Source organism: Xiphophorus maculatus, chromosome 2 (genome assembly GCF_002775205.1).
Source record: "Xiphophorus maculatus strain JP 163 A chromosome 2, X_maculatus-5.0-male, whole genome shotgun sequence".
NCBI classification, from domain to species: domain Eukaryota; kingdom Metazoa; phylum Chordata; class Actinopteri; order Cyprinodontiformes; family Poeciliidae; genus Xiphophorus; species Xiphophorus maculatus.
Genome location: NC_036444.1, coordinates 19,626,932 through 19,882,129, shown reverse-complemented (window position 1 = coordinate 19,882,129; position 255,198 = coordinate 19,626,932). Strand labels below are relative to the sequence as shown.

Here is a 255,198-nt window from a genome sequence, read left to right as displayed (position 1 = left end):
GCTTAATGAAAGCCAGGTATAAAATACATTAAATAAAGCTTACCGTAATCTTCGATGAAATAAAACACACGAGTAGGCAGTACGTGACGTAGCATCGATGTGCGCATGCGCATTACCAGAAGGTAGGAAGGATTTAATGGTTGCACAGAAACAGAACACCTGTTGTGGAGAGTCTCTGGATGACGTCACCGCTGCTAAAAAGTTGTTAAAGGAAGGCATTTTAATCTCCCGGTTTTTCTTTTTTCTACATAAATAAAATAAACTGTTTCAAACTCCGCTCTGATAAACTACGGCCCACATGGACATTTTAACCATAATTAAGATTAAGAATATCAAATGTAAACACAGATAAACAAGAAAAAACTCGTTCTTGCGTTTGTTTAAATTCAAATCGGGATGTAATTTTCAATTAATCAGACTCTTTTTATCAGATGATTGATGTTTGTACGTTAAGTTGAAAAAATAAAATAAAACTGCAGCTTATTTTTGTCAATAAGAATGAGTTGTAAAGAGTTTTTGCTTTTGACATTTATGAGATTAGTTTGTTAATATTGTGCTATAATAATAAAAACAGGAGATATGGGGGAAAAAAACAAGCAAGATATAAACATTATTAACACTAATTAAATAGATTTTACATAATTACATTCAAATGCACTTGTAAAATACATGGAGGAAGTCAGGAGGAAACTGGCCTTACAGGTTTGAAATGTTGCACCTTATTAAGCAAATCTGCTGAGTAGGCGTGTAACATAATTCTAAATAAGTCAGACAAGACAGTAAGCTGTTGTAGACATGAAACGCATCATTTTCCATAAAGCTGCTGAAGCAACGCATTCAGTCGTTCAGCTGCAGATTTTCTCCAATTTATGTATTTCCCATAGAGGTATTAGTTGAAAACAAAAGTGACGTGCTGTTGGTCCTTTGGCTTTTGGAGAGCTGGACCTGGACACACTTGCTGTTTTTCCTACTGTGGATTTAAAATTCCTTTTAGACCTCCTCAGACTCCAGACCAGACTCAGAAGCTGCTGATCTTCTTCCTGGGGGCCTCAGGCAAGTGTTTTGGATTTCACCGTGGTGATCACACTCACTTCAACAGTCAGGAGCACCAATCAATGTCTGCAGTCCAAACCTTCTTATATATGCTAATAGCAATGTAATGTCAGGCTTCATAAGTAGTAACAACTGTCCTAATTTATTCCTCACCTGAAAAAATGTTAGCTATTAGCTTTTACTGATTATCTACATACTTTTAATTTCTCAGTATCATCAAAATGGATATTAAAGATCAGCTTGTACAAATATATAAATAAACACAATGAGTATGTGTGAAAATTTTAATAGTAGGATTGATTGATGCTCCTATAAATAAGGGCAGTAAGATAATGTTGTATGTTGGAACTTTATAACTTTTTTAATATTGTTAAAACTAGATAATTTTATGTAAGGTTATTTAAGGTGACCTGCTGTCAGAATGTGATACTGGATGTGTAAAACATAAATCATTGGGGGGAAAAAACGTGGAAATATCAGGAGAGATCGTCTCCATTTCTAGCTTCTCTGTGTTGAACTTGAACAAAAACACATATTTTTCAAGTAGAGTAATTTGCTGCAGGTGCATTAAGAAAAAAGAACCAGTTTGTCATGCTTTTCTTTTGTCTTTTTTTTCTTTCACAGAAAACACAGCAACCTCAAATCAACTGAGACCTGAAATTAAGTTGCAGCAATGGGTCGCCAGAACAGATTCAACCCCCAAACCGTGACTATCCTGATCATCTTGTACGGGGCGGCGGTGGTTCTCCTTTCCAGCTGGTTCGTTCACTTGGACCCTTGCAACTTCGCTCCCGCAGGCCCCAAAGTTCACGTTTTGCTGCTGTCCTCGTGGCGGTCGGGTTCATCCTTTCTGGGTCAGGTTTTCAGTCAGCACCCGTCCGTTTTCTACCTCTCAGAGCCCGCTTGGCACGTTTGGACCAAAAAGCCGACGTCTGGCGCGCAGGCTCACCGAATAGCAGTGAGGAATCTCTTACGGCATTTATACCGGTGTGACTTTTCAGTGATGGGTTCCTACCTTTCAGAGAAACGCAGCGTGTCCTCCATGTTCATGTGGACTCAGAGTCGGGCACTGTGCTCGCCTCCGGCCTGTCCCCTTACGGCCACCAATGAGATTCAGTGCCGCCAGATATGCCATGCTCAGGACTTGAAGAAAGTGGAGGAAACCTGTCGTGCATACTCTCATCTAGTCATTAAAGAAGTACGATTCTTTGAGCTGGAATCCCTTTATCCCCTTCTGCAAGACCCAAACCTGGACCTCCGCGTCGTTCATCTTGTTCGAGACCCGCGGGCCGTGATACGGTCGAGAGAGGGGTCAGCCAAAAAGTTGAGGAGGGACAACGCCATCATTCTGGAGCACCGAAACGTACCAGCGGCTGAAAAGAACTATGAAGTGATGCAGGAGATCTGCAGGAGCCACGTACGCATCAATGAAAGAGCAATCCTGAAGCCACCTCCGTTTCTGAAAGGTCGCTACAAAATGATTCGGTATGAAGACGTGGCACGCAACCCGCTGAAGGAGATGAACGACATTTATAAGTTTGTAGGCTTGAAGATAACTAGACAAATGGAGGAATGGATCTACAAGGTGACCCACGGAAAAGGGAAAGGCAGCAAGAAAGAGGCTTTCCAGATCACCCCTAGGAATGCCACCGAGGTGTCGCAGGCGTGGCGCACCTTGCTGCAACACAGCAAGGTCAAACGCATTCAGGAACTGTGCAAAGGGGCCATGTCGCTGCTCGGCTACCGGACAGTTGATAGCGAAAAAGAGCAGAAGAGACTCGACATAGATCTGCTGGTTCCACTGGAGTTCAGATGGAGGTCAACTAAGAAGAAATGAGCCTTGGATTATCACCAAAACTGCTCAGATGCCCCAATGGCTCTTTGTACACCAATCATGTTTTTGCTACATTTCTGACAACTAGAAACCTTCACACAGTCAAATGGCCTGACATCTCATTTGACTGAGTTATTTAAGCCAGGCGTACTGCATGTTATGTTGTCATGGCAAACCCGCAGTAAATGGACGGTGGCGCAAACTGTCTAGCCACTAGGAAGGACTTTATCGTCCCATAGACTGATAATTGTCTATGTGTCTATGTCCAAGTCAACAGCAACAATGATTCTGATCAGTTTTTATTTCTTGAGCAAAGTCAAAAATACAAGGTGCATGTCGACAAATGTGAAACGTTTGAAAAAGTGCTATAGTTATTCTCATTTCAAAGAGAAAACTCAATATATATGCATTTACAAATAGACTGAAATATTTAAAACCTATCATTTATTGTAATATCATGTAAACCAAATGTTTTAAATAGAAAAAATCACTTTTGGAAAGCATGCTCATTTTCATGCACTGGATAATTTGGTTGTGGATCCTTTTACATCCGCATCATTCACTGCGGAAACTTTAGACTGGATTGCAAGCAATGTGGATCCTGATTCTCTCTCACTTTTCCTCCAGACGTTATGACATTGAATTACATGAAATGCAGAATTTACTTCCATCTGAAAAAGGGCTTTGGACACGTTCTTTTTTTCTTTTGTCCACACAAGACTCCTCTTCTGTTGTCTCTGGTTCAGGAGTGGCTTGACACAAGAAATGTGAAATTTGGGTTACAGCCTCAGTCCGTTCCTTGAGAAGCTCCCGCAAAATACGTTGTGAATAACCACTAGTCTCTCTTGGGTAAGATAAAAGCTCCTACCAAAGTTCCCATAGTAATATTTTGTGTCAACATATTTTCTCCAATTCTTTTCAACTTTAGTTCTCGCAACACATATAGGCAGAATATTCACAAATTTACTGAAATATGAACCAGTTATGTGCCAGGTTTAATGCCTGAGGTCATTTTCATGAAAAGAAAAAAAAAAAACAGGAAAAGAAAACCTAGATTTAGCATTGAATCTGATCACATTTTCTGTTTTGTCTTTAAAACGCTCTCAGAAGGAATATTTATTTCTCATCCTACACATTGCGAAATAGTAAATTTACACCATAAATTATACAGCACATGAGAAGTATCTTCAAAAGGAAGAAAAAGTATTGACATGATTTCAGCATGAGGAAATGAAAACAGATATTAAAAAAGAAAACAAATTGCTGTACCAGAGCATTCAAAATATGCATGTTGAGTTTCTAGTTATCTTTGTTTTTTGCCTGGGAGCTGCTGGTAACTTCAATTTCCTGAGGGAGTCTTCCCAAAGGATCAATAAAGTACAAGTCTAAGTCTAAGTCTAAGTCTAGTCAAAGGCTGAATAAGAAGTCAGAGGGACGCAGATTGCAACATTTAGTTTGAAATAAATATGTAAAACCTAACAGGAAACAATACGGCAAGTAAAAATTTACCCAGAATTTACAACCTGTCAGGACTTTACAGAATTAGGATTAAACCTTTTCTTAGGCTTTCAGCTGCACAGAGTTGAGTGTCATACGTTGTATGACAGCTAAACCTCCAACAATACAACATTTAATGTGGTTTTACTGGAGTGAAAACTGTATCAAGGGCATAACATTTACCAAAATCGAAATTATTCAACATAAATAACTAAATAATTGAATTAATAAGTGGAAAAGAACATTTTGACTTTACTTCCTTATTTCAAAGTCAGCAATATTTTAGGGATTCACAGAGGAGGGTCAAAGTCCAGGACGCACAGATCTACTCACAGGAAAACCAATGAAACCACTGAGTGAATTAATAAGCAAATAATAAAATAGAAATCCAAGAAAAATAGTCAACAAAAGGCACAATAAAGAACAAAATCACAAATTTATACTGTACCTAAAGGTAATTTGGGACCATTATGGAAAAAAATGTATATATTTAAAACTTTTTAAGGAAAAATAGAGGTTTTGAATGTTATCCTTTTAAAACTTCCATAGAAACCCTTCACCAAAAAATAATAAATAATCGAGCACCAAAGATCTGTTTTTGTTTTTGGTAAATCATTGGTAGATTTATTTTTGATGGATATTTTTTAAGACATATTTTGTTCATAATGTCAAACATCAAGTTACTAATAACATGATGTTTTTAAAACATCATTATTAGTCATTTTTGGCCATTCTTCACTCACAGGTGCTACTGTAATAGTAGCTAGTTGTGATTATTATTTTTACCATACTTGTTATTAACCATCATTACAATAATTGTGGATTTGTATGTGGCTCTGGTTTCCAAACTTTTTGTCACTTGGGCCAAAATCATCATGAGGGTCCAAAAGAATATAAATAAATAAAAGAAATACAGAAACAAATTGTACATTTCTTTTTACCTGCACACCTACAAACTAAGCATGCAAAACAGCTCTAGGGTCTCACTTTGGAAAACTAATTTTACCAGCAGGTGGCGCCAGAATGTAAATTATCTAATTACCAATTTCCACACAGAGCAGCTGCTGTATTTAAAATATCAATTTGAAGCCATTGTGTGTCCCGGTTCAAAGCAGGATAGAAACCAAAGCTGCAAGTAAGTTGTTAGTCTTCTTGACTTCACTATTTTTGTTTATAATGTGATTTATAATTCTACACGGATATAATTAATTAGAAAACCAATAATCCAAACATGCAAAATTAAGGGAATCGGCACCAGTAAATCGCTGCACCGCTACTTTTTTTGGGTCTAACTTCGAAGCTGAACTCTTTATGGATGCCCAGGGTCTAACAGGTCGATATCGAGTCTCTTCTGTTCTTGTTCGCTGTCCACCGTCCTGTAGCCGAGCAGCAACATGGCGCCTTTGCACAGCTCCTGAATGCGCTGGACCTTGCTGTGCTGCAGCACGGTGCGCCAAGCCTGTGACACTTCAGCTGCGTTCCTGGAGGTGATTTTAAAAGCTACGTTCCCGCCGCCTTTCCCTCGTCCATGCGTCATCTTTTGGATCCATTCCTCCACCTCAGAGGTCATCCTTAAGCCTGCAAACTCATAAATACTATTCAACTCTGTTAGTGGGTTTCGTGCCACGTCTTCGTAGCGAACCAGTTTGTAGCGACCCTCCAGAAACGGAGGCAGGCCGAAGACCCCCCTCTCATAAATGTCCAGGTGACTGCGGCAGATTTCTCGTATGACTTCATATTGCCTGTCGGCCGCAGACACGTTTCTGTGCTCCAGAACTATAACGCTGTCTCTGTCGAGAAGGTAGGCCGACTCCTCCCTGGACCGCAGCACCGCCCGAGGGTCCCGGACCAGATGAACCACTCGGAGGTCCAGGTTGGGGTCCTGCAGAAGGGGATGAAGGGACTCCATCTCAAAGAAGCGAGTTTCTTTTAAAACCACATGAGTGTATGTAGCGCAGGCGTCCTGCGCTTTGTCCAGGCTTGCAGAGTGACACGCTTGGTTGCACTGACTCTCATTGGCTGATCTGACGGGACAGGCCGGCGGCGAGCACAGCGCCTGACTCCGGGTCCACATGAAAAGGGAGGACAGATGAGGGTTTCCTGGCAGGTAGTCTCTGATCAGTGAGAAGTCGCACTTGTATAAACCCCACAGCATTTCCCTCACAGGCACTCGGAGACTCTTTGCACCGGATTTATGATTTCTAGTCCACACGTGCCACGCGGGCTCCATGAGGTAGAAAACAGACGGGTGCTGACTGAACACCTGACCCAGGAAGGACGAACCAGATCTCCATGACGACAGCAGCAAAACGTGAACCTTGCGGCCTTCAGGGGGAGGAGAGTGACGGGGACTGATCCTGGTGTACCAGTCATAAAACAGCACCACTGCTGCCCCCTGCAGGACGCCCAGGAGAATTAAGGTGAATCTGCAACGGAGAGTCATCATGAACTTTATGCTAATTTAGGCTTCAAAGTCTGAAGTCCATATCAGCCTTCTTTTATCCTTTGTGGAGCACAGACGTATTTCTTCTGCAAAAAATAGGAGTTAGAAATTCATCAGTTGCTTGTTAAAACAAATTCTACATGTTCAATTGCAATGAGTTCCAGACAGCGTCATGCATTTGGGCATCAAAATGAAAACTACATGCGGAAGATTAAAGTGAGGTAGAAAAAATAGGATTTAAATTACTTTGAATGTCGTGCTTGTGTTGCCAGATGAACAATATCAGAAACTGCTGATTTGCTGGTATTTTCGCTCATAAACAGAAAATGGTCTGGAAAAGAGAAAATACCTGTTCACACCCGTCACACCCGTTCAGGATGTGACGGCTCCACCCTCGCATCCTGAATCCGTCAGAATCCGTCAGGATTCAGGATGCGAGGGTGGAGCCGTCACTTGTACAGTCTTTCATTGTGACAAAGCAAAGCTTGTGATAATGCAAGGCTAACCCTTGACCTTTTCTTTTCTTACTGCTTGCAAAGCACAAGTATTATAATACAGCTTCAGGTAGCTATTAGGAAAGTTCTCGACTGAACAGGCCACTTTATTATGTACTGCTTTTATTCAACAATATGTCTGAAGCATTCCTGATATTTTGGTCCATATGAACATGATAGCATCGTTCATGCGGTAGTATTTTTGGAACCAACCGTTTGCCCCAAATGATGTTAACATTGGCATCTGAGCTTCCTATTGGACGGTCTCTCTAGAGATGTCCATCTCCATCCCTGCTAGAAATAAACTTAAGTTTACAACTTCAAATCTAGACCTGCATCTGTATGTCTGCTTTTAATCAAGCAAGCAAGCAAAATTTATTTGTGTAAATAAAATATATGGCCTTTTATCTCAACACCCAGATATTCAGAAGAGGTAAAATAACCCAGTAAGATTTTGTTACAATTTATGATATTCTTAAATATTGAAGCCTGGCCTCCCCCTTTTTTATGTTTTCTATTGTCACTTAAAAACATTGTAATTCTGAGGCGCTGATTCAATTAGTACGGATACAACCATGTTTCTGTTAGGAACATAACATCAATGTTACGCTGGGTGATTAAGTCATTAATTAGTAAGGCTTTTGGTGTTGACGATCAAATTTTTAAAAGAGCCAGTTTGAGTGAATTGGTGGGAGATATAGTTCCTGAGATTGCGGTTCCTCTAGGTAACGAGATGGGTCTGATTTCAGGATGCTGTGTTTTGTATTTTTCTGTTCTTTGTAAGTTTTCTTTTAGTGATCCGGATAGGTACTGTCCTGTTTTGTAGTGCTGGCGGGGCAAACGCATTCTGGAAGATGACAGGTGTAAATGTATCTCTAAAGATAATGTCTGGCACCCAATCTCAGGCTTCAGAAACAATTGGAGAATTGGGTAATTGGAGTCAGGTAGTTTAGCTTTTTGAGCACTAAGAAAAAAATAATTTTATCTGGGAAACATGCTGTATGGGAGCTCAGGAGAGAAGTGCCCAGAGAAAAATGGCAATCCAGTTTCTCACTGAAGTTAAGAAAACCCAGTTCAGGTGACGAGATTTCTGATGAGCTATCCTCGTCTTGATGAGATGAGGCCTTTGAAGGAGAGTCTTGGTTCAAATGGGGCGCTGAAGGAGTGTGTGGGGGTGTGGAGACGTCCTGGCCTGGATGAGATGAGGCCTGTGATCCAATAGGTCCAGAGCAGGGAGGAGGGGGGGGAGCAGTCGCTCCTTTCCCAGTTGATGTTTTATTGTTTAGGAACAGCTTGTTCCTGATAGGCGGTGGGTCCCATCCTAATCAGGAGTCCTTCAGCCGGTTGTTCTGTTGCTCCCGTTGATTAAATTAAATAAGTTTGCAGAGAATAGCTTTATCCCGTCCGTCAGGCCCGAAGAGGTGGAAACGTAGAGATAATGATACCATGGATATCGATGAAGGTCACTGTGCTGGCAGCACATGCTTTTACCAGCCATTTGTTTATAGAAAGCAGTTGAGAGTATTTCAGGTCACCCCATCCAGCTGCTGAAACAGGGCCACTAAAAAAAGCTTTAGCTTTAGTGTTCAGAAGTATGGTGAAGTCTTTTTTCAGAATCTCCGATTGTTGTTTTACACAAGTAGAGTTTCAATATTCGGCTGATCTGTGGTTAGAGAGAGTATTTTGTCTGTTATATCAGTGTATGACTGTATTTGGGAAAGGACATGACTCTGGTTTTCCTGGTATTGCAAGAACCGCTGATTCCATTTACTGTCTCATCTCCGACAATAAGTACTTTTGGCATATCTGTGGCTTCTTGCTAACCCCCTGCGCCACCACAGCATGCCCTTTTTTATTTTCTTTTCTTTTTTTTTGAAGTGGCCGATGTCTGAAGGTGAAGTTTCCCTCACGGGTTCTTGTTGAAGTGCAGCAAATCTGTTTTTCAGTGAGATCCCCTCGGTGTCGGAACGTGTTTTGGCTCGGGCTGGTCGTTTGGTCCTGCGAAACGGGGCCGGTGAAAACGTTTCTCCTCGTTTATTGTCCTTCGGAGCAGCAGGTGTTGTAGTTGGATGTGGGTTCCAGCTCAGAGCTGGCCACGCTGATTCATCCAGGTGAGGGGTCATCACCGTTGGTCGTTTCGTCAGATCCACAGTGTGCTTCGGTTTGGCTCCCAGATCATTCCAGGGTGGGCTGCATGGTGCAGGGCATGAAGTCTCTTTGTTATTTATAGGAAGAGTTGTGTTGCCACAAAGAATGTTTAATGCGACGTTCCCTTCCAGTACCTGAATCTGCCTTTCTATTGACTCAAACCTACGCGACGTTCTGAGCTGGTTGTTGTCTTGAGCCTTGAAATTCCTCTGCAGATCATTAATCTTTAATTCTACCGATATACATCTTTGTATAATGTTGCCGACATCGTCCACAGGCATCTTGAGTAAAAATAAAAGTAAAAAGTCAAAGTCAAAAAGAGGAGAATCCCACGGTCCTTAGGTTTGTAGTAATCCAGTTATGATGTTGCTAATGTAAGAGTACCGGTAGTTGTAAAAAATGTAAAATGTAAGAGTAGGTGTAAAAAATTATAAAAAGGCAAAATTATAAAAGTTATAAAATTATAAAAAGTGTATATATGGAATAACTTTAGCAGTCAGTGCTATCAGTAAGGACGAGAGAGCAGGAAACCAGACAAAATAAAAACAGTGGTGTACACTTTAAAATGTTAAAAGCTGCACAAACTTTTAAGAGCTGTAGTTGGAAATATTTTATTAAAACTGGATCTCCTGCTACAAGATTCAAACTCTTTAGAGATGTTTTTAATCTTCTTGCTAATTATGGTGAAATATCCCTCACTTACTACAAGTATGATCACTTTTAGTTAGTAATAAATTGAAATTTGTTGCTCAGTGTAAAAGTGAGCTGCTTGATCTTCGTACATGTTTGCATTAACGACCTCCACAGAAGGTCGTTAATGCAAATAAGGATTTGTTCTTCATAACTCACCTGGTTAAATAACTGTTAAACAAAATAAACCCCCCTCATTTAGTAAAGAAGAAATAAAACAAAGCGTCATAATGAGAACAAATTCCTACCTCTGATGTCTTCGGTCACACTGGTTTAACTGGGAGAGGCTGGTGGGAAAGTGGTGGGAAAGTGCTGCCAGCAGGATGTGAGACTTATAGTGCATATGCACACAAAGGAGCTGCAAAGTAAATGAACAAGCAGACAGGATAAAGTACAGATTAAATCCTTATCTGTGGCATTTGATCCTTCAGTTCAAAAGACCGCCTTGCAGGTCACCCTGCTTTCAGGCCAGTCATCGATTAGGTTCAAGTTTAATTTTCATATTTAATCTTTAAATTTCTCAACAATATCACAGCCACAGTAGCAAAGCAGGCGTATCAGTACTCCACATAAAGTTCACTCAAGTAAAAGTAAAAAAAGTTGTTTGGTATAAAGGCTTCTCCATTACTGTGCCTGGTAAAAACATCTAATTTAATTGGTGAAAATGTTTCAATCAAACAGACAAAATTATAAGTTTATATGAAAATTCTGGTATTTTACGGAGTAAAGTAAAAAGAATTGAGGAAAAATCATACAAAAAAAAAAATCCAACAAAAAATCAAAATAAATATCACACAAAAATCAAGAAGGAACAAACGTTTTCTAATCCTTTTTTCACGACGTAAAGATCTACTTCTACTTTATTTACAGAACACTTTACTTTCAGTAAATTGTGAATTCAATACACTGTAATATTCAGTAAGTTTGGTATTTGTGAGCGTCACATTATGAGCGTCACACTGCTGGGCTTCTCTGCGTTGCATTCCTGTGGTATTCAATAATAATATGCAGCTTTAATGGAATAAGAACAACCTTTCTACACCTGATACTGCAGCACATATGTAATCACCAGCTAGGCTAGGTCAGAGTTTTACTTTTAAATGTCTACTATGTCAAGACATACCGTAGTAACATTTCCGCAACAGCTTAAATGACTCCGTATTGCTCTAAGCCAGGGGTGGGCAATCCTGGTCCTCGAGGGCCGGTCTCCTGCAACTTTTAGATGTATCTCTACTTCAACACACCTGAGTCAAATAATGAGGTCATTAGCAGGACTCTGGAGAACTTGACTGCACTTAGGAGGTGATTCAACTATTGGATTCAAGTGTGTTGGACCAGGGAGACATCTAAGAGTTGCAGGACACCGGCCCTCGAGGACCAGGATTGCCCACCCCTGCTCTAAGCAGACGCTGTCTGCACTGATGAGGTTTTACTCACTTCAGCATGCCGAGTTTGGAGTGACTTCGACAACAGGGACTTCCAGCCTCTTTTCTCATCAGTCAGCTAATAACTACTTAACCACTAGGGGGCACTCACACACTGCAAAGACCATTACTGGTAATTTGCAGGCAAGTGACGTCAGAGAAACTGTAGGTAGCTCCAGCCTTACACAGCACCGTGCTGTGGATGTATGTAGGCATCTGGATGATTAGAGGAATGTACACTTCCTGGCAAATGTAGAAAATTCATATTTCTTAAAATGAGAAAAATAATGCACCAGTCAGTTTATTAAGCGAACTTTGACAGCATCTTGTTAAACCTCTTTGGCCTTCAGAACTGCTTAGACTTCTTTTTTTTTTTAATGTCCAGATTCAACAAGGAAACATTCCTCGGGGATTTTGGTCCATCATGCAGTTCCTGCAGAATCGACACTTGATGTGAATCCCTCGGTCCGCCGTCCCAAAGTTGTTCTGCTGAACTGAAATCCAGTGACTATGGAGACCAGGGGATAAACCAGACAATAAACACATTGTCATCTCCAGGAAACCAGTTTGAGAGTTTTGTGAGATGGTGCATCTATCAAACCAGGGCAAATCATATTATCTAGGCAGAAGAAATCTGTCACAATAATACCAAAATAAATGTTTTTTTACTTTTTATTTTTAGTTGATCTGCGACAATTATAGCCTCAGCTGATTGTTTTTAACTAACCAGTGTTGTATAAAGTACTGAAATCTCAGAGTCAAGTAAAAGTACAAGTACCTCTCCAAAATATGACTTTGGTAAAAGTCGAAGTCACTGACTGAAATGTTACTTGAGTAAAAGTCTTAAAGTATCTGAAACTTCTTGTACTTAAGTATGGAAATTACTGTAAAAATGGATGTACTCAAGTAATGTAATGAAAAGTACAAGTAAAAAGTAAAACAAAGCAAATGCAGGTTGAATGACATTTTTTATATTTTGGTAAACTTGTCAAATACACTTAAAATAATGTACCCAACCAAGTGCAGGCAAAATTAAACCTGCTAATAGATATACCTGCAGGCATCATTTAGTTAAGAAAATTAGGTGCTTTACCTATAGCACAAGGTTAACTTAACCTGCTTTACAACTGAACCAGCTTCTTAGTAAACCCTCCAGGACAGAAAATACAAAGTTTTTGTAAGCCTTAAGTTTTCCCTTCAAGTAAGGTCAGTGCTGAAAATGAGAAAAATAAATAGTACAGAAAATGCGGCCAACATGAAGAAAAAGAGCTGTTACGATTACTCTACTTCACAAATCAGTGAATCAGTCAATCCTACAGTCAGTAGGTGGTGCACACAACTGGTCATTATGCAAAAGAAAAAAAGAATTGGGAGGGAAATGCAGCTTATTGGCATCTGAAAACCTGGTTTTGAACTTGCATGCCTTTCCTATATTCGTTAAATTTAGTCTAAATTGCTATTGCTATGGCTTCTGTCCCCCTTGAACAGAGGAGTCTAGGTAGCCTGCTACAGTCAACATTAGGCCTAAATACACCACGTGTGGAACTGAAACAATGCCAAACAAAGTTCATTTATGGTCAACGTTTCACAATACAGTAGTGTCTAGTGACCAAGCTATAGTTACTGAAACAGGAGGATTATAACCATTTCATAAGACGTTACCTCGATGTGTTTCTTCAAGTTGGACGGGGAGTTTTTGTAAGATAGAATTTCCACATCTTCGGGCAGGAATAACATAAACTGCATGCGGTACGACGAATCTTTAACACCCACGAAAGAGTGTATTGTGTTTAAATAAGGCCAGGGGCTCTCGTCACCAGCTGGTGGTTCCCCTGGAGCCGTGTCCGACGTAGTTGCAGTCGTTGTGGTCTCCGTCTCCTCCTCCATGTGGCTGCTGCTAATTGCGAGACTTGCTTTGTGTTTAATGGGAGAAGCGAAACAGGTGTATCCTATTGGTGGTGATGAACAAGCCCAGGCAAGTAGGATACCGACTTTGTTCGGTAGAACTACTTGCTACTTGCTAATCAGTAGGTGGGATCAAAACACTTTGCGTTTCTCTCTCTCGCTTTTTTGTAACGAGTAACTAAACCACACATTGAAAATGTATCGGAGTAAAAGTACGCAATTAAGTTCGGAAATATAGTGAAGTAAAAGTGAAAGTCATCAAAAAATTTTATACTCGAGGAAAGTATGAAGTACTCCAAAATATACTTAAGTAAAGTAGTGAAGTATTTTTACTTCGTTACTATACAACACTGTAACTAACAGGATGGATACTCGGACAGTTTTTTTTTTTTGCTTCTGTAGCTCATCTGCTTTAATGTTTAATGTGTTGTGAGTTCAGATGCAACTCCCCCAGATGGCGATTCAAAGATATCGTGTTGGCTAATTCTCCCATGAAATCTGAATCTTTATAAGCAGGCGTTCATTCTCTCCTTAGACAGATGGTATCTATCCAATGCTGTGTTTGAATATAACCCCAAATCACATTTTGGTTTGTTTATTCCTCACAAAGTCACTGTTATGGAGAACAATCCTTCAACAACCTCCGCTAAAAGAGGAACTTGAATGTTGGTATGTGCTGGCGTGATGAGAAAAGGCGTTAAATATGTTCCTATGTTAAACATAGCATTAGATTAAGAAAGAGAATATTCTCTGCCTTTGGCTAATCAGGTCTAATCAGGTATTTCGTGCACGAATGCACAAAATACCTGTTTGAAGAGTTGGCGTTATGTCTCAGGTTGAAACTTAATTTTCTAGATCACTCAGTTGTGAAGTATGAAAGACCAAAAGACTGAAACATGTAAATGTACCCCACAGTCATGATAACCATCTTAAAGTGGAAAATCAAAGAGGAAATAGAGAAGTTATAAGAAGGCCTAATGGAAAGAGGGAAAAAAGCTACACATTAAAACTTAACAGGCTCATTTTGCCGTTTTTCCACTGACTCGTCTTACAGACTCAAATAAAAACAGGATAACATGATTATAAAATCACAGCTCCAATGGAGAAAATAGGGAAACAAAATAAAAGGAATACACAAAACCGAGCTTTGGATCTTCATTGTATTTAAGCAAACACATCCAGGCACAATGTGGAATAAGCATTACAGAATCCCCAGGCTTTTCCAACTAAGATGAACATCTACGATTTTTAATGGATTCCATTACGTTTGCCAAACCCTGTTTAAAAATGTTGCCATGTGATTTTAAAAAAAAAGTCAAAGGGATCAAAGAAAAATACACTGAAAGACAGATGCCTAAAGATAACTAAAATAGACAAAAAGTCAATCAAAACAGTAAAAACACCAAAAATCTGAAAAATGGTGGGCGAGATGCAAAACGTAAAATCTCAAATAAAAGCAAAAACATGTTTAGTGCCGATTAAGTCTGTTAAGTGACATATATCCACTGAAGCATCAGAGACACATTTTGTTCACAGCGAAGTAAGTTCAGTGTCGAAACAAGAAGATCCTGTCTGCTCTGGTTATAAAGAATACAGTTAAATTAAATTAAAATACATTTTATTTAATACGTCTACAGACTGCATGAAGGTTCTATCATCTATGATCTGTTACTGGTTCATTTAAGTAAAAAGCAAAACAAACAAAAGGAAAGTTAAATTACTAACAACCTTAATTCATATACTCACAAACAACAATTCAAGAATTTGTTCATTCAAAGTAGCCTCGCTTTAGGACCGAATTATCCGTGTCTTTGGAAAAACATTTGCATCTCATAGTTGAGCGACTGTTTTAACAAGTCCTGTTTTTAAATATATATGCTTACAATCTGAAGAGCTTCTAAAGACAATTTGCTCTATTTTGATTCAGATAAAACAAGCAAATAATAATAATAACATTAATAATAATAATGATACTTCCTGAGAATTGCACATTATAATATAAATACTTTAATCCACAGCAGAAGACAACAGAATAATTTAGTCAGCCCATGCAGTGAAATACAGAGCACAGAAAAGTGCTTCATTCATTAAACCTTGAATGTTTTAATGGCTCCGTAATTTACCCGATGCCCAAGCAAAGCCTTTCGGTCCTTCCGGCATGTACAGATCCATGTCAAGTCTCTTCTGCTCTTCTTCACTGTTAACTGCCTTGTAGCGAAGCATTGACATGGCCTCTTTACACACCTCCTGAATGCGTTTGACCTTGTTGAACGGCAGCGTGCTGCGCCAAGCCTGGGACACTTGGGCAGCGTTTCTGGGGATAACCTCGAAAGCATTATTCAGGTTGCCTTTCCCCTTTCCGTGGGTCATCGTGACTATCCAGTCCTCCATCTCTTTGGTCATCTTTAAACCTACAAAGTCATAAATATCACTGATCTCCTGAAGCGGGTGGCGTGTCACATCTTCGTAGCGAACCAGCTTGTAGCGACCCTTGAGGAATGCAGGAGGGTCCTGGGTGGCTGTTTCGTTGATCCGGATGTGACTCTGGCAGATTTTCTTCATGACTTGAAACTGCTCCTCGGCTTCTGGTACATCTCTGTGCTCCAAGATGATGGCGTTGTCCATCTTAAAGGATAAAGCTGACTCCTCTCTGGACCTGTACACAGCCCGAGGATCTCGGATAAGATGAACAATGCGTAGGTCAAGATTGGGGTCTTGAAAGAGAGGATAAAGGGATTCCAGCTCAAAAAATCTAGTTTCTTTTAACACCACATGGCTGTAAATTTGGCAGGAATTTGTCGCCTTCTCAAAATCTAGACCATGGCATTCCTTTTGGCACTCTTTCACGTTGCTTATCTGACCAAATGGTGTGAGGGAACAGACTGGCGGCGAGCACAGTGCCCGACTCTGATACCACATAAAGAAGGAGGAGGTGTTGCGATTTTCTGACATGTAGGAGTCCATCACTGAGAAGTCACACTGGAACACGCTCCGCATTAGATCCCTCACAGCCATCCGGAGAGTCTTCGCACCATAAGTCCTCATTGTGCTCCACACGTGCCACGCGGGCTCCATGAAATAGAAAACAGACGGGTGCTGGCTAAACACCTGACCCAGGAAGGATGAGCCCGATCGCCACGACGACAGCAGCAAAACGTGAACTTTGGGGTCAGCAGGAGGGGAGTCACAAGGGCTAAGTTCGTAGTACCAGTTGCAGAACATCACCACTCCTGCCCCCTGCAGGAGCACCAGGAAAATCAGAGAGTTGGAGTTCACTCTTGGTCTCATGTCTGGAGGTCGTTGTCAGCTTCCAGTGCAGGAGAACATCAGCATTGTTATTCAGTCTTTGGAGACGAATTCAACTGATTCACGCTGAAGCTGATCGACTTCCACAGGTTTGAGACGACTTTTCTGCAGAAAAAAAGGCAAACAGAAAAAAGAGAGATATTGGTACTGTTCTTAAAAATCAAATATGATGGCTTTTGACAAAAATTACAGAGAGCCCCTGCTCTTTATCAACCTCTAGGAAGTACCTTAAGAGAGAAACAAGCTACAAAGCTTGAGCTTTAAAGTGTTGCTTTTGGGATATTTTGCAATAAATGTTCCCCCCGTGTTTATAATAAAGCATGTACATGTTTCCTCTGAATGGTTATTCTTCCAGCTTGGGGAGAACTTCTAGATTCGGTTGAAATAAGACGCTCCCTCCTGTCAGCTCGTACTCAGAGACTCAGACAGAAATAAGGTGTTGCACCAGGTGAAGAATGAGTTAGTGATGCGTTCAGAAGCAGTAGGAAAAACAAAGCTCCAAGCAGGAAAAAAGAAGTTGGTAACAAATTTAATGAAGTTTTATATCCAATATTGGAAATACTGTCAGTTAATCCCATATGGAATAAATCAATATCTATTTTAAACAAATATCAATATATCGCCTCGTCATTTTCTTAAAGATAGACTACTTTAAACTTTTCTAAGCTTCATCCCTGATCTGCCTGCTGATAGTTTTGGCCTTCATTATAAATCTTTATGTCTTAATTCACCCCAGGCAGCTGCGGATGAATGTAATATTAAAGAAACACTTAGGATTTTATTAGGAGCATTTTGCTGCCATCTGCTGGTCAGAGTGTGACTGACACCTGATGTGATTTTACAATATTTGGCTGTGTATAAAGGTTCAAAGTTCTTCATCGTCATTTGATATTTACATGTAATTACAGTTGTTTTTCAGGACTGATGGTCCTCTCAAATCAATAACAATCAAAATGAAAAAAAAAAATCACCATGATAATGATCTAAATGACAGCAAATGGTTATAAAACTCCATAGTAAAAATAGGGAATGCATTGTAAGATATTTGCTGTAAAGATGAATACAGTATTATGATAGCCACCAAATATACCACAGGAGTCAGGGCAAAAGATAAATAACTCAAAGAACAATCGGGTGAGGGATTATGAGGAGTTACCGACGAGGAGTGATTAAGATTAAGGTGCTTAAATACTGGAGAGGTTGAAGGCAGAACAAAAGATCCGGGTTGATTAGATAATCAGGGGAGAGCAGAGGTCAGACTGAGGAGAGGGAGAGAGAGAGAGTACGCAGGGAAACAGGACATAAATCTAACATAAAACTAGACTAATAGAAATCTAACAATACAATTTAATAGCTGTAAAGTAGTGCTGCTACACACTCATGTACAGTAGGTGCTGGTATGCAGCTGAAAATGGCTTGCGGCCCACCATAAAAGAAAAGAAGAAGAAGAACTAGACTAACAAAGAATAAATTTAAACAAAAAATAGACATAAATAGACATAACGAGAATCACTAAGAAGATCAGGAAGACAGGCACAAGATTGATCTAACCAAACTGAGAAAGTAACACAAATTAATGAAACCATAATGACCAAGAAAGGACTGAACTAAAGTGAAACAAAGACATAACTGGTCTAAATTAAAGGGGGAATGCAGAAATAAGCTAAACCCAACCAGACAACCCAGGATCCTAACACTTCCTGTGTGTTTTCTCTACAGACTCTCCACAGATATAAACCAGTTAATATTTTATTTCTCCTCTGTACTAATCGATTTTTAGTACCTCTTGGAAGTTGTGGTTTGTTTGTTTAGGTTTGCCTCTCTTCTTTACTTATCTCCACTGATATTAGCATGGTTAAACACTGGTTAATTATTGACAAGATTCAATATAATCATTTGGTTTCAATTGAAGATGTTTTTCTTCTTCTTCTTTTTTTTTAGAAAGTGTTAATTTAAGGATCACTGAATACAGCAGTTTACCCATTGAATAGATTTTAATATGATACTTAGAATGATAATAGACTCCCCCATTTAAAAATTAGAATATTGTTGAAACATTTATTTATTTCAGTAAGTCAATTCACTAAGTGAAACACATTTTTTAGATTTTTTTTAAACACTGATTGATGTTTTCACACCTTTATTTCTCTTATTCATGAATAACACAACATCTAATATTAGAATATTACATCAGACTCCTAAAAATACAATTTTAAAGCAGAAGGGTTTAAATGAAAGTAGCAACTGGCAGCATTTACTTTAAGTCTCTACCTGAACATGAAGTGAAAATGGCTTCAGCAGAATTTGAGGAAGTGGAGGTGAAGCCATAAATCAAGATAACCTGGAGGGAAGAATGAGGAAAAATGGCAAAATCCTTACTCAAATACTTGTTACTCTGGTTCTGGGATAAGGGTTTGATGCCTTTAGCAACGTGTCTTAAGGGGAAAAATCTCACAGGACTTCTTCATTTTAATGTCTTTAAGTGAGCAATTAATTACAGTCATTAACAGAACTGTAAATTAAGAGAAAATGGGGGCAAAATAAATTAATAAAGATAAAGAAACACAATGTTCTTGTCAAAAACACTGGATTTATTTTTTTTAAACTGAAAATTTGAAATTCCCCATGCCTCTTTGCTCATCATTAGATGCTTGGTCTTGTCTGAAAAGTGCCGCTCAGTGTTTCCTGGAAATCCAGTTATATCCACTAAAGCTAATATGTGACACCTCGTGATCTGTGAGATTTGACTAGGACGCTGTACTGTTGCCTAAACTTAGTGATCTGTAAACAAATGAAGCTATGCAAAACACGTCCTTTTGCTTTTTTAAGATGAGCACATTTGTTCTGTGTCCTTCTGCTGTGGTTCTTGAAGGTTTATATTTTGTCATTTCATCGTAAATATTTAGCATTTTAATGTTTTTTTTTTTTTTTTTTTAGAAATTCAACATTGGGGGAATTTTTGAGAGGGATTAATATAATTAAAAAATAATAAGTAATCCTCCAGAGTTTTTCCTAAATAGAAAAATAAATCGTCCTACTATTACATTATAGTGATAAAGAAACATTTTTTAAAGATATTATCTATTCATTCATTTTAATAACAATAAATTCCTACCTTAAGTGTGTTTGTTATTTAACTGATGGCTCCCAGCAGCTCTCCTCCTCTGGACTGGGTGAACTGGTACTGGACCTGAACCCGCGGAGCTGGTGGGTAGGATGGCCGATCAGCAGGCGGGACCACATCCGCTGCAGGAGGTGCATTGCTCTGCAGGTGGAAACCAGATGAGTTGGTATAAATACACGTGATTAAAATGTGAAGTTAAAGCTGCGGTGTTAGCGAAAGGATTTAAAAAAAAACTTATTTAAATAAATTTGTATTCATCTTCCCAAATTTAGAGTTGCTGTAAACCTACACAGTTGGACTGTATTTGCTTGCCTCGCGGTTTCAGTACCTACTTTAGAGAACTACTTCTCGGCAGTTCTTGTCATGAACGGAGTTCAGCAGTTTATTCAGAGAAGTTATCTGCGCTCAGCGGAAGGTGCGCCGTCCCCGTCCCCGTCCCGCGCTGCTTCTGTTGGGTCCGTGTCCCTCCGTCCCGGCGGCAGCGCCGGCTCGGTTCTTCTCACCGCTTCAACCTGCCGTCGCCGTCATCTTACTGTGGCTATGAGCAACAAAAACGACCCTCCCGGATCTAAAGTATATTTACAGACCGCTTGTGATGTGCCTTATTGTACCCTGTATGGAAGCTCATTCATGCCAAACAAACCCAGCATTAAAACACAATGTTTGCGGTCACATTGGGAACTTTGAAAGTTGAAAATATGATTGAAGATCCTGTAACTTTTCAAAAGCTGGTTCTCATGCATCATAATTAGGACTTTTAAAGTCAGGATTGTGACTCCTTTGACACTCTAAATTCGGACTTCTGATGTTATAAACATGAGATACAAAGTTGTAGTCTAAAGAAAAGTTTACTTTTCACTTACAATTAAGGAGGCTGATGTTGATCCCTCAGGGTACATTTTGGGCAGGTCGACATATAAAGTTCAAGTAATTTTACAAAGTTTAAATTATGGCTTTTAATCTCATAAACTTGAGCTAGTGACATATTTACCCTTTTTGAAGTCAAAATGACAATCTTATAATTATTAGCTATTACAGCATACCCGGCGGCTTTTGTTTTTCTTCAAGTGGCAAAAATGTACTTCCATACATTAGTGGATTTTTACCAATAGCTGCACTCACCTGTTCAGCTCCAGATTACCTGTATTGTCTCTTTGTGATAAATGAATTCGAATCATCTTCGCACAGCAACACAAAACCAAACACCTTGAACCTCTATTTTGTGAAGGTGTAGGCAGGAAAACAAAACGTTGTTCATCACAGTTTTCAACATTACGTTATGTGATGTTGTGGTACGGAAATGCCTTGCAATTTGTAAATAATATGATTATTCTCAAGTTATGAGCATAATTCAGACATTAAGCACAAATGGAGAAAACGTGGAAGAGCGGTGAACCCACGCATTGACTATTCATCCAAAAGGTCACGAAAGAACCCGATGCAATAAGAAGGAGACCTGGAGATGGCATAAATACTGAAAATCACTCCTGAACCTGACCAAAAAACAAAGCTAAAGCTCAACTCCTATTTCCTAAAAACAACTTGAAGAAACCCCAAAGACTTTTGGAAAAACATTTTATGGACTAACGTATCAAAAGTGCAATGTTTTAGAAGGTTAAAGGTACATTTTTGAAAATATATTGTTGAAACTTCCTTGAAAAGCCTGGGAATCCTAGTATTTAACAAGGTGGTGAACTGCCAAAACAGGGTTTAAAACCACCACTTTTAAATAAGTTAGATAAAACTGGAGCTTTTTTATACAGTCACTAAAGTTATACGCGTATAGAAGGAAAAATGAAGCTGTATCCACTGCGAAACATTAAGGAGTTTAGTATTGTTTGGAAAAATGGTGAAATCACGTCCAGACTGTCTGAGAACCCAGAAGAGAAACATGCGGCTCACATTTAACCTTTTGTTATCCAGAATGAAACACTGCAAACTGGCACCATGAGTTAAACACAGTTTGTTTGTTTTTTACTAGATTTTAATCGACATACAACAACATACATTAAGGCACTAATTCTATAAATACATCCCAACAACATGTGCATGTTGTATCGGTACCAGACGGAGGAGCCCCTGGGCCAGAGAAGGCACTGGAAACATTTTAATTTAAGAAATTAATTAAGATGAAAGAAAAGCTGACAAAATATTAAGAAATGAAACGGCACAAATCTCAAAGGAGGCGAAAAACAAGTATGACCATTAAACAGCTTCAACAAACCGATCAGGAACATAGGAGTTAGTTTCTCAAAAACATAAATTTATAAAGCAATTATAAATTAATATAATTTATTTGTTTCCTATGAGAAACAAATAGGAGTCAAAACATTTGCAGCTACAACCATGAAACCAAAATGATGGGAAAAAAAAGTAGATGCAACAGAAACTACTATTCAAAACACAAATAAATTAAGAGACAGGGGTCAGAAAGATCAGGGGTTCTTATAAAAGCCAAACATGTGAATCAACGTAGAGTAAAACTAAGTGACATCCCAATGGGGCTGTCTGTTCTTTTTAAATTCACAGAAAAAAAAATCAGGCACTTGCACATATTTATTACTGCAACCCTAAGTTTCTAAAACTGAATTGCTTTTCCTATGTTGATCCCGTCTTTGGGGGAAAATATTGTTGATTCCTTTATGAAAAGAAAAACGATCTCATCTTCAGGCATCTCATCTCCAAATCAGTACACCACAACGAGCTGTGCTCTATTCAAGTTTCTCAGGAATAAAAAGCCATATTAGGCTCGGCGTTCTCAGACAATATACACGTACCCTCATAAATGTGTTCCTAGGCCTGTCGTGATAAACGATAAATCGATTAATCGTACGATAAATTAAAACTATCGACCTCATTTCAATTATCGGCTTTGTCGTTTCTTCCGGCCTTTTTCTGTTTCTGTTGATGACACTGAATGAAAAAAGGCTCAACTCCGGTGCTCTCCACTGACCCTCCTTCCTCATTTCCTTAGTGTAATGCCCAGCGCACACAACACGATCTTACAGCTGTCGGCCGATTGTCGGCCCATTTTCAAAACCTGACAGACCACACATTAGCCGACAGAAATCCTAGGTATAACGGTTCGATCGGGTTCGTTCCTGCCGTGTGGTGTCCAACAATGGGCACAAAATAATGGCTAAAAGTCCAGTGAACTAATTTTAAAACCAGGCATTAATCAATGCTTTACTACAATCTACCTGCAATGCATGTGGCTAGTGTCAGCGTAAAGTCTTGACTGAATGAAAATCATTAGAACCTATTTACGTCACGTTAACGAAGAACAGCTGAAAAGTTACCGGGTTTATCAACTGCGGTAGCAATTTTGCTCCAACTCCTCCTCTTGTCATTTCTATATTTTTTGTGTATCTATCTTTGGCAGGAAATCACATGCATTATTACGTAATTTCCATTAAATCAGTGTAAAAAGGTCTTCAAACAATATCATCGTTTATCGCAATAATTTTTGAGACAATTAATCGCTCAGCAAAATTTCTTATCGTGACAGGCCTACGTGTTCCTGCTCAACACCGGTCAAAGAACGCATTGATTTACACTAAATTACATGTGAGACTGGATACCATTCCAATGTATACAAATTTAGGTAAATCAGATTTATCCGGTGAAACCCCTGGTTATTGTGAGAATCAAGTTTCCATAAATCCTGTCAAGTTTCTCCTGTAAAGCAGTAGAGAGACTCCAGGAATCGCTGGACCCAAGAATATTAAGATAAACTCTGTATATTAATTAGTATAGGGTGTATGGAGACCATTTTGCTAAGGTTGGCATCATCATTTAAATAATATACAAATACAAAGGTTAGTGGGAAAAAAGTGGAAAGCACAAGTGCCATTAGTTTGTCTTCAAGCTCAATTGTGACCCTTAAGGAAGTCCTGTGAAATGCAATGGAGTGTAAACCCTGCATAGCTAACCATCTATCATAGAGGATGTTAGGAACAAGGCTACATGTCAGTAAATTCTACTGAACCCTCTGCTGAGTCTTTCACCCCACTTTCACATGCTATACTGTCACGCAAAATAGCTGTAATTTTTATTCAAATCTTGAAGACAGGCAGTCTGAGGTGTCTGTATCTCACAAAGCCATGCTTTACCAGCGACAGGGAGACCATTCAAGCTTGTTGCCTCTGAGAGGTCTGAAACAGGAGGCGTGATGCTCTAGCTGCTCCCTGTGCGCTGAGATTTAGCTGAAATCCAGCTGAACTCATAAGGTTCACGTGGAACCAGCAGATCTATGTCGAGTCTCTTCTGCTCTTTTTCGCTGTCAACTGTCCGGTAGCCGAGCAGCGACATGGCCCCTTTGCACAGATCCTGAATGCGTTTGACCTTGCTGTGTTGCAGCAAGGTGCGCCACGCCTGCGACACCTCATTGGCATTCCTTGAGGTGATCTGGAAAGCTTCTTTCTTGCTGCCTTTCCCTTTTCCGTGGGTCACCTTGTAGATCCATTCCTCCATCTGATTGGTCATCTCTAAACCGACAAAGTCATAAATATCATTAATCTCTTTCAGCGGGTTGCGTGCCACGTCTTCATACCGAATCATTTTGTAGCGACCTTTCAGAAACGGAGGTGGCTTCAGGATTGCTCTTTCATTGATGCGTACGTGGCTCCTGCAGATCTCCTGCATCACTTCGTACTGGACACTGGCTGCTGGTACGTTTCTTTGCTCCAAGACGATGGCGCTGTCCACGTCAAAAGATTTGGCTGATTCCTCTCTCGACCGTATCACGGCCCGCGGGTCTCGAACGAGGTGAACGATGCGGAGGTCCAGGTTTGGGTCTTGAAAAAGGGGATAAAGGGACTCCAGCTCAAAAAAACGAGTTTCTTTTAAAACCACATGGCTGTAAGTGTGGCAGGCCTTCTCCACCTTCTCCAAACCTTGAGAATCACATTTCTTTTGGCAAAGAGTCTCATTGCTCATGTCACTGCGCCGTGTGAGGGAGCATGCAGGAGGTGAGCACAGTGCCCGACTGTGGTGAAACATAAACAAGGTGGACATATTGTAGTTCTCAGGCATGTACGAATCCATCACTGAGAAGTCACACTGGTACAAGCTCCGCATTAGATCCCTCACAGCCATTCGGAGAACTCGTGCACCAGGTTTCTCTATTTTGGTCCAAACGTGCCACCCGGGCTCCATGAGGTAGAAAACAGACGGGTGCTGACTGAAAACCTGACCCAGGAAGGATGAACCTGATCGCCAAGACGACAGCAGCAAAACGTGAACTTTGCCTTTTCGGGGAGGGGAGTCGCAGGGGCTCAGCTGGTAGTACCAGTTGCAGAAGAGCACAACTGCTGCCCCCTGCAGGACAACCAGAAAAATCATAGTGTTGAAATTCACTCTGCAGCGGGGACTCATGACTGCAGGTCACTTTAAGCTTCTGAAACAGACAAGGAGACAGAAAGACAGGTTTTTATGACAGCAGGTCCAAAAATCCAACATTTTTATTCATATATGTTCTACCTCCATTCTCGGGTTTATGTCTGACAAGACAAAGTCCATTACACCCTACGGATTCAGAGTCTCTATTGAACCCTTAATCGTCACACCCAAAACGCTGGCATGCCAGACAGGTTCCATGAGGAACACAAGACACCTCAGGACATTTAATTAAGAAACCACCTTGACAAAACTAGTGATCTCTGCTTGCTTGTAACCATGTTCATTGGACTGAATTCATATTGTGCATCTCTCTGACCACTCAAAGCGTTGTACAATATTACCAAATTCACCCATTCACACTCCAAAAAGGCAGATGTGGCCAATATGAACCTCAAAAAGTGTCACATTATTCTTTTATAATACTTACTAATAGAAGTGAAGGTCAAGAGTGTCAGTCTTTTTCGTAATAAATAACTGCATGGCTCTACAAAATAAAACCCATTATCAAAAAGGTTTACAGCTACATCACATTAGGTGTGCAAATGTTGTCTGTTAGTTTATCAATAAACAGTGTTTCAGTATTTGTGGATTCACCTATTAGTGGGTTTTTCCAGATTGTTCAAAATGCTTATCAACAACATTTGAAAGAAAAAGCAGGTTGAGAAGCTGAAATACTTCGGCTCCGTGATGCTTGACAAGCCACTGGCTGGCCAAGACAGCAAAACACCAGAGAAAATTTGAAACATCATCTAACTTCAGCAACTAACATTCCCTTGTTGAACATAAATGTTTGGGTTTGATTTAGTTATGCAATCAACTCTCTAGCTGAAGAGGAAGAGGATTGTAGAAAAATCTTTCGACTTTACGCATCAGGAAAAAAACATTTCATGTGGCATGCACCCAAAAGAATGGTTTGGCATAACTAGTAGGACAAGTCTTGAAACACCTGCTGAGTTTAGAACATGAACATTTTTCTTCAGGCTGAAAAACAGATTTATTAATGACGTAGATGTGAACTAAGTCATGCCAGATTTAAGCTGTTATTTTTCATTCTTTTAAACTCTTCCAAAACGGTGCTGCCAGAGTCCTGACCAAAACCTGACCAAGCAAGATGCTATACAGCCTCAACAAAAACCCCTGAGCCATATGTGACAACAGTGGAAAAGCCAAATTTGATTTCCAAGCAGGGGTGAACTGGGATAATCCAAAATTTGATACCATCTCAAGCCACCAGAAGCGAATTAACGCAAACCACCAAGACTGAGTTAAATTAAATCGTGGTTGGAACAAACAGCTGCCTGGAGACTACCACTTGACTTTGCATTGAAACAAACTGAAATGTTTCATATCATGCAGTCAAGAAAAAAATAAATGTAGCGCTATCCTCACATATAGTTTCAGCCAGGCAGAAACTACCTGAGAGAGTGGCATGAAGGGCATGGATTGGTTTTTATTAAGTTGGATCTGTCACATGAACCACGTAGCCCCACTATGCCTCCACCTTAACAACAACCTAGGCTAGAGGGGGGAAAAAATGAAAACCATAATTTCAGCAGGAAACATGACCCTAGCTACGTTGCTAATTACAACATGTATAGTGGGGTGTGTTGCAGCGACTGAACAAAGAGATTCAGTTCTGCAGACGTTACAAAATAATGTCCTCCACTCCATTTATGCACTACACAGAGTGTCTAATTTATGTCTAATGTATTTGAATGTCATCTGTACAGGTTAGGTAATAATCATTCATTCCCCTGGTAGATTTTATCTCCGAGTTTTAGCTTCAAACTTGGTTGCATTGCTTCATTTGAATGAATTTCACAGTAAATATTTGAAAGTATTTATGTGTATGTAATGTAATTTAAGGAAAAGGGAAGAAGGAAGAAATATATTTTCCAAGCAGGGGTGAATATATTTTCTTCCTTCCAGTAATAAAGCACTTCAAATTTACTGATTTATGGACACTTATTTACCAAAAAACTGCATCCCTTTTCTGAAGTCATGGAGAAAATCTTGTCTTAATCTTGTGTTTCCTCAAACTTTACCGACTTTGGTCAAATCTGAGGAAACTTTTCCAAAACTTTGAAGCACCACGTTTGCACTTGCAATTTGTAGTTTCTTAAACAGTATTGCACGAAACCTGACACGTTAAATGCTACAATATGGGGCGTTCAGGAGCGTGACACTAGAACCAACAGTTGTATGAAGACATATCCACACGTTGTATCATTCCCCAAAATGTTGTAAAAATGAATCCCCAAACGCTGGACATTTGCAAAATATGACAAGTTGCATTGAGCAAACCTAAAAGGAAACCGTTTCACTCTTTGAATGTAATCTTGTGTAATATTTGAGGACGTAATACACTTCTTTAACTGACTATGCTTAGATGCCCTCGTAAATGCCTGTAACAAATCTGTCCTGACATTATTAGAGCCTTCTGGTGGTGAGAATCTGATTCTAGAAATGCTCGTTCTTTGGCTGATGCTGATTTTTTGTTCACCTGTTTGACCATTTGACTACACTACATCACAAAAATGAAATAATCGACATGCCATATTAGTGACCTGTTTGCATACCTTTTTAGTTATTTTAGTGTAGAATGACCCTCATTAGCAACATTTAGTTGTATCAATCGTAAATTGTCTACCATGCAACCCTGTCACAGTGTCATAGATATAGAACAATCTCAGAAATCAATTATGAGTTTCACCCTTTCAGAATAAAAGCACTCGGTAGGCTGCATGCTGCTCTTTCCTCATTCGCGCTTGTTTTTGCACAACAGGATGAACTGTTTATTTACAATCGGCTTATTAAAGAGTGAGTATGATACAGTGAGTCAGCAACTTTAATCACAAGCAGTTAAAAAAGAAAGCGAGTTCCTTACAGGTGAATCATTAAGGATGACTTGCACACAGACAGGATTTTCCTGTCTATCTCCTAAAAATAACTTTTACCGAATTCAATGTTTTCCACACAAACTCACCCTGTAACAACAACCCACCTTGTCTTGCATGTCATTTTAATAATGTACTTAGAATGTCATTTATAACCTTCAAACATCTTTACAGTTCAAAGTTGAGAAAAATCTTAAGTATAGTATTTCTGTAAAATCTGTAATGTAGAGCAGTGGTGTACTACAACATTAGAGGATACCTTATGCTGACAGCAAGATTGTTAACAGTTTCTTTGTGTTGTTATAAAGGTTTTGGAAATTCCCCATTGTGCTGCAATACATCACTACACAATCATTCCCACGAGGAAGGAATGTCCACAAACTGTGCCCAAAACAGGTTTCAAAATCTTACTGTAAATGTCTAAGGATGATCTACAGTATCTTTCTGTTAATAGAATAACTTTTATGGAAAAGTTAATCTATTATCCGTCTCTGAGTTGTTCAGATTTAGTTTATCTGAACTAAGTTACGATTCAGTTAAGGTATTCTGAGTTCATCCTGATCAGATAATTGCCTTAACATGTTTGTTTCAGGTGAGGAAAACACCGCTGCAACAAAACTTGTCCCTACAGCCTTATATCTCCACAAGATTAAATATGTTACCATTACAAAAATACAAAAGGCTGAGCTTGTTACATTTTACTTGTTTGGCACAGATTTACCAAAATATCAATTGCTCTTGCTTGTTTCTCAGTGTTGTTCATGACATGTTGCTCATCTCATCTATGTAACAAGGCTAACAGATACACCCCTTCATGTAACTCAATACAGGCCCCAGGGTTAAATAACCTACTTTTAAATAGTATGAAGCAATTCATATCCCACACTGCTCCAAAATACAATTAGAGACGTCCATAACTGAAGCCCAAAATACAATAAGAAGAGTAATTTAAGCAACTGAACCACCAAAACTGCAGGAGTTTGAACACTGCCCAAAAGCACAAAAGGTGTTTGGTGAGGGATTTATAAAAAAACATTCATGAAACATTTGATAGTTCTTGAAACAATTGGCTTGTTGTTTTTAAGCTTGATAAATTCAAAAATCAAGAAATAAAACGTATTAAATTCTAATTTTCACAGATCATCGTTAAATCGTATTAAATAACTGGAAGATTTTCACAGTAGTCTCTTAATTGATCCAGTGCTTTTTCAGAAAACTTGACTGACAAGAAGAACAGTGCGTGTCTAAATTTGTAAAAGGAGTTACGATAAACTGGAATGACTCATTCCCAGACAAACGCATGACTGTAAAGTCCACAATGTACCCAAGAACAAAACCATGTGATACTTCTGACATGGTTTGCGACACAATGATTCTTATCTACATTGGCTTATTTCCAAGTGTCACTGCTCTTCATGCACATGTTTTAACACGTACTCATTCCTTGCCTCGGCTGAATGGATCTCGTAGTAAAACTGCGTTACAGTGCTTAACCATCTGAAAGCCAATTTCATTCACAAAGAAAGAAATCTTGACTGTCCTCAAATAACTTATAGTTTGAAAACCTACCAAAAATATTTCTATGGTGAACTCCTTTAGTTAATGTAAAAGGCAACGTTTAATTCTCAAAGTGTGCAAAATAATTTCATTCAGTTTGGTAAATTTCAAGCCCAGGTGATCATACATCGGTGCCACCTGCTGATTGTATTTGGTAGGTGTGGCATTTTCCAGACACATAGTGCCATTTTATAGCACAATCAAGCAACTATGTTGTTATAAACATGCTATACATATCAAACATAATTTAAAAGAAATTTTACTTTGCAATTTACTGCCTTAAAATTGGCCTCTGTCTTTTTAAGAAGCTCCTCTTCTTGCCAGCACTCCGCCGTCACAACAATGTCTTTCCATCAAGCCGTTTACAAACGTCGTTAGGAGCTTTGGCCTCAGACGTAGTTTGTATGCTAAGCTCAGCAGACTCACATTTCCTCAAAGTGTTTGCTAACGACTGATATATTGATATATATTACTACATATATATTATTATATATCAATGGGCTATGCTTTGTGAGACCAAGTGTGTTTGCATCCTGGATGGCTGTCAAGGCAGATCCAATGATTCCTCAAACATGCATAAAAAGAAAATCTAAGCAACACTTCAAGTATGTTTTTGTTGAGGGAATAACAATAAACATGACTTAAATCTCAAAAAAGTCGACTTTAAATAATACCCCCACTTTAAGATGTGAACCGTTTCAGTGCTGACCATGATTAATTCCCTGTGCTATGCAGACAAAACCTGACCAGTTTTGTTAGTTTTTGCCATCTTAAATGCCTATTTGTAACGAAATTATAATCTCAACAGTACACTGTTTCTGTGATAAGGCAGGAAATTATATAAAACTATAAACAGAGAAGAAGATGGGCCATGGAGAGAGATACATTCTGCTAACACTAGGAGGCAGCAGAAAAGGAGAACCATTTATTTCTCTACATAGAGATCCCTCTCTACTGTTACACAACACTAACATATCTGTACACCCCACACATCCTGGACATGTAATGTTTGGACTTTTACCTCTGGGTTGGCGCTGTGGAGCACGTCTTGCAGGAATAAGACGCCACAGAAAAAGTTTTGTTCTCCAGGCTGTCTCTGTGGTGAACACAATCAACACCTTACAGTCAGTATAATCCGCTATTCTGCTGTGAAGCAATACACTTATTTACACCATTTTAACTTGTGTTTTTAAAGGAAATTATACAAATATCGGGTATACATATTTACATATTGTTTATTTAGTTGTTTTTATATACAGTACAGACCAAAAGTTTGGACACACCTTTTAATTCAATGAGTTTCCTTTATTTTCATGACTATTGACATTGTAGATTCACACTGAAGGCATCAAAACTATGAATAACACATGTGGAAATATGCACTAAACAAAAAAGTGTAAAACAACTGAAAATACCCCTTATATTCTAGTTTCTTCAAAGTAGCAACCTTTTGCTGTGATTACTGCTTTGCACACACTCTGCATTTTCTTGATGAGCTTCAAGAGGTCGTCACCTGAAATGGTTTTCACTTCATAGGTCAACCTGCCCTGTCAGGTTAATAAGTGGGATTTCTTGCCTTATAAATAGTCATGAAAATAAAGAAAACCCATTGAATTAAAAGGTGTGTCCAAACTTTTGGTCTGTACTGTATATATATCTAATGACTATATACCTTAAGCGGGTGAAACCACAGTCAAATTCTGTGTGCAATGATTGGAGCCAAAAGAGAGGAAGTAAAGTTGCATAAACTATAATCAAATGTTGATTTTTGAACATTGTTGATAAGACAGGAGGGAGCAGAAATTAGGGTGGAGAAAACGAGGCCAACAGCCCCAAAGACCTGGAACAAATCACCAAAGAAAAACCATCAAAGTGCCAGCAGGAACATGCAGAAAGCTTTTCAGGAATTTCAGAAGCATTTCATTGCTGTAATACTAGTAATATTTTTCCATTAATCTGTGTGGAAGTAATTTTCAATGCTAACCTTATTTTGTTCAAATGTAAATAACCAGAAAATTGATATTGTAAATAATTGAAAATTTCACATTTTCTTCCTGTTGTTTGAGAGTTAGTTGCATGTTGCTTTTCCATAGAATCAAATTTCTTGATTGAATTTAAATCATTTTAATCGTGGATAATAATTTTGGGTTTAACTGTTTTTTTGTTTTGTTTTGGGGTTTTTTTTAGCTACAATAGCCATCCAAACCTTCACAGAGCATCAAAAATGGTTTGATCTGTTGCCAGTTTGAGACGACATTATTTATGTTATCTTAATAATTAAAGATTTCAGTCTGATAACATCAAGATGTTGATTGAAGATTGAAATTTATAAGCTAGACATTCTGTATCTGAATTGGCTTTTCCAGTGTTGCCTTGGAAGGGCTGCATATTTCCAATCTCCTTGAACATAATGCTCCTTCCCACCTCACCCGCTTCTGTTATCCATGCAGCTGTGGAGCTGAGCGCTCCCAAGGACATCATGCCTTGATAACAACATCATATCAGACTCATGCCGGGAGGCTGAGCAACGATGTTTCACCGCCTTCACTCATGTCTTTGTTTTGCCCTTTGTTTTGTCTGAATGTTGCTGTGTGCCCTAATGTGTCCTTTCCTCTTTTTATTTCATTCCCCTTTATTATTATTTAGAAACTGTGGAGTACTCACTTTTAACCCAGAAAAGGAATTAGATTAGTCACTCTTCAGCTTATTATTTTAGAAACTGTAGAGTGCTCTCTATTTAGACCAATATTATGTGTCTTAGATTAATTTTTGGATTATTATGCAGAGAAACTTCTATTACTGCAACCAGAATTAGAATTAGAACAAACTTAGAATCCAGAAAAAAAATTCTTCCAGAACAGGAACATTTAGTTTTTATTATTACTTAGAAACTGTGGAGTATTCATTACTTTTACAAATTTAGAGCATACATAGGAAGTCCAGAAAATACTCACTTACACTTATCTAGCAACCCAGACATCCAGAGGATATTTACTTATTTACACTTATTTAGCAACCCAGAACAGGGATTAGAACAAACTTAGAATCCATAAAAACTACCTTAGCAAATACATTTTAGACTCCTACTCTTCCAACCCAGAAAAGGAAATAGACCAGAGGATATTTACTTATATTTATCTAGCAACCCTGAATATGAGTATCTAGTTTATCTAGTTCATATACTTTGGATCAACATTATTAGACTACTTTTTAGACTCCAGTTCTTCTAACCCAGAAGATACTTAGCAACCCTGAACAGAAGCACCTGGTTTACTTTCTTTAGATCAACAGTAGATTCTTTTGCTCTTTCTTTTGGTTTATTTTGTTTGAATTTCCTTTTAATTCATGTAAAGCACTTTGTATTGCCTTGTTGCTGAAAATGAGCATTATAAATAAAAGTACCATTACCATTACCGGATAAAAAGCCATTCTTTAAAGAAAGTAGTAATAATCTTCATTGGCAAAGCCCTGCAGGGGACACAACAAACACATGGATACTAGTGATGGGATTTTCGGCTCCTTTTCGAGATGCGGCTCTAATGGCTCTTCTTACTGTGGAGAGCTGGCTCTTTCGGCTCCCCATATATATTTTTGACATGATTAATTAATTAATAGCTTAAACCTAATTTTATAATATTTTGTTTCATTATTGACATTGTTAAGCACTTATGATGAGTAAAAATGCCGCATAACAATGCTATAGCAATACCGATGCGTGTGATGTCCGCATGTGGCTGTGCAGGTTGTTTGTCGAGCCTGCACGATAGGAAATGCTGACTTTGCACAGTCTGCACTCTGCCCTAGCATTAAAATGAGTCCAAATCTTGCTCCGTTTTCTGTCACTCATTTATTTTCACCTATTCAGTTCTCACACTGACTCCCCTTCTTTCTGTGCTTCTTGACCGCTGACTGAGTGTCTGTACATAAACACCTGCCGACGAACGCTATACAGCTTGGCCAATTGCCTGCCGTTTCCACAAAAAAAGTGGAGATAAACTTTTTTTTCAGTGTTTTCCCGCCACATTATTAATTGAAACTATGTGTGATTGGTCAGATGTGTTGCACACGCTTGACATGAGGGCAGTGGACCGACCGAGGGAAAAAAAACTCTCCACTCTAGCACTGGCAGAAGAGCAAAACGCGCAAGGAGAGGGAGAAGGGGGGAGAGACAGCGAGGCACCGCAGGACAAAAAAAAACGATGTGGGGAAAAACTATCGGCTCTGGCACTTGCAGAGCACAAAGAGGGAGACGACAGGGAGGCGGAGAGACAGCGATATACTGTAGAAAAAAAACCGGCTCCCAAATAGGATCCTAAAACGGCTCCCATTGTGGAGCCGGTTCCAATCCGGCTCTTAGAGCCGGATCGTTCGCGACCGACACATCACTAATGGATACAGGTACGCCAGGCAGATGGGTCCAAAATTATAGTCTTTGTTTAGTCATGCATAACGGTAAGTGTGGCAGAAAAGAAAGTCTGCATAGAACTGTAAAAGAACCATTCCTTAGATCAAACATGAAGTAGAATAATAAACTGTAAGAGATAAGAAATAGCTTTGACTTCAACTAAGATGTATGGACATGCGTTTTTAGTTTGCTTTTAAAAACATCCAAACTTCCTTTTGCACAGCTGAGGGCCCCAATAAGAAAAAACTCCTCCATGTATGTTCTAATTCTCACACCAAGCACCAAAAGCAGACTTTTCCATACCTGCTGAGATTATTTAGAGTTTTAGATAGCAGAAAAGAGCACCTTAAATTAATTCAATGTTTAAAACCAGTGTGATGTGAGTTCGCTTTCTGGGCCACTTCTGCATCTTTGAGGCCGAGCTCTGAAGTGGAGCTAAGGTTATTTTACAAGAACCAGAAAGCAGGACATTACAATATCTATTCTACAAGCTATAAAAGATAAATTACAGTCTCTACATTGAACTAGGAGAGAAACTGTGGCAGTTCTTCAACTAATAAAATGTATTTTTGTCACATATAATATATGGTGGTTTCACATAATGTGGCTTGTTTCAAGTTTGATTCAGGAATTATTGGGCTGAGCTGAATGAATCATTGCCGGTGTTTGAAGCAGGGCTGTGAGTTTGTCTGTGATAATAACTAAAACTGATTTCGCTAAAGGAAACTCAGAGCTATCCATAACTTAACATCCCGATTAGGCAACACAATCTACAGGGTCACAAATGTCTCTGTATCCCCTCACTAGTCCGACACATTCGAGCCCATTTGTGTGCAATTTTCCGCTTATAAAGCAGCCTGGACTTATCTATTAGGTTCAACTTAACAAAAAAATATACATGTGTAAGTTTTTTTTTCTGTCCGTTTCTGTTAAAGGTTAATAACTTATACAATTAAGTTTGTTTCCTCGTCTGCAATGAACCAACTCAAGGGTCGGAGTGAGGACAGGAAGAAAGTGGCCAAAGTTGATGTATTCAAACTCATTTAGAACAGAATGAGAAGAAAAACAAATCCTACCTTTAAAACTTATTTTCCCGTCGTCTCGCTGTCTTCCAGCGGGGAGTCGTCGCTCGGGCCACCGCGTCCCCAAACCCCGCGGTGCTCCCTGCCGCTCTCCGCCGCAGCAGACCACCAGATGTACGGACAAATGCCTCCCGCGGCCCTCTGGGGTAAAGAGCGGAGCTTTCTGAGACGTGTCCGGTTGCTCCGCCGTGCTGAACTGCATGGGCAGTGGGCTGGGCGGAGGCTGGTGGGTGGGAGAAACAGGCGGGTCCCTGAGGCAGGGATAACTGTCCCCAAACCGGGGTACAACACGCAGGTAAGGAAGCCGACAAGCAGCGCTGAAAGCTAACGTCTAGTGGGCTCGACGTTGCTAAGCAACCTTAAAACCCAGCTTCCAGCGTTTGCTAAAGAGCCTCTTAACCTGGGCTGAGACACACCAAATGCCTTGCTGCCATTTTTAATTTTAGGTTAGAAAAAAAGGTATTTGTCTCTTCTTAAAAAGTGTTCAAGGTCCAAATGTTCCAAAAACAACTGGAAGTTGTCCCATGATTACAAGTGCTGTACAACCTGTTGTTTTAAAGTGTTCTACAAATAAAATGGACACTGACAAGTGTCCATTTTATACTGCATATTGAAAATGCAAACTAGTTCCTTTCAGCACAAGGACGGAGGGTAATTTCAAAAGAAACCGGCTATCCACAGAGTGCTGGATCCTGGAAAGTTTAGTGTTGCTTTGAAGCATAAGACTATATTGATCCCACAGCAGAAACAGGCAAAACAGCCTGTAGAGAATGAAAAAAAAAAGAATAATAAAATAGGATAGAAATTAGAGTGCTCATATGTACAAAAACCTGATTAAATAATAGTAAAGTATTTGATTGTTATTTATTTTGTTCTTTTCTTAGTTGGATCTTGAATCTGAAATATGCAATATTGCATTTTTCATGGTTGAGTGATCCGAGGTGAGATTTAATTGGCAGCAGTGGAGAAAGAAAATGGAAGAAGTGTTTACAACTTACCTGACGACTTTAATATGTTAGTGTCTTAAAATTATTTTCTTTTATGTTGTTGCAGTTGAAACAACCATCTACTGAAACGCTGAAAGTTAATCATTTTCTATTCACATTATTATAGAGGGAATGCTAAGATGAAGCCTTATTGGAAGACAACTCCAAGTACCCACAATAAACTAATTAAAGCCCATTTGCTGAAGTATTGCTTAACACTATGTGCGTTTCCACAATAACGAACAATTAAAAATCTGAAAACCACATGTAACAGAGCTCATTGTTGCAGTGTATTTGTGTCAGCTTCTTCACATCATTATTTCTCTTTCTCATTTGTTTTTACAGTCAGTTACTGCCAGCAGGCAGGTAAGCAGATAATACGTTTCACCTCCACTCAATAGAAAAAGAAGGCCAAACGCTTCTAGTTACATGTAGGTAACAGCCAAAGAAGTTCACATTCACTGTTGATGAGAACTGTCATATTGACATCTGTAACATTTTTCCAATTACTTAATTTAGGGAATACATTTAGAAAGTATCTCTGTAAATAAACTCAAAGAAGGTAAGCCTGATCACATGATTCCCTTTCGCCGTATACCCTAGGACAGAGTAATAGGATGCACCTGGTTCCTGTACACAGCAAGCTCATATCCTGTCCTTCGTCTCTCTGCTGCCAAAAGCAAGCCACTCTGCATAGAGATGGGACGGTGGCTTTATTCTGAAGCGCTAGTCTGGAATCAGTTTGAAAAAGTCACGCCAACATGTAAGAAGAAAAAAAAAAACAAATGGCACCCTGTCATGCCAACAGTAGATAGCAGAAGTAGCAGCATGATTATTGAGAATCCACTTATTTTCTTCGTTATTCAAGAATTTCCACTGCAATTGGTTATTTTTTAAGTTATAAGCTGTGTTGATTCCAGCACACCTGATTTAAATTGCACTACCTCCTCAGGATGCCCTGAGAAGATTGTTCTGTTACATTTTTTATTAAAAGTCGACAGATTTCACTTGGAAGCTAAACACAAATATCTTAGAAACATTAGCACAAACAAAAAAGTAGGAATTGAGAAACATTTGTGGGTTTCTATTCATAGCTGCCTCTCAGTGGCACAACAAAAAGACTGTTGGCAAAAGTCTGAGGATTTGTCTCTCCTTCAGCCTTTCAGATAGTATAGCATAGCATCAGTGAGTGAGCACATTTCTGCTACTACCATTAGCTGCGTTTCCATTGGCCATAAAATTGCGCAATTTGACATTTGGAAAATAAATTTGCTTAACAGAAAATTCTTTTCAATAAAAAGTTTTGGCACTAGGATAAGTTGGTGTTCTAGCCTACCAACGTTGCAGTGGAAACACTTTTCGCATCACATGAGTCACATGATCAACAACCGGATGTTGCCACTAGCGCAAACCACAAACAAAAAGACGACAGGAAGTAGTTGGAGGATGAAGATGTGGTACGTTTTTTAATGACTAATGTGAACACATTTATTCATGTGTGATTTTAACTGTGTTTTTTCAACATTAGCAAAATATTGAGAAAGGTTGGCGCACATTTGAAATGGAAATGCAGCTACTGTTTTTAGCTAATTTTGCTAACAGTCGTTAGGCAAATCTCACTGTTGGTTTCAAACCTTGAAGAGGAGCATGGCTCAGTTGGATTAGATGTGATTCCCAGAGCCCATTTCTGAATTTAGATGTGGAACAAAACTTTAACCGGAATCACTTCTTCTTTCTCTGTCGTCCGCTTCAGCTTCTACTCTCAAATTTTCCATGTTCCACCTGTTCTGTTACTTCACTTTGTTCCTTTTTGTTTATGTCCCACAAGAAAATATTTAATGTCAACATTTCTTCTAATCACCACTAAAAGCATCCCAAATCCAGCCATTGGTCCTAAGTTCACAGCGTAGTGAAGTTTGTAACAAATAACAAGGAACTACCTCAAATCAGGTGGACCCTGGTGCTCTCATCATCAATTTCCAAATAAACCAAAATCAGCACTTTTTGTGAATAGCTGTGCTGGAAGGAGCTAGCAGCAATGAATGCTAAGTAGGACAAGGCTCTATTATATGCAAACAGTACTTCTCTATTCAGATCGGCAACAAATGCCTCAAACATGAGTAAATAATGGCCTCATAGCATCCTCATCTGACTTGAATTACTCTGGAAACCTCAGCAGCAAAGAGGAAAGTGTCAGAGGGTGTAACAGTTACGTAATTCTCCGCTTGGCCCTAACCAGTGGAATAAGTCATTTACATTAGCTAATTCAGAGGGATGGGCTCAGAGCCACAAACACAACCAAAACAAATAAAGCACATCCTGGCAAACTTTCCTGAGAAAGGTTTGGCTGAAATGGCTGCAGGAAGAAGCTAAATGAAAAGACACCTCTGAAGCACAGCTGACCAGAAAAACTGATCAGCTGTTTTCTAATGTTGGGTTTCGTTAAGGTGTTAATGGGTCTCAACTTTCAGAAACTGATGGCACTTTTTGATGGAACAACAACTGATGGCACCAAGTGAAATTACTTGGAAGATAAACACAAAAATGTTAGCAACAGCAACACATTAGGAAGTGTAAAGTCTTGTTAATTTAAAATTTTAATTTTAACCGTATGTATTGTTGACAGGCTCCATATTACCGCAACAGAGCAGCCGATAATATGCTGCTACCAGTCCGCATCATCACAGTGCCTGGTTTATATATGTATCAAGTTTTTGTTTTTAAAACGGTTTTTCCACCAGCTCTAAATCTTTTAAATTTTCAAAGCTAATTCAGAACATTATTGTTTCTTTGAATTTTTAGAGAAGGATGTATTTCTACCTCTTAAGTCCTAAAAGCTATTGATATAAAGAATTCAATTTGGGCTTACAAATGACTAATGTAGATTTCTCCAAGCTCCTACTGTTAGACTCATAAAGACAAGAACATTCAGTAGTGAACATTGGAGGTAAGGGCGACACACATTTAAATTAGTGCAGAGGAGGCACCATTTGGTGGCACTACAGTGGCTGAAGTGTTTTGCAATGACAGCAACTCTCCAACAAAGTGCTAGGCCTCATAAAATCCCAGCAGATTTTCAGTCAGGCGTTTGAGAAGTTTTAGTACTCATTTCGCCACAGATTTTGGTAACTGTGTTGTTCTTGTGCTTTAAGACTTGACAGTCGCATTTGATACAGTGGACTATGGTCCACAGTTGTAATCTCTCGCTTACAGCAGTGGGTGGGTGTGAGGGACGTGGTTCTGGAAGGGTTCAGGTCCCATTTGTCTGGGCGTACATTCGGTGTCGGCTTTGGTAGATCTGCATCCTCACATGTCTTCCTTTTGGAGTTCATCAGGGCTCAATCATAGGTCCCCGTTTTTTTCCTTCTCTACCCTACCTCTCTGCTCCGTTTTTAGGTAGGATGGTATACACTTTCACTGTTATGTGGATGATGTGCAAAGTTACCTGCCTCAGCAGAAAGGACATCTCTTCGGTCTGTTGCTTACTAGACTGTCTTGACGAGATTTGGGTTTGGACGTCCTTAAACAATTTGAGTTTCAATGAAAAGAAAACTGAAGTTACGGTTCTTGGCAGCGCCTCCACCTTTACCTCCCTTGATCTTAGTTCCCTTGCAGACTTTATAGAGACAACTATTGCAAATAATGTTCATCCTCGAGCTGCAATCCACACAACCTGCTATTAGAAAAGCAAAAGACAAGAGATGATTGGATGGATGGATGGAAGAAAGGAAGTGAGGTGGAGACGAAACGAGCAAAAGTTCCAATTTCCAAATACTTGTGGAAACAAAATGTTAAATTTAACAGTTTAAAAAACAAGTCATCTTGCCATTATTAAATGATTGTTTAAGGAATTACAAAAAATAGTTATGACTATCCTTTATGTAGTTACCTGGAAAAATATTAAACTATTAAACACCCAGTTTCATGCAAATATACAAAAAATGTATTTGAATTAATGAGAAAAGACAAAGAAAGAAACCTAAGGGTCCACCAAAGCTGCTGCATACACTGTACAAAATAATGAATTTTATTTATATCACAAACTGTTTTAAAACATATAACATTCAAGTTGCAAAAATAAAGACAGTTCACAAAATCCCTACACTTCAAATGCTATGAAACCAGAAAAAGAAGAAGAATTATCTTCTAGGAAAAAGGTTTATTAGGTTACTACACAGAAAAAACTATAGAACTCTATAAGACAATAAATGTGCTTTCCTTGTAAGTTTTCCTTTACAAAGAAAAGTCTAATCAGCTCTCTGATTAATCAGCACAAACAGAAACAACTTTCTGTCCTGCGTCCATAAGTTTTAGATTCTGAAATTAATCTAATGGGTATTCAATGAGAGTCATCTGTGTCGTGCTGTTACAGGAAAAAAGCCTTTCAGGATGTTTAGACCGACTTCACAGACGCAGCAATAAATTTACCCATAAGTAGTTTAAATTTATTACTTCCTTCTTGCATAAGAAGGAAGTCGTGCCTCTTGACACGCGACACCAACTTGTTCTTTTAAGTGTGAAATCGGAGCAGAGTTATAATGCTTTTATAAGTGTTGCCCGGAAACAGCAGTTTGAGAAGCAAAAGTATGCAAAATTAATTTATCTTTTCAGTTCTGGTCTCACTACATGTTATTCTTGGTGTCAAATTCATTCTCACTAATGAAAATCTTTTTTACTTGTGTATGTGTTCTCGTAACAACGCTATAAAAAGTCCTGGACGGATCAACTCTCTCATTTAACATTTAGTTAGATTATGAAGTTAAAAAAGAACAATATCAAAAATATGGAGCCATTTGAGAAAATTTCATATAGTCTACACCTATAGAAAACATATTACCCCTGTATCAGGAAAAGTGAAGTTTTCCCACAGGTATGGGTGCAGTTCTGATGACCTGGTTCTGGAAAACAAATCTCTTGATGCGTTCAAAGACCCAAAGGAAGATTAGGAGGATGCTGACATACTGGATCCAGGCAAACTTGATGGTTTCCCAAAAGCCGGGCCGATAGGTGGAGGGAGGCAGTTAAGGCGCAAATGTAGCAAAATCTTTATTTGGCTTTCGATATGTTCTTCAGTCCAGATCCCGACATGCCTCAGTGTTACTGACTCACCTGGTCTGAACTAGAACGTCAGAACAAGTTAATATTTACAAATATTTACATGTCTCATTACCATTTTTAGGGAATATTTCTGTATTAAGCTTTTCAGCATTCCTTACATAACTGTGTAATATGTTCATATCCAGTGCAAGTAAGTAAAAATAAATCAAATGATGGGGATTTTCAGCTGTGTAACTTGTGTCACATTCTTTTTTTTTTTATTATTTCTGTTTTCTGTTTTATGGCATTTAAAATTATTAGAGTTGGAATTTCTTGATGAAAATAAACTGGGAATGTTTTTTGGAAATGGGACAGTCACTATCCTAAACCTACTACTTGTTTGTCTAACGTAACATTTTATACTCCAAGTATAGAACCCACCTTAAAATAAAGTATAGGCTCAATCCCGTCACTGCTTTTGTTAAAGGATATCTGATGATCTCCAAGGGATAACGGATTTCAGCATTCAGCTCAAAGGGGGAGCCATCAGCTCGACCCACAGTCCAGACCAGTACTGGACTGGACAGCACCGTCGATACTAAAGGTCAGAGAACGCAGTGAAGAAAATAATACGTTTCAATCCCAGTGCGGAGAGACGGCAAGCAAACAAAATGACTCCCTTTGCCAACTTACAGTTTCTCTCCTGGTAGCTCCTCATGATGTTGATCAGGTCATATGAACTTGCAAAAAGGCTGGCGCCGTCGATCACTGAGACCTTTGCAACAAAACAGAGGAGACTGGATGACACCTGAGAGCCTGATTCTGAACAAATGCAGAATGTGGCTAATGCACTAAAAGTAAGCCAACCATATTTAATTTGAAGGGAGATGGCACGTCTAAATCTGCCCCGGGGGTCCTGACTGGTGGGATAGCCAGGTAATTAGATGATATGACTCCAGAAATCATTACAACGCTACATGATAAGCATTCTCTGACTTTCTAGCACAGTTTAAAGTGTCAGCACCGATTCTTTACATGCCAGTTATTGTCTATATTTACAGAAATCTTTTTCAGTAAATGTTGGGTTTATGTGAGCTGGACCATCTGAAAGTTTGTCTCTAAAAGACAGACTGCTGTATTTAACGTGCTGGCACCCCAGGAGTGTGTGCGCACGTGTGCGTGTGTGTGTGTATGCTCTCTTACGTTGTAAATGTTGTGGACCCCCTTGTGAGGCAGAGGAACCCTCTGCTGCAGCCTCAGGTCTCCACTGATGAACATCTTCGCTCCGGGCACCGGAGACGAGTGCTGCACAAATGCAAGGCTCTGCATCACTACAGTGGACTTCCGCTGGAGAAGAAAAGGGATTATGTAAGAATAATCTCTGCTGCATCCTTATTTTGTTTTGTGGCTGGATGGTTTACGATTATTTACTACATATTAGGTGAAAAAAGATAAGGTAAAGAATGCGTACAAAGAGCTGGTAGCTGAAGGTGAGCAGCAGCTGAATATTGTATACATGTTCATCAGATTTCAGAGGAAGCTGCAGCTGAAATGTCAAAAGGTCCAACTTCCCATCTTGGTTCTGGTCCTCTTCTCTCACCTATGATGTAGATGCATAAAGAAATAGAAGAAATAGCATTTGTCTAAGTATGTTACAGTTTCCCAACCGGAACACAATAAGACGGAGACTGAAGAAGGCATGTAATTTTAAACACTGACCGATGTCAAGAAGGGCAACAGAGCATTAAAAAACAAAAGCAGACACTCAAATTATTGAAGCTTTGCATGTGGTTGATGCCTTTTTCTCTTTTAAGGTCATAAAATTCATACTAAACTTTAGTGTACAACAGAAACATCGCACAGGAAAAGATCACACTGCATCCTTTATAAAAGCTGTTGAAGTTGTGATATTATCAGTAAAGCAACCCAGTGTTTTGTTCTTACAGAGACGGCAGGAATCCTTAGGTTGGTGCCAAGCATGTTGTTGAGATGAGGAAACGTGCTCCAGGCAACGTAATCTCCTTGTAAACTGGTGGCTGCGAACAGCAGGGTTTGGTACTGGAATCTCACCACTGGCTGTTCTTCATACGTTTTTCTCTTAATCCAGAAACCTGAAACAGAAACGGCAGCTCTGAACCAAAAACGCATTGTCCAGCTGTACATTTCACTACAATTTAAACATTGATTTTATAATAATATTTTATAATTTGCCCTTCATATGTGCACTCTAAAATAACCTTAGAAGATGCAGTCTGCAAATTCACCAAGTCATATCAGAGACTTTTCAATAAACAGATAAAACCTACAATTAATTGGTATTTATAATCGGTTTAACAGTCACTCTGAGGCATGAAATTAAAAAACTTGACCTAAAAATCTACAAATTGTAGAGTGTAATCATCACTTATTAAACAAAAGTTAAGCAAAAATGGGCATACTGCAAGAAACACCTGAGTGCATCTCATGATGCTACACTTACTGCCATCTAATGCTCACATTGTTGCAGTAAAATGTTGGTACACTCTTATTTAACTTTTCTCCAACTCACTGAGGTTTCTTTCACATTATTTGAACTTTGACTAGGCCACTAGAAATGTCTTAATTTCGTTTTTCAGCAATTGGGTTGTGGATTTGCTCCTGTTTTTAGTATAATTGTTCTCAGTTTACCAAGAATTAGCTGTCACAACGACTTTGCCTCACAGTTGACTACTGAGGTGATTGTTCTGGTATGCTGTGCTAGTTTTAATTTAGCCAAAAACCTTTAGTTTGGTGAAGTAGTCTTGAAGTAGTCACATGCAACTTTGCAAATCCATGTTATGCTCCCTTACAGTAGGGGTTTGCAACTCCAGTTCTCGACCTAAACCATTTTTTATTTTTGTTCCCAGCAGTAATGGCAGAGTATTATCAGCGAATAACACATAGGGACAAGAGCAACATAAAAAAAACACCACTGTACCTTGGCTTCTGTAAGCGACCAGCAGAGGCGCGATGTATGTGAGGCACAGGACAACCACCAGGAACAGGGTGGCCTTTGTACAAACGCTGGTTCGGTACCGGACCAGAGCCGGATGAGAGTACACTTCATAGAAAGCCATCGGTGATGCTAAAGCTAGCGAAGATGCTAACCGAGTGATCTAAAGTGAGCAAACATTCACACAAAACAAATTGAGGTGAATAACATATTGCTCTTGTTAGGTGATGTCCATCTAGCTGTCTGTCCCCAACGTCGACTTTACGTGCGTAATATTGACAAAATGTGGCGGTTTTACAGATGCTAGCAGTGCTAGCTTTCTTTTAGCGTATTAGCTGAGCAGCCACCGCGCCGTGTCTAGCGTCAAACGGTTTCCATGGATGCCACTTTTAGCAGTCAGGGTGCGTTCAAGTACTGTTGGAGCTTATTTTAAAATCGTCTACACGTAAGTTAAAAAGAGTAAAACTTTATATTGGGAAGTTCTTGTAGCACAATTTTCATAGGATATCATAGGATGTTATTTTATTTATGTAATTATTTATTTATTGCTGTCTATCTTCTTATAATCTCCACAAATTTATGTTTATTTTTGATTGTTCTCAATGTTTTATTTTTGTTTGTCTGTTTTTTCAACATTGTATGGCCTTACAGCTTAGGCAAATGGTATATTGTAGTGGGTCTGGTTGCCCTACATTGTCAGGGCAGATTTGCTTACAAAGCTGGAACATTTGATTTATTTTACTAATTCCTTCATTACGAGAAACCATATTAGATTCGTTACACAGAGAGTGACACTTCAAATGCGTCTTTTGATTAATTTAGATTATAAATGACGACCCAAAAATCCTAAAAGTTGCGACAACCTCAGAAAATCTGAGGACATGATTTCCAACAGATTTTTCCACTCGCTAAAGAAAAATCTGCATGGACTTAATACTTTGTCAAGGCTTCCTTTGCCCTGACAAAAAATGACTACCCAAACACAGCATGGCATGGAGGCGGTGAGCCTAGTCAAAGCCCACACATCTTTATTAGCATCCTTCAGCGTACATGCATCATTGGCTCTGGCTTCTCATCTTTTTCTTAACAATAATTTATAGCGTCACAGTGGGATTAAAATCGGTATTTTCTACTGTAGTTTTTCCATCCACTCAACTTTCAATAAATAAGTTTTGACACACAAACAATTTTCCCGGAGGGCATCTATGATTGCCTTCTGGACAACTCTCAAGTCAGCAGACTTCCCTATAATAATGTATATTTATATACATTTCATTTCTATTTTACTGAGATGGACGTGTAAAGGCGCATATACTGACTGTCTGAGAGTGCACCTGAAGGCAGCAGCGCTCTGTCAGACGATGACGTCACCCTGTGTTAGACGGACAGCTGAAAGGCAGAGACTTCTTGTTGACGTTTTGCTTTGCTCGCGTTTGTTTGGATTATTTTTTTTTTTGGGGACGTTTCACCAGCATTCTCAGCAGATCCAGAAGCTCGTACCGTCACGCCTCGGTTCGGGGATCCTGCAAAGATGAAATGGATGTTTAAAGAGGACCATTCCCTCGGTAAAAAGAGAAAGAAGAAAAAAAAAGAAAAGGGGATTGGATTGTTATAAAACAGGAGCTGATTCTTGTCTTGTCACGCATCTTGATTCCATCTTTCCTTTCTGTTTTGCAGTTCCCGTATTCATGTTTTTTTCCCAATTTCCCCTCATTGGCGCATTAATGCACGTTTGGGTTTTTTTTGTGGGTTTTTTCCCCCTTTGCAACCTGCAGATGAATGCTGTAAATCAATAATGGCTGACGCTTCGGCTGTAGCAACCTCTGATAACGTGTCTTTGCTGCAGGTTACGGGCTTAGAAAACAAATTAATCAGCTGAATACACCGTAAAATATTATCTCGTGTGCATTTGCTTATTTTATTAATATTATCAAGTTTAATTACTGAAATTAGCGAGTTGAGCAACTTCTAAAGGGTGCTGACCCGCAAGGTTACTTAGCAAAATGACATTTACCCGTACCCAGATGCCAGAATTGGTTTTACACACATTTGACTTCATGCTGTGATTTCTGTAACAAATTATTGAACTTCCATATATGACTAATAATGTTTCTGAATTCAGCTTTTATTTTGAAACTCTCTTTAGATAACCTCCAAGCGCCTTTCATTAGAGGAACATCCCAAATTAGCCCCTCTATCTAGGGCTAATGAAGGCCTGCACCTAAATGAGTCCTTCCACATTTTACCACCTTCCTGGCCTCTGCTCATTTTCTGCCTGCTGTGGCAGCTTCTGGGCTCCATGACAGCCCTGGATATGCCTGATAAAAAGGTGCCGGATTCAGAAAATATTGTACTTGTGTGCATGAGCAAGCATCGGCTTATCTCTCTGCTTGTTGTGTTGCTGAGCTCTCTATCGAACCGGGCGGCTGCGGAGCAAGAATCCCAAGAGGCCTCACTCATCCCTTTAATCTCTGACTTCCTGTTTGTTTGCTGTCTCTCCCCCAGAGCACCGATGTGTGGAGTCAGCCAAAATACGCAACAAATACCCGGACAGAGTACCGGTGAGTGGTGGGGGAGGGGAGGTGCTCTTTTATTTTAAGGCTGCCGTGGTTAAGATGAAGTGACAGAGAGTCAACAAATAAAAGCAGAGGCAGGGGACAGGTATTTATCACTTCTTTTTTAGGTTACGTTAGGTTTAGGCTGTGTCAGTCTGCATGATTCCACAAATATTTTTAATATGCTCATGCATTGTTGTATTGCAGTTTTGCCCCTGGTTCCAAGACAAATTTCTACTATAGGAGACTAATAAAATTATCTTATCTTATTTAGGACACAAAGAAGTATGATTTGCATCACTTAACATGACTTACTGTTGCTTTCTTTCAATTTAGCCCCAGTGCGATTAGCCATGTAGGCCACATTTGTGGAGTTCTCAACTGCTGGTTGAAACCTTTTTCAATCTCTGCAGTTCCTCCAGAGTTACCATGAGGTTCAGTTGCTTCTCTGATTCACTCTTTCAGTTTAGTTGGACGATCATGTCCTGGTTGCTGTACTCTGTGTTCAGATGATGGATTTAGCAGAGCTCTGTGAGATATTCCAGGATTGGGGAACTGTTTGATAATTTAGTCCTGCTCTAAACTTCTCCAGGATGTTCTCCCTGACCTGATTGCTTTGTCCCCTGGTCTCCATGCTGCTCTGGGTTACCGCCCATCTGGCTCCTACCAAAAACTGCAAATTCAAGCCACAAGTTTAAGAAAACACATTTAATACATTTAGTATCATTTTTCTTTCCACTTCACAGTCATGGATATCTTTAAGTGGGGCTGTTACATAATTCCCCATCACACAGTACATTGAAGTTTGTGGTTGTAATGTGGCACAGTGTCAAAAAGTTAAAGAGCCATGAATGCTTTTGTGAAGAACTGCATTTTAAGGTTCCTATTGTTAACATTTTAACAATAAAACTCAAGGTTTCCCCCAGGAAACTAGCTAAGCCCGGTGCTCGGATGCTAGGGCAGTCATTCATCCAGGCTGGCTGTGTTTTTGAGTTAAAATGTTTTTAAAGTTGACAGAAAATTTGAAAACATCACTTGATATTTATGCATTATTGGAAGACTGGAAGATTACTTCATAAACACCAACAAAGAAGTCTTTAAAAAAAGGCAATAATAAAAAAAAAACTAGGATAAGTTAACAATGCCAAGCCTGGTGGGGGCACAAGTAAAGCCTGGTGGCCCGCCAGGCTTATAATACACTGAGGGAAAAGGTCAAACATTTTAGATAATGTGATGGTTAAGCTAAGTTTACATTTTTCGATTTCTGAGTTTTTTTTCTAAAGAACAGCTTAATTTATTTGTACTCTCTATGGCTTATAAAAATCTAATTTTGTTGCATTGCTGCATATCTCATTAGATTTGCAAAAATATAACCGTCATATTAATATCAGCATGTGACACAATGCAAATACACATTTATATTATCCCAAAAAACGTGGATTTACTCAGAAAATGTAATAATTATTCCCGTTAAGTGACAAAGTCTCATCACCTTCATTTATCCTGATTTATTGTACTGAATCGTCTTCTGTTGGGCTAAAACACTGCATGGTGACTGTGAGATGAGCCACACAGCGTTTGCTGCTCATGAATCTTTAATGCATCAGACTGATGGCAATGCAAAAAGATATGCAGGGTACCGGCCGTAAAACAGATATAGCTCTTCCAGTGGGATCCTGAGGTGTTTCCAGGCCGGAGAGGAGAGATAATCCCTTCAGTGTGACACGGATCTGTCCCAGTATCTCCTCCCTACCTGGAGAATCTCCCAGCAGAGCCGCTGAAGCTCCCCGGCGGCTCCTCCGACCATGAATCAGCAGAGTTTCAGCTCAGAGCGCTCACCTCACAGCGTTTTACCCTCAACACGTCACTCTTGCTGTCAGCTTAAACTCGCCTCATTCCCTCCGTTTTCACCCAGAACTCTAACAGAAATAGAGACTGACCTAAAAAGACGAGAGCGCGGTCCTGCTCTTCACGGTCGAACGTGGTCAGAGATTCTGAGCCTCCTCTGCCTGCGCTGTTTGTGATGACAGGTCTAGGAGGCCATCGCCTGAAAAAGGCAGGGGAAGAAATATGTGGCCATCAACCTGTGTGCTTTTTGAGTAAAACAGGATGATGCAGGAAATGGGTTTACCATTTATATGCACTTAAAAAAAATTATATGTAACAAGCAAGAAAATTTCTTCAAACAGATATTTGAACCAGATCAAGTAAAACTTTCCAGAATCCTGGAAATGCTTGTCTTAGAGGGCAAAATTCACAGTGAACGGGTTCTTCTTTTAAGGGTCAAAAGTCCCAAAATGAAACAAATAAATGTTTGTGATCATAAAAATAAAAACTGTAGAATATAAAAAATATAATAATATATTACTGTGTCATTAATATCCACAATATGCAGTAAAATAATTAAATATTGAAATTAATTATTAAAACTTTACCATGTGTGAAAATGACGTGTAAATGTCTCATTTTTGGTTGCTATATACTTTGTATTCTACAGTTTATCATGAAATTATTTAAGTCAATCACGTCGCATAAAGCATTGTTAGCCCCGCCCACTAGCTCTGATGGACAGACAATATAATTTCATAATATGTAATAATAAGACTGTGAAATAATTTAATTACATTTTTAAAAATCCATAAAAATGTATGCTTTATAATGTAATTAATACTTATTTCATGTAATTATTTCCACATCCATTTTACAAACTACATATAATTATTCAATATTTAATGTGTCTAGCCTAAAATATGCATTTAAATTTGAGACATGTTGACACCTTTTGGTTTCCGTCCTGCTCTATTCTGGAAAAGTCTCTCACTTATTCGCTGCAGCTAAATTAATCTCTTGCCAACTTTGCATCGTGCTGCACAGATAAAACGTTGCAACTTTACACAGTCCTGCATATTTAAACACGGGTGCTATTATGTCTTCCTGACAACTTCACAAGGACGTTAGAGAAGAATTGGGAACATTAAACGGGAGATTCGGAAAACAGGCAAGGCCCAGAAGTGTTCACCCTTAAACACAGAACAAATTAGCACTTGGCCAAATATTTGCACAGTTTTCAAAATTGGTTGAATTAGTTAGTCATAAAAAAATAAACTCCAGACAAACTTGCCTATTTAGAGAATGTTCAGATACTTGATTTTATAGGTTTATTTGCAATGGGAAAAAGAAATATAATGAATAAAATATTCTGTTTTGGGATCTTAGTTTCCTCCTCGTATTTTTTATAGTCAGACGCAGTTCTTCTCACAACTTTAATAAAATGGAATCAATTTGTGCGTCGAATTCTGTTATTTTCTTCTTAAGAAAGTTAGTGTTGTGCTTCTGGAACAGTCTGAACCTCAACTCGATTAAAAATGAGTGTTATTTGCTTAAACACCAAGTGAGCAAAATGAAACCGGCTAAATTTACGCGAGCTTGCCAGTTCTGTTAGGGAGAGTCCAACATCCAGTCAGAGCTGCAGGCTGTTAATGGGTTCAAAAACTGTGATTGAAATACACACAACATTTCAAAATGAAATGCACCCTGCAGCATCAGACGGTTCAGTGGTAGAGCAGGTTCACCGCATGCTGAGACCACCGACGTCGACGCAGTTGTCCCTGGTTTGATTCATGGCTTCAGCCATTTGCTGCATGTCAGGCTACCGTTGAATAAAGGTCATTAGTGCCATAAAAATCGCTAAAAAAGGAGATATTTGACCAATTCTCAGCAGGTTTGGTCAAATATATTTTGCATGCTGCATGGCATATATAAACCGTTCTTCGTTATTTTGACCCTGTGTCGATTACAGAAAAAAAATATTATAAAATTTAGTGCATAATTCTGCTATGGAAAAAGAATATTCCAATTTAGTCAGAAAATATTTAAAAGGCTGCAGCATTTATGGTGATTGTATGCTTTGTAATATCATCAGCCATTCTTCAAATATCACCTTAAACAGAGCGCCCTGCCTCTTAGTGTTAATGCGTTTTAATTAAGACATTATTTAAACTTAAATGTTTCCGTGTATTAAATTGGTTTAATTAAGTAACTTTTATCTCCGATTCTCTCAGTATAGATTTGGAAAAGTTCGTCTGCTTCTTTTATAACAGAACAAGGATCTACCAAACAGCTGCTGTGACACAAAACGTCAGCCACATGAAAAGATTGTTCATGACAAATGGTCAGTTGCCTACTGGTTGTTGATCGTGGCTCAACTTTTAAGCCTCCTTGACGTCGTTTTAGGAGGAGCAAAGATTAACGAGGTTAATGCAGGTATAATTCCAGTTTGCACAGGGATGAAATGGTAATGCTTAGGGCCCAACTGTGACATTTGTTCCAGGAACTTTCACTGACAGCAGAATGAAACACTTTATACAGGCAGACGGATAAAAAACCTTCTGAATAAACAACAATCGAGCGTAATCTTCTTGTTGGAGCGCGCGTCTAACCTCTCAGGGCGGCTTCCTGTTTGGCCTCCAGGTGATCGTGGAGAAGGTCTCCGGTTCTCAGATAGTCGACATCGATAAGAGGAAGTACCTGGTGCCTTCGGACATCACGGTGGCCCAGTTCATGTGGATCATCAGGAAACGCATCCAGCTGCCTTCGGAGAAAGCCATCTTCCTCTTCGTAGACAAAACAGTCCCCCAGTCCAGGTGAGAGCCACACAGGTGACCCCACAGTGGGTAAATACAAGAACAGGTTCTGCAGTCTGAGAAATGAGTGAGTCCTGGTAATGTGGTCGTGTTATTTCTAGTAGACGACAGTAACCAGATGAAGTAATTAAAGTAGGTTTTAACGTATGTTATTTCCACATATTCGGTGTGTGAAAGTCAACTCTCAAATCCTTTAATGTTATTAATTATGCAAATTGAGTGGGTATTATAGCTAAACCAGTGAAAGGTTAGGTTTTCTTTTGCATCCGCATGTCGTATTTGCCGAGTGTTTATCCATCCATCTGTTTAACTACAGAGCTGGAAGGTACAACAATCATCGGTTTCTTTTGTGTGAGGATTAGGCTCCACCTCCGGGTTCAGTTTGCTTAATCCTAAACTGACCACGTTTTAAAAGTAATGTTTGTCATTTCACTTCTTTAAACATTTGTTCCCACATCATTACAACCAGATGTTTACTTAAAAGCTGTACTAAAACACACATCAGCTTTTTTTCTTTTTTTTAATTGATTTTACGACATTAGATCTGATTAATCTTTACCTATTTTGAGTTAGAATTAGTACATTTATTTTTGTTTGGTAAATGCTTGAGAACCTGTTAGTACAATCCAGATGTTTACGTGCATTACCACAGTTTTTCTTAAAATTGTATGTTAAACTACATGATGCTGTTCAAAGGTAACTTTCAAGCCTTTGCGATACGTTGCTGGGATTCTTGGCCCATTCCTCCTGGGAGAACTGGTGTAGCTCAATGAGATTTACAGGCCACCTTTTTTTACACAGACCTTTCATTTTTGGTCATTTGCAAAATCTTTACTTTTTTTGGAATAACGCTTTCTTCCTTACTGAGTGGCCTTTCATGCCATGACTCTTTTTTTACCTCTTCTTTTGTACGGTGTGATGCCACTCAGCTTAAATGTTAGGAAATCAACGTTTTTAAAGCCAGGTCGTTATCATCTGGGTTTTTTCGTACTGCTTAAAGGGATACTAATATTAACATATGCAAACTGAATGTAGAAAGAAACTCTTAAAAATTTGCTGTTTTATTATTCTGGCATTTAGCAAAATTTGAAGGACCTGAAACAGAAAAAGTTTCTGATGTAATGTCAGACCATAAACCATATATGTAGCATATTTTCATTTTTGCTGAATTTTTGATTGATTTTCAGGTTCCCCGCATAGCTACAAGTGACAAAATCCACCATCATAAATCTGGAAAACTGTCATCATGAGATTGTTTCTAACCCAGTCTACTTCCCATAATGCCTCTCCTTCCTCAGATGAAGCATAAATAAAACAAACTCACGATCTCCATGAAATCTGTCCTGTTTATATCAGTTCTTGATCAGTATTTTATAATCTGAACCTGCAGCGCAGCCCGCTGCTACGCGTTCAGACAGGAGGCGTGATGAGACGGACCGCTCTCGACAGCGGCGATAACCTCGGGTCACGTTTCTGTTTTGTGCCGCAGTCTGACGATGGGCCAGCTGTACGACAAGGAGAAGGACGAGGACGGCTTTCTGTACGTGGCGTACAGCGGAGAAAACACGTTTGGTTAACGCCTCACCGAGCATCCAGCCTTCTCCCTCACACACACACACACACACACACCAACACGGAGGGGGTCCTGACACCAACACAGGCCTTCACTTGTGTAACGCCCACACACACTTCAGTTTTTGATACTGAAATATATAAATTTATTGGGTTAAACAAAAACAAAATGCTCCATTGGTTTGGGTCTGGTTTGGATGATTAGACACAGAAAATACTCGACTGTTAAGGACAGAAAAATCTGAAACACTGCCGTTAAATCCAATACACACATCACAGACGCACTTGAATGAGACTAAAAGAGGAAAAATAGTATATAAAACCAGGAAGACAACCTCCATCCTCCCTCCCATTTTTTCTTTGTTTCTGTTCTTTGTGTTCATCCAAAGCAAGAAAGAAACTGTGATCTTCAAAGCTCAAGCTCGGCGCTTTAGACTTAAGTGGCTTGATGGCTGGTGAGTCCAGAACACGGTGGAGTGAAACAGGTGTCAGTGCTCCCTCAGTTTGGCTGGTTTATATTTGCACATTGTGATTGCTGATTCAGGATCCAGAGCGCATGAGGATTTAAACTTTACTTGAAGCTAACTGTGCTGAACTGTGATATTTATCTGCCGGCAGGAAGAAAGCATATTATTCTGCGGAATCTCAGTAATTTAAGACACGGCAGAAAAGCGGAGAAACAGTAATAATGATAAATGCTACTTTTATTCTTGCTACATACAAGCAAAGAGAGGGCGAGGTTAGCTACTGTTCCCTTCTGATTCGTTTTTGGATCTTTGTGCACCATTAGATTATGAATCCATCATTTATTTGGAAGAATTTTAATGAAGTGTCTCAGAATATGTAGGATAAAAAATGGAAGACTCAGATTTGCTTTCAATTTTCTTTTGTTAAACATTAGTTTTATTTAGTTTTTTTTTTATTTTTGCATGCATCAGTCTGACAGAAGTTTGTTTTTCGCAGCTAGTATTTGTTGAGCACTTTAAATTATTATAGGTACATTCATTCTAATAACAAAGTTTACTTTTTCTTTGTGGCGCTCAAGTTTTAAAGGTGTGACATTGTAGAACATCTGGATGTGAAAATCAAGAAGTTTGACGAAACCTCTTTTTGCTGGCTGCGTCTTTTCTGTGAAAACTAAAACTGTTGGTCAGGAGTTTAAAAGAAGTCATTATCAGCATGATTATCAAACTAATGTGAATTTAATGCTTTTTTTCATGATGTACATCTCTAATAATTTTTTAAAAAGGTGGAAAATTTGACTTTTTAAGCGTTTTTCCTCATTAGGTCAGAATTATTGGTGCAGGTTCAATCATTTATTTATTTCTCATAAGAAAGATTGAAAATGTATTTTGTTTGCCAGCCATGATCATTAAAGCAACAGAAATAAACATTTAAAATGTATCACTAAATGGCAGTAGATTTTTTTTGTTGTTGGATATTTTAATTAATTAAAACAGATCACTAACTAGGCACCAGCAAAGTTGATTGGCTTTACATTTACCTTGTTATTGTTTGACACTATGAAATGATCTCTGGGTACCGATAACGGCAACCCAAGAACCACCAGCGGTACCGTTGTGGTCACAGCTTGAAGCCTGATACGATTCTGTAGTAGACATATTAAAAAAGGAAGCGCTCTGAACCGGACGAGAAAAGGACATTTTGAAGCAGAAGAAAACAAATTTGTGACCTAAAATCTAAAACTGATGAGAAAAGGTTCAAACAAGTATCTTCTGGCCATGAATTGTTGTTCAGAGACACAAGAGAAATGCTCTGATTTTTGATTATCGAGGGGGAAATTGAAGCCATACTAAACAGCTTGCATGCAGTTATTCATTTTTTTTACACTTTCTCCTAGTATTTCTACACTTCCGTTAGTGAAGAGTAAACTGTATGCTAATAATCATATATCTTCAGATTATTTCTTATTTTTTGTGCCATTTTAGAAATCTGCTTGGCAAGAAGCACCCAAAGAGCAGCAGAAGAGAGATTCTGGGATATTTTAATGGGACGTGTGCGTCATAAAAAAATGGGATTTGTCACAACACGTTGCTGATTTTCTTTTTATAATTTACAGCAGAAATCACCAATCATGCAGTAACGGAGAAATAGTTTTTAATGATCTTGCTCACATGAAGCATAGAGATATGATTTCTCTGGTTAATTTACCTCTCTTCTCTCAGACGAAGCTAGCTGACATTTTAACAGCTGTAGTTTGTTTTGGTGCTGAGAAATCATAGCTGAGCCTCACAAAGATGAGACCGCCCTTTAAAAATACTGAAGGAAGGAGTGTCGTCCATTGTCCTTCCATCGTCATTAGATACATGTTACATATGTGAAGGGATTTTCCATATTTGTAAAATGTATGTAGCCAACTGAAGTGATCAATAAAAATAATAAGCTGCTTTCAAAGTCTGTCTTCTTAATATAAAATGTGCCTTTCTGGTTGTCTTTTAACTCTGTATGTCTATCATGAGTTACAACATTGCTTGTTTGGGTGACTATTATCAGATTTCCACGTCAAGGTGATGAAACGACGCCCAACTCCTCTTTAGTTTAGTCCGCTGAAGTTCTCAGATTCTCGTTTCTCTGTCTGGATGACGGAGTTCAGATATTTGCAAAGCGGCCTGTAATCTTCCCATTTAGATCTGCAGCAACAACAGATCCTAATGTTGCACAAAAGTGATGTCGAGACATGCGGTGGTTGTAAATTTCCTTTACGTTCCTTTTTTATCTGAAAATACAAACAACGTTCATAAATCCAACGTGCGTCACACTATGGCTGCTACTTACTACTGAGCCTCTTCAACACAGAAACTTAGCTTAGCTGTCTCGACTGAGATAATCATATCTCCGTTATTAACACAGCGAGACATTTTGTCTTATGAAACTTTACAACTTCATGTTACAAACATACAATGCCTTTTGGTAACTTTTCCACTATTTCGGCTTACCTGAAAATACAAACAACATTCATAAATCCAACGTGCGTCACACTATGGCTGCTATGTACTACGGAGCTTCAACACAGAAACTTAGGACCCAAGGCTGCCCTAAAAGCGCCTGCTCAAAACTGACGCCTTTCTAAACTCATTTCCCTCTCATCAGCCAGAATAGTTACCAACATATATATGAATGTTCAGCTTAACATGGACAATGAAACACAGCGCTTTTTAATAACAAAACAAAACATTCATAGGAAAGAGAATAGAATAATATTTTAATGGAAGGGGGCGGAGGGTTCCTTGATCTAAAGGCCCCAGCAACTGGTCCTCCACACTTCTCTAAGGTTATTGTTGATGTCTTTCCGTCTTGGCGTTTGGTTACCAAACACCTTTTGACAATTAATCAATCAACACGTTTAATTAGCAGCACCTGGCCAGGTAGAATCAGTTTTTAACGCAGTTTGGCTTCATCTTTGTTAAATAAAGACGGTGAGGAATATGTCGTGTCCTTTTTTGTACTGTTTGTATAATCAGTAAAAGAATATTTCATAATCCCTACAAGTAAATTAGGCAGAATTTTTAAAATCATAACTGTAATTGTAATAAAAATCCACATCTAATGTGTGCGTCACTACTCTCCGTAAAGCGTAAAGCATAAAGATCATTTTGTCCTTTATGATAAACTCGCCTGCACTTTTCAGTTTTTCTTTGGTCTTCTGTGGAAATGCTAACGGGTAAGAAAAACAAAAAATATTGAAGTTTCTGGTGTTACATATGCATTATATTCTGATAACCCACAGAGCTGATTCACAAACTCTTCTTTCAGGTGCTTCCATGCTAATTATCAGTGATCCATTAAAAGTATGTTGTAATTTGACTATTTCAACTATAGCAGTTTCAACAAAATCACGAGTGCAATGCTGATGAATCAAAATATGCATAATCAAAATCTATCCAAGGACATCCTATCCAACATGCTGAGAGGAAGATTTGCCTCCTTAGAGATTCATTCTGTTTCTTATGACCAAACACATTTTTCACTTGTTAAATTATGGGTTAAGTTTAATTTCCTGGTTTCCTGATTGCTGTCAGGATGCTACAGGAAGTCACTGAAACAGAACCTGGCTGACATGAAGTAGACTAAAGGAGCTCATAAAGCAACACATCCCGTCCCAATTAGGGCTGAAACGATTCCTCGAATGATTCGAGTACCTCGATTATTAAAATTCCTCGAGGAAAATTTACCTGCCTCGAAGCTTCGTTAATTTATGTTTTATTATTTAGCGCACCGTGTTCCGGCCGGAACATTATTTGCGTTGCGCGGAGCTCTCACTTCCGCCTCTGAGTTGTTGACGAAAGCTAAGTGTTCGTGGCATGGCCGTGGGGATTTTATTGATCCATGATAATGTCCGGGTATTCGGACATCCCCAACTCCAGGCGACATTTCCCGTATTCTCAAACCCAAAGCTTGACAAGTATGGGGCAAGGTGCTAATTCATCTATTAAACTGACAGAAGATGAACACATAAACTAAAAGCTGGAGTATAGACATTTTATAAGTGTATTTGTGAGCCTGCCTCTTTATTATTAAATTGAATAGAATTTCAGATCTTTGTATAACTTTTCTTCAGGTTAACTTAGAAAGTGAGCTATTATTGTTACAGGTTAGTTTAATAAACTACAAAAAAGTAAGTGTTGGGGATGCTCAAAAATGAAAAACTGGACTGATATTGATATCCGATAGTAACACCGGTGTTATGCCAGATTTACCAATATTTTATTTTATAATTTTTTTAAATCCGATTACTCGATTAATCGTAAGAATAATCAATAGATTACTTGATTACTAAAATATTCATTTACAACAGCCCTAGTCAAATCTAAAGAAATCCAAGAACAAGTCAGAAGTCGATGACTGCTATTAGCATGAAAACGAATATGAAGCCGTTTGTGAGGCTTTGGGGCAGCAGGGAACCACGCTGAGATATGGAGCAGCCAACCAACTAAAATTACTCCTAGAGCTCTACAAAGGACCAACAACATCTAAATGCTGCTGACCTCACCAGCCTCAGGTCAGGTCAGAGTTCATGACTCAGCAATAAGAAAGGAATCTGAAGGTCGATGCCAAGTTTCCTGAAACATCTCAACTATCCATAAAACTTGCAATTCAGGAAAGCAGCAGATAGAGACTACTGATTTTATTCTGTTGTATCTGTGGGAGAAACACAAGGAAAGTTTGATAATTAATGCAGCGAAGTGAAAGTTGCAGGCTGGTCAGCTGTGTTTTCAGAGAGCTCTCACAACGTGAAAATAAAGCAGCCACATGCAGACATCAGCGGGACGGAGCGGGTCGTCCTGCTGTGAGTTCTGAGCCGCAGAGCAGCTGAGCTAACAGCCAGCCAGGGGAAAGTGACGCTTTGTCTCTGGTTCTGCCATCCTCGGTTTGAAATCAGTTTTCTGCTGGCCGGCGGCTGTTTCAGCACATGACCCTCCGGGTTTGCGCTGCAACAAAGCCGGTTTTTCATCAAGCCTGACGAGGACATTCCTGCTGCAGAGTCGGCTTTCAGCGAAACAGGAGGAGGTTTCTGTCGCTGCAAGGCCACAGAGGGAAGGCCTGCAGACGCAGCTGCTGCCAGGCTCGCTGGTACGACTGGGAGGCCTGCTTATGGTCCCAGTAGGTGTGCAGCTCTCCTGACCTGAGCAAACAGAAGAACGAGGGTTGGACTCTTTGTGCGCCTGTATTTCAAGTATTACTCATCAAGCTGCGACAAATGAACGGGAATAAAAATGGTAAAAGATGCTAGATGAGTACAACATGAGGCAGGAAATACCTATAGAGTGTTTGCGCAGTGTGTGTACTCGGAGCAGACTACCTGATCCTGTCCTCTGGTAAAACTGGGACATGTTTCTGAATAAAGTAGCTGAAGTTTCTTCTCATAATCTCTTATTTATGGCAGTCAGATGTGCTAACTTCAAGAGCTTTGCCAAAATAAGGAATTCACAGCAAACATCACTAACGCACTAATGCTACATCTCAAGTGCCACAGTTTTATGATTTAACAACTCGAGAAATCACATAATAATTTAAGTTTATCTAATCTAATATTCACAAATGTAATTGATTTAATAAATAAAACTCATATGTAGGGTCTTTATGCTCAGAGTACTATGTTTAAATAAAAATATTTTCTATTTATACTTTTTATGATTACAGTTAATGAAAATTAAAAGCTTAGTTTCAAGAGGGATTTTTAATGCAGAAATGTTCTGCTATGGCAAACGCAAGATTCCTGGAGGCTTCACCAACTCATTTATGAGACTTAAGACAATTATGTATGAAACTTAAGACCTGTATTAGATAAAATGATCCCATGGGAAAGGTGAATGTTGTCCAGTCACTTAGCGATAAATCTGCACTTAAATCAGGATAGATAGATAGATGCAAAAAAGCAAGCTAGTAACTAGCTAGCTAGCTTTTGTTTTAGCTAGCTAGAAAATGTTTCTCCTTCATCCATTCCCACTGCAGGAGCCAGAGCTAATGGTTCCTGCTAATACAGCTGCTAATATGCGCTTTGCTAGCTAGCAAAGGTATATTAGCAGCTAGTTACCGTTAGCCTCAACCATTTTGAGTCACAACGCAATGAAGAAGCAGCTAATTATACTCTACAGAAAATGAACATGTTTTAAAGTATCCTGGCTAATATTTATTATGCTATTGGTCTTTTGCAATATTTCTATTGTCTGAGAAACCAAACTAAAGTTTCAGTTTCCCCATCATCATTAAAATTACAAGAAAAAGCAGCATGAAATATACAACTTTTTAAATAAATTTTTGAAACAAATTAGAGTTCTGATGCTATTCTAATTTACTGAGACGCACCAATAAATCAGTGATTTCTTTTATTCGCCAGTGATCACTTTTCATGCAGCTGCACAGTTTGGATCTAAATAATCAGAACAATAATTCATCTGCACCTTCTTCCTGTCACAGGGAAGAGAAGAAAACTTCGTAGTGACCCGTTGGTAAGATAACCATGTTACTGGAAGCTGCAGTTTTGTTTTCAGGTGGGGAATAATGAGCCACTTGTGCAAAGAAAGCAGCGGATCAGGTTCTGTGCTGAAGCGCTGAGGAACAGAGGAGCCTCTGTTTCTCCTCCAGAAAAGATTCCCAGCCATCAGCACACAATGTGGGCCTGGTTACACACATTCAAACAGAGACTTGTGTTTCTGTTGTTTCAGGGGACGCATATTGATTCGGAGCAATGACAAAACTGTATATAAAACAAAATACCTAAAAGTATTGAATTTTTCCTTAAAAGCTTCCTCATTTAGTGACAGAAAACACTTTGGACATTCTGGATCTGCCGGTAAAGAACATTCTGACAATGGCTCTGTGTAAACTGACCCAAATAGATATGATTATAACACTTTCAAAAAAATATGTGAACAGGCACAGCCTCAGGCAAAATCAAGAAGATTATCACATAAAATCTGGTCAGTAAAAACTAAATTTTACTGTTTTGCCTTTTAAGGGCTTAAATACTGGCCTAGATTCACAGATAGTCGGATTTAAAAGCAACCAAAACGTGATTATAGTCAAAGTACAACACAGACATCTACTAACTGTATTACAAGTACAAGTGTTCGGTCAAAATTTCTGACCGAAATAATTAACAGCAGAGTGTAATATCTGAGCATTGGGATGGGTTTAGTAACAAAATGAGGAGCAGTGCAAAAAGAAGTTGCTAAGACAGGAAAAAAAAACATTTAAATCAGTGTAAAAATATTTTTAAAATACATTTAAATGTACTTTAACACACTTCTTGATGCCTGACTTAGGTCAAAGCTTAGTTCATTTTAAACATGAAGGGTATCTTTATTGAACAACATTAATTTAAAAAAATAATAAGAAACAGTAGGAAATAAATCCCTGATTTCTGCTGGATGGGAAGTCTGTCTGTCACCTGAGAGAGTCGGGCAGAGCCGAAGGGTCAGTGGCCGCTACGAGAGACAGGAACGAGTGAAAAAGCTCCAGTTTACACAGCAGAGACCTTAAAACACAAAACGACATGAAGACAAACCTCAGGAGGAAACTTTAATGACACAATAACAGTAAAAAAATACTTAAATTAAGAGCCGGTAAGAGGTGAGGCGTCTACCTAGCTTTAGGTGTTCCCAGGACTTTCTTGGTGACGCCATGTTTGTAGCCGTTGGCAGTGACATCTAGTGGCTGATCTGCAACATTACACCAGCTGATGGCTGAAAGACGAGGGACAATTATTTCAGCTTATAAGAAAAAGTAAAACTACATTAAATGTAATTTTTCCCCACTTAAATCTTTTTTCTTATATAGAAAATATTTATTCAAAATGTATATAGTATTTTATATAGATTCTAACAAAAGAATAGTGCTGCCCAAATAAATTTTCTTCTAGCTTAATATTTCTATAATCTTTTTTAATTAAAGTCAGTTTTTCACTTTGCGAACACAAAATAAATGTATTTTTATTAACACAAACACTAATTATTACAAACATAAATTGTGCAATTTATTTGAAACTCTGGGTCAGGCTCAATCAGACTGGATAATCAGCTTCTGTGAACATCATTTTTCAAGTTTTGCCATAAATTCCAAAGTAAGTTTAGGTCTGGACTTTGACTAGGCCTTTCTAACCCATGAATGTGCTTTGATCTGAATTACTGTAGCTCTTGCGGGATTGTAACAGCTGTCATCCTGCTCTAAACACAGGGGCCTCTACCTGTGCTGATGTGGAGTATCCAGAGATGTACTGATCAGATTTCCACAGCCAATTTCCGTCTCCAGTTTGTGTAGAGCCTTCATCTCCTGACAACTTTTAGTACTTATTATAATTTTTAACAGCTAGACCATAGATTAAAAACGGCATATGTTCTATGGCCTTCCTGTTGTCTGCTAAAGGTCTCTCTCTCAGCCTCAATGAACAGCTGACGTGTCGACATGTCATAGATAAAGCCGTTTTAGTCTTTATCGGAGAAACAGTTTCCTGGATGGGTATGGTGCTTTCACTGATCAGAGTTTTCTACCAATCCCAGTCAGTTCTCATCAAACTGAATATTGGAAGAGTTTGGTCCCCAGGTTGGTGGATCTCCTCATTAGTTTGGATTTCTTTCCAGTTTCCCACAGCCTCATTAATATTGCAGACCTCCAGACTAGCTCCCACTGAAACTGTAACAAAGTAATCACAGTTTTAAGTGTTCAGTGATGGTATTTGTTGGGAGAACTGACCCGCTCCACACGGGGAGATGCGTCCCTGTCCGCCCTGGTGTTGGAGCTCGGTTTGGTTCTGGCTGAACTGGAACTCCAGGCTGGACTGCAGCAGCAGCGGCGAACAGACAGAGAAACCAGCAGGAAGCTCTGAAACGCGGGAGCACCTGCAAGTAGAAGGAAATTATCCACAAAGAAGACTTTAACTACACTCTATCTGTTCTTGGTGGAACTGATAAGCTTCGCTTTAGCAGGCTGGTTTCCTGCTACGGATGCGGACAGCCCAGAATTTTTAAACAGTGTTGACATCAGGGCTTTGAATAGGACATTGGGGTCCTCTTTTTCAGGCATCTAGCTGTACAGTATCACTATATAAGCACTCAGCATGATGCTGCCATAACTAAGCAACAGCAAGCTGATACAATATTTCTAGGTTTGAAAGTCTCCATTTGATTAGTTCATTCTGTATGTGGTGCCGTTAGTCTTCTACAGTAAACGTTTTAAATATTAAAAATAATAATAAAATCACTAAAAAGAAAAGCACTTGGCCTTCCTCCAGCAGAATAAGAGTCTCTGCAAGCTGCGCACCTCATGACCAGCGCCCTGTGCATGACTTCCTGGCTGTACGGACACTTGCCCACCACCACCGTGTCGAAGTACAGCGCCTCCTCCAGGTAATGAGACAGCAGCGCACCCTGGAAGCCCAGCACCCCCCAGCGGGCCAGTTTGTCGCTGCAGGACAGGGACAGAGTCGGCTCTCCTCGACCCGGCTTCACACGGAGGACCCCGGTGCTGTGGTAGCCCTCCCCAGGCAGCAGCGGGTCGGCCGGGCCTCCTGGGACACACTTGGCGCCCGTCCTGTGAACGTCTCCGACCAGTTCAGCGTCTGACTGCCTCGAGTCTACGGAATCTCCTGGTTTGAGCTCCGACGCTGATGCAGGAACAGACACGACTCTGTCAGGCGATTTAGTCCTGGATTCAAACGGGTCCGTTTCTCCTTCTTTTGTCTCTTCCTCTGCGAGTCGAGGCAGCTTCAAGTTCCCTCCTTCGCCGGGTTCCTCGACTTTCCTTTTCAAGTTCCGTCCTCCGTCCGTCTCTCCACAGCTGCTCACAGATGTGACGGGGGGACAGGGCTGGGACTGGGAGTCCCTCATGGGGATGATGGACGCGTCACCGCCTGGGGATAAAAAACAAGAGCCTCAGAAACCTTCAGGTCAGAGAGTTTCCATGGTGACGAACTAGTAAAACATAGGAAACCTTAACCTTAAATGTCAGTATCAGAATTTATTTCAATGGTGAAATAAATTCTGGATTTTACTGTACTACAAACTCACTTTTAGTAGTCATTCTGTCGCTAAAGATGAAGATATTGCAAATAATAACACTTTCCTAGCTTACTTACAGCTTGTTAAGCACAGTAGGAGCATACTGGACTCACAGGGAGTGTGACTGGTGAAGAGCAGGAAAGAAACTCCGGGCTGAAGCCTCCACTTCCCTCTCCGATCCGCTGGGCGAAACAGCGAGCTGTAGCGAGAGCTCACGGCTCTGTGAAGCTCCTGGGTCAGATACCTGCACAGAAATTCATCCACACTGAGCTCAGGGTGGAGAAAACGTCCACGGAGAAACACAACAGAGAGAAATTCTGCTCATTCACCTGATGCAGCCTCTTCTGGCGATGACTTCAGCATGGCTGTCGTTGAGCACGTCACCTGATTCAGAAAACGGTTTTCATTTAAAAACGAGAAAGCTCATCTTTAAGCTGCACCGCATTCAGACCTTAATAGAGACTAAAATGCTGAGAAAATTTTAAAGCAACGTCCAAAGCAAGGGTTTGAATAATAAATTTTGTAAGCGAGGCAGAGAGGCAAAGGAAAAACAGGATCACACAGACCAGCGGCACTCATGGCTGCCTTTCCGATACACTTAGTCCCGGTTCCCAAGGAAACAACCTCCATCTCCACTGGAAAACAAAAACATTTAATTTCATATGTCAGAGATCCAGACTTTTATGTAAAGTTTATGCTGTACTGAACAAGGCCTGAGTCTAGACTGTGCAAACATTTTAAACCACCTCTTTACAGTTTGCTTTGCTGCAGTTAGAGATGAATCACATGCTGATGCCTCACAATCCTGTCAAATCCACCATTTCTTTTGTGGATGGTTTTTTTCCTTCCACTGAGCTTTCCATCTATATGTTTATCCAACCAGTCTCTTTCTCAATGACCTGTTTCGGCATTCCGACTTTCCAGAGGGTTTCTTCTCCATGTTCCAAACACAAATCTTTTGTTCACTAATCTTATGAAATTAATTAAATCAACAATTCTTCAGAAATTTAATTTTGCATTTAAATAGCCGTATGCCAATCGGATTCTGCACAGTATTCCAGGCTCTCACAAACTAAGATAGTTTTTAGAAACACGGATTTATTAATTGGTACAATCAGACCATGATGTTGTGGTTGGTTGTGCTCTCCAACCTGAGTCGGAGTTTGGTCTCCGGGTGATCCGGAGCACAGCGGCCAGCAGGCTCCACTCTCTGCCCGGCTCGGGCTTCCCTCTCCGGGGCAGCTGGCGGAAACGCTCGTAGCACAACTCGGCGACTTCATCCGCATTTATCATATTAAACAGGAGAAAACTCGTTCAAATGTGGTCAAATTGCTGTTTGACGTGTATTAGTTTAAAAGCGTGTTGATTGAACCACGTGAACCGATTTGAAAACATCTCCAAAACACAGAGGAAGTACTTCCGGGATGGAAAGAAGGCGGGATTTCCACAATAAAAGCCCGTTATGTTATCTCTCCCCCCTCTTTTTCTACAACCTAAAGTAGAATGGCAGAAAGTAATCTTTAATGTTGCAGAATATATACAGTACAGACCAAAAGTTTGGACACACCTTTTAATTCAATGAGTTTCCTTTATTTTCATAACTATTGACATTGTAGATTCACACTGAAGGCATCAAAACTATGAATAACACATGTGGAAATATGCACTAAACAAAAAAGTGTAAAACAACTGAAAATACCCCTTATATTCTAGTTTCTTCAAAGTAGCAACCTTTTGCTGTGATTACTGCTTTGCACACACTCTGCATTTTCTTGATGAGCTTCAAGAGGTCGTCACCTGAAATGGTTTTCACTTCATATGTGCCCTGTCAGGTTAATAAGTGGGATTTATTGCCTTATAAAAAGTCATGAAAATAAAGAAAACCCATTGAATTAGAAAGGTGTGCCCAAACCTTTGGTCTGTACTGTATATAAATAAATAAATAAATAAATAAATAAATAAAAAGACCCAGAAGTCTGGACTAAAGCGCAATTCTCATATGCAAAACCATAACATAGGGAGGAATAACAGAAAAGAAAAGAAATGCAACCAACTGTTGAATAACCTACCACATGACCTATGAATATAATGCCAATTTTGTTCGTTCTGGGCGCACCACTTGGTAGCAATGTTTGTAGCAAGAAGGTCCGATGAAGGCAAATCTGTTAAACTCAAGGCCTGGGGGCCAAATCCGGCCCACCATAAGTTTTTATGTGGCCCTTTAGACTCTGAAGAATTACAGAACTTGAACTTTCAAGATAACAGATATGTGCTTAAAATTCTTTATTGAATCAAAGCAATTTTTTTCTGTATAGTGGCAAATTACATCAAAAATAATAAGAGACAGCTATTTATGAATATTTTAAGTTTGCTAGTGGGTAGTTTTATCACTGCATTCTTCCACATCCAGCCTTTTGGAGACATTCTTGATCTTGAAATGGCCCAAAATGAAAGAGTTTGACTCCCTCCCTGCTCTACAGTGTTTGTCTCTGAGGTCCCCTGTGACAGGCTGATATCCTGTCCAGGATGTACCACCATTGGAAATAGGCAGATGATTTTTGCATTGTAGTCCGTTTTCACAACTCAATCCAGTTGCGTCTCCTTTTAGTATTTAGGCTTTTTTGATGTTCTGTTGCACCTCTAAGGTATCTTCAAATCCAGATGTAGTCACAGCCAGCGGCCAGTTCGTATCTTTGCTCAGTACGATTTACAGCAAACCACTTATGCTACTTGGAACATTTCCATCGCTCCCAGTTCAAGACTGGAACCATTGTTGGCAACGGTGGGGATGACATGACAACGGTTTGTTTGTGTGGCTGCATCCCAGCATCTATTTCCAATTACTGAAAGCCTGCCGGCCAAACCACAAACTGCGTCTCGACGAGTGGAAAACGCTGCCGGCTCCGGCACGGCTCCAACAATCACTGAGTAGTTTCGGTGTGTAGATTCAGAGGCACTGGGTTTAATTATGGTCAACATTGTTCACGTTCCCTTTGATGCTCTGAAAATTGAAAAATCAAGTTGTGTTTAAATGAAGAACTGCTACAAATGATTGTAGGCCTACTAAAAATGAAACTGACTTTCTCCAACAGCACTTTGAGGGACATCGCCTGTTGCATCTCCAAACAGCCGGTTCCCACCAAATAATTTATCCCAGCTCCTTGATTGGTATCAATATTCCTACAACCTGCATTTTGTATCTATGGCGACCAAGTAGCGAATGGACGCCGCCAGTTTAAAATCTTTCAGCACCATTGGGTCGTCAAGCTTCACTCTGATTCTTCTTTATAGATGATCTCAATCACATACAGTTGAGACACATTTTTTCACAACTTGATTGCTGAAGACCTTGCATTAACGCGTCAGAAATTCAAGAGTGTACCACATGATCAGAGGGAAATGGCATGTTGAAAAGCTTGGAAACTTTTTAGTACAAGACTGAAACTATTAAAATGCAAGTGTTTAATGGGAAACTACTGTATATAATCAATCAGTATTCCCCTGGACTTTTTCTGATGAGGCTTGTACCTTTTCCATGGAGAAAAATGGACTCAAATGTCAAACTAGAGAAACTGACCTATAAATGAAAAGGAGTTACTTGATATTAACAATTAATGGCCTGTATCATCTAAATATATCGTCAGAGATCAGCATCAACACAATATGTGTAGGAACAAAAGCAGCTTCGCTCAGTGAAGCTGCTTTTTGTTTAAAATGTTAAGAAAACATTTTTTTAAAAATCCATCTTGTTTGACAAAGGAAGAACATGCAAAGGAGAAGCTGGGATTAGGCCTGTCACAATAAATCATTTAATCATGATAAATTAAAAGAAACTCAATAATTTATTTGCATGATTTATCGTTTTTTTTCTTTTCTTTCTCTTTTTACCAAAAACTGAATAAAAGTCAGTTTGGTGTTTAATTGATTTTATTTGTTGTTTCTGTTTTATTTATTTTGTTTATTTAAAATTTCTTCCAGTTCTAGTCTTTAAATATTATAATTTAAAGGTTATTTATCTTGGAGAACATGTTCTCCAAGATAAATGCATCTTGGATAATAATGCATTATTGTGCCATTATTACTATTATATTACTTGAAAATGGTCTCAAAACAACAATATTATCATTTATTGCAATAAGTTCTGGGAGAATTTATTGTCTATCAAAATTTATTATGACAGGCCTAGATGGGATGCAGCTTTTCATGTAGGTTTTGTTTGTTTCCTAGAAGTTACTAAAAACTAATAACTCATACATTATTAAGCATGGAAAAACCTGGAATAGTGTTTCTGTGTTTTTTTGTACCCAAAACCTGCAGCTTATAACCCTTACAATCGATCACTGGAAGCAATTGTCCTGATCTAGTTATATAAATCTGCAAAGGATGAATCAACTCTGTTTACGATTGAAGTCTCATTTATTTAGGGTCTGTACAAGAGAAAATGCAGACTTTTAAAATTAACATAGAAATAAAAAATAAAATCACATCTCCTCTCTCTAACCTCTGTAAAGGAGGTGCAGTAGTTCCTGATAACCTCTCGGATGTGTTCCTCTCTTTAAAACGCTAAAAGTGTTCGTCTCTGGTAGATATGTTATGCTGCATTCGCGGTTAACTGTGCTGTGGTTGTGGAGCGGCATTAAAGCTTTAATGCCGTCTGGTTTTGGTGCAGTTTGTAAGCTCAGAGCAGTGCTGTCGGAGCGTTCTTGACAAATTTGGACAATTACAATAAAGTGAGCATCCACACGCAAGTGTTCATTCGCTCTCGAAGCAACTGTGCTCCAACTTAAACTATTCTTTTTCCGTCAACAGACATCATCTGATTGCAAGTGAGCGGCTCGGTGAGACTGCAGCCCTGTGATTAACAAATGCAAAATAGGATCGATAACAAAAACAAGAAACTATTTTGTTGCTTTAACGGCTTCACTCCTGTCCGAATCCCTCCGTCTCCTCGATGGCGAACAGCAGCTTCTCTCTGAGCTGCTCCAGGCTCCTGTAGGGTGGCAGATCCAGACGGTTGAAGCTGAAAAGAACAGAAAAAAGAGCAGCAAAGTTATATGCATCCGGGTTAAGACATCCTCCTACTGTTTACAGTTAAATTATTGAAGACCAGCGGTCACTGGACCAGTCTGTCAGAGACACACAGGACAACTAACCAAGCAATATAAAAAGTTCAATTAAAGAGGTTTTTCAGGTGTTTGCAACAAACCGAAACACACAAAAATATGTTAAAATACAAGAATTTAAATGAGTGCACCTCTAAATCATACCACTGCAGTCTCAAAAATAATTCAACCCGCAGAACAAAACTCTTCAGATGTACAAACAGGTGTGGAGTAAATGTGGCTGATTTAAAAGAACTGCTTTAAATCTTGAGATGACATCCCTGAGTTGCGCAAAAACGGAAAAGGATACATAGTTCACCTGTTCAAAGTTCCACCAGATTTCTATAGAAAGAAATGGGCAAAATCTTTCAACTGCAGAAGACTTTCAGCAAAACTCCAGTTAGCCAACATGATCTGCTCAGTGGAGCCCTGGATCATAACTACACATTTTCAGGAGGAGGAATGATGACGTAATATGCCTACAGTGAAGCATGGTGGTGACTCAGTAGGGATCTGGGGCTGCCTTGCTTTCCCTGACGCTGGAAACCTGCGGCCGGTCAGGTATCAGGACATCCTGGGAGAAAATGTCACTCAGTCTGTGAGGAAGCTGAAGTTTGGGAAGCATTAGACTTTTCTCTGATACCAAAGAAAATCTGAAAATCTACAGAGGATTGCGGCCATCATGGTCGTCAAAATTGAACTGTATTTAAAATCTCCTTTGGGATTGAAAAAGGTACAGTAGCTACAGCCAGTTGAATAAATGAATGAACTGGTTTCTTTTCACAGCAAAACCACATAAGGAGACTCTAATACAGGGGTGGGCACTCCTGGTCCTCGAGGGCCGGTGTCCTGCAACTTTTAGATGCATCTCTACTTCAACACACCTGAGTCAAATAATGAGGTCGTTAACAGGACTCTGGAGAACTTGACTGCACTTAGGAGGAGATTCAGCTGTTGGATTCAGGTGTGTTGGACCAGGGAGACATCTAAGAGTTGCAGGACACCGGCCCTCGAGGACCAGGAGTGCCCACCCCTGCTCTAATATCTACTGAAACGGTTAAATAATTTTGAGACTCTGGGTTTATTGTGAGAAAACGATTATGATATTAGTCATGAAGAGCTATATAAATCACATGTTTATGCTTTTGGCCAGAACATGTGGGTTAAATAACTAATTTCAACTGTATGGATTAATGTCTTATGTTTGACAATCCAGCATTGTTCTCATTCAATGTATAAAAAATGTGTTCATCATCAGTAAGACGATTCGTTTAGCAAATCCTGTTTCTAAAGAGTCACTGCTTTGAGAAGAGAAGTTTTTTTTAATACAGACTTGAGGTTTTTAGCAACAACCAACCAGTTTGTTTCTCACCATGTGTGGCTTCTTGGAAGCCAAGTCTCCTTCCCCACTCTGTCTATGCAGAACTTCTGGGGACCGTTACTTCCTGCAGGGACAAAGAGGAGAACACAACTCATCGCACTTTCATCTGGAAACATAAATGAAAGTGTTTCAAATTTGTCCTTTTCACCCATTAAATTATCATTCATAAATATAAAAAGATAACAGTAAACTCAAGGAACTCATTATTGTTTTCACAGCGTCTATAAGTAATTGAGCGATACTGTTTTACAGGACGACCAAGCTGACAGTTGTAAAAAAAAAAAAACTAAAAAAACCCTCCACTGTTTTATTAAAGCAACATTTTTACCATGACTATTTTGTCTGATAGAAATCTTCTGGTCCTTCTGAGGTTTGTTTAAGTCCAATCTTATCAATCATAAATAGTTAACAGATGGAACGTTGTCATTACTGACTAAACAGAAGAAAAAAAAGTATGGGTGGAAAACAAGATGGATGCTTCCATGGGATTTAGGCAGCAAAGTAGCATACAGGAGTGCTGAACGAATGAGAAATGTCTGTAACAGCAGGAGTTTCTCCAACAGCATCATGTTAAGGATGAGACCTACTCAGCTCAATAAACTGAAGCATCGCTTTAAAGAAGAGAGAGAGACTGATGAGGTCAGACAGAAAATGACTTCTGAGAATTATTGGATCCTGGGGAGTACTTAGTTTTTCATACACAACATTCCCCCTGTGGTCGCCTCATCCTGATCAAACGCAGCGTAACTCATCCTTTTATCCCGGTGAACCGGTGTACCTATGAGCTCGGTGAAGCCTCCGACCGGCAGCCGACAGGTTCCCGTCACGAACTGCAGCAGACGGATTCTCTTCTCGCTGTCCATCTCTTTCACAACCTGCACGTCAGTCACACAATAAAAGCATCTTATTATCTTTCAGCCCTGAAGATTCTTGGCTAATTCCAAGCCTCAAGTCAATGTTTGGGCTTCCTTCAGCACGAGGTTGTTTAAAGGTGTGCAAGCGTGTATGTTTGGACATCGTTACCTGCCAGAACCAGTGGATCTGCTTGCTGTTCTTGGTATAGTGTCTGTAGATGGCGTTCTTCTGCCAGTCGGCCAGATCGATCTCCTGCATGCCGCAGAGCATCAGCTGAAAGCAACAAAACAACATCAACGACGTGGTTAGAGTAGCTGCATGTTTGTTCTACGCATCGACATTCGGAGGATGAGTCTAACTCTCTCCGAGTGAATCACAAAACGCCTCAAAACTCTGACAACCAGACTTTCCAGCTCATATCTGAACGGAGAGTTCCTGGATACACTTTGTTGTGGATATAATCTGCTGTTGAATTGTTCATCTTGTGGATTTGTCTGTCATTGTGTGGTGACAATGAGATATAAAGTTATGTATCATCTGCATATTTATGGTAAGAAAAGCTGCATTACTCCATGATCTGATGTCAGTGGGAGAATGTAAATACTGCATAAAAGGGGTCCCGAGACTGGAGCCTTGAGGAACACCACGTGAGCTTTGTTCACTCAGATTTGTAATAGCCAAATAACCCAAAGAAACTTTTACTTATACAGTCTATTTTTGTCTCACAAAGTCTGGAAACTAATGGGATAATGAATGGAAATTGTGTAGAAACCCTGTAAAGCAGTGCTTCTCAATTCCGGTCCTCAGGCCTCCCTGCCCTGCATGTTTTAGGTGTTTCCCTGCTGTCACACACCTGGATTGAATCTATGTGTGATTAACAGGCTTCTACAGTACTTGATGGCTGCAGAACAGGTAATGCAATCATTTGGATCAGCTGTTCTGAAATAGGGGTACAGCTAAAATATGCAGAGCAGGGGGGCCTGAGGACTGGAATTGAGAAGCACTGCTGTAAAGTAAGTTAACAAGCTCACAGTTCTGATGTTTGTTGGAAATAGTTCTTGAGTTGGGATGTGAGAAGATGAATGCCTGCATTATTGAGCCTGGGAGATTTTACAGTCACCTTTCTCGTTAAATAATTGGAAAATAGTCCAAGAATTCAACAAGACACCAAACACATGGAAACGCTTTATGAACATTGTCGTGTTTGCTCTACAGCAGGTGAAATTCAGACCCCTGGTTCTGGTGCTCCTCACCTCCAGCTCCTTCTCATCAAAGTAGCGAAGCCACTCCAGAGGAACCACCTCATTGAAGCCGTCCAGGAAGGCCTTGGTCTGCTCCTCCACCCCGCGGGTGAACCTCCAGTCCGTCAGCAGGCTGCAGGGACAAAACACCTTCCCATTTTCAAGGTCTGGCTTCACCGTTTCTCTCACATCTGCTGAGGTTTCATTCCTCTCCTGTGAAGTCCAACAGCTTCTGGCGGCTCACCTGATGTACTCCTCCTTGTTTTCTTCTGTGACCAGCTCGTCCTCTCCGCCCTCCTTCAGCGGGTGACTGGAAACCTTCCCGAGGATTTCCATGTCCTGTGCAAAATACAGCTCCACTCCACACTCCTCCAGGTTGTTCTCTCTGGAAACAAAGAAAATTACAAAACATGTTACAGCATCAAAAGTCACAGATAAACTCCTGCTCATCTGCTCCATTTTTACACACTTTTAACACTTTAAGATCATCTAATAGTCCATTTCTGGTCGTAGACTTGAAACTCCTTAGGGGCTAAAATCCCATGTTTATTTCAAATTTATAAAATATATTAACAGATAAGCAATATTTAGGTAGCGTATTTGATAAGTGTTGATAAAAGTTTGATTTATTAAGCCATACATGTATTTGTTAAAGATGTATTGCCAAAAAGCTGTGCTTCATTTTGTAATACTTCTTTTTATCATCATCACAATAAATACAACATTTTTTAAAAAGTAAACTCTTTAATCCTCTGTCATATCTCTATTTCAAGTGTTATAAAAATAAGACAGAAACCAGAAGGTATTATATTTTTGAAACAACTAATACTTTGGATTAACTAAAGTATTTTTACCAATACAGATCAATAGTAACAACTTAAAAATATACACAAATATAAATGACAGTACCTGAAACCTAAAGAAATCATTAGAAATGTTTATAAAAATAAAGTCAGCAGCACAAGCCGCTGCATTAACAAACATAATGTCTCCCTTTAGCTACAGAAATGTTAACAATATAGTAAACACATTCTGGGACGATACTGAATACTTTTCTATTAATTTACTCTTTTTGAACATTGATCTCTACTCATCAATTGACATGGTTTTATAATATATAGTTATCTATTGTAACGGTTTAAAAGTATGCTTGCAAATCTTTTAGAGAACATACTAAGATGCTGTTGAAATCTTAATTTAAATAAAAATGTAAAAGTCAAACATCCTGATTTTCTTCAGTTCAGAGGATTCAAACCAACTGTAACACAAACCTCAAAACAAGCAGCGACTTCACTTACTTAACCCACATGATGGAGTTATAAAACTCGGGATCTATGGACTCCAGGTCTTTCAGAGTTGGCTTCTTGTCCAGCATTCGCTTGTAGAACGGCAGCGTGAAGCCGGTGTCGATGAACTTCCCATGGTACAGCGCCTGCAGGGAGGACGCCATGCATCAGAAACCACACTGAGGCCGTCTGCAGCTCTCTGCTCAGATTCCTTCAAAAATAAACTCTAGGGTTTGTCTGCAGCTCCAACAAGCAGGTGATGTGTTTGAGTCATGGATGAAGCTTTTTAATGTACTTGTATATATATATATAAAATGATGCAGATATCCTACAAAAACACCAAAATGATTTAGAGGAAATATTTTTTACTGCTTTAAGTTGACATGGCAGCATTAATGAAAGACCAACATGTGGTGGCAGAACGTGTTTTAAAACACTGCTCTGTTTTAAAAGCAGAGCAGTGCTTTTAAAACAGAGCTTTTTAAAAGCTTTAAAACAAAGCTTTTATCACTTTGTGGTAAAAGCGATAAAATGATAAATAAATAGATGTATGTCGACTGAATGAAAGCATCAGACCAAGTTGGGTTGGGATTCCTAAAATTATTTCTGTGCTGTGTCTGAATAAAAAAAAAAAGCTTAATTCAAAGCCAGAGGTTCACATAAATTACCTTTGTACGAGGAAGCAATGCCTTTAAACTTTGTGAGTTGGGTCAAAAGTTATGAATATTCTTCCACAAGCTTCTCACAACTGTTTGTCCTTAAGCCACTTTGTAGCTAATTTGGCATTAATTTTGACCCACTGCCTATTTGAAACGCCCATTTAAAGTCAGAGAACAGAGAGACTAACACACACCAACTAAAAGGTGATTCTGATTTGTTTCTCCTCTGATTTCATCAGGTTTAAGTTCCAGGACAAAGTAAAGCACAGAGTCGTAATTTTGCCCTCTCGCTATTCTGGGGATAATTTATGGTTATTTCATGGACACATGGTCGAAAGTAGGTCACTGAAAACTCAATCATTAGGTGTTTGTACTGATGACTCACGGGGGGATTATCTGGTGCCTATTTAGGTGTTAGAAAGGTTTCAACAGCCATTATTTTTACAAGAATCATGAACGGGTCTTTTATTTCTATAATTGTTGCAGCCATTTACCAAAATCACTCACATAAGGTGTGTGACTCAAACAGTCAATTTATTACAGGCTCAGAAGAGCTGCTGCCTTCTTCTTGTGTTATGTATGTATATAAAAAACAAGATTTATACAAATATGAGAACTTGAAGAGCTTTAATCCAAGACCTAATCTTGCTTAGGTGTCTGTGTGTGTTTGCAGAGAATCAGACAGACGGAGCTGTTTAGCGTTAGAGAAACCACAGAGGGTTCAGAGCCGCGATGCCAACAATAACACAGACGTCCAAGGACTGACTCAGTCACAGTCTGCTCTGCGTTACCGACTGGACCGACCTGCATTCGTCTCACAGCTAAGGGGTTTCAGGCAGAAGGTGGCTGTGGAAATTTACAAAATGAAAACAAAGGACTGCACCGGCTCGCTAGATGGAGAAAATCGACTTTAGGAGAAAAGAAGTCAACAAAGTGAATTTGTGCTCTAAATATAGGCAGCTGGTGTGGGCTGGTTGAAGCGGTGAGCTCATGGTGTGGGCGAGAGCTGGCAGGAGGGTGGAGGGTTTGGGAACCTAAACCGTTTGGAGTCGATCCCAAAGAGAAACCTTCAGCTTTTTGCTTTACACTGCGAGAGCTGGAGATGTGTTCACAGCAGGGGTGTGAGAACACACTCATGTCATTAGATGACACGATACATGAAACGAGCCACAAACTTAGCTGGAAATGTTCTGAACTCAGAGAAGAATAACTCAGGGTAGGCTTGGCTTCTCCAGGCACAAAGATTTTAAGGAAGACCCCATATACAATGCCCCTAACTCCAGAAATAACCCCTCCAAAATGTTTTTTTGTTGTTGTATGTAACAGAAGGAGTTTAATCAGTTTAATCTGAATTATCCAGTTCTAAATAGTTCAGAACAAAATGGAGTCAGGATTCCCTAAGAGAGAACTAAAAGAAGCCGAACTGACATTTGAATTACTTGCTTTGTGATTAGTTGTAAGAGAAAATATCGGTTTTTGTGAGTTTTGAGAAGCAGTGCTAAAGTTTCAACATAACGAAACTTGTATTAAAGATCCAGGCCTGCAAAGGGAGAACAAGCAAAGTCCATACAGAAAAGCCCCTGCTGGGTTTCTATTAACCTGTAGTAACAAAGTTAATTACTTTAATAACTACAGTTATAAACCGTATTGACAAAAGTATTCGTTGAACCATTGAGTTCAGCTGTTCCAGCCACTTAGTTGACCACAGATTTATAAAATGCAGTTCACTGCTAAATATTCTACAGATAGTTAAAACAAAATGGAGGTGAATGCGATTTAAATACAAAGTGCTACGTCAAATCACAAAGATGTTGAGGTGCTTAGAGCTCGACTTTCTGCATCGTCAGCAGCTGAACCTTCAAACATCACGGGGCTTTCAGATTAGTTTAAGAACAGTTTCCACAGCCTGCTCAAATCGGCCCCTTATTTCCAGTAAAAGACCTCTTCATGCTTCCGCGTGCCAAGACATTTTGGACCATTTCATGCTCCCAACTTTGTGGGAGCAGTTTGGGGACGGCCCCTTTCTGTTCCTAGCAGAAAACCGAAAACACGTCAAAGATGTAGATTCGATCTTATAGAAGCAGGAGGTTCATGATGTCGCTTTTTATTTCTGTAGCAGAACAAATAAGCATGAAGGTGCAAAAACGATGGCAGGAACTATGTTTGAAGAGTGACTCAAATCAAAGATATTTACGAGGTGAGGCTCACCATGGCGATGAAGCGACCAATGAAGCGGAAGTACGTGAGATGGTCAGGGTTGATGGAGGAGGCCGGGTTTATCTGGAGACAGTAGTTGTTCTTTCCGGCGTATTCAAACAGGCAGTACATGGGGTTCAGGACTTCATGGGACAGCAGGAAGAACCACTCCCTGCAGAGCCAGAGGACAAAGGTCATCAATGATAGAAATCACTCCATTAACCTGTAATTTAGCCTGAGAAACTGTTGTTTTACACCAAGCAGACACAGAGAAACTTCAATCACGGAGAGCAGAGCAAAACCAACATTAGCTTAAGACATATTTTAGCACCACTGACACAAAAATAGCAGCAACAGGTTTAAACTGAGCCATTTTTTACAAACCTGATGAAATATTACAGAAAACACAAACAGTCGTGTTTTATGCTATATATCTCTTCTTGCTTAGAAACAAACACTGGCAGAGAACAACCCAGTCTATGTTTAATATTAACTATAATAAATCCAGCTGGTTAACCAGTGGAGAGGATAAGGTTGTTACAAATAAGAGAACTGATATAGAAAAGGTTAAATATTCTGAACTTGGGCAGTTTAATTTAAAACTAAAACTCAGTGAAATACAAAAAGATTTCACTGATTCACCAGTTAAGTGGCCATTTTTCCCAATTTTTTTTGGGAAAAATGGCCCAAAAAATAATAGAAATCAGATTTTTCTTTTCGTTCAATACATGCATAAAAACCAAGATTTCTCACCATTTTCTTCCTTGGTGCACTTTTTGTTGATTAAAAATCAGATAACATATGTTTTGATGCATAAATCTTTTGATGCATTTTAAATTACTACCACACTAACCCAGCCTTTCTAAGGTTTTACATAATAGAGTCAATCATGCAACTCGGATACAATCTTGAGTTGGTATTTATTTGGTGCACAGCTGCTCTTTGCTCATGCAAACGATCCTGGAATATGATGATTATAACTATAATGTCACATATTGTAAAATAAACATTTTTACAATATAAGACATTATAGCAGGAGTTGCCCTTTCTGTTTTCAATTAAAACCAGTGGGATTATCTTAGTTATTATGTTCCAAACTTTTTAATAAAGAAAGAAAAAATATGAAACTATGACGTTTCTTGCTTTGCTCTAAAAGGAATCAAACTGGTTATCAATTTGGGGAGAAGCAAAGCTAAGGTGTATGACTTATGACCCCAAAGCCACCACCAAGATGTTATTTTGTGTTACTGAAATCTAATTTAAAATGCTGTCGATAACAAAAATCTGGGCTTTAATCAGAACTTAGTATTAAAAAAAAACGTGAGAACAAAACACGGAACATCAAAAATGGTGGACTTAAAAAAAACAACAACAAAAAAACAGGATAATGAGGAAGGATGCATGTTAGAGAGAATGAAGGCCCTCCACCAGCTGCAGCACCAAGCGCTCCCACGGCTCACCCGTTTCAGCACACATCGGGTGGAGTAGGCGTATGAACGGACGGACGGTTGGACGCAGACACCTCCCAACATCCCGTCCGTGGTTCTACCCTGTGGTAGAACAGCATGATGTCACCTACCATAGGGTAAAACCACTGACGTGACACCGGAGACAGAGACACAATGCGAAACCAAACAGAAACAAAATGAGAAAAAAAAAAAAAAAAAAAAGTAAAAACACGGCAAACAGAAAAAAATGCCAACATATTACAGAGACTTGGAGGACAGCAGAGGGAGGAGTGGGGAGGATGAACGGGAAGAGGGAGGGAGGACAGAAATGTTGGAGGAGGAGGGCGTGCTGCATGGTTTCAACAACATTTACATCAGACACACACAAGGCCTAAAACTCAAATGTTACAACTTGATACAGTCTTATGGAATAAAAATAAACAAAAATCTTTAATAAAAATTTTAATAAAATGTAGATTTGGATTGAGGAAAATAATTCAACAAAATTATCTTTGGTGTAGAAAAGTTTTTGTTATTCTATTTTATATAAATATTTGCCATGATTATCTTGAAGTGGCCGCAGAAGAAGAACAAAGCATCCCTCCTCCACCAGCACATCCATCCAGCAACACTCCTCTCTAATTTTACCGTCCTGAACTCAAGACTTAACTGTGTCAGGTTTTGGACACTGCGGCTTGCTGTAGCTCAAAATGTGAGCAGCAGGTCAAACCATAAATTTTACTCAAATATATGTAAAGTTCCCTGAGTAATAACAGAAGTGATGATTGACAGGAAGGTTAAACATCAATGAGACAAAAACAAAACAATTTCTGGATAGATGTTAAATAATTTGAATTTTATTCTCCTTGAAATGTTAGAGAACAGTCCGCTCCATAGGTCCACAGGGAGTAAAGGGACAAAAATACAACATTAACTAATCCCAAAATAATTTATTAGGTTTGGATAATTTATTGCAGCATACTATGTTAACATATTTATTTATTCTTCCATTTTCAGTGTTTCCCCCAGTGTATTATAAGCCTGGCGGGCCACCAGGTTAAGTATTACTTATTTATTCAAGTCTTTTTAAAATGTTTGCATGTTTTAAGACTTTATAGTTGGTGTTCAGGTATTAATCTGCTAATCTTTCAATAACACATAATTATCAAGTGATATTTTCATATTTCCTGTCAACTTTAAACATTTTTTAACTCAAAAACACGACGGGCCGCTGGATGAATCACTGCCCTAGAACCCCATCCACCGGGCTTAGCAAATCTTCTGGGGGAAACATGGCAGTTTTATATCCAATCAACTATCAAAAGACATTTGTATTAAATATTGAATGAGCCTCATCTCTTTGGTGCCTTGTCTTGTTATCATCACAGCTTCTGCTTTGATCCAAAGAATGGAGTCAGAGATTGAACAGCAGCAAAGACAGATAAACAGCACACCATCACCAACATCACTAGAACAAAAAGAGCTGAACAGGTCAAAAAAGAAGCCCAGAAACAAAACCAGAGTGTGGCAGGAAGATGGCGGTTCGACGCTCACCTGGCAATACCGCCGTAGTCCAGACCCTCCTCTCCTCTCATGATGATGTAGAGCCGGCGCCGAAGGTCATACGGCTTCACGTTCATGATCTGATGAAGAATCATTCATTCGCTTTTAATGTCGAGTTCAGAACTTAAGTGTTTGGGTAAAGAGATTTTAATTGTTTTGACTTTAAATCTGAACACAAAGGGCAAAGGTGTGCATAAATGAAATGCTGTATATTACCAAATATAAACACCGTTTATTCAGAAAACACAAAACTGAATACATGTGTTATTTAATAGGGTAATTTTAATTCCTTTGTGTGCCACACCGCTGCAGAGAAGATGTAATGAGTGCTGTGTGTGCCTGACCTGCTGGAACGAATCTTCAAACAGTGTTTGTCTGGACACGGAGATCTTCACATGGCTGGGCAAGGCGTTGGACTGCACAGAGACAACAAAGACCAAGAATATCAGGAGGGTTTGCACATTGGTTTTGGCACACAGGACATTCCTGGAAACCCTGTCACAACTTAGCAGTTTTAGCTCACTGGGACAGCTAAATCCTGGAAGTAAAACGTTTCTCACTGGAAGGTTAAGCACTGATTAGGTAAACTTCATGTGGAACTAAAATAAATTTTTACCCTAAATGTTCAATTATCACCCCGTAATTAAGTTACTGTGAACACTTTATGAGCTTTAAGATGTTTGTGTTAAGAAAATATGCATTTGATATTAAAGATTGTCTTGTTACAAATGCTAATTTTGAATAATTAATGAATATACATCCAAATTATGGGTTACACGTTCTGGCAAAGATGTCAAACATTTTAAGAGTATTGTGTCCAAATTTCAGACCTTTTCTAACTCAAATGTCCAAAATCCTCAGTTCTTTTTATCCAATTATGAAGGTAAAACAAAACACTATGAATTTATGACCTATATTTTGACAAAGGTATGCATTTAAATCTGCAGCCTATGAAAAACAAGTGAATGGATGGTCTGACTGACGGATGCAACGTTTTTTTCCCTCTATACTTATCCAGACACGGAGAAACTCAAATCACTACAAACATTTCCAGGTTGCAGAGGAACTCTGGGCAGCTTCAGTGAGAGGATTGTTTCCTTTCTTTTAGAGACTGAACCAAGAAGATCAAAGCAGTTAAAGGTGAACTGAGTGTTTTATTGAACCTGCAGAACCTCGTTTAACACTTACATGACACAGGAAACGGAACTGGTGGTATTTCCATCTGAAGCTCCGATCATAAGCTCCAGGTGAGCCGCCCTGCCTTGACCTGAACACAAACATAAAAACAGATGAAAATTGGTCAGTTTCACATTATTCCAAAAAAAGCAAAGTAAAACACAGACAAAAAAATAGAAAAATGAAGAAGCTGATGTTCCAGGGAGCAAGTGATATTGTATTTACATCATCCATTCTGCTGCAGATCAATGTCTGGGCCTCAAAGAGAAAGGTGAGCTTAGGGCTGCAGCTGTGTTAGTGTTAGCCCCACAAACTCTCTGCACACACACACACACACACACACACAGGATTTATGCTTTGTCAGCAGCAAAAAAAGGCCAAGATGCAGAGAGAAAGAAAGTTTAAAAAAAAAAAATTAAAAAAGAGGGGAGGAGGAGACGAAATGTGTGGGGCTTGCTGAGCTGCCAGGCACTTCTCAGTCTGGGTTCGGAAGCGGAGATCGCAGCGGCAGAGCGCCGTCCGTGCGAACCCGCACCACTGCAGGATTCAGAGCAAAAAACTGTCCAAAAGTGTCTTTCTGGACCGCTCTGAAACCACCGGACTAAAAATAAGAGCAAACATCACCAGGAGGAGCAGATTCATGCAGCTTTCTCCACAAACACGTGCCGTATACAGCAGCGGCCACATAAGCAAAACTTAGAGGACACACAGAAAAGCACAAACAGCCACATAGATGCCAGGGCAGTCTGCGGCGCAGCCTGACTCTGGCTGCGAGATTTCAAGCTGCTGCAATAGAGACATTTACAGTTTGTGTGTCCGAATGAGCATGTTGCTGCGATTTAATGTCATCTCTTAATTAAACGGCTACGACAAAAGGAAACGTAAGTCACAGACGAAGAAATGAAAGGTGTGGAGTTAAGAAAACAAGCTGATGAAAAAATCAAAAAGAATAAAATGTAGTTCAGATTTAGAGACATTTTGACCCTGTTATGTGGAAATTAACATTGTATACCAGACCAAGGCAGAATTACTGTGCAAGAATCAAAGTATTTAAACACAAATAGAAATCTGATTGTGATCGTTTCATTAAAAAGGCTCTCTGTCTCGGTCTGTGGCAGATTTGAGGGGGAGAGACAATAGTTACCCTGACTCAAAGCCGGGTCTGGGGTCTTTAAAGGTGGTGGTGCGAGAGTTGTGGTCCACAAAATACCGCACTCCCTCTGCGGTGTACTTCATCTCCCAGCCAGGGGGCAGGGGGTGCTCCTTGATCATCCTGCAACAGGGAGAGGGGCAGTGAGCACGTTCCCGAGCCGAGGGGCCCCGTCTGGGGGGCGAAGCTAACACAATCCCCCCAGCCAACCTGTGCTGATAAAAAGCCAGGGTGCTAAAGCAATAAGATGAGCCACAATTTGGCAAAACCTTTAAGTTTGAAAGTACTGGAGATTAGCTTAGAAAAAAAAAAAAAGCTTAACTGTGCATGCCTTATTTGTGATAGAGTCAAATAAATAAATAAATAAAGTACAGCACCCTCCACATAAAGAAAAATGGCCAACTCTCACTGAAAAATTAAGAAGTTTTTAATCTATCATTTTTAGGCACAATTATTCAAAAATATTTTTAAATCACAGAGGCCACATTTATTGGCTCCCTGACTAATCCCTATAAAATAAATGCAAAAACGAGGCTCTTTTTTTTTTGTCATTTATGTTTTACATTCTGAAGTTGATCCAAGCGATACTCGCGCTCCAGGGAAGCAGGAAGTCATTAGAAAAGATGCATTTCCACTGCAGGAGCTTTTTACAAGAACCATGCTAGCTGCCTGGTTCATTCTTTGATTTTCTTTTCTTTTTCCTCAGGGAAAAGGTTTTCTCCTGATAAGGAGTCTCTGCATAGATGCCAAACTATAAACGACGTTTTGAGGTGACAGTGTGATAAATATTTCTGTCTGGTTAAACTCTGATTACATACTGCCACACAGTTTGGGGAGTCTTCGCTTCACTTTAAACCACAACAACAAAAATATGATCTGAATGCCATGTTAGACTGATTCCACTAGGTTTTGATCACAGAGGGAAGAAGATATACGTCCAGATTGTGGAGCCAGCCCACTCAGGAGCAGTGGGAGGAAGTAATTTAATCAAACAGCCCGGCAGTGGACCCCACAGTGGAAACACACACAACTGTCCGTGAAATATAAAGTTTGGGGAAATTCTGGCACCACAGCAGGCCCGTTTTTATCAGCAATTCATCAAAATAGAAAAGACAAGAGAACTTGATCCTCGAGTAAGCTATGTGTTAATAGAAATTATTTCAGGGCGTGGGTGCACAGTCAAAGGTTTAACTTTAAGGTTTTCATGCAACCAGTAAATATGAAGGATGCTTATATGCTTTCAGAAAAAAATATAAATTAGCTGCTGTTTTAAATTAAAAAATATTAATTTATATCTAAAGAACGCAGACTGACTTGGCATGGAAGGCGAGTAAAAGGTGTTTTCCATATGAAGAGGCAAATTGTCTGAACTTAGCAAAATCGTAAATGAGTGAAAATATCATGAAAGTTTATTTATGAGTGACGTGAAACAAAATAATTTGAAAACTCCGGCTAAAGGAAGATAAAATGACATCAGCAACATGATCGCTTGTGTTGTGATAAACTCTGAAAATGGCTTCATGAGCACTGTGGTCTGTAGTTTCGAATAAAACTTTTGTAAAGACCCGATGCTGTTCCGTTCCTGGGAAACACTTCGTCTGTTTCTGTCATAATTCAGAAAGCTGTCTCACAGCAGTGTCACGTTCACATCTCCCTCTGTCTGAGCAAACACTCAAAGCAAGGCGCCACCTAACAAGCAGGCAGACACACATGCTCAGACACACTCGTGTTGAATCTGGAGCTTGGCGGTCTCACCCTTGGGTCCGAGGATCGTCCCACTGCGTTGTCCTGGTGTTGTGGTTGACGAAGTACACCCGGCCATTGTCCTGACGTTTCTCTGCAAACACAAACAGGACAGAAGGAGCATGAATGTTGTGATGACATCAGAGTAGGCATTTATCGAATCGTATATCGTTTATCGTGGTAAACTTTGCATCACAATAAGATTTTACTTATCGCTCTAATTAATAATGTTTAAACATGAAAAAAAAAATTAGGATTGTTATTTATTATTTATTTATCCAGTTTGTTCAACAAAGGTGTGTCAATAAATATCAATACATTTGAAAATATCATTAAATGCCGTTACTGTGATACAAATCACACTTCTTAATGTGATTTATGTCCTAAAGAAGCTTATTACAAATTGTGGAGCTTTGACTGCTGTGCACAGCCCCCTCAGTTACCTTAAAAAAAGAAATAAAAAGCTTTTATTGTTACTTTTATTGTTATGACAGTAGCACCATAAATTAATGTTCATATTGCTCACCCCTAAATCAGAGGAATCACCTTTTGGGATGAAGAGGAGAGGAAAATTATCAGCCCTCTGAGTTAAAACTGGCGGTTCTGTGTGGTATTTCACCATGACTTGATGTGAATACATGGAGGTTTGTTTCTGGTGGTTAATAAAGTTTCACAGAAGCAAACTTCAGTAAAAGTTTTCTTCTTTCATGCAAAAATGTGTCTGTGCCATGAAAGTTAAGCCGGTGCCCCATCCTCCTCCCTCCGCTGCTCTGACATCTTTTTCTCATTACCAGCAGTAAGTGGAGGGCCCAGAAACAGTAGTGCTCACATTGCAGCTCCTGCTAGCGTTCTCCTTCCCTCTCTCCACCCTCCCCTTCATCATCCAGTCAGAGCTCCCTTCACTTTTTCTCCTTCATCATCTTTTCTCCCATCTTTCTCTTTCCGAATCTGAGCCTCAAACAAAAGAGAGAGAGAAAAAAAAAACTAGAGGGAAGAGACCACAGTTGACAAAAAAAAAAAAAGAGCAAGAAAAAAGCGCGCCAGAGAGGCGAAGCTGAGCCAATGATATAATTGAGGTTTTCGTCTTGAGGTACCACAACATGTTGAAAAGGCATCATGGGCAGAGCAGAGGGAGCGTTTCTGGAGAGGACGCGGCTGTGAAAATGCTGGCGGACGCAGAGCTGCCAGCGGTGTTCGTTTATGAATGAATGTGTGTGACGAGGGGAGTCTGCGTGGATCCCATTACATTACTCTGTTGGGAAAATGTTGGATGATGAAGGGTCCCGTCAATAACACGGTCCCTGTAATTTGTAGACCTTTAGAGCAAAGGGAGTCCTTACAGTGATAAACGAGCGGAGCAACAAATAGAAACCAGGAGAGAATTTCTTCAACGGAGCAGAAATCGGAATCACTCGGGTGGAGACGTAAATCTGCCAATTAATGACCGGCTCGCTAGCGGCACCAGCGTCCCCCCGGACAAAACCAAAGGGAGAACATTCCTTCTGTTGTTTCATGAAGGCCTAATACCACTAAAAACTGCTCTGAGGTTGTCAAAAGCAAAATACACTTAATGCGTTGTAGAGCTGCACGATATATCAAATCACAATTGCAAAACACTGGTGGGATGCAATATTTGCCAGGCTACTACGTCTCAAAAGCCAAGCGCTAAAACTCTGCTGGTCAAAGACATGGCCTTCATGAATACACTTTTACTGCCACAGCTGACCCAAGTGACCCTGGAGTTCAGGGAAATTGCTCGTGACATTGTGATGACAGCAAACACAGGACGAAAAATGTGGCTTAATGATAAATCGACCTTGTGCTTGTGAAAAACAAAACCATTCTTTCAAATTATTCAGAAAACCCAAATAAAAAGTGCTTGAACAAAAAAAAATAATGCTCTGCTGTACAATGTATCCCATTAAAACCACCCTAGAAATATCAGTGCAAGGCTGCATCAAAGAACATCGCTTTGACAGGATATTTAGTAGCAGGATCTAAAACGCTGCTGACCAATAATGTGTTTGGATGTGCTTGTACGTTTTCTTTATGGCCATAAATGATCGATCCTAAAAGCTCAGGAATAGTGGAGGGGACATCACAACGATGAAAAAGAAGACTGAGGATCCCAATCGATATCGTCGCTGCAGAGTTCACCGGTAACATCGCTCAGGTTTTTCTACTGTTGTCTGATCGTCTGCAGACTCTTTACCAAACCTCTTCTCCACAGCTGAAAGCAGGAACTTAAGCTACATTAGAAATCTCCTACTTAATGAAAAAAACATTCATATTGACGAAAAATAAAAGCCGATTCACGGTTGACGAGCCAGAAGAGCACTGCCAGCTTTCCATTTAAATAAGTGAGTTAAGAAAAATGTATTTCTAGTTGAGGTAAGATAACTGATGTCAAATCTGGTCCCTACCACTCTGATTCATTCGCTCAGATCTAGATCCCATGTCAGCAAAAGTCCTTCTAACAAGTGGCATAAAATATCAGGAAGCAGAGTTTTAATGAACCACCTGGAAGATAACAGCCAATCACATTTTGCCTTGAAGAAATATTTTGGGTTTCCATCATTGCACAGATTGAAGTTGCATTGACCTTTTCTTGATTTGACATGCAGGGTCCCATTTAAAAAACAAAAAAACATCCATACTTTTACCAGACTCCATTTTCTAGATTTTTCAAGCAATATTGTGAAGATTAGAGTAGAAATCGTTTGCATCGTTGGGGTAAGCGACTATTTCACTGCTTTCCTGGAAAATGGACAAACTCAGATTGAAAAGTATATAAAGCTGAGACGTATAAAGTGTGATCATTAACTACAGATCCATTAAATGACAGGTAGTGATCTGTTACGCTTTTATTTTGAAAATTGCAAAACAATGGAAACGTGAATGCTTTATTTGGTTTCTAAATCAGCTCAACTTTAAGAATCACAGCTCAAAGTGGCCAAAAAAAGAAGGGAAATTGACCCTTTGCTTAATTTCTGTATGACTTAGATCTTATTCCCTGTAAATTAGAAAAACGATTTGTTGGATCAAATTAATTTGATATTTAATCAATGTTTAAAGTCACTGCTCATCAATTAGATGGGGGATTCAGAAAAAAAACATCTTTCTTCCTCAATCCAGTTCCAGACTCTGAAACTTTTTAAATCCAATTCCAAGACTTCAAAGGAGGCCTGAAGATATTGTGCAGCCCTAAGCAGATGACGACATAAAGGCAGCTGGAGAATAATAATAATCTGTGTGCATACGAGCGAGTCAGGCGAACTTACCCCATCCAGGAGGCAGCGAGCCCAGGGGGTCATTTTCCACCGGAGCGCCGGATGGCTGAGGAGAGACAAAACAAATCCAGTTAGGACATCTTTCTGTCTCTCGTCTTCCACATGCTGCATGTTTCTTCTCAGCCTTGTGTCACTCTGTGTCGGTATTCTGCTTTCCTGATGCTGTTTGTGTAAAAAAAAAAAAAAAAAAGTCAAGCAAGGAAGGAAAAAGTTGAGAAAAAATAAAACTTCTACTCAGTTCTGCTCTTCCAAGGGCAGCAGATCTTTTCATCTTGCTACCTCCTGAAGCCCAGTGTGTGAGTGTGTGTGTGAAGTATTTAAGACAGAAAGGGGCTGGCGGGGCAGCATGGTGGGGCGGGGGGGGGCTCCTCTCTGCTCCAGCAGCGAGGGGCGACTGAGGGAGCTGGCCGGCCGGCGGCTCCAGTGGCTTCCAAAAGCGACACGCTCAGTAGGAGGATAAAACAACAACGCTGTTCCAATGAGCTCACTGGCTGGATGCAAGCCCCGCCCACTCAGCTTCCCGCTCGACTCCTCGAACACACACCCTCCCGCCCGCACCAACACCACCTCCTCATCCACCGACCCAGCCCTCAGGTCCTCCTCCTCCTCCTTTCTAGCGCTGCTGTGAAACCAGGCAGGGAAGTGTGATGTCTGAGCAAACTGAAGGAACATTCATGCCTGTTCCAGACTGGACACCCCACCTCCACTCCAGCCCCACCCACCCAAAGTCTCACAAAAGGCACCTTTATTCACCGTGGGCTTGGAAACCACTGTGGGGTTTACTCAGGCTGCATACACACACACACACACACCTAAAAGGAAAAAAAAAAAGATGCGTCTGTGTGTAGCAAAGTGTGGAAAATTTGTCCGTGGCAAACAGTCGGTCAGTGTGTACGCTTTAATATGAGGATAAACACACACACCAACACGCAAGAATATATTAACTCGACTGGGAAAGCGGCTCAAACGTTTGCTTGTTGGGAACGTTACAAGAAGCTCCAGCATCACTGGAGAGTTTACCAGAAATCAGGATGCACGCTATTACAGCTTAATTTATTTATGCAGATAACCTAAAATAAATGATCATTTTTGGCAGGATTACATTCACTGAAATCCCTGTACACTGCAAAAAACACAAATCTTACTAAGCATTTTTGGTGTAGTTTCTGGTGCAGATCTCTTAGTACACTTCAAGACAAAACCAGCTCTTAAGTAACTTTTCAGCAATAATAAAACTTAAATATGTGTTTGATTTAAGTCAATATTTCCTTAATATTGATGAAAAAGTACTAGTTCCACTGGGAGATTATTTCACTTATAACACCTTGTTAACATCTTGTTACAAGTGCAATAATCTGGCATTTTCCATCAATGTTAAGTAATAGTTGACTTAAAACAAGCCTTTATATTTTATAGAAAAAATACTTAGATTAGTTTTATCTTATTTCATGTGTACTAAGACATTTGCACCAGAAACTAGACCAAAAATATTTGGTAAGATTAGTTGTTTGTTTTGCAGTGCAAAGCCTTTGGAGGCTGAATGCAAGCTAACGAAAACGCAAACCAGAATTTCTCCAAGTGAAATCTGCTGCTTCCTCAAAGGTCTTTCCCTCATGCTGGGCTTAAAATATTGATGCTTTCCTCGGCGGGCATAAGTGGAGTATTATCCACCTAAAGCCAGCGTCACTTTGAGCGTCTTTTAAAGCAGCTCTGTCATGGAAACTCTGAGGGAGTCGGGATGGAAAGGACTGGGAATGCGTAAAGAGTGAGACTGGGCACAAAACAGGGTTAAAGGGTGTGTGCGATTATGTGTGTGAGTGTGTGTCGCTCCCATCGACAGCCAATCTATGCCTAGAGCCCCACCCGTATGGGTTTTCTGTGACTAAAAAAGGTAAAAGGAGAATATAATGATATAAAGACATGATGACTTCATCCTGGCTCTGACCATTCAGCTCCTCCGTGGCTTCCAGACGGAGCGAAGCTGGAGGGAGGAAAAGAAAAGGAGACTGGGAAAACAAGGGAGGGAGAGGAAGTGAGGAAAAGCGGCCATTTGGCACGAACGTGAAATAAGGACAGTGTGCTGTGGATTGTGGGAGGACCACAGGTGAAAATGTAGCTTTGGTGCTTTGGACTCATGAGAAAAAAATACTAAGGATAAAACGAAATCTAGTTGTTAATGTGAACATACAGCAGGGGGTAAAAATCATGTACTGTAGGGAAAAAATGGGTTGGGAGTGTCTTAATCATAAGGTCATGGAGTTTGCCTGAGAAAATACCAAGTCATCTTAGTGCTTCATGCTAATGTAGCAGAAAACAGTCTTACAGTCAACTCACATTTCAAGAGGATTTCAGCTTTTGGCCTGTTTTTAAAATGCCAATAAAGTTTATGGTGGAAATCTCAACAGTAGTGAAGCTTTAAGTGTGGAAAATGAAAATAAAACCACAGAGTGTAAGGATGGACGATCAGATGGACAAAAAGACAGCTGGACTGACTGACTGGATGATTAATGGATGAATGGATAGATGGACTGACGGATAGATGGATGGATTGTCGGACGGACGTACTTTTAGAAATCTAGATATTTATCCATTAGACACTGAAACATTTTAAGATTATCCAGGGCTTCACTGACAAGAATTAGTGGATAAGTTGGAAATAAAGAACAAAATGTTTAAACTAGATTCTCTAGTTTTTACATTTGAATCCATAACAAGAGGTCAGATGGGGTTAGATTATCCTTTAGCTTTAGTTATGCAGCCACTGGCTCAGGCAGCTGGATGTCAAACTCTCCAATTTTTCCTCGCTTTCTTCTTCTACTACTCTCCAGTTTGTATTATTTGCTGTGATTTCAACTGCTAACTTTTTGTTTTCTCACAGTTGTCTTTCTCTCCATAGAAGCTAACCGTCTCGTCTCAAACGCCCAGTGGGTCGTGGCAGACGGCCGCTTGTCCTGAGCCTGGTTCTGCTGGAGGTTTCTTCCTGTTAAAGGGGAGTTTTTCCTCTCCACTGTCGCCACATGAAACATGAAGCATTGCTGTAAAGTCATTGACAACGCAGGCAATTTTCTGCTGCAAGTCAGTGACTGAATGCAATCTGTTGGGTTTAGACAGAAAACTTTTTAACCTACTTTGAATAATTAATTGAACATTTGAATCAGATTGATATCTGGGATTAATTGGAGTATTTGTGTGATTCAACTGAATTTTTTTTTTTTTCCCTAAATGCCTCGAAACAAATTTTTTTGTGAATTGGCGCTACATAAACTTAATTGAATTTAATTTTATATTGCAAGAAAAATTTACATTAGTATAATAAGAAGAGCCAAACTGAACAGGAATAAATTAACATATCAGTTGATAGAAATTACATTTTTCTCTTCTCAGTGTTTTTGTGCATTAGTTAAAGCGGGCAGTGACAAACATACCCAAATGTAAATGTAAATGTTCACCCAAATGTAAGTTTTATGTGAAACCGGGAAGGAGAAATGAGTTTTATTAATGTTTTACAGAAAGTCTTTCTATTACCCAATTAAGATAAAAAACAACAAATGCCTAGCTTTTCTTCATGTTTAGTGTTTTTACCTGCAGGAGTTTTACAGCTTTTTTTTTTTTTTTAAGTCCACCAGGGTCTAATGTACAGAGCAAGATTGGTGCAGCTTTAACATTTTCTGTTCATTGTCCGTTCATGGCAAAAATGTCGTATATGGAAATATGAGTGCTGACGGGTTGAGTGTAAACACAATCTAAGCTGTTAGCAGGAGCAGTGTGGACGTGTGTGAGTTTTCTGTTCTGTGCTGAGAGTGATAAAACACAGGGTTGATTCAGGTGCTGCTGTTAAGGAGCCCTTGTTCAGGCAAAAATGGGCTGAACTCATAATTGGAGCGGTGGAGGAGGAGGGATGAGGAGATACTGCTGGGAAGGAAACCGATCTGACAGCAGATAATCAAGGGTGGAAAAATTATGTCTGAAATAAAGCCAGATGAAAATGAAGACGTTCTGATGCAGAAAGGGAAAGATGTGGAAACCGAAACGAGATTTTTTTTTAACAAGGGCAATGGAATGATGAGGAGGGATTACAGGAAGGAGCAAGAGTGAGTAACAAGGAAGGGACGACAGGCAGAGAAGGAGGGAACGGGGGAGAGCTGGAAACGGCAGCTAATGGCCACGATGCCGCCCTTCTAACGAGCTGAAATTACTCTGCAAACACACATATGTGCTTCTGTCTTTGCATGGACTGAGGCAGCAGCGGTCAATGTTTTCACTGTTGATTCACGTTAAGTTTACTTTCTCAACTATGTTCTTTGCTAGCTTGAAAAAAAAAAAAAAACAAGGAAAGTCTGAAGTTTTACTTAATAGACGACAAATCAAAAATATTTACTTAACCTGTAATTCGAAAAAGAAACATCAGAATATCAGCTTTTTAAAAAATTATTTGTGGTGAGTTTTATTTGTTGACATCTGACAAAGTTGTTGAAGGTCAAAACAACTTTTTTCCATGTGGAAATCAATTAACACATAGCTTTACCTTCACCTCCTTCATTCTACTGTTCATACAGACTAAAAACAGAACAACAAACCTGACTGTGTTTGGTGTTAAAATATGAAGAAATATGAAGAAATGAAGAACAAAGTAAGATCAGCTTGATACTGAACACTGTCTGTCGTGTTTCAATCAAAAAAGCTCTGAAATTTGCATATGCTGAACAGTTATTTTATGTAAAGGTGTTATTTTGGATATTTTTCATGGATTTAATTAAAAATAAGATCAAATAGTGACTTTGTGATGTGATTAGGAGTGTTTTATCCTTGAATGAGGAGTCATAGTAAAGAAGTATAACAAAAAACGTCTTAATAGTTGTTCAAATATATTGACTGGGACCAGTTTAAATGTCAAAGTCTGGCTTCTTGGAAGCAAACAGAAAAACAGAAGAGAGCTCCAACACTTTTTGCACAGTCGTGTAAATGAAGAGCTGCTTTGGTGCGTGTGTATATTGGTTTGTGCAGATGAGCCTTTGCACAATGTTTCCATACAGCTGTGTGAAAAATGTGCATGCCCCTTAGAGCAACTCCGTGGATTTAAGAAGACCAGCCACTTGACCCTCTTCAGTTGTCATGTGCAGTGCAGAAAAATGTTGCACCTGAGCTCAACATTAGCAGCTCTGACTCGCACCGAGACAGAAGGAGCACATGATGCTGCCCCTCAACATGCACAGTGGAGTCGATGTATCCTCTAATGCAGGGGTCCCCAAAGTCGGTCCTCGAGGGCCGGCATCCTGCACGTTTTAGTTCTCTCCCTGGTTGGTAGTAACAACCTTTTCAGCATGTCAGTGTTCTCCTAAGGCCATCATTGAGCCATCATTGGATCCAGGTGTGTTAAACCAGGGAGAGAACTAAAACATGCAGGATGGCAGCCCTCGAGGACCGACTTTGGGCACCTCTGCTCTAATGCATAAAGTCTGCAATCCAGTTCATTTTCATTCAACCAAAAATGAGCAACTTTACAATGCTTGCAGAAGCTTTCAGCTGGTTGGAAAAACAGTGCAGCTGAGCGGGGGCGGCGGTGAACGCGCCAGCCAGGCAGCGGATCGTGTGGCTGTGTTCACAGTGAAGCTATGAGCCCTTTTGTGAGCCTGTTTCCTTGTTCACACACACTGGGGCCATAAATAGTCGGCGCTATCAGCAGTTTGGGCATTCCAAGACAGAGCAGCGTACTATCAACAACCTGCCCTCTTGGCTGTTCTCACACACTGGGTGAAGAAGGGAATGAGAAAAGGAAAGGACGACGGTGGACTTGTTGATTCTGTCCAAAAAAAAAAAAAAAAACGCATTGAATGCTTGTATCTGATGGGCTTTCTCTGAAGTTTTTACCTGCAGAGAAAGTGGCGTAAAGGAGGATGCTTGGTTACCGATAAATCCAATCCTTCTCCAACAGCTGGCAGGCGATTCTGGCAGGTTCTAAATGTCTTTAACTCTGAAAGTCTGAATATTAATTTCCCACAGAACCAATATGGAACAGATCGTGATGCTTCAAAACATTTATTTCTCCAGATGCGAGAGAAAATCAGATAATCTGACAATGTGACATCAAGAACTTAACTGGATTCTTATTTCACTGTTAAAAGTAACATTGTAGACCTGATATTCCTGATGCGCAAAGGTACTCGTACCTTTACTGAATGCTCACAGTCCAGACATCATCTGCTGACATGCAGTCAGATGAATAATAGTGCATATTGGTCGTAAGCAATTGCCACTCTGATTTGGAAAATAAAGGTGTTTCCTTTGCTTACTGCCAAGTAGCAAACCAGGAGAAAAAGAAGATGCAATTTCACATCAAAGCTATTCAATAATTGTTTGTTAAATGATGCAGAAGAATGAAAACCTGACTCTACTGAACTCTGTCTACCAAACAGGTGACTTCTGAAGCTTGTTGAGCTTCCTTTGTGTTTGTCTGCAGCATAAAAGGCCACTAAAATCCACTGAAAGTTCTGGTTGTAAAGTTGTGACTTATGAAAAGGTCAAGCAGTGTGGATTCCTCTGGAGGGCATTTTACTTGTTCCAATAACGTCGTTCTACATGTAACAGTTATGGGCTAGGCAGCTAACTGTGGCTACATAAGCAGCATTGGAAGAGTGGCTTTTTAAGGAGCCTGAGGTATGAAAAAAACAGGAGGCAGTGCTTTTAGTTTTGGTGAATATATATTAAGTGATTTGAATAAAAAAACATACAATTACAACAACACAATGAGACACATGAGAATTGACTCAGAATAAATTGATTTCCAAATCATAAAGTCCATAGTCCATTCTTAGCTCGCCATCTTTCGATCCAGATGAGGATCTGATCCGACAGGGGGAAAAAAACCCCAACCTTTTTGAAGAGAGTGGGGCGTACTTAGCCACAATCAGCACTAACAGAATCCCCATGACGGTCCAGGTAAACAATGCCAGTGATTCCAGCAATCAAATCAATAGGTTCAAAGATTTTTTGGAGGAATTCTTGAGGAAGACGCCAACAGCCACAATCACAGTGGAACAGGTGAGGATCTTTTACTGCGCACTGGAGGCGTGGCTTTAAATACGTTAGCAGAGTTTGGGCAACACAGGAAATGGGCCCGCAAAAATAAAAGTCCTTTACTAATTGCGGGTTACATACACCTGATTTTCACAGCAAATCTGAGCTGTAGAAAATGGAAATGTCACATCTAGACTTGGAATAATTTTACTGACTAACTTAGCAGAAAGAAAAAACAACTTTTCCCAAAAATAAAGAGAGGGATATAACACAACGGTTTTATTTGGGCTGCTAAAAGAAAAGTATTTGGGCGTAAAATGAGCTATTAGTGGGATAAAACACAGTTTTCTTTCAAAAAAAAGAGCATGTGGATAAAAAGAAGCATTTCAGGGATGTTTAGGGCTAAACTGTAAAGTGGCGGTTGGACCAAAGACAAATAAAGCCCACACCCGGAAGACCATAAATCCCAAAGAGACGGGACAACAAAAAGAAGTGCCCAAAAAACACCAAAGTTGCATAAAAGTAAAACACAAAGGGTGGGGAGACTTTATTGGAGCTTGTATAAGTTTTAATGCTGGCTTAACTGATAATCCATTGAAGAATCTTTGTTGCTTTAATCCAGTATAATGTTGATGTCTGGCAACTGTCTGACCATTGCTGCTCCATTCAGACCCAAGGCCTCAACAGACTCCACTGAAATAAACACACGTCTGTGTGTAATTAATCTATATAATGTGTTTCAATTAGAGATAAAGTTCCTGAGATAAATGGACTTCTCAATAATATTCAGATTTATTAGAACCCTGAACTAACAAGAAAACATGTAAGTGTTTTTTATAGGGTGACAGTTAGTGTTTATTTATTTAAACACAAAAATAAATTAACAAATGTTCCAAAGAATGCATTTATCACAAGTTAGAGTTTTGTCCTTTTTCGAAAGACTGTGCAATTTTTGTAGCTCTAAATTACATTTATAGAGCTGGAGGGAGGGCAAAAGGCTCTCTGGATCACTTCATTAGAGCATTTTAAATATCACAAAAATGCTCTAAAGAAGGAAAGAGGAAATGTGGGATGACTCAGGAGTTCGCTACATGACAGCAGCAGTCTCCAGCCTCGGTTTTCTTGACCCACTGAGCTGAAGGTTTTAGATGTCTCTGCTCCAGCAAACCTGATTTAAATGGTAGCAAAAACTAACAGAATATTAGTAAATCACACCAGTTTTACAGTCCCTACACTGGCTCCCAGTAGCTCAGAGAATAGACTTTAAAATACTGTTAGTTTATAAATCACTGAACGGCTCAGCACCACAATACATTAAAGATCTGCTGCTGTTGTAACAACCTTCCAGACCTCTCATCTGCTCTGCATCCCCAGAACCAGAACCAAACATAGAGAAGTAGCATTCAGCTTCTGTGCACCACAAATCTGGAACAAACTTCCCGAAAACTGCAAAACAGCTGAAACACTGACTTCCTTTAAATCTCAGCTGTTTAGAGTTGCTTTTGAAACCTAATCATGAAACGTCAATCAATACTCTGATGTGCAAAATGTAATGTTGTTGACTGTGTCCTCTGACTTTGTATTTTTGTGTTTTTATGATGGAAAGCACTTTGAAATGCCTTGTTGCTGAAAGGTGCTATACAATTAAAATTTGATTGATTTGATTACGTCTGACCTACAATAGCAAACTGATCACTTAAAGGTGGCTTTTAGTCTTGATAAGCAAAGGGACGCGGCTAAAACAAGCTGAATTGACCTCCCAGCAGTAGCTACCTTTAGCTAAAACCTTTTGCAGTCTTATGAACCAGTGAGGGCTGTGGGTACCTGGTAAAGGAAGCGCTGGCTGAACTGGTGCATGGCGCCCTGCAGCTGGCTGCGCTGGCTCTGCCACTGCTGATAGTTGCGCACGGACTCGGCCGTGGGCCTCTGCCACGTGGTGGTCCTGGTGTTGTGATCCACATAGTAGAACCGGCCTCCCTGGTCCACTCGTTTCTCCCAGCTGAAAGGGGGAAATTGGTTGGAAAACACGGGTTGGGGTGAGACGGGGTTTAGCTTTCAGCAACATTTTCTTTTTTATTTGACAAGTCAAGAGTGGGAGATTGCATCAAAAAGCTGCCCCCTGTTTCTAAAGTCGAGGAAAAAGAAACAAAGACAAGAACAGGAAGGAAAACAGAGAGAGGAGGCGACGAGCGAGTGGTAGCTGAGAAAGGAAGAGAGAAAAAAGACGAGGAGGGAATAAAGAAATTATGTAAAGATACCATTTTTCAGGAAAGGAGGAGGAAAGAAAGGAAAGTGCTGCTAAAAAGGTAAACGTAGAGAATTTTGGAAATTCTTATAGAAATATTTAAAATGTTATTTTTATGCTCCACACCTAAAATATAAACCTTCCTAGAAATTAATCATGATGCGGTGAAAGCTTATTCCACAAAACCCAAAATGGATTACAACGGCCAAACGGGAGATGGATGACATTTTTCCTTGTGTTGAACTCAGTTATTATGCTGCTCGTTATTCTTTTAGTAATTCCATTCAAATAGTAAATTATATGTATCCATTACACACTGAGTGATTAGTTTCAAGTGATTATTTCTGTTAAATTCCTTGACATAAAAGATTATCTAAATACAAAATTACTGCGGTGTGGATGATGCAATTGTGGGACAGTGTTTGACCTGCTACATAGAGAAACTAAGACATAAAAGATTGTTGTTAAAGAAGCTGGCTACTCATAGGGTGCTGCATAGAAAATTGAGTGGAAGGTAGAACTGCAATAAAAATGTAGGTGCACAAGAAACTGAGATAACCACTACCTTGAGAGTGACTTCAGATGAAAATACTATTTGAGTGTTGGGGGGGAAATTAATAATGGTGTGGACTGCAGCTGGAGTTAGGCCCAGGCAGAAGTATTCAGGACCTGAAACAATCTCGTTCCTTATGTTTAATCTCTCAGCAAACTGGCCACGAAGAGAAACTGTCAGATATTGCCAGGAGGAATATGAAAGACACCAAACCCAACAATACAGATGACCTGAAGGCATTCTGGACTTCCATTACACCTCACAGGCCGATTGCCTCCATGCCACATCCCATAATCCCAGTAGATCCTAAAACTTATTTGTTTTTTTTAAACTGATGTCATATCATATTCTGATTTTCTTTTTTTTTTTTATCGCCCCGCAAAGGGTCTTTTTGTGGGCTCTAGTGTCCCTTTTTCAAAGTAGGCTGACAGGAAAGGGGGAAGGAGAGAAGACATGCGGCAAACGTTGTCGGGTCCGGGAGTCGAACCCGCGACAGCCGCATCGAGGCTACGTTGCCTCTGAATGTGGGTCGCGCTAACCCCTCCGCCACCACGGCACGCCCCATATTCTGATTTTCTGAATAACTATGTTTTGTGTTGTTAAAAGCTGTAAGCAATACACATAAAATAAAAACCTAAAAAAAGCTTTCTTTGTATCTAACCACTTCTACATTTTTGAAACCGTTTCAATAATATTGAACTCTATTCAGATTTCCTTAAAGATTACAGCATGTTGACTGCAGCTTCTTATTCTGTTTGAGACTTATTTCTTTTCCCCCTTTATGCTTTGGGGAGTGCTTTATTGCATTTATTCTCGATTGCGCCATTTCTTGAGGTTTCGTCTTTCAATGAGAAGCACATAAAGTTAGTATGAAATTGCTCTACCTAATGCAAAACACTTCAAGCCAAAGCCCGTTTTCAATTATGTAAATGAGGGAGAAGCATTTCTGACTGCCGATAACCATGTTTGCACCACAGCGTGCTTTTTGTCCGCCGCTGCTTGCCAGTGGCATTACTCAGAGGTGAATGTGTATCCCAGTTTTCCCCAGAGGCAGGAGGTCTGGACAGAGGCTGTGATAGTAGCAACCCACAGAAACACAAACACACACAAAGGACAGTGTTATGAAGGACACCACACACACATGGACTGACTGCTGGACTGCTTCTATTCTCATATCCGACTTAAGTGTTGCAGAATGTGGAAGAGAAATCAGCATCAACTTCCATGTGCTTGGAAAAACACAGACTTGATTTCTTAGGGAACTTTTAAAATCGGCACAAGAGCAAAAATAAATAAAGTCCCCTGTGGTGCAAGATGGGAGTTTCTCCTTATAACCAGAAAAGGTTAAAGACAAGCCATGTAAAGCTGTAAGTCATTATATGACAGGGCACAGGTCTCTCCCCTACTTGAGCTTTAATCCTCCAACTTTTAGTTTGCATAGCCTCCCAAAGCTCTGAATAGATGCACTTTGGTTACTCCAAAGTTATTAATGCAAACTCACACAAAGACAAACACATCCAGTCTGCTCAGTGGGCAGAAGAACTGCATACATACTTCAGTATGCAAGAAACGGACTAGGACATTATAAAAAAAAAAAACAATATTTACTGTAGCTATAAAAAGTATTTACCATTGAATGCATTCAAACTTTTCATTGCTCTTACAAATCAATCATGATCAACAAAATTTGGCGATAAACAATAATATTGTTGTTTCGAGACCATTTTCAAGTAGTAAATTAATAATGTCATAATAATGCAAGTTTTCTCTCGCAAAGACCAATAAACTTTAATTTGGAAACGACTGGAAAAGATAATAAAGATAAAAATAAATGAATAAATAAAACGAAAACAAAAACCACACACAAATGAAACCATTAATAAAACCTATTACAAAGTCTCTAAACAAAATTGCACTTCAAAAAATACTAATCATCAAAACAGAAATTGAGAAGCTCATTTAAAATGATCATGCGATTAAATGATTATTTGCTTACTGCGACTGGCTAAGCTAATAGTCCCACAACGAGTGCAGTCATTGTGTCTCAAGTGACTGTATTACAGTCGTACACCTGTAAGGTAGATTCACTGGTTGCTCAGCAATTCAGAGAAAATGTTACTGAAAAGTATAAGATATGAATGAACAACAGTGGTTGTCGCCATAGCAACCCGTTAATCAGCAGCGCGCTCTTGGCTGCATGCTGCTGAAGGACTTTTCACCAGTGGAGATGATTACAAACAAGAGTTTTTCGGATGACCTCCATGTTTCTGTGCATCATATAAACAGCAGGACTCTTCGCTCTCTGGTATTATTAACAGTAGCTACTCATTTACTGGAGACAGGGGAAATCCGTAGAACCCACAGTAGTCCATTGAGCCTCTACATAGTTATTTATCTGATTATATCTCCAAGAACTGCCAGTTAAGGCTCGGAGTACATCTGTGTTCCTCTTTTGGACGAGCCATTCGTTACTCATCACTGTTTTGATTCAGGGTAAGATCTCCTCCGTGTTTGAGGTTTAAAGTTAAAGTTTTGTTTTAATAACCAAAGAAAAGAGTAAAAAGATCAATAAGTGATTGCAATTTCAATACAATTAGTTAAAAAACAGTATGTGAGAAGAGTATAAGGAAAACAGGCTTCTGAAAACTTTGTCTTCCTGACACTGCGGTGACCCCTTTTAAACTAAACCAAAAGCCCACAAACACCCTGGATAATGTCAGGCTTTTGTCTCAAGTGGATATTCTCTGGGTTCAGTCCTATATTAAATGACTGCAGTACTTGTGGCTCCAGATTTGATTGCCTGTGATGTAAAAATAACACTCCCTAATTTTCCTCTGACGGTACTTTACTCAAACAGGAAAGGGTACAGCTTATTCTTTGGTCTTACTAATAGGTGTTTACTGAAACGGTTAAGGATCTAGAAGGGAACGGAGCTGCAAAACTTACATAAATAGATGCAATGACTTAAGAAAAAAGTCCTGCTGTGTATTATTGACTCCTATAGTCTAATCAAAAATTATACAGATGGCGTCATTGCTTGCAGGAACCGTTATTCGTCATAGCCCAGAGAATATCTGTAATTTCTGTAGTGCTCCGTTTAGTTAACACACCACAAACCTGGTGGAAATCGACTTTTCATTAGTCATTTTACACAATCCCATTAAAATATCTAAGGTGAACATTAACACCAACTCTGGGTATTAAGAGCACTGGAAACTTATGGAAAATTAGCATCCGTTTGCCAGGTATAAACGACTAAAATGATAGTTTCCAGTTTTTAAAAAGACCAAAAAATATCTCACTAATATGCAAAATGAAAATCTCACTAATATGCAAAATGAGGCACAATTGGTTCACTTTACTGTCTGTTTAATAATCAACACAGGGCAGACTGAAATCAAACGCATATTGGATAGTTTGAGAATGAGTTGCAACATGACAGCTCTGATTACCAGAATGAGGGTTTGTTCAGTGTGCACCAGACACATTTTTAAAAAGAGTGACTGTTGCACAAAAATGCAGCCACAGTAACAATGCAGCCTTGATTACTGATCGGAGCTTTGATTGCATTGTACACATGTGACAGCTATGCGCTTTACTGTGGTCGTTTATCCCTGGAAGTAGAAGAAAATGCTCCACTTTGGTTTGGCAGTGGTGCTCAATCTCGAGGCTAGTATTTCTTTAACACAAAAAAATTAATTTAAAAAAAATAATAGTTTTGTTAAAATGTAACTACTACATTTTGAAATATGCTTGCTATAACCACAAAATGCAGCTCAACAGTCTGCTTTCTATAGTCTATCTGTGTCTACATAACGCCACATGATAAAACTGGCACCATGCAAAGTATAGCTTTGTGTAAACATGCCTTTAGCTTTGTTTATGAAGTCCCTAACAGTGAGAGGTACAAAAACAAGAGTCACTATGTTTGCAAGGCTGGATTCAAAACACGACAGAATATTTGATAAAAACAGTGTGACTCATAAGCTCTCCCCAGCCTAGCTTCGGATGGCTTTCATTACTCCAGCTTCCAAGCTCTGCTCAACTACCCCCACTCAACCTCCTAAACAGTTCCTGGTGCGTACATCTGGAGCGCTGGCCCACTATTAGCCTGCTAATTGATCCTCTGACAGGCCACGGCAGCCAGCACAGTGGAGCATGGAGGTTCATGTGGCTCTAAGAAAGGACTTTTGTTCTCAGGGCCCCAACAGTCTTGTTCCTTGCATGGAAAAACTGACATGGGGGGCAGGAGTTTGGAAAGGAGGAGGAGGAGGAGGAAAGGGGGGGTGACCTTTACTTAAAACAGACTCTTTTTCTCTCTGTCACCCAGTCAAACACGCTGTGAAAACCAATAAATACAAGGGGAAAGTAAAAATGTCATGAAAACAGTTGAACTCTGATAAGAAAAACTGATTAAAAACGAAGAGTGCACTACCAATTGTACGCATATACTACTATTGGACTGCAGGATAAGGGAATGATCTCTTTAAAAGTCAAATTTAACACTTTCAAAAACATTTTTAATGCCAACTTGAATAAAATTCAAGGCCGAACAAACTATAAATGTAGAGGATGGTTGGGGGATCTTGCTGCATAATAATCAAGGACAGCAAAAACTTAAATTTCTGGGGTTTGTGGATCTTAGCAGCGGCTTTGTGCTTCTCACTCATAGTGCCGAGCTTTTATAGTTCATTTTAGTACCGAGCCTCGTATGGGTTGGCATCAGAAGTGAGCCAGTGGTGAAAACATACTTTATCCAGCCAACTGGCAATAAATTTGCACTTATCCATTGTGGACACAAAACAGCTAGCTGGCTGGCTAGTTAGCAAGGGTATAGGAGTAGCTAGTTAGCAGCAGCCTCAACTATCTAGAGTCACAGATTGCAATGAAGATTTCTGCAAGTGGGAAAAACCTTTACAAAACAGAAAATTCCTGAGAGAAAAAACTCAATACTACATTGAATACTCCCACCACAAAGTTTCCCATCACGAGTCTTAAACAAAGTTTAAGACTCGTGATGAATGTATTTATGACAAATTGGCATCTTTTAAATGCATTTAAGATCTTTAAAGGCCTTAATTTTAGACACATGAATTTAAGATTTTAAGACTTTTGAAGGATGTGCGGACACCCTGCATATTTCACCAAACTGTAGCGGAGAAGACAAGAATTAAATATTTCATTTTGCTCATTTTTTCCAGGGATGAAGAGATAAGGAATCTTAAAATCCTAAAAATATTTTTCAAGACAATGTAGGAACCCTGATTTATCTAAACATACTTACTTGCTGCAATAGAAACTTGATAACAGAAGTCCATCAGCAGCTGCTCATCAGTGACAACAGCTGACAGCTACGACATTTAAACCTTTCCAATGTGTGTCATCTATATAAATCTCTTCCAATTTGTTAAAGTAAATTAACCACACTAGTGTTCACACTAAACACCAAACCACCTTCCTTTTTACCCAGAAACGTATTTTAAAACAAGTTGCATGTACCTTCCAAAACAAATGTAATATATATATTTTTATAAATAGAGCAAATATTATTTTAAATCACATCTGTTTTTCTTACCACCGTTGAGGAAGCAACTTCCTGTATCTGGACGAATATGAGAGAAACGTCCAATTAATTTTTAAGACGTGAACTGGCACTACTCGGCCTTGCCCGACTCACCCAGGGCATCAACAGGAAAAACGGATATAAAAAGTGTAATGGGCGTACCCTGCTGGCAGTGGTCTCTCCCAAGTTGTGGTTTTGGTGTTGTGGTCAACGTAATACACTCTCCCATGAGGTAAAACCCGCTGCTCCCAGCTGCACAGAGAGACAAGCAAACACACAAACACACGTTTACTTCATCACTGAAAACAAAAACAAAGATGGTATTTGGTAGGATTTCACAATGAATAAATCTGAATGTTATTTAGAGAGGACAGGGAGTGTCCTTCCTCGTTAGGTAAGGATGGGACATTAACGCCGACACAGACCAGCATTGATGATATAAATCCATGGAAAACTCCACGGATCTAAATCTGACCAAATTACCTGTAATCACAGAGTTTACTAAATGCATCCCACCTGCTTTTTGCATCTCCTCTCCTGGGCTTTTCTATGGACACTTTAACTACAATTCAATATATAGAAGTTAATTTCAGCTTTCCGACATGGAACAAACAGGATGCATTATATTTAAGGTTATTTTGTGATTTGTTTGTTTATGTATAAAAAAGATCACATCTTTTAAGTATTTTGTCCTTACAAAAGAAATGATCACATATCTGAGAAAAAAAGTGATTTAACAGCATTCAAATAAACAAAAAAAACCAACTCAGTTTAATTTATTAAACAGAAGATTTATAAACAAAAATGTGTTGCCTAGTTGAGGAAAAAGTAAGAACACCGTTCCATCTTATAGTTAAAGTTAAGATGAAATAATTTCAGTGATTCTTGTACCGTCTTTGACCTTTGACCTACTCTTCCAATGTTTGAGGGGTTCCTTGGATAAACAGCTAGGTTCGAGTCACTCCACAGATATGACATCAGGATCTGGGCTTTGACTAGGCCTAGGATTTTCCTTTTCTCAACCCTGAGCCAGTCCTTGGTGGATACGTTTTGGATTACTGTGACATCACAGGGTCAGGATCTGGTTCATTCATCCATCCCTGCTTGTCCTTGTAGGGATGCGGGGAGCAGTTCATCACACTAAGACGCTCAGGACAAAAGTTAGCAGTTTGTTCTAAATCTCTTCCAGCTGCAGACGGTTTTCTGTCCAGCGTGGCGGATGATTTCAGATTCGGTTGAGCTGCTAAAGCCGTCTTATTGAAGACCTGAAGCAGCTCTTTGGATCTCATCATGGTGTTCGCTCATACTTCAACAGTCAGGAGCATCAAACTAAATGTTTGAGATTTAAACAGTGAAAAGCTCTTTGAAATTTTCAATTGTTCACAGGTTAAATTAGACCTCAGAATAATGATTAACTGAAGTAATAACCTGGAGAAATTCACTGTTTTGAGCAAGAAAGAAGGAAAAAGAACAAACACAGGAAAGGAAATTGAACATTTTAGTGTGGGTGGATTTTCACCTTATGTACAATTTATATAAAATATTTAAAACATCTTCTACCTTGTGTAAGGCTTTATCTGTGCTAATTTGAAAAAGTGTATTTTTAGGGGTTTCCTTTTCATGTCAAAATTAATAAAAAAGGTTTTTCATCTTCCAAAGGAACTCCTGCAACATTTGCAGTCTGCTTGATTCATTGCACACACCTTAACACATATTTTTATTTCAAAATGACTGAACTTTTCAGATTCAAGTCCTACGTTTGTGTAATGTCTAAATAATAAATATCACATTTTAATTTGGTAGGTTATAGAAATTTCAGCTTTAAATAATTTAACCTTCTGTTTTTGTACTTTGAAAAGCAATGTAAGGGACTTTTAATATTTCAGTCTGGCCTGGATTGGATGGACTGATGCAGTCTGGATGGTTGGATGGGTGGAGAGAGAGAAAGATGGATACTGGATGTAAATAGCAGGGAAACTGAGTTGAGAAATACAACATGTTTGGTTTTATTTGCTTTTTCACCTCTTAACCAGACCAGGAAAATACTTAAATTCCAGAATCTTCCAGAGCCCTCTTTTTACCGTGATATTTGTTTATGTTGCTGAACCAAGAGAGAGACGAGGATGTGCCGGTTCTTACCCTGCCGGAAGCGAATCTGTGGTCGACTCAGTTGTGTTGCTGTTGGCCTGCTCTGCGCTGGAGGGGGCGTTGGGGCTGGGCTCTGCCGGGACCGCCGGACCCACGGCATCCTGTCCCGGAGAGGGGCTACTGCCGCTGCTGTTGGCCGCTGGAGATCGGCCTGACGGGGAGGACGGAGGGGGAGGACTCTGACGGCCCACGACGCCACGACTGCCGTCCAACCCATTGGACGTCAGCTCAGCTTTGTCTGCAAGAAGATACAGAGGAAAGTAGCAGATTTGCTTAAAGTGGAAAGAATCAAATCAAACACTGTCCGATCCAACACGATTGTATGCGTTATTGTGGATCTATGTGAGCAGACGGTTCACCTGCAGTGTGACTCGGGCTCCCGTTGCTCTTTGAGGGCTGTCGGTGGTTAGATGTGTCACGGTTCTGCTCCTCGGTAAGCTCCCCGTTATGCACAGTCCTCTCTCTGGAGCCCCCAGGGGAATCGCCCTGCGGACCTCCCACTGAGTGCCTGTTGCTCCTGCAAACAGCAAAACAAAACAGACAGATAAGAAGATGAAATGGACAAAAAGATTAAAAAAAAGGAAACATCTGAGTTTTTCTAAACAATTCAATATGAACCCCTGCTTCCATGCTCTCCCCTCTCAGATATCTACCGTGGTTCCTCAAGTTAAGCTGGCACAGGTGCAGCTTTGGTCACAATCAAACCCACAAACACCTGATGAGGTGTCGATTTCCCTTTCTGGATAATCTCATGTTTGTTCTCCTAGAGCTGCATTTAACTTTGAAGTTCTTCCACGGAAAAACAAATATGTTGAAGGTAGTGGTGGGCAATATGGCTGTAAAACTTTATCCAGATATGTTGTGGTACTATTTATGATATGAATGATAAGAACTATTTATAACTTATTCTTTTAGGTAACTGTATGTCTGACTGCATGACAGCAATCATAGCCACACAAACATAAATACTGCTATTGCACACACTTCTTTATGACACCAGTTACATGATTTATATCATTAAACAGCACACAGTACCTGCTTTTAATAATATTTTCAAATGTATTGATATTTGTTGATGCTCTCATTGAACAAGCAGAGGAGCAAAATAGCAAAAAAAACCAACAATTTTGACAATGTGGAGAGTTTTGGAGGGGTTAGACATCATCTGGATGTCATTGTGACAAACTTCTCATCACGACAAAACGTTTATCACAAAAAATGATAAACAATACAATAAATTCTCACACCTTAGTTGAAGGATTGAGTTGGATTGAGAAGTCACTGCTTCATTAGTTGCAACAAAAGCATGAAAAGACAAAGGAAGAAAACAACATTTACAATTTTATTTGAGATATTTTTTTCTTGTTTCAGGAGAAGAAACATGCGCTGGTGATATTTGTTAATGTAAAGCATAAAGCTGCTGACTGCTTCTCTGCGGCAGCTGTGCTCTGAGCTCTTGGCTGAACCGTACGCAGCGGCCCCCCCACGATGTTTAGAAGGAAATACCATCTGACCTCTCGCACCCCCCGCAGCAAGGCTTTGAAATAAATGCAACTATTTATTATCCTGCTACTATTGTAGCCGATGAGAGCAGCGTCTGAAACCGCAGTCAGAGGGGAATAACACGCTGGCACGCTGCATCATGCTCCGGCCGACCAAGCTGGCACCGGACCCGTTCATCCGATCCTCCTCTTTCTTCCATTTATTTTGAAAACTGTTATGTTCTGGTTTCAGGATTTTCATACAAGCGCTTTGCAAAACAGTATTTAAGAAACAGTTTCATTACTTTATTATTGTGCTATTATTCTTATTATCTTACCACAAGGTCTGCAGAGTTTTGAAAGCAGCGGTATTAGGTACTTTTATGGATTCTGATGCCTGAAAAGCTGTTTTCGTATGTCCTTCTTTACAGCCATAAAGCTGACTATGATTTATGATCCAACTCCTGTGTGTCTTGTTATATTATAATGACAAAACCCAAAACCTTCATTTCTCTGGATGTAATTTTAAACACACATTTCCAGCTAGACTCTAATTTTTTTTTGTTTTTGCACAGATTTTTTTAATGGTTCCAACTTTTCACACATTAATTGCTTTGATACAATATTTACCAAGCAGGTAGTTAAAAAACTTAATTAAACTGAAGTGTGATTTTAACTAAGTAGAACAACATCAAAACTTTCCAGTGAGTGATTAACAAGGATCCAGAAACTTAAATTTGTCCACTTAAAGAGCAAAGTAGGTCCTCTTCTCATTACTCACAATTTCCTTTACTTACAAAATTTCCTTCCTGTGATAGCCTCAAGAAAAATGACCTTTTTTTTATTGTTACTATATTATAACAACCAGATATAGTATGAATAATTGCTTTAAGTAGGATTTTTTTATGCTTCAGCTATAATTCTTAATATTCAAAACAGGCATTACATTCTTTTTCCATTTATGCATGGCAAATGGAAAAAGTTAAGAAAGGTATTTTCAAACAATAAACTTACAAAGGTCATTTGACTCAGTCTTATTGGTTAAAGGTGTCATGGCAATGGAATGACGATGAGACGGGCTAATATCTGGTCCATCTTTAGGTCCATTCACTCAAACTTTCACTTGATCAAATTTGAAGGTAAACATGTTATGTGCTAAAAGTTTTTTAAAACAAAGAAATCAGATTCTTTTTCTCATCATGTTGACCAATTAAAGGTTTGTCATGGTTTAAGCTGATCAATAGAATCAATTTAATATTTAAGGCTGTGAATGATGAAGGAGGAAGGTGAAAACATTCTGTTCCCAGTGGTCCCCAAACTACGGCCCGCGGGCCAGATGCGGCCCGCCTCCACATTTGGTCCGGCCCCCTGAACAATACCAGAGTATTTTCATATATGTGCATTTTTATTTGATAAGTTGGACTTTTGCAATAAAATAAATGTTCCTTAGTAATGAACTTTATTTATTATTAACTACTAGTTAGTAACTATTTTATACATGCATATAATTGACCCTAACCCTTTTTTTTATGTGGAGAACCCAGTGTTATTTGGTTATTATTTATTTCATAAATAGTGTTATTTCCTGACTTTTGTTCTCTGAAGAATCCAGAAAAGGTTATTTGATTGTGCTTTCTGAAAAACAATAAATTTTTATGTTTAGCACTCTTACAATCGTCACATTTTTTCTGTTACAAACTGACCCCGGCCCCCCATCAGAGAAGGGACAAGTTATGTGGCCCTCACAGGAGAAAGTTTGGGGACCCCTGCTCTACAAGAAAACATTTTATCTTCAAAACATGGTCAGCTAAATAGACTCCTGATCAAGGTGTATGATTATGAAGCAGAACAGTAATGAACAACGCTGTTGTGGCTCAGAAGAACAATGCTAAATGTATTATGGTGAACTGAAGAAAATGTCATTAATATGTCTAAATTATCAGTCACCTTCCATCTAATTAACGTGCCTAAATTTTTTTCTGCTTATAAACATTTCATTGTTCAGTCACTGCATCCAGCTGGTGCTAAACACTGTTGGATGTCACACTATGATCCTGTGTTAGTGTGTTTGGTCGGACCTGCTGTTTGGTCCAGCTGAAGTGGGAGTCCCCTCACTCTGTGTCCTCCTCAGGTTGGGTCTGTCAGGCTGGAGGACCTCTGCAAGTCAAACATAAACACATCATAACTGTAGTAACACAAACGGCCGGCTGTCAGTCAGACTGGAGGTGAAAAAGAAAAGCAAACTTGAAATTATTTGGGGTTTGGTGGTTAAACTAATGAAAAATGGTGCAGGGAATAATGATACATTACTTGCCAAGTAGCAGCAAAAGGGTTGGACACTAAGAGTTAATGTTTATTATTTTCTCCGACATTCCTCTTAATAGATTGCGCTTTAGTTTCTTAAAGTGATTTGAAATGCACAAGGAAATTGGCTGATGATAAAATTTACTGGTTTTGAACTTGACCAGCGTTCAGGGACCAACTATTCCCAATGGTTTCAAATTCACAACATACGAGTTAAAAAGACTTTTTCTCAAGCAGCAAGACGTTTAGTTGCAAGTTCAACTAACAAACTTTGAGTTTTGTTTGCTGTAAACTTAAATTGACAGAATGTCTGGAAATATGTTGCCAGATATGCAAAGCAATTTCTCTAAACCGAATTACAAAGACTAAGAATCGGCTGTTTTCACTACAGGGAAGGAGCTTAAAATGAAAAAAAAAATCTATTTAAAGAACAACATCCATTCGTATAATTTTTTCTTCGTTGATGTGATAACACAATAAAACTTCCCAAATGAGGTATTGTAGCAAACTGACAATCTAAACTTAACATTTTCTAACACTCTTCAAGCCAAAGAAAAAGAAAACATCTAGTAAAAGGCAGAAAAAACGTTTTAACAACACAGGCCAAAGCTTTCCGGAAATCTGTTTTCTTCAAACTACCGTCAGTTCCAGTCTGCCAACAGAGGACTTATTGCCTCTTTGAACATTACTGAGGTCAGCTGTCCTCCTTGCAGCTGTAAATGATGAGAAAGTGATCATAGAGAGGCTTAGACCTCTTTAAGTTTATAAAAAAAAAATAATGAAATCCATGCATCCGTCACATGTGGCAGGGGAAGTGAAGTTAGTGGTTTGACATGGACCATTCATCCCTGTGTGTGCCACGGAGTCTGCGCTGGGCTTGTGAGCGTGGCCGTGTGCGGTCTTGGTGGTGTGATGGAATGTGTGACTTACGGTCCCGACTGTGACCGAAAACCACAGGCCTGTATCGAGCTTTTCATTAACACTCACTTTCTCCTTTACACACAAACATCCAGCATATTCCAGTGACACACCGGAGGAATAAGCGCCTCAAACGCTGCCCCTGTTTACACACACATACAGTACATCCTGCTATCTAAAGTAAGGCAAACAGGTAAGCTCTTACAGGCTCCTTTGCACAGACACACAGTTCTGTTTTGTGGCTATGAAAGAGCTTCTTGTGTGCAGACCCTGGGGACATGCAGAAAAATAAACAGTGGTCTTGAGGAGAAACCATTGTGTCATAGCCTGCTAACCGAGTTCATCACCCCCTCCCTCAGAACAGCGCGGCTCTAATTACTGGTAGGCTGTGTGTCTGTAGAAATGAAGAAGAGAGCTTTTATGTGTAGAAAAATCCCAAAAACCAAAATCTAAGGAAAAGAAGGCAGGTTTTGGCTGTAAACTGTAGCCTATTTTTATTTCAGGGTTTAAAAAAATAATTACTGCATGATGCATCTTTGCATCATGCAGTAATTATTCATGTATTCTCCCTCAGTTTGAGAAAAAGATTCCTGTCCTGGTGAGAATGGGGAAAAAGTAGATTTCAAAATACCCACAAAAGGACAGCAAGTGCTGGTGAGGTCAACACACTTTATGAGTTCCTCTCAATGGATTTTCAGCACATGGGAAAAGTTGCATTGCAAAGGGACTGGGGTGGTGAAGATCTTCCATGTTATACGTAAAGAACCATACTGTATCGTTGTAGTAAATGGTTTACATTACATCCTCCATACATAAAGCCATGGTGCAGATGCAGGAAGTAAACTATGAGGTTCTCTAAAAGTATTTCAGTTTGTCAAATCAATACTGTTATTCCCTTGTCATAGTATTGCATAGCTGCCTTGTGCTTCAGTGGCATATGAAAATATGCTGCCTTGGGTAAATAATACTCCAGCATCATCTTCCTATACATTTAATGCTGTAACGTAAGTAATTTGGACACCATAATTAGCTGCAGCTCTGATCTGGCATATACTGTATATAGCACATATCCAGCACAGCAAAAATATTTATACAACTGCTTTTCAAGTCGTCACCCAATGATGACTCAAGCTCCTACTACACTATGCAAACGCTTGGTCTGCGCTGAAGAAGATTCACTTATTGCTGGATGCTGGATCTTTGATTATTAAAAGTTAAAGTGAAACTGATGGTCTGACCTACTTTCTGTATGATGGGGCAAATTATTATCTGATCACTTGAGGACACTCAGAGTAGCTACTGATATTTAATTCCCAGATCATATAATGAAGGGGAAAAAATATTACAACCAAGAAAATGTTTTTCAAAAGCAAAGTTACCTAAGATCAACATATTTAACCTACATATACTAATTAAAATTCGTAGAGAAAACACAACCACACATCTACAAAGCTCAGTGAAATGACATGAGGTTTATTAACTAGGTAAATAATCTTTAAAGATTGAAAAACTGGATTTTCTTAAGGTTTTAATAAAAAGATGTTTATTAAATCAACTACTGGCAAATTCATCATACTAATGAACGGATCTCGATACGACATGGGGAGGAAGCTGGATGTTACTCATAGTCAGAGTGTGTCTGTGCTGTGTAGGGAAAAAAAATTGTCTCACGGTTCTGTGGAAAAGGGAAATTTGAATATGTGAGAGTCCCAGTCAGAAAGGGTGCCAATATTTCCAGAGCTAAAAATCTAACTTCTCTGGATTCTGTTTCTCACCATCCTTGAATGGAAGTTTTGTTTATGAAGGCTTCCACATGTACGTGTGCATTTGTGCGTCTCAGAGGAGCTGCCAGAAGAAAATAAGGAAAATCTTGGAACAAACAGAGTAACGTTCAGAGCAGGAACACAGGGTGCCTTCAGGCCAGCAGCAGGCAACACACTCCTACCTTTATATATTCATTTGGGTCCCATTGGTCTATAAGGGTGCATACACACACACACACACACACACACCCCAACACGCCCGCACGCACACACAATAAATGTAAAACATGTGCATGCCTGAATATACAAAACCATAAGGCAAAGACAAGAACTGTAACACTTCATCTCTTTATCGCTGCTCCTGCCTCCCCCCCCCAAAACAATTAACCACACACACACGCGCACACAACCTCTGTCATCCCCAACCCTACAAGTCAGGAGAACAACCACTCCTCCCCGGGTAAACATACACAAAGCTTCAGGATCACAGGAGGTGATTGTGCTGCCGAGCTGCAAGCAATAAGGCTCAATTACGCAATCCTCAGAAACAAATTAGACAAAGGCGCTCCTGATGCCTGTGATTATGGGTGTGGAGAGACTCCAAACAACGGGTCGTAAAAGGAAAACTGGATGAAGGGAGGTTTCTCTTCATTAAATGGTAACCTTTGACCTGCACACATGCTACAATTATAGCCGCAGCTTTCTATCACTGCTTTCTGACATCTTACGATGGGAATTTGGTTCCTTCATGAGTCAGGGTTTACTTTTTTTTTTAAGGGAATAGTTCAACATTTAAGAACTGAACCTGAAAACTCGTTGGTTTGGTAAAGCTGGTGCAGAATTATTAGTCAAATGAGTGTTTTGACCATAACACAATTTTTAGGCATGTTTTTTTAACCCCAAGCTGGATGAACTTGAATGCTTGATGGAGTTAAGGACTTTTTAGGTCCACATTATATCGAGGTGTGTATAATTATTTGGCAGTTCCTTTTCTTTTGGCAAAATGGGTCATAAAAAAGAGATTTCACCGACTCTGAAAAGCTAAAAATTACAAAAAGTTTCTCAGAGGAATGCAGCACTGAGCAAGTCTGTCTCCAAAAACCAACAATATATACTTGACGGATGGTCAATTTCGGATTGAGCGCACAAAACACACCTGGACAAAATAATAGGCCCAAATCAATGAGTAATGTTCATTCTGCGTGCTGCCAAAGTTCCTTTTGGATCGCCTGAGTCTTTGGTTTGTGCCTCTGATGATTTGTAAAGTTTAAAGCTGAGCACAGGTAAACTATTTCTAGGATCTCTGAGAGAAATTTGCTTTTAACTGAAATAACATAAGGTGCTGAAGTAAAGAAAACTTTGCCTTCCTCTTCTTTTTGCACAAAAGCATAAGTCAAAGGAGGATATATGGTACAATGCAAGGACTTTATAGCTGAAATCTATTTAATTAAAAAAATGACATTAATCGATTGATCTTTCTGGGGAACGATAAAGCTGTGGTAACAATCTGGGAAAGGCAGACCACATAGATTAAGAACCAGTGCTTCTTTGCACAAACAAAAATCAGTGAGGCAGTTGCTCTGAAGTGATTTATTTTCTGCTTCATTAATATTCAGAACAAGTACATATTTTTAGACTACAAGTGAATTGTATTTGACACGGTTGCCATCTCCAGTTTGACCACTAGACAACAGAAACTGTCACACTCACTCCAATTCATCACTCGGTCAATCCACTCAGTTAAACATGCAGAAACGCCTCTGAATCCGATCTTTATGAGACTTTTCCCCATCTTGCTGTCCCTGTGGTGCAACATGGTGTGCACACAAACATAAACAGACACGATCGCTTAATTTCACTTCACAACTAAACATTTACAAAGAGACACGTTTATGTGTTCATGGCAGGCACTCACTGCTGTTCCTGTGTTCATTCAGCAGGAAACACAGCCGTCTCTGTGTGCTGCTAAATGAAAAGCTGTGTGTGAGCCGCTGCATGGACTTGGCTAGGGTGTAAGGGACAGTCAAAGAACAGTGTACTTGTAAAAAAAAAAAAAGAAAAGACTTTTAGACTTTGCTTCCAAGCCATAGAGGAAGGTAAAATGTTAGTGCAATACCTGGAAGGGAAAAGTACTGTTGATTGAATGTGAAGGCTTTGAAAACTTTCCTCCTAGGAGCAATTGGTCTGGGAAGAGCACATTAATGTGAAGATTAAGTGTTCTCCAATGCTGATGTTAAAGCTCTGTGGTAGAAAATACTGCAGCCGAACACAGTCGGTATATGCTGTTGGTATCAGGTTACTTTAAGTTTAACAGTATACTTGACATGTTGTTGTTGGCAAGACAGAAGAACCTCTGACATACAATTTAAACATCAGTCAAACTCTCCACTAAAACCCAGGCTTTTCTGAAACGAATAAATGCACATATAGGCCGGCCTTAACTGTTGGCAGGTGTGATTCTGCAGCAGAGAAACCCAAGCTGCAGACTAAGTCTCTGCAAGCAAACGACGTACTTATGTCGGATACGTAAATTTTACACAGTTCAGCAAAAATACCAAAGCTACACAATAACCAGGACTGTGCTGTTCTGTCTGGAGGTCAGACATAAATTTGTGTTTTGACACAGACAAGCAGCCGTTTTAAATCTGATAAACAGGTCACGGTTGTAGTCCAGTCTGGCTGTCTTGATTTGAGTTTAATAAGCAAAATTTAACCTTATTTATCTTATAGTGGCCCAGAAAAAAAAAAAAAAAAAAAAAAAAAGAGTTGCATGTTTTTAATACCTCTAAACTCAACTACTACAACTCTTGTCGCCTGCAGCTGGTCCAAAACGACAGGTAACAAGCCATGTGAGCACATTACCCCCATATTCTCCTCCCAGCAAGGCATGTTTTAGGATTGATTTTAATTTTAGCTTTTAAATGTTGAAATGGTCAGGCTCCTTCTTCTCTAACACAGTATGCACAAGAGTGCTCCCAGAAGAAGTGTGAGGTCAGAACTTCTGCTGCTTCCAGATCAGAGCTTCAAGTGCTCGTATCCTGCAGGTTTTAGATGGACCCCTTCTCCAACACATCTGATCAGCTGAATGACTTTTTACCAGGCTTCTGCAGAGCTAAATGACCTGCTTATAAGGAAATTCAGGTATGCAAATAAAAGTTGCATGATAGAATATCTATTAACAGATCCGTGGATTTAGAGCTGGACCAAAGTTGGGCTTTGTAACTTTTTGAATTGAGAGGTAATGATGTATTGCATAAGTAGCCACCAAAAAATGTTCCTTGCTTCTTTTTGGCTGGTGGTGCTTATGAGTGCGACACCAGAGTTAGTTTCTGTGTATTTATCTTGCAAATTATTTGACCCATATTTCCTCTGAGTACAGCTGAAGGCAGCCGGAGTACCACAAGTATAAAAGCCAGAGAATATTTAGGAAAGCTTTTAATTTGTTATCGACTGCCGTTAAGCACAATTAGCAATTTAATTATTATTGTTGCAAGTTTATCTTTATTTTTAAATAAAGATAAACAGATGCTACACTCATAAAAATGCACTTTTGTCTACATTAAAAAAATGATTTATGAAGGAATTGTGGCGCAATTGAAAAATGAAACCGAACAACTTTTGCAAGAACAAAATAAAAACATGAGATCTGTGTTTTCAACTGTGCCACTGTATGGTTTTCCTCACAGTCTGTGAGTCACTTTCCATCTATGCCATTTCTGTATATAAACACTCGCTGTGCTGTTAGGGGTATAAAATCGTGCTGTAATATTATCCCCACATCATAAAATACCTGGAGTGTTACTTTGAGTCTTTCATGCATGTTGGAGAAATCCTTGAATCTCCGATGGGAGCCATTTGCATAAATTCTTGATCTAACAAATCGCCTCCTTGGAGCTGCAGCCTCCAGCCTACACACTTATTTCTGGATGCTTCTAATATCATTAGTTAGCGACTTCCACCTCTAAATGTCACACCTTTTTCCTTCGCCTCCTCAACCCCACCATTTTCTTTGCTTTTTTTAATCGCTATCCATATTTCATTGGCACGAATACTACAACACTCCTTTCCTGCAACTACTAGTGCTTTTGAAATAGCTGGTGAACCACGCATTGCTAGGGTGGGAAAACACAAATATCACAGTTTAAGACAAATACCGGAGCCTACCTGATGTTACCAAACATCAAGGAAAAACAGGAAGCGATGGAGTTAAAGGAGGAAAAATGGCTTAATTTTGGACTGTTTTTTTGCTAAACTAAGCATGTGCATTTTCACTTAAAACAAGCAACAGCTATAAGCATTGATTTTCATGTGATCATTCTCTATAAATGAAAGCTTTTTTTGTATCTCAAACTAATTCAGCAGCACAATTCATAAAATGTGATAATAACCAATCATGTGTATCTAAAGTCTGTGGTGTGAAGGCTTAACGAGGTGCTCCTCTGTTCATTTCTGTTCCTTCTCACACCTTTGAGTAAATGAGGCTGAGTGTTTGAGTTTGTAGGGGTGTGCGTGCGGGGGGGTGTGCGCGTGTGGTAAGAGGCAGGACTTACTGTCTGCTGCTGTGCTGCCATTGGGCAGAGAGCCCAGATCAACAACCATGCCGTCCAGACAGACGTTGAGCTCCCCTCCTGCCACAACCGAGCCTTTGTTCTCTGTCTGCAGAACCAGACTCAGCTGGACGTTCTCCACTAGAGGGAGAGAGGACACACACACACGCCCACGCACACATGGAGAAAGAATGAGTGATTAAGAAAGGGAGAAAGTTGTGGTGAGAGGGAGATAGGGGGAGGAAGAGTGTAATTGGACATCCTTCCTTAAGAACTTCCACTCAGGTGTTTAGACATTGTCTTCATTCATCACAAGTAAATGTGATTACATATGGAGTAAAATCAATTAATTCTTTCTGTTTGTTATTTAAAAATAAAAGACAGCTAAGATAAGGTAGAGGCATGATTACATTATAATGCCCCCACTCCTCTTTGGGCTCTGTGGCTGGATCCAGCTGCAGACATCTGCACTAACAGCTGTGTCAAGGTGAGCTACATTCACTAGCCAAATAAAAAAAATTTAAAATTAAAATCCCATCACCTGGACCTAATTAAGCAAACAAGTGAGAGCCCACCTCTGTTAGAGCGCTGCAGTGCTGCGCTTCAGCTGGGTTTGAGTTATACGACCCCAGCTGAAAGAGTGAGGAGCTGCTTCAACACCAGGGTCAGGACATACAGCCTGTTATTGCATGAATTACTTTTTTATGAGGGTCTGTGTCAAACGACTAAACAGAAAAAGGAGATTTCCTAAGCAAGTTGGTTAAGAATGTCCAAACTGGCAACGGTAATAAAATTAAGTCTGAATTGTTCTGTGAAGTCAAATAGCAGCTGAACTGATCATGTTTAATAGTGAAACTTCAGCTCCTGCCACACTGTATCTTATCATTCCACTCTAAGTTGGACATAATAATAACTCCCTTTTTTTTCTTTACCCCAAGCCTGAGTGTATTTTCTTACTTTTGCCATCGTGTGTGCGCAGAGTGTCCAGGAGGTCTATGGTAGCGCTGCCCAGTAGCTCCTTCCTCAAGGTGTGGCAGCTCCACAGCTTCAGATCCAGATGACTCTGAGGCGTCACATTGCTGCAGCACACAGAGCAACAATGCAGGCTGCGTGAGAATGCTCTTGCTTGACCAGTTTATCATATGTGCAGCGCTATTTCTTTGACTTTTAAAATGATATCAAATGTCAGTTTTATTTATAAAGCACTTTAAAAACAGCTATTAATTGCTCCAAAGCGCTGTGTGACATTCATAAAACCACATGTGAAAAAACACATTAGAATAAAACACAATTAATTAAACAGACAAGACAGATTACAATCTCAGACCTTATATAAAGGCCAAATAATAAAAATTTGTTTTAAGGAGTGATTTGAAATGTTCCAGGCTATGGGAAAATTTTATATTGAAGAGTAAGTTTCTATTATCTGATCGAAGGGTTCTGGAAATGGAGTGGTAGCGAAGAATATACTGGAGATAAGCCAGTGCTCAGCCATTCATAACTTTAAAAACCAATACAAGAATTTTAAAATCAATCCGATATGAAACCGGTGGCCAATACAAGGGTTATCTACTCACGTTTCTGGGTTCCAGTTAAGAGTTGAGTTGTGGCGTTTTGAATAATTTGGAGACGAAGTAAGGAAGATTGGTCCATATTTTTGTATCGTAATTGTATAGTAATCTAAGCACGTTGTAACAAAGGCATGGATAAGTCCATCCAATTTTCAAACAACCATCAAAATGACACAAAGACTCCTAACAGAGGAAGATAAATAAAAGGGCAAGGGAACCAAAAATTTTATCAGGTTTGCTAATCAAAGTTATCCACAGCTATGAACTCCTCATTTAAGCAGTGAAAAGTCTCCTCCTGCACTGAGATTATTGTAAAACTCAGATGAGCTGTGTGCATCTGTGCGAGTTGCTCTTACAGGGTGAGGTCTTCGTTCCACTGCAGCTCCAGGTGCCCGGTGCGTTTGCCTGTTTTTTTGGTTTCACTGGTCAGGCCATCGGCAGTCACCTCGACGAAGGAGCTGAGCCGAGGGTGACGGTTCGGCAGCTTTGGGGACTGGGGTTTTGCAGACACCACTGCGTACAAACAGACACACCATTAAATTTGAACATGGATGAGTCGGTCACAATGAAAAGCTTGTTTTGATTTTAAAAAATGGTTAATGAGGAGGAAACAAAACCGGAGCTGCATTTTTTTTTTTGCCAATTCTATGTTCTGTTAACAAATTATCAGAAAAATAAAAAAAGTTCAACAGGTTTTAGGCAGCTTAATCAGAATATAGGTGAAAGTTTTACTTTAAAATGACAAATTAAAATGACAGTAATGTCACATATCAAAATTAAAATGATTTTAAAGACGATCAGAAAATACCCTTTGATATTCTATGTAAAAAAAACATTCAGGATAGAAAATGTTTTCATAACGTAAAATGAATACACTACTAGGCCTGTCACAATAACTCAATTGCATAATAAAAAGAACTCAATATTTTTCATTTGCTTGATTTATTGTTTTTCTCTCTTTTTTTTTTTTACTGAAAACTGAATGCTAAAAGTATACAGTCTGGTGTTTTGGTCTCAATTATTCCTTTTTTTGAAAGACAATTTTGTTTGCAGAGACGTCATAATTTTATTTGTTGTTTATGTTGCTTTCTTTTTCTATTTTGAATATTTAAAATGTCTTCAAGTTCCAGTGTTCAAATGTTCATTAAAATTTTAAGTTTATTGATCCTTGAGAATGTGTTCTTGCATTATTGTGCCATTATTACTATTTTATTATTGGAAAATGGTCTCAAAACAACAACAATATTATCGCTTATCTCAATAAGTTCTGGGACAATTTATCATCCAGCAAAATTTGCTATTGTGACAGGCCTATAGAATGCCATAAATTAAGATAGTAAAATTAAAAATAATAATCTTATTAATATGTTCAGTCCGAGTCTGGATTGTTTTCCTTTATAACGCAGATACTCCTCCTTGAATATTTTAAATTCTGATTTAAATTTTTACTTTTTTTTGTAGTTTACAGTAAGCTAGAGCCCTTTTCTTTGCTGCAAGCATCCCAGTTTTCTTCCAACAAATTTGCTTTTACAGATGTACAACTCAGGATAAACATAAACCACAATCTAAGAGTTTTTCTCCTAAAAAAGGCAAATAAATAACATTCATTACAATGCATACATATTAAAATTTATTGTTATTGTTAGTATCTATCAAACACAGGTATAGCCTTAAAAAAATTACATTTTGATTAAACAGAAAAGTCAGATGCAGTAATCATATAAATATAGGGTTTTATTTATACCCAACTAGTAGCCTAATTAACTACTATTTAATCATAAAGCTCCAATTCCACTTTGGTGCTTAATTTGTTTGGTGCTTAATTTGTTGACTGCGGTTCTATGATCAACAATAACTACTGGTAGTTAAATCTTTATGCATTTGCCAGCTTATAAAAGCAAAACAAATATTTTGCCTGAAAATCTCACAGTTAATAAAGGAATGTGTTAAAAGTCTTTCATGCTATTAATACAATGTGCTTTAAATATGAATTAAAGTATGTAATTATTAAAGGATTGAAATCTTTATTTGAAGTGCCTGCAGCAATTTGTCATGAATTTTGTGTCTCAGCTTGCTCAGGGTGCAGATGGCCTTTTTTTTCCAGTGTTGGGGCGACAAACCAGAATACAAACACTGACCTCTAGTGGCATAAAAGAAAACATGCAGTATTACTTGAATCCGGGTATTCTGGGTCTACTATCCTGAATGTTTTTGGGGTTTTGAAATTGTGTACATGTTCTGGGAATCTTATCAGAGCTTGTTGCAGTTCGAAAACGCTGAGGAGGTCATCGTGACAAAACGGCCAAAGACTAGTGTATAAATATATTGCAGACAAGACATGAGGAGATCTAATCTGGCCGAGACATGTTGATGACGTCTGTGCTCCAGAACATCTGGCAAAACAAATGTGACTCACTGCAGTTAGGAGGAAATGATAGAAAGATGGCACAAGGCCAGTTATAGAACAACCATAGCAGGTCTCAAGAGCATTCAATGATAAGGCGAGGTGCAGAGGAGCTGCATGGCCTTTTTATGAGGCGGTGAGTCAGAGCTGACATAAAAAAAACCAACAAAAAAACACCACTGGTCAAGTCAAGCTTCACTGCATGCACAGTTATAAGAAAAGTTGTATTTTTCAATATTTATTTTATTGTTAGAGCCATCAGTCGATCCAAAATGTTAATAAACCTCAAACGACATACAGTAAATTCAAAATACAAAAATTAAGAGAAAATTTGTGTGCACAATTATTGACCAACTATTAGAATGCCAATCAGTTTTATACGTAAAAAGTATTTTGACTTCTGTTTTGAACTTTCTGTTTTTACATCTATATTTACTCTGTAAAAAAATAACCTGTAATGTACTTTATAAACACAAATTTATCTTTGCTATCACTATTATTATTAGCGGTGCACCAGTTGCAGTTTTCTGGGAAATCACCGATTACAGATTTTTTAAAAGCCTGGCCTGCCAATTCCGATTTTGGCTGGTGACCTTTTTTTTTTGTTTGTTTGAAATGTTGTTAAATATACCAAGAAAGTCACTGATTTGGCAACAGTGGGGTGGCCAAATGAGCTGGAAATGAGCAGACATGAGCTGGTGGGCCAGTCTGTCAGTCAAATCAGTCAAGAAGAAGACAATGGCTGATTTTGAGACTTTTGCTGAGGTTGTTAAGGGCAGTGGATAAGATTGGCTTCACATGTAAATATCGGCCGATCACCGATCTCCCAAAATTAAGAAAATTGGTGTTGCTAAGTCGACTGGCCGACAAATCGGTGCACCCTTAATTATTATGCGCAAATGAAAAGACCAAATTAGTTTGATTTCTAAGAAGCTCCAATTCCACTTTGAGTGCTTAAATTGACAATCTCAGGAACTTGATGTGAAAATCCATTTGATAAGCCGCTGTCTATTTTTACCAGCGTGTGGTACCAGTTGCTAACACAAGTACAAAGTAGCAGTTTTATGCTCAGATGTGTCCTGTGACCCAACATGGTGCTTTTCAATGCAATGTTCAGCATACCTGCCTGAAAACAAGACTCAGATTGTTTCTGCATCTGTTTCTGCAACGTAAGTTTTATTTGAAGCTTGTAAAATTGCAGCCCTGGGTGAGCTGCACCTTCTCTCACACTGAACAATTTGACAGGTGGAAAAAGACTGAACACAAAGTTTCCTGGCAAGCAAAATTCACTAAAGCAGAAAATGGGCCCCCTGCAATTATTAGTACATCTGGCAACAATGTTCAAAAAGCTTTAAAAAGAAATTTAATAACTGAAAAGCAAGAGATCTGAAGAGAAAATCCCACAAGTCTAATTTTCTTAGTGTCTCTTCAAAATGGGAAAGAAAGGAGAACAAACCATTTAAATACGGCAGATGTGTGCTGATCGCCATAGGTTGGGAAATTACTATGGAAATGGCTACTAACCTAACCACATCTTGCAGCAAGAGCAAAAATAAAGTTTAAAACTACTGGAACTGTGGCAAATTTGGACAAGGACCCATATGTACTTGGCTAATAAACAGTGAGGAAGACAATGAGGAATATGGGGGGTGGGGCTCAATTAGCTGCAGGAGTTAGTGGCATTTTGTGGTTGCCAGGTATCCACAGCAAATTTTTTAAGTCCGTTGGGCACATCTTTACCAGTGGGGGTCAATTATAAAGGAGGGCAATTTTGGAGTGTAGTTTCTTAATGGTAAAAACCCAATGACTTCCTGCATTCCCAATTATTTACATCCACCAGGTGAACGCGGGAGATAGCATGGATATTCAGATAATAAGGTAATATACTCTAACCTATAATGTCACAGATGATGAGCTGACTGGGTGGCTGAACAGAGAAAATATTGCCCTGCAGCAGTGAAGGTGAAACTTTATGAGGCAGCATGATCAGCTCTACAACCATTTCTGCACTCAGCTGAACTTCAGCTGTGTGTATTGTATTTAATGTTGTGTGTTATTTGCACCAGTCAATCAGCAAGATTTGATTTGAACCATTTTTCCTTAATCATTAGGTTAAATACTGAAAATCTCACATTTGTTGCAATTAAATATGAAAAATACAGTTTGTCAAGCTACATAATCATCAACCTACAGCATGTACATTAATGACAGCTATGGACATGTAGCGATACAGATACTTGTAATGTTACGTTTGACTGATACATCATCTGAACGTCATTCGTCATTGTAGTTTGTGTGGCATGAAATTACAAAATATACTGAAAAAAAACCTGTGCAAACAAATCAAAGCAGAACATTTTACATGCTAATTAGCTCTTTACCTTTCAGGATCAACTGAGACTTCTCGGGGGTCTGGGCACTGCCAGGTCGGGTCACGCTGGCAGCCGCCATGACATCACAGCTCTGTAACACAACCACAAAAAACCCCACAACATTAAACAATATGCCTCCCGATCGCTTTTAACCCAGAGGTGCTCGATGTGAGGACTCTATCCCATCTGTGTAGGGGAGAGTTACCATATAATTGCCAAACAGCCTCGGAGACACATTAGTCAATGAGATTACAGCCAAGGCTGTAATCTGAACTGATCGCTGCGATTTTCCTCTCCGACAACCAACGCAAACCTGCACCAAGTCTGCAGAGGGGTTCTGTCTACACAGGCTCAAATAAACATTTATTTCTTTTTTTTTTGTTGCTTCAAATTATCTAAGAATCAATAGCAAAGAATGAAGTAGACTTTAAAATTAGTGGAACAACATGAACTGCAATGACAATACTGGACGTGAAAAACTCACTCCTCCCCATCATTTTGTCTCAAACACCCTGTTTGTGCTTCAACGTCTTGGTCAATAAAGTTTTAATTCAACTTGGTTTATTTACATACTGCCAATCACAAAAGATTTCATCTTGAGGTACATAAACAAATTCATCTTATTTCTATGCTGAAATAGTCAAATTAAGAGACAGATTTAAATTTAATTAAATACATCCAAATTCAATCCCAATTACTATTAATGCAATCAGGTTTAATCTAACATGTCAACTGGTTAAAAAAAAGCAAATGAAGAAATGCTGCCGACTGAATCAAATCAACTACTTCACCGCAATCTTTCAAACAGAACAAGCATGTGGCCGCAGTGGACAGATGACTGCACTGAGACATTGACTTTTCAGCAATCTCTCATATTGAGCATCCAGAACATTAGGGTCCTGTGCAGGTATGAAGATCTAACTAAAATTAAAATGAAACCAAAACAATCTACTTAAAAAAAACCCCCTCAATTCTCACTTAATTTAAACAATCAGTAATCGCTATAATAGGCAGGTGATATTATGGGTTATTTTTTAACTGGGACATTGTGAAGTTCAATCCATATGAGTCCACTGCCTGTTTAATATTATGATGTCTATAAATGTCACAACAGAATTTTTTTAATTATTTTTCTTTGAGCAGCATGGTCAATGTCACAGCAGAGGTTTGCGCCTCATCGGCTTCACCTTGAGCAAAGTCACAGATAAGCTCTGCAGCATTTAACTATAAGAAAACTGCAATGCACAACAAGACTGCAATCAGCTCAGATGCTGTCCTTTCTACAAACTCTTATCAAGGTAAGGTTTGTCACTTTGCTGGTTTCATTGCTGTTCACTAACACAGAGCTTGTACTTAAACTTGGTTTAAAATTAGTAAAATGTCTGTTTAAGATTGCATCAACATCTTCTTTTCATCAACTTCAATCCCAGACCAACTATAAAGCCTTTGTTTTAGTACTTGATACACCACTTAACTCCACCAATGACAAGATAAATAACCTTAAAATTATAATATTTAAAGACTAGAACTGGAAGAAATTTTAAATATCCAAAATAAATCAAGAAAACAACAGAAACAACAAATAAAATTAATTAAACACCAAACTGACAAAAGAGAAAGAAGAGAGAAAAACGATAAATCAACCAAATGAAAATTATTGAGTTTCTTTTAATTTATCATGAGATTAATTGATTTATTGTGACAGGCCTAGCATTGGCAGATTATTTTACTTATAGCATGGAAAAAATTTCTTGCTATAAGTGAAATAATCTGCCAAAGGAACTAGCCCTTTTTTCGTCAATATTAAGTAACTATCTACTTAAAATAAGCTACTATGTCTTTTAAGTTCATTTTGTCTTCATAATTTTGTCTTAAGATATTTGTACTCGAAACTAGACCAAAATACTTGGTAAGATTTTGTAGTTTTACAGTGTTATTGCTCAGACAAAAAACAAAAAAGACACTGTAAACAATAAAGTAAGAGGAGCAGCTCCAGACGTCTGTATAATTAATATATCACTCTGCACAATACATTTAATCATAATCATTATTACAACATCAGTTTGTGCAATATTACGGTTACAATGGAGTGATTTACTGAATTCATCCTTTAAATAATTTTGGTCAGCTGCACAACCTCTTTCTGACCTTGATGGGTCCACCGCAGACATAGATTTTACTGAGTGACTGAAATGTTATTCAATTCAATTCTGTTTATTTAAACAGCATCCATTCAAAACAAATGTCATCTAGACGTACTTTACAAAAAGAACATTTCTGGGCGCAGCATTCTTTTTATTGTTGATATCAGAATATTGTTGATATCAGCAACAGTGGAAACGTAAGGAAAGATGAACCTCCGGTCATCCAAGCGGACAGTGGAGTTGATCGCGAAGTATGAAATAGGAATCCCGATCAACTCCAATACAGTCAAAAATAATTTAGCACATGTATGACTAATAACTTCGTACATGTACTGTATGTTCTCCTATTAGCCTCAGGGCTAAAAAAAAAAACTTGCCATTGCATAAAGATGAGCCTGGTTGCAATCTGGAGCTCATTGCTGCTATTTTATAACGCCATTTCCAATCACTAAGCCAAAAAGCATGTTTTCCATTGATTTCTGAGGGTAACTATCCAGAAATACTTAAGAATAAGAACAAAGTTAATGATGTGAAAGTGGTTCCATTCTACTGATTATATTGCATCTACACTGAAGTTTGCCTCCAACTCTTTGCAGCTGCAGACCTAATCAAGTTGATGGTATTCGGTTGTTTTCAGCTGCATTAATTCTGTATTGAAAACTGTGAAGGTCTTGGCAAGAGAGCCTGACATCACGTGATACAGAAGTTAATTACTTACTTACACAAATGCCGTGTATAATCTTAGAAATAATTAGATATTGGCAGCTTGCTAAAAGAAAACAAAATAAAAAAAAACTGTGAATGTATGATAAATAATATTAATCTGTGTGTAAAGCTGGTTGTGACTGAGTGAGTAAGACTCAGGTTTTACATAATCAGAATTAGGGAAGTGTTGAGAGAAGGACGTTGAATACATTGCAGCAACGTTGCCTTGCTTTATTTATTTTTTTCAAAAAGACCAATTGTGTCATGGAAGATACCAGCACAACAGGAAATGTTGGCTGTGTTGGAAAATCTCAAAGTTAGGGTGAGGGTTTACAAAGTCAACAGGTAATACACACAGAGACTGGTCTTTGTAATGCTAAAGGCAAAAACTGAGCTCATCACTAAACCAAAATGCTAAAGACAGTTTAAAAGTGAACTCAGCTTAACAACACGATGATCAGTGCACCTGTAATTTACATACAACTACATTATTTTATGTTTTGTTTGGTTGAATTGTTATCTGTTAAGGTAGCCTGAATCAAAGACTCAAATTTTCTTCCTATTTTCTGACATAATTCAATTGAAATCCACAAGTTAAAAATCGTTGATGCATCACTTATTATTTTGTCCCATCAAAATGCATCCCCAAAGTCAAAACACAATGTGTCTCTCCGCCTTGTAGAAAAATATAACTGCTGCATCAAGGTGACTAATGCTGCCCTCCCAGCCTGGGACCACAGGAAACTATGATACATAGCTGGAATACTTTTGGTACTAATCAAAGCAGATAACTGGGTGTTGAACCAACAAGAAACAAAAAAACCCACAACCTAAGGTCACCGCCACAGCCGCAGATGATCCGATGGGATTTATCACAACAAAAGAGGACAACATTACCTCCTATCCACTCTGCAAACCAAGCTGAACAGAATGTGGATATTAGCTGGACTGTTTGGAACCGACTTTAGTTTCATTTAAACTGTCAAATGTGTGTTGTTGATAAACAGACTTATGCTCAACCTAATAAAACATCCATGGCAGCTGCGCACAAAACACAAACACGGAAGATGATTGAGGTTCGCACCCCATAGTCAAGAGATAATTAGGAAACAGCTAAACTTCCGGCACGTCTTTTTAAAAAATAAGACGCAAGGGGAACACGTATCAACAAACCAAACGGGTGCAGGATACTTTTCAGTACGTGCACCACTCTCTTTCCTACCTTTGCAGTTTAGGGCGTTTCGTACCAGACAACAGAATATAAATGATCAACCATGCTATGGTTTTGCATGTATTTCAGTGCTTTCTTATTCTTCATAGGATGTACTGTCAGAAATTTTGATTATGTGACTCAGTAATGTTATCTGTCAAGAGCTAATTGCTCAGGTTTCCTCTGGTCTTATCAGGCACAACGCAATGCACAATTTTCAGATAATAAAAGGCAGTCGATATAAATTAAATGAGAGATTTTATCACTTCACTGTCAACTGTATCTCTGATGTAATGTTAAGGGGGAAAACACATGGTTAAAGTACACGAGTATAAAATGCATAAGGTTACATTGACATAGCTGAAGTAAAACAAGCTAGATGGGGGGTATTATGTGTAATGACACACTTAACGTTAAATACACTTTTTAAACGTTTAACAAAATTGTCTTTTTGTGAGCACACAGCTTTTAGTTTGGATTTCTTTACGCTTTATAAAAAATAAAAAAATACCACACGTCATAGAAGTGGAAATACGTCCTTAACTTTGAAGAGTGCTCTTCCTTACATCCGGTCCGACGCGCTTACATTTAGCAAGCTTGATGCTAAGGATGCTAACTGTTAGCTAGCCAGCTCCGTAGGGGGATTTCACAAAAGGACACACCGGCAAATGTCGTTTTAACCACCCGGGAGCGGGCGGAGCCGTGCTTATTGTAGCGTCTTATATGTCAGTAAGTGACAGGTGACGTGACATGCCGGAAATTGAAGCGAAGCAGTGATAATTCACGTACCTTGTTCAGCTGTGCTCTGCCGTTGTCGCTACTGAACTTTCATTTCCGCCTGTGACAAAACCACGTGACGAACCCAACGTCGTTGTGATTGCACAAAGACTTGTGGGTCACATTAGTAATGATAAACATCAGTAAGCATATCAGATACCTTTCCATCTGAATTAGCTGATGTGAGTGCGCTGCATTGCTGTAATTAACTTGTCAGGTAGGGAGAAATAAATAAGTGGCATGGATCCTGGGGCGCTGCTAGGCAGACAAATGTAGAGGGGCAACACTCCTCCCCTCTGCCACCTATTTGTAATGCTGTTCAAGGTGACAATGCAAAGATAGATGTGTCAGGGATATTCATCATTAGTATGAACTAACTGGAATGTGTCATACAAATATGATCTAAATAAGGTAAGTGCAATTCCCTTAATCTCTGCCGCAGTACTTGAGCTTGTGACTGGATAAAATGTAACATTGCTCTCATGTGGTGCCGATATTTATCTTCCTCATCCTACGTAAGTGGATTATTTTATATTATTATATAATACAGGGTAAGATAGCAAAAAAAAGTATTTAAAAAACCCCCACTTTACTCAAAAATCTAAGTATTACTCCTTAATCTGAAAACATCCATACTAATATTAACTTTATATAATTTCTATTTGCTTCAAGGGTCATCATGAAGCTTCAATTCACTATCACTAAATTTTAGAGACTCACCAGATTGAAATGTCTGTAACAAACTTGCAAATATCTTTGGATGCTGCAGAAGTTCATATACGAGGAGGACGTCTCATCACTGATATGCAAACCATTCGTCTCCTTTTTGTTGGGTCGGACCCGAGCTCCCTCGCGTTGTTTCCAGATGTGAAAACAATTAACTGAAAGCCTGTTTTCAATCTTACCATTTCAATTGTGTGACCAGACATTATATCCAATAACGCAGCAAGTCTCTACCATAGCTAAATTGTGCTAATTACTTGGATAAAAAAAATGAAAAATCAACAAAAAAAAGTCTTGATTTCTTAACTTATATTTATATCTCTCCAAAATGGCACTCACTTCCCTTCAGCCACCACATACACCTACAAGTGAAGGCATGAAGGGGAAGGCTTGCACCACACACACAAGGATGACTTTCTGCACCAAGACCCTCCTCCTGTCTCTGATTGGTTGTCTCTGATTGGTTATTAGCACTGAAAGAAGGCAGAGGAGCTTGATTATTTTATAATTATCTGTCTTGTACTATACTGTCACAACGTACTGACAGCATAAATCTGTAAAAAATATTTTTCTTATAAAATATATATTGCAGCTTTAAGAGAAAGAAGCTGCTGCATTAATACAAAGCATTAGTTTGACAATAGAAGCAAATAAAATATCAAAAAACTAATTTATTTATTTTTTTTAAAAAAAAGCTTGCATCAATACAAATAAACTCTTGAGAGACTGAGCATGTGTCACATTTTTAAGCTAACAGTTTCTGCTGCAATACAACTCCCCTCTGTTGAGTGAGGAAAAATTAACACAAATTAATTTAATATTACAGATGAATCTGATCCAGTAGATCTGGGTCTAATCTACTGAGAGGAGGAAGTTGCCTCTGGCAACAACAAAGGTGTCTTCAGTTAATGGTGAGGACGTCACTCTGGATCTCATGGCTCAGCTGGGTCTGCAGGTCGCTGAGCTTCTTCTTCAGAACCGCCAACGCCGACATGACGATGGTCTCCGGCCGGAGCGAACCGCAGGACTCCACGTTGAAATAAAATCTGGGGAGAGTCAAATCTCACATGAGCTGTGTTCAAAGTTTCTGTCAAGCTGCAATTACAATTAAACAAGAAGAGAAACTACAAAATGTTTATAAAAATGAAAATCAACCTTTTTTGTTTTGCAACAATATGTCTGCCTTTATAGATACATCCAGAGAGAAGATCATTTTATTAGTGATGTATTGCCAGTATCACTGGTATCAACCAATGTTGGTCATTTTTTTAACATATTGATCAGATAAGTAAAACTGGGCTGATATTAAATGTTTATTTCCATCTTGCTACCGGTTATGTTTCGGGAAGGGATGGCTATGTGGTATTTGTTTAGGCATGTGACGGTGATAGTCACAGGCAAGAAATTCAATTATAATAGTTTTCCATTGAGAAAGGTTTGCCAGGCAGATGGAACATGAGTTACATCAGTTTTGTCAGGACCAGAAATCCAGAAAACTATTCTAAGAAAGTAGTCGAAGGAGACCAAAAACTTTGGATTAAGCCACACTCTTTCAATTGTATATTGCTTTTTCAACTCCAAAGTGCTTTACACTATGATCAGTCATTCACCCATTACTACACACATTCACACACTGATGGGGATTAGCTACATTGTAGTTACAGCTGTCTTAAGGCAGACTGATATAAGCCAATTTTAAAAGGTGGTATTTGTTCTTCTAAATACTAAGGAAGTGCATGTAAACTTCTGAATTTAACATTATTTTTTTCTACTATTTAGCAAATAGACATAATTTAGGTATCCTAATTATAACTGGAGAGTTAAATCTAGTTCAGAGACAAAAGAGACAGTGAGGGAAAATAAGGTTAACTATGTTTTCATACAGTTTATAAAAAAGTTTGGTTTCAACTAAATTTGCCTTTTTATCATTTTACTATCCAAATATTTAACTTCATGATTTTCCAAACTTAACACAGAGAGATTGCCATGTCCACTAAACATGCACGATATGTGTTTATGACATGAACAGGTAAGACCAAACTATTGGCATGTAATTATAGAAACAGTCAATTTTTGCTGAAAATATATAAAATACTTAAACGTTATACAAATAACATATCCGCAGACTGTTTGCTCACCTTTCTGGCTTTCCGTTAGGGTCATAGGGCGCCTGAACTTCATCTTCCTCAATCTCTGAGTATTCACTCTTTGGCCTGAGAAAAATCACACCATTCCACCACTTATTAAATGATCAGCTCTTGTACTTCACAGTGAAGTTTACTGAAATGAATACCTACCATTCCTCGGGTCGTGGATAGACTGTGTGCCTCAGTGCGTTGTCCGGGTCATACTCGAATGAAACCCCCGCCGTCGGGTTCCACTTGGCGTGCTCTTTACCGAAGCCCTTCTTGGCGTACGCTCTCAGCCGAAGCTCCTGACCTTTACGGAGCTTCACCAGCAAGATGTCTAACACGGACAACGCAAAGAGGATGTAAATTATTAAAAGATAGTAGCAGAAAAGACTAAAACGGGTTGTGAGACAAGATCTGAGGGTACCATCCTGCTCGACGTAGTCGTTCGGGTCATTGTCTCTGCTTCTGGAAGTGACCTGGAAAATCAAACAACTTCAGAATCCTTCCCTAGTCCACATCCTATGTACTGGATTATCAGGTACAGATTATCAGATTATCAAAACACCCTAAAAGACTCACAGGGATCACTCTGGGGTTGTTGGAGAGCAGATCGCGAGAGGTGACGTGACGCGTTTGGTCCTCGGTGCAGCGGACATCCAAGGTCAGTTCCACGGAGCATTCGGGACAGAAGTCATCACAGGTGCAGTCCTGCAGGAGGAGCAGATAGAAACATACAATAAGCCAGCATTCTTCCTAGTCTGAGCAGTTTTCTTTTTTGTCAAGTTTGCAGAACCTCTGGTTTTTATACACAACAGAAAATACCAAATGAAATTCTGCATGCAAAGGGTATTTTTCTTTGTTGTTTTGAATTTATAGACTGAACTTGATTAAAGTCAGATTGGTTGAAAGATTTGCATGTGTGTGCTGGGTAGCTCAGTTGGTACAGAAGCTGTAGTCCTCGATGAGGTTGTCCTGGGTTTGATGCCCAGTCTCACTGGCTGTACGTCCCCAACCCATTTCCTGCCCATTTATTGTTCAATAAAGGCATCTAGAGCCTTAATAAAACTTTTAAAAAGCAGGACCATCAGGATAAAAGCAGAATTATCTTAAGTTAGCTTTCTGTAATTAGTTCCAGTAATGACTAGCAACATATTTAAAAGCTTTCGTTCCCAGTAATAAAGAAAACTTTATTACTGATGTATCACCATAAATGTTGGTATAAATTTCAGACGTTATCTGAAATATTCTGTTTCTAACATCCATAGTTGTGTTTGTTTAAACACTTAGTTGAGTAATTGTTCCAACCGTTAAAGTTTTACCAATATTCACCATTCACACAAATGCTTTTATCACACCGGGTTGATTTCGGGAGTTCATCCATCCAACCCTGCTTACACGGCATGCATCTCGGAAGAACCGAAGAAGCTGTTGCTGCTTCAGAAATGAAAGCAGCAACGTGGCAAATTTCAGGAATGTGGCAAATTTAGACTCAATTATTTTTTATGTAAAATCTTAAAACATATTTAGTCAAAATGGCTCTTAATACGTAGTAGCACTGTGATGCTCTGACACTAGGAACACTTTTTTTATGTGTAAATTGTGTTTTGATTCATTTTCTTTTTGTGTGTTTTTCTTTATTTGCCTTATTTTTTTCCTGTAAAGCACCATGGTTGCCCTTTTAGAAGTAAAAGCTCTATAAATGTTAACTGATTTATTCAGTACACAATCATCAAAACCTTCTTCCAGGTCATAGACTTAGACTCAAACATTTATTTATTAATTTTTTTTGCCCAAATAGCTTTGAGCAACATCTGTTTTTGTTCTTCAGCTGCAACAGTCCACTCACCCTCGAATACTGCATTTTATCCACTATGTCGTCGCTGGTGAGGGGAATGAGACCTGGCGACACATGAAAAGCGAGCAGATTAGTGTTCAGATCTCTGCTCATAAATTGCCTACTACGCTGCAATCAACAGGACGGGGCTCTGGAGATACACACCGACTCTGTGCGCGATGAACTCATCGTGCAGCACTGATGAATTAGCATCGATTTGGATCCAGTCGATGGCTGAAAAAAAAATACTGAGTTAAAGTGAGGCTGTAGCTACAACAAATGTTGAAGAAAACCATAGTCAGGCCTCAGTTTTGTTTATCCTACTAAACAGAGAGTTTAAAGGCTTGTAATAGTGTTCGTTGAAAGCGTAATGTCACACAATAATAAAATAGAACTTCGTCTGTATTTAGCATCCGAAATCATGATGTTTAGAAAAACGTCGTACCAAAACAAAGGAACTAGAGGGTATGATGGACCAAAGATGTTGTTACACTACCTATTGTGGGAACCTCTGACATGAAGACACGACGGAGAGAGTTTGCAACCCTGAAAGCAAGACAAAAAGGTGTAAGATGTGATGCAACACTATATATGTTTTGTAGGCCTGACCTCTATTTTCTCTGGCATTTATTTTTCTTGTATCGTCTCGTAACTCGTGCTTCTATATATAAGCACACATGGACAATGGGCGCCCTAGTCCCAATACAACTTTAAAAAGGGGGGAGAAATAAATACTCACGCCAAATCCGTGTTTTCGATGACGAATTTGACATTTTCGTCTGTCAATTCTGTTATTTTTACCGTCGGCTGGTTAGCATACGGCATCCTTAAATGTTATTCTGTTTAAAAATGACGAGCACTGCACCACCTCGGCTTTTAGGCCTCCCGGAAATGACTGCTGAGCTGATTGGCTCAACGGAGGAGGCGGGACTTCAGGGGACATTAGTGGATTTTCAAAATAAAACCCCGCTGGTCGTTCTAAAATAGGGCCCGTAACCTTCGCAATTCTTACCCCGTTATTGCTTAGCTGCAAGTGCTAGACCTTTTTATTTACAAACAAATACTTTGGTTTTTAGATTTCACAATGAAGAAAAATAAAGTTTTAGTGAAAGAAGATGGATAAGTTTCCTTCTGTGGGATGTTGAAATTTATGGAAGATGGAAAAAATGTAGTTTCCAACTTCATGACACAAAAGAAATCTAGAACATCACCAGTGTTTTTAGTGTGATTATGTTATTTTTTTTTATGAAAAAAGTACTTAAACCAGCATTTGTTATATTTCCAATTTATATTGGAAACAGTTCACTATCATTTTAATAGTTAGGTTAGGTTGCAGACCAGCTGTTCTAAGTTCTTGATTGAGGTTAAAACTCTACAACAAAACAAAACAAAAAAACTGTAACTGATTTTCCTTTTAGTCTGAAAAAATATTAGGCTCTTATTTCAAAGAGAAAATTTCCCCTGCTTTTCTTAAATTCGCAACATAAAGAAGTAAATATTTTGCACTACTGAACTGGTAAAGTTAAAAATATACAGTATATATTTACATAAAGAAAATCACGGTTACAACCCTAATTTGGACACTAAGCTGCATGGTTCTATTGTTCAACTTGCATCTGTGAAAAAACTAAAACCAAAGAGAAATTGCTTTTTTTTTTTTTTAAATACAGAATGAATGATTTATTTTCTACACATGTAATAAAAATCACAACAGACATGTGTTGAATATACACTACTTTATTTGGTTTACGACTCCACAACCAAATTGAATCTGTTCTTGTACTTCTATACAACAGAAAAAAAAAGGATTTGAGTAAAACAAAAGAAAGCCACTCATACTGAAGGTGAACTGAAATATACAGAGGACTTTCAACAAATCAGGTATTTCTGTGTTCTTAAAATCAATAGTGAAATTCCTTCAGCCATACCATACAACTGAAAAGATAAGCGCAATCCCCCCTCTCAGAAAACACACCATCCTCAGCTCATGACATTATGGTTGGGCTTCATGTGCCTCAGAAATGTTTCACATCATCGTTTCTGGTTCAGTCCTGTGAGGTTCTTCAACTGAAAAAACAACATATTTTAAAAACGGGTCACCTTATTTCAGATCAGCTTACATTTATCATTAAATACAAAGCTACTAACGCTCATATTAATAGGAAGTATTAAAAATAATTCAATATAGTATTCAGCATGATAAAAAAGAACACTAATTAATTTAAGGCCTACACGTGCAATGCTCCAAAATAAATGCAGTAATTGACAGATGACAGGTCCACAGACGGTTTGTTGGAGAATTTTCTTAAATAGGGATAAAAATGTACTTTCTCCAATACATTGAGATGCAATCATAAAACTTTTTATCAGAGCTGGTGGTATGGTAAGGTGGCATCTTGTCTGTTTTTTGTTGCACTAAAAGCTCTTGCCAGGGCATAAAGAGGAACAGTAAGAAAAGGTGATTCAAACAATACTTTGAAAAAAACAACAACAACCTCTTCCTTCTCTACTGCTGTGTTGTAATTTGCAGTATTGAGGCAATTTTGCAGATCCAATGCTGCCATCATGTGGGCAAATGTGGATGTTTACAGAAAGGTTTAGCAGTTAAAAAATAGACCATGTCCATTAATAAGGAAAGGTCAGAGATGTGCAGTAGAAGCCATGATAATTACAGTAGTTTTATTCGCTGATTAAAAAGAAAAAACACACCCTGAAAACTCACCGTTACTGCAGCTCCCATGAGACCCTGTGCTACAGCTTCACCAGTCAACTGCATCTACAGGGAGAAAGAAAATTATGCCACGTCGTCCAAACAGGTATTTTGGTTTTTACTTCATTCACACTTTCTCTCTGCTGCCCACTCAGGGCAGAGAAAATTCAGAACATTACTAAAAGAGAGAGATTCATCTCTTGAACGATCAAACTTGAATGTTTTCTGCCTCAACTCTTCTGTACCTGCTTTGCCGTGACGGCCATGTTGGTTACATCCTGAATGCGGTTATCAAGGAAGGTCCAGGTGTCCTGGAAGTCCGGAGAGGAATCTTGCAGCATCACCAGCTCTGTTGAGTTGTACAGACCGGTCAGCACTGCCCGCTTCGTGTACCAGTTCATCTTCAGACAGAAGGCAGACAGAAAAATAACTTTGACATTTTGTTGAGGAAGAAATAGACTTTATTATCCCATATGAATTTACCATTTATTAAGACAAAAGGTGCAAACTATACAAAGAAACATGCAGAAGAGTGAGGTTCAGAAATCTGAAGAATTAAAATAGAAAAAAGACGTGAAAGTTGGCTTGGTGATGGGCGGGGCAACCTGAGACGTAGCAGGCCGGATATTGTGAGGGTGATGATGAAAGGGAGAGAGGAAGGTATGAGCAGAAGAAGAGGAGGATCGAAGGTGGGAGGATCCACTCACATCTGTGGAGCGGTCCCCGGCGTAGTACCAGATGTCGTCCACCATGGTGGAGAGATGCTTCAAGCTGTCAGGGATGTTGTGAGGAAGGAGCAAGATGCTCATCGCCTACAGACACAACAGCAAGAAAAAGATGAAATGTAATTCTTACTGTTTCTGCTGGGAGTGAGTGTTGCTGGTTACCTGTGGCCAGGATTCCATGTAGGGGATGTACATCCGCAGCCTGGTCTCTACTGCATCTCTTAGGAAGTCAGCCGTCTTCTTTGGTCTGCAACAAAAATAGCCGACAGGGAGTTTGGGTTTACTTTTTCAAAAGTCTCACAAAAGTACGTATACTATAACTTTTGAAAATGTTCTCAAATCCAAACCATAAACTTCACTGAACAAAAATTAGATTTTATGCGACAGATCAACCCAAAGTAATGCATAATAGTGACTGCAAGGTTTCAAAATGTTTTACAGGAAAGTATCCAAAAATTGTGTGGCATACATGTGTATCCAGCCTTCCTGAGATAATACTTTGGAAAACCAGCTTCTGCTCAAATTACAGTTGCAGGTTTTTTGTGGTGTGTCTCCATCAGCTTTGCCGATCTAGAGACTAAAACATTTGCCCCCATTTTTGCAAAGCAGCTCAATGAAGCAAGGTAGCATGAAAACATTAATCTTCAAGTCTCAACATACATACCCAACTTGATGTATGTTGGTTTGACTTTGACTAGCTCATTCTAAAACATTAAAATTTCCTCATCTAAACCCTTCTGCTGCAGCTCTGCTTGTAATTTAGAGCTGTCCTGCCAATGAGTAAAGTCTCAAGTCTCTTGCAGACTCTAAAAGGTTTTATTTCAGAAATGCACAGTAAGGTTGTGCATACATACTCGACTTGACCCAGCTGGACTTGATTGTGTTGTTCAGCCAGGATCTCTGTCAGATTGGAGTTGCACTGGGAGATGAAATGTAGGACCAAGTCTCCTGCTCCGTTGGTGAACATCCCAGTGGAAGCAGAGGACAAACCCACAGCCTGGGGGCAGCACAGCAACAACAAAAACATGAGCTGACCCTTGAAAGATAACCTGAAGCCTTTAAAATATTTTAATAAATTTACTCCTGTTAATTCCAATTGTTGCACTTAGTCTAAATCCAGATAATCTCAAATTAAACAACTGCTTCAAAAATTAGCTTAGCCTTAAAAAGGTGAAGTTGTTGTGTTGAAAAAACAAACATTCAAAATAAGTCAAGATAACATTTTAACTGCTGATAAAAGAAGTAAAAAATGAAAAGTAAACATGGAAGTTGTTTAAACCTTACTTCAGCACCAGCGGAGATGGCTTCCATGGACCAGCCGTGCAGCGGGACAAACTCCAGAGCCGCCGTCAGAATTCGAGCCTGCAGCTGCTCTTCCGTTTCATACTCCTCGTCCTGCTCCTGGTCACTTTGTGCAAACCCAGGGTAATAGTTTACAACGAATGCACAATAAGTTAAACTTGTCTGAATTAGCATTTGGAGACAGACTGCTCAGTAGGCGGAACAGCAGCAGAACTCGCAAACAGCTTCTTAATGACTGACCCGCTGCTTGGATCAGAATCCTGCTGGGAGGTGTACACATCGTGGGTTGTGGATGATGATGATGACGAGGAGTAGGACGAAGATGCAGAGTGTTTGTCAGATTTGGACTCATCCTTCAGTCTCAGCGCTGCACAGTGGAAGCCTTGTCTCAGGCTGCTGCACTGAAGGGTTGTTGATGTCGGTGCAGGAACCACTGGAGGAGGGCAGAGATTTTACTCTCCAAATCAACTCGGTTATTAGGGTTTTTCATTAAGAGCGGTTACAGGGTAACAAAAGTCTGAGCTGGGATGTTGTTGCTCACACTGGGGAGCACACTGAACAAGCAGGTTACTCATTCACCACAGATGTCTTTGAATTTCAGCAACTAAATATGACACATAAACAAATACTCTTGTTTAAAATTTGTTTTCAGATTGCTGGTGTTTGTATTTTCATTATTACTTTATTATTACACTGAATATAATTTCAGATTTTTGTGTAACTTTTCTTCCGGTTAACTTAGAAAGTGAGCTATTATTGTTACAAGTTAATTTTCTAAACTACAGAAAAGTTATTGTTAGGGAAGCTCAAATGGGAAAAATTGGACTGATATTGATATGAGGTAGTAATACTGCTGTTATGTTAGATTTACCCATGTTTAATTTTATTTTTTATCCGATTACTTGATTAATCGTAAGAACAATCGATAGATTGCCCGATTACTAAAATATTCGATTACAACAGCCCTAGTTATTGTGAGACAAAACAAAGCTTTATTCTACTTTTCTCTATTGTTGCTCCGAATGACTCCTCTAAATTAAAATTAATCTCAAATATAAATACTGACATAGTCCAGCTTATATCTGCATCTGTGCTAGCCGTTGAAAATTTGTCATGAAACAAGAAAGTAAACAAGTATACTCAGCTATATCTAGCCGATTTATTAGAAACAACGCTTGCCATAACTGCAGAAAAACACGCCCCTCAGCTGTAAAGACTAACATGCTTACAATGCACTGCAACACGATTAACATATGCCTGATTTTATTACTTAAATTCTTAATTTTTAGAAAGCGTACGCCACCGAAAGGTAACCTGTTTACTGTCCTTCATGATCACCTTCGGTTAGATAACGTCAACTCTGAGGTTTTTTTTTTTTCAAAATGTAAAACTGAAACAGAAAGATTTGCAGGCGTGTTTTGATTTCTTGGGTGTTTTGCGGTGAAACAAAGCAAGAACTAGCCTGTCTTACCGCTGGATAGCCCTCGGAGGAGCCTTCCAGCTCGCAGTCCTCTCAGAAGCGCCGCCATGACAAGCTGCACAACTGGGAGGTTCACAGCTGCGTCACTTTACCGCGACGCAAATTTACCGGAAGTTTAGTTTAAAACAAAACTTGACTGCCAAAACAACTTAAAATTAAAATCAATATTACTCAAATTTTTTTTTACATGAAACACAATATTATGCAAAAGAATAATTATATATTTAATAATAAATATACATCACCACATTATCTCTGTTTGGATTAAATTCTTTAAAATGTTAAACTTTTGAAAAATATTTTTATTTTGAAAGTTAATAACCGGAAACACGGAGCTTCAATTCACTTAGGCGACTTGTTTTGTGTAAGTACCGTGAGAAGAGCAGGTGAGTCATTGAGAGAAATCCTTTTAGTTTTTATTTTAATTAGTTAATATTACTTCTTGGAGATATTTTACATAGATAACTAAAAACCTTTATTTATTGTTCCTGGGGGTAGAACTTTACCAGGCTCTCACTGTCTAAACAACGTGTCAAAAAAAACCTCAGAAGTGTCGCTAACGGCTACAAACTGCGTCACTGTCGGTTTTTAGTAAAAAAAAGATTTTCAACAAAGATAAGTTTGGTGGCTCATTGTTGGTACTAAAAGTATTAGCTTTAAACCAAGTGGGGATTTTAATTTACACAGTTGACAGAGAACATTCTAGATAACTGGTCAGTTCATCTTCAAGGTTTTATTTGTACATTGGTTATTAGCTGATTTGTAAATTAGCCACTTTAAGGGCAGAGTGAATGATTTACATAATTTTGTATTGTTTACCAAACACTAAAGCCGTATTTAAAACTTACACATTGGTTCTGAACTGTAGCCGGGACCATCATATATACTGGATAAGTGTCATTCTCTTGTTCCCATCTTTCAAAATCTGAGCAGTATTTAAAAGTATGTAATTATTATTATTTGTTTTTTATATATACAGAATTTGGAAACCCCAAACGGCACCCTGGGTGCTGCTAGAGAGAAGTAGAAATGTAAAGTGTGCACACTCTCCTGTATTTGTTTATAAAATAAGACACTTCAGGCTTGAGGCCTTTCACAAGATTGGAGTTCAGAAATCTAAAAACTGACCTGGAGCCAAAAACATCCTCATTTTGATCTGGATCCTGACTGGTGTCTAGTTGGGGAGTCTGTGCTTTACATCTAAGTGTAATAAAACAATTATTAAAAAATATCGAACCCCAAAAGATAAAACCATAAACTGAGAAAGTTTGAGAAAGTCCAGGGTTTATATTTTAGTCATAGGGGTTATTTTTACAAAGAAAAATGTACTTACTTAAAGGTCACATATAATCTTTAAAGGTTAATTATAATTAAACCTTCCAGGAAATAATGGAATTGATGGAGTGACCTGAAAAAGTCATGTTTTTTTTCCGTTGGGATACTGGTCTGAGCTCGAAGGGTCACGTGATGTAAAATTGGTGGTTGACAATGTTGACAGATCAAGGAAAAGAACAGCAAGCCTGTCATTTTCCTCTCCCGCTATTTTGTTTTGTTGACGTATAAATACTGCCTACCTTTGTGTTGTTTCTGTATTGCTTGAACATTATAATTAAAGGTACTGACATATTATAAAGAATTGAAACCCAATCTGCAGGTTTAGGCTGAGTCCTAAATGTTGTGATCTAACCTTACCTTATTTTTAGAAAACTTTTCAAGTATTTTGTTTTGCAGGGATTTGTAAATTATCACATTTTTTAAAAGTAAAATGTTAACAATTTTGATTAATCTTTCCCCAGGAAATCATGGCCGACCTTGGTATCAAAGCAGGAGACAAAGTGTTGCTGGTGTGGACTCAGCCGTCAACACCAGAAGCCTTGAAGCAGTATGCTGAGGAACTTGGGGCAGCAGTAGGTGCAGATGGAAAAATCTCAGTGGAGAACATGGAGAGACTGTCACTCTGTGAGTCAATCGCCCACCAATTTAATTATTCAACCCAATTAAGCTTAATTGGTGAAACATCAATGTATTCTTCCTTAAAATGATTATTCTGTATTGATACATCCAGATTATGGCCAAGTTTTTTAGTAAAGTTTACCCTGTTTTGAGTTCTAACGGTATTTATATCTTAAAATCAGATATATATGGAAAAAAATCTAACAAGGGCTAGACAGTAACATTTTTCTATTGAAGGCATGAGTAGAAACTCTTACAGTAGTTCTTCCTTTTTCATCACAGCCTCTCATGCAGCTTCTTCCTTTGACTGGGTGCTCTCCTGTCTTCTGGCCGACTCCTCCTACAGCCACAGTCCAGACACTTTAGCCGAAATGGTCAGAGTGCTGAGACCTGGTGGGAAGCTGCTCCTGGATGAACCAGTCACAGGTAAGATGAATCATTCCTTTCAAGTTGCTTTCTAGTCTCTTATTGGGAGTACGGTCACTGTGGCTGACCCTAACGCAGCCTCACCAGAAACCCTTTTGTCCGCCATTTTTGACTGAAATATCCAGGGGTTACAGTGTTGGGCTACATGTGTAACTTAAAAATAAAAAAGAAATTAGGGCACCTGGCAAGCTGGATTTGTTATCCTTCACTTGCAATGTGTGCATCCAGTAAGACTTATTTATAAGAAAGTAGCTTTTTCACGTCTGTCGTAAGTGTAAATTTCTTGCCTGGATGACGTTTGTCTTCAGCAGTGCTGCATTCATTCTGTGCTAAAAAGCTTAGCACTACTACAATATAAATATGTGATTTTCAAAAAATAGTTTTTTGTACATATCTGACATGATACAGGTTTAAATTCCATTCATTTAAACCTGAATGGGTTTAAATGAATGAAACCCATTCAGGTTTAAACCTCATTTAAACCTGAATGGGTTTAAATGAGGTTTAAATTTAAACCCATTCTGAATGGTTTTAAGACCATTCATAATGGTCTTAAAAGGTGCTAAATATGTGTTATAGTGTTACTATGAGAGAATGGTGTAGGCCTCAGAATCATTAGGAAATATGTTGGATTGCCAGAAGAAGTACAGCACAACTTTTATAAACATAGTCCTGGTAAAAAGCCCAAGGTTGGTTATTGTTTGTTATGCGTTCTCTAAATGAACTGTGTTTGTGTTACAGGCACAGAAGCACAAACAATGAGGACTGCAGAGAAACTCATGTCGGCTCTGAAGTTGTCTGGCTTCATGTCGGTAACAGAGGTGCGTGAAAAGCAAGGGTTCCGTAAAATGTTCCAATTTATTATCTATTGTGATTATACTGGAGATGAACATGGCAGAATTATTAGCCAAATAGATGCCATCACTCCAAAGAGAATGAAACGGAGTTTAAATAAGAATATCAAGCCGTCACTAGAATTAATTCAGTGGCTTGGTGGTTACACTGTTGCTAAAACCTCGTTTGGTTCGGTTTTTTTCTGAAGTTTGTTCCCTCTGCAAGTTCTCACCATGTAGGTCAACTACAGGGTGGCTGGATTAAGAGATAAAAGATAGTGGAACAGTGAGTTGTTTGTAAGTTAGCTCGTGCATCTGAATTTTTATTGTTTTCTTTCTACTCTTTGGCTGATTTTTGTCATTATTAATAATAGTGGTGGGAGAAGTTAGATGGTGGAGGGAGCGAAAATATCTGTAGTCTGGAGAAATTTAAAGAAAAACCCAAAAGATAGTAGAAAAAGAAGCAGTCTGTCAAGAAGAGGGGTGAAATGTGGCCCTAAATAAAACACAAGTGATTTGATAAAGGTAAACAATGAATTCAAATGCATTCAAAGAGTGTGATGCTGGTGGCTGCAGCACAGCACGACCACACTGTAACCAACAGTGTGCTCTTCTTCCAGAAACATGAAGAAGAGCATAAAATTCTGCTATTATAGATATGTGGTGCTAAAATTGATTGTTTTCTTAGTTTATATTTTAATTTAAATGTTTGGTGGTTGTATGTTCAGGAAAACCTGTAAAAAATGTAAATCTTTTATTATTTAATTGTGTTTTAAATGAATGCAACACTGTATGTCGTGTTTTATTTATCAGTCAGCTGGGACTCTGAGCTTATAAAGAAGAAAAGCCAGCTTGTTCTATGTAAATGTGTTTGTAAAAGTTATTGTGTGATGTGTCAGCACCAACTTGTTAACTACTTGGAATCAGTAAGTACCTAATCTGAAATACTCAAACTTGTACTCAGTCTGGAAAAATCTGCTAACAGTACACCCCTAAATAATAAATAGGTTGGAAAAAAAATCACAAGATTATCTGTGTTTAATCCCCTCTTAGATTTGCTGACCCTCTTGCCGTCTCTTCATTCAGGTCAGTAAAACAGAGCTTAGCCCGGAGGCGCTGAGCTCCCTCAGAGCAGCCACTGGTTACCAAGGAAACACTCTGACTAGAGTCCGCATATCTGCCTCCAAACCCAACTACGAGGTGGGATCCTCCAGCCAGATCAAACTGTCGTTTGGGAAAAAAACACAGAAGCCTGGTAAGTTTACAAAGATGGTCTGCCATTCAGTCATCATCTTCATACCAGCTTTAGCAGCATTTGTTCATTTTAATGTCTATAAATGTTAACATCTGTGTGTTTAGCAGAGAAACCAGCTCTGGACCCCAACACTAAGAAAATGTGGATGCTGTCAGCAAACGACATGAATGACGACGATGTGGTGAGTTCAAAGGCAGTTAGATTTATCAAAAACCACTGCAGAAATGACTAAAACTGTGGTAAACGAGTTGTGTTAGCAAGCCAGGAGCTGCATGCCGTTTGAATGAGCATGCTTTATCCAGCTTGTACAATGACAGAAAAAAATCTCTGAAATATCATCAGAAAATGCTGTATTGGAAATAAGAGCCTGGACTTTATTAATGACATTTTGTTAAAACTGGGTTTAAACAGCTGAAAATCCTAATTGCACAAAAGAAGAACATCATTTTTGGAGTATTTTTAAGTGACTCATTAATGTTATTGTACTGTTGTTCAGTTTCTGACTTGTTTTGCTGTTTGAAAGAGAAGCTGAAAATACTGTATGTAAACACAGCAACCTTCCTGGGTTGAGTTAAGACAATTATGGATAACATAGAACCAAATAGAAGAAAGAGGCTTACAGTATACAAATGTAGAGTGATGACATGAAGCTAATTATCCAACAATAACTTTAAGATGAGTGTAGACGTGAAATATATAATATGGCAAATATTAGTCATCTTACTGAGGGGTCTGTTTGATATTAAATAGAAACTTAATGTAGAATTGTGCAATATTGTAGCAACATATTTATTAGTTTATCAGAAGCGATTTCCACAAACCGAGCATTAAAAGTGTAATCTAGCTGCAGCCTCTTGATGCGGTTTGTCCCCTCTCTGCTCCGTTTGCTGCAGGATCTGTTGGACTCTGACACTCTTCTCGATGACGACGACCTCAAGAAGCCGGACCCAGCTTCTCTTAAAGCCTCGAGCTGCGGAGAAGTAACTGGCAAGAAAAAAGCCTGCAAGAACTGGTAAGGTCCCCCCTTACGTTTTACATCCCTCCAAGGTCGTCTTTCACTTCAATCTCTAAGCCTTAAGGTCAGAGAGGTCAAAGGTTGGGCTGTTCTCAGTTGACATGCTGATTTGAGGTCCTATTCTATCTACATCTGATATATTTTCACTACGTCGTTTCAGACTGTTCATATTTTAAGATAATTTAGTATATTCTGTCATTGTGTAGCACATGTGGGCTTGCTGAAGAATTGGAGCAGGAGAGCAAAGAGAACCAGAAAACTAACCTACCAAAGTCTGCGTGCGGAAGTGTGAGTAGTGTAAAAAAAAAAAATCAAAATGTCGACTTCTGTTTCCAAATGATTAAAATAATGTTGATGTATTTTATTTGTGCTAGTGTTACCTTGGTGATGCCTTCCGTTGTGCCAGCTGCCCGTACTTGGGAATGCCAGCGTTCAAACCCGGGGAGAAGATCGTCCTGGACAACAACACGCTGACGGACGCCTGAAACCAAAACGTTCCACATCTCTGCTGCTCACGCTTCAGGACATTAACATTCCTCCGTTTCCATCCACCCAGAACTCGTCACCCCCTCTGGGGGTTCTCATTGACGCCACTGCAATGTTGTTTCCCATGAGGCACCGTAACGCCACGACCACTTTACAGGAGAGTAGTTTGTTTAACAAGCGAGAACCTAAACAACTCGTTCAAAATTTTAAATTTGCAATCAATATATCTATGCGATCTGGTGCCTGAATTAAGAGGATGCCAGATTTTTCATGGGTCAAAAGAAAATGCAAGTGAAACCAGCATCTTTTCTGGCAATCTAGTAATGAAACTATTTACCTCAGTTGTCTGTTTTTGTTTTTTCATTCATTAAAACTAATCACAGAATAGAAATGTTTTTGGGGGTTTAAATCATCTTCCGACATTGTCAAAGCTGGAACAGTGATCTCCATCAAAACGTAGAGACACAGAAAGCTGCACTGAAATTGTTGAACTGAAGCTTATTTATATATGAAGTCATCATTTCACTTTCTGTCATTATTAGAAATAAACTTAAGACTGTTTGAATTTAATCCACAGAATGTGTTAAGAGCTCTGATACTTCAGGTTTTGTCGTCCTTTGCTGTTGCCAGCAGTGTATGCCTGTCAGATCAACCAGAGGATCCTTTTTTTTTTTTTTTTTAACAATTGTGTAATATAACTTTATAGAAAAATCTTTGACTCTCAGGGCACCTAAAGATGTTACTTCTGTTTTATTCCACTCTTTTTTTGTTTTGTGCTCCAAACTTTGCTTTCTTCGTCTGTGCAAAGTTAGGAGTTTACAGAAACAAGTCCATGACTGATTTTCACTATAAAACAAGACAACAGTGGGTCTGTTGGAGGATAACTTGTGTAGGAGGTTTTTATGTCTCCATATCAAAGCCTGTTCGGCCCTGAGAATTCCTGATGTTGACATATTGTTAAAAAAAAAAAGGCAAACGGTAACTTCTGTCATTACAGCAATAGTAAACACACTGTTAAATATGCTCTAAATAAGAGACTTGAGGTAAAACCTTTTCAGTCAGCTTTGGATTCACATCAGTGACCCGTGATGCTAAAGTCCATCTTGACGTCTCCTAAACTGGGCTCGAACGTGAAGCTGTACGACACGCCGGTCCTGCCGTCACCTAAACTGTCCCACGCCGACCTCAGGAAGTAAACTCCCTGCTTCCTGTGTCGACTCCACTCGCAGTCCCCCTGCAGGGAAAACAGAAAAACACCTGCCGTCAGATTTCAGACAAATTTTTATAATTTTAACGATTTGAAAGACTATTTTAAAGAGTGTTCCCCGATATGCTTGTACAGATGACAAAAGGGGAAGGTACCTGCTCACTGATTGGTTGAGTCAGACCCCCACTGACTGTGACATCATCAGTCAGGTGATATTCCATCCACAAGGCAACACCGTGACATCGACCTGTCCTGAAACCGATTTTTAAACACAGTTTAACAGAAATACCAAGCGCTAACTTCTGGACAAATTAAGCAGCAGCAGAAGAAAATTAAACTAAAATATAAACAAACCCGTCTCAAAAAAACATTTTCTCCCCTAAGCTGAAGGTAGCATTGTTTTATTGCAGTAGTTAGGAAAATGACGCATAAGAAAAATAGACCTTCCTTATCTGAAATATGAAGCTACTCAGTAAAAGTAACGTAAATGAAAAAGTGCTTTAAATAAAATAATAATAATAATTTAACTACCGTAGACACACAAACATTCTTCTGATTCTCCATTTGTAGCGTCTTAAGGAAGGAAGCAGATTCTACCTTATGAAAGGCAGCGAGCCCTGGCTGCTGATTGGCTCTTGAGGGACACACTGTGTGAAGTCAAAGGTCATGACAGCAGCGGGGTGAGTGAGAGCTCGACATGGATATTCCCACAGCGGGTGGGGCTCTGCTTCACGGGACTCACGGAAATCCAGAGAGCGCTGTGGAAACACACAGCCTGAATCCACCTTCTGCAACTTCAGCTCAGCTTTATGAACTCGGCTCAGAAACGTTTTTTCCTCTCATGGGTGATTTAAAGACACAGGTATACATTTTCAAATACAAAAACACACCTCGACAAAGTATTATTATTAAAACATCACCCTAGTAATAAATAACTAGTTAAATTTTAGCTTGACCTTGACTTTAATCTTTACCTGGACCATCTCATCCATGGGAGTGACATCAAAGCCTTCACATATTCCACACGGCGCTCTTATTCTCCACAAATCCTAACAACAAACAAAAATAACACAATAATTTATTTTGAAATCTTAATGGACTCGCTTGAAATTTATTTTAAATCTTGCCAGTTTTCAGCAAAAACGGAAATACCTGAGGCCTTTCAAAGCAAACAAAGGAACGGCTCTATTAGGAATGAGCTCAAAATTATACAAGTCAGAGATATCATTTAATACTAGCATGTTAAAATAACTTTAAAGTAATTATATTTTTAAAATGACTGAGTCGCACGCTGGCATCAGATCATGAAGTTTCTACGACTCAAACTGAAATGTAATTGTGCATACAAGTTGAATTGTTCTAACAACTTGTGTGGCTTTTGGATGATGTTCGGTCAAATGCTCGATTGTCTGACCTGGAACTCCACAGCCACAGCATGCAGGGAGGCAGAGCAGGGCAGGATGGTGGCAGTGGGGCGCAGGAGGCCCGCCAGAGCCGTCCTACAGTACCAGAAGAACAGGGAGTGCCACGGCAGCAGGCTGGTGCTGAAGTACGGCTCCCCCATTAGGACAGAAATCTGCAGGAGAAGTAACACCAGGTTTTAGATGATCAACTTAAAAACATAACTGGGTCTTTAACTTGCAAAGTGTTATTTTAAATAAATAAAACATTAATAAAGTTACTTTTTGATTACTTTGCTTTAATTGGGACAGAAAATAACTAACTACTAGAGCTGCAAATTGTTTTTATTTGAGATCTCATTGCTATTTTAGCCCAAACTTCTTTATTTTCTTATCTGAGGACTAAAACACCTAACAGAGAAAAAATGACTGCAGGTTGTTTGATGAAGTCCTGAATCCCAGATTCAAGAGAGATTACAAGATTGTTCATCCATCAAAAAAAATATGTACCTAGATCTCTACTAAACTCCAAAAAAGTGGAAGACAATGAATATGGGAGATCTGCGTTTTTATCCATTTAATAAATAAAAAATAAAAATGAATTTATCATATGACTTGCTCTCTGATCAATTGATTAGTTCATCTCTATTTGTTACAAATGTAAAAACGTTTTCCCAGAAATTGCTTTAAGAAATATAAAAAGAAGAAAGCTCTATATTATTTAACCTTAGTATTTAAAAATCCCAACAATTACAAACTAGAAGTTACAAGGTTGTTCAAGTAAATCCCAGTCCGAGTGACCCTTCTTTACTGTTTTGTGGTGATTTACTTAATAAAATTATTCTGATTATTTCTTAAAAAACTTTCAACCACTTGTATTTTTTGTATTTTTGGAGGTTAGGTCTCATACAAATACTAAAAACAACACTTCTTCCAACTCCCTACTTTTCCAACTTGGAACTAGCTTGATGTTCAGAGAAGCAGATCAGTGTGAAAGATGCCATTTCTGATCAAGAAAAAACTGTTTTCATCCTCTTGCTCTGTTTTTAAATCATCAAATAAATGAAATGTTCTGCTGCATGGTGTGATCATCATTGAAAGCGGTACCTGCTCTCCTCTGAGGTCCTGGCTGCTGAGCTGTTCAGGCCTGATCTCCAGCAGTTCAACCCCGCCTTTCTTAGAGTTGGTTTCCAACATCTGCGGAGCAAAATTAATCAGAAAATTTAACATTTTTCTATAACAAAAAAACCCAAAACTGTTTAGATTATGTAGCGTTGGTAGCGTTAGCAAAATTTATTCAGCAGGACTGACCACAAAGACGGTTTTTTGGAGTGTAGTGGTAGCTGACGCCTGGTTTAGGCTTAGGTAACAAAAAACGAAAAGTGTCCAGAAAATGTGGGCTAATTATAATCTGTATCAGGAGTTTGCATCTCCATTCTTCAAATGCCTCAGGATTCATTCCTGCTCCAACTCGCCTGAATTAAGCTGATTGTGGTCATAGATAAAAACCAGGGCTTTCCAAAGCTTGCTGATATGCCAAAGAGCTAATTAAGTCTTCCCTCTACTAGTCACCATCCCATCATTCGGTACCAAATAAAAGCCTTCAGACAATAACTTTGTAGTTTTACCTCCTCAATAACTTGCTTGGACATTCTGGAGTTTTCCAAACTGAACACCTGAGTCAGAACAACAGCACAAAAAAAAACAAAACCAAACACATTAATACAAGAATCTGAGCAGGGACATTTGGATTGCAGGAGCTGCCATACCTTCTTGGCTCCCAGCACGTGAGCGAACACAGGAAGCAGACTTCCATCGCTGACGGAGAGACACACACTGTCCTCGCTCAGAACCTGGAGGCACCGCTGCTTTAATGAACGCACACAAACGCAACCATGCACACTCGGTCATAATGACGGTGTTCGCTTACACTGCGAAGAGCTGCGACGTAGCTCCCCGTACGCCGTCTGTCGTTTAGTTCACCGAAGCGAGGTCGAGTCCAGACGAGGTGAGCCTGACAGGTGCAACACGGCCGAGACGGCGGGGTCTTAGCCTGGGCGTCCTGGAGACTGAAACGTCGAGACAGAGAGGTTCACCAAACTGAGGTAAACGTTACACGTTGATTAATTGGGGAAGTAATGACAAAACAAAGCTGTCCAAGCGGACCTGTGAGGCTGGAGGCTGTACCACAGACTGTAGTCGTCATGGCAGACCGTCAGACTGAGCTCCTCTTGCTCAGCCACCTGGCGCTCTGCAGGCAGGAAGTAAACACTCTGCATCCAGTGATCCCGCCACTAAAACACAACAGCAGGACTCGGATTTACTGGAGAAACTTAAAGCTGTTTTTTCCTTTTGGGCAAAATCTAAGTCACAGATGTTCTCAAACGACTGGTTTTGCCAGGATGTATTGATAAAGCACATTAACAAACAGTTAAAGTATGAAGAAAAGCTCTGTCTGCATTCAATGACTTGCGTAAACTAAATAATATTGTACATCTTTTCACACTGACTGGTCCATCTAGGATCTTAAGATTATTTTTGTGATTTTTTTGCAATCAAAATCACTGATTTTGTAGGGCTACTTTAAAAATATTTGTTACTCACCACATTGATCACAAACTGCAACTTGACATTAAGTGAGGCTGAGGGAGCGTTGTGATAGAAGTAAGAAATGCTGCCACTTGCAGGCGGGAGTTAGCATCACTTAAACCCGACGTTTCTGACCATTTCTTGTGGAAAATTGCAATAGACTCATAATTATGAATTCACACAAAAACATGTGTGAATCTGTTGATCTTGGATGAACTTCAACCACCAGATAATCATGAAAAACTGGATGGGCTGATCTGTAATTTGGCAGTAAACAAATAAAAACTTCTTTGATTTAATTGATATGATGATATTTAAGAACTCTGGAGTTTAGAGGGCCACATTAAAAGCAATGGCGGGATGGATTTGGACCCCGGACCTTAAGTTTCACACATTCAGATTCAGATATTCATTCATGTCCCAATAGGGAATTAATATTACAGAAAGTCATAGTGAAAACAGCACACCAACAATTAATATTTAACTAGAGGGTGTAGCATTTAATTCCACTGCTTCAATCAATGGAGGTTAAAAACACAAAACTTGTCGATAAAAAACTTCGAATAGCTGGTAAGACTAAAAAGGTGATCAATAAATCAATAAATACACTACACTAACAATTTGAAGTCTCACACTTTAAGAAACAGCAACAAATTAAACTCAGTTTGTTAAACTCATGTGTCTTAAATCTTCTGCACATTTTTTACCCCCAACAAGCTTTAGAGTCGTCGCTCTGGACAGATCTGCCTCCTCAAACTCTGACCAGTTACTCACTGGGGCCTTCGCTGGCTGTGGATACGTCCAACTGGGAGCCATGCTGCACACAATGGTCCCGCTGGGATCCATCTCCAGATCCCACCAGGACAGAACGACCTGAGCCCGACCGCCGGACCGAGCCACGAACCTGGTGGAGTGGGACTGGAAGGCACTGCTAACTGGTTTGCTGAAGTCCACACTGGGAAGGACGCAGACAGGTGTGAGCAGTGACTGCGTGTTGGAAACAAGAAAAGCAGAAGATGCTTCTACCTGAACATGGTGCAGAGCGGACTCAGTGGGGTGAAGCTGCTGGGGGGGACCTGGCTCAGCTGGACGTCACAAACCGAGTGAGCGCCGGCACAGCGGCAGACGGCGTGCGGCGGGACCAGACGGGCCCCCTCCACCTCCACTGGCTGCAGCTGGGCCCAGTTCCACAGCAGCTCCGACTCCACCAGCTGGGCGTAGACGGTGGCCCGGTGAGGCACCGCCTCACAGCCTGCCTGCACACAGAGAGAAACCATGAAGAGCCAAAATAATCCAGTAGACACAACAGAGTTTCTCATGATTTAAAAGGTTTAAATGAAAAGCTGACAGGTGAATAAAACAACCAAGGTGAAAACATTTTTCATCTGGTCCAAAATGAAAAAAATACGTTTGAGGTCTAAATCTTTTAATACTTTTCAAGCGCCCTCTACAGGGAAAGTGCCATTGACATTAATTTAAAAAATAAATCTCCAGTAGCAGGTGGCATAAAAATGCACATAATGCTCTAAAAGCTATCTGCACTAATATTTCACTCAACATATCATGTATTTACTAAGTGGTGCTAAGCTTCAGTTTTAAAACACAAATCCTAAAAATATCTTACATATTTATACAAACAAAATACAAAAAAAAAAAAACATACTTAATTTCTTCACAACGAGGCCAAATGAAACAAGTTGAAGAGAAATTAAATCACATCTCACTAATTTTTGGCCACATCTCGACCTTTACTCTGCAACAAGGTGGACAGTCATTGGCCAATTATATAAACACTTGAACCAATGAGAAAAACGCTTCCAAAGGGGCACAAAATGCTAATTTAAGGCATCTTCAATAACTATAATTTATTGCATATAAAGTATGTCTCTTTTTCTCAAATATTTTAAAAACAGAATAAACAAAAACAACAGATTTTTTAAATATTTCTATTAAGATGTATTAATTTGATCTATTGAAAGCATTTATGAAATGATATAAAAGGCTTTATTAAATTTATTTCATGTTACCTGAATAAAATAATTAGCATTTTCTCTAGAAACTACTCATGGTTTTTAACTTCTTTCTAAAACTAATACCATTTCTATTTGTGTGGGAATTATGTATGTATGAGAGGGAGAAGAAACAAATTACAGCTTAAATCTCCTCTCGTACATTTCGGTCATGGAAAAAATAAATTACGTCTTATCTGTATGAGCAGCAGGGAAGAAGCGGATTGAATGTGAAAGGCTTTGGACAAACCTGGACCAGGTTTTGGTGAGCGTGCTCGTAGCTGGGCAGAGCTCCCTCCCCGATGAGCTCGGTGTCAAACAGCTCTGTGATCAGCAGGTTGGCCTTCTCATGCATGTCCCCATCTGTTAAAACACCACCAGAATATTTACAAAAGGAAGCCCCCGAGAAAGAAAACAAATAATGACTTTTGGTTTCACTAATAATTAATAGACACCTACATTTTTAGAAACAACTTTCGACGAGTTCTCAAAAATGTTTTGAGAAGTTATGGTTAAATAAGTGGATCGGCAGGAAATATTTCATTTGAACATGATTAAACCTGTGAGATTAAATTTAAATGCAACAAAAACATAACAAGTGAGTCATTCCTCAGCTTAGTTTAAAAGTAACTAAACAAAGTAAATGACATAAACTAATTAATTCAATTCAATTAATTAATTAATTTAAGTACGTTTATGTTGAACACCAAGGTTGGCCGATGCAACAGATTCAGTAAATAGAAGGCACATGAAGGACATTTACTGTACATAAAAGTGGTTATAATCTGTTATTGAGTTCAATTAAATGTACAAATCCAATGTTAACCATCCTTACTATATTTAACAACTTAGATTTTTTTTTAGGTATAAAAGAATTTCCAAGTTAGATATCAGTAATCAGTAAAGCAGATTCAGCAGGGATGTGGATTTTATGGCTTTCTTCTCTCTCACCTGGTCCCACCGTCACATCTGACGAGTGTTTGTTGATAATCTTGATCTTGTCAGAGAAGTTGTTCTTCTTCACGACGCACTGAGCCGCTTCTGCCATGGGCTTAAAGACCTGCAGAAAATCCATGTTTTATTGCAATTATTTAGGAAGAGCAAAGTTTTTTGCAGCAGTCGGCTTTTCTGGTTGGCTCGTCATTAAGTGTTGACGTGATCTTGGTCAGTGGTTCTCAATAAATCTTTAAAAAGTTTTCTTTCAACTTGGACTTGGCTGCTTTTCCACTCATTTTCACTCAAGTCCTTCATCATTTTCAGATATATGCTTCAAGTTTAAGGAACCAGAAATTTTCTAGTCCCTTTTCAGGTCAATATTTTGTTCACTTCACAAACTTTTCCTGTGCTGAAGATTTTCTTTTCAGCCCTGAAACTACTTCATTTTGTTACCCAAATGTCAACTAAAATGATGCAAACTTTGACCTGGAATCCCTGAAACAAAAATTCATTCATGCCGCACATTATGTGTTTTTGCAGCAATAATTTCTTTCTTCTTCTTCTCCTTTCAAGCACCAAAGTGATGCCGTTTAAATGCCGTTGTTTAAATTTCTGATTATGAAAAAAAAACCCAAAAAACGACTGAGAAAAATTTACTAAAAAGATTAGCCAAAAGTCTGGAATACTCTTCAAAACAATGTGCAACTGGGGTATATTAAAATATCAGTTGCAGTAAAAAACTATATGTTTGGAAATCTGTTTGAGCCACTATAAGTCCATGTGTTTTTTTTTTTAGTGCATAAAGTCAACAGTATTTATAAGGCACTTTTTGAACAGGATTATAACCCAAAGCACAAAATGCAGTGAAGCATAAAGAACAGACAAAACTTTAAAGGTCAAATGACATCAGAGGTCAAATGATGAAGAAATTGTTTTTGTAGGCTTCGACTTTCAGTGAACTTCTGCTGCAATTGTTGACATTTTACGGGACAAACGGAGAATATTTCTGTACCTCCACAGCGTAACAGAAGTCGGCTCCGGCAGTGACGGCCATCATGGACAGGAGGCCGGTCCCAGTCCCGATGTCCAGGACGACGACTCGCTCGCCTCGAGCCTTTATTCTGGACACAGCGGCCCGGATACCCTGGTAGTACTTCTCGTTCTGAAAGGGAGCAAAATTACTCAAGCAAACATTTACACCACTAACCACTTTCTTTTAACACACTTTTAATAAGAAAATATTTATTTTAAATCGTGGTGATTTTAACGTCCTTGTCAAATAATGCAGGCAATCTTTGATGAGATCAGTTGGATAGAATAGGTTTGTAGATGATTAAAAAGGCTCTAAAACCCAAACGATGAGGTATAAACAGATTCAAATTCACACGTCATATGGAGACCATCTATGTCGTCATTAGTCAACTAGAAGTCACTACATGGATGGTTAAATGCAGTCAGGGAGCAGCGATGTGTGTGGAGTTCTCACCCTGTCGTGGTCATGCAGCATGTCGGCATAACAGGACCTGAAACAGAAACATAAACACCAACAGCTTAATGCGGAGGATTATTTAGTGTCTAAGTCTCACAACACTTCGATCAAGACATTTTAGACATCCAGCCTGTAGATTCAGACTGTTTTGGGTCTGTTTTTTTGTTTTATCCAGAACAAAAGAATACAAGATATTGTTTAAATCAATGTATAGATCTGGTAAGCCTCCAACTATCAATGAAAAATTTGAAATCGGAATTATATTTCCTTCTCAACATTACTTGACATCATAAATAATCTGCTGCAGTGTTGTATAGTAACAAAGTAAAAATACTTCACTACTTTACTTAAGTATATTTTGGAGTACTTCGTACTTTCCTCGAGTATGAAAAGTTTTGATGACTTTCACTTTTACTTCACTATATTTCCGAACTTAATTGCGTACTTTTACTCCGATACATTTTCAATGTGTGGTTTAGTTACTCGTTACAAAAAAGCGAGAGAGAGAAACGCAAGTGTTTTGACCCCACCTACTGATTGACTGCAGCAAAGTCGGTAGCCTGCTTGCCTGGGCTTGTTCATCACCTCCAATAGGATACACCTGTTTCGCTTCTCCCATTAAACACAAAGCAAGTCTCGCAATCAGCAGCAGTCACATGGAGGAGGAGACGGAGACCACAACGACTGCAACTACATCAGACACGGCTCCAGGGGAACCACCAGCTGGTGATGAGAGCCCAGGGCCTTATTTAAACACAATACACTCTTTCGTGGGTGTTAAAGATTCGTCGTACCGCATGCAGTTTATGTTATTCCTGCCCAAAGATGTGGAAATTCTATCTTACAAAAACTCCCCGTCCAACTTGAAGAAACACATCGAGGTAACGTCTTATGAAATGGTTATAATCCTCCTGTTTCAGTAACTATAGCTTGGTCACTAGACACTACTGTATTGTGAAATGTTGACCATAAATGAACTTTGTTTGGCATTGTTTCAGTTCCACACGTGGTGTATTTAGCTTAGGCCTAATGTTGACTGTAGCAGGCTACCTAGACTCCTCTGTTCAAGGGGGACAGAAGCCATAGCGATAGCAATTTAGACTAAATTTAACGAATATAGGAAAGGCATGCAAGTTCAAAACCAGGTTTACAGATGCCAATAAGCTGCATTTCCCTCCCAATTCTTTTTTTCTTTTGCATAATGACCAGTTGTGTGCACCACCTACTGACTGTAGGATTGACTGATTCACTGATTTGTGAAGTAGAGTAATCGTAACAGATCTTTTTCTTCATGTTGGCCGCATTTTCTGTACTATTTATTTTTCTCATTTTCAGCACTGACCTTACTTGAAGGGAAAACTTAAGGCTTACAAAAACTTTGTATTTTCTGTCCTGGAGGGTTTAGTAAGAAGCTGGTTCAGTTGTAAAGCAGGTTAAGTTGACCTTGTGCTATAGGTAAAGCACCTAATTTTCTTAACTAAATGATGCCTGCAGGTATATCTATTAGCAGGTTTAATTTTGCCTGCACTTGGTTGGGTACATTATTTTAAGTGTATTTGACAAGTTTACCAAAATATAAAAAATGTCATTCAAACTGCATTTGCTTTGTTTTACTTTTTACTTGTACTTTTCATTACATTACTTGAGTACATCCATTTTTACAGTAATTTCCATACTTAAGTACAAGAAGTTTCAGATACTTTAAGACTTTAACTCAAGTAACATTTCAGTCAGTGACTTGGACTTTTACCAAAGTCATATTTTGGAGAGGTACTTGTACTTTTACTTGACTCTGAGATTTCAGTACTTTATACAACACTGATCTGCTGTGTCTCCACTATATTATTCACCTGATACTTTACATCTAGAAATAATAATAAAATTATCTTATTATTATCCAGTGGCCAAAGATAATTTGGATCTTATTGGCATTCTAAACCTATACAGATCTGGAAAAAATGAAGAGCCCACTACACTGAACCCCATTAAAAACCTCATGGTTATTCCACTAAATCTTGATTTCTGAAATCTACATTAGTATTGTTGTTTCTAAATGAACATGAACTTGTTTTCTTTGCATTATTTGAGCTCTGAAAGCTCCGCATCTTTTTGTTATTTTGACCATTTCTCATTTTCTGCTAATAAACACTAGATTTTTGCTTGGAATTTCAGAGACATGTTGTCAGTAGTTCATAGTGTAAAAGAACAATGTTCATTTTACTCGAACATATACAGTACCTATAGAGCACAATCAGAGAAACTGGTCTTTAAATTTTTTTTCCAGAGCTGTGTAGTGATCAGCTCCTACACTCTCGGTTCTGATCTGAATGAAACCTGAACCAGAACCTCTTTCTGTACCAGACGACCAGAGATGTCAACTATCTGTTTAATGATCTTTTAAAAATAAGGTTTTACTTTTTTTTTTTTTTTTTTTTTACAAATAATAAAAACTGCAACTGGTAACGTAACATTTTTTTTCAGACACCATATTGGAATGATTTAACATTCTGTTTCTTTTTTACTAACTCTATAGTGTTTGTCGTGCTATTTTAAAGTTCATCTTTAATAAATTCATCTTTCTTTTATCAAGGTTTGACTATTTATTGACTAATAAATGTTCTGCTTATCTCATTTCAAAGCAAAACCGGTCAAAGCTTGGTATTGCTGGCTCGAATCCACAACTTAACATTTTATTAAATAATGCTTCATGATTTTTTTAAACAGATATAACCGACAATGTCCTCTCTAATGTGAATTTTAATGTTCACACATGCACGCTTTTAAGTCGCTGTATCATCAGAGCAGCAGCACAGCGGCCCCTCGCCAGTTCCCATCCCGTCTCGCCTCGCTCCTAGTGCCGCCCGGTCGTGTCGGACCCACCTGGCTATCTCCTGGTGGTAGTCGTACTCCTCGCTCTCCTCCACCCAGTCCAAAGTTCCGGTGGTCGGGTTCGCTCTGCCACAGAAGGTCTTCATTTCCGCCAGGACGTCCAAGGAGTGGGGGAAAAAAAAGCTAAATTTAGTCGAATTACTCACTACAAACCTAAAAGTTAGCAGGAATATGAACACTGCATTGCTTCCATGCAGGCCACCATATTGGAATGAAACGTCACTGGCTGTTATGGTCACGTGACCAAAGTATGTCACGTGTCAAAGAGCGTCATATATTTTCTCGCCGCTAGATGTCAGCACACAGCTTCAGATTATTACAGAGAAACCAATAATCTGCCCCAAAAATGTGTGGCTGTAGTGAACCAGGGAACTACAATCAGATTTATGCGATTTATCCGTACAAGGAGAAAATAAGTTTTACGAAAGTCTACTTCGAAAATGTTTATTTAAACTTCAATGTGATCAAGTTTACAGTGCATACAACAAAAGAAAAAAACCACCACCACTTAAATACAATAAATATGCAATAACAAATAAAAAAAACAAACTGGTATAAACAACAAAGGAGGAGACAACTTTGAAAAAAGTCAGGTTTTTGGAAAATAATAACCTAATGGTAATAAAAGTAATGATTTTAAACCAGAGTCATTACGCAGTATGTTTATCTCTTACTCACAGGGGGGCATTCTCCTGAAAAACTCATGTATTTACCTTTAGTTTTTATTGTATATGTTGACGTTAACATGCAATAAAATGCGAAAAAAATATCTGATCATTTTTTCACGCAAATACATGAGAGTGAGTGAAACAAATATTTGTTATTTTTATTTTTTTTAAATGGACACACTGTAGGTCAGACTGGATTGAATTCCCTAAACAAGGGCAATATTTGACAATAAATGTCAGGTCTGAGTAAAACCATGTATATGCAATTTATAATAAATCTGTAGCATTAACTTTGAGAACCAGCTGAGGGAGAGAGACAGTCACTTAAGGCACGACAGATCTTTACAGTGAATAGAAGTCAGACCCGAACCAGCAAGTCACAAACTTTTTCCCTGATGAGCTGCAGCAGAAACAGATCCATCACGCTCCAAAAATCTGGACAGAAGAGGATGCTTGTCCCCGCTTGATCCACCATCTAGTCATGCACACTTGGCCGTCGGCAGGCAGAAGGCCAAGGTGGAGGGCGGCACCAGGATGTCTGTGAAGATGGGCCGGTATCCGGCTGGAAGGGGGGGGGCGCTCTGCTCCAGCAGGTCCAGCACGGCCCATCGGATGTCCCTGGAAACGTCTCCACGGACGTCCAGCAGCACAGACACGTGCTCCTCACTGAGGGGAGACGAGGACACGGCGTGTAAAATGTTTGAAAGTTCAAACACTCCGATGGTTTTGCAGATGATTTTGTGCAGAATGAGTTTTAGAGGCAGATAGTTACAAGATATGGTGTTAAAAACAAGCTGTTTGTTTAGACTTGGTCAAAATAAAAACTAAGTAACCCAAAAATCCCCAAAAAGTTTCAAAACAGGTTTTAATTGAAAGATGTCTTAATAATTTTTACATTTCCGTCTGTCATGTCGATATAAAACTTTTTTTTCTTCCGCTTTTGCTCACAACGTTGCTTCAGTTCAGTGATATTTACAGACATTTCTGTCACAGCTGGTCAATCAGGCTAACATGTCGAGTTTGACGGAAGCATTGCAACACTTTAGCTTTTTGCTTTTTCGCCCTTCCTTTAGCAGATCTGTTGCCATGCCATGTCACATTTATTTAAGAGCAACAGCCAGCGTGCCACATACAAGCCATCACACTACGAACATGAAGGTTTGTGGAAGATCGGTTCTACGTATGGCTGCATCACTTTGTGTGGGGAAGGGTTACCTGATGTCCGGATATTTGGCTGCAAGTCCAGAAACCTCCAGAGTGAGCATGCCGGGATCTTTGAGACGGATGAAGTCAGCCAGAACGGGGAGCAAAGCCAGAGGATTCACTTCAGGAAGCGACACCTCGCTATCCTGCTGAGACTGAAAAGAGATTGTCTGGGCTTTATAGACATGAAAGGAATGGGTATCAGAGGCTGCTATGTTAAACTTATGCTGCTTAATTACATTATTTATTAAATCAGAATAATATGGTTAAAAAGTATTAATACTTTTCTAATTTTTTTTATATGATCCTGGGAGAGGCGATGAATCAAGTCTTTTTCTAACATGCAAATGGCACGCACACTTACTTTTACATGATGGTGCATTGGTGAAAAAAATAAAATAAACCTTGCCATGAGGAAAGGAGGCTCTGCTGTCCAGTTTCTGTTAAGATGTTTTACCACAATAGTAGAAATAAAGTTGGGATCTCATGTCGACATGAAAACCAAAACCATGGCAGATCCGATGCTTTTTTATTTTATTTTGAGTTCTGGATGACTATTGAGCACATTATTCCTGTCATTATTGATCTCCAGATCCACAACAACAATGATATAAAACCCTTACATCGTGATATTTATCACGATGTTCTCTTGTCTTTCCTATTTAGAAGTGAGGTCTCTGGTTAACATCATACAGCATGAAAATTAAGCTTTTGCAATAAGATAAGTTTATTTTAAGTTTTTTTTTTACACACCTTATCTATAGTGGAGGTTGCTGCAAAGGGTTCAACTAAAACAGGGCTGTCCAAGTGCTAGACAGCTTCCATCCTGCAACCTTTAAACGCATCTTCCCCAAAAAACATAAATCAAAAGTCCAAATTCTCTCATCAGCCAATCAGCTCTGCAGAGGCCTGGTAACGATCTATTCTTTTGATTCAGGTGTTTTAAGGTAGCGATGCATCACTGAATCTCACTGATTCTGCATAAAAAGAGATGGCTAATGAAATAATTGAATATCCTCACCAGGCTGTGGAAGACTTCTCTGAGCAGCTGGTCGTCCAGGATCATCTGCTGGGCCAGCTGCCTCCTCTCCTCGCTGCTCCGACACACCAGCTTCTTCTGCATCAGGGCCTGGACGTACTCCACCACCATCAGCCACTGGGCCTCCTCCTGCAGCCGCTGCAGCCACAGGGAGCAGGACGGGGTTATGACGCGACATATGAACAATAAATTTCATCCTCCCATAGGAAACAACTGGGTAGTTCTAATACATGTATGAGACGTATGTTAATCTTTTTTTTTTTTGTCACGTGTTTTTTATATTGGCCAGAAAGGGTCATTCTGACCTCATCCGTTGAGATAATTTTCTTGTATGTTTGCCGTTTCTCTCTTATGGATCGTGTTGAAGTAACGGCTTTCTTTCAAAAATTGTTCTGTTCAACACTTTTTTCTTGAAGTCCAAATTTGGAGTCTACAGCTAAAAGTTGCCCTTTCAGGTTCTCCCACCTGAGCTGTGGATCCCTGCAGCTCCTCCAGAATGACCAGGGGCCTCTTGGCAGCTTCTCTGATTAATGTTTTGGCCTCAGAGGTGGACTTGGACCAAAAACTGGCCCTGGTGTTTTTGGCCCTGGCGGCTCATCATGAATATTTACACAATATGCATGTAGGCCTTTGTGGGACAGGCGGCCACAGTGTCACAATTCCCATCATTGAAACACTGCCAAACGTGTATTTTTGGTGTTTTATGAAATATAGTGCTTATACTGTTTTAAAAACCCATAATCAGATCATATCCATGTAAAATAAAGAGCTCCTCTCTGTTTTTTAACATATAAAAAGCAGAGAGAGAATTTCACTGGTTGTACTTCTCTGATTACCAGTGATAAATCATCTGTTTCCACAAAACAATGTTTCACTAATATTACACGATAATAATAAGCGGCAACATCTGCAAACTGTAACTTTATATCTAAGATATTTTGGACACATTCCACCTTAGTATTGCCATTTTGTGTTGTTTTTGACTGTGTGCTGCGTCTGAGATTAAGTTGCTGGACTTTTCTCAATTTACCTCATAAAATCCAAATGAACATTGGCATTGCAATTGAACAAAATGTTAAAGCACTGACTTCTTCTCAAAGCAAAAGTCTGCCGAGTGATTTTTAGTCACCTGCCGGCAGGGCGGCCGCACTCGACCGTACAAGTCCAAGTGACTTTCCAGGACGCCGCACAGTTTCGGGACGGGATCTCCCTGGACCAGCCAGGGTCGGGTCAGCAGGCCAGGGAGGAAGGGCTGGACCTCCAGCAGCAGCTGATCCATCACCAGTCGACACGCTCGCCTCACCGCCCGGTCCAGAGCTGCCAGAGGGTTGGGGGGAGTCCGAGAGAACATTCCTGAAAAGCGGGACGACTGCTGCTGCTGCAGGCTCTCTGTGGACTTTCTACATTGAGCACAAGACGATGCTGAACTGAGAAGTGTTGAGTATTAAGATGATGGGAAGGGTTGCGATCAGAACACGTCTTACTTGAGGATGATGCAGTTGCTGATGGAGGCCAGCAGGTAGTGGAGGTAGAACTTGTTTTTGTTGTTGGTTGGATCCCTGCGGTGCTCCTTCCCAAATTCAACCAGAGCTTCCCGGAACCTGAAAGTTGCATTAAAATGTGCATTTCCTTGTTTATGCAAAATAAGATATGGTTTTAAATCGGTAATACGTGACAAGAAGAACAAGAAGAAGGCTAGATAAAAGTATCAAACAGTTGTATGACTGCTCAGGTAGCCTCTTGTTGAACAACACACCTGTTGAGGAGGTTCTCTACCTCATACAGCCCCATTTGGATGGTCTGATCTCGCAGGGATTCCCCGATCATCAGAGCCACCCGGGCGTTCTCCTCCAGCATCTGGCGGCCGACAAACAGTGACACAAATTATACATCATGAAAACAGCAGGAAGCGTTTTTATATAGCAATAGACACATAAAGAATTTACAGTAAGCAGATCCTGGGAGTGGATACTGATATAGATAATTATGGTCAAGTCAGCAGGTTATAATTTATCTCCAGCTACATCACAATAAACGGTGTTACTCTACCACTTGTGATCTTTTATTTTCTGCATTGAAACACTATACTGTAGCTCATGTTTGTGCAGAAAACTCACCTGAGTGATGATGGTGGGAAGGCTGGTGTGGTAGAATCCTTCGTGGTCCGAATCCGGCTCCTGATCTCTCTGCCAGTCCTGCAGCTCCACCTGCAGAGCTTTGTGCATCCACTCAGATACACTCTTCTGCAAACCCACAAAAAATCAGAAAGAAGGAAATCAATGTGGTGCTTTCCAAAAGTGTTCATAGGACTTGAGCTTTCATATTTTGTCACATTACACTGGACTTTATGGGATAATATCGCGACGGAAAAGGGTATTTTGTATTTTCAGTTACTTTTACTCAAAAGCAGACATGCATGAACCTATTTACTACAACACAGGCTTTTAAAGAGAGTGACTCATATCCTGCTCTTGTTGCTGAGAATAGATAATAAATTATCTAGACCTAGGAAAAACAGAACAAAAAACATTGAAAAATGCAGGAAATTGTATGTTTTTAAAAAATATATATATAAAAATGCAACTGTTTTTATGAGTTGTGTAAGAAATAACTTAATGATAACTTCACTACAAAAACAAAACCACTTTGTTTGGTATTATGCAGGTAAAAAAATAATTAAAAAAAATAAAATAAAATTATTTCTGAATTTCCAATTTAAAAGATATTATGCTCTGTGGCCCCCTGTATAATCAACTAGACAATTTTGGTCCATGTTTCTAAAAATGTACACACCTCCTTATTATAGGCTATAAAAGACTAGACTGGGACAGAAGTTCACTTTTCCACAATAACTAAAGACGCAGCCAGAGATATTTTGAACTAGACAACCAACCATTCTTAATGGGAAAACCCATTAATCATTTTCATCCACTTCTCAACTACGTGCTATTTTGTATTGGTCTGAGGCTGTAAAAAGAAAATTACGTTCTGCAGAGGATTTTGTTTCTCCTGCTTAGAATATTTGGAATTTGTTGGATATGTATTTTAGATCTTTTGCAATGATGCAGCATCTGAAGCTTCTCATTAAGTCTGCAAAAAGCCGCCCGCACCTCACCGGGGCAGAGTTGTATTCTGAGTAAAGTTGAAGAAGCGATTGTGATCGACTCACCCGGACACTCTGCACGTATTTGCTCTGCAGCTGCTCGACGCCCTCAGTGGAGATGAGCGGTCCCAGCTGTGATCTGTCCAACTCTGTGACCAGCTCTGGATGTCCCATCATATCTGGGCTGCCAACAAAACTAAACGTTTAACGTCCACCATATCTGGATACTGGGCTTGATTATTCACGGTAATGCTGCACTTATAAACGCCATACTTCATGATGCGGACCTAATATGGGTTGGAAAGGTAAATTTCTTTGAATATTGTTGTGAACTCTTGTTGCCACCACCATCAGTATCGTGTCAACTCCGTCATGCACTGTCAACTCAATCTGATGAACTTTATGTTTTTTGTTTTAAATAATATTTCTTTTGTTTCTTGAGAAGCACTTGTCTGTAAAACTGAGTAAAAATATAACTAAAAGGGTCATTAAAAAAATTATTTTATATTTATTTTTGTCAGATGGTGATGACAAAGTTCTGGGTCCGGTCCATTAAACTGAATTAAATTTTCCAAAAAATGTTGCAACTGGGATCCTGCACGTTGGCATCTTTACATTTCCAAAACATTAATTGTCATATTTCTATACATAAGCTTGAGGAATAATTTTTAAAAATTTGGGTAAAATTTAAACCCGTTTTGTCCCACTTCTCAAGAATCACTGAAGATACCAACATTCATGTCAAACTGCAGGATAAACAGACGGGGATTCATCGTCAAAGTGTCGGTTTTGAGACTCACCTGTTGTAGATGTGCAGCACCCAGTTGAGCACGGCAAATATTTCACCGCTCTCCAGATCCCAGCTGCTAACCTAGGCCACAATTAACACTTAGATGTGGAGGAGTTTTCACACAACGATGAAAACAAAATGTTTAAACTCTATTCTGTCCCTGAAGACGTGAAAGTGTGTGAATCAAAATATGAACGTAAGTCGAGACTAGAGCGACATACTGTATCTGCAGAACAACTTTAATAATTAAGCTTTTGGTGTAACGCTTTCATCAAAATCAGCATAAATAAGTCTGCAATTAACTGATAAACTATGACAAAAAAGAATACAGAACAACCACATGAAGATGTCAACAAACAACAAGGTTTCACCAGGGTTCCTACATATTTTCCAGGATAAAATTCCCATTTTAAATTAAAATTTCAAGATTTCTTTCTTCCTGGACATTTTGGTTAAAAGTATTAATCTGGAATGGTCTTGGATATTCATTGGGTCTTGTAATTATCTCTAGGTTTCACAGATAATGAAAAAATGAGGTCATCTATCTACTTTTCTTACATCTGGAGTCATCTAGATTTGACCAACTGTCAAGTTGGTTGATAAGAAATAATATATTGAAGATAAATGTTGTTTTTTTTAAAGCACATTAGTAACTACATTTGGTTTTTAAATGAACAACAAAGAGCAGTTTTATGGCTTTGTTGTGCATTTTATAGGCAGGTTACCAACCTCAGGCAGTAAATGTGCATCTGGATGAGTCTTTATTTATTCAGTAAGTCAAAAAACAAAAATACTAATAAATGTTAAAAGTAAGGTGTGATATGGCAAATCAATGAAAGTCATGTCGAGTCAGCATACATCAGTGTGGAAATCAAATTGTTTTTCAAGGATTATTCAACTTTTGTTCATCAGAAAACAGAAGGAGAAAGTCTCTCACGGCTGTAGATGCAATAGTACGCGAGTCGTGAAGCCCAACACCACTCACAATTCATAAAACATCGCTGACCTGCGCCAGGTGAGTCTGTAAACAGCGGTGGCTGGCTCTCAGGTAAGCTGCAGTCAGCTGGTAGTGAGGTGGGACGCAGTGCTCCAGCAGGTGGCGCACTGTGGCCAGGTCAGCCATGACGGCGTGCTGGAGGGCAGAGAGGTGGCCCGCCAAACCCGGGCCTCGCGTGTGCAGATAGGAAACGCTGCGAAATCGCGCAGAGACCGCCTCCTCTAGTACCTGATGTGGAGGAAGTGGGAGATTTGACAGGCTGGAGGTTTGTCATGTAAACTTGAGTTTGTAAACTCACCTGGAAGAAGCAGGCCTTCCAGCAGCGAGGTCTTCCTGCGGGCAGCGGCCTGCCGCCGCCGCCTCTCTCCGCCAGCAGAGCCCGGTCCAGGGCCTCCTCCCGCTCCACTATCCTCACCGCGGACACAAAGGGCGTGGGGTTCTGGCGGGCCAGAGCCAGAGAGCTGCTCACCACAGCCCACAGCTCCTTCCCTGCAGCCACACACCGAGACAGGAAGTCAGTGAAGTGGTTTGAGATCAAACTTCTGGACTTATTTTTTATTTTTCATTCTAAATTATTTCACAAGCTGATTGATACGAGCTCTGCGGTGATAAAAGAGAATGTGCAATTTATCCCTGATCAATCTGCCTGAATAGGAACCATCGACCATCTCACGGAAACAATCCAACATGGTTTGTTTCACTTCCAGTGGTACTGGTACACTACACAAAATGGGTGAAATAAAAAACGAATCTAAATTCTTCAGCTTCCCCACTTATCATTTAGACTGTGGAACCTTGGACACAGCTTGGTTTCCCAAACTCATATTAAAACAGGCATTCAGATGGATAAAGCTGGCTAACATTAAGGCTTTGGAAAATGCCTTCCCAAAACTCCAATCTAAATCCTGTTAAAAATCGGATTAAAATTTGTGAACTATGCTCAGAAGCCGGAAGAAAAGCAAACCAAACTTAAATGAACTTTACTACCTCAGCCAAGAGGAGTTGTCAAATATTCACCCACTGTTTTGATTATGATAAGGGGTATGTGTATACTGTAGCTATATATATATATACATATATATATATGTGTGTGTGTGTGTATTTGAGCCTGCATGTATAATTTTGTATAATCCTTCCACCCCTGAAAACAGGTTCAAAAACATAAAATGAATGAGACATTCATGCCAGTGATCTATGCTTGTTCAAGTCTGTGCGATATTGTATGTAATAGTTAGATAGCAATGTGTTAGAGTTGTGTTGTGTTAAATTGTTTACCAGACCGGCTGCCGCTAGATGCCTGCTGACCAAAACATTTGTGTAAAAGTAGATGTAGCATTTTCTAGTTTAATAAAGTTGAGACTAAAAGTTAAATTCACTCTGTCTGTAGTTTTGTGGAGCGTGAAGGGAAAAGCTACAGCTGCGTCTCCGAGGTGTCCTCACCCAGGGCGTCCACCAGCTGCCCGACTCCAGAGAAATATTTGGCCACCAGCTCCGTGTCCTCGCTGCTGAGTGAACCTCCTGCCGTCCCAGCGGCCCCGTGGAGCTGCCAGAGGATGTCGTCCTGCCAGCGCTCCAGATCCATTAGCCGGGCGTGGGCCTCCAGGAGCCGCCTGGACTCCACCAGACGCTCCGTCTCCAGCACCATGCTCCGTACTGCACACAGCCAGGAAGGGAAGACGGAATGTTAATCTCAATAATAGCGTCTCAGGAAGTGAAAAGCTTCTGCACAACACTGGCATTGAATCCTGTGTCAAACTACTGTGGGGTGAGCTCCAGTAACACGGCACTTGTGTGTTTTGGAAATGCCTTTAATGCTTTTCCCTTAAGCCATGTGGCAAACTCGAGGCCCGTGGGCCAAATCCGGCCCACCATATGTTTTTATGTGGCCCTCTAGATCCTAGACTAAACATCAAGTGTGCTTAAATATTATGTTATCAATCAAATTAATGCAGTTTTATCTGTTTAATGCCAAATTATATCAATCAGTCCCTCCAGTTTCTTGAGAATTATTCATAATTGGGAGTTTATTGTAGATTTTTCTCAAAAACTTATTTGCTTATACTAAACAGCTGCCTCAGCCTTAATTAATGTCAGATTACAGTCCATGATCTGTACAACGAGTAATAAAAAGTCGTATTTACAGTTACTTTTAAGTGCAAATATCGCAAATATTTTCTAATTAGTACCACAAACGCTTTCATTTTTATTGCAAAAAATCACAAAATCCTGGAGGGACTAAAAAGATTTTCAGTAATATTGTTCAATTTTAAGAATTCATTGATATTTTAACAGTTTGTGAACATGTTTTATCAATACATTCTGGCACAACCGGCCCTTTAAGAGCATTCACGATGAGTTTGACACCCCTGCCTTAAGGGGCTTCATATAAAAATGTAATGTAGCACTGGTGTCTTGCAGAAAGAAGGTCCTGGGTTCAAATCCCAGCCCGGAGTCTTTGTTCCCAGCCCTGGGTATTGCAGTTTCCTCCCAAACACATGACTGTTTGCTTAATTGGCATCACTAAGTTGTTGTTAGGTGTTTGTGTTTGTGGCTGTCCCTCATACTGAGCATGGCTCTAGTGACGGCGGAGAGGAGAACCAGAAGAACCTGGTTCAGTTCAATACTTGGTTAAATCTATTAAACTGAGGAGCAACCACACATTTCATGTCCCTGTCAACAAACCACTGGCGCAGTTTTAGGTCAAAATTAGACTAGTCTTCACATCAGAAATAGAACAACAAATTTTATTTGGTTGGTTTTCTGAATAAACCTGGTGTTCGGTTCATTCCTCTTTATCCAATTCAACAAACAGTTTTAACCCTCAGTATGATTCTCCCACCACCATGTTTGATATTCAGGGTTGTTTGGGTTTGAAATATTCACCTGGACTCGTCCACGCAGGACTCCCTTTATCTCAATGGGACTTTCTGGGTTAAATAAATGTAAAACAAATAAAAAGTAACTTTTCCCAGGATGGTATTTGGTTTGTCCATGCCAGCTGCTGCACATTTCTGGTCAGCCTGAAGGTGTTGATCTTTCTATTTTTCTTGGTTCAAGGCCTAACAGTTTAGTTGATGATGATTTCATGCCTGAACTCCCCAACTAATTCTTCTTCCTCCAAAGCGAATCATAAATGTTGATTTTTATGATCATTAAAGCTAAAAAAGAAACAACAGCTTAGTAAAAATTTCATGGCACATATACCCCATGACGAGTGTGTGTGTGTGTGTTTGTGTGTAAGCTTCGGACCAGTACTGTAAGACATTATTTCTGCACAAGCAGCGCAGCCACACGACGGCTTGGAGCTTCTCACTGGCGTAAAGTCGAGGCAGGTTGCTGACGGTGGTGAAGAGCTGGCGATGGTCGACCGAAACCTCTCTCAGCTTCTCCAGAGACGCCAAGCAGTCTGTGTTTCCATCCGACTCCAGTCCTGCTTCCTTCAGGGTGAGCGACACCTCCCTCAGCTCGTCCCGGGCCTCCCGCAGCTGCTCCAGGCCCCAGCCGACCCCCTCCAGGTACGACTGAACCATCGACTGGAAACAAATCATCCCAGCAGGTCGGGTTAGCTTTTAAAGTGGTATCAATCGACAGGGCTAAAGACTTTTTACAAAAATTCCTTCCTTCAGACTGTGGTCACTTTATAGCTTATTGTCAAACCTTGGAAGATTTTAGAGGAAGATTTAATCAAAACGACACAATTTGCTGAATTTTTCAGGGTTAGAGTTTGTGAAATGTACTGAAAGCAACATTTTCAACCAGCTGGATTGTTGCAGTGTCCTGGAATATATTAGGTAATCAATGGACGATCTTTCAGAATCTGTGTCAAGTCTTTAATTTATTTGATTTCAAAGCATATATAATACATTTCTAATACTCTCTTTCTTTGCCCGCTTCCCTGATTTTTGCATATAATGTCACAGTCAAGTACAAGAACTGAATTGGAAATGAGGGACAAAGTTCAAAGCATCAAAAGACCTTTCTGATGTTCACCACTTTGAAAACTGATGACATGGACTGCTTTAAGACATTATAAATATGATGATGCGCCATTTTGGTTCTCTCTGACCTTCAGTCTGGTGTGGATGGAGGCCGTCCTCTGGCTCTCTCTCTTCTTGTACTGGCTCAGTCGCTCCAGATGTTCGGGCCGACAGAAAACTCCAGACGCCCACTTCAGAGCAGCGCCGCGGGCCAAGCACTCTGCCCGCTCCACCTCTGGCCACACAGCAGCCTCTGGTTTTAAAGAAGACACACACACATATATAGGAACGTGAATGCCTTTAGCTGCTCACAGATGTAAAATCAAGTTGTGTTTCTGGTTGAAATGTGGGTTTCTCTTACAGAACCTTGTGGAAGTATTCATACCTTTTGCACTTTGTCACATTTTGTCAAGCTGTAACCGGTTTTGAAGCTATTTTGTTGGGATTTTATGCATCGGACTGAAACAAAAGTGTTGCACAGCAGCGTCAAAATGTTCCATAAATATATCCCGAACAAGTGTGGTGTGCAGATACCTAGTGATATCAGCCCTCGATACCACTAGATAAAATCCACATCATTCCCACTGTAAAACATGGCTGTGGCAGCATCATACTGTGGGAATGATTGACTTCAGCAGGGACAGAAACCTTTCAGAGGCTGTGAAAGAGTCAGGGATGGGACAGAGGTTCACCACAGCATGATAACTCCAAATACTGTACTCCAATAGAGTCTTAGATCTAATGTGTTAGAACGGCCTAGTCAAAGTCCACACCTAAATACAATTTGTAATATTTGGAAAAACCTAAAAATTGCATTTATTCAGAGCCAGAAACACTTTGGAAAGAAGAAGGAGATCAAATTTCATATTCTAGATGCTGGTAGAGACCAAACCCTGAATATCTGGAGTTACTGTGAATAATCTGAAATGAGCTGAAAACAAATGCATGCCACACCTTTCAGATTTTGAGCTGTAAAAGTGCTTTGAAACCAATTCATCTTCAGTTTCACAACTGTGCTCCACTTTGTCGGTTTATCACATAGATCTCAGGAAAATACGCTGAAAGGTTTGTGGCCATAATGAAACTGAAACGTGAGAAAGTTAGAGGGCTGTAAATAGTTTGGCAAAGCACCGAGTTTCTCTTTCTCATGCCAACTTTGTCTTTCCAGATCAAATTGACCCTTAAACCTTAACAGTGGGAGGATTTTATTTTTGATCCTATATGAGAATTAGATTCAAATCTCTATAAATCAGATCCACAGATCAATCACTCATGAGCAAAAAGAAAAACGTCCCATCTGGGAACGAATCTCAGAGCACAGCAAATTTAGTTTCTGCAAACGTTTCCTGGAAGCGAAGCTGCAGTTGCAACAGAGATAATGACGCCGGCGATCAAGTTAAACTTCACAAGGACCTTGAATTGGCCGGCTGCAGCTTTTCTGTCATGGGAAAAGGTTGTGCCCTGGACTTAAGGAGCCGTTTGCTCCAATGGGGTTTCAAAGAGACCACGGCATTTTAAACGTACTTCTCAAACTGATGCTTGTCGATAGATGAAAGAGTTTCCCGGCAGAAAACGGCAACGCTTCAGGTCAATTTGGCTGGCAAACCAGAAGTATCTGCAGCCAAACTGAGGTCCGTGAGAAACGCTCTTTAACTTTGTTTTTATGGACGTCTTTAAGAGACGTTTCAGGACTTCATTATAAACAAACCAGGGAACTCAGATATTTGTGTTCTAGCTATCGGACATCAGTATTAAAAAGTACAACTTCTTTCTCTTCTATGGTTTAATATATTAGAAGATAATGAAATAACAGGGATAGTATGGATGTGCTGTGCTTGGATTTCTGTACATGATGTCACAATGCTTCAATCTAATAATGTACTGCTAACATTTGCTTTAACAAGTGATTGTAGGGAACAGATAATGTCTCACTAAATGGTTCATTAATAAATGTAAGACTTCTTAATTACATGGCAGAATCAGCTTTGTTTGCTAAGTGTGCACACACAAACAGGGAATTTGACTTCTCCAATTTGTTCTGTCAAGACTTGAAAATGTAAATTTAAAAGTTTTTTTTTTTTTATCTGTGTATATAAAGTGTTTTTACAAAAAAAAAAGAAAGAAAGAAAGAAAAGGAAGATAAGGTTGAATTATGTCAATCTGGGAACTCTGCTTAGTGTTCATCACTGAAACAGTCTCGGGGGGAAGAAACTATGTACTGTAACTCCAACCTGGAGGTAAAAGTCTTAGCGGTTTGTGTCCAGGATGTGTGGGGTCTGCAGAGATGCTCACTGTCCTTTTCCTGACCCTACACCTGTACAAGTCCTGCATGGAGGGGAGGTCAGCCCCAAAGATGACCTCTGCAGACCCGATTGTTGGTTATGCATTATTAACCAGTCTGATTGGCATTTTATCAAATATTTTATATACTTTTATTAAATCAGTTAACACCTAATTAAGTATGTTGTAGTAAAGAATGAGAGGAATAAGGCATGAAAATACATTCATCTCAAGTTACAATATCAACATGTGAATCTAACGATTACATTGGATCTAGCGACGATATTTGAATCAATATTTAACCAATTGGTAATCACATGAATAGATTTGTTGTTCAACAACTGTAGTGGTGAAGAAAGACCTCAGCTCTCAGTTTATCTGTCCATCTACATCCTGATCCATGTCCAGTAGATATGGATAAAATAATTATTTCTACAAGTCTAATTTCATTTCTTCTGAAACCTGTGTTCACCAAAGGAGGAGACGAATATTAAACAGAAATAGTTAAAACTATTTGATAGGAACCGAACCCTGTGACATTTTTAAATCATCACAGTGTGATGAATCTGCACATTTTAGTTTAAATCATACTTGTTTTTGTTTTTGTTGTTCCTCATTGTCAAACTCACAGCTGAAGAGTTTCTCTATCATATGTTTTCTCCTACATATAATGTTGTTTTTAAGTTATTTAAGTGCCCAAAGGTCTGTATTATTATTATTATTATTGTTGTTTTCATTTTTTTTTCCTGAGAGAAATCTTTATTGGAGCTCAAAGAAGGCCGTTGTCTAAAGTAACAGTGAAGCACCCAATCCGTCCTCTGAAGGATCGTAACGTAAAGCAAACTGCGAGCATGCAAAAAATATGGGAGAATATTGACAGTGAGTCTCACTGCATGATCTGCTTCCTAACGGAGACAAGCTTTATCCAGAGGACAGAGCAGAGGGTCTGCTGACCAGTCCAGGTAGCCTGGATATCATTCCTGATCTGTTCGGTCAATGAGAAGAGGGAGCTCTGCAGCCATTATGGTCACATGACTGAGCTTCGGTCTGGGGATGCACGTCCTGATTGGCTTTAGCAGGACAACAGCTTCACAAGTGACTCAGTGGAGATAGATGCTGGGTCCAGGTCAGGAAAACAGTTTCTGTTAGTCACGCGTGTCTTTGTGCAGATTCTGTTAACGTCTCAGTTACGCCAACAGGCCCGTCTCTGTCTCCGAGGAGGTCATGGGATGCTAGCCGGAGCAAATCTGATGATGCTGAAACGTTGTGAAAAGCAAAACTGCAACACGGTAAAACCACAGAGCTCCACATGACAACTGATGAGCCTAATGTAATCTACCTCTGCAGCGGAGCAGAGCCCAAAGCGAAGCCAGGCAGAGAACAACACAGACACACACTGATTAAGCCCCAATGATGCTGCTGCTGCTTCGGCATCAGCAGGGAAACAGCCGGGCTGACAGCAACTGAACAAACATTACCTGATGCTCAGAGATCCACAGCAAGCTGAAAAGTTACGCGTCCTTATTGATTTATGTAAATATTGTAACTTTCTTATATAGCAACACCAATCATGTCAAAAGTACAGTCTCCTGCAAAAAAAAACAACAACACAACTCTTTTTTTTCCTTCAAGTTTTTCCACATTTTGGGATCTTTTAACTATAAACTTCATTGTATTTTGTTGAGATTTGAAGTGATAGATGATCACAAAGCACATCTAAAAAGCCCCAGAGTGAAAGGATAAATAATGTCATGCAATATGTAGCTCCATATTTATTGAGCATATCCTTTAGACATCTAAGAAAAGTCAAAGAATCTAACTTTTGAAAATGGTCCAGACTTTCATTTCAGTCCCCAGACCCAACTCTGGTGTCAGCTGAAGCTCATGTCATCTTTTGTTAACGCTCTTCAGGTTCGTTGGCACTTTTTTTGTCTGTCATTTATTCGGGATCTTTCCCAGGTTGACAATTCAACATTCATCACAAAGGAGTTTAAATTCTGGTCACGAGTTCAAACCAACTATCATGACTATGAAGATCATATTAATTTTGGAGATTTTAATGATTTATTTTAATGAGTGGAATGGCTCTGAGATCATATCTAAACATATATTTAATGTAATTTATCAGTGATCAGATCAAGGGTGTAATATTTATTTAATCTTAATGACATTTGACTCAAGAATGAGAAACTTTTCCTTTGTGTTTCCACATCAAAACAGTCAAACTTCATTCCTTTAACTCATTTGAAACTTTGTCTTTGAAATGTTCATTAGTCTAAGTTGACAGCTTGTTTTTCAATGCCACTAAATATAAACTTTTCGGAGGGGCAAATGCAAAAAACGCACCGCTCCTAAAGTGCAGCGAAACTGACATTTAGCTCAGAGAACAACATTAAAACCGCCTGACAAGTTTGTAATGTTTTCTGAAAATCCTCAACCTGCTCTCAGGGAGTATCATCCATCACTCAGAGGCGGGATGGCGATCAATACGCAGTCAGACGCCACAAATCAACGCCTCACTCCCAACCCGTCTCCTCTAGGTATGGCAAAGCACAGTCCATTCATTTCTCTGGCTGAGAAGCAGCACTGCCAACCCATTTTGTTTATTTCTGCTCAGGGACTTTAGGGAAGTGGGTGTTGGTCATCCAGAAAAAGCTGCTGCTGCTGTCGCCATCGCCGTCTTTACCTTTAGGTTTGTCACCTCCATTCTTCTGGTTCCCAGCTGACATTGAAGTTCAGTTTTCAGCCACCCGTCCGCCTGACGAGACTCCTTCAACCCCCGAGGGCCAGCGCTGAGGGAGCGACCAGTGCGCAACGCGGGCCGGGAAGGCCGAGCAGAGCCGGAGAGGAGGCAGAGGAGGAGAGGAAGGAGAAGAGAGGGTGGAGGAGAGAGGGCGCATATCCATTCTAGTGACGGCTTTCCCCTTCACCCCCACCTCACACGCACTCTCTCTCCCAGACACATCCTCTGCCGAGAGGCCGGCAGGAAAGGGAGGGAGCTGAGGGGAAGCAGGAGGAGGGGATTGCTGCTTGGATGATGAGGGGGGAGATAGAGAGAGTGAAAGAGGGGAGGAAGGGACAGGGATGAGGAGCGAGGATGTGGTGCATTCAAGAGCCTGGGTAAAAAAAACAACAATTTGTAAACCTTTAAATGTGGGAATGACTTCAACAAAGCAGTTTCTATGGATACGAAGGTGATAAATGTAAATAAAGCAGCTTACAAAAGGTTCTAAACTATTTCGTTTTTATGCGTAAAAGTGCATCTGTTCAGTTTAGCTTTGACCTCAGAAGAAGAAAACTCTCGAGGCAGATTGAAGAGGATCTGAAGCTTCAGCATCTAAATGAAAAATCAAGTCCAGTGCCAAACCTCTAAGCTGCCTTTTCATAGAAAACACATTTAGCCAAGAAATTATGTGTTTATTACTTTATTTATTAGATAAAGTCATTAAAAGAAAGAACTCCTCGCTCAGCTTTTGGGTTCAGCTCGTCTCTTTTCCGGATGGAGTCATTGACCAATCTACATTTTCCATTAACTTTGGGATTTTTCCTTCATCTTCTTTACCATAGGAAGTGATAATAGCTCGCTTTACCCTGAGTGTCAACACCATAGGGCATGGTGTTGAGAGCATCATGCTGTGGGAATGTTGTTCTTCTGTAGGAACAAGAAAAATGGGAAGATGGGCAGAGCGGAGGACAAGAAAATCATGTGAGATGCTCCAAAGGAGTCAAGACTGGCCAAACCTAAAGATACAGCAAGAAACAAATGAGATTAAATTCTAACACGACCATGTGTTAGAATGGCCTAGTCAAAGCCCAGATCTAAATCCAACTGTTAGTACTTACCATTTGCAGCTCACAGTTTATGATCCAATTCACTAATCCATGATGAATATCCGATCAAGACTAACAGATTACATATAATTCAACCAAATATATTCAAAATCAATAACATTCAATGGAGTTTGGTTCAAATTATGATAATAATAAAATACAATGTTGAATTCAGTTTACCATGAGAACTGGTTAAAAAAAAAGAGGAAGAAATCAACCCAAATAAACCAAGTCAGAAGTATTGAGTTCACTGCAAAAACACAAAATCTTGACAAGTTTTTCTGATCTAGCTTCTGGTTTAAATATTTATAACATGATAAAAGACTAAACTAACTTTTCCGTTTGTTTTAAGTCAATAAAATAAATAATATTCCATAGGCAGATTATTTCATTTATGACATGGAAAAAAAATTCTTGTTATGGTATGTTTTCATAATTTTCATTTAAACAAGCTCTGGTAGTTTTGTCTCATTTCCAATGTACTAAGACTTTTGTACTAGACCAAAAATCCTGCTGCGTTTTTGCAGTGTAGCTGACTTTGCAGCCCCTCCTCCTCTTTGGCAAACATGTGGTAGCAGCAGCAGCACAGCTGATCGTATCGACACATTCAATGTGCAGCAGTGGAACATACTGAGCATGCAAAAAATATACTGCTCAAAAAAATAAAGGGAACACTTAAACAACACAATATAACTCCAAGTACATCAAACTTCTGTGAAATCAAACTGTCCACTTAGGAAGCAACACTGATTGACAATCAATTTCGCCTGCTGTTGTGCAAATGGAACTTTGTACAGAACAAAGTATTCAATGAGAATATTTCTTTCATTCAGATCTAGGATGTGTTATTTGAGTGTTCCCTTTATTTTTTTGAGCAGTGTATTTCCAGCACGACGCTGACAGTAAACTTCCCAGTTTCTTTCAATCCTAAGGAATGTTTTTGAGGTTTTGCCCTTCAGCAGCAGCAGCAGCAGCCCTTAAAACACATAAATATCCCAGCAGACCATGAGGAAAACAATCAGGTGGTGGTACAAGCAATGGGAGGGGTGGATGTGATGTTGTACAGGACCTTCTGGGAGACTGGGAGTCTCCCATACTAGTAAAGGGAAAGCAGTTACTGGAAAACCCAATATATAATGTATAAGTCATTAGTCTACGCCCATAGTAACTGAAGGGAGGACACAAGACTTAATGGAGACTGTAATGATATCACCGAAAGAGTTCACAAAGTCTCTGACAACAGCAACCCACCTTACTGGACGATCTGCTGTTGAAGCAGAATTATACCACACGTCTTCAGGCACCAAAATCATAATCTGCAGCTGTTTGATGGAGACCGGCTTATTCTGCCGCGCAAAGTTTGATTCGTTTCAGAGCAGTCGAGCTCGGCTGTCCACAGCTGCAGCTCCGGAGGAGCAGCAGCTGAACGACGTGCGATGGCCGAGTCGGACCGTCAGCTTTCAGAGCAGCACTCAAGGTTTCAGCATGAGAGGTGAACTGTTTTGAGTAAGAACAAGGCGTTGACAAAAGGAAAGAGTTCAATTCGGGTGTCAGTAGTTCAGCTAATAAAATATTCAGCGACACTTTATTAGACTGACATGACACTGTCATAAATTTGACACAACAGCTGTCAGAAGCTTGAAGGAGTCTCCATTATCGTATGACTGTTGTCAGATAGTGTCATTCGGTAAATATTGACAATTTAAATGCAAACTTGACTCTTTTAATGAAACTTTTAATGGAATTCTGCTTTTAAAAAATTCTGAAATTACTGAATAATGCACAGTTGATACTTTTGAGTGGCTTTTAATGCAACTTTTAGTTCTACATTACATTAAAGTTGTAATTATTTACTAAATGACTTCATGACAACAGTCCTAAACATTCATGAAGACTCCTTCATGTTTATAACAGGTTTTATGCCATATTTATAACAATGTCATGTCATTGTTGTAGAAGGTGTAGAAGAAACACTGAAACAAGAGATATTGCTCATTAAATAAGGAAGTTTTATGCAAGCCCCTTCAACTAAAGTGTTACCAAATGATCTCTTCCAAAATGACTCAAACATTGGGCAGATAACCATCTATACAAAACCTGTCGTGACGTAACAAAATAGTAATAGTTATATTTAGTTAAGATTGAATATTCTGAAAAAACAAGTGGCTCAAAGGGCTGAATGACATTTTTCTCTGCCAGTTTTTCACTGGTTTATTCTACATTTTCCCCACAACTCCATATTCATGCTGTGATGGCTTTATGTCGTCTGTTTGGGCCGCAGGTTTTGGATTTTCTCAGTTTCTATCCCGGATGGGGTCACTGAGATTAACTCTGCACAACATCCTTGTGTTTCCTTTACCACAGAAAATACTCCTACCCAGTGCTTCTCCAGCCACCAGCAGCAGATGGCAAATAAAACCCAACTTCTGCCAAAACCTTTTTGTTTCTACCCGTTAAAACGAGTGGTTCCTCCCTACTGTCGCCACATGCTTGCTCAGGATGAGGGATTGCTGTGAAGTCAATGAGTTGTGGGAGTGGGCTGCACCACAGTAAACTGGATTTGAACTGAATTTCAGTCCTACTGGATTCTATAAAGCTGAATGTGAACTGGATTTTTTCATTAAGTCCACTGAAGTTGCACTTGTATCATATTATTAAATAAAACCTACCAAAATCCGGCACAGTGATGTGATAAAAAAATAATTTTTCTGTTCGTCCAAACAGGGAGGCACTTCTCCTTCCACAAATCTCTTATTTGTGGATCCTTCGTTTCACCTCCTGTGTTGTTGCCACATAGGAAGAGCGTCCCTCGCGTCCACGCACAGAACAGAGTGGAGCAGAGCAGGATGCTGAGAACGGCGTATTCCTGCCCGGGTGGAACCACATGGACCCGGACAACAAGGCCGCTGACCGACTGGCTGGACTCCATTCGAGTGTTTCTTCTCATCTGGGTCTCAGCTACTCTTCACCATTAGGGTCCAACAAGAAAATCAAGATTTAGAGTGAAGATGTAGCTTAGGATTCAAATTAAAAAATGTCTCAGAAAAACATTTTTGCTCGGGGAACAAACCTGCGTTTGTTTCTGTCGGTGTAGAAGAAACATTGAAACAAGAGATATTGCTCATTAAATAAGGAGCAACTGCTAAGCATAGGCAGGATGCAGATTTCAGAAACTGCAATAAGACATTACAGAGTCCTATTACATTACAGCGGCCATCTTGCTGCTGAAGCATTTTGGCTCAATACGGCTCACGTTACTAAATTTCTGCAACTCTCAATAATTTGAAACTGGAACAGGAACCAGATCTTCCGATTACCCGGATCGTCTCCTGTGGATCCAACAGTTTCTGCCCTTGAGGCAGACGGTCATTCAACATCAAGACTGCTGATAAAAGTTTACATTATTGCAACTGTTCAAATTGAGCTTTTCTTCCCAAATGGTTTTTGTCTTTTAATTCTCAGGCCGGTTCACCTAACAGGGAGACATTCCTCTCCACAATCACCCTGTATGTTTGGTCTGAGATGAAACGTTATAAAATACAACAGGACATAATTGGAAAATAGAAACTATGTAAAAACAAGGTCACTGCAAACGGAGCAACAGCACTTGCCCTGGTTTGTAACTTTCAAAATGGATGCTTCTGGTGAAGCAACACTTAATTATGAACCTAACACACACAAAAAAAAAACATTAAGAGTATTTCACAAACAAGAATTTTAGATCTACTGTAAAAGGATTTTTTTTTTCCACTGTTCAAAAGATCAAATGGTTAAAAATTATGTAGCACTTTAATTATACCAACCACACCAAGCAGCTTAGTCAGCCACCCAACCGTTCACGTTTGTGCACCAACGCACAGCTCGGTAGGCGACTTGGGATTCAGTTCCTTGCCCAAGGGAACATCAACATGTGACAGGAGAGGAAACATGAAATTAAATTCATAACACTGCAAAACGACCATTCTCCCCACTAAACTCGTTTTAGAGAGGAAACTAAACCGGTGTGATTTACATGAGTTTAATGTCATGAAGTAAAAATCTGTCCCAGCTGTGTGAGGCGTTTCTGTGCCACTGGAAAGCACAGCTGCTGAAAACACCAGGGTTGCCCCGCCCAACACAGCTGAATAGGTGTAGCCCCCCTCCCCTCCTTGTTGTCATCACCTTAGATTTAATGACGCCCAGCAGCACCTCCACCCAGAGGAGCGAGCAGGAAGTCTAATTCTAGACCACTTCCTGTATGACATTCCTGACCTGAGCCGCCTTCCTGCCAGACTCTTGCAGGCTCTGAATGTGGAGCAGAGCTTCAGTTTTAGTTGGCACAACATACAACACACTGCTACTCAGGTGTGAAAGAAATAAACGAGAGCAGGAAATATTTACCTTTCCTGTTGATACTGAAATGACTTTACATTAAGGTAGAAACGATACACCAGTAAAATGTCCTACAAAAGCATAAATACAGCTTCAGCTTCTTCATATTTTGTTGTATTACAAGCAGAGAAATCAATGGATTTGATGCAAAGACCTACAGCTCAGGTGGAAGACCGTCAATAGGACAACTATTAGTCACAGGCGTGACAAATCTGGCATTGACTGATGAATTTTAAGAAAAAAAAGTCACAAGAAGTTCACATTAGGGAGACAGCAAATGTGAAATGAGGCACCTTAATCATTTGTGACCAAAACTAAGATTTCTGGCTTGCACATGCACCACAGGACACAACTATCCCACTGTGAAACCTGGCAGCAGCAGCATCATGCTGTGGGGTTATAGACAGTGAAGCTGCAAGAAGGGAGGTGGAGATGAATGCAGGATATTTCAGGAGGAAAACCTGCTAGAGGCTTCCATGAAACTGGGCAGGAAGTTCACCAGGCAGAGCTGAAACAGAAAGGTTTAGACTCATTTTTATACTGTCCTAGTCAAAGTCCAGACCTAAATCCAATGGAGACGCAACGCTAAGTAGCTCCTATGTGGAAAGCTGGTAGACGTAACTCCACGGCGACGCAACACCATAATGAAGCTGGAGTTAAATGTAAAGTGAATTTAAAACATGAAACTGTTCAGTTTTTAAATTTGTTAAAGGTTTTCCAAAACCTGCATCATTTTCCCTCTACATCCTAATTATTCCATCACAAACTTTGTGATAAAATATCTGGACGTTTGATGTGAAACTTCACCATTCAAGAAAGAATATTTTTGCAATGCACTGCATTCAAACTTAGCAATATTTGTGTTTTTCATGCAAGATTTAATCATCCAAGCCATTTCAATCCTTAGACTTTATTGATAATGTCTCATAGACAAATAAACTGAAAATGCACATATACAAGAAAACCAACGACATGACAGATGGGAAAGAAAACCAAACAGAACAAATCATTTACCCTCACCTTACATACGTGTTTACGTCAGTAACTAAATGGATCTTTGTATTTGTAATAATGATGAACGCTTAATGTGCTGGGAATGAAGTCAGACAAGATGCCAGCAATGCTGATTGTCAAAAGGTCCATATGTATATTTAAAAAAAAAAAAAAATCTCATTTTGAAAGAAAAATAAAAGAAACTGCTACCATTTAGATATTAAGGGTAATATTTTGTAAATTAGGAATATATAAAGTCTAAGCAACCAAACTCTCCTCCTTCACATCAAGGTAAAATAGGTTTGTATATTTCTCTTCCACTTAATTAAATCCCAGAAGCAACAATAGGCTTTTTGTCCCTCAGCCTTCTGAATGCAGCCAAACCCGAACATTTAACAGAGAGACGACGGCTTTTGATCGGTTTCACGTTCTCACTGAGACTCCCATCCTGCATTAGTCATACATTTATTTTTACTGTCAAGTGTATTGATCACAATTATTTATCCTTCAAGCTTGAACAATAAAAATAGAATCCGAATCCGTACATGTACAGAAGTAAATATTGGTAATAGCAAAGGCGACAACAACTTAAAGTGACCATTAACAGAGCAGCTGCTCACCAAATGAAATCCTGCAAAAAATAAAACCAGTTAAAAAAAATAATAAATCTGACAACATGATAGTAAAAATATTCGATTTGCAACGAAGTTTGCAAATAAAAGTGAAACCCAACAATTATAGATTAGATTAGGATTAAAACAGAAAAATGAATTAGTCTCATCAATAAATCAACATGAGATGTTTCGTCGTGTCTCCCACATTTCTAATCTAATCTCCAATATCAGCTCATACCAAAAACCTAAAAGCTGATTCCAGGACTCTGTTCGCGCTACAGGATGCTCTCCGTCAGGTTCCCGCTGTTGGACATGTTGGACGTGTTGAACGCCTGGTTCTCAGCCGGGGGACGGCTCCACGTGTGGAAGTCCAGCAGGGCTTGGTTGAGCTTCTCCATCCAGTCCAACCTCTCCTGCTTGGTGTCAGCTGAGAACCAACACCTGAGGTCCAACGCAAACACAGCTCCTTTATCAACAGCTCACACATTCTGAGTTTAAGGCCCGACACATTTAAGGTGATTTAAATAAATAAATACAAACTAGCACAAGTCAGACAGTCACATAAATAACTTGATTCAATCATTAAAAAAATAGAATAAAAAAAAAGCAACATAATCCAGGATTACTTTAGTAACTTCAGTAAAAAAAATTAGTTTTACTCCTCAAGGTTGAATTTATGACAAAATGGAAAATGCCAGAAATTACAAATATGGTCAACAATGGCTTGATGGATGATCTAGAATAATTTGAACTTCAGACAAATGTTTAAAAAAAATGAACATTGACTTAAACAGTTAAATTGTACTGAAAACCCAGGAGTAAATATTTCTGTTAACTTTATAAATGTAATCTTTAGTGGGAAACTGTTGCACTTTTACTACATAATAAAGCTGAACTTAAATAAAAGTTGCATGACAATTATTATTATAATTATGCAGAAACCAAGAATAATTATGCCAGAAAAATAAAATCAAACCGCAATCATCATCTCAAATGATTGTCTGCAGGATTGCAATTACTAAGCACAGCTTGGTGTAATGTGTTATATTTCAAGAGCCCTTCAGCCATTCTCTGCATGCTGCAGATATTTGGTTAATTATTATTCATCTGAAGGCCTTTTGTCATGCACACAACTGATGTAAATTTTAGGCCCAAAGACTAGAGCTGATCAGGAGTGGCAGAGATAAAAGAAAAGAGACTGAAGATTAATCACAATGAATAATCTTATGAAAATATTTTCAAACGCTTTTACTGTTCATGTTGTCCAACAATCTTTTATCCTTAAACATGAAAGAAAAACACCATGATCTAACCTGACCTAAATAGAGGCAAATATTAATAGACCAACCTATGGAAACTGTTCATTCATTCATTATCTGTGTAATTTAAGTGAATACAGGCTATGCCTGTTCTACCGTTTCATGTTTTACCAGGCGGGATGGGTCATGTTGGCAGTTTTATATGAACTTACTTGGACAGTGCTTCCTGGTTTTGGTCTTCCTGCTGAGAGGCGTTCACCAGCTCAAAGGTGAAAGGTCGAGCACAGGAATCTCTCTTAACGGGCCTGACGCACTGACTGGGAGACCTGGACAGAGAGATGCTGCCTTCTGCTTCCTGAAGGATTCAACCAGAGAATCAAATCGTCACCCGATGGCTTTTTATTCTCCTTTTTTTAAACACCTGTTGGTCGATTGCTACCTTGGTCTCCCTGTCATTTGGGTTGCTCCAGTAGGACAAGTTGCATTCCTCCAGAACAAAATATCGCCGATTCCACACCCCAAATCCACTGATCAACTCAAACATCGTCTGCAGAGAAAAGACAGAAGCAATCCCAGGATTTTTCTCTTGAAAAACCAGCATCCTCTTTGTGGAGACATTTTTACTTATGTCTGCAGAAACCACCCTCCCTGCTAGCATCACCTGTTGGTCTCAAAATAATCTTTTGGATATTCACAAAAGTTTGTGTTTGGAGAAATAGTCCATGCCAATGACTGGGAGGTCATTTTCCACATAGACAAAGGAAAAGTGGAGATTTATTTTCTTTACAAATCCAAGTGATGCCGACAGGTTTTTAAGTCCAAAGAAATCTCCTGGGAGCCATTCCAGGGAAAAATAAGAAGTTTTTTCCAATCATTGCACAATTTACTTCAATATGCCAACTTGGACCTGCAGAAATTATGAATGGAAAAAAATCTGACCGTTATAAATTTAAGAATTTTTGCAGAAACTCCCAGAGAGGAAATTAAGTTGTTCCCCAGATTAAAGCAGCACTTTCATGATTAAATGAAGAAAAAAAAAACTCCGGGTTGCATTGAGATGCTTTGATTGCAACAGATTTCTATTTGTTACAAGGAACACAGAACAAATGACTTCAATATAACTGCAAACGCGTTTAAGGCAATGAAAATAATTGTAATCAATAATGTAATATCTGTTGTGCAATTTGCCATTCTGGCCAGAACTTACTTTCAGCTGATTAGACAGAAAAACCAAAAGGTTCTCAGAGTTCAACAGTCCAGTTTAAAATTTCTACTCTGAAAACATAACTCTGCTGTAGCAAAAAGAGGAGTAAATAACAAAATGGTAACATTGCTGACCAGGAAGCCTTGGTGCTGCACATCGGAGTGGCCCTCGCTGTCCAGTTTCAGGTAGATGTGGCCCTCCAGTGGCGAAAGAAATGGCACCTGCAGTTACAAGAGGAGGAGTCACATTCAAATCAATAGAACATGGAGAAAAGACTTAATTCAGTCATATTTATCTATTCTGGTTGAGCTAAATCTAAATCTGGTTAGGAAATTTTAACTAATTTTCATTCTGTGTGTGTTGAAGAAAACTGGGCATAAATATCCTCACGATTTGATCAAAGGGACTGAAGTGGATGAATTCACACAGAAAAAACTAAGGAAGCAAATTATAACACTTTCAAAAATATGAAAATTAACAAAAGAAAAAAAAACATAACTCGTGTTAATTATCACTGAAATCAAGCAGCTGGTTAGTTTTTGCATAGAGGAAGAGAAAAGGGAAGACATGTGAAGAGTAATGGAAGTTAAAGAAAAAACAAAAAACAAAAAGTGAAACCTTTTCCTGAAATTCATCTCCCAGCAGCCTCCTGATTTTGCCATCAAATTTCATCTGAGTGGACGAAGAAAGACAGAGAGAGGGAGGGGGACAGACATGTCAACAGTGAGACCACCCAGGTGTGGACTTCAAAAACCAACGTGACTAAAACAGTGATAACAGTGCACTGGGAGATAAAACTGAACAGTGCAGGAATGTGCAGAACCCAGAGAGAAAAGCTGCGGTTCACTTTGTGATTCAGCTAAAACAGAAACCACTGAGTCAAGAGGAAAATCACAGCTTGGTTTGTTTAGTTTTATATTGCTCAGTAAATTATGTGACCGTTTAGGACTAGAGTAAGAGAGACTTGATTTACCTTCACACTAAAATAGCACCAATCATAAGTTACCTTATCAAGAGGAAATTTCCTGCATCCCAGTGAAGCCAAGGTGATCTTGTGGGAACCCACCAGAGAAAAGTTACTGGAGCGGCGAGTGTTGAGAGCAGCAGGAGCTTAAGGTAGATGAGCAAAAACAACGAATCATGAAACTGCAAAATATAACCTTCATTGAGTTTAGCAAATACAAAGCGTTGAATCTGAAAAGAAATTCAACTTACATGTGAAAATGTTGCTGGATTTCTGCTAAACAACAAGACGACATTAAAGTGATGCACGAAACAGATCATTAAAACCACAGAGCATGATTACAGATGAACTCTTACTGTAAGGGTGTTCAGAAACTTCCTTGGTGTGACCTGATTATGTCAACACACACACAAAAAAAAGTTAGACTGCTTTCATTAACATGCTTTGAATTTCTGAGGAAAATAACCGCTCACTTACACGGGACTTGGTGCTGGTCCGGTCTGTGGCACTGGTGGATCCTGAGCTCAGACACTAATTTGAGGAAAAAAAATTAAAAATTAACTACAGAAAAATAAACAGTTTAAAAAAAAACCCAGAACACAAATGCATTTAATTGCAAATAAGATGAATAAAGTTACTCAAAAATATCAGATTGTTTTTAAAATTTTTTTGTAGAACTTTGGGACATTCAACTACAAAAAAAGAAAAAAGAATGAGCTAAAGGAGGGTTTGGCACTTTGCTCTGTAGTCTGAATTAAATGAAAAATACAATGATCTCAGAAGTAAGGCTTCTGAGATGGAAAACTGAAAATTCCCGAGAAATTTCAAGGTTAAATTTTCAATATGGCTGCCACACATTTCAAAATTTGTAATATACGTCTGTAACCCAATAAAGTCCAGCAAAAAAAAATATTGCACCATTAAATTTTGCTTACATCCATAGCAATAAAGTCTACAAATCAAAATGAACGTCTCACCAGGCTGTAGACTTCAACATCAATCTCAAAAGACGAGCGTATATCCTTTCTGAAATTTTAAATAAATACAGTCAGTTGTAGTGCAACGTTTTTATTTGGAAACTATAATTCAGCAGTTAAAAATCAGGAAATAATTTAGCTTAGTGTTTAGTTTTCAAAAACTTGTAAAAAGAAGAACATCACAGAGGAACAGGTGCAGCTCACAGAGTGACTGCAGTCGGGAAGGAGACGGCGTCTCCATTTTGAGCATCGGTGGATGTGGCCAGCGGCGTGGCGATGATGTTGCACGGTCCGTAGCGGATCAGGATGAAAAAATAGTGGCTCGGTCGACCTAGACCAGTTCAACAAACCAGTCAGTCTGTTAAGCAACATTTGTGCCTTAATCTTTGACTGAGAGAATTACAGCTTTGCTACTCTGTGGTTCTACCTGGACGGCTGTTCGACGAGCAGACAAACTCAACCTTCAGAGGGAGCTGGATGTTGGTGATGTTGATGGTTCCTCTGCAGGCCTGCTGGGAAACGTAGTCCGTGTCCTCCTTTGGAGCCTCTTCAGATTGCAGGCTCCTCTCCTCCCGCAGTCTGGACACCTCTGCCAGCAGAGCAGAGCGTTTCTCACCTAAAGAGCAAAAAGTGGAGAGAAGGTACTTAGAAAAAAATTAAATAAAATAAAACAACCTCACAATTTACCCCCAGCCTATCTGCTGCAACACAGCTTGACCTAATCCTGTAAAGCAAAGTGATAATATCTGGGAAATGTGCCGTACAAAATTTACTAACTAGGTTAATGCCTAAAACTGCTAATTTAAATGTTATCAAAAAAAAGAAAAACAAAAGTAAAGATTCACCACCTTGCTAGCTATCCTGAGTAGAGAAATATTCACTATCAACATGACCGTTAAACACCCAGTGTGCAGTTTAAAATGCTGTGGTTTTCATACAGGACACCAGCAGAAGTTTCTCAGCTTCGGCCTCCTCCAGAGAGCCTCGTCCGTGCTCCTCATCGGTGCAGCAGCTCAGCGCCTGCAGCGTCTGGTTGATCACCAGCTGCAGTTTCCCAGCTTCTTCATTCAGAGCCTGAGCAACCACACACAGTATAGTTGGAATGTAAACAGTTAACAGATTCAAAGAAATCTAAGGAAAATAAAAATAACTTTGTTAAATTGACCAAATTGAGCTGGTTATGGAGCCCACATGTGAAGCTCAAGAATATTTAAGAAACTTAAATCTTTGTCAAGGAAAGGACAAATAGAAACTAATTTCAGAACACTATTTTTTATACAAATATCAGGAAATGTAAAGGAAAAAACCAAAAACGTGCTTCTCACAGTTATCTTCTCCTTGGTGTTGGCAGACTCTTTGGGCTTCGGCGTCTCTGGCGTTCGTCGTTGAACCACAGGAGTCACGCTCTGAATGGCTGGCAGCTTACGTTGCCCTTGTGTGCGGTACGCATCGATGCTGTCAAACAACAACCATCAGGTTAGTGAAGGCCGTTTACTCAAACCCGTCACCTGCCGTCTGTCATGTGTGGCAAACTAGAATCAAACTACTATGAAACTTGAACACAAGATGACATGGTTTAAAAACTGCTGTCATCTCATGAAGAACCTCTAATAGTAACATTATTTTTTTGAAAATGTTTTTTCCAATGGTAAAACATTTTGCTTTGCTTATTTCTAAAACAAAAACAAATCCCACATGTTAGGAGAAATGTACATTAGCTCTATATTTTCACATTTGCAACTTTTTACTAGCAAGTTCTTTATTCAATTTCCTCATTTACACACATCTGTGTGAATGTGTAGATGAAAACATCTATATTCAAAGAAATTAGATCTCTAACTTTCTTTTATGGATTTATATGGTTCTTAAATTGCACTTGGCTAAACAAAAATAAGTAAAATCCTTTCCAACCTGTACAGAGGAGCAGATTCAGGAGGAGTGCTGCTTTCCTCTGGAGACAGGAGCAACGGTGGAGGATGAGACTCTTGGGCCGCAGCCAGTCGCTGATGGAAAATATCACAAACAGAGAAGTTATGGAAACTGCCGTTTCTGAAGTTCATGAATCTGAAAAGGTTTGAGGAAATTTAAACAAAGCAAAGGTGTAAACCGCTCTTACCAGTGGGGTAACCACAGCTTCAAGAGACTTGCTGAGAGGAGAGAGGATGCCGCTTTGAGGAAAAGTAAGAAGCTCATCGTTTTCATCACATTCCTCTCCTCTGGGCTCTTCCTCTCTTTCAATCTTCTCACCACTCTTTACAACAGAACAAGAACTGATGCCACTGTCATGATCCTCTCCGTCTTCCTCAACTCGTCCCTCCTCTTCTGCACTCCCAGCATACTCCAGCACCTCTTCAAACATCTTCTCAATGGTTTCTGTCGAGTTGGTGTCATCATGAGAGTTTGACCCTGCGTCTGATGAGAAACATTTCAAATTAGCTTTAGGTTTTTCAAAACCAAACAATCCACATAAAATTGTGTTCATGAATCCATCTGTGCATATGCGATCAGCTTCAAAATGCAGAAAACGTACTTGCGTCTCACACATATGCAAAGGAAACATTCAAAAACAAGACAAAAGCTGCCATTTTATCCAAGTTCAGTATTTTATCGAAAGCTTTAAGGTAATTTATTCCAATAAGGAAGTGTTTGGCTGAAGTTACTCATTCATAAAACACCCTCACTATGTTGAGAAATACTTTATTAATAGGAGGACGTCTTAATGCAAATACAACATTATGCACAAGTCTTGAGTTATCCCTTAATCTCTTATTTGATAGGCTTAAACCTTTTAAAGGGATAAGCTAAAGATCTTCAGATTTATTTTCCTGCCTGATCTGTACATATGATACAACTAGGACTCTTTAGTAAAAACCTAATTTTTAATGACTTGGGTCAGTGATTAGGCAGTCCTACAATTAGAAATGAATTGCTGCTCTATGAATGTTTACATCTTCTACATCTACATTGATATACAGGTAAAATAAGAGTACAGCTCACATTCAATGACAGCTTGTTCTGTGTTCTAAAATCACCTCTTAGTGTGAACCCAGTGTTCCCAGTTCACCAGTGGAAAATGATCACCCACAAAGTGCTTCACCACAGGGATGCTTCTCTGAGAAGTAGCTTTTCAGACGCATCTCACCTGACAGACCGGTGTCTGCCCTGGACTCCTCTGAGGCGTCGCTCTCAGATAAAGGAGAGCCAGTGATCAGCTCCGGCTCCAGGGTAAAGGTGACTTTTTTTGAGCTTTCTGCTTTCAGCCCACCTAAAACTGCCCTCTTCCCCTGATGGGAGTCTGACATCTGGATCTCAGATGAACCCTGACATTCATCCCTCCCACCAGGTTGAGCTTCGTTTTCAAAGTTGGTTTCATGTTCTGTATTTTCTGATGGTTTCTCTCTCAGTGTTTTGGTTTTTAAAGCCGATTTCCTTATCAAGCAGTCATCTACTCTGTTTTCTCCATCACTCCTCTTCTCTTCTGGTCTAAGCTTCTCATCTTCCTGTTGTTCACCAAAGCCAGCTGTCTTTTCTGAGACATCTAGCTCTGGAGCACTTCTAACATCAGCAGTATCACTTTTATTTCTCAAGCCACTTTTTTTCTCCTTCCCCTCTCTAGCTGCCTTCATTTCTTCTTCCTTCTCCTCACTAAACACTCTCTCCTCTGAGAGCGCCTCCTCGTCAGCTGACAGGTTTCCTTGAGGATATCTCCACTCCCTTAGTTCCTCATCAGTCGAAGGCTCAATCTCTTCACCACATGTAGAACCTTCCATCGTATCATCTTCGTCAAAAGGAAACACCTCAGACTTTTCCACCTCAGTTACGCTGGAAACTTCGCTCGTTTCCTTCGTGTTTGACTCATCTAGGAGAGTTGATTGTAAGAAGCTGTGCTTATCAGCTGTGTGCAGATCAGACAGACTGTGCTCATCACTGAAAGACAACTTTAACACAGTCTGGCTCTCTGGGTGTTGGGACCCTGGCTGCTCTTCTGTATTCACATTTGCTGGCTTGAGCTTGTTCTCATTTCCTGCTTCCTCACCGTGAGGAACGCTCTCCTTCTGCCCCTCTCTGTTGAGTTTAAGCTCTTTAGATGCTGCAGGAGCATCAGCGACCGCTCCTTCACCTGTTGAGGGAGAAGCTCTGAGTCGAATTACGTCACTGAAATGTCACTTCAGACTTTTATCCTTTATTCTGGGAAACAATCTACAATATTTAGAGTTGCGAAAAGTCAAATTAGAATAAAATGAATTTGACAAAACAAATGCAAAGAAATGTCAGATATTAGCACAACATTTTAAAATAAGGGGGCAAAACCTGGTCTTGCAAAAACAATGTTTCATACATTGATACAGTTCAAATTCCCTTTAACAACAGATTTCAGATTTTTTTTTACTGGAAGGGTAGAAAATTTCAGATGCCATTTGGCAACTAAAACATTTTCACTCTGTCTACAAATCGTTGTCTTTAGTGAGCAACATGATCATAAATCCAGGGAGAGTGGTGGGAACTTTGTGATAAACTCCAAATGAAGTTAGTCACCATCAGTACGGTCGCCGCAATACTTAAATGTCCACTTTTTCTTTTTGCAGTCTTAGAGCGGAGAAATTTATCAAGTTTTTTAATTTAACCTGAGACTCAAACTAAAGTTTATTTATCCTCATTCAGCTCCTTGGATTCAATTCTAGGATTTCTTTAAGACAAACAAGCTCAGGAGAGAGTTCAGTCAATACTCTTACCCGTCATATTTCCAGAAGGTGTCGTAGCCACAGATGTCAACATGTCAGTAAAACTCCCATCTTTCATCTCAATGTCTCCAGGAACCTGCTGAAGAAGAAAAAGAGTAATGACATCAGGATAAGAGGAAGGGTTGTTGTGGAATTCAGGTAAACAAATATGGTAAGAATTTAAGCAGAAACTGTTTGAATATGTATTTGTGTAAGAAAGAAATAATATTCCCCAAACCACACTAGTGTCCTAAAGGATTATGTCAGAGCTGAAAGAAAGTAAAATTCTGAGAATATAAAGAGGTGAATTAATTTTAAGGTTTTATTGGCTCTAGTGGCCTTTATTTGATAGTAAATTGACAGGAAAGTGGGTAATGAGAGAAGGAAGAAGACGTGGCAAAGGTCACCAGGCGGGGAAGCGAACCTGCAACTAATGCCTCCATATGTGGGTTGTGCTTAACCACTGGGCCACCACAGCACCCAAGAGGTGACCTTTTAAATCCAACTCAATGTGTACCACTCCACATTTTACCCAAGTGTTAAAAGTGCAAAAGGTGGCCAGTCAGTGAAGTTACATTTAAATCACCGACTCACATCCCAGGGCTGAATGGGAGGCCAACAAAATGTCCTTTTAGACACAGGAACCCGAGAGGCGGGGGAAGAGCAGCCAGCAGGAGGCCCTCCCTTTTAATGGTTTTATAAAGTAATATAGAAAACAAATGTTAAGAGTCAACCACAAACACAATTTCTAAAAATAAACAGTAAAAAAAGGTAGAGAGGAAAGTGCTAGAAAGTGTAGTAATGGTCATTTGTTAGAATCAGCTTTTGGTGAAAAACTCAACTGGAAGTTTGTTAAAATGGATCAAATAAAGGAGTAAATCTTCCAAACATGTTCAATCAAACCCATAAACTATAATTTACATAAAAATACACCTGATAAATGGGACTGACGCCTCAAACCCACCTGAGTTATTGATGAATCCGAGCTGCACCTTTTCAGCCAAGCGTTCTTACTGATTGGCTGGAAAGGCAACTGGTTTAACTCCAGCTCCCGTTCCTAATTAAAAGGAAAATAAAAGTTTTTAAAAAAGCTAGAAAAATATTCAGATTCTGCCAACAAGCCTTTATAACTTCATTATTCAGGCTGCCAGTATTTTTGCGATGCAACTATGCAAACATCAAAGATGTACAGACAGACCCGGTATCTGTAGCAGCAGAACCGACCTGGCGCATGATGGAAGCCTGTTTGGAGCTGGGCGTTGTTGTGCACTGCAGTTTCTGCCGAATGCCAGACACAAAGTCGGAGCGGGGCCGGGGGCAGGAGCTGGCAGGGCTCGGCGTTTGGGTGGTGTCGGCCTGAGAGGCTGGTGCCTTAAAACGCTCCAGCCGCTGATGAAATTCTTCCTCACCTGGAAAAATAATAATAAAAGCAGCCAAAAACGCTGACTCTTGACCACTGTTTCAAATAAATAGTTACTTAGCCTACTAAACTGCTTCAAAAACACTTTCTTTGGTTTAAACCATTTCCAAAATAATATTCAGAGCATTTATAATGCACTTTTATTCATTTATTTGACTTTCTTATTGACCTGGAGATAAAACACCACAACGGCAATTTTCTAAGAAAGCAGTGATGCAATTAGTTCTGCTTTCTTTACTTATAAAAATTTAACAAATTAAAGGAAATCCTTTCCCCCGAGCACAGAGATAATACTTCCTCTACAGACGGGTGTAAAGGTGTGATCTTATTTGCATCCTTACCGAGAAGACGCTCACTGACACCCTTGCTGGAAACCGATGGGCTTTCATTTCCTGGGTGAGAGAAAGAACGCTGTGCAAAAAACCCTAAAAACAAAACGTTTATCATTACAAACCGCAGTGCGATGCCAGCATTTCCACAACAATTCAGCAACGTCTTGACAAATATCAACATATTTTTCTATAATTACAGCTAGACTTGATTCCAACAGGAAATCATCAGTAATAATTGAAGGCAGACGGGACTTTTATACGTGATTCAATCTGAGGTTGAAGTTTAAGTTGCTACAGATTAATGTAAATGCGGGTAGACTCAACTTAAGCACGCCAACGTCAGTAGTATGAGATGAAGTTACCGTCTTTTCTCTGAGCGAGCAGCTGGACTCGGGAACGGACCGACGGGATCACCGGTGTGTCCGGTTTTGCCTGGAACTCCGTTAGACGTCCAGATGAGGATGGCTCAGGAGTCAGGTTCTCCTGACCAGCTGCTTCCAGACGCCGTCGCTTCAGTCCATCTTTTACATCTGAAACAGCAAAACGAATGCTTGCTAAAGATTGGCACAGTGCAAATATAAAGATATGGTTCTTAACGTTGTAGTAAATGGTGTCAAAAGCACACCTGCTGCGGGGACGATGTTGTCTTCAGTGTCCGACAGAGGTTCCCTCTGCCTCTTTAAGGTGACATTGCTGCCATTTTCCTGCCCAGCTTCCATGATGAACTGAAAACAGACACAAAACAAGCATGTCGAAGGTTTTCTTCTCTCCAAATCAAATATAAAAGCAGAGTCAACTATAACAAATACAACTCTTAAACACCCATTAACAAAACAACTTTGCCCAAAAGGTTTCATTCAGTACTTCTTGCTACTTTGGCCTGAATGAAGTTGCTCCCTGCCCCCCACCTTCTTCAAATCAGACAAATTGGTGTCAAACGTTTGTGCAGCAAAAGTTTTCGTTAATGCTGCTATCATTTTAAAGATATAGAGAATGTTTCTAGAGGTCATCAAAGGTCAACCAGCCCCCCCACCTTCCTCACATCAGACGAAATGGGTGTCAATTAACTCGACTACATTTGTGCAAAAAGTTTGACACCAATTTTGTCCTATTTCATAAAAGTGGGGAGGCTGGTTGACCTTTAACCTTTCATTAATACCTTAATAGCTGACACCAATTTTGTCTGATTTGAAGAAGGTGTGTGCGTGGGGTGTGGGGGCAACTTCACTCAGGTAAAATAATAACATAATTAAATGTTGATACGTGAACACAGCACAAAATAACTATTGCATCAATCTCACCACACTAATAGCTTTTAGAGGTAATCAGATGTTAGCTTAGCTTGAATAATAAACAGAGACCAGCTGTTTTACACACATATATATACACACAACACACCTGTTGATGTTCAATAAAAACAAACACTCAATTGTTCAAATTAGACTAAAAATATATTTTTATGAAACACATGCAGTAAACACAGAAGACGTTTGTGAAAGGAGGGGTGACAACGCCCCGTTCAAACTCGCTGCAGGTTTCAAATGAACCGCAGGTAAAACAGGTAGCTAGTCCTGCTAGCTAGCTGCTCCACACAGTTTTCAAGCTAACACAAGAAACCTAAACAAAACCAAGTGGCAACTGTTTTAACTAACTTTAGGGAGGCAACATATAATATCAAGAGTTGGTCTTTCAACAGTAACAGATGTTGTGTGTTTAAAACGAGCCATCTTATTTACAGTGGGCCATAGTCACGTTAGCTTAGCTGCGAGTTGAAATTATAAGCGGAAAAAAAGCTTGAATTTCTCAACATAAGAGCAAAATTAGTTGTCAGTGTCTTACCCGAGAATATGTCTTAAAACCTTAAACTCGATTCAGGTCAAACCTAAGTTGCATTAAATCGAGAAAACAGCCTCCTTGTCTTCAGATGTTGCAGTGTCCGTCTCTAACTTTGAATTTCAGCGGGTCCTCTGACGTCAGCGGAGCGTGCAAATGGACTCTTGCTCCTACCGTAATATACTGACGCTCTGCGCAGCTCGACGTTTTGTCATCAAACAAGGTCGGAGACCTGTATTTCATTACATAACAATAAAACAAGCAATTCAAATCGATGTTTTGCTGTTATGGACACGAAAAGGGAACATCTTTACTGCAATGAAATTGGAATCAGAGGTCCAAGCTGTTGCACTGTAAATACTAAAATAAAGTATATTGCCTCACCAGCAGTCGCTCAGCTCTGCAGAGGCCTGATGAGAAGCTCATTTGATTCAGGTGTGCTGGAGAAGGGATGCATCTAAAAACTGTGGGATGTAGCTCTCGAGGAATGGGCGTGGGCACTCCTTATCCATAGTAGATCCAAAATAAATATTTAATAACTTTGCTGTCAATTTTGGATAAAGACTCGGATGAAAACACAGATACTCTTCATTTAATTACTACTTTTTCTCTCGTATTTCTACCCATTTTCGGCCTAATCTGATCTAGATATGATTCTACTCTGTATAAAAACTTCAGTTTCAAAGGTGAAGATGTACTTCACCTTTACAGATACAATTTCCAGGAAAACACAAAGACAAATGCTGAGTAAGGTCCTTCTGTACAGAAGATCTTTATCTCTGCAACCCAGTGGTCAGTGACTGCAGAAGTCACTGACCACTGTAGTCAGTGAGGTCAGTGACTTCAGTGGTCAGTGATTTACTGACGTTGTGAAACTGAGCAGCAGTGGTTAAACTTTTTCTCTTCTGTTTAATAATTTTTTTTAACCATTAACAATTCTTTGAACAGGATTTATAAGCGTCGCAGAGCTCAGTCACAATCATAGCAAAACGAGAAGCAACACAACATCATCGCCTCCATCATCTTCCACCATCAGCGTCATGAAGACTCTCTGCCTGTCCGTAGGAATGATACTGATCATCGCCTGCTGCTGCGACGCCATGTGTGAGTGATCTCTGTTTGTTCTTCAATTTGAACACATCTGATTTATATTTTCATGCCGACTTGCTTTGTTTCCCTCAGCTGACGGAGTACAGTACAACACAGGTCCAGTAACCTGTTGTGACCAATTCAACAACATGAGAGTGCCAAGAAAAATGATTGTGGACATAACAAGGACCCACAGCTCCTGCATGGCAAAAGGATACATGTGAGTTTCCTTTTTCATTTTTTCAACAAGATGTAGAAACTGGACTTTAGGTGGAAAGAGAACAAAACTGATTTCTTTTTTGTTTTTACAATCTGCAGAGTAGAGACTGCAAAGAGACGATTAATCTGCTTCAGACAGTCCACTACATGGGTTGAGGAAGCTTACAATCGAATGATCAACTCTGAAGGCATCGACCTGCAACAATGAGCATCCTGGACTGTATTTATGTGAAATACATTATGGAAATGTCTGTTGTTTTTGGAATGAATAAGCTTTAATTTGTTTTGTATGTAAATAAACTTCAACCAGTTAATGCTCAGACATTTTTGACCTCATACAATAAAGGACTAAAAAATATATTTTGTCATGTTCCAATGTGTGTTTGTCAGAGTGAGTTTGACTGTTAAAATCATAAGTAGCCAGACTGTGTTAAGTTATCCTATAATGTCCTTTACAAAACTAACAGATCCCATATATATAATCAAATCTATCTATGCTAGATCCTTTAGATTTAATTGAATAGTGTTCTTTCTTTCTATCTATCTATCTATCTATCTATCTATCTATCTATCTATCTATCTATCTATCTATCTATCTATCTATCTATCTATCTATCTATCTATCTATCTATCTATCTATCTATCTATCTATCTATCTATCTATCTATCTATCTATCTATCTATCTATCTATCTATCTATCTATCTATCTATCTATCTATCTATCTATCTATCTATCTATCTATCTGATTTAGATATTGATAAACATTTAACTGTAGCATGGGTGCAGGGCTGAAAGTCCCTTTGAACAACAAGCTGTGTGAAAAGTGTGAAAGCTGCAATCTAAATATGTTGCGGCGGCAATCTTATCTCTGATCTGATCTCCCAGCAGAGTTGTGATCAATGTTTCCTTCATCTCTGTTTGCAAATAGATTTGCAAAAACAGAGGAACTGAGTCATGGTGCGTTTCGACACAGAAATGTTCAGTTTATATTTATAATCCAACCATTGAAAGGGTGAACTCTGACTTCCTAATTTTAAAAATAACATTGTGTCTGGTCATAGCTTTCTTAGAATTACATGCAGACCCACTGAAATATGGAAATCTTTACAGCCATAAACCAGACAATGACTAATGCACTGACTTAAGTTTTAAAGGGCTAGCACATCATCTCAAAAATACATAGGAGAAATATTACTTTAAGCATTTGAAATATTTCCCTTTTAGTGATTTCAGACAGATAGATTGGGTAAACATAAAATGTATTTTTTCCATTGTGATTTAAACAAGCTATCTAAACAGACTATATTAAACTTATATTAAAATGAAATTGTTTTCCTAATTAGTTCTGCCACCCTTGTAATCTGAAAAACTCTGAGTTACTTAAATCTGATGTTCTCTGCACTCATTTATAGTTTATGTATAGTTGTATGTGCAGGCTTTTTATTTTTTTTATTCGTTTACATATTTATTTTTATTCATATGAATAAGTTCTTATACATAAATATATATATATATATATATATATATATATATATATATATATATATATATATAATACATTTTATTGCTTGTGGTTATGTTTGTACTACTAATATTTAACCAATTGGATGGAGTAGCCTGTCAACTGATAAACTATTTCCCCTTGGGGATTAATAAAGTATATTTCATTCTATTCTATTCTACTAAATTTAATTTAATTTAATTTAATTTAATTTAATTTAATTTAATTCATAGAAATAACAACTGGCATCAAATGTTGGTAACTAATATTGAGTATTTATTGTGGATAAACTTTGATCCACTTTTTGTTGCAGAATTGTTTCAATTCAGCCACATTGAGATGAAATGAAATGACTTTTGGACTAGATTTTAAGGCTGGACTTTGACTAGGTCTCTCCAAACATACATTTATCATTTTCTTTCCAACAAAGATGGAGTTACTGCTGTTCTTGATATCATTGTTCTTCTGCCTAATCCTAGTGTTTCAGCTTGAGGTCACAAACCGATGTCACAATATTCTCCATCAGGATTTTCTGGTAAATGGCAGCATTCATGGTTCTGTAAGATGATGTTCTTTTTTGTTTTATGCCAGATGTAACAGGACTTACATTCTCCAAAAAGTTAGTCTTTTATCTTGTCAATCCTCCAAATATAGCTATCATCATCAAGATATATATTTTTTGGCCTAAGTGATCTTTTTGGTCTTGAATCCCAAAGCCTTAGAAATGTGCTAAGTGCCTCTCCAGACTGACTGATGTCAATTATTTAGTGTTTGACACAAAATAATTGTAGTAAATAACCTTCAACCTGAAACAGTTTTCCATTTACATTCAAGGAAGGAATTTAATACATTCCTTACAGTTGATGTCACCATGATCCTGTGCTCCATGATGAAGATATAACATACCCAAACCCCAATGAAACACATAAATTCAGAAAGCAGCAAGCCCATCAATGAGTTGAGGATTTGGGTCAGGAAAGAACTAAAGATCTTAGTGTTTTAATGGTGGACAGAACAATAAATCATTTGCAAAGTGACACAGGTCATGCAGGTCATTGATCATGGATGGGCAGGTCAACACTTTTCATCTCAATCCTATCACCCATCTGACCAGAAGAGACTCTACACTTGATACAATAAGTAAGTTACGTCTTAATCTCTGTCTTTCATTGTACCAAAGTAGGTAGTAGTTCGACTGGAAAGAGGGGGAAGGCATGTGGCAAATGTCACTAGGCTGGGAATCGAACCTGCGACCACCATTATGATGACTAAGGCCTCAATATGTGGGTCGTGCTTTGCCCCGGCGCCACCACAGCACCCCCGAAACAGCTCATTTAAGGGGACTTTGACTCTGCCACAGCCACCACAGTGAGGATCCAACCCCAGTTAACTTGGATTTGGACGAGACGGTGATACAAAGTGGTGAGAACAAAGTGTTGCTGAATTTGACCCAAGTACCGACTGAATCCCATTAAAAGTCTACCAATGGGTGCAAATAAGGTAGCCTAACCTAATCTAGACATTATTCTACTCTGTATAAAAATGTTGGTTTCAAAATACTGAAGGTGTGATATACTTCACCTTTACAGATATAGCTTCCAGGAAAATACAAAGACAAATGCTGAGTAAAGTGTCACAGAGATTAAGATCTTTATTTCCGCAACCCATCTGTGGTCAGTGACTTAGTGACGTTGTGAAACTGAGCAGCAGCAGCGGTTTAACTTTTTCTATTCTGTGAAATTGATTTTTTTTAACCATTAAAAATTTTTTTGCAGACAATTTTAGCTTGGAAAAATTGCCACCTCAAAAAAAAAAATTGGTTCCCCACTGAACAGGATTTATAAGCGTCGCAGAGCTCAGTCACAATCATAGCAAAACGAGAAGCAACACAACATCATCGCCTCCATCATCTTCCACCATCAGCATCATGAAGACTCTCTGCCTGTCCGTAGGAATGATACTGATCATCGCCTGCTGCTGCGACGCCATGCGTGAGTGATCTCTGTTTGTTCTTCAATTTGAACACATCTGATTTATATTTTCATGCCAACTTGCTTTGTTTCCCTCAGCTGACGGAGTACAGTACAACACAGGTCCAGTAACCTGTTGTGACCAATTCAGCAACATGAACGTGCCAGGAAAAATGATTGTGGACATAATAAAGACCCACAGCTCCTGCATGAAAAGAGGATACATGTGAGTTTTTGCTTTTTATTTTTTCAACAAGATGTAGACACTGGACTTTAGGTGTAAAGAGGATAAAACTGATTTATTTTTTGTTTTTACAATCTGCAGAGTAGAGACTGTAAAGGGACGATTATTCTGCTTCAGACAGTCCACTACATGGGTTGAGGAGGCTTACAATCGAATGTTCAACTCTGAAGGCATCGACCTGCAACAATGAGCATCCTGGACTGTATTTATGTGAAATACATTATGGAAATGCCTGTTGTTTTTGGAATGAATAAGCTTTAATTTGTTTTGTATGTAAATGAACTTCAACAAGTGAATGCTCAGACATTTTTGACCTCATACAATAAAGGACTGAAAAATATATTTTGTCATGTTCCAATGTGTGTTTGTCAGAGTGAGTTTGACTGTTAAAATCATAAGTAGCCAGACTGTGTTAAGTTATCCTATAAGGTCCTTTACAAAACTAACAGATCCCATATACACTGCCTGGCCAAAAAGAAAGTTGCCAACAAAAAATGGTCACACTCTCTAATATTTTGTTGGACCGCCTTTAGCTTTGATTACAGCCCGCATTCGCTGTGGCATTGTTTCAATAAGCTTCTTCAGTGTCACAAGATTTATTTCCATCCAGTGTTGCATTAATCTTTCACCAAGATCTTGTATTGATGATGGGAGAGTCTGACCACTGAGCAAAGCCTTCTCCAGCACATCCCAAAGATTCTCAATGGGGTTAAGGTCTGGACTCTGTGGTTGCCAATCCATGTGTGAAAAAGATGTCTCATGCTCCCTGAACCACTCTTTCACAATGTGAGCCCGATGAATCCTGGCATTGTCATCTTGGAATATGCCCGTTCCATTTGGGAAGACAAAATCCATTGATGGAATAACCTGGTCATTCAGTATATTCAGGTAGTCAGCTGACCTCATTCTTTGGGCACACAATGTTGCTGAACCTAGACCTGACCAACTGCAGCAACCCCAGATCATAGCACTGCCCCCACAGGCTTGTACAGTAGGCACTAGGCATGATGGGTGCATCACTTCACCTGCCTCTCTTCTTACCCTGATGCGCCCATCACTCTGGAACAGGGTAAATCTGGACTCATCAGACCACATGACCCTCTTCCATTCCTCCAGAGTCCAATCTTTATGCTCCCTAGCAAACTGAAGCCTTTTTTTCTGGTTAGCCTTACTGATTAGAGGTTTTCTTACGGCTACACAGCTGTTCAATCCCAACCCCTTGAGTTCCCTTCGCATTGTGCGTGTGGAAATGCTTTTGCGTTCACAATTAAACATACTCCTGAGTTCTGCTGTTGTTTTTCTTCGATTTGATTTGACCAAACGTTTAAGTAATTGCAGATCACGATCATTCAGGATTTTTTTCCGACCACATTTCTTCCTGGAAGATGATGGTTCCTCACCATCCTTCTAGTTTTTAATGATGCGTTGGACAGTTCTTAACCCAATTCTAGTAGTTTCTGCAATCTCCTTAGATGTTTTCTCTGCTTGATGCATGCCAATGATTTGACCCTTCTTAAACAGACTAACGTCTTTTCCACGACCACAGGATGTGTCTTTTGCCATGGTTGTTTAAGAAATGAGGAGTTACTCATTGCATCAGCTGGGGTTAAATAACTTGTTGCCAGCTGAAAGATAATCGCCTATGCAGTACTTATCCAATAGGAGGCTTGTACCTATTTGCTTAGTTAAATCCAGGTGGCGACTTTTTTTTTGGCGAGGCAGTGTACATAATCAAATCTATCTATGCTAGATCCGTTAAATTTAATTGAATAGTGTTCTTTCTTTCTATCTATCTATCTATCTATCTATCTATCTATCTATCTATCTATCTATCTATCTATCTATCTATCTATCTATCTATCTATCTATCTATCTATCTATCTATCTATCTATCTATCTATCTATCTATCTATCTATCTATCTATCTATCTATCTATCTATCTATCTATCTATCTATCTATCTATCTATCTATCTATCTGATTTAGGTATTGATAAACATTTATTTTTATTCATATAAATAATTCTTATACATAAAAATGTATATATTTACTGTATATAATACATTTTATTGCTTGTGGTTATGTTTGTACTACTAATATTTAACAATTTGGATGGAGTAGCCTGTCAATTGATAAACAATTTCCCCTAGGGGATCAATAAAGTATATTTCATTCTATTCTATTTTACTCAATTTAATTTAATTTAATTTAATTTAATTTTATTCATGGAAATAACAACTGGCATCAAATGTTGGTAACTAATATTGAGTCTTTTACTGTGGATAAACTTTGATCCACTTTTTGTTGCAGAATTGTTTCATTTCAGCCACATTGAAATGAAATGAAATGACTTTTGGACTAGATTTAAGGCTGGACTTTGACTAGGTCTCTCCAAACATACATGTATCATTTTCTTTCCAACAAAGATGGAGTTACTGCTGTTCTTGATATCATTGTTCTTCTGCCTAATCCTAGTGTTTCAGCTTGAGGTCACAAACCGATGTCACAATATTCTCCATCAGGACTTTCTGGTAAATGGCAGCATTCATGGTTCTGTAAGATGATGTTCTTTTTTGTTTTATGCCAGATGTAACAGGACTTACATTCTCCAAAAAGTTAGTCTTTTATCTTGTCAATCCTCCAAATATAGCTATCATCATCAAGATATATATTTTTTGGCCTAAGTGATCTTTTTGGTCTTGAATCCCAAAGCCTTAGAAATGTGCTAAGTGCCTCTCCAGACTGACTGATGTCAATTATTTAGTGTTTGACACAAAATAATTGTAGTAAATAACCTTCAACCTGAAACAGTTTTCCATTTACGTTCAAGGACTTTAATACATTCCTTACAGTTGATGTCACCATGATCCTGTGCTCCATGATGAAGATATAACATACCCAAACCCCAATGAAATACATAAATTCAGAAAGCAGCAAGCCCATCAATGAGTTTAGGATTTGGGTCAGGAAAGAACTAAAGATCTTAGTGTTTTAATTTTGGACAGAACAATAAATCTTTTCCACAGTGACACAGGTCATGCAGGTCATTGATCATGGATGGGCAGGTCAACACTTTTCATCTCAATCCTATCACCCATCTGACCAGAAGAGACTCTACACTTGATACAATAAGTAAGTTACGTCTTAATCTCTGTCTTTCATTGTACCAAAGTAGGTAGTAGTTCAACTGGAAAGAGGGGGAAGACATGTGGCAAATGTCACTAGGCTGGGAATCGAACCTGCGACCACCATTATGATAACTAAGGCCTCAATATGTGGGTCATGCTTTGCCCTGGTGCCACCACAGCACCCCCGAAACAGCTCATTTAAGGGGACTTTGACTCTGCCACAGCCATCACAGTGAGGATCCAACCCCAGTTAACTTGGATTTGGACGAGACGGTGATACAAAGTGGTGAGAACAAAGTGTTGCTGAATTTGACCCAAGTACCGACTGAATCCCATTAAAAGTCTACCAATGGGTGCAAATAAGGTAGCCTAACCTAATCTAGACATTATTCTACTCTGTATAAAAATGTTGGTTTCAAAATACTGAAGGTGTGATATACTTCCCCTTTACAGATATAGCTTCCAGGAAAATACAAAGACAAATGCTGAGTAAAGTGTCACAGAGATTAAGATCTTTATTTCCGCAACCCATCTGTGGTCAGTGACTTAGTGACGTTGTGAAACTGAGCAGCAGCAGCGGTTTAACTTTTTCTTTTCTGTGAAATTGATTTTTTTTTAACCATTAAGAATTTTTTGCAGACAATTTTAGCTTGGAAAAATTGCCACCTCAAAAAAAAAAATTGGTTCCCCACTGAACAGGATTTATAAGCGTCGCAGAGCTCAGTCACAATCATAGCAAAACGAGAAGCAACACAACATCATCGCCTCCATCATCTTCCACCATCAGCACCATGAAGACTCTCTGCCTGTCCGTAGGAATGATACTGATCATCGCCTGCTGCTGCGACGCCATGCGTGAGTGATCTCTGTTTGTTCTTCAATTTGAACACATCTGATATATATTTTCATGCTGACTTGCTTTGTTTTCCTCACAGCTGTGGCAGTACAGTACAACACAGGTCCAATAACCTGTTGTGACCAATTCAGCAACATGAGAGTGCCAGGAAAAATGATTGTGGACATAACAAGGACCCACAGCTCCTGCCTGAAAAGAGGATACATGTGAGTTTCCTTTTTCATTTTTTCAACAAGATGTAGAAACTGGACTTTAGGTGGAAAGAGAACAAAACTGATTTCTTTTTTGTTTTTACAATCTGCAGAGTAGAGACTGTAAAGGGACGATTATTCTGCTTCAGACAGTCCACTACATGGGTTGAGGAGGCTTACAATCGAATGTTCAACTCTGAAGGCAGCGGCCTGCAACAATGAGCATCCTGGACTGTATTTATGTGAAATACATTATGGAAATGTCTGTTGTTTTTGGAATGAATAAGCTTTAATTTGTTTTGTATGTAAATAAACTTCAACCAGTTAATGCTCAGACATTTTTGACCTCATACAATAAAGGACTAAAAAATATATTTTGTCATGTTCAAATGTGTGTTTGTCAGAGTGAGTTTGACTGTTAAAATCATAAGTAGCCAGACTGTGTTAAGTTATCCTATAAGGTCCTTTACAAAACTAACAGATCCCATATATATAATCAAATCTATCTATGCTAGATCCTTTAGATTTAATTGAATAGTTTTCTTTCTATCTATCTATCTATCTATCTATCTATCTATCTATCTATCTATCTATCTATCTATCTATCTATCTATCTATCTATCTATCTATCTATCTATCTATCTATCTATCTATCTATCTATCTATCTATCTATCTATCTATCTATCTATCTATCTATCTATCTATCTATCTATCTATCTATCTATCTATCTATCTATCTGATTTTGTTAGATGCTGGAGTTCTTGTACTCGTAGGGAGCTGTTTTGTCCACCAGGGGGAGCCATGAGGAAGCTTCTGGAGGAGGATGTTCCCCGCGCACCTGTGCGTTATCAGCCTCATCAACATTATAAGAGGAGCAGGTGGCCAGTTCTCCGGTGCCGCAGTGTTAGACCTGTTTTGGTACCCTGAGCCCCTCTGAGCTTAGTTCTCCGAGAATTTATTCGTGTACTCAGCTAATTTGAACCTTCTTTCTCCGACCTTCTCGCAGGACTCCTCTCGTGGAGCTTGCCCCTCGGTCGACTAACGGTCCGATTACGTGCACGCCCTCCCACGTGCCACTTTTCGAGTTGCCGTCGGAACCTGGACTGCACCTCTCTCTTGCGCAAGAACCCGAACTCCAACGTCCCAACCATCTCCCTCCCTGGCGGATACACTTCATCTCTCCCAGTAAGCCCGCTCCATTACTCCTCCCCCATAATTCCTACAACCCACTTACCTGTCACCTCCCCAGCCCTCAGGTCGCTGACGCCCCGGATCCAGTGGATCTAGAAGTTACTCACATTTCACTAAATGTTGATATGTTCATCAATAAATTAAATTTATCTGGTTCCTCCATCTCCTGTTTGTGTTCTGCATGTGGGTTAAGCGAGTAGCGTCCAACATGACAGATTTAGGTATTGATAAACATTTATTTTTATTCATATATATATAAGTTCTTATACATAAAAATGTATATATTTATATAATACATTTTATTGCTTGTGGTTATGTTTGTACTACTAATATTTAACAATTTGGATGGAGTAGCCTGTCAACTGATAAACAATTTCCCCTTGGGGATCAATAAAGTATATTTCATTCTATTCTATTCTACTAAATTTAATTTAATTTAATTCATGGAAATAACAACTGGCATCAAATGTTGGTAACTAATATTGAGTCTTTACTGTGGATAAACTTTGATCCACTTTTTGTTGCAGAATTGTTTCATTTCAGCCACAATGAAATGAAATGAAATGACTTTTGAACTAAATTTAAGGCTGGACTTTGACTAGGTCTCTCCAAACATACATGTATCATTTTCTTTCCAACAAAGATGGAGTTACTGCTGTTCTTGATATCATTGTTCTTCTGCCTAATCCTAGTGTTTCAGCTTGAGGTCACAAACCGATGTCACAATATTCTCCATCAGGACTTTCTGGTAAATGGCAGCATTCATGGTTCTGTAAGATGATGTTCTTTTTTGTTTTATGCCAGATGTAACAGGACTTGCATTCTCCAAAAGGTGAGTCTTTTATCTTGTCAATCCTCCAAATATAGCTATCATCATGAAGATATATATTTTTTGGCCTAAGTGATCTTTTTGTTCTTGAATCCCAAAGCCTTAGAAATGTGCTAAGTGCCTCTCCAGACTGACTGATGTCAATTATTTAGTGTTTGACACAAAATAATTGTAGTAAATAACCTTCAACCTGAAACAGTTTTCCATTTACATTCAAGGAAGGAATTTAATACATTCCTTACAGTTGATGTCACCATGATCCTGTGCTCCATGATGAAGATATAACATACCCAAACCCCAATGAAATACATAAATTCAGAAAGCAGCAAGCCCATCAATGAGTTTAGGATTTGGGTCAGGAAAGAACTAAAGATCTTAGTGTTTTAATGTTGCACAGAACAATAAATCTTTTCCACAGTGACACAGGTCATGCAGGTCATTGATCATGGATGGGCAGGTCAACACTTTTCATCTCAATCCTATCACCCATCTGACCAGAAGAGACTCTACACTTGATACAATAAGTAAGTTACGTCTTAATCTCTGTCTTTCATTGTACCAAAGTAGGTAGTAGTTCGACTGGAAAGAGGGGGAAGACATGTGGCAAATGTCACTAGGCTGGGAATCGAACCTGCGACCACCGTTATGACGACTAAGGCCTCAATATGTGGGTCGTGCTTTGCCCCGGCGCCACCACAGCACCCCCGAAACAGCTCATATAAGGAGACTTTGACTCTGCTACAGACACCACAGTGAGGATCCAACCCCAGTTAACTTGGATTTGGACGGGACGGTGATACAAAGTGGTGAGAACAAAGTGTTGCTGAATTTGATCCAAGTACCGACTGAATCCCATTAAAAGTCTACCAATGGGTGCAAATAAAGTAGCCTAACCTAGTTGTCACTTTGACCGACGGGGGCACTGCGTCAAAAGGAGGTGAGGCAAGGTAACTAAATATAGTTGGAGTAGATTTATTTGGTGCTGCGGGTCACCATTACACTAACACCCATCCCTTAATTAAACAAAGAAGCTGGCTTTATCCTTTGCCCAATTCCACCCACACCAGGTAAAGGGGTGACAAACAAAACAAGAAATAATTTACACAAACCTAACACAAAACAATAAATGGTACAAATAAATATTTACATGCATGCAAATTAGAAACAAACTAATCTTAACATCAATCAAAAGATTAAATTAAACTTAATATAAGTTGACATGGTATGCTCCAGCTTTTTAACCTGCACCTGGAGCACTTGTCTCCCTTTCTGCTCCACCCTTCTGAGGAGACACACCCAAAAGGTAATACTCAATTAACCCAACACCAAACAAACTGAAGTAAAGAAATGAAACAAAATGTATTTGTTCTGTAAATAAATATCAATAATCAATAGGGATGGAGCCCCTGGTCTCCATCACACTAATCTAGACATGATTCTGCTCTGTATAAAAATGTTGGTTTCAAAATACTGAAGTTGTGATATACTTCCCCTTTAAAGATACAGCTTAAAGGAAAATACAAAGACAAAGTAAAGTGAGTAAAGTGTCACAGAGATTAAGATCTTTATTTCTGCAACCCATCTGTGGTCAGTGACTTAGTGACGTTGTGAAACTGAGCAGCGGCAGCGGTTTAACATTTCTCTCCTGTGAAATCGATTTTTTTTTAGAGGGGGGAAATCTTTTGCAGACAATTTTAGCTTGAAAAAATGGCCACCTCAAAAAAAAAAAATTGGTACCCCACTGAAAAGGATTTATAAGCGTCGCAGAGCTCAGTCACAATCATAGCAAAACGAGAAGCAACAGAACATCATCATCGCCTCCATCATCTTCCACCATCAACACCATGAAGACTCTCTGCCTGTCCGTAGGAATGATACTGATCATCGCCTGCTGCTGCGACGCCATGCGTGAGTGATATCTGTTTGTTCTTCAATTTGAACACATCTGATATATATTTTCATGCCGACTCGCTGTGTTTTCCTCACAGCTGTGGCAGTACAGTACAACACAGGTCCAATAACCTGTTGTGACCAATTCAGCAACATGAGAGTGTCAAGAAAAATGATTGTGGACATAACAAGGACCCACAGCTCCTGCCTGAAAAGAGGATACATGTGAGTTTCCTTTTTCATTTTTTCAACAAGATGTAGAAACTGGACTTCAGTTCCAAAGAGGATAAAACTTATTTCTTTTTTGTTTTTACAATCTGCAGAGTAGAGACTGTAAAGGGACGATTAATCTGCTTCAGACAGTCCACTACATGGGTTGAAAAGGCTTACAATCGAATGATCAACTCTGAAGGCAGCGGCCTGCAACAATGAGCATCCTGGACTGTATTTATGTGAAATACATTATGGAAATGCCTGTTGTTTTTGGAATGAATAAGCTTTAATTTGTTTTGTATGTAAATAAACTTCAACAAGTGAATGCTCAGACATTTTTGACCTTGCATTGTCTTTTACTGATGTTAAACTTTACACTCAGTGTTCGAGTTTCTGACAACTAAAACGTGTTGGGAGGCAAATCTGAAACAATTAAATGTATGTACAGCAGAACTGTAAGAGCAGAGGGGAAATGACAAATTGACACAGAATGAAAACAAATGAAAAACTGGGCTCAGAAACTGAAAATCAAGGAAACCAGGTAAACAGCAAAGTCAACAAAATCCAAAAGGCCAAAATCTGTCTACATTTATAGAGCAAGGGACTGCAAAATATATTTTGTCAACTTACAATGTGTGTTTTAGCCTGAGTTTGACTGTTGACATCACAAGCATCCATGACGCATTAAGTTATCATATAAGGTCCTTTACAAAGCTAACGGATCACATATATACACAACTCTGGAAAAAATTAAGAGGTCACTTAAAATGACCAGTTTCTCTTATTTTGCTTTTTATAAATGTATGTTTGAGTAAAATGAACATTGTTCATTTATACTATGAACTACTGACATGTATTCAAAATTCCAAGCAAATATTTTGTATTTAGTAGCAGAAAATGAGAAATGATCAAAATCGCAAAAAAGATGCAGTGATTTCAGAGCTTAAATAATGCAAAAATAAATAAATAAATAAATAAATCAAACAAAAAAACACAAGTTCATTTTCATTTAGAAACAACAACACTAATGTTTTAACTCAGGAAGAGTTCAGAAATCAATATTTTTGGTGGAATAACCAGGAGTTATAGCAGACAGTTTGTTCAGATCCAGGTGTTTGTGGTCTGAGCGGACCTAAACTACAAATGTTCAGATATCTCTTTATCATTGAGGAAATTGTTTAACTGATTAAAACAAGTCTATCTAAAACTAAAACTGGGAACATAGAAATCTGTGTTTATCAACCATTAAGGTGTCAATAGGACTTCTCAGAAGAGGATTTGATGGCAGAGATGGAAAAACAAAAAATGAACAATGTCAGTCAAATCTTTTATTGGAAATCTGAAGAAAGTTTTCAGAAATTATGTAATACTTCTCACCTTTAGAGAAGGATTTATAGATTCACATCTCCACTTTGCTGTTAAGCTAAAGTCCAACTTATATTCTGGATTTCACGTCTGACGGGAGGTGGGGGATTTACACACTGGACATGTGGAAATAGTTTTGTCTGAACTTTGATTATTTTATTGTTTTAATTTGGTGAAGGAAAATAGAAATCTCTTTCTTTTACAGCCGTATTGTAATTTTTCTAACTAGCTATACATTTCTCGATGCTTTTTCTCCATTTTAGCTCTCATTTTAAAAACATGCCTCGACTTGCTGTTTCTTTACTGTGGTGAATGTCTTAAAAGTCTTGTTCATGTCACAAAGTAACAGAATCATAATAAAGTCAATAAAACCTTCAAAACATCTGTAGGAATATCATTTTGAAGCCACTTCAGAGGTAATATTGCACTTCCAAATAATCCTTTTAGGAAGTTCCTAAAGTTTATAAACTCTTGCACAGTAAAAAAGATACAACTGTGGTTAGACAAACTTCTCAAACTAGAGCGTTTGCAGACAAGACATGAGTCATAACAAGATCTATAACGTTGTTGTGAGTAGGCTGTGTCACATGCTGAGTAAAAGACAATTAAACATCTGAAAACTAAGAGGACAAAGAATCAGGCTGATTGTCAAGGAAAAAAAATCCAAAGGAATAATTCCAATAGGAATAATTAAAGGGAAACCTTGAATGAACAAAGTATTTCATAGAATTAAATACTTTAGAGCAGTGGTTCTCAAACTTTTTTCAGTGATGTACCCCCTTAAAAATATATTTTTAGTCAAGTACCCCCTGACACGGGCAAAACATTTTTGGAATAAAAAAGAGGTACAGTGCCTTCTTTTTCACTTTATCTGTACTTTCAGCAGCATTGCTGCTACGCGTTAGCCACGTCTCCATAGTTACAGTGTAATCATGATAACGACAGGTCATTGACGAGTGCCCTGGGTCCATGGGTCAAACTAACTTGGTGGGGGGGGGGGGTCCGTTTTATTTTAAAGGATATTGAAACTAAATACTGAATATAAAATTCAGTGCATGAACACACATTTATATTTTATCAAACTTTTTACAAAATAATTTTTCCCAAGACTTATTATGAGGAGCCTACTGATTTTTTAAAGATATTTTGAAAAGCTTCACATACCCCCTGCAGTACCTCCACGTACCCCCAGGGGTACACGTACCCCCATTTGAGAACCACTGCTTTAGAGCATTCACAACAGAAATCCAACAATCTGACTCAGTCTTGTTGAGGACCCAGGTTTAGTGATTCAGTGCAGTGGTCCTCAACCTTTTTATCACCGCGGACCGGTCAAACAGTCAGATAAGACGTGTTGGTGTGTCCGCTAAAGCCCAGTTCACATGGCACAATTTTACATTTTTGGCCCTGATTTTCCTCCCTACGAACGTTCCGGGTTCTAAGATTGTCAACTCGGTTGCGATGATCCGATCCGGTAACCGATCATCCTGAAGTTGTGTGTTCAGTAGATCGTCGGGGCCGCTCACATCTAAAATCGGGCATTTTCAACATGTTGGATTGTCTTGGCCCCGTTATGGCAGCGTGTGGGGTTTTCCCTGACCCTGACTGGGAGCGAGAACGCAACATGTTGAATGGTGAATGCGACAGGTAGCCAATCAGAAAACGCGGTGACGTAAGCACGGAGTAGAATCCCAAACGGTTGACGGTGACGCAACCGAGAGACCGTTGGACATCGGAGATGATATATGGAAACTATCGTGTGCTTAATAAACATGGATGCTTATTCAGTTAAAACTGTAAACTACGAAAAACAGAACTCACCTCCAAATCACTGTGCAGCAAATAGAGCGGCTCCCTCCGTCTTTTATCAAACACCTTTTCTTTTTACGTCTTTTATCGCTTAAAATGAGTCCACAAACTATCACCACTGCTTCTACATCGTCATCCGTGTTCGTTTATCCTAAATTCACGTATGTTGGTGGTTTTACTGGATCTTCTTCTGGAATCGGGATGTTCCTGAGTGGAATCGGTTCGTGTTGTGGTGTGTTGCTCTTGCCGTGTGGCTGGACACACAAACCGACCGAACCTGTTGGACTTTTATTGGCTTCTGTGTGATCACAGGTTTGGAAAATCGGTCGACAATCCTTAAATCGTGCCGTGTGAACCAGACATAAGACTCACAAGCTCTACTCCTCTACTCTCTACTACTGCCCTAACGCTCTCTGACTCTGGTCGCTATGGTAACGTCGACATATCACTTCAAAATAAAATACAGATGCGCCACAAAAACGAACATTTTACTTTCATGAAAATTTTAACTCATGATAACGACAAATCAATGGGAGCCCTGAGCTTGTTTCTCTGCAACAAGACGGTCCCATCTGGGAGTGATGAGAGACGAAGACACCAGAAGTGTTGCTTATTCACAGCGAGCTTGGTCTCTACATGGCGAAGCAGTTTGAAGCTTCATTGCCTCATTAGCGAACCGGTCACCATATCATGCAGAGCAGGCTTGGAATGTGGGAATCACCTACCGGGATAAATCCATCCTCCTGTCTCCGGCTAAATGATTTTCAAAGTAAGAGATCCTCCAGACTCAAATAATACATAAAACGGAAATATTTCATTATTTCTTGTGCGGCCCGGTACCAATTGGTCCAGAAAACAGCATTAACAGCAGTATGGACAGCAGAGCAGCTGACATGGAGTAACTAAAGCAAGGAGTATTTAAACAGGAGAGTCTGATTAGTGGACGGTACATTAACAAATGAGGAAAAAATGGTCAAAAGACCAGGAAAGTGAAGCAGTGATGTAAAAGATTAACTGAAAACACAAAACACAGCAATCCACCAAAAGATAAAGAAACCAAAATCGTCAAAATATTCTGAAAGTCCAGCAGATCACAACAAAACCAGAGAGTATTTGAACTGGATGGCTGGTTAATGGCAGATCTGAAACAGATTGACACCGCTAAGGCCCTACTCTTGGCTCTGATTGGTTGTTTCTGACAGGGAGCGTTGCATTTCTGCAAATGTCTGTAAAACCACTGGATGGAGGCAGAACAGCAGGATTTTCACAGAACATCTGTCTCATGATATACTATCAGGATGCAGTGGAAACTTTAACATATATGTAAAAAAACCAAATCTTTACAAAAAATTACCTGCAGCTTAAAAACACGTTGGACTTTTTTAGTAAAAAAACAACAAAAACATCTGTTTTTGAACATATTCTGAAGTGATTTAGCAGTTTTGTAATGTCATTTTGAAACCATGTATAAACTGTAAAGAGCTAATGGTCAAACGATGTTAACATAAACTTTTTATCTCTTGTTTTATGATGCAAGATCTTTATTGAGATACTGGGGATTTTAGAGTGTCAATACACCTGAAAACGTTTTGTTCTCTCAGAGATGAACAAGAGATCTGCAGCGTTATTCTGCACAAACACACCGCAACTGTTTCCATATTGAGATAAAAATCAGTGAGGTTTCCCTGCACTGCGCTCGCTGCAGAAAATGGATCTTAACATTTGACCTTGTCCCACTTAAAGAGATCAACATCAGAAAAGCCATGGTTTGTTCCGATAGCATCGCAAGAAACTGCTGCGCTCTGATGCAGCCTGCAGGCCTTATCTTCACCAAAAATCACATCGGCTGCCCACTTTCAGAACAAGAGGTGGGTGAATCTAGGTCAAAGAAAAAATTTGATTTGACTTCTTTTGTTGAGTAATATTGTAGATGTTGAGATAAGACGAGAGCAGGTTGTGAAACCAAAGTTACGTTTTATTTAACTTCAACAAATCAGAAAATGTTTTAATGAATATAACTTTAATAAAACATAATCTGATTTCATGAACATAATCCATATTCCACATCTTAAATTAAATTTAAGTTTATATAAACAGAAAGGTACATGGAGAGACTGATATGTAAATGAAGGTCTAGCTGGGGTCAAAGATTGTATTCAGAGCATCGGTACTTTCCCACTGTCTTGGATTTTGGATGTTGTCAGAGCCTTAATGCCAGAGTGAAGCAAAGCGCAACTTATTACACAAGACAGAAAAACACCAGGACCCACTCCCACCATATGTTGATTATTTAGTTGTAGAGATGGTATGCTGTGTGTTATTTATAATCCAGCTTCACTGCTGTTTCTGTTGAATGTTAGTTTTTCTTTTGACCACGTCATCAGGATATAATCAGGACATATCTGAAGAAAATCATCTGGAGGATTCATTTTCAAATGATGTGTGACTGACAAATACCAGAGTAACTTATGGGGTACCACAAGGTTCTACACTGGGAACGCTGTGTAATATACTCATGAAGGATGCGTCATAAAATGAATAACATGTTGGGCCACCCTGAGCATCTCTTTCACGAGACTGTAACAACACGATAGATAATCTTCAATCAGAGGTGTCTTCAGAGCCGCTGCTTTACTGACAGGTACAGGAGATTCTTTGTGCCCACAGCCGTCAGCATCCACAATATCTTTAAAGAAACTTGGATACATTGAGTTTCAGAAAAAGTGAAATTTCCCCTTTGCTTAATAAAGTATTTCTGAACTGAAATGAATGGAAAGAAACATGATGCACACACTGTTACACTGTTGGCACTATTATCTTCTTTACAACTAATCATTTTTATGCTTAAAGGAATAATTTCCACCATCTATCTGTGTTTTCCACTTTTCTGAGATCAAGTCAGGGATTAAACTCCTGTCACCAGCAGGAATGTCCAGCTTCTTGTGGGGGATCCGTGTTCACATGGATGTGTCGTCCCTCCAACGAGTTCTGGGTCTGTTGAGGAGTCTCCCAGTGGGATATAACAGAAATCCCTCCAGGATCCAGGTGACCAGGGACCCTTTTGGTCAGGTGTCAAACCAGCTCCACTGAGCCTTTTCAGCACCTGTAGTGCCTGACTCAAATCTCTAAACTCTAAGTCAAAAGCCGAAGCTCATTTGAGTCACGATCCACATCTCAAGATACGAGTCGTTAAATTGAAAACTTAATTTCTTCACTCAGCTCCTTCTTCATCAAAACAACACTGCTGCAGAACTGACTCTGCTCCATTTTCATCATTAATAAACTAGAAACCAAGACTCTTCCACTTTGAGGCACAGACTGTATGGATCCATCAAAATTACATTTCAAACCAAACAAAAATGTAATATATAAGTATACTTTAAATTCAGTGACAATTTATCTCAGTCCAGTAAAACTAACAGGAAACTCGTTGAGTCTCATTTCTTTCAATTAAAATTCATTCTAATATTAGAGTCTGAAAACTGAAATCTGTGTCTGAAATTCTTCTTTTAAATCTCGAGCAGCAACCAAAAGTAAATACACAATCAGTGAGCAAACTGCTGTCTTTTTTTCCCCAGGATAACTCCCTCCCCCGTTTAAGATTAAAAACCTCTTTTTCAGGGGAGTCCTCACCAAAAGGCAGCAACAAATACAACACAGAAAAATAAACAAATAAAAGAAAATATGAAACTATAAAAAAAACGATGCATGTCATAGAATCAATTTGAAATGGCTTCTGCTGAAAACTGCTTTATGCCTGGTGTCAACAAAGCATCACATTCTGCTCAATAAAGGCCAGCAGATGTCTAACAGGGTCATTAATTAGACATGAAACAGCAATAAATAAATAAAATGTGACACTTTTCACGCTGTCCACGCACAATTAATGTCCAAATTGGCTCCTGTTGGTTTCTAGGATAGACTTCTTCTTTCCAAAATGAACAAGGCAGCATGAATATGGTTGGCCAAAATGAACCTGAATGAAGAACAAAACTACTGGAACAATGTTGTTTAAATAGACGAGCTCAAGATCACAGCAACAGTCAAGCAGGGTGTTGGAGGGGTGATGATGTGGGGTTTTATTCGACCTGGGCTTCTTGAAGTCATTGAACATGAACTCCGCGTGATGAGCCTCCTGGAGTCAAATGTAAAACTATTCGTCAACTGAAGCTTGGCTCAAAACGGATCATCAATAGAAACATAAACCCAGACAGGAGCAAACATGAAAAAAATACCAGTTAAGGTACTGGAGCGGCCCTGTCAAAGTCTCAACCTAATCGAAACCCAGAGGTGGAGAGAATGTTTGCAAATCTCAGTCGACTGAATGAAGCAACATTACGGGAGAGAAGAATCCTTAAGACCATAAGATAAAACACATTGCTTTATCTCTCAGTACCATTAATGGTACTAAAGTTGTTAAATTGTAGGGTGCTGCGGGATGAACTGACGGCCTTAAAACGCTTTCGCTGAAAAAGGCCGGGCTCACTTTGTGAAAAACGGACTCCGCTGTTCATTCTAGTGTGCTCAAAGGATTTACACGGTGGAAACAATCAGGAAAAAACATTATGTAACTCCACAGCACATGGAAATGCTGCGTACATTGGGTACCCAGGAAAAGGGTCACCACCAAACCCCCCGACTTCCTTTGGCCTGATTTCGAAGCAAAGTTCATCGACGGCAGGTGAATTCCAAAAAAAGTTCCCTTCAGCTCATGAATATGCAGATCTGAGCTCAATCAAGCTAATATAGGTCGAGGTTTCGAGGATAGATCATTTCAAACGTGCCGCCACCTTTGAAGAGAAGTAAACATGAAGACTCTCACCGTGGGACTGCTGCTGCTGCTGTGCGCCGTCTACTGCTGCAATGCAATGCGTAAGTCTGGCTCCCCTCTGCACCCCGACACACACAACAGCCAGCAAACGCTCACCGGTTTCTGCTGTTTTAGTTTTTTTATTGATTCAAAAATAATTTTAGTGTGAAAGATAACCAGAGCATAGACAAAATGCACATTTCAAAGGATGGTTAAATTTACGGAGAAATACTATACAAGCCAATCTGGTCATATGTGAAAATGTAATTGCCAATTACCTGCGTCTCTACTTATAAGTCCTTTGTAAATTTATTAGTATGTCTATGCTGCAGAGGACGTGTGGCGCCATCTCACCTGCAGATTTGTTTTAAAATCACAGTGAATTCTTTTTGAGTGCCAAGAACCTATATTATAACTCCAGACTTTGACTAGGCCACTCCAAAATCTTTATTTTGAGTCATTAATAGCTGGAGTTGCTTGGGCTCTTTGGATCATTGTTCTGAGTAATCCCAGTGCTTGATATCACTTTGATATCAGTGCTGGTCAAAGTGCATTGCTCTCTAAGAATCTAAGTAGAAAGGGTCACATCAGAGAAGCAGAATACTTTGATTAAGAAGTTGGTTTGGGGAGGAGGAAGTATATACAGAAGTGAAGAAATGAACTGATTGCACAGCTGAAAATGATCTCAAACGCTTTAAAATGGAACAAAAAAAAAAGAGAACGATAAGCTTTGGATGATGCTGAAGCAACTAGATGAAGCCAAGAAATTGCTAAGAAACATCAAATGTAAGTTTTACTGTTGCAAAAGATTATATGGCCTGGAGAACACGTTGACCTGAGGCAAGATGACAACATTTCTCAAGTGATTAAAGCAAGATTCTTTGTTTTGGGCCAAGCGATACAACACTGTATTCCAGTGGAATTACACTAACCGAAGCATAGTGGCTGTTGAATCACGGCTCTCTTGTTATGTCCTATTTTTATACCATGATCAATTTGAATCTGGGGTGCACATTAAATCGGCCCGCCGATAAATCAGGCAGTTTCCTTAATTTTGTGAAATCAGTGATCGGTCGATACTTCCATGTGAAGCCGGTCTTATCTACCCCGGCAAAAGTTTTACTTTGCCGTGAGAGAGGTTTAGTACACACCCATCCACCAGGTCAAGTCTGCACTTTTGTAGTTAACGATATTCACCCCACTGTTGCCAACTCAGCAACTTTCTTGCTATATTTAGCGACATTTCTGACAAAATCCTCTGTATCGGTCAAAATCGGAATTGGCAGGTCAGGTTATAGATCTGTAATTGGAAACTGCAATCAGTACAACCCTATTTTGCATTCGTCAAATCTTTGAAGATGTAATTCCCCCCCCCCTATGCTGAATAAGGAATGTTCTTAAAATGACTGATTCACTCCAAGTGAACCAGCATCAAATAGCCAACCGTTGGGCAACAATAAAGTTTAATGGGGGTTTGTTGCTAAAATCAAACATGCAGAGCCAAAACCAAGAAGTATTGTTGAGGAAACAGAAAGCTTCCCAAACGTTCACGGTTGTAATACCTGTTCAGAGGAAGATCCGGACACAAATACCGAAAAACAAATTTCACAGGAGACCTACATCTTCAAACATTTTCAAAACGCCCTATTTTACAATCTAGAAAAGTCACAAATGGCATGTAGGAATATATGTTCTTATCAAGAGTTCAAAAGTTAATGCAGTTTTCTAAAAAAAATATTTTAGATTAAAAATTACAACCTGAGAACGGTCTCCGTTTCCAGCCCATTGTGTCAAAATGTTGGTTTTAAGAGTTTTAGTGAGTAAATGTTTGCATCTGACTTGATTCTGACTTGAAGATATGTTTTACTCATGGCATAAATGATAAAAATGCGGTTACAGGAGGTCACGATTTATCTATCCTTGTAAACACATTTTTAAATTCTCTTTCCAGCTCAGGGACCAAATGCCTTGAAGCCCGGGAAGTGCTGCTTTCACTTCTTCACAGGCAGGATTCCCGTCGGCGAGATTCGGTCCATTGCCAAAACTCACGAGAACTGCTCCAAACGAGGATTTGTGTAAGTCTTTGCCTCACTGATAATCCAGGTTTATGCAAAGAGCTTTTGAGTAAAGCAGATTTATCCCTCTACAGGATCAACACCCCGCGAGGAGACTACTGTGTGGACATGAATCAGAAATGGGCCATCAAAGCTTTCCTGAAAACCCCGAAGCAAGTTGCCACGTCCGCTTCCCTTCCGGTCTAAACGGCATGAAGAACGTCTCTCTGCAGCGTCACAGCAAGGTTCAAAACTTTGTTCATCACCGAGGAAACAAAACAGCTGACAGATTCTGATTGTAATCTTACATATATCCTAATCATGTATTATTTTACTTTGTATGCAGCTTACACATAAATATATATTACAGTGCTACTTCTGATACTTTACTATTAAAGTTTTATTTCACAAGAATGAGACTTGATTCATTAATAAATTGCAGAACAGTGAAATGTTCTGAATTTAGTGAGGAAGCAAGTAAATTTTATTCATATAGCATTTTTATGGGTCAGAAACCACAGAGTGCTTTACAAAATATATTGAATAATAAAAAAAAAATCAGTTTTGTAGGAACAAAATTTACAATTTTGCATTATTGCATGAACCTCTGCAATAACCTTGATTTGGTAGATATGTAATGACTTTAGAAAGCTGATTTAAAAAAATTCTTTGCAAACAAAAATTATTAAATGTATGTTTTCCTCAGTCCTATTCACTTTTTAAAGTAAATTACTGGAATACAATGAGTTGATATTCTTTTTTACAGAAATGCACATGTGGACAGGTAGTTTGGGAAAATTCAAAACTAAATGTTTACAATAATTTGTTCATCTTTTCCAGAAAAAACCCCCACAAAATTTTACCTCACAGAAATTGCAATAAAAAGTTGGAAATGACTAAAATTCAGGTGTTTACAGAGAAAAACCCAGAAGCAGATGTTGTTAAAGCATAACTTTAATATTAACCATGTACAGTTAAGAGACAGAACACATGATAAACAAAGAGAAGAAACAGTATTTATATATAAAAAGAAAATATTACAAATAAAAAAATACAGCTAAACTGATGCATTTGGGTCAGTCGTTGAAGTTCCTTATGATCTCAGATTTGATGCAAAAATAATGAAAAAGGTCTTTAAGGGGACAGATGTATAGATGGGTGTTTTGCATATGGTTTATTAAGATTCGATGCAAAACAAAAAAGAATGAAATGGAAGAAAAACAAACAGAAGAGCGTCATGTATGCCGACAGATGCATATAGTTGATGCTTTATGTGCTGCAGGTTTGTCCCCTTATTGATAGACTCAAGACAAAATCAAAGACTTTATATTCAACTGTACATAGAGTATTTTTCTAACCATATGAAAATAAAACATTACAACTCTGAGGAAAAAAATGGATTTTAATCATATGAACTTTATTGTTTAATTCAAAAAGTGTTTTCTATTTGAAAAAAAAAGAAAAAAAAAAGAAGAAGACTTTGATTCATTGGGCAAGTCTCTTTAAATGGTCATAAAGATGAATTTTGTAATTTGGCCAAAATCCGGAGGTGAAGGTTTAAGGTCTATGACAACAACTGCCACACACATACACCACGATAGTAAAACATTTCCATTTACTGCGACAAGGAGAGATTTCACACCAATTTCGCTTTTGCATAACGTCTTAAACAGATGGAAGTAAAAATATATGCGAGCAGAAGAACGCGCCCGTCTTTGTTTTGTTTCAGGTGAACAAAAATCTCTACATTATTGAGTATGTGATAAAATAACACAGATCTGCCACCGCACAGTGAATCATGTCTAAACACCTCAACCTGCCAGAAGCCACAACATCACACCTGATTATCTATAGAAACTGGTTTTAATTTGAAATGTGTTGAGAAAAACGTAGCAGAAATTCATCATGCTGTTTTATTATGGGAAAAAAAATTTATACAAGTATGCAATCCTTAAATTTATGGATTTAAAAATGTGAAATTCATCATATAAAGAGAAAAACATTTTGATTTAAACTGGTTAACTGGACAAAAATGCTAAATACGAGAACATTATCATCTTTGCGTCTGTTAACAGAAAACATTTTCAACAAGAAAAAACAAGAATGGTTATTTGGGGGGAATCTTTTGCCAACATACGTTTTAAATCTCAGATACTGTTATAGAATCATATTTTCCTAGTTTTAGTTACTCTTTTCTTTGAAAGAAGTAAAATCCTGAGTCAGATGGAGATGTTGTAATAGCCGACGGCAGCTGAAGGTTAAACATCTTGGCTAACTAGTCTGTCTGCAGCTGGAGGAAGCACGTCCTGATGGAGCATTTCTCTGAGCTACATCTATCCGACCTCGCTGCAAGTCGCTCAGCGAGGGTTTAAGGTGTCAAATTCATAACAGTTAAAAGAAACCATTCGGTTATCTGCAGACCTATGAACAACTACATGTTTACAAATGGCTATGCATGGTCCCTGCCACGTGTCAACTCTGAGGAAGTCCCCTCTTTGTCTAGAAATACAGGAAAATAGAAAAGCACAAACATGCATTCCTCATGAGATCCAGATGCGCCGCAGAGACGAGTCTGCTTGTGTGTCGTGTGATATGAGGAGGTTGAAGCTGATTTCTGACTGAGTGTGAGGGTCTCAGGCCCACATGACACGAAGACTTCAGAGGAGATGGAGAGGAAGAAGAGTTTGAAACCAAACCGGGAGGTCGACTTGGGCTTTAAAAGATTTTTCCTTTCTTCTTGTTCTTCTCCATTGTCCTGAGAGAGAAATAATTAAATTATGTTACAAACAGAAAAAAATACATTTATACCTAAAGATGTGACTATTTTAAGTAATGAAAGACATTTAGAAGGGAAAAAAGCACAATTTATGAAGAATTACATAAAAAATTTGTGTAGAATATTCTTTTAATGCCTATAAGCGGTATTTGTAAATAAGCAGGACAATAAAATTCATGTTCAAATAAACTCTCTGATGTTTCATTAAACTGTGTTTACCTTTCACATGTGGACTCCATTTCCAATGAAAAATAAGACTAAATAACGTTTGGATAAATGTGAGTCAAATTCTTTAAAAGGTCACCAGGGAGTCACTTGTTTGTCTTAAACAGAGGATCAAATCCCACAATGTTTGGCTCTTTTTGGAAGAACAGAAGGACCAACATGACATCTAGGTGTTACTGACTTGGAGGCGTCCAGTTTCTGCTGCTCCAGGATTCTTTGCTGAGCTTCCCAGTTGGCCTTCTCGTCCTCAAACACTCGCCTCTTCTCTTCCAGCTCTTTGTACTGCGCCTCCAGGTTCCTCTTCATCTGCTCGTGGCGTCTCTCCAGCTTTGGATTAAAAATAGCAGTGTCACTTTGACACTCTAAATTAAGCTAAATTAAGTTTAATTCTAGATGCCATCACAGAAAGGTTGAAAATGGGAGCTGATGAGAATTAGCAAGAATGATGTAGTTTTTAGTATTTAGAGATTAACATTTCATTGTTATCCTCATTTCCATGCCTCTTTTTAATTTGTTTCATAATAATGTTTATTAATTAAAATAAGTTCCTGCTGATTTTAAACTTTTGTTTCTTCAGTATCAGCAGCACACCGACCTCAGCCTCTGAATCCTTCAGCTTCTGCTTCTTCTCCTTAACCTTCATTTCAAAGACCTGCTCCATCTCTGCCTCCATCTTCTTCATCTTCATCACGTGCTCCCTGCGCTCCTCCTCCATCTGAGCCAGAGGACTTCTGTGGATCATGGAAATAAAGAAAAGATTAAAGTAGTCGCAGAGCAGGACCCTGGCTTCACTCTGTCTCATTTGGTTTCCATCAGCAGAAACTGATCCGACCCTCCTGATGTGCCCGACTCTATAAATCACAAACATTAAGTTACTATCACCCATAACAAGCAGAATTTCAGTGTTTTTATATGTGCAGAGATATTTAGTCATTTCTCCTTTCAAGTGTAATTTTGAACACTGAGGTCTTACTTTGTGAGTTGTCCCTTGGCCTTTGAGGTGTCCACCCCGTTACAGGTGACGGCGGCCAGTTTCTTACTGCGATAGTTCTCATAGTGGACGTTGTTGGTGACGTCCTTCAGGTCCTGCATGTGGGTCCTTTGGAAGGACAGAAAGGCAATAAACAGACATGAACGTCTCCCAAATCCATCAGAATATATAAGGATTTCTCAAACATGCATGAAAGAATCAAAGGGAATAATGTTATAACATGATAAAAAGTAAAAAAAAATAAAAGTTACATTTTACATGATACTTCATGATGCGTCATCTACAAGGATTTAGATAGTAGATATAAAAACATAAAATATATATATATATATATATATATATATATAAAATTACATTGTAATATTACATATTACAATCTAAAATAAAAACCCCATTGTGGACATGATTAAAGGTTTCTTTTAAATTTAATTGTAATAAAAAAAATACAGAAATTAGTGCAAAATTTGCATTTTAATAATAAAATGTTTAGTTTTTACGACATTTCTTTTGATATCTTCAAAGTGTTTTTAATGTGATTTATATCTTTCCCCTCATTCTGAATTGTCCCGTTTGAAATTTGCTAAGCAAAAACTTTCCTTTAAGAATGACTGTGAATATAAATGCATTTTCCATCAATGTAAAGAAATAGATAATTTATCACAAACCTTTTTTTTTTGGTCATTTATATAAAACTGAAGCTCTTTATAGGGCTAAATACTACTAATTTAAAATAAATAATGCACAAAATTCTGACAAATCGAATCGTTCTACTTAATTTAATAAATGTATGAAAACCGAAAAATCCCACATTTTCTTTTCTGTAAATGCCTCAGAAAATAAGGCATTTGATCTGATTTATGTTTTGGAAAAATGTGTATAATCTTAATTCCCACTTTTTCTACCAGACTCGGGACTCTATTAATGAACCTGCAGCACTTTCCTTTATCCATCTGTTGGACTAAAACAAAGCGATCACACTCAGAGCCAGCAGGACAAACTTAAAAGTGCTGAAGTAAAGCTTTGTTTCTCACCGGATCAGCATGTTGCGCAGCACCGTGAAGTCGCAGTGCTCTCCATTCTCCACTGAAACAAAGAGGAAAACGCAGCAGCAGTGAGAGACACAAACATCTGAACATTGATGCCTCCCATCAAATCCATCTTCAGTGCCTCTCAGAGGAAACTCAGGCAGAAACATGGATATCTAACAGCTTCTGCAGTGGATTTCCAGTCGTCTGGGATTGGTTTGCTCTCCAAACAGACCGAGACCAACATGATGTGCAGGATGTTAATTACAGTAGCTAGAGCATGGATTGAGTAACGTTACAATAAAACAGAGATATTAAAATGGAAATAGTTATAAAACTAACAGAAGACAACGTGTTCATTCATTCAGCGGTTCTAGAGGAAGGGGTCTACATTCAACGAGGTCTGTTCAGGTGGCACCAGTGTTTAAAGTGTGAGTAGTATCAGTTGTAGTAACACGTTTACAGAAAACAAAGGGCAGAAGGATTACAGACCGTGATCAGACAGGATGGTTTCATCTAGAGTTTTTAATTCATATTTTAAAGCATCAGCATACATGCTGCAGCTTCCTCCCACAATCATAATGCCTGAAATGATTCCTGAGAAGAAAAACAAAAGTCTTACAGTAAATTTTATTGTTTGAATGGTTCCATTAAAATTAGCCTAGTTTCAGGACTATTTAAGTTTCTAAATGAAAGTCTTCTCACAGAAGAAGCCCAGAGCAAAACACTCAGAAAGTCAATAAGCCTCTGAGGGTGTCTGTATGTGCACTGCTGCCACCTACAGGACAACCTGAGAACAAACCTCTGCTTAATCGGACCATTCCAGTTTTGCTCCTAATCATTAATGATAAATTGGTAAATCTGCTGGACTCCAGACAAAACAGACCGAACAATGCCAAACCCGCAGCAACCAGCAATTTTATATATATATATATATATATCTCTTAACTGACCCACTTCACATCTACATTACATTGCATTGGTTTATCAGACAAAATACCAGTACATTGTATTGAACTTTGTGATTATTTTACAAAAAAAAGGTGAAAATTACTTCTTTAGGGCACTACATGTAAAAAACAACCAAACATCAAGACTAACACTGGAACCAGTTTGAACTAATCTGGCATTTGATACAAAAATGTAACTTTAGCATGTTTTTAGTTTTGTTTACGTAGGAAAAGAAAAGCGTCCCATCCGATCACAGTTCTCTACTGGACTAACAGATGCAACACAAACAGAGGTGTTGTGGGTGAAACAACAGCAAACACAGCTGCTCACACGTCACGGTTCAGTTAGATGGTTTATACTGAGACAAAGACGACAGGGTTATAAGGTCAGACGGGATTCTGGAAAAGGACTGCAGATAGACTACTGCTCAGGTTGAACACGGTGGATCTCCAAGCCTCCTCTTCATTCAGAACGTTGCTCCTTCTAGTTTAGCCTCCAACCAACTCAGCAGCACATCATCACCAGTGGGGGTGTGGGGGGGAGGAGGACACCTTACCATTGATGAAACTTAAGCTGACGTTGCCCTTGGCCTTCCAAACCAGCCATTGACCTCCTGTCTCTTCTAGAGGAGGGAGCTCTGACGAAGGGGAGGGGTACGGTTTTTGAGTTACTGTGTGCGCCCAGCGAGGGGCTAAATCTGGGTCTGGAGCTGCTGGGATTGGTGCGGCTCACATGTGGCCCAAAACTGGCCAGCATTTGGCCCAGATTCAGCCCGGTTCAAACACCAAAACCTGCATGTGACCAAACTGACTGGCTAAGGAGCACAGGTCTCTGTAGGGGGGAGTGGTGGTTGGACGGGGGTGTTTTAAGAGGTTCTGTGCATGACCAGCAGGGGGTGCAAGCCTCAGTAAGGGACCAGGAAGAGGAGCTATGTGGGGGGCTGAAGGTCAAAGAAAAAAAAAAGTTTCAACTATGAAAATAAAGATCTTACTTATTAATAAATGACAGAAAACACCTGATTGCTGCTACTGCTTGGTTGTCTGATAAAAGTTTTTTTAAAAGTTAACCAATCAGAATACAGTTCCAAATGAATCAGGTATTTTCAGTGTTTTTCTATACTAGACTGGGTTCACTTAGGCTGTGATGATGAACTGCATTAGTTAAATGAAAAAAAGAGGACAGCCTTTTATTTAATACATGCAGAACTACATTTGAGCAGGACGCCTTTCCACCAAGTTAAAGCTCCAACATTCAAACTCTGTGAATGCTAACGAGTGAACATTTATGACAAGCCACGTTACCTTATTTTCCTAAATGAGCTGCTACATGGCCTGCTAGTACACCAGCATACCCTCAGTTACTCATGAAACTATAAGCAATGTGTTAGTGCATGTTGGATTCCAGTCCTTGATCCAAAGATACAGCAGGGCCTTCTCACCATCCTCCCTCTGCACCATTCAGCTCAGCCTGCGGCGTCACAAGCTGAGCTGCAGGGTGAATCGGGGCTCACGTTTAAGAGCGATGGCGATGTGTTTAAACGCCCTGGGAGCAAAGAAGGAAACCGTAACGTTAGGGTGACGTTTCTGTTGCAGATGGGGATTCAGCACCAAACAGCCTCTAGTTCTCTCCATGACTATTTACAGCATCAGACCTGGGAATAAACCTCATCTCCGGGCAGATCTAAGACTTTTACTGCTTAAAAATGATTTTTCAGCTCTTTTTCAAGCAGACAGTTTGCACACTGTGTTAGCAAGCAGCATCAGAAAAAGCACTTTGCAGGATCTTGTAATATGTCAAAAAGATGGAAGCAAGTTGCTGGGAGAACTAAGACTATTGAGCTAGCTCATTCACACCGATCTGAAAGGCAAATGTAATCTAAATTCATCTAGATAAGTTTATGTCAGAGATTACACATAATTAATTTACTGAAGTGTGAAGGAGACTTTTAGTCTATAGCCCAAGTCTGATTCGAGCATTGGTTGGACCATCAGCCTGATGATGTGACAGCAAAGCAAATGAAAAGTGGAGGGAAAGGAGGGATGGGCAGATTCTGACAGGAGGGAGGTGGGAGTTTACATCAAGGCAAGAGGTGTGGGGGTAAAATGTGAGGATGAAATAAAGTGAAAGATGGTTTTGTTTACCAAAAATGCCCTCTGTCAGTCATGGAATAGAGTAGACAAAGAACAAAAAAAAAGGAAAAAAAGAGAGAAAAGAAAGAATGAAACAGTGAAAGACTGATACATGGTCAACCACAAAGTAACAAAAAATTGATTTCACTTTATTTTCTTAAGAATAAACACAGAGTACCGACTTTCTGAAACATCAACGACAAAAAGGAAAAGAGGAACAGTTCATAGTAGCTGATGGTGAGGATGTGTGATATACCAGAGGACTCCGGGTCTTTTCTCCTTTTCCAGAATCCCTATCAGGATCAACTCTACCAAACAAGTGTGTACACCGGTGCAGAAGGGAAGGGAGGTGGGAAATAACTAACCGGATAACCTCTCACTTGTCAAAATTCAATGCTATACACATCAAATCTGTGGTTAAGCTGATAGCTCAGGCTAAAAATGATTCATAAACACAGCAATGGTTAAAGAGGAAATCAAAGAGTGATGGAGATGAGCTCAGTCCAGGGAGTTTTGGTTTTATTTGGTTTGATTTACGATTAACACACATTTTCTTGACTTGGTAAATCAATTTCTTTTTCTTCGTAATATAGTTTGATTAGTTTGATTGGACATAAAGAGCCACAATGCCTATGGTCCCCTCTGGGGATTTAGCTTTTTGCCAATTCCAATTAGACTGAATGGTTTAAAAACAAATCAGGTGTTTACATCACAAAGTTATACAACTATACTAAACTTACTCTGACAGTACTAGGACTGTAGGTGAAGTAGGTAAATTAATTTTGAAGAATAGCTTCAAACTGTCCTATAATTATGTCGCTGAATATGGACTCTATATGTACTTGTAAACAATCCTTTAAGCAATCATAGCAGCTCTAAATAAGGTTTGGCTGATCAACATTTTGACAAGTTAATGCATTACCCGGTAATAAACACAGAGTGAATACAAAGGGTCACTGTGGAGAACATGCATCGTGTGCCATTCTTTCTGGAAAAATCATGCCTCATCCATCCGAACAGAAAGTACAGCCTGTGAGATACTTCTCAAACACTTCCATCTTTAAACAGCGACATGTTTGAGCCTCTTTCTGGCACGACCCCTGCCTGACAGAGTGCAGTGAGAGTTCACACAGAACCAAATTAGAAACTTTACAGAAACTTAAAACACTACGTGGGTTTCTCATCCGTTTGGTTAAGCTAAACACTGCTTCTAGTCGCCTGTGTCGTTTACAAACTCAGAGCCTTTTTGCTCTCTTCCAGACCTGGCCTGGAGTGAACCTACCTTCTGCCACGCCCCATGGGTACTGGCGACCTCTGACCTTCTTGCCGTTCACCTCTACAACCACATTGCTGCCAACCACAGCCAAAGGCATCTTTTCCTAAAAGGAGAGAACGAAAAACAGCAACATACAAACAAACAAGAAAAAGTTGATTTCAGAATTTACAATCTTGCAAGGTTACTTGGATTTGGATACAGTGAAAGCTCATCAAACACATTTGAACATAATCTTTTCTGGATGAGGATGATGGCAACACCAAGTAGAAAACACAGCCTGTTGTATGCTGGCCTGCACCCAATGAAGGCTCCACATGTTCCACAATTTGAAGTGCAGATGGGAGTGATTACAGCCTGTTTTGTTCTCTATTTAGTGATATTGTAAGTCAACTGGTCAAACAGGTGGGTGTTCCTTCATTAATATTTTACTACTCTATGTTTCTAGTAAAGTAATCATAATGCATATGACTAATGTAGTTTCACATTGAAATGATTTTGAGTGTTGTGTGTTTTCACAAATGTGACCTAAAGGTTCTGTTTTGCACTATAAAAATATTTCTATGGTATTTTATGTGATGGGAGCAGTAATAGTACCATAAATCTAGAATATGTCCTGACCTTATATGATACTGGAACAAAATCAGGAGACTACAAGAAGAGAAGGTGTTTGAATCTTTATATTGAAGAAACGTTGGGAGCTGCAAATGCCAATAAAACGTGTTAGATCTTTAGCAACCAAAGAGCTCAAAACCTATATTTTAAACCACTATTATTCATGATTGGCTAAAAGGAGTGGGAGTCACTTGTATGTTGTTAATAAATATCTGCACATAATAATGTAAAAACAGTCCACCACAGTTTTAACCAGGGCCTGTGTATGTTAGGATTAAACACTTCAATCATTCAAGAAGGAACACAGCTTGGGTTGATAATCATGTGATAGTAAGACAGTAGTCTAATTAGTTTTGGACTAATTTTTGCATCAACAACTCATCTCACAAAAATTTAAACCTATTTTGTTACTTACTGAACTCTTTACATGTTTGTGTCACCATGGTGCTTCTAAATTTAAAAAGTTGTATCAGAAGTCGCAGTGATATGTAATAATGACCTGATAATAACAATTACCTTGATCTTTCGGATGAGCTTGTTGTCCTCGTCGTCCTCAGTGTCGGGGAACTCATAAATCTTTATTTTGTGCTCCTGAATCTCTTTCATGATCTGAAATTGAGTGAGCGACTCAGAATCAAAGATATGAGACCCAAAGACATGAAATGCAGTACAAAGCTTAAACTGGTTAAAAGTCAGAATAAAGACAATTTTGACATTTTCAGGAAAAATTTGTGATTTATTAGAAAACGTTTCCTTGAGACATAAATAATTTGACTTCATTTTCCTCTGACTTATAGAGGTCAATAAAGGGCATCTAGTCGGTTTTTTTGTTGAAGAATTTTTTAAGGCATATTTTTTAAAACCAGGATCTTAAGCCAAACACACACACACACCCACACACACCTTTGAGCAGTCTTATAAACAAGCAGACTATTAAGCATAAGTCGCAACCTGTCCAACACAACCATCGAGCTGTGAATTTTAAAAATAAAAAGAAGTAATCAATATGAAACTGTTCAAAGACATTCCCCATTTTCTAATGATATGACAAAAATATTAAGCTCGAGTTGTTTTGCAACAGCATAAATATTTTTTGGACTTAAATTGTGGTAAATGATGTTTAATACCAAATAATATATCACAAATACAAACCTGCTTTTTAAACAGCTGACACTCCTCGGGGGTCAGTGTGTCTGCTTTTGCAATAAGAGGAATGACGTTGACTTTGTCGTGGAGCCTCTTCATGAATTCAATATCCAGAGGCTTTAAACTGAAGTGGAGAAAAAAAAAAAACAGGAAAGTATTAAAGTCAAAGGGAGATAATTCACATACCGACCTTCATTCATTCAAATGTGTCAGAATGTGTACGCAAGTTTATCTCCCTGTACTAAGTTATATTTACTGAGTTTTATTTATTAATTAACTGTGAAGATTTATAGGCAGAGCAGTAAAAGGCATTTCAACTGGTCAAATCTCTGACTGGCCTGTACAGTGAGAATACATGGCACCTATAATAAACTACTAAATATTACTAAATATTCTATGACTCAACTATGAGTGACTAATTATTACCCTCTGCACAGAACATTAAATACCACAGTATGATGACAAACATATGAAGTTCAAGGAGGTTCTTTGAATGTAACCAAAGCAGTGATGATTTTCTGGAACTATCCTGTTAATATGCAATATTATTACCAATGTGTAGTAATTGGTAATATTCTGTTAATTTAGTCTGTCAAGGCATGTCTTTGGTCCAAAAAATCTAAAACTGAATTCAAAAGGATTGCAAGATGACACTGAGTAGCGCAGGTGGTGGGCAGATGAGGGTTTTGGTGACACTGGGATGTTTCAGCGATAGCTCGAGGATGAGTGCTTCAGAGGAAACAGCTCTGCACATGCAAATGTGTGACATCATTCTTCACAATTTTCTATTTATTTTTTTTATATATAAAATGTCAACATAAAGCTTTATTTTTTTACAGGCTTTTTTTGTCTAATTTGATTTGTTGCTATGCAGGTTGATGAACCAATAGAAACATACTTCTAATATGTGACTGGTACATACTTCTCTTTGACAAGTGTGACAATAATAGAGTACTAAAACGTTTATACAAAAAAAATGCTTCTGCAGAAGCCCTTTAAAGGGCAGTTGGAGCAGAACGAGCTCCAAATGAGAATCAGCTCTGTGGTCTGTCTCTGGAGCTCGAGTCTGAAGATTCAGGCTCAATTAAATGCTGAGCTGCCACATTCATCAGTGAACTTTACTTGGGGTCAGCAGCGCTGTCAGGTTGTGTTACTCACAGTAAAAATAAATCCACATTAATAAATCTAAACCTTTCTACTCATTGCACCACTTTGCAAAGAAGTTGCAGTGCAGTGGGTCTCCAGCAGAGGGCCACAGAGTACAGAAAGTTAGACCAAAACAAAAGAAAAGAACAAACAAGCCGTCTGTCCCTGCAGGGTCTTCACTACTGAATGTCAAATAAGTCTTCTGCTTAGTTGTGTCGCCTGACACAATGAACTCAGAGAGCTGGTGTAGGAAGGCAAATATGTGCTCCATTACAGTGAAAACAATTGTATATGATTAAATAGGCAGTAAACAGTGGAGTCTGTATGGATGCAGTTATTTCTATTTACGCAATTAAACAATGCCTGATTTGTGTGTGTATTCAACTGTGGAAGCTCGTGCAAAAATAGCTATAATAGACAAGATGTGTGCAGCAGACAAAAAGAAGACGATAAAGTTTGTGTCCTGCTGTTCCAAAAGCGATTTGAGTATAAGCAGCTCCAGATAAAACAGGAGTCAGGTTGTCTGTGCTCAGACTTAATGGAGACAAGATATTGAGTGTTCAAGAATTTCTGTGAATTAGAACACATAAATTAGCTGAAAACACTGGCAGTGATTTAAGAAACCATCAATAAAACCCATTTCAGCCAGAGAAAATTTCATCCGCTGATGGAACTTTTTTGGAAATCCACCCATTGGAAGACGATCGAGCCTGGAAACGTGCCTGGAGCTCACCTCTAAAACAAGATTTATACGTTTTCAAATTTTACAGCTTTCTGTGAATTGAGGAAGGAGCGGCTCTGGAGTGCGTTTCAGCTGTTCAGCGGACAAGATTTAAAAGGGGAAAGGCGGTTGCTTTGAAACTGCACTTTTGTTGACGTCTCTGAAGTTACAGTCAAAGACATTTAGAGGGTATGTTGAAAAAATTTACCTGATTATTTACAATTTTGTCAGTCTGTGCAACATATGAACATATATCTAGGACAGAAAGATAGCTACTTGTGTGCATTTCTACAGTTTTTCAAATGCAGGAGTTATTTTGCATGCCCTCTCATAATCCCATTGTTAAAAGCTCTGCACAAACTGGGTAATTTAAGCAGTAATGCATGGTCTATTTGCTCTGCATTATTGCTGAGCAAATAGAACATAGCTGACCATAGCTGAGTTAATCTACATGTTGAAAAATTCTGCCAGTTTAACAGACAGGAACATTATGACACACTGTGGCTGCTGCCATTCAAATATTTACATATTAATGCAAATTACACACTTGGCAGGAGATTAAACTCCAGAGATTTATTCACACTCCAGGGATCATTCAAATCCCAGCTCCTTAAAGTGGATAGATGGATTTAAAGTTGTACAAATCCACAGCTGCACACACACACACAGGTTTCAAGACGACAGAAGAAGGCGTTTGTCTGCCTTTGTGAGCATCTATGACTCTCCATTCTAATTGGCTGATTCAGTGATGGTGAGTGGATCTTTTCTGAGCATGTGCAGAACTAGGTTATATAACCTTTGTGGGTCAAATCTTGGCTGACTGCCTCATCATCTGTAACACAAGGACGTGCAAACATTCCCTACATCCGTCCGTACGTTGGTGTCCAGACAAACATGGTGGCCATATTGAAATCATTTCCTCCAAATAAAAGTCTCAGATCAGCTCATATTTCATGCTGTACTCACCCATGTCCAGAAGGCGCTATGAAATACAGGCAGCAGTGAACTCTGTTATCCGGCATGGATCTACGGTTCACCCTCGACTCGGCGTTCAGGAAGTCCTCAAACTTGCTGTCGATATAATTTATGACGGGCTGCCAGCTGGTGAGATGGAGGAAAGAGATCAGAGAGGAATACTGGAAAAGGTGAAAACATGCGATTATAGGCATTTCGTACCAATTGCTGTTGTCCACCGCATCTCCAAAACCTGGCGTGTCCACGATGGTTAGTGTCAGCTGGACACCGCCTTCCTTGATCAAAACTTTAGATTGCTCTACCTAAAACATACAAACACACACTTGTGAATAAATGTGACTGCACTGACAATAATCTACAGACTTCCTACCACCCTATCTTGGGGTTACAGACAGTCAACAGCAAGGAAAACTGGTTTATTTGGTCATGTACCAGTGTTGGTGATATAGGGCAGGATAGTGGGGAGTTTAACTGAAGCAGAAGTGAAGTCAGTGGTGTCGCCGTTTCTTTTATAAGGTGTCGAAGGGTAAGTTAAATATAAATTACATAACATTGGTTGATATACGTTATAGGCCAAAACAATAATTTTAAATCAAAATCAGATATTGGACAAAATTATCTTATTGGGGCATTCCCAATGAATACTGAACTGGGAGTAGACAGTGGTCCTATGTGCATAATTCAATGAAAAGGTGGAAGGAGAGACGAAAAGATGGATGAGGAAGAACACGGATGGAGGGTCGGCCAAAAAAATGAGTTAAACGATGGATGGGAAGGAAAGACCATTTAGACATGGATAGAAAATCTGGAAATGCAACTATTTTTCCATAGTATTCCAGACTTTGTAAACACTTAAATAAAATTCTCTACTTTTCCAGACAGCATAGGAACATTGATGGCATGCATATTTATTTGAAGGATGTGTATTCATGAGCTAACAGTATTTTGAGGATTTGGAGTCAATCAACAATGACCTTTTGAGAGGTGAGAAATATTGTTGTCTGTTCTGTAAAACAAAATTAAAGGCAGTTTCCATTTCACCTCCCTCCATTCCCAAATTCATAAATCAATGCCAAGTTTATTCACGATGACACATATTCAAGTTATTTTCTCTAATTAATACCAGTTAGCAGCATGTGAAGGCAACTTTGTTTGGATTTTGTTCTGTTTAGACATGTGTTTCATAGCAGACATTCTGGACATGGACTCTCACAGCTGGAAATGAGAAGAGTGGAGAAGTGTTAGTCCAGAGAGCCGAGGAGAGAGCCATCCAAAAACTACAGTTTGGAAACTTGCCATCCTGTTCACAGCCAGTTTAGAAAGGCAGAAGTCTGGCTGACTCATTTTTACTTAAAATCTGAATCATGTTTATTCAACTGTATCCAAACTGATGACAATGAAAAACGATGTGTAAGAAACTCTTCAACATGCTGATGCATTTCCTAAATCTGAAAACTAACTGATGAATTCCCAGGCCACCTTTCTAAGTAAGCAACCAGTTTGGGAAATAGGTTGAAATTTTTGCAGACAATTTGCATTCTCGCATACACTTCTGTGGAAGATTCGCAGAGGGAAAGAAACAGAGCTGACTCCAGAGGAGAGCAGTCTGGATGCTGGATTTATACGTTATACACTTCCACATAAAACAGTAACCACCTGGATTTAATAAAGGATATATGTAAGAGTCTCCCATTGGACAGTTACGGCATGGATTATTATGTTTCTCCTAGCAATGAGTTTTTAACCACAACTCCTGCTCACCAATGGATTGGTCACCCAAGTGTCCAAACTTTAACCCTATTAATAGGTGGAATGTGCTGTTGAAGAATTTGTGCTGCAATCTGCCTCTCATGTCTTCTCAACAAGACACTACTGAAAAATAAATGAAATGGATGGAAATAAATTATATTTCAGAGATCTATTGCCTCAATGACAGTGTAATCAAAGCAAAAGGCGGTCCAGTTAAGTAATAGGGTGTGTTATTTTTTTGGGATAGGCAGAGAAACAGGTGGGCAATGATTGATCTCCAAAGGCATTTTTTCCTATTAGATTTTAATAAAAGTGCACAGTTACATTATGACTAGTATGCAATAGTGACCTTATTTAGTTTAAGTGAAATTGTAAAAACTGGCACGATTAACTTCATTATTAGCTTTATTGTGTCATAATACACTCAAGTCAGAAAAAGTAAAAAACCAATTAAGTAAACTGGTATTAGAAAATGGATTGATTCTTGCAAGTGGCCTAAGGTTGAAACAGAAAGCTGCTCCTCAGTCACACAGATTCTTTGTTGCTTTTTGCTGCCTTGCATACTTTCACAGGCCCATCTGGTTATTTTCAGATCACCCTTTAAACTTGAACTACGGCCTTTTAACTCCAACACAAACATTCTTGGGTTTCCACAAACCCTGAGATAATCTGTCGGACTTTATAACTGAGCATATATATCATGCACCGCAGTCATTTGACATATCTGAGTTTGACTGATCACATGTCATGTGTGTTCAAATGAACGTGTTTGTGCGTGAAATGTCAGCCGTCCCGAAACCAAATCGGCTATTTCAACCGTTTCCGTAAGAGAAAACAGATTGGGAGAAAGCCTCAAAAATTTCCCTTCAGGCCCTAAAGCATCATTTAAAAAGAAATCTGATCCGTGAGCGACAAAACATGGTAGATTTTTCTGTAATATAAATACTCTGAGCCGGTCAGCCTCAGACCACAGAGGCCTTTTCCAACACGCCTGCAGACACCAACTCCTACTTGGAGGGGAGAACATAAACCCACGCCACAGTCACAGCATGCATGGGGAGAGGGAGGTTATGGTTCTTCAGTCAAAGACAATGAATGCAGCATTGTTCTCATGCACTGACTTGATTGTGATAAAGCTGCTATGCTGAAGAGATGCAAAGGCAAATGTCATCTACCATCACTTTGTACAGCAGGTCATATTTTAGATATGGCAGTTGCTTGAAAACTAAACACAACTTTCTCTGTTTCAGTAAAATGAGAAGTTATGATTCACTGCAGTGCAAAACTTAAAAATGAATGAAATTAAAGGCAGCCATCTCCACTTAGTCAAACAATAAGAAATTGGGAAAGCACACTGGGTCTCATTTATGTACAACAGGCGTAGATATCGGGTGTGGTAATGATTGTAGGACCAATGACTGATGAATCTGTGGGAACACTGGCTGATCCCAGCACACACTCAAATATCCAACAGATCTGGTGGCAGATTTACATGCCATGGTTTATGATTACATTTAACAGCCACACACACAGAATGTGACATAAATTAATGAAGTTAATAAATAATTTTCTTAAATTCTTACTGGCAGCATCTCAATAGACAAATGAAGTCTCTGCAAATATTGTGTATATTTTAATATCCTTATCTAGCCGGTTGTGTTTATAATGTTCTATAGCTGCTGTGCTTCCTCCCACTTTGAGTTTTTATTTGCTATTCTGATTGGTTCTAAACTAAGATGCAGCATGAAATTTTAAAAGTAAACGTCCTGGTTATTTTCAGTTACACTCCTTGTAGGATCATTTTTATTTAAACCATTTGATAAGTAGAAAGAGCCAAGCAGCTGAAGGGACCTCAGAAAATGTGAAGAATTACAACCAGGCTTGTAATTTGGATTAAACGGTGCTCTAGATACCACAAACTGATTCTTTCTGAACAATCACACAGTGAAGCTGAGTTTTCTCACTCACCAACCCACATAGAGGCACTTCTAATCAGCTGAGCAGCAAACTGAATAGCATCCTTTCAGAGAAGGAAAAGCTGTGGGGCCTGTGTGTGTTTGTGTGGGTGAAACTTGTTTGTGTTTAGGTGTAAAGACGACGCAGTGCTGGTGTACAAAAGTGTAAATTAGAGTTGTAGTTCTTTTACAAATGCGATTTACGAGTGTGTGGGCTGGGGTTTGTGATTGGGCCACAGGATTTATTAACCACACAGAGTGGTTTTCCAGCCTTAAGGCCAGGGCTGATGAAGGATTGACAGAATGGTGTGATGGTTCGTGGGAACATTTCTGCCCTTAAATCCTCACACAAACCTCAGAGAGACATAATTGATCTCCGACCAGATGCCACGTTTTCTTTTTAAATCCTGTCACATCTTATAAACGTATCATTCCCAATACCTTCTGACAGACACCAACTATACCATGTTTGATGTCTTCCTCACCCATCATTGTTTCTTTCTCACCTTTCTTCAAATTCCTTCACTTTCCTTTTGCTTCTATTGTCGTCTTCCACTTCCTGGTGGTTTCCCCCAAAATCCCTTAACTTGTTCCTTTTAACAAATTGCTTCTCTTTCTTCTTTCTTCCAACAGCAGCCTGCCCCCTCCTCATTAGTTTGTCATAACCATAAAAGGACACAAATGAGTCAGTTTTCCTCTTAGTTCCTTCATCCTCCTTTACCCCAACTGTTTTTCTTATTCTGCAGATTCTCTGTGTCATTTTGTGCTTGTGCTTCAACTCTTTGGAAACAATGAAAAGGATAAAAGTAAAATGTAGTGCACAAAAACTCTGATTATGCCTTTTGAAACAGCTGGTTGAGCAGAGATTCATCTGTCATCCAAGCTTGTAGATGGGCTCTGGAACCACACACAAAGGTCCCACCACTTTTGAGTAAAAAACAGCCTGAATTCAGACCACAGTAATCCTCAATATTAGTACTTTTGTCTTTTAGATTTATTAAATCATTGATTTTGCTGTTATGAGACTGATTTTTGACAGATCGCAAGACTGACTGGCTTATATAAAAAAAGATCTGAAATAGGATGACTATGTAAGCTTGGTTGAGCTGGTGATCTGCATGGTTTCACTTAAAAAAATATAGTTCTTAAAGTCAATTGTGTCTCAACTAATCAAATCAAAAATATGTTTTTACCATTTTGAGCTAGTGAGTCAGAAAATCAACTAGGACCTTTAGTTTAGTAACTATAGGAGTCTCCTTCCAGAGCTGATCTTTTAACCCTCACCACATTAAGTTTCTCCTGTCTTTTAAAGACAGAATTACTGGAAACAAAGCTGTCAGAAATGTCTGTTGTCTTTGACCTTTTCATACTCCCTGACTCGACATTACGTTATCCAGTTGCTGCAGGCAAAAACCACACAAAACGTCTGCAAAGACTCTGTCACAACTCAGGAATGTATGGTGCAGACATTTTTGCAGATATCTAACTCGTCATTGCTATATCTGTGGTCACTTTTAGGGAGGAGAGTTGAATTTTCTTGTATGTAAAGACAAATTAAAGAATAACTAAATGAAACATTGCACATTTTCTGTGGTGTAAATGTGAATCAAAGTAGTCCGTATTCGTGGTAGGGCTTTCAAATTAAGTCATAAATAATGCCCTTCATAATGTTGCGCTGATAAACATCTGGAAAACTTGGCAGCTGTAATGTCTGACTTGGACGTAGTGGTGCATTCCTTCAACTTTGGTTGGTTTATTTTTGATCCTCACACTCAACAACCAGCGACTTGAGTGTGTCCATCAAAATACTGCAACCTCAACCACAAGCTGGGTCAAGGTTTTTATTTGGGTTTACAAAGTCCATTTTTAGGATACTTTTAAAGCTTTTAAGAGACCACAAGAAATGCGGTTTTAATCCATGCCTCATAAATATTTAGACCAAAATAATGTTAAAAAGCTTGGCTGGATTAACTGATCTGAGCTTCACAGCTTTATCTGTTAGTTTTGGCAGGAGACAGAGTTTGAGGCTAAATGTATGCTGGCATATCCAAAACGCCTGTTTTATTAGGGTTCAAAAATGAAGGAATGAAGCAAATATTTCCATTCACCATGGGGTAAAGAGTAATCTTTAACCAAATTAATCAGAAAATAGGCTAGACTGCTGCGTCAGTCACTTCAATTAAATAAACTTTATAGGGCACTTTTTAAATGGTCATGTGTAACAACGTGCTTTGCAGATCTTAAAAACAAAAAGAGAAAAAAAACAAAACACTGGAAATACATTAAAAACGATCACTGACAAAGAAAAAAAGATACTGTTAAAGATTTGCATTTTGCAGAAATAATAACTTGTTATAAGAGTAACAGTTTAAAATATCTAAGCTAAAGAAAGGTTTGTATGTAAAGAAATTTGATTTTTGAACAAAACTAAAAACTGTTTCAAACCGGCTTGCTAAAAACCAGCCCCTTGTACAATTTTCTTCATATAGAGTCTGGACTCTCAGCTACTGAGAAGTGATTCCTGGAGGCGTGAACTGTCTTGAGGTTTTAAATTTTACCCAATTGCTAACATTTGCCCGTGATTAACTAATGCACCAGTTCAATGCCAAGTAGCTTACTTGAAATTGCCTGTGCTGTAAAGAACCATCCTCCACCTCGCAGAGAGAAGTACTGACCCAAAGGTGGCTGTTAATGTTATTTAAATATTTGGAAGTGTGGCCAACATGGACTGCATGACTTTGTTCACTTCCTCCACTGCCATTGCTAAAACTATAGGCAGATTAAAATTGTAGCACGGAAAATCAACGTCATGATTCACAACTTCTTCGGTCTCCTGATTGACCCGATATAAAGTCTACAGGAGAGAATCCAAGTCTAGGGGAGAAAGCCCAGACCGTGCTGGAAGCAATTATTTTTTTTGAGCAGAACTGCACAGTAAGGTAATGGCCAGACAAGAATAAAAAAGACCAACTTTGAAAAACTAAATGTTGAAGAAAAATCTGCTTTCCACATTCACAATCCTCACATCTGTGTTTGTTTCTGCATCAGGAATTCATTCAGAGAACTCATCGTCTATCAACGAACAAACCCAAGTAAAAAAAGCAATTAACCATAACAAAAAAAGATTAATGAGCTACTGCTGACATCTGCAAAACCAACTCTACGACAAAACGCTGAAATGAGCTGCGATTCCGAATCAAGCTAGTCCTACAGCAAACTGAGCTCACCTGCACAGTCTTCTTTATGCGCTGCGATGGTCCAGGGTAATCCTTGGAGTACAGGTCAGTCAGGAACAGAGAGTTGATAAGAGTGGATTTACCGAGACCAGATTCACCTGAGGACAAAAAGTAAAGAATCAACAAGGATTCTGTTATAATAATGGAACTACAGCTGACTGTTCAATTCTGTGACTAGATACAATGTGCATGCACTGCATACACATTTAGTGGTCTTTGGGAAATGGGTTGCAACAGAGAAAATAAAACTGGATGCATTGTGTGTGAGGAAAAAAGGTCATGGCCTCATCTGCCAGTACAAAAAGCTCCCAGATAGAGGAAATAAAACATTTCCTCTCTACCTCGCCTCGAGGAGATTCCCTTCTTCAACATTACCATTTATCCACTCTCTCTGTCCATCTCTCTGAATGCCTCCTTTATAAATAAATCAAAATATTTCTGTTCTTCTCACTGTATAAACTTTCCACTCCCACTGATGACAAATACAGAGAAGATGCAGAATCGCAAAAACATTTATTTGACAAAGGGCATTTAATCCAAGTGTACATATCACATATGCTTTCTCACACACACACACACAGCGGTCTTTGATGGCCGAGCATCTGGCTCATGTCTCATAAAGATGAAGAGTAAAACTAAAGAGGAGGGAAATCTGTTTGACAGGGCAGTCTCTGCAGAAGGGGTGAAACACAATCTGATGATATCAAAACATAATTATCTTTTGTCAAAGTCAAAACTCTTTGAAGTACCCCCAAATTTTTGAAAGGATTTTGCTCGACATGCCTCTCAAAGCCATCCATATGCATCATTAGCTTCACTCTGCTGTAGAATTTCTATGCAGTTGTTCAACAACCAAATTGTTCACAAGCTTTTCTTATTGCCTTTTTATCCAGAATCTTTATTTTTGCTTAAAAGTCATAATGAGCTTTTGTGAGGAGCCTCAAGAGCCACATGTGGCTTAAACTTGATAATTCTACAACTAAGTGATTTTTATTAAAAACACAGTTTGAGATTAGTAACATGTTTTCCATTTGTGAAAGAAAAGCAAAAACATTTCCAAAGCTTTACCACAAGGATCGCCAGAGAATAAGAATACAAAACCGTGAAATATGTACTGTACTAGTCAGTTTTGTACTCGTTTCCAACTTTGTGTTTGGCTTTAGATTCATCTAGTTTATCGTCTTCCACCTATCAGATCGGATCACGAAGCAACAGGTTGGGAAGGGAAACCCGGACAACTCAGTTACTCTCCAGCTCATTACTGAAGATTCAAGGCATTCCCACGCCGGCAAATTCTGAATCTGCCCTAGTGTCTCCTTCCAGTTCAGATTTTATGTTGTATATTTTTTCTTAGGAATGTACCACAAAGCTAAGACTCCATTTTCTTGTCCAATTCATAAAAAAAAAATACAATTCAGTAAATTTCTGATAAACTGGAATCAAAAGTATAGCATCATGTAATCGTTTTTCTCAAAAAAGCTTTTTTAATTCGTAAATACATCTTATTTTACGCACTCTATACCGACAGTGGCTCTTTCCCATTGTGTCCTTTACTACTCTTGGAAACTTTGCACAACTAAGAAGGAAAAGTGCTTTTTTTTTAAATTAAAAAATATCCACTTGGAACAAACTGCATTATGAATCCCCATCTGGCTGGGAAACCTTGCATTGACCTCCAGCTTTAAGACAGGATGCCAAAGGAGAGCATACTTTCTGCAGATATACTTGGATTCAAACAAATGCGCAAAGTTGCTTTCAGCACTTGTATGTATATGTATATATACAGTATATATATATATATATATATATATAAAATCGGTACAGTGCTGGCAAGCTGCATGAAGAAACTAAGCTAGACGTTTTCCTGTTTCTAAATGATAATCAGATGTTGCTTGAATAACTCCAGATTGATCAGCACTTTTCTTAAACTTCAAAGTCTGTGTGATGAGCTATACTGGGAGCTTTGGCTGTTGAGATCTGCAGTAAGTAGTGAAATATACAAAGTCAGCCAGTTCTGTACAAATATTTGCCTTTCACCATTTCCTTATGGGCATACTTCGTTTTTGAATGCATTTCTTTTCCTCTTAGACACGCCCTTGAATTGAACAGGGCTTCCTTTATATTGACTGTGGGACATCTGGATGTTTAATCAGACTATGAAAACTTGGTGGATTTGTGTTTTTTCCCCGCCGTCTTCAACTCTAAGCTGGTGCGCTGAGTGCGTTTGCACAGCTATGGATGATATTCTGTCACCGTCTGAGTGATGAACATGCTGCTTCTCCCACAGTCTCTCCCAAGAGGAGATCAACAACTCATCAATTACAGACTATTTGGAGTTCGAGGTCTAGCATTCATGTGTTGCATGCACATTTTGGCGGGATGGTGCCACTTCTGATGCTATCTCGACTAAAATAAACAGCAGCAAATGAAGCGTCTCAGTCTGTTCTGACACTGTCACTATCTGAGAGATTTGCGATGGACAAACCAAAGTAGTGCATGGGAAATAATTTTTAAAAAGAATAATCTGATGAGTTAGGTGTATATTTGTAATCAGCCCACATTGCTATTATACCTCTAGTTAAAATCCAGAGCAACTCATTTCCTTCAGGAGTCAATAAATTGGAAAACAGTTGGTTTGCATGTAACTTAGCTTCGTGTAACTCCAGATGTTCTGTGAGGTTTCATCAATGAACGAGTTTCATCCAGAAGACCAACGAACACAGCAGGAAGTTGTGAGAAGTGAAGAGCTCGGTTAAGATATAAGACAATATCCCAAGCTTTAAACATCCCACCGATGTTTAATCCATCATCCAAAAAACAGAAAGAGTATAACAACTATAAACATATCAGTAGAAACAAGGAGACCATTAATTAGAAAACCAGCCAAGAAGTCAACTGGAACTCTGGAGGGGCTGCAAAGATCCAATCTGTTCACCAGGCAATTATTCATTTAAAAGGGAGTCTTTTGAAGAAAAGTCTACCTTTTCATCAAAAGAAAAAGAAAGCTGCAAAACCATAAAGTTGTGTTTACAGTTTGTCAGGTAGATTTATGTTTTAAGGGCGACACACATCAGTACTGGTAGACTCATGACAAGCAAAGTATGTTTGTTAATTTAATTTGTAACGCCTCACATCAACAACTGCTGTCAACAAAGTGCCACCCATCAAGGTTTTATGACACTTTCCCACTTTGAAGCAGTAAAACGTATGGAAAAACAGAAGGAAAAATAATACTTTTGGCATTGATCCAGTGATCAGTATAGCAGCTGCTGACTGAAATCTTAACTCAGAAAGTTAATTTGAATTTCAAATTGCAGAGAAATCAAATTAGTCTCCGACTAAACCTTTAACTCTAAAAAGTGCACAATGATGACATAATAATTAAAGGAGTTTCTTCAAGAAGCTGACAGCGGAAGCTAAAGAATCGGTGGCTGTTGCTGAAAGTAGCTCATCAGTTCATATCGTTGGTCGAGAGACTCGCAGGGTGATGGAAGCAGTGCGGGAGTCTAAACTCCCTCGGGGCGAGTAGTGTCCCAATTAGCCCCCTCTTGTTCAGCTTTAATTAGATATTGGTTCCACATGACAAGTGGAAGTGCACTGCCAGCTGTAAACAGACTAATGACCTGAACGCCGGTGATAGATGGCTGACCCTTCCAGTTCACTCATGCTGTTCATATTCCTTCTCTCTGAGTAACTTCAGCATTTTCTCCCATCTACACTCCCTGAAGTCCACTTTGGCTTTTTTATTGCTGAAAATATCCATTTTAAGTCTGAATTGTGAAAGAGAGTAGTGCACAGCAACATGTTGGAGGGAAGGGCTGGCGTGTTGCACTACTCTACACTTCAAACAACTGGAGAAATCTCCAGCCAGTTTCCGGGGTATCTCACTGAAATTAATATAAAAACTGTAAGACTGGAAGGTTATTGCAGTTATGAAACCATAAGAACTGTAATGACTGCATTTATTTGTTTATTCAATAATCGTCCTGACGATATTTAACAAGGTAAGCACATGCTACATGTTTTTCTAAAATCCTGTCGATACTTGTTGACTGTAGATGTCGTTATTCATTGCTTATGGCGTGGAGGCCTCACAGGATTAACTTGGTCTTAAGATATCTTTATTCTCGTTTTGAAACATTGTTAAATGAGTCAGTGTTTCTACGCTACCTAGCCATGTGGAGGTATTTTATCTGACGTTTAAGCTCCCGTGAGATTACTGTCATATCTATAGGCTTACTCAACATTTCTCTTATAAGACTTTGGCTTTTATTTTTAAGCTAATGAGTCCTTAGATTTTAAATATGAGAAATAAATAATGGATATAATCAGGAACTTAAAAGTGTAAGACACAAGTACCAAGTAGCATGGATGACGTAGGCCTACCCTATGTATGTGAAGAAAACCAGGCATATAATCCCTGATAAACATTTGAGCCAGACAGACTGAGCACAACAGAAAAACAATCCAAGAAACGGTCACAGCGGGATTCCCTTGAGATTCCTGACATTCCTCATTTTTCTCCTCATTTTGTCCTTGCCGCTATCGGTCAGGCCAGAGACAGCAGCTGGCCCCCTCACATCCTGACACAAACACACACACCTTTAACGGGCATGTGTGAAGTCAAAACCACAAACTGTGAAATGGGGCAACTAGGGAATATAGATGCATAAAGAAAAAAAAACATCAGTCACAGTCAACAGGAGGAAATTTGTATTTGATAAACAGCAGACTGCTGGAGAAGATAACTGTCCATGGTAGCGGTTAAAGGGGAGTAGCTGAAACAGAGGGCAAAGGTTATTGTTTAGGGAAAAGATAAAGATCTCAGTGTCTGACAGATCCTATAAACGAGCCAGAACCTATACGAAACGGTCTTTGGACCCTTTCTTTCTGCATCTTGGTGATCAAAAAGGCTGGCAGGGACACAGACCACTTTTCTCTGACTTTATTATTCCTTTTAAAATTAGAGGGCGATATGGTGCAATCCACTGAGCCTGGGACTAAATCTGACAGAATCGGCACATGCTGGGTCAGAGCATACATGTGCGTCTCAAAATAGAGGCAGAGAGAGAACGGGAGCAGAGCAGTGAAGAAGAACGAAGAAAACAAAAAGAGATTTGCCTGGAGTAATTTAACAGAGCATGCACGGACATGCAGAAATGCACAACCTCATTTTACCAAACACACATACACAGTGATGCACTCTGGCATATTAGTCTGGGAAGTGTGTTGAACCCAGAGGCAAAGGGGACACTTGGTGAAGAAGGTTTGTAAACAGGATGATGTAGTGCTCTACAAACGGTTGACAGCAAACTAAACCGATCTAGGAAGAATACTACGCTGAAAAATACTGAAATTGACTTCATTCTGTCACTTAAATGGAGGAAGTACACTAGAGCTAGGAAAACTTGCAAAAAAAACAACCACAATAAAATGTAGATGATACCACAGGAGTATTACTGAGAAACCTGAATGGTAAGTTGAGGATCTTTTTGTAACCACAAACAAGCCCACAACACATTATGTAGGGGGCTGTGAGTACAACCAAACTAACACTTGTGCAATGTAACAAAGCACTCTGCCATGTATAACTCATTTATTTGGTCCTAGTTAGCAAATCCACCTTTTTTGTTTGAGAGATTCTCACTGGTCTAATAGGACAGACAACCCTAGTCTGGATTTGCATAAATCCAGCTTAATATTGAACTTGTTTAAAAGTAGTTTACTCTGATTTCACAAAAACTGTTATTTTACATAATTTTTTACTTCTAGCCCTGAAGTCTTTGCACAGTGGACCTACACCATGTTAAATTGTAACAACAAACCTTGGCTTAAGTTTCTTAGACTTTAGGTAAGAAACACGATAGTTACGTGTTCAGATTTCAGTTCTTTTTGTTTGCACAACCGTTTATCATTCGCCGACTCGACACCTGACACTTTGACTTGTCACAGCAGGAAAAGTACAGATTTCACCAATAGTTACTTCTTTCCATTTAGCCATCTCAGGTGACAAGCAGGGGCCCACAAGATTCTCACGTTATGATAACCTTCAGTAAAATAGCCCAGTTTCTACTAGTTTATAAATCACGGACTACTTATTCTCAAAAATGGGGTTATACTTTTTTCGTTTTCTTTTTTCTTCTTTTGCTCTTTCCATCGGTTTGCTGTTTTGTTGTATTTCCTTCTAATTCATGTAAAGCACTTTGAATTGACCTATTGCTGAAAATGTGATATATATATAAAATTACCTTACCTTTCAGGATATCACAGTACAACAATAATTGCTGCCGTTGCAAAAGCTTTAACATACTGATTACTAGGGTTATAATAATGCAATAACTGTCATTTTGATTGAGGATGTACTTCTTTCCAACAACCTTTAAGGCGATATTACAACTTTCATGTTTCGACATGTTAAAGACATGATACCAATATCTTCACATAGTTCTCCACAAAATCTACGTTCTGAGGAGAAATCTCTCAATTTCTCTTGACTCAATTTATTTTTCTCAGAGCAGCACATTATTCCCTCCCAGGAGGCGGTAGTGACAACTTAAATATATCGGAGTGAAATTAAGATTATCTAAAAAGGTAAAGATTATCTAAAAAAAAAAAAAAAAAATACCATGACCATCAGTGCTGCATATTTGTAAGACCGAAACAGATCATCTTCATGGATGTCAAGGCCTTACCCAGTTTATGCCTAGCTAGCAAAGCAGCTAGCCTGCATGCAAAGTCATGGGAAAATACCTATGGTAAGTCTGAAAACGGGCATTGGAAGCGTTTCCTACTGAGTCTATGAAGCATTGGCATCTTTAAGAGTCAATCTGGTCACAAACCCCCAGAACAAAGGGAATCCTGTATTTCTTACTGTACATAAACTTCTGTCATAACTATAAAAAGAAGAAAAAAAACTTCTGTGAAGTAAGCATGGTGCATCATTTATCTTTTACATCCCAGTACTTACGAACTCGAGACAAAATTAATTCTTACTGTGACTGTGACTGCAGAAGTCGGTATAGACCAGACTGTATGTTTCAGTTCGTATGCTTCAGTCGGGCTAAGCTGACAGTTTAGGCCAGGAAATACAGCTAATCACAGATCACCAAATGTCAGAGTTCTGACAGAGATGTTTTTTTATTCAGAATTACTTCTGTTAAAAATAGGAAATAGTTTTAGGAAGTAGCAGCATAATAACACTGCTTACAACATGCCAACAATAACCTAAAAAGATATCTCCGCCTTTCAAACAGCCTCGGTTCTCAAACATGTAGCCATAAAATTCACTAGTTGGTTTTTTTAAATCTACAAAAATCGGATAATTTCTTTTTTCTGAAAACTGATTGAAGTACATTTTGTTGTATCACATACTACATAGGAAATGTTAAAGCTGTCATTTAGCTAATTGTGACAACAAAAGAGAGAAATCCATGTGATCCAAAATATGTGACTAGGATTGCATGATTAGAAAATCATGTGATGGTGAAATTATTAGCAAATATTGTTCTGATGCTATCAGTTGTGAATAATCCACATTTTCCCCCTCACTCTTCTCTTTCAAATCTCAAAGGGGTGTTATTATGTAAAATAAACTTTTTTTGAACTTTATATCATGTTATGTTATTCCCTCAAAAAAAAAAAAAATATCTATATATATATATAACTGGTGTGTTGTTTTTATCATTCATGTATATTTAACAAATACTTTAATGTCCCCCAAACTAGCGACAGCAAACACCTGGTGGAACTGTGAGTGTACTGAACTTACCATATGGATGATTTTAGTTCAATGCTCTTCAGAACAGTTGTAAACAGCATAATGAGAACCATCGTTCCAAGAAATATACACAATACTGTGACACAGATTTGCCTCCTAATATAGCCTAGTTCCCAGCATGTGACACTAAAAAATTGATTGCATTAACTTCTTAATATTTGTTTTCATTGTTTTAATTTCATTTCAGAAATGACGGTACCTCCCTTAGACACCAGATATTTTGATCAGATCAGCTGGGCCACAATATTTCCCTCCTTACAGTATCTGTGAGAAAATTATCTGAAATTCTGATTTGTGTTTTCAAAATGTTATGCAATGCAAGGTTGCCATATGATTGATTAATGTAATATTTACAAAATATTAAAGAAATACATACTGTACATACACAACTAATCCTTGGAGATGGGTATAAGGATGACTAAGTAGCCACATAATGAACAGTTGTAGAAACGTAGTGGTAGTATGTGTATGTGTGTGTTTTCAGCGCATCTGTTTAAGCCAGCAGATTAACAGCACCAAAGCCTATCTTCATTCACTTCTTTCTGCAAGGTCAGTAGACAAGACGGTCAATCCTAAGCCTGACAGACTGTCTTATCTGGATGTGCATAGCGTGCACACACAAAGCTCGCAAGATTATAGGACAACAACAAGCAGACAGGCAGCACAGACAAGAGGTTTTCATTTAAAACAGTTTTCAAACCAAACAAGGATCAGTCTGACAGATAAACGGTTCTTGACCCAAAAGGGAAACTGTTGCTGACCTGTGAAATGCATTCAAGGCTCAATCACCTCTTTAATGGTAGCAAAGTTTGTCACTTTGATCCTATATACTATTGAGGGATGTGGCAGTGCATTTTGGGAAGCTGAAATTTGATCTTTTATTTTTACTTGAACAGTAATGTAATTGATCCAATCATTCCAACCTGTTTTTTACTCAAAATATATTAATCATAATAACAATTGTGTTATATCTTTAGGCCAGCTTAACAATAAATAAATAAAAAATATTTTCCAAAAACAATTTTTTAGAATCTGTTATGCAATATATCAATCTGCATCACACCTCTTCTTGCAGTGGTGAGTCTCCCACACAGCATCTTCTGTGCTCTCATTCTGGGTTGCTTTAGCAAAGCAGAAGCATGACAGAGCTATTAAGTACTGGTCTCATTACACATCAGGAGCAGCGTGAAGCCGGCATCACTTCCCCTCTCCTCCAAGCTCTCATCTGACTACCAGCTCTGTTCAGATCTCCATGCTGGCGCTGAATCTCACTAATCTTTCCAAGAGTTTCTATTCAAACCACCAGCTGGACAAAGGGGGGGGCAGGAAGTAGCTTTTTCCCCCAAAGAGTGAAGGGAAAGGGGAGCAGGGCAGAGGGGAGGAAAAAATATAAAGAAAAAGAAAAATCCACCAGACAGGAAGTTTCTGATGGCATTCCTTGCTAGGGAGGGATCGAGTGACAGAAAAAAGAAAGATTTCTGGCAAGAGACAATAGACGTAAATGTACATTTCTTGTCAATACTTTTCCGTTGAAGATGTTAGACCTGTGCAAAACCTGGTTGTTACATAACTGTTGTGGGAAACATGAGCTGTGGCTAAAGAGATGCTACCGAACCAAGCATCAGCTGACTAATGCATGCTAATGGAGTTGTTTAAATCCCTTTCAATAAGCGAATATCACCAGGCAAAGCAGGGTGTGGTATATGATTATTTTTTATACCATCCCGTGTCACTTAAAGATGAAAATAAAAGGTGAAGTTCATGTTAATTTATCCCTTTTTCTTTTACTTCACACTATGTGCAGCTCCTCGACTGCCATCACAGGTCAGTACGGAAATGTCTATTAAAATATAGATTATGGCCAACTTGACGGTATTTACATTATTTATTATAATCTATAGGTTGTATGCAAGGAATGTAGGCATATTTATTAAAACACCAATGAAAGCAGAACGTAGTCCTTTAGTACATAGAAGTTTCAGTTAGTTTTAACAGGTCTGACAACTATCAGATTACTGATTACCATCTACAATAAATATTACAGATTTACTGCACATTTTAAGAGTTTTGATATTTGCTCACAGGCTTTACTGCACTCTAATTTAACCTTTTAGCTGATCAGAAGTGCCCATAAGAAGCTTTCTATCTGTGCAGCAGGAGTTTGAGTGAGTGACCTTCAGGGATCAGAAGAGTCCCCTCATATTCCACCATCTGTATGTTTTAGATCTACCACTGAATAATAACAGACCTCTAAAGCCAGCCAAGTTTTCACACTTCACCAAGAAGCCAAGAGCAGCACCAACTTTCACAGCCTGCCTCGTCCTGCTGCTCCTCAAATCAAAACATGATCAGCTCTCTTGTCCAACACTGGAATTTCCTTTCTCATCTCTCCATTGTAAGCTTCTCTGACTGTATTTGTGGACAAAGCAGTCAGCAGACAAAGTATTTTGGATGTATTATTCTTAAAGCTCCCACTGGTTTTAATTAGAGTTTTTAACCTTTTGACCTTAGTCCCTCATAGGATTTACAAACAGCAGCGGTACTTTCAGAGGTAATTTGGATTATTCTCAAATTTCATTTGACGTCTAGAAGCTGGAGCAGTGGGTTAGGGTTTAGCTTTGAAGTTAAATATTTGCTAGATGCTACACACACGTCAAAAACACTAAGATCACTAGACGTGGGATGGGAAAGACTTACAATCTCCATACAATTCGATAAAATCAGTAGAGAAACTTTTACAATGCTGTGACAGAACTGTTAGATTCCAGCCAAAACTGCATGTTACACTTGGGGAGATTATTTTGGACCATTGATGGGACTCTGCAACATCTTGACCATAAATACTCCACCACTATAGAGACTGTTGATGAAGGCTGTCAAACAGTTTTGGATTGTAAGGCGGAGCTGAATGATTGCCAGACATTCTTCAAGACCTCTTACTGGAACAATCCCCAGGGGACTGTGGACTCTTCTGGAAACAACCCATGGAAATTGGACATTTACAATTATGACAAAATTTTTTTTAACTTTTTGGACAAAAAAAGTTCAAGAAATTCTGGTTAGTTTCCCTTTTTACACAGTAACGATACTCTTAGACAAACTGTTTATTATTTTATTGCTGGTCTGGTTTTCTTTCTGCTTTTCTAACACTTTAAGCCAACTTTTATACGTCTCTTAACTCTATACCTATAAGAAATCTCATATATATTCATATATCAAAACTGTTGTTCAGCTAGTATTTTGGCAACAAGTTCAAATACAAGTAAAAGACGAAGTGGATATTTGAACCAGTTATGTTTTTTTCCTTATAAGCTCATAGATTACCCAATAGCTTTGAAACCCTTATATATCACATAAATAAATAAACACTCTCTTGTTTGGATCTTGAGAAACTTTAGGGAACAAAGATCACATTAAAAGTAAAATTAGTAATGTGTAAATAACCACAAAAGACAAAAAACTTATTAAACTTAGCAATGTGTTTTTCTTAGACGTCTAAACTTTTTTTGGAAGAATAGCTATTCTTCCAAAAGTATGCAACTTCCAGATACAGACTTCGTGGGACTTCAGACATTAATTTACGTTATATGTGAATGTCTCTGATTCTCACCCAAGTCATCACTGTGCTGCTCGTCCAAAGCTAATGGACACTAAACAGGAAGCTGAACTTCCTGTCTGAATGCCTCATTGTGTTTATATCTTGACTTTCACTGAAAAGAACAGGGTCGCCACAAGCTCCAGATATATTAGATCAAATCTAATCCAACAAGAGTAGGTAGTCATTGTGGACCTGATTGGTTTTCCTGTGCATGTATCAAATTAATAAATTCTGGAGTGAGAGCAGGTTGGTATGCAGAGTCACTTAGTAGCAAGTGTTAAAATTACACAGACTGTGAATGTCAATATTGAGGAAAAAGCGTAACTAAAAACATATTTACTGATGGAGGGCCAGGTAACTTTTTTTTTTTTGCTCTGCTTCTACTTCTTGCAAACATCCCTTACTGAAACCTCTTTGGTACTAATCTGCTAAAAACAGTATTGGGGACAATGTTTTGCCTTTGTGCACAGTCTAAATCCCTTAATGATCTAATTTTATTTGTTGCAGCAGAAGGATGTGGTTTCAGATGTTCTTCTTTTATGGCTATCTGGCAGTACTACACACAATAGTTTAAAATACTAAAGCTTTTTAAAGGAACAGTCTGTGTTGTCTTGCATGCTTATGTGACAGATGCACACAAAAAAGAAAAACAAGTTTCTAATTAAAAAGAGCAAGTGTTAACTTTTACTTGAAGAAAAACAGAAGTCATTTTTTCACTTTTTGATCTTTTGAGCTGCATTAGTCTGAAAAGATTTAATTTCAAATAAATTGAAATTGAAAATAAAACTGTTCTATACCAATCAATTTTACACCAGATATTAGACACTGCTCTGTAGAACTCATTGTGTAAAAATCAATGTGTTAATTACTCTGTGCTCAAACTCACATGGAGTTCTGTTCAATAAGTTAAAAACACCACAGCTGTATCAGCTTCATGTCTATAAGTACAGCCAAACCCACAGTTCTTCCATGCCAGAGTTCACTTCCCTGCTGCTGTGATGTACTTAGCTATGTTTTTGCACCCAACGCCACTTACACTGGAGCTTAAATCCTGCAGCACGCATTCCAAATGAAATGGCCTAAAACACTAAAATGTGACAATAAATGGGCCAACGCAGAAAACAAGAAAAGCTCTCCATCTTTGACACATTCTTCCCAACTCAGCAGCAGTCTAGAGGCTATTACAGCCAGGCCAAAAAGGCTATCAGCAGAAACTCTGCAGAAACTATTCTTTAAATTGTCAGCTGTCATCCTGAGCATCTGAGTACACAGGATGCCACACGTTTCCATCCCCGTCACGCTGTGCCAACGACTAAAGCTCTTAAAGAAACTGTCAACTGTGCAGGTGTGCAAGCAGCGCTCTGCCTTCAACACAGACACAAACATTTTTATGGAATACTGGCGGTTAAGACGTAGATGTTTCCAACTTACCAACAACCATTAATGTAAACTCGAACCCTCTCTTGACGGACTTCCGATACACCTGGTTGGGGAGATTGGCAAAGCCCACATACCCCTCCAAGTTCCGCTGCTGAAAGAAAGACAAGATTTCTGTTTCAGTGTTTGATAAGCAATGACAACAGACTATCAAACTTGGATTAGCTCAAATATAGTCATGGTCAGGGAAAAGTAACCTAGCAACACCAGAGGGATGCATGTAAACATGAAAAACTTTTTCAGTCCTTTTCTTTTCTCTTCACACTTATATAAAAAGAAAATGCAGCGATAAAGCAAGGCAAAAAGCTTGCTCCTTTTCAAAACCTGCAATTAGCATTTTTCCTTTGCTACATTGACAGAACCCCTTTCAACTTAAGTGTAGTGGTATAAATACAAGTTGGGGAAAAACGGTTGCTTTGGATGGGTGGGGGCTGAGAGGAGAAATAACAGGCTTTAGTTGGAAAATAATGCTAACAACTTTCTAGTTACCCCAACTAAAACAGAAATATTAGCCTGCTAAACATCTACTTTCTTACTGCAGACATATTTTAGCCAAATGGAGATATTAAAAATAGTAAACGTCCTACATGTTCAGTCGTATCCATCATGTACGACCGGGTGTGAGGAAGGAAGCTGGTTGCCACAAAGGTATCTCTTCATCTCTCTCCCTGTTCTCTTTCTCCTCCCTCTGTCTCTCTGTCAGCTTGTTATCATTATAAAAACCCTCCAATCACCATACAGCGTCCTGTACGCTACATGAGGCAAACACAATTGATTGTTGGCCTCTCCAGCTCTGTCATGCATGGCACAGATGGAAACGTGCAGAAGTGACGGAGCTACTCATAGATTAGGTGTTGATCTTAAACCTAATGGTTTATTTGGAAAAGATAACAATATAAATCATCAATCGTAGCAATGTATCTGGTGACCCAAACCGAAATGTGGAAAGTTTAACAAGCTTTATTTTCCACAGAAATAGAGTGGTAATTTTTTGGAGAAATTTAAAAACTATCTAAATGTTGTCTAGGAAATAGAATAAATGTAAAGAGAAGTGAGGATGAAAGGAGTTGTCCAGCAAATCTCAGAAGGTAAATACAAAAAGAAGTATAGGATTAAGCGAAATGTACACTCAAGTGCTAATCCGCATGGTTTTGATAGCCATACGACTGCATTTTATACAACCTGGTACCAAATCTAAAACAATAAGTGATCAAACAAGGGTTTCTGCATGTTTAATTTTAACATTTCAACTTCAATACCTCCTTGAACTTGGCAACATAAGTAAACTCACTAGCTCTCAAAGTTATTTTTACTGGCCTAGTAGCCAAGTCAAGACACAACTTAACCCAACTTAAGTTGATGTTTTTTGACTTTACATGAGTCCAGTGTTTTTACACCTTGGTTGTTTCCCTTCAACTAGTCAAACTTGGACTGAATTATTGTAGACACTTTGTAAATTCTGTAAACCACAGGCCATTTCTAAAAATCTTATATTTACGTAAACAAAATTCTTAGTTCTTAGAGGATTCTTAGTTTTTCCCAAACATATTGATAAAAGTGTGCCGTTGCATCTGGTGTAAAAGAAACACTGCATTTCAGAAAAAAACTGCATACAAACAGTAAAACATGGGGGTGGAAGAGTGATAGTCTGGGGCTGTTTTGCTATTTCAAAGACTTTGGAGTGGCCTAGTTAAAGTCCTGACCTTAATCGTACTCAGATTCTGTGAGATGACCTTAAAAATGCTGCTGTGAAAACCCTGTGATGTGGCTGAATTAGAACAATTCTGCAAAGATGAGTGGGCCAACCAATTATTAGGTTTAGGGGGCAATCACATTTTCACACAGGGCCAGGACACCTTAATTTAAAAACTGCATTTTGTGTTTACTTGTGTTGTTCTTGACTAATTTTTAACTGACTTTGATATTCTGAAACACTTAAGTGTAACAAACATGCAAAAAATGAAACTCAGGAAGAGGGCACATACGTTTTTCACGTGCAGCTTTCTTAATCACCATTACAATTATTGTGAATTTAATATCCTATTTACATCTAACCTGCTGAAACACAATCAATTCTCACAAAGAACCAGTAACACAAAAGGTTTTCAGCTTTAAGTGTGGGAAAGAAACAATAAAGACTGAAAGTACCTTGCCAACATTAACACAGAAGTTGCAATAAAAAAACAAAAAACAGGCACAATCTATTCACCTCATCAATACTGTGATGCTTGCAGCAGAAAAGCAGGAGTAACTACTCCAAACAAGCCTGAAGCACTTTCCAACATTTCCATGTTTGATCCACCCACATTCACATGCTCCGAGTATGTTACATAAACTACCACCTCTGACGATCCGTTCATTTCCCTGCTGCTACATTACAGGTACCCACATAGTTTTTATTTTAGTACTTCAGGAGAAAGTGGTGGTTCAGATTGTCAACGTTTAACTCCAACAACCGCCTGACTGTGAATGTAACAGAGGTAGATGGATGTAGTGTGGATCAGTTGGAACATGTTCGTGTGAATTTATAGGTTAACGTTTCTGCGGAAATAAGCAAGCACACAGGCGTGCACTTCAGATCTACACAGCTGAAAGAAAGCGAGAAAACAGTTAGAGCAGCAGGCACGGGACTTAAAAAAAAGGAAGTAATGGGGGATGAGAGAGAAAAAAAAAAAGGCTAGTCAGCCCATACCATTCATGCAGCCCCATCCCCCAGTCCACCCAGTGGTGATAGTAGCTGCCTGGCTCACTGACATCATCTTGCCAAGCCCCTCACCCTCCACAGGCATTCAGCAGCAGCTGATCCCTGGGCCTTCTCACCGCCTCCATCAGCTGTTTCCAGTTTTTAGTTTTACATATTCCAAATGAATAATTCATCAAGTATTGCTTTATTTAAGCAGAGCAAAGGGAGAAGTGAATGCCTTTGAAAAGAATAACCGTGTTGGTGCTGTTTTGGTATTTTTAGCACTTATCTCCCAGCTATTTCTATTTTTTTGTGCATGACCACTACCTTGTTATGCCAAAGAAAGTCACCTTTGGCTTTATTGCTGACAGATGCAGAATGACAACATGGTGTAGCAGGCCGTGTGGTGAGTAATCCTTCATTGCTAAATGTAAGTGACAGTGTAAAAAATCCCTCCTAAAGAGGAAATGACATACATGGAGGCATGAGTGGCTTCTAAATCAGAACTTGTGTTTAAAATTTTATAATGAACTGACACCATAAATACACTAAAGACAGACAGAAACCAACAACGTTCAGATAGCTGGGCGATGAAAATGATTGAAAACATATACAAAACATATTTCCAGTTACAAGATGAAAGCAAAAAAGTAGGCCGAATGGTTACCCAGTAGATTTGACTTGAATCTGGGAAGAGAACCTAATATTTAGGATGAATGCTCTCCATGTGCATGTATGTTCTTCTCCCCAGCTTGAGCTTATTGAAGTTCTGATCTGACAAAGCAGTGATTGATTCCACTGAAAATGTTTTTTTCAATCAAATAAGTACTCAACTGACCTGATGTAGGACAACATGATGGATTCAATCCTTCAAGGTTCAAATTCCATCATAAACTTTTCAATTTCAGGATTTAACTCAAACATTATCTTTGAGATATAAGGGGAGTCTTACATTAAAAAACCAACATTTTTTCTTGAATACAAAGCCTGTCACGAGTAAATTATTTGACATTTATTCTAACCTCCGTGTTACTATAAAGCAATCAGTCGATTGTTTTATAGCAACATCATTTTTTTTCTTTACTGAAGATTGTTACCATGTTCTGTTGGATTTTTAAGCTATGGTTTTAACTGGTTTTGTGTAACTTTGGCAGCTTAGGCAATTCAAGTTTTTAAAATGCCGTTAACAGAGATGAACAATCCAGTTTTTCCTGACCAATTTTGGGTTTCTTTGAACTCTTGCGTGGCAATTCTTTAGTTCATTCTCCTGAAAACAATAACCAAATATAGTTTAATTTGCTGCTAGTTTTTTATATATAAATTTAGTAGCTTTGAAGCCAATAAAAGATGGAAAAGTTAGAAATTAATACTTAATTTAAGCATGAAGACCCCACTTGACCAAATAAATACAATCTCAAGTCAGTGACTCGATGCAGTCAGCTGGGTTTACTCAGATAGAAGACCTTTTAAGAAATTTGAATTATAAATTGAACTTAAGTGCATTGATTCATGACTATGATCCACTAGGATTGTATGTAATTAACTTAGAATATGTATGATTGGATTTAATTAACTTGGCTTTCTGGGAAGTGCTTTGAAATAACATTTGTTGTGAATGTGGTGCTACAAAAATCCATCGACCTTACTCAATACCCCACCTTGACAACTTGAATTACTAAAGTTAAAAACCGGCACAAAACTATGCTATTAGGTCATGTGCTAATTCACCAAAAACCGGATGTTTTCAGTTTTGAAACATTTTATGAATAAGCAGAATGTATCCGATTTCAGTATCCCACAAACTTGTCAGCACCAGATCCGATCAAGGTAATTGTTTCGAATCAATGGCTGATTAATTGGTTGCTGTCCTTGTTAACAAACATTCATGATCCTTGTATAATTTAAATACTTTTATTGCTCTTTCACATTGCAGTATTTGTTTTTCCTTACTTTTTTTTGCAAACTTAATAGCAAATGTTGTTTTAGATAAAATACATTACTTTATTAAATTCCTCTTCCTCGTGGTAAGAGTGTAAGGTCTACTAATTTTGATTAGAAGCATCTAGATCTAAGAACTGAGGCATCCATTGCGTACTTTCATTGCTAGCATTATCTGAGCAGAAGCTTTTTCCACCGCAGCCAGCTTTAATTGAAACCAGACCACGTCCCTATATGTCCTATATGAAGACCTCGAACCAGTCTACAGTAATTTCCTCAAGAATTTAACACAATGATGTTGTCCAAAGGGTAAACTTATAAAGAAGGCGTCCATCTTCCCCTGACTAAATGACGACTGTTATATTTTAACATCGTTTAACCAATAGTGGGGCTAAAAAAAATAGGAAGGCAAGATTCCCAAAAAAGCTAAATTATAGTTAAAGAAACAAAGACACGTGAGTGGGGACACACAGTAATATATTTTTAGTCAAATACTCAAAAATAGACTGTTGGAAGAGGTAGACATGGACTTACAGCGATGCTCGGAACAGCAGTCTCTGGTCGCTCGATCATTATGCTGTCACCACCCAGCCTGCTACGGACACTCACCGAGGCATACACCGAGGGACGTCGGAGGGAGTCACGGAGCTTAGCAGGAAATGCTGCTTCCCTATGCTAAAACACCAAAGCTAAGTAAGATAACGGAAACAACGTGGAAAAGTGAATGAATGAATGAATTGGGTCAAATTACATATGGCCGCTTACTGCTAGCACAAGGAGATAGAGCACAGTGAGGAGGAAAATGCTCCAACGGCTGTTTTTCTTCACGAGGAGGACCAGCGGTACTTCCACCAAGCAACTTCCGGTGGAGAATTTCAAAATATGTTTTATTTTTGTGTTAATTTTTTTTTTAGCACACTTGCTTCTGTGTGCTGGTATACTGACAGTTGTTTTAATCAAGAAATATGCTTTTTTGAAATAAGCTAATGAACTGTGAACACTACGAAAATTATTAGAAACATGAAAAGTGAATAAGTAATACAACATTGACTGTGCCCAGTTGCACATCAAGCAGACTATTTACTTTGATTAAGACGTTGCAAAGAAAAAGCTAGTCCATACTTTTATTTTGAAAGTAAAGACAACCATCTTCTCTCTGTTTTTGTCTTGA

The 255,198-nt window shown here is 39.0% G+C and overlaps 18 protein-coding genes across 34 annotated transcripts; 6 read left to right on the top strand and 12 right to left on the bottom strand.

Annotated features, from left to right (window-relative positions):
- Positions 1–1,706: 1,706 nt before the first annotated feature.
- On the top strand, positions 1,707–2,890 carry LOC102233035 (carbohydrate sulfotransferase 5-like). Its single transcript, XM_005816242.2, has one exon. It carries the CDS (start codon positions 1,727–1,729, stop codon positions 2,888–2,890), a length of 1,164 nt encoding a protein of 387 aa, XP_005816299.1. The 5' UTR covers positions 1,707–1,726.
- A 1,526-nt stretch (positions 2,891–4,416) lies between these two features.
- On the bottom strand, positions 4,417–10,482 carry LOC102232774 (carbohydrate sulfotransferase 6-like). The gene is made up of 2 exons (XM_005816241.2): positions 10,408–10,482; positions 4,417–6,913 (listed from the first exon to the last, which is right to left on the bottom strand). The coding sequence occupies exon 2, from the start codon at positions 6,828–6,830 to the stop codon at positions 5,694–5,696; it is 1,137 nt and encodes a 378-aa protein (XP_005816298.2). The 5' UTR covers positions 6,831–6,913; positions 10,408–10,482; the 3' UTR covers positions 4,417–5,693.
- Positions 10,483–14,644: 4,162 nt separating this feature from the next.
- On the bottom strand, positions 14,645–30,859 carry LOC102228517 (carbohydrate sulfotransferase 6-like). 2 transcript variants are annotated; one of them, XM_023342631.1, is made up of 3 exons: positions 30,794–30,859; positions 19,910–20,059; positions 14,645–16,899 (listed from the first exon to the last, which is right to left on the bottom strand). In XM_023342631.1, the coding sequence occupies exon 3, from the start codon at positions 16,774–16,776 to the stop codon at positions 15,592–15,594; it is 1,185 nt and encodes a 394-aa protein (XP_023198399.1). In that variant the 5' UTR covers positions 16,777–16,899; positions 19,910–20,059; positions 30,794–30,859; the 3' UTR covers positions 14,645–15,591. The 2 variants fall into 2 exon arrangements, with proteins under 2 accessions (XP_023198399.1, XP_005796435.1); XM_005796378.2 differs by lacking the exon at positions 30,794–30,859 and adding an exon at positions 20,251–22,800.
- On the bottom strand, positions 23,358–35,341 carry LOC102228262 (carbohydrate sulfotransferase 6-like). Of its 3 annotated transcripts, XM_023342613.1 has the most exons (3): positions 30,794–30,870; positions 24,490–25,316; positions 23,358–24,405 (listed from the first exon to the last, which is right to left on the bottom strand). In XM_023342613.1, exons 2-3 carry the CDS (start codon positions 25,292–25,294, stop codon positions 24,095–24,097), a joined length of 1,116 nt encoding a protein of 371 aa, XP_023198381.1. In that variant the 5' UTR covers positions 25,295–25,316; positions 30,794–30,870; the 3' UTR covers positions 23,358–24,094. The 3 variants fall into 3 exon arrangements, with proteins under 3 accessions (XP_023198381.1, XP_023198371.1, XP_005796434.2); XM_023342603.1 differs by lacking the exon at positions 30,794–30,870 and adding an exon at positions 35,254–35,341 and having other exon boundaries at positions 23,358–25,316; XM_005796377.2 differs by having other exon boundaries at positions 23,358–25,316.
- Positions 35,342–40,242: 4,901 nt separating this feature from the next.
- Positions 40,243–44,619, bottom strand: tmem231 (transmembrane protein 231). The gene is made up of 7 exons (XM_005796376.2): positions 44,239–44,619; positions 43,227–43,393; positions 42,754–42,882; positions 42,486–42,629; positions 41,976–42,057; positions 41,775–41,880; positions 40,243–41,252 (listed from the first exon to the last, which is right to left on the bottom strand). Exons 1-7 carry the CDS (start codon positions 44,375–44,377, stop codon positions 41,090–41,092), a joined length of 930 nt encoding a protein of 309 aa, XP_005796433.1. The 5' UTR covers positions 44,378–44,619; the 3' UTR covers positions 40,243–41,089.
- A 991-nt stretch (positions 44,620–45,610) lies between these two features.
- gabarapl2 (GABA type A receptor associated protein like 2) lies at positions 45,611–55,436 on the top strand. The gene is made up of 4 exons (XM_005796268.3): positions 45,611–45,818; positions 46,759–46,814; positions 51,279–51,451; positions 52,941–55,436. Exons 1-4 carry the CDS (start codon positions 45,785–45,787, stop codon positions 53,026–53,028), a joined length of 351 nt encoding a protein of 116 aa, XP_005796325.1. The 5' UTR covers positions 45,611–45,784; the 3' UTR covers positions 53,029–55,436.
- A 2,718-nt stretch (positions 55,437–58,154) lies between these two features.
- On the bottom strand, positions 58,155–64,944 carry adat1 (adenosine deaminase, tRNA specific 1). 2 transcript variants are annotated; one of them, XM_023345254.1, is made up of 9 exons: positions 64,692–64,944; positions 64,107–64,175; positions 63,870–63,924; positions 63,618–63,784; positions 62,804–63,392; positions 62,237–62,382; positions 61,131–61,230; positions 60,936–61,022; positions 58,155–58,667 (listed from the first exon to the last, which is right to left on the bottom strand). In XM_023345254.1, the coding sequence occupies exons 1-9, from the start codon at positions 64,831–64,833 to the stop codon at positions 58,535–58,537; spliced, it is 1,488 nt and encodes a 495-aa protein (XP_023201022.1). In that variant the 5' UTR covers positions 64,834–64,944; the 3' UTR covers positions 58,155–58,534. The 2 variants fall into 2 exon arrangements, with proteins under 2 accessions (XP_023201022.1, XP_023201028.1); XM_023345260.1 differs by having other exon boundaries at positions 63,654–63,784.
- A 2,993-nt stretch (positions 64,945–67,937) lies between these two features.
- Positions 67,938–126,752, bottom strand: wwp2 (WW domain containing E3 ubiquitin protein ligase 2). Of its 3 annotated transcripts, none has more exons than XM_005796267.3 (24): positions 126,362–126,752; positions 121,523–121,604; positions 117,094–117,250; positions 116,124–116,245; positions 115,170–115,307; positions 107,713–107,791; positions 104,513–104,670; positions 104,145–104,391; positions 102,168–102,257; positions 95,469–95,643; positions 86,622–86,676; positions 83,353–83,434; positions 81,592–81,720; positions 80,460–80,538; positions 79,616–79,687; positions 79,263–79,351; positions 76,273–76,432; positions 73,418–73,551; positions 72,364–72,504; positions 72,132–72,252; positions 71,047–71,151; positions 70,802–70,898; positions 70,015–70,087; positions 67,938–68,560 (listed from the first exon to the last, which is right to left on the bottom strand). In XM_005796267.3, the coding sequence occupies exons 2-24, from the start codon at positions 121,590–121,592 to the stop codon at positions 68,461–68,463; spliced, it is 2,673 nt and encodes an 890-aa protein (XP_005796324.1). In that variant the 5' UTR covers positions 121,593–121,604; positions 126,362–126,752; the 3' UTR covers positions 67,938–68,460. The 3 variants fall into 3 exon arrangements, with proteins under 3 accessions (XP_005796324.1, XP_023201330.1, XP_023201340.1); XM_023345562.1 differs by lacking the exon at positions 126,362–126,752 and adding an exon at positions 125,260–125,362; XM_023345572.1 differs by lacking the exon at positions 81,592–81,720.
- Positions 126,753–127,723: 971 nt separating this feature from the next.
- Positions 127,724–131,956, bottom strand: polr2c (RNA polymerase II subunit C). Its single transcript, XM_005796266.3, has 9 exons — positions 131,778–131,956; positions 131,535–131,584; positions 131,204–131,272; positions 131,051–131,103; positions 129,784–129,912; positions 129,629–129,680; positions 129,370–129,538; positions 129,211–129,285; positions 127,724–128,118 (listed from the first exon to the last, which is right to left on the bottom strand). The coding sequence occupies exons 1-9, from the start codon at positions 131,861–131,863 to the stop codon at positions 127,974–127,976; spliced, it is 828 nt and encodes a 275-aa protein (XP_005796323.1). The 5' UTR covers positions 131,864–131,956; the 3' UTR covers positions 127,724–127,973.
- An 803-nt stretch (positions 131,957–132,759) lies between these two features.
- coq9 (coenzyme Q9) lies at positions 132,760–137,330 on the bottom strand. Its single transcript, XM_005796265.3, has 9 exons — positions 137,247–137,330; positions 136,016–136,208; positions 135,758–135,881; positions 135,328–135,470; positions 134,636–134,720; positions 134,456–134,560; positions 133,994–134,149; positions 133,761–133,814; positions 132,760–133,105 (listed from the first exon to the last, which is right to left on the bottom strand). Exons 1-9 carry the CDS (start codon positions 137,302–137,304, stop codon positions 133,070–133,072), a joined length of 954 nt encoding a protein of 317 aa, XP_005796322.1. The 5' UTR covers positions 137,305–137,330; the 3' UTR covers positions 132,760–133,069.
- A 235-nt stretch (positions 137,331–137,565) lies between these two features.
- ciapin1 (cytokine induced apoptosis inhibitor 1) lies at positions 137,566–143,564 on the top strand. 2 transcript variants are annotated; one of them, XM_023324840.1, is made up of 9 exons: positions 137,566–137,641; positions 139,052–139,214; positions 139,491–139,634; positions 140,376–140,455; positions 141,554–141,722; positions 141,830–141,903; positions 142,616–142,734; positions 142,944–143,025; positions 143,112–143,564. In XM_023324840.1, the coding sequence occupies exons 2-9, from the start codon at positions 139,058–139,060 to the stop codon at positions 143,220–143,222; spliced, it is 936 nt and encodes a 311-aa protein (XP_023180608.1). In that variant the 5' UTR covers positions 137,566–137,641; positions 139,052–139,057; the 3' UTR covers positions 143,223–143,564. The 2 variants fall into 2 exon arrangements, with proteins under 2 accessions (XP_023180608.1, XP_023180601.1); XM_023324833.1 differs by having other exon boundaries at positions 141,827–141,903.
- Positions 143,565–143,886: 322 nt separating this feature from the next.
- Positions 143,887–155,950, bottom strand: prmt7 (protein arginine methyltransferase 7). Its single transcript, XM_005796262.3, has 17 exons — positions 155,734–155,950; positions 152,851–152,887; positions 152,377–152,526; positions 151,380–151,488; positions 150,679–150,791; positions 149,446–149,675; positions 149,194–149,374; positions 147,997–148,124; positions 147,761–147,899; positions 147,600–147,683; positions 147,459–147,506; positions 146,938–147,027; positions 145,845–146,006; positions 145,405–145,479; positions 145,028–145,188; positions 144,586–144,682; positions 143,887–144,457 (listed from the first exon to the last, which is right to left on the bottom strand). The coding sequence occupies exons 1-17, from the start codon at positions 155,826–155,828 to the stop codon at positions 144,299–144,301; spliced, it is 2,058 nt and encodes a 685-aa protein (XP_005796319.1). The 5' UTR covers positions 155,829–155,950; the 3' UTR covers positions 143,887–144,298.
- A 240-nt stretch (positions 155,951–156,190) lies between these two features.
- Positions 156,191–172,806, bottom strand: LOC102227491 (exocyst complex component 3-like protein). The gene is made up of 15 exons (XM_023343334.1): positions 172,486–172,806; positions 167,609–167,772; positions 166,856–167,075; positions 164,983–165,195; positions 163,841–164,031; positions 163,552–163,770; positions 162,556–162,626; positions 161,822–161,939; positions 160,770–160,895; positions 160,409–160,509; positions 160,137–160,253; positions 159,782–160,052; positions 158,635–158,790; positions 157,626–157,768; positions 156,191–157,076 (listed from the first exon to the last, which is right to left on the bottom strand). The coding sequence occupies exons 1-15, from the start codon at positions 172,526–172,528 to the stop codon at positions 156,890–156,892; spliced, it is 2,340 nt and encodes a 779-aa protein (XP_023199102.1). The 5' UTR covers positions 172,529–172,806; the 3' UTR covers positions 156,191–156,889.
- Positions 172,807–178,895: 6,089 nt separating this feature from the next.
- Positions 178,896–192,550, bottom strand: LOC102227231 (anillin-like). Of its 6 annotated transcripts, none has more exons than XM_023343300.1 (24): positions 192,325–192,550; positions 191,111–191,210; positions 190,848–191,015; positions 190,495–190,578; positions 189,958–190,142; positions 189,698–189,790; positions 188,746–188,833; positions 188,049–188,132; positions 186,129–186,424; positions 185,924–186,015; positions 185,338–185,467; positions 184,951–185,086; positions 184,440–184,628; positions 184,217–184,343; positions 184,013–184,061; positions 183,513–183,566; positions 183,392–183,424; positions 183,287–183,311; positions 183,078–183,181; positions 182,690–182,743; positions 182,206–182,292; positions 181,307–181,414; positions 181,080–181,222; positions 178,896–180,049 (listed from the first exon to the last, which is right to left on the bottom strand). In XM_023343300.1, exons 2-24 carry the CDS (start codon positions 191,202–191,204, stop codon positions 179,884–179,886), a joined length of 2,589 nt encoding a protein of 862 aa, XP_023199068.1. In that variant the 5' UTR covers positions 191,205–191,210; positions 192,325–192,550; the 3' UTR covers positions 178,896–179,883. The 6 variants fall into 6 exon arrangements, with proteins under 6 accessions (XP_023199068.1, XP_023199075.1, XP_023199079.1 ...); XM_023343307.1 differs by having other exon boundaries at positions 183,287–183,308; XM_023343311.1 differs by having other exon boundaries at positions 188,746–188,830.
- Positions 192,551–193,224: 674 nt separating this feature from the next.
- LOC102221282 (C-C motif chemokine 3-like) lies at positions 193,225–193,986 on the top strand. The gene is made up of 3 exons (XM_005796261.2): positions 193,225–193,422; positions 193,501–193,627; positions 193,726–193,986. Exons 1-3 carry the CDS (start codon positions 193,359–193,361, stop codon positions 193,832–193,834), a joined length of 300 nt encoding a protein of 99 aa, XP_005796318.2. The 5' UTR covers positions 193,225–193,358; the 3' UTR covers positions 193,835–193,986.
- Positions 193,987–205,321: 11,335 nt separating this feature from the next.
- Positions 205,322–205,975, top strand: LOC102224548 (C-C motif chemokine 4-like). Its single transcript, XM_005817264.2, has 3 exons — positions 205,322–205,448; positions 205,529–205,655; positions 205,754–205,975. Exons 1-3 carry the CDS (start codon positions 205,385–205,387, stop codon positions 205,860–205,862), a joined length of 300 nt encoding a protein of 99 aa, XP_005817321.2. The 5' UTR covers positions 205,322–205,384; the 3' UTR covers positions 205,863–205,975.
- A 7,624-nt stretch (positions 205,976–213,599) lies between these two features.
- Positions 213,600–216,104, top strand: LOC102221017 (C-C motif chemokine 3-like). The gene is made up of 3 exons (XM_005796260.2): positions 213,600–213,689; positions 215,579–215,702; positions 215,777–216,104. Exons 1-3 carry the CDS (start codon positions 213,626–213,628, stop codon positions 215,886–215,888), a joined length of 300 nt encoding a protein of 99 aa, XP_005796317.1. The 5' UTR covers positions 213,600–213,625; the 3' UTR covers positions 215,889–216,104.
- Positions 216,105–216,617: 513 nt separating this feature from the next.
- Positions 216,618–254,878, bottom strand: LOC102220404 (septin-7-like). Of its 5 annotated transcripts, none has more exons than XM_023348852.1 (15): positions 254,793–254,878; positions 254,562–254,702; positions 249,401–249,500; positions 236,586–236,692; positions 229,856–229,956; positions 229,646–229,780; positions 226,819–226,936; positions 226,183–226,275; positions 225,061–225,157; positions 223,791–223,802; positions 220,705–220,756; positions 219,656–219,781; positions 219,278–219,413; positions 218,864–219,009; positions 216,618–218,436 (listed from the first exon to the last, which is right to left on the bottom strand). In XM_023348852.1, the coding sequence occupies exons 2-15, from the start codon at positions 254,598–254,600 to the stop codon at positions 218,397–218,399; spliced, it is 1,302 nt and encodes a 433-aa protein (XP_023204620.1). In that variant the 5' UTR covers positions 254,601–254,702; positions 254,793–254,878; the 3' UTR covers positions 216,618–218,396. The 5 variants fall into 5 exon arrangements, with proteins under 5 accessions (XP_023204620.1, XP_023204625.1, XP_023204631.1 ...); XM_023348857.1 differs by having other exon boundaries at positions 254,779–254,865; XM_023348863.1 differs by having other exon boundaries at positions 249,401–249,497; positions 254,562–254,852.
- Positions 254,879–255,198: the final 320 nt, after the last annotated feature.

Excerpts from the sequence above, each read along its gene's own strand:
- wwp2 (XM_005796267.3), bottom strand. The coding sequence starts at position 121,592 with ATGGCGGCTGCCAGCGTGACCCGACCTGGCAGTGCCCAGACCCCCGAG. Across the intron at positions 81,721-83,352 it reads GACGATCCTCGGACCCAAGG|GATGATCAAGGAGCACCCCC; the intron begins GTGAGACCGCCA and ends TCCCTGTTGCAG. Across the intron at positions 68,561-70,014 it reads CTTCCAAGAAGCCACACATG|CTTCAACCGTCTGGATCTGC; the intron begins GTGAGAAACAAA and ends TGTTCTTTTCAG.
- coq9 (XM_005796265.3), bottom strand. The coding sequence starts at position 137,304 with ATGGCGGCGCTTCTGAGAGGACTGCGAGCTGGAAGGCTCCTCCGAGGG. Across the intron at positions 135,471-135,757 it reads CCATCTCCGCTGGTGCTGAA|GCTGTGGGTTTGTCCTCTGC; the intron begins GTAAGGTTTAAA and ends TGCTGCCCCCAG. Across the intron at positions 134,150-134,455 it reads CCGGGGACCGCTCCACAGAT|ATGAACTGGTACACGAAGCG; the intron begins GTGAGTGGATCC and ends TTCTGTCTGAAG.
- LOC102233035 (XM_005816242.2), top strand. The coding sequence starts at position 1,727 with ATGGGTCGCCAGAACAGATTCAACCCCCAAACCGTGACTATCCTGATC.
- LOC102221282 (XM_005796261.2), top strand. The coding sequence starts at position 193,359 with ATGAAGACTCTCTGCCTGTCCGTAGGAATGATACTGATCATCGCCTGC. Across the intron at positions 193,423-193,500 it reads CTGCTGCTGCGACGCCATGT|CTGACGGAGTACAGTACAAC; the intron begins GTGAGTGATCTC and ends TGTTTCCCTCAG. Across the intron at positions 193,628-193,725 it reads TGCATGGCAAAAGGATACAT|AGTAGAGACTGCAAAGAGAC; the intron begins GTGAGTTTCCTT and ends TACAATCTGCAG.
- ciapin1 (XM_023324833.1), top strand. The coding sequence starts at position 139,058 with ATGGCCGACCTTGGTATCAAAGCAGGAGACAAAGTGTTGCTGGTGTGG. Across the intron at positions 139,215-139,490 it reads CATGGAGAGACTGTCACTCT|CCTCTCATGCAGCTTCTTCC; the intron begins GTGAGTCAATCG and ends TTTTCATCACAG. Across the intron at positions 142,735-142,943 it reads AAAAAAGCCTGCAAGAACTG|CACATGTGGGCTTGCTGAAG; the intron begins GTAAGGTCCCCC and ends GTCATTGTGTAG.
- LOC102227231 (XM_023343300.1), bottom strand. The coding sequence starts at position 191,204 with ATGGAAGCTGGGCAGGAAAATGGCAGCAATGTCACCTTAAAGAGGCAG. Across the intron at positions 190,143-190,494 it reads TGTCAGTGAGCGTCTTCTCG|GTGAGGAAGAATTTCATCAG; the intron begins GTAAGGATGCAA and ends TTATTTTTCCAG. Across the intron at positions 183,182-183,286 it reads ATCCAGCAACATTTTCACAT|CTCCTGCTGCTCTCAACACT; the intron begins GTAAGTTGAATT and ends ATCTACCTTAAG.
- LOC102227491 (XM_023343334.1), bottom strand. The coding sequence starts at position 172,528 with ATGTCAGCTGGGAACCAGAAGAATGGAGGTGACAAACCTAAAG. Across the intron at positions 164,032-164,982 it reads GCAGCTGGTGGACGCCCTGG|GGAAGGAGCTGTGGGCTGTG; the intron begins GTGAGGACACCT and ends GTGTGGCTGCAG. Across the intron at positions 157,769-158,634 it reads GAGAAGTCTTCCACAGCCTG|TCTCAGCAGGATAGCGAGGT; the intron begins GTGAGGATATTC and ends ATCTCTTTTCAG.
- tmem231 (XM_005796376.2), bottom strand. The coding sequence starts at position 44,377 with ATGGCTTTCTATGAAGTGTACTCTCATCCGGCTCTGGTCCGGTACCGA. Across the intron at positions 42,058-42,485 it reads GGGTCCACAACATTTACAAC|GTCTCAGTGATCGACGGCGC; the intron begins GTAAGAGAGCAT and ends TTTGTTGCAAAG. Across the intron at positions 41,253-41,774 it reads TATCCCTTGGAGATCATCAG|CTATCGGCCCGGCTTTTGGG; the intron begins ATATCCTTTAAC and ends GCCTCCCTCCAC.
- prmt7 (XM_005796262.3), bottom strand. The coding sequence starts at position 155,828 with ATGAAGACCTTCTGTGGCAGAGCGAACCCGACCACCGGAACTTTGGAC. Across the intron at positions 148,125-149,193 it reads CACAGCCAGCGAAGGCCCCA|TGGCGGGATCACTGGATGCA; the intron begins GTGAGTAACTGG and ends GTTGTGTTTTAG. Across the intron at positions 147,684-147,760 it reads ACGTCGCAGCTCTTCGCAGT|GTTCTGAGCGAGGACAGTGT; the intron begins GTAAGCGAACAC and ends CGGTGCCTCCAG.
- LOC102221017 (XM_005796260.2), top strand. The coding sequence starts at position 213,626 with ATGAAGACTCTCACCGTGGGACTGCTGCTGCTGCTGTGCGCCGTCTAC. Across the intron at positions 213,690-215,578 it reads CTACTGCTGCAATGCAATGC|CTCAGGGACCAAATGCCTTG; the intron begins GTAAGTCTGGCT and ends TTCTCTTTCCAG. Across the intron at positions 215,703-215,776 it reads TGCTCCAAACGAGGATTTGT|GATCAACACCCCGCGAGGAG; the intron begins GTAAGTCTTTGC and ends ATCCCTCTACAG.
- LOC102232774 (XM_005816241.2), bottom strand. The coding sequence starts at position 6,830 with ATGATGACTCTCCGTTGCAGATTCACCTTAATTCTCCTGGGCGTCCTG.
- LOC102228517 (XM_023342631.1), bottom strand. The coding sequence starts at position 16,776 with ATGAGACCAAGAGTGAACTCCAACTCTCTGATTTTCCTGGTGCTCCTG.
- LOC102224548 (XM_005817264.2), top strand. The coding sequence starts at position 205,385 with ATGAAGACTCTCTGCCTGTCCGTAGGAATGATACTGATCATCGCCTGC. Across the intron at positions 205,449-205,528 it reads CTGCTGCTGCGACGCCATGC|CTGTGGCAGTACAGTACAAC; the intron begins GTGAGTGATATC and ends TTTTCCTCACAG. Across the intron at positions 205,656-205,753 it reads TGCCTGAAAAGAGGATACAT|AGTAGAGACTGTAAAGGGAC; the intron begins GTGAGTTTCCTT and ends TACAATCTGCAG.
- polr2c (XM_005796266.3), bottom strand. The coding sequence starts at position 131,863 with ATGCCGTATGCTAACCAGCCGACGGTAAAAATAACAGAATTGACAGAC. Across the intron at positions 131,104-131,203 it reads GTTCATCGCGCACAGAGTCG|GTCTCATTCCCCTCACCAGC; the intron begins GTGTGTATCTCC and ends ATGTGTCGCCAG. Across the intron at positions 129,286-129,369 it reads TATCCACGACCCGAGGAATG|GCCAAAGAGTGAATACTCAG; the intron begins GTAGGTATTCAT and ends GATTTTTCTCAG.
- gabarapl2 (XM_005796268.3), top strand. The coding sequence starts at position 45,785 with ATGAAATGGATGTTTAAAGAGGACCATTCCCTCG. Across the intron at positions 45,819-46,758 it reads TAAAGAGGACCATTCCCTCG|AGCACCGATGTGTGGAGTCA; the intron begins GTAAAAAGAGAA and ends TCTCTCCCCCAG. Across the intron at positions 46,815-51,278 it reads AATACCCGGACAGAGTACCG|GTGATCGTGGAGAAGGTCTC; the intron begins GTGAGTGGTGGG and ends TTTGGCCTCCAG.
- LOC102220404 (XM_023348852.1), bottom strand. The coding sequence starts at position 254,600 with ATGATCGAGCGACCAGAGACTGCTGTTCCGAGCATCGCT. Across the intron at positions 229,781-229,855 it reads GCGGTGGACAACAGCAATTG|CTGGCAGCCCGTCATAAATT; the intron begins GTACGAAATGCC and ends CCATCTCACCAG. Across the intron at positions 219,782-220,704 it reads CTGCGCAACATGCTGATCCG|GACCCACATGCAGGACCTGA; the intron begins GTGAGAAACAAA and ends GTCCTTCCAAAG.
- LOC102228262 (XM_023342603.1), bottom strand. The coding sequence starts at position 25,294 with ATGAGTCCCCGCTGCAGAGTGAATTTCAACACTATGATTTTTCTGGTT.
- adat1 (XM_023345254.1), bottom strand. The coding sequence starts at position 64,833 with ATGATAAATGCGGATGAAGTCGCCGAGTTGTGCTACGAGCGTTTCCGC. Across the intron at positions 63,925-64,106 it reads GGCAGCCATGAGTGCCGCTG|GTGACGTGCTCAACGACAGC; the intron begins GTCTGTGTGATC and ends TTTCTGAATCAG. Across the intron at positions 58,668-60,935 it reads GCTCTGCCCGACTCTCTCAG|GTCAGGAGAGCTGCACACCT; the intron begins GTGACAGACAGA and ends CTGTTTGCTCAG.